Below are 288,358 nucleotides of genomic sequence, written 5' to 3'. Positions count from 1 at the left end.
GACCTCCTCACAACACTGGCTGGTGGTGAATATTTTTCTGAGACTGATTTGGCTGACACATATTTGCAGATTCTGCTAGATGAGAAGCCATAAAGCATCTTGGTTATCAACACTCCCTTCAGATGCTTGCCTTTTGGGATCTCTTCCACTCTGTCAATTTTCCATAGGTCCCTGAAACAGCTAGTCATGTCCATCCCTGCTTGTAGTCAGTACTTTGATAACTTAACTGTCACTGACACTATGCATCAGGACCACCTATGCAACCTATTTACCACCATGCTTGATGGATGGCTCAAGTGCCACTTACACAAATGTCAGTTTTTCCAGAAAAAAGTAGAATACCTTGGACACTTGCTCAACAAAGAAGGGATATAACCCCCTGACCACATTGTCATGGTTATTGACACCCCACAAAGTTACAGGAGCTGCAGGGTTGTTTGAGGAAGATGGATTATTATCATAAGTTTCTTCCCACAAGTGGCTCAGATTATGCTGCTGTTAAACAAATCATAGAAGAAAGGCATTCACTACAGGTGGACAACTGTCTGTGAGCATGTTTTTACATAGCTGAAGCACCTGCTGCAGCATCTGCTGCCTTACACCCTTTTCCCCATCATGTCAACTGGTTTTAGCTGAAGATATCTCTCCATACGACTCTGGTGCAGTACAGTGCTGGACATAGGAATGATGACAGTACTGTGGAACTGACACCCATTCAAAAGAACTGCTCGCAGATGGAAAAAGAAGCTTTGACAATTATCTTTGTAATTAGGAAATTCCATGTTTAGCCATTTTGGACCAAGTTTACACTTATTACAGTCCACAGCCTGTTGGTAGTGCTCTTTGGCCCAAGTCCCTATTTTTGGAGCAATACAATGGTTCCAGCATTAGGTGCTTTATCTCAGCTCTTACAATTAAACCAACCACAATGTAACACACAAATGTCGACACACTATCTACCTGCCTGTGGAACCAGACCTGGCCTTTAACTATAAGAAGAGCTCATGGCTGCACATAGATGTGGAATGATGACATGTCTGGGTTGGGTTTTCCATTATGTCTGCTCAGATCAGTGCTGTGACCCTATATTAGACCTTGTCATGCACTATATGCTCCATGAATGGCCTTCATATTTTCCCAAGAGTGCCAGTCTGGACCTCCAGGACCAGAATCACCTCTCTCACTGTTTCTCGTCATCACTGATGTTCTCCTGCTCAACACTGATGCAGATGCTGTGACATCATCCTGGCCATCCAGTGTAGCCTCAAGTTTTACTACTCCTTCGTTACAGGCAGTGGGGTATGTCACAGATTAAGGGTCTCATGTGTCAACGTGCATACTGGCCAGGACTGAACAAGGACGTGGAGGACTTGGTATGCAGCTGTTTTGATGTCATCCGGCACACTACTACTCCACCTCAATCTTTTATCCCCCAGCCAATTCCTCATCACCATTGGGGCCACATTAATTTGAATTTCGCAGCCCTCTTTCTGGATTCCAAGTGGCTCACTGTCATAGATGCCTACTCTAACTGGTCATACATGGTCAGCATGGTATCCACCATAGCAGGTGCACAGTTACCCAGATTATCATCATAGAAGGACTTCCCTGCACCGCTGCGACAGATAATGGTCCTCAATTAATGGTGACAGCCTTCAACCAATTCTGCATTTCAAATGGTATCAAATACCTCTTTAGTCTGCTGTTTGACCCAATCTCCAATAGTGAGGCAGAGTATATGGTGTGAGCATTAAGCAGCAAATATTAAAAGCAGTGGGAACCATCACCACCGTGGTTGCACTCATGACATTCCTGAGCATGTATAGGACCACTCCCCATTCATGATTGTAGCTCAGCAGAGCTCCTCTGTGGATGGCAACTGAATACTCTCCTCTATCTCGCAGCCCCACAGCCACAGAAATTCTGCATCTGGTACATAGGGCACTATACACTGAGCACAGTAGTGTGGACACACTCAAATGAGGTAAATGTTGCATGGATGCTGGCTATGATGGTTAACAACCATTGGCAATGCCTCATGATGGTTGGCACTTTCAGGGGTTTGGAGCACTTTTTTGTACAACCAACTCCATACAGACCTATCATCTGCATCTCCATTAGTTGCTGAATGAGACTTAGGAAGCCCTCCCTTGTCAGTCCCATGACCACATGACTTAAACTTGCACCTCAGATCACCAGTGGCAGTTTACATGGATGGAAACATGAAGGTCGAGGCCTCACTGCAGCCACTGTACCTTCATCTGATGTCACCCATGCTGCTGCAACACATAATTGCTGGACATCTCCAGCTCCTCCCACCTGCCAGAGGGCTTCAGTGCTGCAACACCAATTGTGCCACATGTTCACAGCATTTCCCAAGTCCCTCCTTCCCCTACATGACCATTTCAGGAGGGAGCTGTCTGGTACCCTGCCCTGGGGATTTTGAAAGCCCACTGGGAGACATGAACTGTAATGACAGCTAGTAAATGGCACTGATACATCTGCAAGCACTGCTATAGCCATTGCAGCGCTGGCCACAGAAGCATGCCCACCTTGCTGGCCTATCAGTGCTTACATCACTCTTTAAAGCTAGCATTGCAGTTCTGTCTTCAGCTGTGATCTTGCAGTGCCCTTGCATTGTTATCACTATACATCATTGTTTTGCTTGTAGGACTTGCCACACATTTGCTTTTCATTCTTGGATAGTCATTTGGACTTTTTATTCAATGTACTGTCTCCATTGTCCATCTTCCTCATGTAATTTTCCTCCTGTTCACATTTGGTAACGTCCTAATGACTTTGGAGAGAATAGAAAATTATTCAAAATTTTATTACTGTGTATTAGAAATGCCTAATATCAACTTAAATGTGTAAAAAATTTTTTTTGTAAAATTAATAAGTTAAGTGAACTGACGAAGTCTATTGCATGTAACAATGCTGAATGACTAATAAAGAATCTGAATCTGAATCTGAGTCTGAATCTGAATCTGAATCATGAATTGGAAAATACCTGCCAAAACAAAGAGCATGATATGTCAGTCATATTATCTGTCAATTTTGACCTATGGCTCAAAATGTTGGACCTGGATGAAGAAGGAACAGAGTAGAATACAAGCAACAAAGATGCACTTTCTATGAGGGATCCAGGGAAAGATGAGAAATTATAGGATAGGAAATGAAACAATACAAAATACACTTCAGATCGACCCCCTAAAGGAATCTATTGGGAAAAATAGGATGAAATGATTTGGCCATATTAAAAGATGGACAAAGAAAGACTATAAAAAAGAGCTACAGAATATGGAAGATGACCAATTAGAAGAACACAAATGAGATGGGGAGACCAGCTGAAGGATGATGTGAATCAGAGATGACTAAAATGAGAGGAAATGCTGGACGCTAGAGTGTGGGAGAAAAGAGAAGACTTAAAGAAGCTTGGTGAACAACTTGCATAAGGAGAAACATTTCAGAAAGAAGAAGAAGGAAAGAAGAAGTCACTGACTGCTGTTTAAGAAGAACAGAGGGATGAGACAAAATTTTATATCACGAAGAAGGAGCATGTGTGAATGTGCCTTGTGCAGACTGAGCTGGGGCAGCCTGGAGCAAAAACAGTCCCTTGGACAGCTTCCCATGATTTTCATATTATCAGCCCCCACTAGCCACATAAGGAGATTTCAGTCATCTGCTATTGCATTGGTTTTCCTTCATGAGCATGACCTGTTAGTAGCACCATACCACGATATCCATCCAGTGTTGGTAGGGTCCTTGCCTTTTTTGCTGAGGTGAATCCAAATGTTTCCATAGTTGCTTTGCTCCTTTTCTTGAGGTTATAGTAGTACACCCAGTATTCATCCATGGTGATGAGGCAGCTAAAGAAAGCATCTGGATTGGCCTGACACAGCTGCAACATTTTCACACTGCAAGTTGGCAAGCTTTTTCAGTGTGTGTGAGCAACCACAGAAACCTGTGGGCAGCAAGTTTTCTCATAGTCAAAATGTCAAGTAAGATGTTGAAAACTGATCGATGACTGATTTTTGGCTTTTTCCTCTATCGTCTTGTTTATCGGGACTACAGTCGCTTACTTGGAAGCCTATAAAATATTAATTGCATAAATTTCTTTAGGAGGGATAATTAAAAATTTATGATTAACCCTCAGGTAACTTGTAATGACATGATTTGGAGCTCTCTAATGTCATACATTTCTCAACATTATTGGCACTTATGCCTATTAAATATTACAAAATCAATTTAATGCATAACACTTAAAGAAGCTAATGGGCAACGTAACAATGCATTTGAATATTCAGGAGATGTCATATATTTTCAATGCTTGGAATCACATACTAGCTATAGAAAGAAGAAGAGAGGTCGTTTTGTTTGCACTGAATGGCTGTTTCTTGAGGTAAACATATATTTGTAATTTTCAAAAAGTATCCTGTTTTGAGGTCAGTACACTTTGTCCAACATTTCCCCATTCTCTTAATTCTAGGTGGCACTAATGTTCTGTACAAAAACAAACTCAAAATTGCAACGACAGTTCTAAGAGACACTTTGAGTAAAATTGACAATCGAAATGTGATTGTGATAGGCATACCACATAGGCATGACCTTACAGCATATTCTGTTATAAACAAAGAGATCCAAAAGGCCAGCATGACATACAGACAGATTTGCCAAATGCTTCTTTTCTCAGCATAGACGACCTGGAAAGAAAACACTTTACAGCAAATAGGGTGAATCTGAATAAAAGAGGCAAATCATTGGGTCGGAGATTTTCTCCGCTCAGGGACTGGGTGTTGTGTTGTCCTAATCATCATCATTTCATCCCCATCGACGCGCAGGTCACCGAAGTGGCGTCAAATCGAAAGACCTGCACCAGGCGAACGGTCTACCCGACAGGAGGCCCTAGCCACATGACATTTCATTTCATTTCATTACTCAGTCAGAGAATTAAAGTGTTCCTGGAAAGTGTTCATCATGGAAAAGAGAACTGTGACACTGTCCCATTGCCATATGAAAAAAAGGCATGCAAAGCATTGTACACAGCCAGGGTTGTCAAAGGCTGGCAGAGTCCTTCTTTACCAGCTATCCAGAGGATGAGGAAACTGTCACTGTGTATCCATCTACACTCACAACAACTACAATAACAGCTGAGCACAATGAAGCTTCACCAGCAGAAGAAGAGGAAACAACTGTAATCCATCTGCACTCACAGCAACAATAGCAGTAAGTGACACAGAAACACCACCAAAAGAAAAAAAGAAAGCAACTGCAAGTGAAATGTGTTGTGTAACAAGCAGGTAAAAAATAGTGCCACCATCCCATCTGAAGGATTTTTTAGCTTCAGGCACGAAGAGGAGGAAACCACTACGATAAGTGGAACTACATGTTTAACAGTATTTCATCAAAATATACAACCTATAAAGAATAAAGTTCAGCAACTAGAATTAGAATTGTAAAACTGGATTGCATCATTGTATTTATCACTGAACATTGGTGTTAAGGGAGACGAAATGGTATATTTTGCATTAATATCACATTTGGCCTGTTCCTATAGTAGAAATTTCATGAAACGCAGGGGTTCATGTAGTTATGTGAAAAAAGGTATTACATTTAAAATCAGAAAGGTCCTTGTAGTGTTAAGTGAAAACAGACATTTCGAATTATCTGCAGTTTAAATATCAGAAAAGAGCATGTCAAAAAAATTAATTGTATTTTGTTTCTATAGGTCCCCTAGTGGTACTATGGGCACATTTTATCAAAACTCAGTCAGATCTTGGACAAGGTATCTAGTCCAAAAATTAACATTCTCATATGTGGGTACTTAAATACCATCACAATGAAATCATGAATATTTAAAACAATTATAAATAGTAACTTAATGTTCATAAACAGTGCAAATGTAGCATTTTTGTGATATGATTAGAAAAGTGGAACTAACTGAAATACTGTAAGAGGAATGTTTATATTAATAAGAAGTATTGCAGAAACCTATGACTACATCCACACAATGTATATTTTTCTATTGATGAATAAATAAATCAGTGAATTGATGCCTTAGATTGTGCACAATTCTAAAAGACCTGAAAAATATCCATTTACAGCTGACATAACACCAACTTTACACTGAAAATGTGTTTCAGCAACAAATTACTTCAAATATGGTAATCAACTTTTACTGCAATTCTCCAATTGAAAAAAAAAAAAAAAAAAAAAAAAAAAACTGTCCTCTGTGCTTTCACTTTTCACCCATCTGGTGTAGAAATCTTGTGTAGTATTGATTTCACCTTTTCTTTGCTTTCCAACCATCCTCTTCCTTTCCTGTCTCCACTGGTGAAGTGACAGATCCATGTCTCACCTACAGTTACAGATTAGTACACAGAATCAGATAAATTCTTGAAGTTCATTCTTCATGTAAAATGTAGATCACTGGATACTTGTTTAGCTATGCCTATCATGTCAGCTGTCTCATAGTCCTTAATAACTACTTGTCCAGCAGCATGTTATGCAGTTTTTCAGCTTTTCATCTGTGGTTACAGCTTTAGGACATGCTACATATGAATGTTCTTTTTAAAATTAAAGAAGATGGAATGTTTTGTTTAAAATGAAGAAATAAAAATAGATTACAGAAACATTTCATGCACCTTTGAAAGATACTTAAAATTCACCCTCAGTAAATGAGATGCTGATTTGAAATTTAAAGTTTAGTGTTTAACTTAGAGTCCTATAATTTTGTCTGGTGGATTATGTAGGCTGTACAGCCTGCTGTTATGTGGCTTTCACACATTTATGTTATATGTTTACAAAGATGTAAAGAAGTTACAACAATTTCAGTCTCAAAAATTTTTCATCAGAGAATCCTTCAAATATCAGGTAAGAGAATTTGCATCCCCAATTGCCACCTCATTTACTGTAGATGATTTTGAAAATCATTCAAAGATGCATCAAATGTTTCTCTAATTTATTTAATTTAATTCTTGTCAGACAAATCACTTCACAAAATAATTTCTTTCTTTTCTTTTTTTCAAAACTTTTTTTTCATGTTTTGCTAAGAAATCTGTCCTTGAAACATATTAAATGTAATACTTGATTTGAAACAAGCCATTTTATAAATCAAATATCATACCAATCCAATTTCCTGAGTGCAAAATAACTACACCTGGAAGAGCCGAACTTTTTGGCACCTCATTTGCTTTCACAGTATCTTCCATTAAAAAATGTTCTCAATTCAGTACTCGATTCAAAGGAAGCCATTTTTACAGTTAAATATCACACAAATGCAACTTTTAATGCATGAAACAGCTAAGCCTTGAAGACATGAACTATTTGACACTTCATTTACATAAGCAGCAGCAGCTTTTTGTGAAATATTTCAATGTTCACTCAAATCACTAACTAAACTTTTCATAATTACCCTAATTTCTTTCAAGCAATTTTTTATTGCAAACTATTTGATACTCTATTTGTTCAATTCCCACTGTTTGTTTGGCTATGAAAATTTGGACAAGAATCCATAGTGCAATTCTCCCTCAAATTTTTCTTAATTACCCAAATTATTTTCAAGCAAATTAAATGTTCTTTTGCAAAGCTAGATTTCATGCTGCTCAATTTGGTACCTCATTTTTCCACTTCTTATTCTTTGTTTGGCTAGGAAAATTCAAACAAAAACCTTTTGTGTAGTTTACAGGGAGACATGTTTTTGTTATACTCAAGGAGTTACCCAATAAAGCCACATCTGAATCATCACCAATTCCTTAATTATAGGGAACAAAGAAGCAGACTCCTCATAAAGCTTCATCAACTTTGGGTAAATTTCTGCTATCAGTAACTTGTCTGAAATGAAGATTTTTATGACAGCACAATATTACAGTTCATCTTCTTGATACACGTGCAGCATAAGTACTTCAAAGAGTGATAGAAACAAAATTATCCCACCGATCAACTGGACACAAGTCCTACATTATTGTGCAACATGTACCAACACGTGGTAACAATAAATTTATTAATATAAATGCATTTTTTCGAGAAGCTGAGAAATTATCTGTCTTTCTTAATATCAATAAACTAAAGTAAGAATGGCAAGTTCAGCAAGGAAACCCAGATTTCAGGAAAAGTTTCAAACAGCCTCTTCTATTATAAAACAAAATAAATGCATACTGCATTCAGTGTTGTGACAGCACATGGTAAAGGAGTAAGCCTATAAACAGTTTGCAAAGTGAAAAATAAAGTTCCAGAAGCTTTGGATGAACTAAAATTTGTCTGTTTAAGGCCTGCATCGAGAGTCTAACACCACCAGTACTTAACATTATAAATAAATCATTCAATCAGGTTTGATTTGCTGTGTTTTGCAAAAATAATAGCAACTATTTAAATGACTGAATTTATGAGCTATTTCAGTAAATAAAATCCACTTTACAATGACCAATTTGGGATCCCATTAGGGAAAGACACTGAACTGGCAACAGTATACCTCACTAAACATGTCCAAAAAGCATTGGACAAATGGAACTGTTTGACAGATATATTCCTTGGTTTTGGATCACAAAATATTTTAAGTAAGTTAGAAGGACTGGAAATAAAGGGGGCAGGATGGAAAAATGGGTTCAATCATACCTAGAAAATTAAACATATAGCAAGTACATCTAACTGTTTTGAAAAACGTAATTCTGACCCTAATACAGGAGTGGCACAGTGTAATCTGCTAGGTCCAGTTCTCTTCCTAATTTACATTAATGGCTTCCCACAAAGCATCAGGGATGGGCAAAAAATATTGTCTGCAAATGACTCAAATGTACTGATCACTGACAAGCCACCACAAATATTAAGAGAGAAATCTGAAGAAACACTTAGCACTGTATATAACTCAGCAGTAAACAATAAAATCACACTTAATACAAAGAAAATGAGCACTCTGATGTTACTCATAAACAAAAAACCAAATTTTAAGAACTGAAAATAAATAATGAATCCATATAATATAAGGAAAGCACAAAATTTCTTGGAATGCATGTTGACTATTAATTAAAGTGGGAAGTAAATGTAAAAATACTTAATAATGGAATCACTACAGTAAGTTATGCACTCCAAATTTAACATAAAAAATACTGACTGTTGTGTTGAAATTTATTTAGTACATGGTTATGAAACTTGAGATAGCTATAACTTACGTCTAGAGAGAAAAATAAAATTAGAACTGAGAAAAGTTTATTGTACCATGCCATCAAATTATATAGAAAATTAACACAGTATGTAAAGGACATGGACACTATCTGCTCTTTCAAAAGAGAACTATAAAAATATTTACAAAATAAATTTTTATATGATAATGAAGTATCTGAATTGAAACAGATTACTTAATCTAAGAAGTTCTGTGTTATAATATATATGGAAATAATATGAATTTAAGAGTAAAAACAAATGTAATTATATTAAAAGAAAATTTATAGTCAATTATTGTGTAAGAAATTTTTTTTAAGCTGTTAATTTTTCAATGTTTTTAATGATGACATGTTTACAGGATTAATAAAGAAATCAATCAGTCAATAAATGATGTCATATTTAGGATGAATTTTTATTGTACAAAAACAACGTTCATAGCTAATCATCTTTGTTTCAGAAGCCAACTAGTATGTATAATTTATTAGCATAATGTGTATGTTTGTGTTTGTGTGTCTATCGACCTGCCAGCACTTTCGTTTGGTAAGTCACATCATATTTGTTTTTAGATATATTTTTCCCACGTGGAATGTTTCCCTCTATTATACAGGGTGATTCAAAAAGAATACCACAACTTTATGAATTTAAAACTCTGCAACGACAAAAGGCAGAGCTAAGCACTATCTGTCGGCAAATTAAGGGAGCTATAAAGTTTCATTTAGTTGTACATTTGTTCGCCATTTCAGCCAATAAAGTTTTTGGTCCCTTTTTCTTCGAAGGTGCTACTGTAACTGGACTACAGTATCTGGAGATGTTAGAGAATTGGCTGTTCCCTCAGCTCGAACAAGAAGCACAACAATTCATATTTCAGCAGGATGGAGCGCCACCACATTGGCACTTATCTGTCCGTAACTACCTGAACGTCAACTACCCGAGGCGATGGATCGGCCGCCAGGCAGCCCGTGACAGAGCACGACATCACTGGCCTCCAAGAAGCCCTGATCTTACCCCCTGCGATTTTTTATTATGGGGGTATGTTAAGGATATGGTGTTTCAGCCACCTCTCCCAGCCACCATTGATGATTTGAAACAAGAAATAACAGCAGCTATCCAAACTGTTACGCCTGATATGCTACAGAGAGTGTGGAACGAGTTGGAGTATCGGGTTGATATTGCTCGTATGTCTGGAGGGGGCCATATTGAACATCTCTGAACTTGTTTTTGAGTGAAAAAAAAACCTTTTTAAATACTCTTTGTAATGATGTATAACAGAAGGTTATATTATGTTTCTTTCGTTAAATACACATTTTTAAAGTTGTGGTATTCTTTTTGAACCACCCTGTATTATTAGCATAAGAAAATTATAGAAAAAGTGAGTCTTACTAAGTTGTTCAATAGAGCCTTTAGAACAAAAATAACTTATAGTAAATAGTCATTGGTTATCCTAATGTGAGTCACTATAATATTGGTAATATCCAAAATGGACCTTTCACTCTCTGACTAGGCATATACTTCTTTTGAAACTTCCTGATGAACTGAAACTGTGTGCTGGAGTTGAATGTGTACCCTGAACTCTGCCATCCATAGACAATACTCTTACTGACTTGACAAGGTCATGGTTGAAATTCCTGTTTGTGATAATGCATCAGACTTCATCTTCCTTTTTTCAGTTTATATAGTAAATAAAAATAAATATCATTGGTACTGACCTGAAATGAAATATTTTAGTAATGCTTTCAGTATATTTATTGTTTACAAACAATGTCTGTTTTAATATTTCATCTTGTCACAAAAATACCTAATGCTTTAGGAGACTTAACAAGTATCAGTTGCACTGTTGAATACATTTTGTGTAATATTTCCAGCCCCCTGTGGCCAAGCAACCATGGGATGGTGTAAGAGATGCTTTAGCAGCTGGCTCAATGTGTGTCCAATTGGATACTGGAGCTGATAGAGGACAGGAAGATTGCCTGTTTCTGAATGTATATACACCTGAGGTAAGATTGTTAGGTCAGCTTCAGCAAAATTTAATTATTTATCTTAAGCATTTTTGACAGTAAGGTCTACTGTATATGTTTGGATGAGGGTAACTGAATTGTTTGTTTTGCTATGTGAACATATTTGAAGAACTATGGTACCTGCAGTTTACATCGATCTATAACAACCAAATAAACAACATTTCAGGATGTTGGTTGAAGTTCTTTTGAGAACTGTCAGTCCAATAATAACACTTCAGTCCTAACAAAATGTACACTGGTGATGTGCAGCTACTTACAGTATAAAAAAGACGCTACTGTAAGCACTTAGTCAATAAGTGTGAGTAATATTCTAAAGAATATTTCTAAATATTTGAAGTGAGTCGTTAATGGTCACAATAAATTACATTTTGATTGTTGTCTTCTCCTTAACATCAGTTTTCTGATCACTACTTGGTCACGAACAAACTGAGAATGAGACTCCATGTATATGAATATAATCATGGGTTGATTGACCATCTGTGACAGATTATCACTTGCGTTTAGTTATCAATATGTTATGATCTTACAAATTCTGGAATTCGGTATAACAGTCATTTCTTTGTGTTGTGCCGAGTATGGTGAAAATGCGCTACACACAAAAATACAAGAAGAAATGGGAGGATAAGCCAAAATTTAAAGAATGGCTGACACCAGTTCCTGGAAATCATTCTAAATCAAGAATCAAGAACTTTATTCACCATAGATCATTTTAAAATGACATTGGCTTTGTCATACAGGATGTACTAGTACATACAGAATAAAGAAAATAAACAAATGTTAGTACATTATAGAATACATTTCAAGCACGGCAGTGTACCAAATTACACCAGGATAGCTTCTGAAAGTTAATGCAATAAGCTATACTATAATCTAACATAATATACTATTGTATTGTTTATTGTATACACTATGTAATTGCACATGATTAACCACAGCACACAATAATATGTTTAACTACAGACAACTTTTAAATGATCCTCCACAGGCATCTCAAAGAACTCTTTAATGTCATAGAATGGATGATCTGACAGCCAGCTGTACCACTTAGTTTTTAAAACAATTGTATCCATAGATTGAACATGAAAGGCAGTTTATTGAACATTTTGAGTGGATTTACTTTGTGGGAATTTCCTGTTCTTGCTAATCTGTGGCACGGTATGTCTAATGAATTACCCTTAGCCCTGGTGTTGTGTTCATGTATTTCCTTTATGGCAATAAATTCTGAAATATTATTTTTAATATAGAGTACAGACACACAGATGTATAAGTTTATAACTGTGAGTATTCTGAGTCTGGAAAAAAGAGGACAACAGTGCTCCCTATGACCTCTTTTACATATTATGCATGTGAGTTTTTTTGTCATTTCAAGAAGTTCTTGATGTAAGGGGAGTGCCCCCATATAATCAAACCATATGAACTATGTGACTGGAATAGCCCAAGGTATGTCACCCTAAGGTACTCCAAGCTCACTACCTGCCCAAACTCTTTGCCTTTACAAATGTCTGCTTGTGTCTGTGTATGTCCAGATGGATATGTGTGTGTATGCGAGTGTATACCAGTCCTTTTTTCCCCCTAAGGTAAGTCTTTCCACTCCCAGGATTGGAATGACTCCTTACCCTCTCCCTTAAAACCCACATCCTTTCATCTTTCCCTCTCCTTCCCTCTTTCCTGATGAAGCAGCCATTGGTTGCGAAAGCTAGAATTTTGTGTGTATGTTTGTGTGTCTATCAACCTGCCAGCGCTTTCGTTTGGTAAGTCACATCTTCTTTGTTTTTAGATATATTTTTCCCACGTGGAATGTTTCCCTCTATTATATTCATATCATTATATATATATTTTTACTGGTGAGCAAGGATAGCATAAATCTGTGTACTTTTTAAAGAAGCTATCAAAAGTAATTTCAGCTTCCTTTTTTCCAGATTGACGATTATATATAAAGTCCCAATCTGCACTTTCTAATCTATCAACAAACATACTTATTTAATCTTCCTTTTGTCCTCGTACTGTTACTACCTTAGGTTCTTCAGTTTTAACTGGCTGCCTCTTACAGAGTGTAGGGAGTAGTGGCTCATGATCTGCAAGTCCACTTCCTGCAAGTCTGACTGTAAAATCTTCCCTATGGAAATTCACAACAATATTGTCTATGCAGGCATTCTTACAAGTGGCATGGTTATTTGTACAATAGAGGTCCAATGATCTTAGCATATTCAAAAATGTCCATGCAACTGACCTCTGTGTGTTTAACATTTCTATGTTGAAACCACCACATACAGCAATTCTTGTTTTACTCTTCAATGTATTTTTAACTATTAATTCACATTTTTCAATAAACAAATTTACATCACCATCTTGTGACCTGTATAGACTAACTGCCACTAAATTTTCATACACTAGTTTTACACAACTAAACTCCCCTTCTAGTTCTGAGAAGTACATAGATAAATCAATTCTGGAAAACTTTATTCCTTCTTTGATAAAAATTTCAGCACCACCATTCGTTCTCTGTTTTGTACGTATCATGTCTCCCACAACATACCCTTGGTGAACAAACATATTTACTTGTTCTTGTGTTAACCAGTGTGCAGATACATATATAGCATCTACATGCTCAGTGTTACATAAATGTTCTAATTCTAAAATCTTATTTTTAATACAACATATTTTTTTTAACTTGCAGAAAAGTAAGTAGTTCGTTTCTGTCTGTATTCCTCTGAGAGCAATTTGACTCTATATTCAAAATTGTAGGTTCAGCTAATGTCTTTAATCTTGACGCACTGTGATCATCTGTGTTACGATAGTCACATACCTGTTCATCCACTTGATGAATTGGTTTGTTAACTGCTTTCTTCTGTGAAACCACCACTGATCCCATTAAAAATCCTGGTCCATTGGTTGTGGTTTCTTTCTTCAGGTTGACTGCAGTATTCCACCTGTTGGTATTCTGATTCCTTGAGCTTGAGTTGCCATTCTTCTTTTTGCAAGTAGTCCTCTCTTCTTATATGGTGTCTTCTTTCCTGCCATATCATTTGCTGCTTCTTCTGACTTTTGCACTGATCCCAAGGGTATATTTATTTCTTGAGTAATTGTCCTCTCCACACTTACAGAATTCACTTTTAAGGATTCTGCTGTTATTTGTGCTGGAGTTGTGTCAGTAACAATTCTCACTGATTCTTTGTCTGAGACTGCAGTATCCTTCCATTTAAGGTCTATTGTTGTTTGTTTCCACTGATTCATAAATACTTGTGGCAATTAGTTCTTTACCAGTTGCATTTAGGTGCTGTCTATGTGCTGTATACAGCTCCTTGTTACTAGGAATAGTAACAAAACAAGTGTTATGGAAGCCTTTCGCTATTTTTTTTTTTAGTTTTCTGTTTGTGGATTGAATTTCCTGGTTTACACAAGACCATTCAGGCAGGTCTGTGTGGTACACCAACTACAATCACATCTGTATTTTGCAATGCAGACAAGGCTTTATGTAGTGAAGGAATTGCCAAGTTGGCTTCATTCTTTGCTACATCATTGGCCCCTGCCAAAATAACTGCAAAATCTTCATTTGTCAGATTATGCAGGTCATTGCATTTTTTTAATATTACACTAGTGGGGGCACCTGGTATCACTTTCCCTTCAACATCATATTTATTTGAAGCTAAGTTTAAAATGTTTCTTGCACAGACTCTGCCATGGCTATCAGAGGCAATGAATATTTTGCATCTCATACTCACTGACTCACTCTCAGGAGCAAAGGTTTCCATTTTCATTGCTGCACCTTTAGATTGCTCTCCTTTTTGAACTGTGTTCTGTGTCGTGGTATGCACGCTGTGTTGTGAATCATGTTTTATGTTGGATGCCTCAAATCTGTAGTAAATACACATTTCTTCCTTGGCTGATTCTCACTTCTGTAGTTCGTTTGTTAGCACACATATAATTGTTTTCAAATACTTAAGTTCCTTTCTTACTATTCTGAGCTCATTCTTTAACCTTTCTCACAAACATGTTCTGTATGAAAACAATCACTATATTTCCAGCTTTTCACTCTATCCGTTGCATTTACACATGAGTAATTGAATTTCCCTTACACTTTGCACAACTCATGCCTTTTCTTGTTGTTTTGTTACAGGAAAACGGTTTATTCCACACTTCCTCACTTATTTCGTAAATAGTAAACAGATTTTCTGAACTGGTCATGGCCGTTGTGCACAAGTTAGTAACAAAACAAAATATGTCCCTATTCTTTAAACAGATTACATGACTTTAAATCCTTGTGACTTCACAATTATATAACTCTTATTGTACGTTTTTGTGGCCAGAAAACTTTAGCTTGGCTTGATGAATTGCACCAAAAAATAATCCCATATAGCATTGTGGAGTGAAAGTAAGAAAAGTGTGGCAACCCTTTCATTTTTATATCCCTTATGTCTGACAGAATTGGCATAGCAAATAGAGATTTGTTTAGACGCTTCAGCAGTTCTGTGGTGTGCTCCTCCCAGTTGAATTTATTATCAAGCTGTAATCCTGGGAATTTAACACTGTCCACTTATTCTATCTGCTTGTCATCATATTTTAGGTATATACTTGTGGGACACCCCTTACAATTTCTGAACTGCATGTAGCATGTTTTTTCAAAGTTTGGTGACAAAGAATTGGCTAGGAGCCAGTGATTAATGTCCACAAATATTTTATTAGCTGACCTTTCTAAGACTACACTTGATTTGCTATATATTGCAATGTTTATATCATCATCAATGCAGTGTTTGTGTCATTGGCAACAGAACACTTCATAATAGGAAGGAACCTCCATGGTATACAGTCATTGTAAATCAACTTCTAATGAAACAGTGATTGCTGCATAATAGATGTAAAACAAAGCATAGGGCTATAGATAGAGGGATACTGAATGAAACGTGTTTGGCTGTCAAGAAAGAAATGCATGATGTCTTCAATGACTACTGTAGCAGAATATTGTCAAGTGGTCTTTCACAGAATCCTAAGAAATTCTGATCATATATAATGGCTGAAAGTGGCACCAAAGTTAGCATCCAGACTCTAACAAATGAAACAGGAACTGAAATTGAGGGTAGCAGAGTAAAAGATGAAGGCTTAACTCTGTTTTTAAATGTTCCTTTACAAAGGAAAATCCAGAATTGTCCCATTATAATCCTCATACTACTGAAAAGATGAGTGATATAAGTATTAGTGTCCGTGGTGATGAGAAACATCTGAAATCGTTAAAACTGAACAAAGCTCCAGGCCCCTATGGAATCCTTGTCAGACTCTAAACTTAAAGTGTGGCTGAGTTAGCCCCTTTCCTAACTATAATCTATCATAGATCCCTTGAACAATAAACCACGCCCAGTTCTTGGAAAAAGGCACAGGTCACACCTGTCTACAGGAATGGAAGTAGAAGTGATCCACAAAACTACTGTCCAATATCCTTGACATTTATTTGCTGTAGAATCTTAGAACATATTATGATCTCAAACATAATGAGATATCTTGAACAGAATGACTTCCTCAAAGCCAGGCAGCATGAATTTTGAAAACATCAATCATGTGAAGCCCAACTCGCACTTCTCTTACATAATATACTGAAAGCATTGGATCAAGGCAAGCAGGTAAAGGCACTATTTCTTGATTTCCGAAAAGCATTTGACTCAGTACCACACCTTTACTTATTGTCAGAAGTGTGATCATATATGGTATCATGTGAATTCTGTGACTGGATTGAGGACTCTTTGGTATGGAGGACACAGCATGTTATCTTGGGTGAAGAGTCGTGATCAGATGTAGAAGTAACTTTGAGTGCACACCAGTGATGGGTGTTGGGACCCTTGCTATTCATGTTGTATATTAATGACCTTCCACACAGTGCTAATAAATAGAGACCATATTATATGCATGTTGCATGTTACATACGCATTTGCATATTTGGCCCCTTTTCACCCATTATTGCATACTTTAACTAAAAACTAGTGATGACGCATATTTTCACTTCATGTTTACAACACTTTAAAAATTTTGACGGGTGGTCTCGAGTTCAATCTATTTTTGATGCCTCACAGATTGACTGGAAACTAGAACTGCATGCAGTTGCTAACTGGGAAGCCATTGCCTAGAAAAATCCATACAGAAGAGGAACAGGAACAGGCAGACAGAGTCAATGGTCCTGTGCCCACACCACCTGTTAATCCCCTCTGCTGTCATACCGTACACACTGGCACCATCCTGCAACATTTACACATGATGGAACTGTTTTATATTGTTGAGTTTGTGAGAAAAACTTTTCGTGAAACAGAAAGTTTCAAATAGACCAGCATGTCAAGACAAGTCTTCACATCACAGGAAGGCAGAAGAAAGGACCACGACAACAACTTCTGATAACAGCGAGTTGCAGTAGCAGCGATTTGTCCATAGGTAACCAAAAAAGTTGGTTTAACATGGATCTATATGAAGCATTCATTGCATGCAATATTCCTCTCCACAAACGAACAAACCTTATCCTCTAATGCTTCCTGTGAAAATATTGCTTAAATCAAAATATTTCAGATGAATCAACACTGCATTAAAATTACATACCAACAATTTACGTAAATATTCTGGAAGAAATACACAATGAACTCAAGGACAGCATTATCTGGATTTCAGCTGACAAAACTGCAGATGCTTGTGGCCATTACACTGTAAATTTAATTGTTGGTACTCTAAAAGAAGAGCTTTCTTCCTCTTATTTAGCGGCCTGCAGAGAACTTGGAAAAGTAAATCATTCTACTATCACCAGATTTGTGAATGAGGGTATTAGAAAAATATTTACAGAATATTCTGCACATAAAAGGGTGTTTGTGTTTATTTCACATGCTGCTCCCTATGTGATCAAAGCAGGAAAACCCCTCTGACTATTTTATCCCAATTTGATTCATGCCCAATTGATGCCTTAACCTTGGGCTATTGTGCCATTGCTGCCATGTATTCCATTGTCAATGTTTTCTCGTTAAAGTGGCTTCAGTTTATTTGGTTAGCTTTCTCAGTTTGTTTTCTGAATTGTAAGCAACAATGTGTCGAATGTTGTAAAAATTACAACATGTGTCTGCTGGTATTACAGTTGGAAGTTTTGTTCGAGCTGTCAATGTGCAGAGGAAAGTGTACTAAAACATTAATTATATCTGCTCATTGTTTTTTTAGTTTTTGTAGATGCATGTTAAATGTTACTTTGATACACTGACATCTGAATGTATTTATTCAGTTCAATTCTTTGATGTTTTGTTCCAATTCAAAGGGTATATCAGACGAAGAAATTCGCAAAACTGCTCGAAGAAGGTGATGATAAAGTCTATCCAGAATTTTCAGACTTGGAGAAAAGTAAAGTAGATTTGAGTGATGAAGACACTGAATAGAACCATGCCAGTGAATCTGAACTTGAAGGTGAGGATGGTGATGATCCAAAGAGACAGCAGATGTATGAGTATTCTCTATTGAAAATACAGTTTCACGTTGGTGTAAAAGTGAGTGTGCTAAAACATCAAAAACCAACAGAAAAAACATTGTGCAAATTCCACCAGATCCAAAGAGAAATGTGATGGGTATGACTGATAAAGTTAGTGCTTTTTTTTTAAAGTAATTGACCTTGACTTTATTGATGAAATCATAAATTATACCAATACCTATATAAATAAACAGCGAGATACACATCAATTCTCACACAAAAGAGGAAATAAAGTGAAGAAATAATGGCTGTGTTCAGGATTTTTTTTAAGAAGAAGAAAATGCTTTCATGCTAATGTACTGGAACTCTGGGCAGCAGACAGAACAGGAATGCTACTGCTTAGGACTGCAGTGCATTACAATAATAGGTTTCTGTTTTTTCTAAGCTGTATGCAATTTGTTGATATGGGAATGAGGAGTGGCAGGAGAAGAACTGATAAGTTAGCTGCAATTAGTATTGTATCTTTTTGCTGCTAACTGTCAATATTATTACAGCCTGGTCAATTCACCACGATAGATGAAATGCTTCAACCCTCCGGAGACTGCTGTAGATAGATTCAATACATACCAGCTAAATACGGGACAAAAAGGTTTTCTCTGTGTGATGCAAAAACGTTTTATTGAAGTAATCTGGAGGTTTATTGCAGCATGCAACCAAAGGACAATATCAGGTGTCTAATACTCCTAAGGACATAGTGAAAAGATATGTGGTGCCTATAGAAAATTCTAACAGGAACCTTACAGCTGAAAATTGGTACAATAGCTACCTCCTTTCTGAATATTCACTGCAGAAGATTATCACTTGCATTGGTACAATGGAACAGATGTGAAATTCTTCCATAATTCCTCCTAACCAAAACAAAAGAAACTGGAAGTGCAATGTTTGGATTTCAGTAGGATAAGAACTTAGTTTCATATGTTCCTTATGAAAACTGTGCTATCACACTTTTGTCTGCTGTGCATGACGTGGCGACAATGGATGAAGAAACACACAAACCTGAAAACATAATTGAGTACAATATGACAAAAGGTGGAATTGATGTTGTAGCTGAAATGTGTACCTGATACTCCATTTTAAGAATTGCAAGGAGATGGTCATTGGTTACCTTTTTATTTTTCTGAACATTGCTGTGTTTACTTCACAAACAAATTGTCTGTGAAAGGTCTAACAAAAGTGAACATATGTCAAAAAACTGGCTAAATTGTTATTTAAAGAATTAAAAGACCAAAAGTTTTCATTATCAATGTTGAAGATAGTGAATATGAACTGGTTTTTTTTCAGTAAATATAATAATTAGTTTAAGACAAGTTTGTTTTTACTGACAAATGACCATGTTGTAAATTATACAATGTGCGCCTGCTCATGTGATGACAGTGAGTGCTCCTGCCGGAGGGTTAACATCGAACTCTGATTTGACAACTGACTACACTGTCATTGCCTTACTTTGATGATGCCATTTGTTTTCCTGTCTTCACACCCTCTTTTTTGAAGAAAAATATGGCTTCAGAAAGTGTAATGTAGTCAGTAAAATGCCTGTTCTCCTATATTTTAGTCCATTGATGAGTTGCCTTTTCCTGGCATTTTCAGTTTAATTGCTGCTCTTCTGGAACCATAAGGAGGAATCAAAAGGTCTCCATTTGAGGACTTTGGTGCAGCATATGTGCAGTGAGATATGACTCTGACATGCAGGCAAGGGATTGGTGTGGCATTCGTGTCTTTCTGAAGTGCATACAGTAAATGCAGAAATGTGAACTATGGCAACATTATTACCAAATGTGTCCAACAGGATCAGTGTGCTGATATTCTTTTCTTGGCAGCCAAAGGATAAACACTGGTAGACTTCCACTGGAGCATGAAGAATGTGTATGGGGAAACACATCTGTCAAAAACTACCATTGTGGAATGGTGCGCCGAAGAGTGCTGGTGCTTCATAGTAATGTGTGTCCCCGTATCACAAATGTTGTAACACAGAAGTTATGCCAACTCATGTGGAAGACGTTCAAACATCCATCATGTAGCCCTAATCTTCTCACAGGCTGTTAACATGCCTTTGGCCTCTTATATAATGCCTTGAAGGGTCAGTGATTCCTGTTGGATGAGGATATGCAGCACACAGTTATGGACTTTTTCATGCAGCAAGACATGACATTTCACTAAATGACTGTCTTCAACCTGGTGCATCAATGGGATGATTGCTTCAGTGCTCATAGGGATTTTGTCTTATTGGCATACCAATTCCGCATGGTATGCCCTCGAACAGAAACTTTACGATCGGCTCTTCTATTATTTCTTTTGTACCAGTGGTTGGTCTTGTCTGTCATAGGGTTTTTCAGCTACTGGGACAATTGTTTAATTTTTGTGGTTAGTCTTTATACTTTGTAGAAATAAATTTTAAACTGATTTTACAGTTACCAACTGGAACAACCACCCTGAGACCAGTTATGGTATTCATACATGGAGGAGGTTTTGTAAATGGGGCAGGAATAACGTATGGTCCTGACTACTTTGTGGAAGCTGGAGTTGTTGCTGTGACTATTAATTATCGCCTGGGTCCATTAGGTATGTGAACCAAACTCAGGTATTTTACCTATGTCACACTTAATGATAATTGATTTATGAGTATATCCTTCTGTTCAATATCTGTTAGTATGGTCAGGAAGTACATTTGCTTTATTCGTTACTGGGGCATAACTTGACATAATGCTGAAAGTGAATGTTTCTGTCAGATCTCTTGGTCAATTATTTACTTTTTAGCATACAGCATCACTGAGAATTACAAGTAGACATTTTTAGCAGCTTTTTTGTCATCTTTCTGCTTTAGTTTGTCCAATATTTAACCATAAAATGGCTTCAACATCAGGAAGACACTAACTGTCTATCACCTTCTGTGGACTAATGCTTAGAAAGAAAAAGAGAGACTGAGAGAGAGTAAGAGAGAAAGAGAGAGAGAGAGAGAGAGAGAGAGAGAGAGAGAGAGAGAGAGAGAGAAAAGTAAAAACAGAAAGAGAATATGTCTGACAAGCATTTATTGTGTTCACAAATTGATAGTTCAATAGGAAGTTGATTATCACATAGTGTGTAATTATGGTTGTCACTCCATTACTGTATGCAGCCAGAGTCATGTCCACAAAAATATACACCTACAATTATATGAATATACTGTAAACTACTGTGGGCGCATGGCAGAGGGTAGTTAGCATTGTATCACACATAATGCTTTCTTTCTGCTCCAACCGCATATGGAATGTAGGAAGAATGGCTGCTTCAAGGCCATTCGCAGTATTCTATGACAAGACACATAATTTGTTTCAGTTCCCTTTGTAGACTGCCTGCATTTTCCTCTCTCCTGCAACGAAATTGAAGTCTTACCACACTGAGAAATGAAAACTGTGTATTTGTCTTGGCAAATAAGAAACTCCAAGCCCCTGAAATGGAAACTGAAGAAGCATGTGAGATTGTTTGGGAAACACTCAATATCAGGAATGAGCATAAAATTATATTTGGATTCTTCTACTCACCAACAGCAACTTCAGAGAAAACCTCATTTCACTGGTACAGAATGATTATAATTAAAGTTAAACTTTCAAACTGCTGTAGAAATAACAGCACTGGTCAGAATGATGTCAAATTGCAACAGAATATTATCAGAAAAGGGAGAAAACGTATGGCAGAAGAAAGATAAATAGTTACAAAATGTAGCAATAGATGGCACTGCAAGCATCATAATTTAAGAGTGGTCAACTACAAATGACAAATGAATCACACAACAATGCCTAAGTCGTATGTCTGACATTAAACAAACTGTACTGCTCAGTGCACATGGGTGTACAGGTGTGATGCTATCAGGTACATAAGCCCATCCACCATGACAACATTGTTTCACATCAGATGGGAAAAATCGGTTTCTAATTGTCTTGAGGCTAAAAACCACATAAAAAGATATCTGTCAAAATGAAATTGGATTATTAACTTCCGTATGACTGGTGCAAAACATGTTCAATATGCTGTCCACTGTTTTCTGCAACAAGTTGAAATTGAGAAACAGCATGTTCCACAAATTATTGACGTGTTTCCAGGGTCATGTTCAGAATGTGTTGTGCAATGCGTGTCTTCAATGCAGCTAAGTTTGCAGTTGGAACACTGAACACAACATCTTTCAGATAGCCCCACAGCCAGAAGTCACACACATTAATATCAGGTGATCAGGATGGCCAGGCTGTAGGGAAATGATGACTGATAATTCTGGCATTTCTGAAATGATGCCTCAGCAGCTGCTTAACTGGATTTGCAATGTGCAGAGGTGCACCTTCTTGCAGAAAATGACCACATCTATGCTGTCGGAGAGGTAGAATGTCATGATTGTGCAAAAGATGCTCACAGTGCTTACCAGTAACGGTATAGGTAACAGAACTGGAAGCACCTGTCTTTTTGAAAAAATATGTCCCTATGATAAATGATGCCATAAACCCGCCCCACACAGTGACCTTCTCAGGATGAAGTGATACTGGTTGATTTATGAATGGATTTTCCATGGCCCATATTTGACTATTCTGTATATTGACGTATCCTGTCAGATGGAAGTGGGCTTCGTCTGTCCACAAACTGTTCCACGGCCAATCATTGTCCACTTCCAATGCAAGCAAGAAATTCTAAAGCAAAGATCTCTCTTGCTGGCAGGTCAACAGAAAGAAACTCGTGCACATGGGTAATTTTGAACGGATAGCAAAAAAGGAAGTTTTGTAGGATTTTACGCACCATGCTGATGGGTATGTCCAGTGTTCTGGCAATTCTCCGTGCACTATACGTTTGCACACCACAACTTGTCTCCCCCTGCACTGCTGTGGCCACTGCTTCCACTGACATCAAATCAATATATTTCCTCCCTCTACCAGGTTGCATATCAAAAGAACCTGTCTTTTTGAATTTCTGAATCATTTTCTCCACACCAACGACAGTTGTCAGACCAATGACTTTTTTTAAACCTTTCAGCATCAGGAAATTCTGTAGAGCAACGTGTGCACAGTCATCATACTTGTGATACAGCTTTACAAGCAGAACATGATCCTACATAGAGATAGTAATGGCGAATGTCACAGACGCAAAAGGAGGAAAAGCTGTGTACCCTGCGTATTTATACGAACTTTAATGGGTCACGCACGTGACAGGTGTTTTCATTTATGTACTCTGACACATACAGCACCATCTATTGACCAATTTTCACACTATTTTTTTTTCTTCTGCCATACATTTTCCTCCTATTCCTATAATATTCCATTGCAATTTGATGTCATTCTGACCAGTGGTGTTATTTCTACAGCATTTTGAAAATTTAACTTTAATTATAATCACCCTGTGTGTAAGTCCCTCAGTCATACTGTAATTACAGGATGAGAATTTAATCATAAAGCAGTAAGGTGGGATCAATATGGTTTTGTTAGTGTTGGGCTTGATGAGATATCCTGCAAAACATTACAAAATGCCTTTTATGAAAGCTACCTAAAACAGGTAGTTGAAACCCCACTCATGTGTTTAATCTAAAGACAATGAATAGATCTGATCTCTTTGAGGGAGTCCAAATTGAAACTAGTATTAATAACCATGGGGCAGTTGTAGTTACTGTGATTACCAAGATACAAAGGGTAACTTAAATAAGCAGAAAGATTTATATGTTCAATAAAACAGATAAAGAAGCAGTAGTGTCCTATCTCAATGAGAAATTTGAAATTTTTAGCTCAAGACAGGAGCTGGAGTATAAAAGAACAGCTGACCATGTACTGGATAGATATGTTCATGTGGGGAGGGATCCACCTTGGTGTATAGTGACTATAAAGAAACTTCCAGAGGAACAGAGACTACTGCACAGTTGGTGTAAAACAAAGAATAGGGGTATCGGCAGAAAAATTCTTCATGCAATGTGTTTCTCTGCCAACCATCAAAATTTGAAGCTTTCAATGGCAACCATAGCAGAATGTTATTGCAAGATCTTTAACAAAACCTGAAGAAATCATGCTCATAATTAAAGGCTGTCAGTGGCACAGAGGTTAGTGTCCAGACACTTGTGGATGAGACAAGAATTGGAATTGAGTGTAGCAAAGCAAAGTCAGCAATGATGAACTCCATTTTCAAATGTTCCTTTACAAAGAAAACACAAGATTATTGCCTGAATTTATTTCTCATGCCACTGCAGAGATGACTGACATAGATATTCAACAATGAAAACTCCAAGAAGGAATATCAACAATGTAGGAAAAGCCAGATTGCTACATACCAAAAAGACGACACATCAAGTTGCAGACAGGCACAAATAAAAGACAGTCTTATAAATCTTTCAGCCACTGTCTTCATCAGTAAAGAGAGACACATACACATAATTCACACACACACACACACACACACACACACACACACACACACACACACACACCTCTCACCCATATACATGACTGCCAACTCCAGCATCTCAATCAAGCTGGGATGCAAAGTCATTGCAAGCAGCAATCTGACAAGGCTCATAATCTAGCCTCCCATGTCAAAGACACCAGCCACTTCCATCACCAACTCCCCACCGTTCCCACCCCTTTAACTCGTGGATTCCTACTTGTCACTGTTGACGCCACTTCCAAATACACCAACATCCCTCATGCCCATGGACTTACTGCTATTGAACACTACCTTTCCCAATGTCCTTCAGACTCCAAACCCACTACTTCATTTCTCATACAACTTACTAACTTTATCCTAACCCACAACTACTTCTCATTTGACAGGATGATATATAAACAAATCCATGGGACAGCTGTAGGCACCCACATGGCACCCTCCTATGCCATCCTTTTTATGGGACATCTAGAGGAGACCTTCCTAACCTCGAAAACCACCAAACCCCTAGTCTGGTTCAGGTTCATTGATGATATCTTTATGATCTGGACCCAGGGCCAAGACACCGTCTCTTCATTCCTTCACATCCTCAACACTTTCTCTGTCAACCACTTCACGTGATCCTCCTCAACACAATGTGCCACTTTCCTAGATGTTGACTTTCTCCTCTCTGATTGCTCTGACCACAGCTCTTTCCATATTAAACAAACCAACCACCAACAGTGCCTATGTTTTGACAGCTTTCATCCCTTTCACATCAATAAATCCCTCCCATGTAGCATGGCTACTCAGAGACAGCGTACCTGTAATGACAAAAATTCCCTTGTGCATTATGTGAGGGTTTCACCAAGGCTTTCACAGACTGGCACATTCCCCCAGACCTAGTCAACAAACAGATCCCCATGCTATTTTCCCCCATAACCCCAATCATCCCACCACTCCTAAAAACCAGCCACAAATGAGTGTCCCCTTCCTCACTCAGTACCATGCCAGACAGGAACAACTGAACCACATCCTCCACCAGGGCTTTGATTACGTATCACCGTGGCCTGGAATGAGGAACATCCTGTCTGAGATACTGTCCACACACCCTCCATACAGCAGTCTCCACCCCCTCTGTCCTATCATCTCCTCCCCATTCTCATCTCCCACCCTGCTTGTCTGCAGCACTCTGCCAACACATCCACCTGTCTTTCCCCACTTCTTTCCCCACATCCATGCCCACAACCTCATCATGCTCCACCTGTTGCCAATCTTGTCCCTGACCGCTTCACCAGACAGCATTCATCTCTCTCCCAATCTGTGCATTACTATCTCTTCCCCTCCCCACCACATCTAGATTGCTGCTTGCATCCCATGTGACATGGTATTCTGGCCTTAGATGCTGAAGTTGGTGATCATGTGTGCATGAGGTTTGCTTGCTTGTGTATGGGTGTGAATGTTGTGTGTGTGCCTCTTGTTTTTGCTGAAGGCTGTGCCCAAAAGCTTTATGTGAGTGTCTTTTAATCATGCATGTCTGCAACTTGATCTATCTTCTTTATCGGTAAGTAGCAATCAGTTTTTTCCTGTATCGTTGACACAGATATTACCTTTAGTAGCATTGAGAAACAAATGAAATCATCAGAACTGAACAATGCTCCAGGGCTTGTTGGAATCAATATCCCTCTTCTTTACACATAGAATGTTCCAGATGAGTGTCTTAAACTTGAGCCTACTCTTCATTGCTATTAAATTGTGATCAAGTCTATATCTGCTCCTGGGAATGCCTTACAATCGATTATCTGATTTCTGAATCTCTGTCTGACAATGATGTAATCCAGCTGGAATATTTCCATATCTTCAGGCCTTTCCAAGTATACTTCATCCTCTTATGAGTTTTGGACAGTGTATTCACTGTTAGTACAAGCGCTGCTCAATAAAGAATGATGATAATTTTTATCACTGAATTTTTCCTGTATCTCACTCTCTGCCCTATGTTCCTATTCATAATGAATCCTACTGAAGTTATACAATTTTCTGACGATGTTGATATTACCATATATTCATTTGACCAGAAATTCTCTTCTTCTCTCATTTCAACTTCACTGGCCCCACTACATTTAGACTGAACCTTGGCATTTTCCTTTTCAGATTTTCTAGTTTCTCTACCATGTTCAAATGTCTGGCTTCTCATGCTCTGAATTTTAGTATGCATCCTTTGGGTTGTTTATACAATCTTTTTCTCATGGTTACCTTCCCCTTGGCAGCCCCACCCCCTCATTGTTTCTAATGCAGTAGCACTGTCTTCATCATTGCAGATTATTCTTTTTTTAGGGACAACATCCCACCCCAAAGGCAATAGGTTGTTCTGAAACTCTGTCTGTGATTCTGCCTCTTTGACAAGGCCATTGACATGAGGGTGACTCGTTATACCAGGAGTCTTCAGTCACTGATACTGATGATTTGTATTCAAAATTTAAGCACTGGCTGGGTTCAAACCCATGACCAAGGATGTTTAGGTTAGCAGTCAAAGACACTTCTGCTAGACCAAGGTTTCATCACATTGACGCACAAGCACAACCAACATTTTAAAATGAGCTCAAGAAGTAAGAAACAAGTAATTTCTTAAATGTAAATTCAGATTATAAATTAAATTCATGAATAGGAATTCATAAAAATTGCCTTATCTGTCTAATTATGGATTGCTGTAGGACTTAGATAACTTGATAGAAACAAACACAGAAAAATAAATAGCTCTAACTTTTTAACGTATGGGACAAAAGAAGTGAGGATATAACATTAGGTACAGGAAAGAATGAGTAGGAGGAGGAAAAAGCTACTCAGGCCATCTGATGGAGAAACAAACAACATGCAATGAAGTTTTCCATTCTTCGAGAAAACAGTATACTGATCAGCAAATATTTTCCTGAGTGTGTAGACCTGAAACATTTGACACCATGACATAACAGACAATTGTTACTATGCCTTCTTGTTGCTTAAAAAACTCATATTTTTGAGTGTAAATACTAAACATTATTTTAGATAAAATGTAGTATGCCAGGACTGTGGAGATATTATGTGATCTTTGAACTAGGTAGGGCTTATATGTGAAGTGTTCATATCTTGCTAAAATACTACCACCTGTTTCTTCATATGTTGCAGGTTTCTTAAGTACAGAAGATCTTGTAGTACCAGGCAACATGGGAATGAAGGATCAAGTGCAAGCTTTACGATGGGTACAACAGAACATTGCTGTGTTTGGAGGAGATCCTAATAGTGTCACCATTTTTGGACAAAGTGCTGGTGGTGCTTCTGTCCATTACCTTGTGCTTTCACCATTAGCAAAAGGTATCAAATAGTGGATAAATGTATTCTCATGTCCAGCACCTGTAGCTCAATTATCCATCCACAATTATCTATTGTTGTAAAGCTTCCTGGTAATATTAATGGTGTGCAGAGATATATGTAAAATATGAGAAAAGTCTACTTACTTGTGAACACATCTAACATTTATTACCAGGTTTGTTTCACAAAGCAATAGCTGAAAGTGGGGCTGCACTCAACCCTTGGGCATTTGCTAGAAACACAAGAGACAGAGCATATCGACTAGCCCAAAGTTTTGGTTATTCTGGTGCAAACAACACTACAGACATAGTACAATTCTTGTTAACTGTGGATGCTTACCAACTTGTCTCAAATCCATATGCTGCTCTGCCTATGGAGGTAAGTTTCTACTTTCTTTCTCTAGCTTAAGTGACATTGATTAGTATACTGGATTACTGTCATAATTCCTGCTCATTAAAATTAATCATATACAATAAATTGTGCTCAGAGAGACCATGGTTAAGGAACTATCAAAACAATGTTTGCGGTCATGCAGAATTCTGCATATAGCAAGAGTCTATAAATTAATTTCCTTAATTAACCATTTATCATCATTTTTAACTATGAAAATATGAAATTTAAGAATGAATTACTGTTTCCAAACAGGATATCATGGGTATATTTCAAATGGTGTTTGTGCCCAGTGTTGAACCACAGCATGACGGAGCGTTCCTAACAGCAGAACCAACAGAGCTTCTGTCTCAGGGTGTATATAATGATGTTCCTTACATGACTGGTGGAACATCTGCAGAATGCTTGTTTTATGTTGCACGTAAGCAATAAGCACTAAAAATTATTTATCAACTATAAATCATATTTCTCTTCCTCATACAAAACTCTTTTTCCTCTTTTTTATAGTGTACACACCACTTTCTGAGAATACTACAAATTAAATGAAGTCTGTTACATGCTATACCTACAATTCAGTCTCTGTGGTCATTAATTAGCACATTATTTTATTCTATGAGGTCTACCTGGATAGCTGCGGGCTTAGTACAGCAGATTGCTAAGAGAAAAGGCCTGGGATCGATCCAGTCTGGTCAGAGTTTTTCTCTGTTTGGGGACTGGGTGAGTCACCTAAGTGGCATCACGCAAGAAAGTCTCGCATCCAGCAGCGGAGCCGCCACATGACAAAGGGAGAGATTTTATTTTACTAATCAGTTTATTTATCCTCACAAATTTAGGGCCATGAGGCCTCTCCTACATCTATCCAGGCATTCTACATATTTTACATTATGTTCACATAATGACCATATGGTATAAAAAGAGTTACATTAAATACAGTATACAACCCCAGAGGGCTTACATCTCTTTGTGGGTACATGGGCAATGAGCATGAGGCCCTTCTTTCTTTTCTGTGGTGCAGTCTTACCCTCTAACTATACCTTTTCTCAGACGTGACCTGTAGGACAGGCTCCCTGTTGGCAAACTAGTCTCTTTGTAAGACATCAGTTTTTTCTCACTTTGTTTATTTATTTTACACCACTTTTTTTAGTCAACTCATGTATGGTGTCCACGTCAGAGTGTGACCTCTGTATTTTCAAAATGTATTACAGAAGTGGATTCCATGTTGGGAATATTGCCCAATACACAGCACAATAGTCAGTCTGTGTGTAGAGAATCAGGTACCTGTATGGTGGTAACTTTTTGGGAGAACACATTATTGGTGCCTGAATAATTACCTTTCCACATATGCTGAGAAGTAGTGGAAAGCCCTCACAAGGATCCCAACCTTCTAAAGTAGTTAAAGAAATGAAGATGAAATCTTGGGAGAAGGCTACCCTAGTGACTCTACACCATTGGGCACAGAACTTATGTTGGTTGATGTTGTTCTATCCCCACCAGTGACAAACAGTGACCCCTGGTGTGTGGCCTGCCTCCTTGTCCCCTTCATGCCAAATGTGGACAACATTAAGGACATAATTCAATGCAACTGCAATAGATACTGCTGTCACATACAAGAATTGCAACAACTGATGTCTTCCCATTCTGCGACATGTTTTGCTCTCCAATAAACATATTTCACTTATGAGAATTCTCCAACTTTTTGAGGTTACTGTGACTGCTGTCAGAACTATACTGGCTCCAAGAGGGCATGTGGAGGGGTCTGTACGCTAATTTGCACAGATATCATCAGTGAGTGGAGTCCTCTCCACATCACAATGGAAACAATAACAGTGTGAGTTTAATCACCCCAGTGATCACCATTTGTGTTATTCCCAGGTGGGGCACTTACAAACCTTGAGAAGGCTGCCTTAATCTGATAACTCTCCCACCATCCTCCCCTTTTCTCCTGCTAACAGATTTCAATGTACACCACCACTGTAGGAGAATACCACATCGCCTGGTAGGGGCCTCCTGGTTGACAAACTTCTTTCCAATTTGGACCTGTGCCTCCTCAATGATGGTGCCCAAGAAGAAGAAGAATTGCTCCCAACTGCACATTTTTGATTATCAACATTACAGTCACTTTCTCAAATCTCATGGCTTTGCTACAGGATTGCTAGATAATGACATTTGTGGCAGTGATCACTGGATGTTGTACATATCCACTGCCACTTTCATCCCCTGTCTGTTGCACTGAATCAGTAACAATAAGTGACAGTGTTGGACACATCTCCACTGTGGACACCACACCTCTAGAACTGCTAGTCCCCTTTCTACAAGCCTCCTTTACTTGCAGCCAGGATAATAGTGGACCAAAGATATTGCAACAGACATTCAGGACATTACTGAGTTCTGGAATATCTCAAGTGACATGTTTCACTGACCACCCTCATCACTTTTAATTGGCTCTGTGCAAAAGTTTGGTACCTGGTTACATGTAGTAGGAAGGAATGCTGAGAATGCTATGTTTCCTCCTTGGGAATGTATGCATCATCATAGAGAAGATCCAAAGAAGAGCAGTGCGTTTCATCACAGGGTTATTTGGTAAGCGTGATAGCGTTATGGAGATGTTTAGCAAACTCAAGTGGCAGACTCTGCAAGAGAGGCGCTCTGCATCGCGGTGTAGCTTGCTGTCCAGGTTTTGAGAGGGTGCATTTCTGGATGAGGTATCGAATATATTGCTTCCCCCTACTTATACCCCCCGAGGAGATCATGAATGTAAAATTAGAGAGATTCGAGCGTGCACGGAGGCTTTCCGGCAGTCGCGAACCATACGCGACTGGAACAGGAAAGGGAGGTAATGACAGTGGCATGTAAAGTGCCCTCCGCCACACACCGTTGGGTGGCTTGCGGAGTATAAATGTAGATGTAGATGTAGATGTAGATCATCCCAGGTGTGGTCCATGCTTCATAATCTACTGGTTCATGAAAGATCAACAACTATTCTGGGGCTGCTCCTTAATGGTGTTATTTCTGTAGATATGATGGTTCTTACTGAACTCTTCATGACCCGTGTTGCAACAGCTTCAGCATCCTCTTTTTATCTGGCTACCTATAAAATGTATAAAAGACAACTTGAAGATCAACTTCCTGATCAACTTGACCAACCCTATCCTTTCTCCTTCATACCCTGAAACATATGATGAACCTTTCACTGAATGGGAATTACCAAAAGATGTTGTGTACTTAAAACTACAATTAAGGGAAAACAATTTTCTAAATGATATGTAGTTAACAAAATTTGTAGGATGCACAACTCTAGCTCAGTCATTGATTTCCTGTTAAATACATTTTTTGAAAACTCACAGGCTTACAAAAGTTCCAGTATTAAACTTTTAATCATTGGGATATATACTGAATCAGGAGCAATTATTTTCTGAGTAAAGATACTACTACTAAAATTTATAGAAAGCAGATGATGATATAGTATGCATTATATTTTTCGTAGTCCTCATTAACATTTGAAATACACAATATATGACACACCCACAAATTTGATATTATCAGTGAGAGATGTTGGGGGAATCTGCATAAACAGAATGTTCAGCTGTAAGCATTGTTCTCTATTTTTATGTGTCTGTTGTCTCTACTGAGACATGTACTTCCTGAAGAAAGTATTGGTCAACCCATCTGTCCCTGTGTGAATTCAATAATTTTCTGGTTATACAAGTGTTTTGTTTAAAGAAGTTACTTTGTTGTTGAATACATTGTTGAACAGATGCTCAATCTAGTTCCTACAAACGGGAAGTTACTTATGTTGAGTAATAGACATAAATATACCATACCATTTGCCTTGGAAGAAATTACAATGAGAATTCCACAATGTCCATTGATAGAGCTATTATTGTTTTATACTTTGTGTTAATGGTATGCCTTGTTATTTAAATATGGAGGCATGTGCATGATACAAATCTTGTTGTTGACCTGAGTAAATAAATATGAACAGACAAAATAATATGAGATGTTTGTTGTTGTTACTGTCTTCAGTCCTGAGACTGGTTTGATGCAGCTCTCCATGCTACTCTATCCTGTGCAAGTTTCTCCGTTTCCCAGTACTTACTGCAACCTACATCCTTCTGAATCTGCTTAGTGTATTCATCTCTTGGTCTCCCTCTACGATTTTTACCCCTCCACGCTGCCCTCCAATGCTAAATTTGTGATCCCTTGATGCCTCAGAACATGTCCTACCAACCGGTCCCTTCTTTTTGTCAATTTGTGCCACAAACTCCTCTTCTCCCCAATCCTATTCAATACCTCCTCATTGGTTATGTGATCTACCCATCTAATCTTCAGCATTCTTCTGTAGCACCACATTTTGAAAGCTTCTACTCTCTTCTTGTCCAAACTGTTTATCATCCATGTTTCACTTCTATACATGGCTACACTCCGTACAAATGATATGAGATATTTTTGTCAATATTACTAATTGATTTAAGTATTATTAATTTATTTTACATTGATGAAATATCCCTCCTCCAGCTACCATTGTGTAAAAACAGCAAATAATAAGAGAGATAAAAAGTTTTTGGCTTTAACTACACACATTGCTGGAAACTTCATACACATGCACACACACACACACACACACACACTTGAGCCACCACACAACCAAAGACCAATGCCAATCAAAAGTTACTGACAGTGAATATTAATTACCAACAGATGAGCAATAACTCTGTTTATCTTTTGTATGACAATGGAGAGAGTGGACTCCGAGCATAAATTATGCAAAAATTTCCATTTCTGTTTATAAGCTCACTTGCTAATTTAATCTCAGTTGTTTACTTAATAAATTATCCCAATAGCTGGAACTGCATGCCAGAATCTCTAAGTTATATTCCACTGGCAATTCTAAGGCAATGTTCAGAAATAGCTGATTTTCTAGGATGTTATTAGCATGTGTGTCACTTATGCCCATTACACCGATCCTCCTCATACTGATGGTCAGGTCAATATATAACACACCACAACTGCTAGAAATATGATGCACACTTGCCTCAGATAAACCAAGACCATCCTTTACATATCCTAATCTTAGCAGTTGGTCGAAAATATACTTCACATCATGTTTTCACAGAATATAACCAGTCATGTTGCACATGCTACCTGCATATGATAAAAATGCCATGAACTTTGGTGCCCCCTCATTATTTTCATTGCTCACCCAATTCATGGTTAGTTGATAGCACAATATGCTTCTGATCTCTCCCTCTGTCACTATAACCATTGTGGAGAAAGATAACCTTTTCCTTTTGGTAGTGTGTACAACTTTTTGCTCAACTGATGCATTCCATATCACACTGTATATTGTTAATATGATCATTAACTGACTAGCATTGTCAGTAATGGATTAAACAAAAGATACATATTGGTGTTCAGAAGATTTTGCCTATTATTAATATTAAAATTGCTGGTATCTGGAATCCTTACTGACATTTTAGTATAATACGTAAGTAGTCTTTTATCATCTGAACTTTACCCCTCTTTGTTTGTGTAACTAATCTTTCTATAGAGGGTTATTCTGCAAAATGATAATAAACTGCAGGAAATGGCTCCTGAGAAGGTAAGGAACAACAATGTCACATGGACATATCGATATATGGCTGGAAATGCATCCCAAGGCAGGTACAGCCATTTGAAGTTGGAGATAAAATATCTTTGGAAGTGTAGGTTTCAGTGCTTGAAAGCCCCCATGAGAACATTCCATACAAGTTGGAATGTTGTCCGCACTAGTGCTTTAACTCCACACTACAACATTAGTGAGACCATTAATATTGCCTGTGGCGGTGGCACACTTACACATCAGTGCTAGGGACATCAACTTCACTCCTGTTGCTGACTCAGTCTGGTGGGGGCATGTCATATAGTGTGGCACATAGAGACAATGGCCTAGTACATCAACCAGGAACAAATCAATGTGGTCTTTACATAGGGACAGGTAAATGGCAGTAGGCAGGCAGCAGCATGACTGGTCAGGAAAAGTATTCCTGCTGACAGCAACCACACCATAAACTGTTTTGAATAGTGTTTCACCATTTCATATGGTGGGACCAGCTTCTTTACACGAATGGGAAACTGTGAAATGTGGGTGCACCCAGTATTTACATAGGCTTGGGAGAATAGATGTTGAACACTGTACAAAGTGATCCTGGTATTAGCACCAAGCAGGTGGCCCACCAGCCAGATGACCATGTGAAACATTCTCCATGACAACTGCCATGAGGGTTTTGTTGCTGGTTTGGTGTACAATCCACCATGATGCTGGGGTCTCTGTCATGCATCTTGTTCACAGGTGAGGCTACCTTTACAAGTGGTAGTATTGTCAGCCTCCACAACACCCACATGTGGGCCACAGACAATCCCAAGTGGTATGGTGGAACCAAGCCGCCAGCACCAGTTCAGCCTGAATGTGTGGGCAAGGATTATGGAAACTGTCTCATGGGCCAGTCATGCCAGGCAAGGCATATCTGCACTTCCTGTGAGTGACCCTTTCTCCCATGGTAGATGGAGGCATGTGTGCAGGACGTACAGGCACTATACCAGTGTTTTAGAAGTTTTCAAAATGGAACAGAAGAAAACAACTTACCTCAGTGAAACTTCTTTATTTTTCAACATTGTTTCCCTATAAGCTAATGCAATTGGTCCAGTGATGTTCGTATGCCTTGGTCCCATCTCAAAAGTTAGATTTCTCCAGGCCTGCAAAGTACTGTCAACTTCACTTGTTGGTTCTTTGTTTGAAGAGACTCTCCAGCCACTGAGGAAAATTTGGAGCTTTAGTAAGAAGTGGAAGTCTGATGGAGCCAAATTAGGTGAATAAGCTGGTTGTGGCAACAGTTCATATTCTAGTCCATTTATTTTTCCCATGGCAATGACACTTGTGTGTGGGCACATGTTGTCTTATGACTTTCTTCCTTGCCAAATATGGCCTTTTTTCACATGTCTTTTTCTGTAGTTGATCCAGGAAGTTAGCATAGTATTTTCCTGTAATTGTCCGGCCAATGAGAACATAATCTATCAGCAGAACCCTGCTTGCATCCAAGAAAATGACACTATGATTTTTCAGGCCAATTGTATTGCCTTTTATTTTCTATGGTGATAGTGAATGAATGTGCTTCCATTGTTTTGACTACTGTTTTGTTTCTGATCATCTGATCATCTGATTTTCATCTGTTTCTAAAGCCGACACCTTTGAGGGCTTCACTTTGATAGTGATGAAGTGGTGCAAACAGAGGCGAAGTTGTGGCCCCATCCACAAAGTCAAACATTCTGCAGTTACAGTGTGAACAAACTGGGATCTCACTGGAAGAAATCTGTTCATATCCAGGATGATCATGATAGGTAGATATGAAGATAAAGATGTAGAATATTAATAAAGTTTATTAAGAGTTTTCACATAAAAAAATTGGAGGGATTACTTTTCAGCACCTCATAGTAGATAATTTTCTTATATCCAGTTGCACTTATAAAGTGTGGTATATGCATTCAGATAACATCCCTACAGCTTCAGAAATTTTTGCACTTTCAGTCAGCGATTTTACATGACAATTTTATGCACTTTTTCAATAATTTGTGGAGTAGTGACACATCTTGGCTAACTACTATGTGGATCATCATCTAAGCTGTTCTGCTCAAATTTAAACTTGTTGTCCACTTGCCAGCAGTTGAATATAGAGGAGCAGAGTCCTCTAGTGTGTTCTGAAAATTGACATGAATTTCCTTTGCTTTCATGCTGCATGTTTGTTTACGAAGTACTCAATCACTGCTTGCATCTCAGTTTTTACCATCTTCACAAATCACTGCACTGGAACTAGAGATGTCCACGTGACATATCTCTACCCAGAGCACTGATACCCCATGTGTTTACTCATGAAGGATGACCTGTTATTAAGTACGAACTGCATTGTTCTAGCACTGACATCTAGTGGTGATTCCATGAACTTTTCATACTTCCCTCATACACCAGTTGCTGCTGCGTCATGTTGGCACAAACTTAGAGACCCATAATGGCTGCTTCAGAGACACTGTCTAATGGTGGTCTCACCACAGTATGTCACATACTGCATTGTATTGTACAGGCATGATGAATTAACAAATACCCTCTACCAAAGACATCCACATTTCTGGCCATGTGTCCTATGACCTTTTTTTGCTCCTTATCCTCTCAGGGACAGTTTCATGCAGTTTCTCCCCATTTAGCAAAATCACTGTGTATAAGCTAGCATTTTGTTACCTTTTGTGAGTATACGGCTGGCTATTGAAACTGTGTTTTGAAATTGTGTTGCATTCTCCTGTGTTGTTGGCAAAGTAAATAGGCTTACTTCATGACCTTTTGTCACTTGGCACTGCACTTTTTCGATTTCTCAAAACAGAGGCAGAGTTTTTGCTGCCTATGTTTTGAGAAATTGAAAAAGTGCAGTGCCAAGCGACCATAGGTCATGAATTAAGCCTATTTACTTTGCCTACAACACAGGAGAATGCACCACAGTTTCAAAACTATGACAATTGTGTAGCAGAATAGCTACCAAAATGAATGGACAATAGCATCATGTAAGTTAAAAATAAAAATTAAAGCCACTGAAGATAGCACAAAAGTGCTGGAACATGTATTGGTGAAACAAAAGAAGAAAAAAGGTATCTTGCATAAGGGAGAATTTCTCATCCCATTGTTCACGCTGCTACCATATCACATATCTTGTGTCAGGAAAAGGCGTTCCTTGTAGAAAGACAAGTATCAACATGCAGTGTGACCGTGTCTGTAGTACTAAGGACTGTCAGCATTGTGACCAGTGTTATGGCTTACCTTCAAGCAGTAGCAGAGAGAGGTGTGCCATTAGTAGTGTAACATCAAGCACAGCAGGGGCACCACTTATTTTTTCACACAAGTCATGATTCTGCTTAGAAGTATCATGATGGACATATCAGTGTGTGGAAAATCTGGGGAGAATGGACATGGCCAGATTGATTTGTCATTGTCATATAGGCCCAGTGCCTGGTGTCATGGTATAGGTTGCTGTTAGGTACACAGTGATCACATTTGCCTTACATTACTAGTAATTTTGACAGCAGCAGTGTTAAGAAAGGTAGCTGTGCCCTGTCTGCAAGGCCTCCATTATGCTGTCTCTGAACAAGATACATGTAACAGGAAATTCCATTACTCATGTGTAAATTCAATGAATAGAGTGAGAAGCTGGAAATGCAGTGATTGTTTTCGTACTGACGGTGACAATATGGACGAAATCAAAACAGACCCGTTAAAAACGTGTGTGTGCGAAAAGTTACAGAATGAACTCAGAATAGTAAGAAAGGAACTTAAGTATTCGAAAACAATTATATGTTTGCTAACAAACGAACTACAGAAGCGAGAATCAGGCAAGATAGAAATGTGCAAAAACTACAGATTTGATGCACCCAACATAAATCACGATTCACAACACAGTGTGCATACCACAACACAGAACGCAGTTCAAAAAGAAAACCAATCTATGGGTGCAGCAATGAAAATGCAAACCTTTGCTCCTGAGAGTCAGTCAGTGAATAGGAGACCCAAAATATTCATTGCCTCAGATAGCCATGGCAGAGACTGTGCAAGAACCATTTTAAACATAGCTTCAAATAAATATGATGTTGAAGGGAAAGTGATACCAGGTGCCCCCACTAGTGTAATACTAAAAAAATGCAATGACTTCCATAAGTTGACAAATGAAGATTTTGCAGTTATCTGGGCAGGGAATAATGATGTAGCAAAGAATGAAACCAAGTTGGCAATTTGTTCACTACATAAAGCCTTGTCAGCATTACAAAATACAAATACAAAGGTGATTGTAGTTGGTGTACCACATAGACATGACCTGCCTGAATGGTCTTGTGTAAACCAAGAAATTCAATCTGCAAACAGAAAACTAAAAAAAATAGTGAAAGGCTTCCATAACACTTGTTTTATTGATACTCCTAGTAACAAGGAGCTTTATACAGCACATGGGCGATACCTTAATGCAACTGGTAAAGAACTAATTGCCACAAGGATTTATGAATCAGTGGAAACAAACAGGAAAGTGTACAAAACAGCAATAGAACTTGAATGGAAGGATACTGAAGTCTCAGATAAAGAATCAGTGAGAATTGTTACTGACACAACTCCAGCACAAATAACAACAGAATCCTTGAAAGTGAACTCTGTGTAGAGAGGTCAATTACTCAAGCAATAAACTTACCCAAGAGGACAGTGCAAAAGTTTGAAGAAGTAGCAAATGAGGTGGCAGGAAAGAAGGCACCATATAAGAAGAGAGACCTACTTGCAAAAAGAAGAACAGCAAATCAAGCTCAAGGGAGTGGAGTACGGCAGTCAACCCGAAAAAAGAAACCACAACCAAGGGACCAGAATATTTGGTTGGATTAGCAGGGGTTTCACAGACGAAAGCAGTTAACAAAGTGAGTCATCAAGTGGATGAACAGGTATGTGACTATCATAACACAGATGATCACAGTGCATCAAGATTAAAGACATTAATGGAACCTACAACTTCAAATATAAAGTCAAATTGCTCTCAGAGGAATACAGACAGAGACAAACTACTTACTTTTCTACAAGTTAACATATGTTGCATTAGATATAAAATTTTAGAATTAGAACATTTATGTAGCACTGAGCATGTAGATGTTATATGTGTATCTGAGCACTGGTTAACACAAGAACAAGTAAATATGTTCATTCCCCAAGGGTATGATATGTAGAAAACAGAGAAAGAATGGGGGGGGTGGGAATTTTTGTCAAAGAAGGAATAATGTTTTCCAGAATTGATGTATCTACATACTCCTCAGAGCTAGATGGGGAGTTTAGTTGTGTAAAACTAGTGTATGAAAATATAGTGGTAGTTAGTCTATATAGGTCGCCAGATGGTGATGTAAATTTGTTTATTGAAAAATGTGTATTAATAATTAAAAAAATATTGAAGAGTAAAACGAGAATTGCTATATGTGGTGGTTTCAACATAGAAATGGTAAACACACAGAGACCAGTTGCTAGGACATTTTTGAATATGCTAAGATCATTAGACCTCTATTGTACAAATAACTGTGCCACACGTAAGAATGCCTGTATAGACAATATTATTGTGAATTTCCATATGGAGGATTTTACAGTTAGACTTGCAGGAAGTGGACTTGCAGATCAGGAGCCACTACTCCTTACACTCTGTAAGAGGCAGTCAGTTAAAACTGAAGAATCTAAAGTAATAGTGGTACGAAGAGAGAAGGAAGAGTACATAAATATGTTTGTTGATAGATTAGGAAGTGCAGATTAGGACTTTATATATAATTGTCAATCTGGATAAAGGGAAGCTGAAATTAGCTTTGGTAACTTCTTTAAAAAGTACACAGATTTATGGTATTCTTGCTCACCAGTAAAAAAAAATTAGATATCCAAATGAAATGAAAAAGAAAAGTCTGAACTGGTTCACACAAGAGCTAGTAGAAATTAGAGGAAACTTGCATATGCTGTACCAGATGCATAAACAAGCCTCTGACCAAGGGGCAGAACAGAGTGTGAACATTCATACGTCATATCTGAAATGCAAAAAATACTATAAAGCTAAACTTCTTCTGGCAAAAAAGCAGTGGAGAACTATATAGAAAGAGCTCCCAATAAATGCAAGGCAGTTGGAAAAATAATAAAACAAGAGAATACACCGAAATGCACAGAAACAGCTCTGCTTGATCCTGAAGAATTAAATGACTGCTTTTTAAATGCAGTTAAAGAAATAAGTAACAGTATCAAAGCTACAAATTCATCTGAAATGAACCTTGTTGGAACACCACTGCCTGTTAACCTGGCATTTCAATTGTGGGCTGTCACACCTGCTGATGTTATAAAAGCTGTGTCCAAATTTTCAGGTTCTAAAAGTATGGACTGTTATTGGTTATCAAATAACATAATTAAAAAGACAATACACTCAATCGCCAACCATTAGCTTATATTTTTAATAAATGTGTAGAATTTGGAGTTTTTCCGGATGCACTCAAGGTATCAAAAGTTGTCCCAGTTTTTAAAAAAGGAGACAAACATCTCCCCCAAAGCCACAGACCATTCTCCATTGTTCCAATATTCTCAAAGGTATTTGAGGTGCTGATACGCACACAAATAAGCAACTTCTTTGAAAAACACAATATCCTATGTAACAATCAGTTTGGCTTTCGAAAGGGGAAGAACACAACAGGGGCCATCTTGGAAATCATTGGCCAAACCTTAACAGCTTTTGAAAATAATAACATGTGACCTAAGCAAAGCTTTCGATTGCATTCCTGTTGACATACTACTGGAGAAACTAGAGTTTTATGGGGTGAGAGGGAGCACTTTATCTGTGACAAATTCTTATTTAAGTAACCAAAAACAATTCGTTTCAGTCAGAAATTTAAATTCTTCCATCATAGAAATCAATGCAGGTGTACCGCAAGGGTCTATCCTTGGACCCTTTTTCTTCATTGTCGCTATTAATGATTTACCTAAAAATATAGCTCACCCTGTTGTGTGTTATGCTGACGATACAACACTACTTACCACACATCAGAACATTTCAGACCTGAATAACCTAACAAGTGAAACACTAGATAAGGCCCTGGACTGGTTTGCAGAAGCTCTTATGCAACCCTGACAAAACACAACAACTTCTAATGGGAACATCAAATGAAGTAGGCAACAAGTCGGTAAAACTCTTAGGTATTCACATTGACTCAAAACTATATTGGGAGGAACATGTCAATCATGTATGTGAAAAAATATCTCGGGTGGCATACCTTCTCTTGAAACTAAGGGAGGTAGTGAGCTTGGAGTACCTCAGGGTGACATACTTTGGGCTATTCCAGTCACATATTTCATGTGGTCTGATTATATGGGGGCACTCCCCTCACATGAAAAACGTATTGAAATTACAAAAAAAAGTCATACGTATAATATGTAAAAGAGGTCATAGGGAGCACTGTCGTCCTCTTTTTTCCAGACTCAGAATACTTACAATTATAAATCTATACATCTATGTGTCTGTACTCTATATTAAAAATAATATTTCAGAATTTATTGCCAGAAGGGAAATACACAAACACAACACCAAGGCTAACGGTAATTTAGACATACCGTACCACAGATTAGCGAGAACAGGAAATTCCCACAAAGTTAACCCACTCAAAATGTTCAATAAACAGTCAGTTCATGTTCAGTCTATGGATACAAATTCTTTTAAAATTAACTGGTACAGCTGGCTGTCAGATCGTCCATTCTATGACATTAAGGGATTCTCTGAGATGCCTGAGGAGAATATAAGCATTTAAAAGTTGTCTGTAGTTAAACATATTATTTTGTGCTGTGGTTAATCGTGTGTAATTAAAAAGTTTATACTATAAACAATAATACATCATATTATATTAGATTATAAGATAGCTTGTTGCGTTAACTTTTAAAAGCTATCCTTTGTAATTTGGTACACTGCCATGCTTCAAATGTATTCTATAATGTATTGACAGAAGTTTATTTTATTATTCTGTATGTACTAGTACATCTTGTATGACGAAGCCAATATCATTGTAAAATGATCTATGGTGAATAAAATTCTTGATTCTTGAGATGACATGCTTCTCATGCTGTCCTAACATGCCTCAGTACAGAGGGTGTTTGACTGTTGCCAGGGCCAGTCCATTCTCCAGAGATCTCACCCAGTGAAAACATTTGTTTGTGGGATACTGAGAGATTGGCACACCTACTAAATGACTACCTCAAGTAGCATGGAATGATGTGCCTGTGTCTGTCATCAAAGCACTGTATACTAATTTCACACCATGTACACCATTCCTTTAACAAATTTAATAATGTATTCTTTCATGTGCACTGTGTATACAATAAGTAAATTTTCGTTAATTTACATTCTTCCCAGTGACTCAGTTTTAATGATCAGCAATGTACAAAAGTACACAAAACTCCCTTCATCTTCATTGTCCTCACAACAGACAAACTCATTTCATCCTGTAGTTTCAATGACTTGTCATTTCTTTTTAGCCTTTCTAATTCCGGCTCTGTTTTGTCCTTAAGAAAGGTACTAATACTTGAAAAATCTAGGGCAGTTTTGTATACTTTTACCTTTTTTATGTATCTACTAGCAGTACTAAAAATTTGGCCTCTGAAATGTAAGTGCTGGCCAGATATTCTGTCTCATAATTTTGTAGAATTTATAAACAGAACTGTCTGAACTGTTTCTTCTTGTTTCTATATAAATAAAAAAAACTCAGAGTCAACACAACTTATGGCAAATGAAGTAATGCACAAACCTGCAACCATTTATTGCATTTAGGGAATTTAGTTACATTTTCTACACTTGGCTTGCACATCATGCCTTTCCAGATGACATCTCTCCATACGCCCCTCCTACTCCATGCATTACTGTACTGTAGAAGACTAAGGTGCAAGACCTGTTACATACATCCAACCACTACTGCCTATTCCATCCATAGCACCAACACTTATTACAATATCAGGAACAGAGTCAAGTAACAAAGGAGTCGAACACAGTGCACTACTTTGGATGCATAGAGAAATCTGTGCAAACTGTCCATAGTGATGAAGGGCTAACTAGATTTTCCTATTGTAGAGAATGAGCTTCAGCAAAATGAGGTTGACTTTATAGCATCGCAGGTTGTTCTGAGCAAACATTTGTTATAGGATAGCTTGCTGTACATAACTTTGGGGGCTGACATCTAGCAGCCTACCTGGGAGACACACATGCATCTGTCACTGCCTGCCGTGGGAAAACTATTCAGTGTGTCTTACTGAACGTGCTCATTCAAAACCTATAACAATCTAAATAAAGGATAGTAGTTTGTGTATAATCACTTTCAAAATTTGTATACTGCACTTTGTTATTAATAGAAAGGTGGTGTGAAAATCTCAGCTTTCTGGTGGGCATATTTTAAGAGAGAGAAAAATTTACTTTTAAGTTAGAAAAACTATACTTAAGAAAGGAAATCCACCTGGGAACATTTATGACTTGTTTTTGGTTGTTGATTGAAACACTCACCTGAAGTATTAGGTATAGAATTATTTAATTGAAATTTAATTTAAAAATTTCATATACCTTACAATTTTCGTAGTATGAAATCTACACTCATGCTCATAAATTAAGGATAATTGCAGAATGTGGTGCCACACAATGTGGCACTACACACAACTGGAGCTAATAGCATAGGCACATAGGGAACACACACGACAGATCTTTAAGACCACGGTATTGGTGATAAGTTGAGAAAGCCATCCAGAAACACATGTGCTACAAAGTGCCACTGTTTCCTGTGCATGTACCCCAACATCAATATGGGAAATGGTCACCATGCACATGTACACAGGCCGCACAATGGGTTGGCATACTTTGGATCAGGTGTTCGAGCAGCTGCTGGGGTATAGCCTCCCATTCTTGCACAGTGCCTGTCGGAGCTCATAAAGTGTCCTAGGGGTTTGAAGACATGCAGCAATACATCGACTGAGAGCATCCCAGATGTGCTCAATGGGATTTAGGTCTTGAGAACAGGCAGGCCACTCCATTCACCTGATATCTTCTGTTTCAAGGTACTCTTCCACGATGGTTGCTTGGTGGGGCTGTGCGTTATCATCTACCAGGAGGAACGTGAGACCTGCTGCACCCCTGAAAAGGTGGACATACTGGTGCGAAATGACATCCTGATACACCTGACCTGTTACAGTTCCTCTGTCAAAGACATGCAGGGGTGTATGTGCACCAATCATAATCCCACCCCACACCATCAAACCATGACCTCCATACAGGTCCCTTTCAAGGACATTAAGTGGTGGTATCTAGTTCTTGTTTTACACCAGATGAAAACCCAGCCAGAATCACTGTTCAGACTATACCTGGACTCGTCCGTGAATATAACGTGGGACCACTGTTCTAATGACCATGTGCTGTGTTCTTGACACCAGGCTTTACGGGCTCTCCTGTGACCAGGGGTCAGTGGAACGCACCTTGCAGGTCTCTGGGCGAATAAACCATGTCTGTTCAGTCGACTGTAGACTGTGTGTCTGGAGACAACTGTTCCTGTGGCTGCGGTAAGGTCTTGAGTAAGGCTACCTGCAGTACTCTGTGACTGTCTGTGGGCACTGATGGTGAGACAGCAGACTTATTGTGGTGTTGTACACTGTGGATGTCCCGTACTGTACCACCTAGACAAGTCTGTCTGCTGGAATTGTTGCCATAATCTTGAGATCATACTTTGTGGCTCATGGACCTACCGTGTTTCACCAGCCACCTGTCATCCTAGTAGTCTACCCCTCATAACGTCATCAATATGTGTTCTTTAAGCCAGTTTGAAAACACAGTCACCATTAGCATGTCTGAAAACATCTGCGCACTCACTCGATGCACCGTACTGTGACATGCACCAACGCACCTCCACATATGTGGACTGCTGCCAGTGCCACCGTGTGATGACCACAGGTCAAATGCACTGCATGGTCATACCCCGAGGTGATTTAAACCCACAAACGGTCCACCAGGGTGTTGTTTCACCATGTATCAGCATTATCCTTAATTTATGAGCATGAGTGTAGAATAACTTCAGAAAGAACTATTAAAATAAATATTTATTTTACTATGTGTTATGTGAACGTGTGAGTAAATGAGAGTGTGTATGTGGGACATTCGTCAAATTTCAATATTGCATTATATTTGATCAATACAGGCTGGGATTGTTTTAGAGCTCAGAAAAGAAAATGGCAATCTATAATTTCAAGCTTATTCTTTACTTGTTTTGTACCATTTCCAATCACAACTCGGCCAGCTGTTTGATGATTTTTCCTGTCTCAGAAAGATAATTGCTTTCTTTCAGAACTGTTCTGCTCAGTGCATGTTCAGGTTTCTTAGTTTACAAAAGAATGATTTATTTTATTTACAACACTGTTGTAACTTGACATGTGTAACATTGTTATTTACTGAGTTTTCGTGTAAACTGATGAACAATAATAAAAACTTATTTTTATAAGCGATACTGCATGTGATCTGTGTGGTATCATGATGTCACATTGTGTAAACTATAAGCTTTTATCCCTACATGAAACTGTCATTTCATTATTTTAACAGCTTCAGGCGGCCTTTCAGTAGCTGAGCAGGTAGCTCAGTTGGATCAGAACTTTGAATACAGTCCATTCCTAAATTGGAAACATGAATAATAAAAATGTCTTTCAAAGAAAACATCAAATTTGTTTTAAACAGCTGCAGTAATGAATCTTAGATTAAATATTTGTATATTTATTTTAAATGGACTCCAAATCTGAATGGTTATGTCACTATCATTACTGCAGAAGAACCCAGGTTCAGTCCCCAGTACCTCCTCATACATTTTCTGAGATAGGGACGTCTGGTACAGGGTTCAGTCAATCATTGTGAGGAGGCTAAGTGTGGAACTGCTTGAATAGAAGCATTGACATAATAGCTGAAGGAATTGTTGTCAAACAGATCACATGTCACCTGATCATAGATCACTTCTCATACTGTTTTGTAGGCTTCAGTTTCTCAGTTGGAGCAGTCCTAATACTTGACCTGTGACTGATGTTTTATTTTTGCATTGATTCTATCATTTACTTGATAAGCTAAAGTATGCAAATTGTTTCTTCTTGATGTCATATTGTGTAAATTAAAAGTTTTTAACCTCTGTTATTAGACTCTTACATGAAACTGTCATTTCATTATTTAACAGCTTCAGGAGGCCTTTCAACAGCTGAGCAGATAGCCCAGCTGGATCAGAACTTTGAGTTAATGATTGGACCTGATTTAAGGCTGCCTACAGCAGAACAGAGAACACAAGGTGCTCGTGAAGTGAGGAGCTTCTACTATGGAGATGCAACTATAACTCTGCAGCAGAACAGCACAACAGTTGCTGTAAGTTAGACTTCAAATTCAAATTAAATTTGTGGAGTTAGTATTGTTTCATAAAATTATGCTTGCTAGACTGTGATGCTCACATTCTCTGCTGGCCAGAGTGGTCGAGCAGTTCTAGGCGCTACAGTCTGGAACCGCGCGACCGCTACAGTTGCCGGTTCGAATCCTGCCTCGGGCATGGATGTGTGTGGTGTCCTTAGGTTGGTTAGGTTTAAGTAGTTCTAAGTTCTAGGGGACTGATGACCACAGCAGTTAAGTCCCATAGTGCTCAGAGCCATTTTTTTCACATTGTCTCACTAAAATCAATTTTTGCATTCTGTGACATTTGGATTATGTTAGAACAACTAAACGAAAATCAACTCTTTAAATATTGAAAGGTATTGTGTTTGACCCTATGACCTCCCACCAAAATCTCAATTGAATTTGCATGTGCCATCATGCCTGACATGAGTTCAGTGCTACAGGTCCCTTCATGTCTTGTAGAAGTTGGGAATGCATAGTTAGTGTCTCCAGGTTTGAAGTAGCAGCTCTGCAGAAATTTTTCCATAATGTATTTCATGAAGTTAATCAATACAAATTAAGAAAAGGCTATTAACTTCAATAGTCTTCATCATTTACTTTTGCTTCTTGCTCCACTCGTGTATCATACATATTAAAACTTAAATGTGGGAGTGAACTTCATGTAAACCTTTCATACACATAGAAATTACAAACAGTTCTTTCCCATAACACATATGACCAGCAACTAGCAACTCTGTTTTTCCATGCCAAACATGACATATCTTTCCAAACTCAGCACAGTTTCTACACATGGTCTAATTTGTGAATGTCACTGACAGTTATTCAGATATAGGTTAAATATTAACCAGATGTCACTAAATTTAACATAATATTTCCATTTCTGTGTAATGATCAAATTCTATACAAATACAATTTAGCATTTCTGTTCCCAGTAGCCCAATTGATTTGACCAGGCAGGTTGTTGTTGATACCCTTAAAGACAACATTACAATTTAATGTTGTCTAATTTCTGAACACAATTTTCAGGTTTTAAATACTGTTTTAGTGTTACAAAAACTAAACGTAAATAATTTAGGAGTAAAGGAGACCACTTACCTAATAACAGAAGTGTTGAGTCATCATAACAGAGAAAGAAAATTTGCTAGCTTTTGGAAGACACGAATACCTTACAAGTGGTGAAATAGTCTTCAGTGAAGAAGAAAGCAAGTGAGAACAAACTGAATTTAAATATTAAAATTAAAGAGTTAATCATAATGTGCCACGAAAAAACTAAAAAAGAAGTGAAAGAGTACACACTGTTGAGTAGCAAGTAGGAACCAGCATAGTAAACCAACTGGATGAAATTAAGCTTTTAAGAAATTGTGAAGTGAAAACCAGGATAAATTTACATGATGAACAACAACAGAAATCACAAGAATGCTGTGGAACAATTTTCAAGATTACAGAGAATACTACACCATGCAGCCCCAGCAGTTCAAGACAATAAAAAGTAAATATCACAAAAAGAAACAATGCCATAGTTTTTCCTAGCATTGCTGCAGAAGAATTTTTGAGAGCAACAGTGGTATTTTTGAGTGTGGAAAAGTATGCAGACATGTAGAATATCAAATACATGACCTATACATAGAGTAACAACATTATATTGAACACGAGTGCATAGAACATCCACACAACAAGAGAAAAACAGATCACAGAGGTTACCAAACAGAGGGACAGAGAGGGAGGGAGAGAGAGAGAGAGGGGGGGGGGGGGGAGGGAGGGAGGGAGGGAGTGCTTCCACCACAAAGAACAAAGTTGCTATCGCTGGTCAGTGATGGTGTTGTTGTGGTTGATAGCCACCACAGTGACCCCTGTGCCCCTCCTCCCACCTACCCCCCCCCCTCTCCCCAGCATGAAAATCATGGGGGAGGAAGTGAAGGAGCTGCACTACAAATGTCAATGAGGTGACATGGCAGTTGGGCCGTATCGGGAGTCATGTATGATAAGATGATTGATCAGCCACTTTGTGGTTGGGCCAGAAGGTGGCAATTTCTTGTAGGTGTGAATCTCTTCTGACCATGCATTTTATCACTGGGACAGAAACCAGGCCTGGTTGGATGTTTCAGATAGGTGATGACATGTTGATGCACATGACCAGTCGTGCCATGGCTGGCACTTTCACGAGACATGACAAGGCCATTCCTGAAGTTGTTCTGAGTGTCATATGAATGCTAAATAGGCAGAATATCTGTGACTGATGAGGAAACATCCAGTGTGTCTGCATGGGGCCCCAGTGGTGCAATTGAAGAGATGGGGGTGGGGTGTCAGTGACAAGGATGTCAGCATGTGGAAGCCATGCATACCAGAGGGACTTTGATGACATCAAAGTGAAAGCATATGTTTAGTGGGTGGTGCAATTGATGCAAGTTGCTAATTTATTAGCCTGTTCAAACTACAATGGTCGTGGCCTGGAAGCTGAGAGGGGGCAGGAATGCTGGGTACTGGTCTGTTTTGGGTCATGGTCGAAATTGGTGTATGCTGAGATGCACTCATATAGTCTAACATTTTTGTCCAGAACTATTGTGTCAGGAAGAGTCACCAAAGTTGTCGGTGACAGCTGGAGGTGAATACTGCAACTGACAGTGGTTGCACCAGGATCATGTTGAGTTCAAGTCCTCTGATGTTTCTCAAATGTGGCATTGTAGAACACTGTCAGTCTTTAGTAGGTGTTAACTGAATGTGGAACCAGATGAAAGTAGTCAATGGAGTCAATGGAGTAGGTGATGTCATGTGAAGATCTGGAACAGATGGTAATCGAGCTGCATTCCAGTGAGCCATGCAGAAGAGACATGGGAATAGTGTGCTGCCCAACCAGAGAGGCACGCCCAAAGATACCAGTGCTGGAGGAGAAACACAGTGTACTGTCGTTTGTGTTTTGTTGCATGTCTGGGACTAGACAGTGCAGAGGTAGGGTGGAGTAGCGAATGGGCATGGTCGGACATTGTGTAGGCATGACCAGTCAGTGGCACTATGCTTACCTGTACGCTGCCACACTTGTCATCATGATGGTTGAGTGTCAAGACTGTGAGCTAGTTGCATGCCATAGTGAGGGCAGCAGATGTGTCATTACTATGTTGTGGGAGCAACACAATCTCCATATGGAATGTGTGGGCATAGTGTTAGTGAATCACCAGGAACTCATCAGATGGGGGGGCACACTGCTTGAGTATGTCAGTGGATGTATGACTGTCTTCCAGCTGTTTGTCTTGAACATTTGATGTACCAGCTGGGGTGGATGCACTATGGCAAAACTTTCTGCGATACAGTGGCCCATGTACAAGTACAGGAGCTCAGCATAATGTACAAACAAGAAGAGGTGGGACTGGCATTAAAAGTGCATCAGTAGTTCTGGTTTTATGATGTCCTTATGGGTGACTGTCAGTGTGAGGCAGCAAGGTAATGATGCTCGCAGAGTTTGGGTCATGGGTCTGTGAACTGTGGTCAGTGAGCTGGAAGCTTCATGCATTTGCAATGCTGTAGTTTCATCTGTTCTTGTTGAGCTGTCAAGTGCTATTGAATTGATGTCAGAGCTGATATCTGCTCGAAAATGGTTCATTGGGAGTGGGACAGGTTGGAGTGGACAGAAATGTTGCAAGCATTATTGAGTAACTATAAACCAGACAACAGCACACGAAGATCTGTCAGTGTATGGGGTGTTGTCGCAGAGCTCAAAGTAATTTGTTTAGATGGGTTGCAGGTCACTGGACTAAGATAATGTGGAGACACACATTGAATGATGCTGATAGAGCTGGCTCTGCTGAGGTGTGGCAGATTTCGTCATGTGTGGGGGTTATGCAGGGGTGACATGGTTGATGATGATCCACACAGATGAGAGCATAGCATGCTCAGTGGTTTTCTGCTCAGAATGGGCACAACACAGATGGAGATGTTCTGCACAGATGCAGGCACAGGACAAATAGTGGGACAGGGTTTTGATGTATGAAGGTTGTTGCTCCAGTCATAGCTCGAAGCAATCAAGTGGAGTCAGTCAGATTTGGCCTCTGCATGAAATGAAACAAACCAAGACTGATTCTGTGGCACATGGTAGCCAGCATTGTTGTCAACAATGTGAATACCATGTTGGTGGCCCCTGGAACATTCTTGATGTGAATGTTCATTCCCAACATGACTAGATAGAAATAAATTGTTCACAATCAAACACCAGGTTTGAGGCTGCTCCAGATGAAACTGGATATTTTGCATGGTCATGAATGAAATCCAGGCAACCACCAGCAGCAAAGATCAAGGAAACAAATTCAGGTATGGTGCAGCAGATATGCTGCCTTTGACAAATGTATTTTTGCAAATAGGATACTACAATGGAGTTCCACACTTTCAGGGCTAGCACCATTAGTAGAACCACAGTCCTGAAGCATTTCACTTGCACAATTGCTGTCTATAGATGATGGAAGAGTCAGTTGAGAAGCACTGCACTGTCTAGAATGGGAACCATCTGCATGACATGTGAATTTCAGTGGCCAGTGGTTATGTGCAGGTCACATTTTTGTAACAGTATCAGTGTGAGTTTTACCTTGTATAAAGTCATTGTGAATCACTGACATCAGTAGTGTGGGAAATCAAGATACGGGTGGGTGTAGAATATTGAATATATGATCTGTATTTAGAATAATACCACTTTATTGAAAACATCTGCACAAAAACAGAGCACATTGCTTTCTAAGCAGTCATACGGAGTTGTAATCTACCCCCTCCTTCTTACTTCCATCTATAGTCCACATTACACAATGTATTTTATGAAGATTTGAGAGGAATGTAGATTAAAATAAACTTCCTAATTTATTTGGCTTGTCATGTTCAGTTGGCTCCAGTTCTTCTTTTCTAGGGGTCTAATTCTAGAAGTTGAAAAATGTCACATTAGGTCCTCATGGTTGGTCTGAACTATATAATCTGTAGATTGTTGTTGCAACATTTTTTTAAATGTAAATACATTTTCTCACATTTGAGTATGTCATACAGTATCATGATTTTTCACATTAACAAAGCCAAAATTGCATTGTTTGCACAAAAATACTGCCAATCACATCAGAGGCATGCTAATGACTCTCACACTCTGAGCAAATTACAATATGCCAAAGGGTTTATGATTCTTCTTAACAAATGAATCGCTATTAGTTTTTGTTACATTATTAATTTTGATTATTATTTCATATAAACACAGTAAACAGCACAGGGAAGTGTAATTAATAAGAGAAATTTTAAGTGTGCCAGTAATTCATAATTTCAAATGTTTCTTAAAAAAATGAATTTTAACTGTACACTCAGAACTAGTACTTGTTGATTATAGCATTGAAACTAAAATATTTTATAAATTAATACCTTTTCATAAATTTTACCTTGAAATATAATATACTGTATTTATAAATTAATACCTTGTCATAAATTTTACCTTGAAATATAATATACTGTGTTTATAAATTAATACCTTGTCATAAATTTTACCTTGAAATATAATATACTGTGCTTAAAACTATATAAAAGTTTTCAGAAAAGCTATTGAGATAATACTGAACTGTCCAAAATTCAGAAAATAATACTGGTATCGACAGTTGCTGCCTAGGAAAAGTAATGCTAGAGGAGGATGTCCCATTAAAACATTCCATTCACATTATATGGAAACAATGTGTTTACAATATTTTGTGACCTACTATAAGATTTGCCAAATGGTGTACAAAATGATGCCAAAAGATAGAATACAGAATGTCGAAGTTAAATTCCAAAATTACAAAAAAAATTTCGGTTGTATGATCATCACTTCCCTATGAACATAAGTATAGGTTAGCTTATAAAAAGCTGGGAAAGATGTAGAAGGAAATACACAGCACCTGACAAATTTCTAATAACAACACACAGAGTTCTTCTTGCTGACAGTTTGTCTATAGTCCAAATAAGTGTAAAACATGAGTGGTGAAATGGCAAAATTAACATGCGGTGATAATTTCCAAAATGATGGACAAAACTCACATGAAGTTGCTCTAACATATCTAGCTTCATAAAGAAAGGTGTAACCTAGTGCAACATTTAAGTTTCTTTCAGCATTTCTATGAATGAGGTTTAAGTGTCTGTTAATGATACATAAAAATGAATACTAAAATATTACAGACAAATGTTACCGTAATAACACAATGTAAATGAAAATAATGCAAAGGTGAAACATTGTTCCTGCAAACATAGTAAATACCAGAAACGTATGAATATTAACCCTCATAAAGTAGAATTCAGATGTATAGAGGTATCTGATACACAACATATTACAGAAAATGTAAGAAAAATGTATACTATACAAGTCGTTATCTATTCCTATATGAGGACATGGTATTCAGATTTTCAAATCTGTGGAACATTCTGTCCCAAGAGAAATGATACAATGTCAAAACTACAACATTACAATACTAAATTATAGAAATAAATGCAGTGGTAATGTAAAGTACTAGAATTACAAATTGCAAGTTTACACCAAAAATGAAAAAATATTAGGGCCTATGCTTACAATGTGGAAACCGACCAATGAATCCAAACCACACCAGGTACACACCAGCAGAAATGTTTCAACATAACAAAAATAATAAAGTTCATAATCATATATCAATATGTTCAATCATATGTAAAGAATAATTAGAGGAAGCATCTAGCCTCAATCAATAGTTGCACACACTTCTTGAGTACATACACACAACGTCGCAATGACCATGGGTATCCAAAACAGAGTTAAGCATGAGTTTGCACACAACTCAAGTTCCAGTGAGATACAACAATGCAGGTAATCTGAGTCATTAATAGATTGGAATGGTGACATAATCAAGTAGCATGAAGACCAAAATCAGTGTGTGAAATCAGAAATGTATACATCTTGTTATACAGTCTATACACAATTTACAATCACAAACATAAATGTCTTCCACACTATTTGCTAATTGTTCATACAAACTAACCTACATACATACAAGCCTAAACGATTCATTTACAATTAAAAACAATACATACTGGGTGTTGAGATAAGAAAATTCATTGAAATGTATGACTACTAATCTAACAGTGCATAATTTTATCAGATTCTGATAATTATTTACAACATGATTCACAGAATTTACTCCTGACCTTATTAAGTTCTACCATTTCTGTCTTGAACATAACAAATCATCAGTCATACAGCATCAACCCAACTCAAACAAGACTTAAAGTTACAAAATGTGTTGTGAAGTTAATCCCTCTACCCGAAAATACATACATTTATGTGGACTTACACACAATAATAAACAAATAGTTCCATGAAATTTATAAAAATACAAGAATTTTGCATACAGGATAATTTCTTGGCTAACAATTTACCAATTTGAGTCACAAGACTGATGTAGTTGACAGATGCTTGAGTACTATTACTCAGTACCTGTGATCTCTTGAAAGTTGGCTGGACCAACAAGGGTACAGCCATAGAGGACTTTGGGATTGGATCCACCCACATCTTTCAGTTTCCTCCCTAGATTTCTCATCACACACTCCAACAGATAAGTAATTTTCTTTCTAGCTTCCACATCAAATCCTGAAACATTGTTTCATGTACTAAATATGCTATTCAATACTTCCCTCACATCACATGGCATATGTTTCACCTGTCTGTATTGAAAACAGTAAGTATTCAGAATTTATGTCTAAATGGATTAAAAAAGAGTTCACACATATGGTATATTAATAAACAGAGCTAAATGCAATGAAAAAATGAACTAGTAAGGTAGTATACACATATATAATAAAGATATCTCAAAGTAACATCCCTTTAGCAATTAGTAGATTAAAAGAAATTATGTACACAAGCTAGACAAGTCGGACTGCACTGACGCATCATCCGACAAATGCCTACATTATGAGATATGGACCATAGTCCATGATGTACTGACATAAGAATTCTGTGTTTAATGTACACGTGTGTTTGTTTGCACATATGAAATTTCAAGATATTATTCCTAATATTTACAGCACACAAGTCTTCACTCAGTTTACCACAACATCCATGGCTTTACCCAAAAGAGTTCATGAAGCTTAAATTAAATCACTTTCTGTAGAGTACACAAGAATAATAATAATAATAATAATAATAATAATAATAATAATAATAATAATAATAATTAACACCAATAGCATTTTAAAATAAGAAATCTATCACTAGATATTTAATGGCATTTTCACATTTCAAAACTGTATATATATATATATATGGAGACTGTATATGTGTGGATGGATATGTGTGTGTGTGCGAGTGTATACCCGTCCCTTTTTCCCCCTAAGGTAAGTCTTTCCGCTCCCGGGATTGGAATGACTCCTTACCCTCTCCCTTAAAACCCACATCCTTTCGTCTTTTCCTCTCCTTTCCTTTTTCCTGATGAGGCAACAGTTTGTTGCGAAAGCTTGAATTTTGTGTGTGTGTTTGTGTTTGTTTGTGTGTCTATCGACCTGCCAGCACTTTCGTTCAGTAAGTCACATCATCTTCGCTTTTAGATATATATATATTTTACAGAATTATATAATTATATAGTTGTATGAATCTTCAAATGTAGTGTGGCATAGACTTAAACTCAGTCAATGCACAAGACACGATTTTGGAGATCACATAATCTTACATTACTACATTCCTGACAAAGGAGAAAGAAAAAAAAAGATAGTTATGGAATTTGTCTATAAGCTTTCAGTTCAGTGATATTGTGTAACCCAAACAACTTCTTGGATTTAGGATACACATGTCTCTATGCACCAGGATTCAGATTTTCAAGAATTTCAAATGGTCCTATATAAATATCAAAGAATTTCTTTATCTCAGGTGTCAACACTTTAGATTTCTCTTTGGTTTTCACCAATACAATATCTCCTACCTCGAAAATCTGCCACTACCATCATGTCTCTGCTTTCTCCTATCCTCCTGCTTTTTCATCATCTCCCTGACACACTCTTTTCTCTCTTGCGATGACAGAATTTTACATGGTGGAAACTCAGCAGAAATAAAGTTAGCTGACCTGCAATTAAACGTGATTTCAAGTGGTGAAAACCTGTTGAAGAATGTTGTAAGCTGTTCATAATATCCTCAAAATCACTGACATATTGTATCCAACTGGTATGATTTTTACTACAATATGTTCTAAACAGTCTTCTAATTTCTCTTGTATATCTTACTGCAGGATTACTCAATGGATGGTACACTGAGGCTAGAATATGCATTATTTTAGTATGATCAACAATGTCTTTCCAAGCCGGTGAGGTAAACTGAAAACTATTGTCAGATAAAATTGGTTTAGGAGTACCCACTATATTCTGTTATTTTTGATGTTATGGGTGTAAGTGATATTGGTTGATAGTTACCTGGTGATGATATATCTCCTTCTTTATGTACTGGTTTAACTGCAGATATTTTTAAACATTCTGGACGATTACCTTCATTTAAAATTTTGTTGATTATTTAGTCAGTGGTGTTAGAATTTGATTTCTGATATACTCAATAACATCGTTTGAGAGATCACAGTAATGCTCTGCTCCAGAATTACTGAACCTAGCTATTGATTCATTGAACATCTTCTCAGTTACACAAGTCCAGTGAAAGCTGTCTGTCTGCTTGCTATTCATTTCCGGCAGCAGTGCCTCTGCCTTACACACATTCTTCATTATGCTGTTATCTGGTTGAGGACTGACAAAATGTGCATTTAGCATATCAGGTTGAATTGGCATCTGGTATAATTTATCATCACAATTAGTTTCTGTTTAAATAGTGTTGAAAATGGCTGTGATGTGGAATCTGAGTGGGATACGGTCAAATGGGGGGTGCCCCAGGGATCAGTGTTCCTTATTTATATAAATGATGTGTCCTCTACTATTACAGGAAACTCTAAAGTATTTTTGTTTGCTGATGACACTAGCTTCGAAGCAAAGGATGTTGTGTGCAACATTGGCTCTGTTTCAGATCATGCAGTTCATGACATAAGTTCATTGCTTGTAGAAAATAAACTAATGCTAAATCACAGTAAGAGACAGTTTTTACAGTTTACAACACACAATTCAACAAAACATGATGTTTTAATTTCACTGAGTGGGCATATGATTAGTGAAACTTAACAGTTAAAATTTCTAGGTGTTCAGAAAGACAGTAAACTTTCATGGAAAGCCCATGTTCAGGATCTTGTTCAAAGACGTAATGCCACCATTTTTACTATTCAAACAGCATCTGAAGTAAGTGATCATTTGACATGAAAATTATTGTACTTTGCTTATTTTCATCAAAGTTCTCCTCATTCTGTGTTAATGTTTGTAGGCTTCTAAATAAAAGATTCTGTGGCAGATGGATAGACCGAGATGGACCAGTTCCTTGCTCTCCATAGTCTCTTGGTCTCTGGACATAAACCCACTACAGTTTTATTCGTGGGGGTATTTGAAAGCTCTTGGGTACTGAACCCTGGTACAAGATGTACAGAGTCTTCATGTCCATATTGTGGAAGGCTATTCTAATGGGACCCCTTCCTGCCTATAACCGAAATTTTGTTAAATTCCCAACTAAATAAAGTCCAGATACAATTCTATTGGAAATTTCCAGACATAGAATTAATTAAAGTTAATTGTAGGACAAGGAACTTAGAATAATTTTTGCTACCACTGTTGGATGTAGAATGTCAATAATAAAAACAACACTCAACTTTCTGTTCAATGCCATAGTTACTGTTATTGCTGTATCTCATTATCTTAAAAAGAAAACAGGATAGTATGTTAATCATCATCTTGCAATTATTACTGCAGCATAATTCCTTGATTTAATAAATTCATCAATAATTACTATTATCCGAGTTCTCCAAATGATGTATTTCAGGATAAAATGTACCTCCTTTAAAATGAAACAATGGATAATGTTACTCTGCTATGTATCCTTCACTTTTAAAGATCACAAGACACTTTTTTTCACTTCAATATACATTAACAATGTATTCCACTGGTACATTAGAGGTGAGTTACTCAACTTTTCTCCATCACTTCTCACAACCTGCTCATAGCTGCAGCATAAACGTAAACCAAAGATACATCTATATTGACAGCTGTGTATGACTCAGTACTGAGTATGACTCAGACTAATTTTTAATCATGAATAATATATGTGTAGAATAAATATGTCCATAAACAATTACTGTATTGTGATCTACCATTGGTTGTGGCTGTATTGTCACCTACAGTACTCCAGGATTACATAGCTGTAGTCTCATCATGCCACAAAAAGTATGCAATTCTCCATGGATACAGCAGCATGTCAGGGATTCAATGCAATGATGGATTGATGTCTGTACTCTTGCTAATGGAGAGCATTTAGAATAGTGTTTCAAACTGTGCTGAGTCTTCTTTTTCTGTGAGTTTCACATGATAAATGTGTTGAAGAGTTTTAGAAACTGAACTCTAAAATGGCAATAAAGTTTTCCTGGACCCATGTCCATGTAATATATTTTCTTCCTTTATGTATGAGAAATGTTTCCTGTAAGTTTGGCTACACCTTTTTGTTATACCCTGTATTTCTGGAATAACCACTTAATACTATTTCTTGAAATTTTGTTAGTAGCCTTTCATAAGATAGTTGGTGTTAAAATGTAACCACATTGTTGAGCTATGTGAGTTAATACTCAAGTTAGATTCTTGATGTTTGAAGAAATTGTGGTATCTGTTCCTTGCAGTTTGCTTCACCTGTAAATTAGATCCTGGACGCACCATAAAGTACAGGCTATATTTGTCACAGTTAATTCATTACTTTAAAAATGGTGTAGCTGAAATGTGATATCCTCATATAATGTTTTTTATTCAGATCACAAATGACATCACATCAAACTTCTCAAAACCGAACCAATCACTGACTCCCTTTGCCCATTGCAGACACACCTTATATATGTTTCAGCAATCATAATTTACTTGTTTACAACGATTGAAATGTTAATTTCAATGATTTCAAATAAAAGTTGCACAGTTTTTTATGAATGAGCTTCAGTATTTGGATTAACAAAACAGGATATTCCATGATAACAAACAGTTTGAAATAAAACATGTGACATAGCCAAAGATCAAATAGCATTTTAATTACAGTTCAGACCATGCAAAGAAAGTTGAGTCATCCATTTACCATAGCCACAATATGTGCTCATTGAGTTTACTTACTTTGCATGTTTGTTGTGGCCTGGTAAGCCTGTTGGGTTCTCCAAATTGTCTATTATCCCTCTCTCCAATATATCTTATACCGTTCTGTTACAGGTCTGTCTATCTTCAAACATCTGTTGGTTTGGATTTTTCAGCATCACAGTGATTGTCTTCCAAGAGTCAAAGAAACTTCTTCATATTTGTTCAATATTTCCTGTTAGTTCCATTTTTTATGGGTCTCACACACATATTCTAGAACAGTCCCACACACACAAGCAGCCTTTTATACACAGTCTCCATGAAAGACACATTAGATTTGCCCAGTATCATACTTATGCTTGAGTCGATGTCACCATTCTATTTCATGTTGACTGGTTCAAACTGATACTCACTGGTATTTTACTCATAGGATAATATATTTTCCCATTTTGTAAAGTGCAAAATTTTACATTTCTGTACATTTAAACCAAGGTGCCAAATTCTAAAATACTTTGAAATCTTATTAAGATCTAATTGAATATTTGTGAAGTGTTTTTCAAAGCATAAGCTAACTGCACCCTCTGCAAAAATTCTGAAGTTACTGTTGACATTGTCTGCCAATTCATTAATACACAGCACGAGCACCTGGAGCACCCTGAAGTTACTTCTACTTATTTCAAAAGCCCCACATCAAACATAACAATCTGAGTCTTCTCTACCAAGAACTCCTCATTTCACTCACAAATTTCATTTCATGCCCCATATGACCATATTTTTCTAAATAAACATGGTTGCACTCAGTCAACTGTCTTTCCGAAGTTGTGAAATACTGTTTCTATCTCATAGGCTTGATCCATGACCTGCAAGTGAGAAAAGCACTAGCTGGATTTCCCATACTTGATGTTTTTGGGATACATGCTCATTGGTACGGAGTAGGTCATTGTGGTCTCATTATGTTTGAGCCCATAACATGTTATAAGATTCTTCAGTAGGTGAATGACTGACCTATTGCATTGTATTTTTGTAGATCAATTCTGCTACCCTTCTTGTAAATGAGTGGCACCTTTTCTTTCTTCCAATAACCGGGCACCATTTTGTGTTCAAGGGATCTACACTCTATCATTGTTAAGAGAGGGGAAAACTCTGGCAAAGTTCTGTATGGAGTCAGATAGGGATATCAGACCCTGGGCTTGTTAATATATTTTAGTGATTTCAGTTGTTTCTCAATGCCACTGATATTAATTGTCCATATCATTCTCTCACCTATAGTGGGCTGATGTGTAGTGCACAGAAACACGTAACAGAAAACAGTATTGAAATTAGCTTTCAAGCTCTTTCTCTTTTTCTAGTAAAAATACACATATCTGTACACAGAACCACATGGACAACCAAACATACTCTCTTGCTGTAGTGGTGAGACTGGTTATAGAATTTTGATTATTGAAAGCAGTTGTCTGGATAGATGGAGGTGGTGAGGGGGTAGGGAAGGGTGCATAAGACAAGAAGGGGTAGTGAGGTAGTATGAGGCAGGTCTTTCGACAGATGACTCAGTGGCTGCACAAGACAAAAGCAGTTCAGAGGGTAGAGTATATAATAAATAGAGAGAGGGTGGAGGGAGAGTGGTTAAGGAAAGGAGAGAAACGTGGTGATAAAGAGGGAGATTACCACCTTCTCGCTAGTTTACATATTTGTTCATCCAGGGATTTCCATTATTGTTATTTACATCTCTCATATTCATAATGGTGTTAGAATTAAATTGAGGCAGTACTCATTTATTTTCTTTTGTAAAGGTAAATTGAAAAGAAGTCCGCATATCTGCATATTACTTGTTACACTTGAATTTACTTCTTGTGCCATCCATGAGAGTCTGAACAACAGCTTTGGTGCCACTGAGAGATGAACAGAATGCCTTTTTGTTTTGGGAGAGGTCTTCTGATAAGATTCAATTAAGGTAGTCATTGAAGACATTGTGCATTGTCCTTTCAATGGCCAAATATATTTCCTTTAGCATCTCTCTCTATCTGTGCTATATTTTGTTGTAGACCTACCATGCAATAGTGTCTCTATTTTTTCAAATGTTTCTCTATGGATATTGCATACTGTGGAGGATTACTTTCAACATGCACTATACAAGGTACACATTTGTACAATGCTTGGTCACTTATTATTATAATTTTGGGCACAGTTCTTCTACATGCTCCTGCTAAGTGTTAATGTTTCAAGTTCTTCCTGGAGGTAAGACATGACTGCCTCTTTATGTAGTTTTGCTGAACATGTACATTTTTTTACCTGTTTTAGCTGCCTTTAATGTGTTAACCATTATTGCCAAACTGGCTCATAATCATTGATACAAGTTACAATGTGGATGTCCTCAGAGAGGACAGATCCAAATCAGTTGTTGGAGGATTAAACTCTTCTGCAGTGATTGCAGTATGATTGGGGAATGTATGTACTTTTGAGCTGATGGTTTTTCATAAAATTTCCGTTACAGCTGGGGGTTAGACTGTTGGTCAACAAAAGGAACTAATTATAAATTCATACACAGCCTTGAAACTTGAATATAGTTCATACAGCCTCACAGGCAACATCAGTGTCTACTTTGGTGAGTTTCAATGAATATCCCATTTCTGATCCTATTGATAAATCACTTTTGCTCACCACAAAAATCTCACTGCTGTAAATCACAGGTACTTTTTATTTTTTTATTTTGTTTTATTTACTGTGAGCTCCACTGATTAGTAGGAGTTCTTGTAGGGCTTCTAATACTATTTTTGTGACTTTCAGAGTATCAGGTTCTGTTCTCTTTCCAAACATTAAACCCAACAGTTCCATCACAGAAGGTGGTATTTGTTTAAGTAATTCTTAAGCCTATTCCGATTATTTCTGAAACAAAACACATTTGCAGTAGTGGCCTGTTACTATCTACAATTTTGTATCACATTTTTTTATTGAATGGAAGCAAATGCTTTGTTTTAACTATTTCTCGAAGCTTATGTAGTCCTTTAGCAGACTCACCAGTAAGTAATCTATGAAGAGTAAGCATTTTATTCCTAAGTTTTGCATTTGCCTGCACTGCTATCCTTCTCACTGGAAATTAGCAGCAGCATTGCATAAGGTACTAAGTTCTCTGTTGTTACAAAATTTTCTTTGGATTTAAAAACAAATATTTTTATTTTTTTATTATTTTATTTTATTTATTTACATCTTTATGGTATGCTACTAAAATAACCATTTACACAACTTACCATGATCTTAGATGTGCAGAAAGACCCATGTTGTTTTATTACATGATTGCTGAACAGTCACTGGAAAGTTACATCCATTAAAAATCTGGAAGTATGAATACACAGCAGTTTAAAGTGGAATAACCACATAAAACTAATAGTGGGACAGGCAGATGCTGGACTGAGATTCATTGCAACAATCCTCAGAAAGTGTAGTCCACAAACAAAGCAAGAAACTTATGTAACCCTTATATCATTTTTTGGGGGGGAGGGGGGCAGGTGAAGGGGTGGAAGAGTGAAAGTGCCATTGCAATGCTCATCCATCTCTGATGGCAGTTCGACATGGAGTGGATTACTGTTGAAATTCTGAGAACATACACTTCTAGAAGAGTTGATCAATATCATGCCACCCCACACATATCTCACGAAAAAACTAAAAGGAAAACCAGAGATATTTAAACTCATAGATAGGCTATGCAACAGTCATTCTGCCCATGCATCATTTGTGACTGGGAGAGGAGATGGAAGAGTGTGTGTGTGTGGGGGGGGGGGGGGGGGGGGGGGGAGGGAGGGGGAAGTGACAATGGTGCATGAAATACCCCCTTCCACGCACCATATGGTGACTTCTGGAGTACAGATGTGGATGTAGATGTAAACATAAACTGTTTAGTCATTCAAGCACAGAAAGATAATATGGCATATCTGTCTGCTTTATTTACACAGTGCACGAGTGCTCTCCTCTTTGGTGAAGGCATTGATGTTGTTGTGCAGAGAATGGCACAGCATTCTACTCAGCCCATTTATTACTACTATTTCTCTTATGTTGGACCTCTGACTAGCTATCCTGGTTTGGAAGGTATGTATATTTATTTAAAGGTAAAGAAATCACTACTATCATTGAAACTGATGACTTCATACTTAATCGTCTAGCCAATTGTGTGTGATGAGCAAATTACTACTTCTTAAAATAAGGAAAATACCTTGAGCTCTCTGAAGTGATGGACCATTATGTCAGAATCAACTGAGAGTTGAATTCAACGTTTATACTGAATTGACGTCATTCATTACAGAACAACAAGACAATGAATACAATTAAAATGTTTTCTTTGTTGTACATACAAAATTAAAATTTAAATTCAACTATTGCTTGTAAACAAAAATAACCATAAAATTTTTAACCTGCCATAAGAATTTTGTTTTTAAGCTACTTAGTAGCTGCTGTAATAAATAGTTTAAAGTGGGAGTGGGAGGGGGTAACACTACGGGAAATAATGAAGTAAGTTAACCTTTTCAGTGATATTGCAAAGTAAGTGAGTGGTTAAGAGGACAGATGAATATCAGGTAAAAATAAGGGGATTTAATGTTGAAGTGGACAGAACTAGGATGGAAGAAGAAAGGTCAAGGGAGGAAAAGAGTAAAGTGAAGGAAACTGGTGTAGAAAGTAGAATTTACAGAGAGTTGTGTGTGTTTGTGTGTGTGACTGAACAAAAAAAAAGTTTTTTTTTTTGTAACCTCAGTGAGATATAGAAGAGCATTGAGCAAATGTAGATGAAGCCATATATTAATAGCTATTCTGCAGTAAACCATTAAGAAATCCTACTTATGGTACTGCAAAAAATATAAAATTTCCCTTTTTGTTTTCAGATAGCAAAACTGTTTCAGAGAAAATAGAAAAACATTGCTCATGAACAATATTAGAAAATCTCCCTTGTTGTTATCTCTAAAGTAAAACACATCAATAATGAACATTAAAATTAAACTCTATGAGAAAAAGGTCATCTGAAACATTATAAAACATTTTTAAAAAACATATAAAATCAGGTAAAATTTTGAAATTCAGTTCCCAGGGAAGACCTCTGGCAAAAATTACATCCTGTGAAAAGCATAGGCTACCACATTTTCCAATACATCCTTAAACATAAATAAATTATATTGCAACAAATACAATATACATTATCAGCCAGACGTTAATGGTATGAGTATACCCTTAGGAAGACTGCAAATGTTGTTAGCTTGCAGGAAAAATAATGACAAACAAACACTGCAAAGAATTTCACTATTGTTTTCATACAGATTGTAACGCTGCAACCTTTATGAAAAGTGTTACTGTTTCTTTACCTTGAAGTGCTGACTGGTACTGTCACTGCACAATACTGCAAAAAGAATAGCTATTTCTGAAACTTAAGGTGATTTTGCAGTTTTTAGACATTAATATTTACAAATGAAACTATTTCATAAGACATGGTATCCATTTCAACAAATTTGGCAATAGTATGCTACCTTCTGACATAAGTAGGATTCTCTACTCTTGTTAGTGAAAGTAGAATAAATCTGTCATTGTCCTGGGGATCCTCCACAAAGAAACTATTAGAATGGACCAATCCCCATGGAATTTATCCAAAAGCAACAAAATAATTCAGAAATGCATTGTAGAAATACAGATCCCCCATCCTGATCTCAGATTCAGCTTTCATCATCTGTTACCAAAAAATCCAATCAATAAACACCAAACAGAATTTCAGATCTACTTGTCAGACAGCAGTATTAAGACTCATGTTATTTGTTTCTTAGAGCACTGTTTCAAAAATCAAAACTTGTTATTCTTCATCTTTACAAATTATACAGCTGGTAACAGTGTCTGCAGTTCTAACAGTGGGCTACTTGGCCATCTACTGCTTGTTAAGGAGGGCATGGTATGCAACACATGCAACTCAACTGATAACCTAAATAATAGGAAACATTTTTAACTTTGTGCTATAGAAACCAAGCAGCCTGATGTAACAATAGTTTTTATTTATCATTTTCTTGATGGCAACATATCCCAGTTTCTGAACAGACTTGAAAGTTTCATGTATCTTTACAAATCCAAAGGTACGGAGATCATATTATGTGGTGATTTTAACATAAATTTTGGTGACATTTCACATACAGTGAGTGATGTCATAAACCTTTTAGCAACTTGCAGTATCCAAAATACAATAAAGGATCCAAGCAGAATACCATGTAATTCAAGCAGTTGTATAGATGCAATATTCTCTCCCATTTATTAATGTTCTGAAATGGACCAATGGATCTCTGACCATCAGGATATCATTTTATGGCTTAGTTTGGGCAAACATAGAAAAGTTAACACCTACTTTCATCTACAGAAGGCACATCAAAGAACCTTGCAATATCAACATGTTTAAAAATGTACTTCAGTCTCAATCCTGGGATATTATTTACCAGGAAGATAATTTAGATAAGAAAACTTCTCCAATCCTTGACATACTGGATTATCATTTCAATGTGCCATTTCCAATAAAAAAAAAAAAAAATCGAATTGCAATACTCAATAAGGAAAACTGGTAATAAGTGTATCACAAATGATATAAGAATGTCATATAACACTAAGAGGCCACACTATGAACAAAATTTAGAACCATATTGTACAAGAAGATATTTTGTGAAGTAATATATAAAGCAAAACAGCTAGAAAATAAAGTACACATAAATGTTTCTAAAAACAAATGTAAAACCATGTGGGGATATTGTCAGAAAAATTTTACAACCTGATGCTAAACTGAAAACACCAGCATCTCTTCACTATAATGGCCAACAAATAACAGATACCAAACACATACACTCCTGGAAATTGAAATAAGAACACCGTAAATTCATTGTCCCAGGAAGGGGAAACTTTATTGACACATTCCTGGGGTCAGGTACATCACATGATCACACTGACAGAACCTCAGGCACATAGACACAGGCAACAGAGCATGCACAATGTCGGCACTAGTACAGTGTATATCCACCTTTCGCAGCAATGCAGGCTGCTATTCTCCCATGGAGACGATCGTAGAGATGCTGGATGTAGTCCTGTGGAACGGCTTGCCATGCCATTTCCACCTGGCGCCTCAGTTGGACCAGCGTTCGTGCTGGACGTGCAGACCGCATGAGACAACGCTTCATCCAGTCCCAAACATGCTCAATGGGGGACAGATCCGGAGATCTTGCTGGCCAGGGTAGTTGACTTACACCTTCTAGAGCACGTTGGGTGGCACGGGATACATGCGGACGTGCATTGTCCTGTTGGAACAGTAAGTTCCCTTGCCGGTCTAGGAATGGTAGAACGATGGGTTCGATGACGGTTTGGATGTACCGTGCACTATTCAGTGTCCCCTCGACGATCACCAGTGGTGTACGGCCAGTGTAGGAGATCGCTCCCCACACCATGATGCCGGGTGTTGGCCCTGTGTGCCTCGGTCGTATGCAGTCCTGATTGTGGCACTCACCTGCACGGCGCCAAACACGCATACGACCATCATTGGCACCAAGGCAGAAGCGACTCTCATCGCTGAAGACGACACGTCTCCATTCGTCCCTCCATTCACGCCTGTCGCGACACCACTGGAGGCGGGCTGCATGATGTTGGGGCGTGAGCGGAAGACGGCCTAACGGTGTGCGGGACCGTAGCCCAGCTTCATGGAGACGGTTGCGAATGGTCCTCGCCGATACCCCAGGAGCAACAGTGTCCCTAATTTGCTGGGAAGTGGCGGTGCGGTCCCCTGCAGCACTGCGTAGGATCCTACGGTCTTGGCGTGCATCCGTGCGTCGCTGCGGTCCGGTCCCAGGTCGACGGGCACGTGCACCTTCCGCCGACCACTGGCGACAACATCGATGTACTGTGGAGACCTCACGCCCCACGTGTTGAGCAATTCGGCGGTACGTCCACCCGGCCTCCCGCATGCCCACTATACGCCCTCGCTCAAAGTCCATCAACTGCACATACGGTTCACGTCCATGCTGTCGCAGCATGCTACCAGTGTTAAAGACTGCGATGGAGCTCCGTATGCCACGGCAAACTGGCTGACACTGACGGCGGCGGTGCACAAATGCTGCGCAGCTAGCGCCATTCGACGGCCAACACCGCGGTTCCTGGTGTGTCCGCTGTGCCGTGCATGTGATCATTGCTTGTACAGCCCTCTCGCAGTGTCCGGAGCAAGTATGGTGGGTCTGACACACCGGTGTCAATGTGTTCTTTTTTCCATTTCTAGGAGTGTATTTGTGATATTTCAATAAACACTTTTCTGGAATTGCTAGCAGTCTTTCAGTCAGTCAATCTCCACCAACAAAACATTCTGTCCAAAGTGTAAAAGATCTGACAAATTGCTAATATGTGCAGTTTTGATGGATGTTCTAATTAATGGAATATGAAAATGGCTTTGATTGTTTACTTACCTATATAATAAAATGGCTTGCTGATGAAGTAGTACAGCCCCTTTGCAACATAATCAAGTGCTCCATGGGTACTGGCATTTTCCCTCATCCAATCCAAACCTCCATGATGTTTCATTACACAGAACAAAGAGAATTCCAGTTAACAAATGGAATATTGTACAGGAAGAACTATGGTCCAGCATGTCAGAAATGGTTGCTTGTCATCCAGTTCATCTACAGCCAGCTATTCTGAAGCATTCCCATGACACTCCACCATCTTGTCACATGGGATTCATGATGACTCTAGACAGAATCAGGTGTAAATATCATTGGCCAGGTCTCTGCTGATCCATTAGACTCTGTGTAAACCATTGTAAGAAGTGCCAGTGATGGAAGATCATGATATATTTATGAGGGTAATCCCAAAAGTAAGGTCTCCTATTTTTTAAGTACATAGACCCGTTTATTTCTACAATGGTCTACATCAGTTTACAGCTTGAACATTTAGCTATTTTTCGACATAATCATCATTTCTGTCGATGCATTTTTGTAGACACTGTGGCAGTTTTTGTATTCCCATGTCATACCAGCTCACCGCCATGCTGTTCAGAAAGTTATGAACCTCTTCTTTCATCTCGTTGTCGGAGGTGAATAGCTTTCTGGCCAAATATTCTTTTCACTTAGAGAACAAGTGACAGTCACTGGGTGGCAAGTCAGGACTATAGGGTGGGTGGGTGATTGTGTTCCACTGAAACTGTTGCAGGAGAGCAATGGTTTCCCGAGCAATGTGTGGGCGAGCGTTGTCATGGAGAATGTGTATGCCCTTGCTCAACATTCCTCTTCTTTGGTTCTGAATTGCCCGTTTGAGTTTTTTCAGAGTCTCACAGTACCTGTCAGTGTTAATTGTGCTCCCAGCGATTCAGCTCCAATGAAGAGGTGAAAGAAGAGGTTCATAACTTTCTGAACAGCATGGCGGTGAGCTGGTATGACATGGGCATACAAAAACTGCCACAGCTTGTACAAAAATGCATTGACAGAAATGGTGATTATGTCGAAAAATAGCTAAATGTTCAAGCTGTAAACTGATGTAAGCCACTGTAGAAATACACAGGTCTATGTAGTTATAAAAAAATAGGAGACCTTACGTTTGGAATTACCCTCATATCTCCATTGCATTTGGTAACAATCCTGCCTGCCGCAGTACCTTTTCACCAAATTGGAATCAACTTCTTGGGTACATTTGTCAATCGATGGATAATAGTCTGCTTTGTCTACATCACTTGCCATGCTGTCACAAAGCTGTGCCAACTGCTGAAGTTCTGTAAATTGCAAGATTTCTTCTAGAAGAGGTCATTTTGAAGCACAGAGCACCCTGTCTGTTGATCTATGATTGTGGAAAAGTTTTCCAATCAAAACTGGCAACAGAAGTAATTTCACATTGCAACATCATCAACAGTATAACATCTGCTTAGCACCCACAGATGAGTGATCTCACAGAATGCTTTTATAAGGTCTTGGCAAATATGCTCTTGATGTATGTTGATGTCAAACAGAGAGATTGGGATACTGTACTGCATGTCATGACATTTACATACAACACAGTGCAGCAAGGCACTATAGGCCTTACAATGTTCCTTCTTTTCCATGGTCATGGGGCAGATATGACAATTGATACAATACCCCCATCTCAACCAAATGATACTCAGGATTACTATATGAAACTTCCCACCACCAGAGCCAAAGAAGTAAGGCAGCTGCATTGCATACAGACCCTGCACGTCCAGGAGAAAGAACAAGAGTGCTGCAATGCCGAGCTTTGCCTAGATGGATTTTTATGTCTTTGTGGAAATAGGGAGACAGAAAAGTTCCCAAAGTGTTGGTTTGTGTCATATCATATCTCTCACTGCTTGTCAGATATAATATTTGAAGCTGAGAGTTGTGAGCCTTCATTGAGAAGACAAAAGTGCAGACACATCATCCATGGTTTCCATATGATGCCCTGCTGCAAACCTGAGGAGCAAATTGATGATGAGAGGTTCAAGGAAACTGAACATCCACTCAACAATCATGAAGCTTTAGTGGGAGGTGGGAGAGGTTATCTTCAACACACATCATAGTGAAGATGTGATGACATCACCAGGAGATGAGGATCTGCCAGTGTTTCCATCCAGGAGCCACTGATAAGGTCTAGATTCAGGGAGCTGTGTATGACTCCAATAAGATTTTGTGAAACAGTGGGGTGCCATTCCTCCAGTAGAGGGATCAGTTCCACAAGCAGTACTGCTTGCAGTGTGGCATAGTAGTTACATGACAGGCTGGCACGCTCCAGGTCATCCGTTCAAACCTGACTCCCAGCAATTATTTGTTATTTATTATTTCTGGAAGGTTCTTGAACTATATCATGATTGTAATGTTTATATGCTCCATGTTATTCAATGTTTGTATAAACAACAACATTCTGGAATGTTTGATGTTTGTATGGATAGCAGCACCCTCCATTCATTTCAGCACTGATCTGGCCATATAGTGGTGTTTTTATATTTGGACTAGAGTGTGATGTTAACATGATAATATTTATAATAACAAAGGAAATTAATGAGTGCTGGTATTTATGCTCTTGGTGCTTGAGAAAGATCTCTGCAGGATGACTTAGGGCTGACACCATGGTTAATTCCTAAATAATAATGTTATACATTTTAATTTAGTTCTACTAGTCCTCGTTAAATTTAAACTACAATATGAAATTTTCTTGCTTCTGTGGTAACATACATTTCTAAATTCACAGCTTATACTCATACACAATCACTGAAAATCTTTTAATCCATCATCACATAGCAACTGTTCAACAAATTTTCTTCCAAATTTCTGATGAAACCTACTTTAGGCCCCCTTTTATGTAAATGGCACTACTATCAAACTCATGATTTATCTGGATAAATCTGATCCCTGTTTATGGATACTCTGCAGATCTGAAGTCAGACAAGATTGGTATGAGCTGCATGTGTAATAGCAATTCTCTCAATGAGCCTCATCAAGGAGTTGTATGCTTCTTGATTCTCTTCCCCTGAGCAGCCCTTCAAAAGCCTCATTGCTTCGAGTTGGTCTATGTTTGTCATGGGGATATTTAAAATAATTTTCCTTAATGAGTACCCTCAACGTAAATTTTGCCTTTGATCTTGTGGAGCAGAAGCTAACCAGCTGGCTCTTGTTAAAATTTACAACCCATATTTGACTACCTACTGTTCCAGTTTAGCAAATTATTTCTGAAGGATTCTATAATCATGTAATAGTCTTACTCTGTGATAATCCTAGGATGAACTGCAAACAATCTTTTACTGGACTTGATACCAGTGCCTAGGTTGTTGATATTCATGTTATAAACAACATTGGCTTCAGTGCATTTTCTTTTAGCATCCCTGTCAGCATTTCCATTGTTACCATTTGTGGTATTCAATGAGAAGTATTGATGTTTGTGTACTCAGTCTCGTCCATGTTTAATTATTACCATCTGTTCAGGACGCAGAGCAGAAGTTTGTGACAAATATTATGAAACCACTTTGAATTCACATTATCTTTTGTTACATGATGGATCTGGAACTGATGCAATCTGTTTATTGCTATGCAGATATGATAAAAGTCATGAATATGCTGAACTGACTAATTCTACTTTGCATGAGGATATCATTTTCCGCACAATCAGAAACATTGTCTAAATATTCCCATAATTAATTGTTTCAAATTTGTTAATTCTAGTATACAATCTATCAAAATGAATGTAGTCTGTCCATTTGACTTGTTTGCAATTTGATCCTTTTGTCACTGAAAATGTTTCTTTCAATAAAGAAAATTCTGATGATAACTGCTAATTCTTTACCGTTACTTCATCTCTTGGGCTGGACAAAAGAACTGGCTCAAAAAACAATTAATTACACAGATATATAACAAAACTACCCAGAATAAAATTTAATTGTTACCCATTACTGATTTCTTGGTTATGAATAAAACATTTATTTTTCAAACAGTTTACAGTACTTGAAAATATCTATTTCGATATGTGAGATAAGTAGAAATTTATCACTTGTTCTGGAATATTTTTCTTAGAGAATGAAAAATATCCTCTAAGAAACTTTAGTTATCTGTAACTGATGGAAAAAGTTATTGGGAGTGTATACAATACAGGGACTGTCTGTGATCAAATAAAACCTTTAAATAAATATTCCCATGATGAAATTTTCACTCTGCAGCAGAGTGTGTGCTGATATGAAACTTCCTGGCAGATTAAAACTTGTGCCAGACCAAGATTCAAACTCAGGTTCTTTGCCTTTCATGGGCAAGTGCTCTATCAACTGAGCTACCCAAGCATGACTCACAATCCATCCTCACGGTTTCAATTCTACCAGTACCTCGCCTCCTACCTTCCCAACCTCACAGAAGGTCTACTGTGAATCTTGCAGGACTCGCACTCCTGGAAGAAGGGATATTGTGGAGACATGGATTAGCCAGATCCTGGGGTATGTTTTCAGAATGAAATTTTCACTCTGCAGCAGTGTGTGCACTGACTTGAAACTTCCTGTCAGATTAAAAATTGTGTCACACCGAGATTTGAACTTGAGACCTTGCCCGCAAAAGGGAAAGGTCCTCAGTTCGAATCTCGGTCTGGCACACAGTTTTGATCTGTCAGGAAGTTTCACATCAGTGCACACTTCACTGCAGAGTGAAAATTTCATTCTGGAAACATCCTCCAGGCTGTGGCTACTGCAATATCCTTTCTTCCAGGAGTGCTAGTTCTGCAAGGTTTGCAGGATAGCTTCTGTGAGGTTCAAAAGGTAGGAGATGAATTACTGATGGAACTGAAGCTGTGAGGATGGGTTGTGGGTTGTGCTGGGGTAGCTCAGTTGGTAGAGCACTTAACAGCGAAAGGCAAATGTCCCAAGTTCAAATCTCAGTGAGGCACACAGTTTTGATCTGCTTACTTTCAGTCTATTGTGCATTATGGTATAGTATGCTGTGGTAAAATTAAATAACACCTAATAGATACCTTCAAATTACAGAAAAGAAATTTGAATTATAACACACAACTTTCCAGGAACCCACTGTAAGCCCCTCTTCAAATAATTACAAATACTCACAGTACTGTCACTGTATATATTTAAAAGCATTCAGTGTACAAGAGCAGTCATGAAGAGTTTACATACCAACAGGGACTGCCACAATTATAATACTAACAACTGTAAAAATTTACATGTAGAAAGAGTAAGGGTAACACAAATTCAAAAACATGTAAGTTATTTTGGAATAAAACTTTGCAATGCTCTGCCAGGGTATATGAAGGAAATAAAAGATGAAGTAAAATTTAAGACTGAGCTTAAAAATTACCTTTTGAGTGCAGGTTTCTTTGACATGAGTACTTTGGATGTGTGTAAAATTATTGTCTTGAAATTTATGTACATGTTCATGAGAAATGTTTTACTCTCAAAAACACATTGAAAATAGTTGTTTAAGTAATATTCTGTTATTATGTTTGTATTAGGTGTACTTTACATGTTAGTTATGCTTGTGACAATTCCTGCATCATGTAAATGATTTACAGGAAGATAATGAAATGAAATATTCCCTCCTGTAATGCTATCATTTCCTGTCACTAACTTTTAAAGTTTCTGAACTTGATGTGCCATTTATGTTGTCTACTACTTGGACAGCTCGGAGATTCCCATTTATGTGTTACTTCTCCCATATTCTTCTCATTATACATAAATGCTGAAATATGGTAAACTCTTGAAAATAGGTGCATACTATCCCACAAAGCCAAAACATAAAATTCTGGGAACCAATATTGAATGAAGAGTCCAGATATATACTTCAACATCTCCTTAATGTTACTCTTGTAGAGAGTGTGAAAACAAAATTAGACTAATTACAGCACACACAGAAGAATTAAAGAAGTAAATCTCCTGTACTTCATTTGTGAATGGAAAGGAAGAAACTCTGACATGTGGTACCATGCTAAATATCTTTTGCCACATGCTTCAGAATGGTTTGCAGTGTATGCATTTAGATGTAAATTTACGTGGTGTGTTGTATCCACTAAGTACATTCAAACCAAGCTCATCTTTGACCGAATGTATATATTCATTAGTTGATGGAGATGGTTAAAACACTGGTGTATTCCATATTTACATAGTAAACAACCAGTTTTACATCAGGTAGGTCCAGAAAATCAGAGGATTCTATTTTTTATGTTGACTGAATGAGTTTCTTTCTTCTCTGTAGTCAGGGATGCAGGTTTAAGTTGGTGCTACTTATATCCATTCTTTTTGAACCCAGTCTTTAAATGTTTTTATTAATACTAAATTGTCAGGATTTGAAGTTATCTGAACTCTGTGCAGTAAAAATTTCCTTCCATGCTTCCATTGTAATTCTCTTGTGTATGCATGGTATTCAAGTGATCCAAAAACCCTAGTGCAGCATGTCCCTTCTGTGGAGTCAGAAAAAACTGAAGCATGGGTTGGTATTGAATAAGACTGACATTACTATCCCTATTTCCATACACTACCCCTTCTCCCTTTTTGATAATCTCTTTTGTATCATTCCTTCATCAGTTTCACTGAGTGCATAAAGTATAAGATAAGTGACCGTGGGTGGGACTATCCATGATGGAGCAGTTCTCTTCATGAGTTTTCTTTATCTTCATCCCAGAATAGAGAAATACGCCAATAAATCTGAAAAATAATTATGTAAACTGTATTATACTATCCTTGTGCAGTAAGATATTAGTTGTGATGTTGGGTTTGTGGGGCACTCAACTGCACAGTCATGAGTGCCCAGATATTAGTTGTGTCTATGTTGCCTAAATACATTATATAAAAATTAGAACCATAGCTGTTACTTCAGTACTTATATTTAATATTAATATTTAACAATGAATAGCAGATCCTTACATCTGTAATGGTAGATGCATGTTAACAATGACCACAGCTATTTCCATCAAGTAACATGTATCTTCTATTCTTGAATGTGGATAATCATACAAATGCTAGAAGCAACTGGTAATAAAAATTCTACTGCAGTTTTCTTTTGAATTTCTGTGAATAGTAAATGACTACCTTACCAAACCTCATTGAAAGATCTCTCTCAAAATTAAAAGACATTCTAATCACTTGTTTTAGCACTCACTGGCACCAAAGTTAGTGTCTAGAAAGTCATGAATGGCACAGGAACATAAACAGAGGATAACAAATAAAAATCATAAATGGTAACTTATTTTCAGATACTCCTTAACAAAGGAAAATAATTCTGGCACCACTATGAATATGTAGTGGCACTGAAATACAACTGAAATCACTAAAATTGAGCAAGGCCCAAGGGAATGATGGAAACTCTGTCATATCCTACATAGAATATAGAGAGCACTTGAACAAAACTCTGTGCCCAGTAGTTGAAAGAAATCATGGGGCATACCCATTTAAATGCAGTGTGGTATAAGTGTTTCACAGAACTATCATTGACAGGATTTCAGAGTGATGCAAAAATTGGCAGCTTGCTGTAAATACAAGTAATATGTATTATAAACCATCTTTTTTAATTGTAATAAAAGTCTAATTTAGACCATGTGTGTTTTTCTTTATTTCAAAGCATCTTTGGTAGCCACTGTAACATTGTGTTTTTCCTTAAAAATCTGTTTCCCAATGCTGTAAACAGTTCTGATGTTTTAAATAAATAACTGAAATTTTGTACTGTTTAATAGTAGTAAATTTAAACATGAGAACTGTTTATGATCTTGGAAAAATGATTTATACAGAAAACCACATTGTTACAGTGACCACTGAAGATGCTTTGAAATGATATGAAACATGTATGGTATAAACAACACTTTTATACATTCACAAAAGATGGTCAACTGGTTACATTACTTGTGTAACTGTGATTACTGAAAAGAGGCTTTAGAAAAGACAAAATTTGCTTTACAACACACACCATTCATTCACACAAGCAAACACACCTCACATGCATGTGACCACCAACTCCAGCAGCTTGAGCCACCATTCTGGGCTGAGCTGCAAGAGTTAGCAGTCTTGTGTGCATGAGGTGTGTATGCTTGTGTGATTGAATGGCGTGTATTTATCTTTTGCTGACAAAGGCTATGGCCACTCACCCATTTGGTTCAGCTGGTCCTACTCAACCCAACAAGCCACCTTCCTCACTGTTGACCTGCACCTCAAAGATGGCTGCATCAGTACATCTATCCATATCAAACCTACAAACCACTAGCAATAGCTCCACTTTGACAGCTGCCACCCATTCCATACCAATAAGTGCCTTCCATACAGCTTAGTCTCCTGTAGCCATCCCATCTGCAGTGGGGGGTGGTCCCTCTCAAAATACACCAACGCCTTTACAGAGTGTAATAACCCCCCCCTCCAATCTTGTACAAAAACAGATCTCCCTTCCCTTGATCTTCTCAGTCACCCATCATCTCCCAAAATTCCACTGTCTGGCCACTGACCAACATTCCCCTCATGACTTAGTACCACCCAGGACTGGAGCAACTGAAACACATTCTCTGCCAGGGTTTTGACTATCTCTCGTCATGCCCTGGAATGACAAATGTCCTACCCACTATCTCCTCCCCCCCCCCCCCCCCCCACTCCCCAGTGGTAGTCTGCTGCCCACTGAACCTACACAATATCTTCATCCATCCCTATACAAACCCCCAACCAGTGTTTCCAAACTTTCCAAACCCTTGCCTCATGGCTCATATCCCTGTAACAGATCCAGATGCAGGGGCTGTCCCACTCATCCCTCATCCTCCCACTACCACCTACTCCAGTCCAGTCACAAACATCACATATCCCAGTGAAGGTCATGTGATCGACAAGCCAAGATCTGCATTATATGTGGGCGTGACAACCAACAAGCTGTCTGTCCCCATGAATGGCCACCGATCAACTGTGACCAAAAACAACTACACCACCCTGTTGCTGAGCATGCCGTCCTACACTACATTCTTCATTTCAGTGATTGCTTCACAGACTGTGCCATGTGTGTCCTTCCCACCAACACAAGCTTTTCTGAACTGCGCAGGTGGGAACTCTCCCTGCAACATATCCTACGTTCCCATAACTCTCCTGGATCTCAACCTTTGTTAGTCATTGTCCTTATCATCTAGCTCCTTCCACGTTCACATTCCAGCACTAAACAGCTCTCTACTCTAGCAACACACCCAGTCTTTTTACTTCTCTCCTTTTTTTCTGCCCCCTGCTCCCACCCTCCATCTAACCTCCAAAATGCACCTAGCTGCCCTGGCCTCTCTCTACCTCGTAACTGCATGCTCCCACAGTGCACTTTACTGTTTGCCACCATTACCCTGCTGTCCCTCCCCCGCCCCACCCCAGCCTCTTCCTTAATTGCACTCAGTTCCCTCTCCACCATGCACTGCTGTTCATAGTCTGGCTTCAGCTGCCAGAGACTATGGTCATGTGTGTGTGTGAATTGTGTTTGCATGAGTGTTAGTGTGTGTGTGTATGTGTGTGTGTGTGTGTGTGTGTGTGTGTGTGTGTGTGTGTGTATCTATTGTCTATTTTTTAAGAAAGGTATTGTTGGCCGAAAGCTTATTGTGTGAAAGTGTTTTTGTTGTGCCTGTCTGCGACTCAGCAACTCTGCTATATCATGAGTAGCAACTATCCTTTTCATAATACTGTTATTTGAAATGTCTCTTAACTGTGTCTGTCTGCAACTTAATGTGTCATCTTTACAGCAAGCAGCAATCTGTCTTTCCCTACATTGCTTCTGTAAGGTTATGCAGACTTAACTGGAAAAACATTCTTTGCTGAGACTTAACATCAATTTTTTATCAAATGGCTGAGGGTACCTAGATTTGTTGATGTCCAGCTTTGAATTATATTTTCCACAGTAAAATTTGCCATGAGTATTAAAGGACTTAGAGCAACGGCTATGAATACTTTGTTTTAGATCTAGCAATGTTGTTGTTGTGGTCTTCAGTCCTGAGACTGGTTTGATGCAGCTCTCCATGCTACTCTATCCTGTGCAAGCTTTTTCATCTCCCAGTACTTACTGCAACCTACATCCTTCTGAATCTGCTTAGTGTATTGATCTCTTGGTCTCCCTCTATGATTTTTACCCTCCACCCTGCCTTCCAATGCTAAATTTGTGATACCTTGATGCCTCAAAACATGTCCTACCAACCGATCCCTTCTTCTAGTCAAGTTGTGCCACAAACTTCTCTTCTCCCCAATCCTATTCAATACCTCCTCATTAGTTACGTGATCTACCCACCTTATCTTCAGCATTCTTCTGTAGCACCACATTTCGAAAGCGTCTATTCTCTTCTTGTCCAAACTGGTTATTGTCCATGTTTCACTTCCATACATGGCTACACTCCATACAAATACTTTCAGAAATGACTTCCTGACACTTAAATCTATACTCGATGTTAACAAATTTTTCTTCTTCAGAAACGATTTCCTTGCCATTGCCAGTCTACATTTTATATCCTCTCTACTTCGACCATTATCAGTTATTTTAATCCCTAAATAGCAAAACTCCTTTACTACTTTAAGTGTCTCATTTCCTAATCTAATCCCCTCAGCATCACCAGATTTAATTTGACTACATTCCATTATCCTTGTTTTGCTTTTGTTGATGTTCATCTTATATCCTGCTTTCAAGACACTGTCCATTCCGTTCAACTGCTCTTCCAAGTCCTTTGCTGTCTCTGACAGAATTACAATGTCATCGGCAAACCTCAAAGTTTTTACTTCTTCTCCATGAATTTTAATACCTACTCCGAATTTTTCTTTTGTTTCCTTTACTGCTTGCTCAATATACAGATTGAATAACATCGGGGAGAGGCTACAACCCTGTCTCACTCCTTTCCCAACCACTGCTTCCCTTTCATGCCCCTCGACTCTTATAACTGCCATCTAGTTTCTGTACAAATTGTAAATAGCCTTTCGCTCCCTGTATTTAACTCCTGCCACCTTCAGAATTTGAAAGAGAGTATTCCAGTTAATGTTGTCAAAAGCTTTCTCTAAGTCTACAAATGATAGAAACGTAGGTTTGCCTTTTCTTAATCTTTCTTCTAAGATAAGTCGTAAGGTTAGTATTGCCTCACGTGTTCCAACATTTCTACAGAATCCAAACTGATCCTCCCCGAGGTCCGCTTCTACCAGTTTTTCCATTCGTCTGTAAAGAATTCGCGTTAGTATTTTGCAGCTGTGACTTATTAAACTGATAGTTCTGTAATTTTCACATCTGTCAACACCTGCTTTCTTTGGGATTGGAATTATTATATTCTTCTTGAAGTCTGTGGGTATTTCACCTGTCTCATACATCTTGCTCACCAGATGGTAGAGTTTTGTCAGGACTGGCTCTCCCAAGGCCATCAGTAGTTCTAATGGAATGTTGTCTACTCCCAGGGCCTTGTTTCAACTCAGGTCTTTCAGTGCTCTGTCAAACTCTTCATGCAGTATCTTATCTCCCATTTCATCTTCATCTACATCCTCTTCCATTTCCATAATATTGTCCTCAAGTACATCGCCCTTGTATAAACCCTCTATATACTCCTTCCACCTTTCTGCCTTCCATTCTTTGCTTAGAACTGGGTTGCCATCTGAGCTCTTGATATTCATACAAGTGGTTCTCTTCCCTCCAAAGGCCTCTTTAATTTTCCTGTAGGCAGTATCTATCTTACCCCTAGTGAGACAAGCCTCTACATCCTTACATTTGTACTCTAGCCATCCCTGCTTAGCCATTTTGCACTTCCTGTCAATCTCATTTTTGAGACGTTTGTATTCCTTTTTGCCTGCTTCATTTACTGAATTTTTATATTTTCTCCTTTCATCAATTAAATTCAATATTTCTTCTGTTACCCAAGGATTTCTATTAGCCCTCGTCTTTTTACCTACTTGATCCTCTGCTGCCTTCACTACTTCATCCCTCAGAGCTACCCATTCTTCTTCTACTGTATTTCTTTCCCCCATTCCTGTCAATTGTTCCCTTATGCTCTCCCTGAAACTCTCTACAACCTCTGGTTCTTTCAGTTTATCCAAGTCCCATCTCCTTAAATTCCCGCTTTTTTGCAGTTTCTTCAGTTTCAATCTGCAGTTCATAACCAATAGATTGTGGTCAGAATCCACATCTGCCCCTGGAAATGTCTTACAATTTAAAACCTGGTTCCTAAATCTCTGTCTTACCATTATGTAATCTATCTGATACCTTTTAGTATCTCCAAGATTCTTCCAGGTATACAACCTTCTTTCATGATTCTTGAACCAAGTGTTAGCTATGATTATGTTATGCTCTGTGCAAAATTCTACAAGGCGGCTTCCTCTTTCATTTCTTCCCCCCAATCCATATTCACCTACTATGTTTCCTTCTCTCCCTTTTCCTACTGACGAATACCAGTCACCCATGACTATTAAATTTTCGTCTCCCTTCACTACCTGAATAATTTCTTTTATCTCGTCATACATTTCATCAATTTCTTCATCATCTGCAGAGCTAGTTGGCATATAAACTTGTACTACTGTAGTAGGCATGGGCTTTGTGTCTATCTTGGCCACAATAATGCGTTCACTATGCTGTTTGTAGTAGCTAACCCACACTCCTATTTATTTATTCATTATTAAACCTACTCCTGCATTACCCTTATTTGATTTTGTATTTATAACCCTGTAATCACCTGACCAAAAGTCTTGTTCCTCCTGCCACTGAACTTCACTAATTCCCACTATATCTAACTTCAACCTATCCATTTCCCTTTTTAAATTTTCTAACCTACCTGCCCGATTAAGGGATCTGACATTCCACGCTCCAATCCGTAGAATGCCAGTTTTCTTTCTCCTGATAACGACGTCCTCTTGAGTAGTCCCTGCCCGGAGATCCGAATGGGGGACTATTTTACCTCCGGAATATTTTACCCAAGAGGACGCCATCATCATTTAATCATACAGTAAAGCTGCATGTCCTCGGGAAAAATTACGGCTGTAGTTTGCCCTTGCTTTCAGCCGTTCGCAGTACCAGCACAGCATGGCCGTTTTGGTTAATGTTACAAGGCCAGATCAGTCAATCATCCAGACTGTTGCCCCTGCAACTACTGAAAAGGCTGCTGCCCCTCTTCAGGAACCACATGTTTGTCTGGCCTCTTAACAGATACCCCTCCATTGTGGTTGCACCTACGGTACGGCCATCTGTATCGCTGAGGCACGCAAGCCTCCCCACCAACGGCAAGGTCCATGGTTCATGGGGGGGGGGGGGGGATCTAGCAATATGCAGTGATTTAGCTGTAAAACCAGTAGGCAATGGTATATCAACGCATGATGCATAAATGTTAGTAATAAAATCTACTGGCAACATATGTGCAAATCATAGAAGAAAACTACTACATTGCAGAATCATGAACAAGGACTCAGTCACTGTGTTTAGAGACAAATTGTGGGAAGAAAACTGCAAAGAATTTCATGAAGCAGACAGAGTTAATGGATAATTTTACTCTTTCTTAAGCATATTCCTACAACACTGAGACTTGTTTTCCCCTATAACAAATAAATATAACACTGAACAGAATCATGGATAAGAGTGGATAAATGGGATTAACACATTTTGTGGTAGGAAGAGAGATTTTTACATAATTCAGAGAACAAGTAGTAATCAGGGTTTGTAACTCCATGAACATCAGTATTGTTGAAGCTTCCATTTCTCCAATAAAAAAAGCAAAACTCATGTACTATGCAAAAAAAATAAATAAATAAAACACTTCAAACTAATAATTCAAATGGAACTGAACCCTCAGAAAATAGTTCTGTCAGAAAAGGTGATATTTTCAAATCAGTGACCACCAAATGCTATGATTACTTCTTCACAGTGGCTGAAAACACAGCACACAGTAACAAACAATGCAATACAGATGTGTTGGATTTCCTTAGGCATGCACCACCAAAAGACATACATTTCAAAAATGCAATCCATATGGAGGTTACAAAGTAGCATTTCTGCTGGCTGTTATGCTCTTTCTAAAGGAATATTAAAGTCTTGTGATAACTTGACAGGGTTTTTTAAAGATATTTTGCAATCAGTCAATGACTCAGGACATGTTTCGTGATGGACTTAAAAATGCTGTAGTAACACTCTTCCAGAAAACTGGAGATGGACAAACCAACTATATTTACAGACCTGTATAGCTCCTTCCAGTCTTTTCAAAAACATTTGAGAATGTGGCCGATGACAGAATACTAACTCATTTAACTGATCATAACTTATAACTTGTTAACCATCTCTCTGTTTAGGTTTTGCAAAGGATTCTCCACATAGACCTCACTAAAGAAGTGTCATCCTTCTTGAACAGATGGAATCTTACCTCAATAACAGAAAGCAGAGGGTTTCATTAACAATTCTATCTTGGGTATGAAAATAATTGCAGAAGGGGTGACTGTAACATGTGAAGTACCACAAGGTTTGGCACTGAACCCACTCTTGTTTCTACTCTACATAAATGATTTTCCAATGGCTTTAAAGGGCTGGTCCAATATTGTACTATTGGCTAATGGAGGATCCAAACTCAACTTTTGCATGCTTAGCTCAGATGATAGCTGAATAAGACTACAAGGGGCTTGCTGCTAACAATTTAAGTCTTATCCATAAAAAGACTCATATTATGCAGTTTCACAGAAACAATAATTATGTTTTAACACCAGAAGTAGACATTAATGATCATACACTGAATGAAGCACAGGGTATAAAAGTCCTCGGGGTCCAACTGGATAACAAGTTAAAATCGTTAAAATTGAGTCAACACATGGATAAATCAATCAAGCAGCTCAGAGAATGTTATGCCCTTAGACACATCTCACTTTAAGTTCACCTAATGACAAGTGTGTTGGCCTATTTTGCTTTTGTTCACTCTGTGTTGTGTTACAAATATAATTTCTGTGGTAGTGTACCAAAAATATATAAAGTATTTAAGAAGAAGAGGCAAACAGTAAGACTATTATACAAAACAGAATATTGTACTTGTTGCAGAAGTCTTTTTAAGGACCTTCATTGATTTTGTTACTGATAATAAGAATCAGTTTCAACAGAATTATGGTATACACTGTCGCAATATAAGACACAAAAATAGTTTTCATTTAGGCTATGTGTTCTTGTATAGGGTCCAGAATAGCACTGTGTACCCTGCTGGTAAGATACTCAGCAAGCTTCCATCTAACATAAAGCAAGAAATTGGCAATCCTAACCAGTTAAAAATAAAATTGAAAATATATCTCATTAGCCACTCTTGTATGAGTTATCTGAATACCTAAGTAGAGGAATTTAAAATTGCCGTTAGCTACATGACAAGTACCAGTATTTATTATAAAGTTGCGTAACAAGTTACAATGTACTGTAAACAGGACCCAGTATTTATAAGTGTAAAAATATTTTCTTTGAGAAATACCATTGTAATTAAGTAAACATTAAGCAACAAATAGCTACAGTAGGTACATAATAAAACTAAGGAGGATGCAGATTTTTTACAAAGTTGCAGTTTCTCCTTATTTTTTTGATTAAATATTTGTGGCATAAGGGCAAAGAGTACTAAGCAGTGTAGTGACTGTTTATTGTTAATATACTACACAGATTAAATTTCTACAATGTCTTTGTCTCATGTTTATTTACTTATTTATTGGTCCAGTAAATCTATGACTGTACAGTACACAAAAGATATTGGACCCTTACTTAATCACTATTCGAACAATGGAAAATCCAGGATGGAATGTAACAATATTGTGAAAAGGAATGTTGCTACTCACTATATAGCGGAGATGATGAGTTGCAGATAGGCACAACAGCAAGACTGTCACAAATATAGCTTTCACCCAGTAAGGCATTTGTCAAAATCAGACAACAAACACACACATACACACTCATGCAAATGCAACTCACATACACACGACTGCAATCTTGGGCAACTGAGGCCACACTGTGAGCAGCAGCATCAGTGTATGATGGGAGTGGTGACTGGGTGGTGTTGAGGAGACTGGGGTGGGGAGGGATAGTAGGGTAGGGGTGGTGGACAGTGACATGCTGTTGGGGAGCACACAGGGACGAGGTGGAAAGCATCTCTGCTATATGGTGAGTAGCAACTTCCCTTTCCACAATTTAATTACTATACATGTTTATTTAAATGTTTTACAAACATCATTTTAACAAAAAATAATATTACCTTAAGTCATATTAGTCTATGCAGTTTTCAAGTTTCATATCAGCACATTCCACTGCAGAGTGAAAATCTCATTCTGGATTTTAAATTTATTTACGTACTTTATGAGATAGAGGAAAAATGTTCCGTACACAATTAAATATATAACAAAGAAGAAAATAAGACTTCCTGAACTGATGTTTAATGTTATTATTGGTATACAATATATTACTGTAGTCTAAAAGTGTTTTTAAGTGTTGGAAGTTTTTGTGATAATTCATGTTATTGAATTAGAAATGTGCTGTTACTGACTGATAAAGGTGCAAGTAAATTATTGACTGAAAGACACAAATGTCGACTACTTAACAGTTTCTAAATATGGAGAAAATTTATTATAAAAATACTGCTTGAATAAGAAAGCACCCAACACCCTTTAAAATTTCATATCTAAAAAAAAAAAAAAAAAAAAAAAAAAAAAAAAAAAAAAAAAAAAAAATAACATTTCAAACATAAATATATTTGTAATAAAGTCATGTTGGCCCTGATAAACAAAGTATTATGCACTCTGATGCATTCCAAAGTTTCATATGTTGTCCACATCATATATTAACAGAATCACCAGGGGGATGGAGCTAGTAGTGGTAAAGGATAGATTCCAGTTATTTTTCTGTGGCACGCATCATTAAATCATAATTGTTTGAGTGATGTGTAAGTAGTATACATTACACATGTTGTGATGTCTTGAGTGAGAGTTTGGAGAGTTTGACTTTATCATGTACACTGAAGAAATTAACTGACCTATTTATAATAATGTTCTGACACATCTATATGTAGGAGCTATTGATAATGTGCTGGTCTGTAATGAAATGTTGAAGTTGAATGTTTACAGAAGAACAATAATTCACAGCACTTTTGTTAAAAATTAGTAGCTATTTATAACACGGACCAACAGATGTACATAACTCAAACTGAGTTTCATTGTAACTTATGGAAACTTGAAATTTTCTGTGTTTTGAATAGTTTATTTTGGAATAATAATTAAACTGTGTAATTATATGTTGTATCTTTCATTCAAGAAACATTTGAGCAAAGATAATTTTATATTTCTTATAAATATTATTTTTGAATTATTTGTATCTCTCACATTTTAACACTGTTGAAGCATAAACTACAAATACATCCACTATTAAATTACAGTATCTTAAATTACTTTCTGAACGAAATATGTTTAAGAAGCAGAACTGCGTACTATTTAATACTATTTGTTTTCCTGTACAATTTATAGGTGCTGGCCATGGTAATGAAGTCAACTACATGTTCCATTGGGGAGGAGGTGAGAATCTGCAACCAGGGTCTGAAGGAGCTATTACGAGGAGCAGGTTGATACAGATGTGGACAAATTTTGCAAGATATGGGTAAGTTAATACATGGATGATACAGCTTCATATTCCCAAATATTCCCAAATCAGTTGTGAGCTAATATCAGCTCTGCGTTGAAAACACAATTCCATGTGGTAAAAGTATTTGTTAACAGCTTGTGTTCACATGCACCTATTCCAGAAGTGACTTATACTCTCTCTCTTTGGTATTCAATCCTGAGGCTGATTTGCGGCAATATGTCAATTGCCTCATATGTCTACCTTCCTCTTCATATCTGTGTATGTACTGCATTTCACATCATTCATAATCCACAGCATACATGGCATCCATGGTCATCCCCAGTGATTCCTTTCCTTAATGGTTCCTCCAATTATTGTTCCAAAAATGCTATTGTGTCTTAAAACATGTCCAGTGAGTTTGTCTCTTTTTTTGATGTGTCTCCACAGAGATCTGGATTTCTGTACTCTTCTCAGCACCTCTTCATTTGTAACTGTCTCTCCACCTGATCATCATCATTCTTCTGTACCACCAAATCTCCAGGGATACTAGCCATCTTCTCTCTTGTTTTCCTACCGTCCAAGTTTCTGACTCATACAGGGCCACATTCCAAAAAAATGCTTTCATAATCCATTAGTTATTTTCAGAATGATGTTCATTATGGTGAATAAGTTCTTTTTTAAATTATATGCAATTTTGTCCTTTCATGCTCTGCTCATACTTCCTTTCTGGCTTGTACGTCCCATATAATCCTGCTTTCCAAATAGGTAAATTCTTCTATCATTTTTAGCTCTTCTCTTCCAGTTTGTATTCTTCAAGGTTCATATTCTTCTTCAGCAGTGCATACCATTACTTTAGTTTTTCACTAGTGACCTATATAGTGTTAACAGGTGGTGCCACATATTTTGCATGGCTGCTGACTCCTTTTTTACCTGGGTGTTATTTTTTGCCCTCTCTAACTTCAAATCTGTGGCCAAAAGCTTTATGTAAGTGTGTGTAAGTGTCTTTTAATTGTGCCTGTCTGCAACTTAATGTATCTTCTTTATGGTAAGAAGCAATCTATCATTTTTAATATTATCTTTTTCTTTGTTCTCATCATATAATGTTTTTTATAGTTCTGTAAAGTAGCTTCTGATGTCACTCACTGCATTCTGCATGTCTTCTTTCTTTTCTTTTTTCATGTAAGTACTTGTATCCACACTGGCTTCTTTAATTTTTGTATGATACTGGTTACAGAAAATCCTTTCCATTGTGCTGAAGGCCTTCCCTAGAGCTTCTTTCATATTCAAGACCACAGAAATACCATCTGCATAATGTGGCATGTCTATTTTCTGCTCATTAATTTTGATCATAACCTCAACAGTTTCACAAATTCATCTATAACTTCTGCATGTAAGTACTAAATATAAGATCAAAAAAAGCACATCATACCTTTTCGAATTTTTGCTTCGTGTTCTTGACGAAAATTTCTAATCACAGCCACTTCACTTCTACAGAAGCTCTGTATCACCAGCAGACCTTTGTGGTTTAGACCTGCTTTCTTCAGCACTCTGAGAATCTCTAGCCAGCAAACCTCAACAGTCAGCATCTGAAATATAAGATGCATGACATGAAAGTGATTTCGGCAACAATCGCATTACTATTTTATTAATGTGTCACATTTGACCAGAAGCACCTTGTAATGTTTACTATAAATCACAATATTGTAAGAAGGAAAATCACTACACACCATACAGCCGAGATGCTAAGCACAGATAGGCACAACAAAAAGATGCTCGCAATTACAGCTTTTGGCCATTAAGGCCTTCATCAACAGTAGACACACACACACACATACACACACACACACTCACACACACTCTCATGCAAATGTAACACACACACGTGACTGCACACTCAGACAACTAAAACCACCAGTTGACACATAGTCCATGCTGAGGTCGACACTCCTATGATCGTGTTTCGTTCCTCAGTTCCGCCACACTGAATGAAAGACATCTTGCTGATAGTAGATAATGCCCATGTCCTCATCCTTCTGATGGATGGAAACCTTCCATTATCAGATGAGCATCTGCAAGTCAAGGTACTACAGTGTTAACACTGTGACCCCGCCATCCTACATGCCTTCATCTCTTCACTCGGTGAAAGTTAAATCATCTCTCCATACTTCAGCTCTTCTCCACACTTTCGCCCATCGGCTTTTTCTTGAGCTGGTCATCATCTCACCTGACAATGCTTTCTGCAGAACTTTGTGATGGACCGACCACTTCATGTTCCACCATCAACTTCATCGTTGGACAACATGAAGGTACCAATCTTCCAGTTCCTGGACCCCAGAATATCCTCGAATATGACGCAACCACTACATCCCCCCCTCCCCCCAGGAGTAATCACAAGTACTCTATACTGTGAGGGGGGGGGGGGGGCTGTGTGGTGTTGATGTAAAACACCTATCCTCAAATGAGGACTCTCTCTCTGCTTACAAGTTCTTTTGGTGAAAATTTCGAGATGATTCAGTCTGTTTATATGACTTATTGTATATACATGTGTAGATTCTTGTACTTAAATATACATCTGTATCGAAATATATAGTGGAAATGTTTGATTCTGGGATAGTATCCCATCACATTTCCACTGTGGTAAACATTACAAGGTTTGTTTCCTTGGTGCTTCTGGCCAGATGTGACATTTTAATAACATAATAATGTTATTGTTGTCAGAAGCACTGTCATGTCTTGCAATTTATACTTTAGATTATGACCATATGCATGGCATACAATTTTTTCAAAGTATCTTAGAAGAAAGATTAAGGAAAGGCAAACCTATGTTTCTAGCGTTTGTAGACTTAGAGAAAGCTTTTGACAATGTTGATTGGAATACTCCCTTTAAAATTTTGAAGGTAGCAGGGGTAAAATACAGGGAGCGAAAGGCTATTTACAATTTGTACAGAAATCAGATGGCAGTCATACCAGTCGAGAGGTATGAAAGGGAAGCAGTGGTTGGGAAGGGAATGAGACAGGGTTGTAGCCTATCCCCGATGTTATTCAATCTGTATATTGAGCAGGCAATAAAGGAAACAAAAGAAAAGTTCGGAGTAGGTATTAAAATCCATGGAGAAGAAATAAAAACTTTGAGGTTTGCCGATGACATTGTAATTCTGTCAGAGACAGCAAAGGACTTGGAAGAGCAGTTGAACAGAATGGACAGTGTGTTGAAAGGAGGCTATAAGATGAACATCAACAAAAGCAAAACGAGGATAATGGAATGTAGTCGAATTAAGGCGGGTGATGCTGAGGGAATTAGATTAGGAAATGAGACACTTAAAGTAGTAAAGGAGTTTTGCTATTTGGGGAGCAAAATAACTGATGATGGTCGAAGTAGAGAGGATATAAAATGTAGACTGGCAATGGCGAGGAAGGTGTTTCTGAAGAAGATAAATTTGGTAACATCGAGTATAGATTTAAGTGTCAGGAAGTCGTTTCTGAAAGTATTTGTATGAAGTGTAGACATGTATGGAAGTGAAACGTGGATGATAAATAGTTTAGATAAGAAGAGAATAGAAGCTTTCAAAATGTGGTGCTACAGAAGAATGCTGAAGATTAGATGGGTAGATCACATAACTAATGAGGAGGTATTGAATAGAATTGGGGAGAAGAGGAGCTTGTGGCACAACTTGACTAGAAGAAGGGATTGGTTGGTAGGACATGTTCTGAGACATCGAGGGATCACCAATTTACTATTGGAGGGCAGCGTGGAGGGTAAAAATCGTAGAGGGAGACCAAGAGATGAATACACTAAGCAGATTTAGAAGGATGTAGGCTGCAGTAGGTACTGGGAGATGAAGAATGTTGCACAGGATAGAGTAGCATGGAGAGCTGTATCAAACCAGTCTCAGGACTGAAGACCACAACAACAACAACAACAATGACAATGACGCATTCACATCTGCTTACTTTAGGTAACTACTATGTTTGTATAACTATACAACCAACGTAGTTGTATGATTTTCATATGTTAGCTCTCTTCTCTTGATTTAGTGGTGTGTTACTATATTTTTGATGCACTTGACAATGAGCAGTGCCCAAAACTAGAAGTGCAAAGAAAATACTTAAATATAGCCTGCTGCAATAATGTCTTTCTTCAAATTTATTAAGGCATGTGGGGCCCACCCAGAAAATAGGTTAAAGAAATACTTATAAATAGGCAGTATAATTTAACTGGATAGATAAACAATCTATTTACCAAGCAGCAGCAGGAGAACACAAGCATATAAGGGTTAAGAAAATTTGCAAGCTTACAGAGCAATTGACTCCTTCTTCTGGCTGAAGGTTTGAGGGGAAAGGAAGAGGGATGAAGAAAAAGGACTGACTATATTTGGAAAAGTTGCCCAGAATCATGAGTCAGGGGAGACTTACTGAATGGGATGAGTAGGAAAGGCCTGGGTTTATAGGGGAGTCCAGTCCTTTTCTATATCCCTCTTCCTTCCCCTTCAGCCTTCTGCCATAATAAAGAAAGCTTGCTAATTTCCTTAACCATTATATGTGTGCATGTTCTCCTGCCCCCTCTTGGTGATTTTTTTATCCCTCCAATTACATTATATTTTCAAAAACTGAAAATTGATTATTTTTGTTGATATATTAGAAAGAGGCAACACTGATAAGGCACTGTGGAACTTAACTGAGTTCCTGATGTAGTCAACATCCCCTCAACCAACAAAGAGAAAAGCTAACACTGGTTTGACAGTGAATGCTACATAAGAAGACAGTGGTCCTGGAAAAACTGAAAGAGCAGGACAAGAAAAACTAAAAAATCGGAGCTACAACAGTATGGAACAATAACACAATATCGCTCACTCTTGGATAAAAAAATAATAATAATAATAATTCAGATCAAAAAAGAAGAATTTCTACAGGAAGCAGAAGCAAAGCCCTATAAATGTCTGGACTCATGGAGAACAGAGATGATTCCAGCTATCTCTATGACAATATGGAAAAACCACTTGATAAACCTGTTCTGGAAGAAGACCTCACATTGTCAAATAAAGAGAACCATCTCCTTAACTGAAAATGAAAGGATAACAGAAGATGATGTCTGGAAAACAACTGAAAGAAGCAAATTCCATAAAGCAGATGGCCCATATGATATCTTGTGCAAGTTAACAAAAGGAGCAATGTTATACACTGTGAAACTCTGGACAGGTCTATAGAAGTGAATGGAAATAATTTTCACCCCCAACATTGTGGAGAGATTCAACAGATAAAGTGCCAATGGCCTCATCGCAGTGGTAACACCGGTTCACATCAGGTCACTGAAGTTAAGCAATGTCAGGCTTGGTTAGTATTTGGTTGGGTCACCATCCAGGTATGCTGAGTGCTGTTGGCAAGCAGTGTGCACTCAGCCCTTGTGAAGCCAATCGAGAAGCTACTTGACTGAGAAGTAGTGGCTCTGGCAATGAAAACTGACAATGCCCAGGAGAGCAGTGTGCTGAGCACATGTCTCTCTGTATCCACATCCAGTGATGCCTAAGGACTGAGGATGAGACAGTGGCTGGTTGGTACCATTGGGCCTTCAAGACCTTTCCAGATGGTGTTTGTTTGTTCAACAGATAAAGTGATCTATGAAGGAAAAGTATCAGAAAAGTCACTAGATTTCTATAGAAAGATGGCTTTGGAATGTGCACTACTCAAGATGATGAACAACATTATACTTAAAAAGATTCATGATAACATGATGACTGTGATATCCTGTCAACAGCACTGATTTGCTACAGGCAGGTCTACTGCCAAAGCAGTGGGACACATTCTCCAATTCATAAGTGAAGCCCCGTCTAACTCAATTGCCATGAATACACAACTTTTGTTCATTATAAACAAGCTTTCAGTGGGGTAAATAAGAGTACAATACTGGACAAATTACACCCTTGAGTTCAAAACAAACGCTCTCTGAGGAAACACAATCAGATACCAAGACGGATTAACACAGTTCCAAGGAATTCAGTAAACCAATGGGCTACTGCAGGGAGACCCTATAATTCCCAATGTATTGAATGTACTTAGCCATAACATGATCCAAAGGATATAGTCAGAAGAAGTGCTATATGATTCTGCTATCAGAAAGAAGAGAGCCCCTGTCATTTACAACCTGGAAGAGTGGTCCCATGAAAACACCTTGTCATAAACAGAGTATGACAAAAGCAATGAAATTTATGAAAGGAGAAGCCCTGGCAAATGACAAATTCGCCATTGGGAAGCAAGATCTGAAAAGACTCAAAAGCTACAAATACCTATGAATTACACTGCAACTGATAGACAATACATTTCCCAAGTTCACTGAATACAGAGTAGCAAGAGTGAGGAAGACAGCCTCTGAGATAAAGAAACTGAGTCTACCATCCATAAAAACTGTCCTGAGACTCTTCAATGTAGAGGCTGGGCCCTTTGCATCAGATGATGTAGAAGTTATATGGAGACACCTAACATACTCAGATATCATACAATTAGAGGAAACCAAGCCAGCCTATGTGACTGGTTTGAAGCAGCCCACCATGAATTGCTCTCCTGTGCCAACCTCTTCATCTCAGAGTAGCACTTGCAACTTAGGTCCCCAATTAATTGTTGGGTGTATTCTAGTCTTTGCCTTCCTCCACAGTTTTTACTCTCTGCAGCTCCCACTAGTACCACAGTTGTTATTCCCTAATGTCTTAACAGATGTCCTGTCATCCTGTTCCTTCTTCTTGTCAGTGTTTTCCACATATTCCTTTTCCTCTCCAATTACATGTAGAACCTTCTCATTCCTTACTTTATCATGCCACCTAATTTTCAGTATCTGTCTGTAGCACCCATCTGATATGCTTTGATTCTCTTCTGTTCTGCTTTTCCCATGGTCAGTGTTTCACTAACATACAATGCTGTGCTCCAAACATACATTCTCAGAAATTTCTTTCTCAAATAAGGCATATGTTGGACACTAGTAGGTTTCTCTTGGTCAGAAATACCCTATTTGCCAGTACTAGTCTATTTTTATGTCCTCCTTACTGCATTCATTGTATGTTATTTTCCTGCCTAGGTAGGAGAAATCTTCTACTCCTGGTCCACATTTCTGGTATTAAATTTCTCATTGATCTCATTTCTGCTACTTCTTATTGCTTTTGTCTTTATTCGATTTGCTCTCAACTAATATTCTGGACTCATTAGAGTGTTCATCCCATTCAAGAGGTACTGCAGTTCTTCACTTCCACCAAGGATAGAATTGTCATCAGCAAATCTTGTCACTGTTATCCTTTACACTTCAATTACAATTCTATTCTTCAATCTTTCTTCTATTTCCATCATTGCTTTTTCAGAGACAGCAAAGGACTTGGAAGAGCAGTTGAATGGAATGGACAGTGTCTTGAGAGGAGTATATAAGATGAACATCAACAAAAGCAAAACAAGGATAATGGAATGTGGTAGAATTAAGTCGGGTGATGCTGAGGGAATTAGATTAGGAAATGAGACACTTAAAGTAGTAAAGGAGTTTTGCTATTTGGGGAGCAAAATAACTGATGATGGTCGAAGTAGAGAGGATATAAAATGTAGACTGGCAATGGCAAGGAAAGCGTTTCTGAAGAAGAGAAATTTGTTAACATCGAGTATAGATTTAAGTGTCAGGAAGTCTTTTCTGAAAGTATTTGTATGGAGTGTAGCCATGTACGGAAGTGAAACATGGATGATAAATAGTTTGGACAAGAAGAGAATAGAAGCTTTCGAAATGTGGTGCTACAGAAGAGTGCTGAGTTGCAGTAGGTACTGGGAGATGAAGAACCTTGTGCAGGATAGAGTAGCATGGAGAGCTGCATCAAACCAGTCTCAGGACTGAAGACCACCACAACAACAACAACAACAGATTGAACAGTAGGCAAGGAAGGCTACATCCCTGTCTTACACCCTTTTTAATCAGGGAACCTCATTTTTGGTCTTCTACTCTTATTATTCACTCTTAGCTCTTGTACATGTTGTACATTACCCCTCTCTCCCTATGGCTTACTCTTATTTTCCTCAGACTTTTGAACATCTTGCATCATTTGACATTGTAAGATGCTTTTTCTGAGTCAACAAATCCTATGAATGTGTCTTGATTTTTCTTTAGTTGTGCTTCCATTACCAGCCACTATGTCAGAACTGCCTCTCTGGTGACTTTACCTTTCCTAAAGTCAAATTGATCATCAACTAACATATCCTCAATTTTCTTTTCTATTCTTCTGTATATTATTCTTGTCAACAAGTTAGATGCATTAGACATTAAGCTGATTGTGCAATAGTTCTTGTACTTCTCAGCTCTTGCAATCTTCAGAATTATCTGGTTAATATTTTTCCAAAAGTCAGATTATATATCACCAGATATATTTAAATATGTCTGCTTGTGTCTGTATATGTGTGGATGGATATGTGTGTGTGTGCGAGTGTATACCCATCCTTTTTTCCCCCTAAGGTAAGTCTTTCCGCTCCCGGGATTGGAATGACTCCTTACCCCCTCCCTTAAAACCCACATCCTTTCGTCTTTCCCTCTCCTTCCCTCTTTCCTGATGAGGCAACAGTTTGTTGCGAAAGCTTGAATTTTGTGTGTATGTTTGTGTTTGTTTGTGTGTCTATCGACCTGCCAGCGCTTTCGTTCGGTAAGTCACATCATCTTTGTTTTTTAAAAAAAAAAAAAAAAAAAAAAAAAAAAAAAAATATATATATATATATATATATATATATATATATATATATATATATATATATATATATATATATATATATATATATATGTGTGTGTGTGTGTGTGTGTGTGTGTGTGTGTGTCTGTGTCTGTGTCTGTTGCCTGTTTTTGACACAGGCCTCATTGACTGAAAGATTATTGTGTGAAAGTCGTTTTGTTGTGCCTATCTGTGACTCAGCTTCTCCACTATATGATGAGTAGCAACTATCCAATACTATTACTTAAAGAAATATTATTCCAAATAAATTATTGAGTTACAAGGCTAGGTGCACAAGTTGTCACCAACAATGCTATTCCAACGTGCGGCAATGAAATAGCATTGTATCCAATGTGCAGGTCAATGAAATAGTGTTGTAACAACATTAGCCCCAATCTTGGTATGACTTCATTGCTTGTTGGTATTTTGACCAGACATCAAGAGGTGTTGGGGCAAATGTCAATACAGTGACCCCACATGATCATCAACGTTGCTTTGGTTCACTGGATTCTTGAAATCACAATGTCTTAGAAATTTTGGTGTAATATGCAAGTTCTTGAATTTTTGGAACTTTACCAACCATAAATACATTTGTGGGATCTCATTATGAGGAATCACAAAAATCACAAGCAACACACCCACCAGAAAGTCAAAACAGATTGGCCCATGCCCATTGAAGTTGAAGTGTATCACAGTACTTGTTTTGTCTGTGATCTTATAGCTTAATAAAATTTATTGATTTTGAAATATGTGTAGTATTATGGACCAACAACGTGTTTTCCTCTTTTTGTTTTTTAATGATAAAATATTGTAATTCTTTTACATAATGTTTAATTTCATAACTTTAAACTTTACTAAGATATTTGGAAGAGCCACCCAGATGAAAGGGACTGGATTGAACCTGTGCCTAGTGACTATTAAACTTACCTTAGCTTATTGCATTTCCTGCTATAGTCAAATATCTGTAAGTAATGTACAACTTCAGGTGGAAAGGGGAAAGCACACACAATGTGCTTTAAGTAAGAGAAGTTCATCTCAGTTTCAATTTGTTTTCTCAATCAGGAAGGTCAACTGCTACCCTGTCATCTAGTACTTCTGAACCACACACTTAAGTATCTTATTCTTCAGAATCAAAAGTATCCGTATGACCTTCAACAGTAAATTGTCCACAAGGACCTGAATAATTTGTATGAAAATAAATTCTCTGGCAAGTTGAAACATTAATACCAGACAAATCATTTTGGGAAGCTGAAAAGCATGTCACTGTAATCTAAAGAATATGTACAGACAGTGCTGTAGCTAACAAGAGGAAACTTAACAATACCAGAGAAGGAAAGTTGCTACTCACCATGTCGCAGAGATGCTGAGTCGTGATAGGCACAATAAAGAGATTCACACAATTAAAGCTTTAAGCCATTAAGGCCTTTGTCAGCAGTAGACACACGTACACATACACACATACACACATGCACACACACACACACACACACACACACACACACACACACACACACACACACACACACAACAAACAAATGCAACTTGCACCAAACGTCTGCAGTCTCTGAGACTGCAGTCTTTGAGACTGCTAGCCTGTGATATCAAATCTCTCCACACAGTCACAGACAGATCCTCCATGAACTCCATTTCTCCCCAGAACTTTGAGGTATACAGAAAAGATTGTATTACAACATTTTATGAGGCTGCAGAATTAGAGAAAAGGACATAAATCAAGTTAGATGATACCAAGGAAGGAAAAAAAGACCTGTTATCTGCAAAAAAGCATAATTCTATGTTTTGATATGCATAAATAATTAAAGAAAGTCATTTTGGGTGTAAGAAATGTTGATATTCTTAACCTTTGACAAGAATTTAGGATGAGTCCTCATACCTCTTTCATCAAATTTAATAACAGGTCACCCTTAACCTACCTTCCTGACAGCCACTATTACATTTCTTGACCCAAGTCTAATTCTGTCAAACAGCAGTTTGCCAGAATTACTTTTTGATGAGTTGCTTTGTACTCTCATAGAAAGTAATCACCTAAATAGAACTACAGCAGATAATATAATGCAAGAATTCAAAGAAGTGACTTCTGTACCACATGTTAAGAATACAATCATTCTGAAGAAAGAGGTGATCATTTCTGGTGGGACATCGTTAGAGATGAATACCAAAATTTGATGGTTGTTGTGAACTTAGTTTGCAGTCATACCAATGGGAATGCTATCATTGAAAGGAGCTTTTCTGTTAATGGTGAATGCCTCTTTGAAAACACGAGGGAAAAATCTGTTGTTACACATAGACAAACATATGACAATTTGGATATTTCCATTATTCACAGCACCAGGAATGCACTCTTATAATATGTAGAATATCATAATCAACTCAAAGGAGAACAGCATGCAGAGGTGCAGAGCATTTTTAAAGGAATGGAAAAAAGACATAGAAGTGAAAAAAAAAAAAAATTGTTCAAATCGCTCTGAGCAATATGGGACTTAACAACTGAGGTTATCAGTGCCCTAGAACTTAGAACTACTTAAACCTAACCAACCTACGGACATCACACATATCCATGCCCGAGGCAGGATTCGAACCTGCGACCGTAGCAGTCGCGCGGTTCCGGACTAAAGCACCTAGAACCACTTGGCCACTGCGGCCGGCTACAAATGAAAGAATTGGAAGCAAAGCATTTGTAAATTTTAGAAAGTACTTCAAAAGAAGTGTTGAAACTTGAAGCTCATATAAAGGCTTTACAAAATTAGATAACTGCATTATGACATTGTATCTGTAACATAAATAATGAAATTATCTGAAAAATTCAAAATTTTGTTCCACTGCCAGATTTTTAAATGCAGATTTTACATTTTGGACCTTGAATGTTTCAAGAAATTGTTGGAACCTGCATAAATGAAACATTTAAAAATATATGTATTGTGAAAGTACACATTACTTGTAATTGCAAACATTATTTAAAGTGTTCATCTTTTTGGCAGAAAACTGTATTATGTGGCATAAACCAGCTTAATTTTAAATACATGTCTACCAATTTCATAACTTTACTTTTATTTTGAGTGACCTTAATCAGCTTTTTTTAACCACTTCATTATAGACCTCCTTGAATAGCGCTGTGTTTTCATACATTATTGGTATAATAACACTTTAAATTTTGTTATGCTATCAAGTTCCATCCCCTTATAGTATACATAACACTTTGGACTTTTTTGTACTACAAACTTCAATCATCTTATAGATGAAAATCATTAGTACTTAATTTATTTAGTTATGGTGTAAGAGAAAGAAATGAATATTTTCATTCAACTGAGATATTTTAACACTTACCTGGAATTCTCAGGGATTTTTTTTCAAGTTTGAGAAGCTACCTTGTTACGTTTAATAAAATCTTAATAATGCCATGATAATATTTTGGCATGAGAATGACGTATTTTGTGAAACAAAAATGACATACTGAATATGAATTCTATTAAAAAAAAACCTTTATCTGTTGAAGGTAATAGATGAATATGTGTTATGAATAGGCTCATCTCCTCTAATCTGCTACTAATGGCACTTGCTCACTATGGTACACTTGGTTTGCAATTACCATTTTTTTGTATTAATTAACTGTTCAGAACTTTCTACACAAAACCCATTCATGCTATGTTACAGAAATCCCACACCAACTGTGGACTCAGTGATTACTCAATACTGGACTCCATACACCACCGATGGAAAAGCTTACCTGCATTTTGATGTCAATTTATCTATTGAAAGCAACTTGAAGTATGATGAATTTAATTTCTGGCATAATCTCCTGCCATAGGTGATTTACATGAGGCTGGACAGTACACAGACTTTAATAATATGCAAGCACCATTGTATCAAATATGTATTTTACAAATTGTAAAAGTTAGTCACTGTCATTATCAGTCATTGTAGTTTAATAATTAATAAAGTTCTCTACCAAGATTTATTCTACCATTATACTTTGTCACTTGCATAAACATCAAAACAGAAAAATCTAGCTAAAAAACTCCACATTTACCAAATATTGGCGGTAAACTATGCTGTCAATACACATTGAATTTTCACTCTGCAGTGGAATATGTGCTGATTTTAAACTTTCTTTCAGATTAAAAATGTGTGCTAGGACTCAAAACCTGGGACCTTTGTCTTTTTCAGGCTAGTAATCTACTGACTATTAATGTTGATATCACTACACTTAAAAATGAGTGTACACTGATTAAACTACAGCCAACTTATCCTAGAAAAATAGAAAATCACAGATGGAATGTTGCCTAAGTAGTTTACCATGCAAGGAGTGATATAGACAATAACAGATATTTTGTTTTAAATTTCAGAAAGGTCAGAATTTTTTTCAGTTTTAAAAGAATCTCAATCTTATTTGTTAGTTAAAATGTTAAAATCTTACAAAAGCATGACATGACATAAATTTCACATGTTTCTATATTCAGAATATGTCAGGGCATGTAAAATATTCTCCCAAATAAGTGGCTACATGATCGTAATAGTATGAAATGATACTGAAGTATAAAAAAGTTATAAATGTGTATTAGCAGCATGAAAATAAACACTATGCCCTAAACTTCATTTCAAGAGCAGGGCAAAAGTAACAAACTGGAGAAAATAACAAAGTATTAGGATGGTTATGAAAAAGTAGGGGATGGACAGAGAGGGTGGGGGTAGGGTCATAAACATCAGAATATCAGTAAAACTCAGGGGAATTAACAAATCAAATAGTTAAATTCTGTGATAAACTTTCCACTACATACCTTTTCAGGCAAGGATCTGGTTGCCCCTTCCATAGTGCCTTCTCAAAAATCTTTAACATTTCATGGGTGCCCTTTTTTCTGTCTGTGATGGTGTCAACCCTCACACCAAACAGTCTGAGGATAATCTATTTTCTTATGCTCATTTGTTATCAATAAAATGTCTTATTAAAAAGTATACGGATAGCTAATATCACAAGCATACTGATTAATGTTCCAATATTAGCCAAACTCTACGGGCCTACAATAAAGACATCAATCATTATTTCACAGCAAACAATTTAATTTTTAATATTACAAAACATTCTATTACAAAAACGTTATATTGCTGGTCAGTACACAGCTTTAGAAGGTGACTTTTATATGTGACTGTCAGTAGTATTTACAGTTTCATATCCTGAAGACATATACTAGCTGGCCATTATGTCTTCCTGTATGTTCATTGTTCCTCAAGGAAATTTTCCTTTAAAAAATCTTATGAAAGACGAATAGAAACTGGTAGCTGTCCAGGAAGGAGATGCTTGTTTCATGGGGTCACAATGCTCAGCAGTAAGTACAACCATTTTTGATGATGTTCATGATCATGATGATATGATAATGATGATTACGCAAATCTTGTGTCAGGGTTTCTTGCATCTGTTCTAAGTTGCTGTTGATGAAATGGAATGAAATGCCATGTGACTAAGGCCTTCTGTCAGGTAGACCGGTCACCTGGTGCAAGTCTTTTTAGTTGATGCCACTTTGGTGACTTTCGCATCAATGAGGATGATGAAGACGACATAATGCCCAGTCCCTGAGCAGAGTAAACTCTCCAACCCAGCCGAGAATTGAACCCAGCTCAATAATGGAAACATTTGTTCTTCTTTAATTATATTTTATATGGAGCATCCTGGACCAATACTAAAGTTAAAATGCTCGATGTGCTTTTTGTCTATGGCTTTAAGGGTCTAGACTCACATTAATGATCAGATAGGTAACACAGAAACAGAACTGAACACATTAAAGAGACAGGTTAGGAATGACACATTGCATGCAGCTCAGATAGCTGGAACTTATGATGTTTATCATAGTCTAGTACCCAATCTTAATAACTATGTTGATGAAATGCACAGTAGTAAACTAATGTCATAGAACCAAGTAGGAGTACTGGGGTAGAGCCAAAATTTTCTGTTATTCTGTGAGATAAAAGTCTACTCAAACACAAACAGCTTCAAATGTTCACGTATATGACATGGAACAATGATGTCAATGACAAAATATACAGCAGTAGTTGTGGTGTAAATTATTTGTTGTAGCTGCATGAAAGGCTATGATGGCATGCTACATCATGAGATGAAGATGTCAGTGAGCGCAATGATGTGGCAACTATGATACACTTGTGACACAGTGACTATGATACACTTGACACATAAAGCATTGCCCACCTTGCATCAATAAATTAAGATTGATGGAAACCCAAGTGGGTACTGTCCTCCTGATTATCATACAATACAGAGAATATGACACATTACACATGCTAGAATCCAATATACAAGCAACAGACCACCTGAATGGACTGAGACAATTTAATTCTACAGGACGGCAATTACTTATTACCATATCCCACAACCAAATGTATTAAAGAACTGTATTAACACAGAGACCTTAAGAAATATTTTCACCTAGTATAGAAGTATACGGCTGCAAAATACTAATGCGAATTCTTTACAGACGAATGGAAAAACTGGTAGAAGCCGACCTCGGGGAAGATCAGTTTGGATCCCGTAGAAATGTTGGAACACATGAGGTAATACTGACCCTATGACTTGTCTTAGCTGCTAGATTAAAGAAAGGCAAACCTACGTTTCTAGCATTTGTAGACTTAGAGAAAGCTTTTGACAATGTTGACTGGAATACTCTCTTTCAAATTCTGAAGGTGGAAGGGGTAAAATACAGGGAGCGTTAGGCTATTTACAATTTGTACAGAAACCAGATGGCAGTTATAAGAGTCGAGGGGTATGAAACAGAAGCAGTGGTTGGGAAGGGAGTGAGACATGGTTGTAGCCTATCCCTGATGTTATTCAATCTGTATATTGAGCAAGCAATAAAGGAAACAGAAGAAAAGTTCGGAATAGGTATTAAAATCCATGGAGAAGAAATAAAAACTTTGAGGTTCGCAGATGACATTTTGATTCTGTCAGAGACAGCAAGGGACTTGGAAGAGCAGTTGAACAGAAGGACAGTGTGTTGAAAGGAGGGTATAAGATGAACATCAACAAAAGCAAAATGAGGATAATGGAATGTAGTTGAATTAAGTCAGGTGATGCTGAGGGAATTAGATTAGGAAATGAGACACTTAAATTAGTAAAGGAGTTTTGCTATTTGTGGAGCAAAATAACGGATGATGGTCGAACTAGAGAGGATATAAAATGTAGACTGGCAATGGCAAGGAAAGCGTTTCTGAAGAAGAGAAATTTGTTAACATCAAATATAGATTTAAGTGTCACGAAGTCGTTTCTGAAAGTATTTGTATGGAGTGTAGCCATGTTGTTGTTGTGGTCTTCAGTCCTGAGACTGGTTTGATGCAGCTCTCCATGCTACTCTATCCTGTGCTAGCTTCTTCATCTCCCAGTACCTACTGCAGCCTACATCCTTCTAAATCTGCTTAGTGTATTCATCTCTTGGTCTCCCTCTACGATTTTTACCCTCCACGCTTCCCTCCAATACTAAATTGGTGATCCCTTGATGTCTCAGAACATGTCCTACCAACCGATCCCTTCTTCTAGTCAAGTTGTGCCACAAGCTCCTCTTCTCCCCAATTCTATTCAATACCTCCTCATTAGTTATGTGATCAACTCATCTAATCTTCAGCATTCTTCCGTAGCACCACATTTCAAAAGCTTCTATTCTCTTCTTGTCTAAGCTATTTATCATCCACGTTTCACTTCCATACATGGCTACACTCCACACAAATACTTTCAGAAACGACTTCCTGACATTTAAATCTGTACTTGATGTTAACAAATTTTTCTTCTTCAGAAACACTTTCTTTGCCATTGCCAGTCTACATTTTATATCCTCTCTACTTCGACCATCATCAGTTATTTTCCTCCCCAAATAGCAAAACTCCTTTACTACTTTAAGTATCTCATTTCCTAATCTAATTCCCTCAGCATCACCCTACTTAATTCGACTACATTCCATCATCCTCGTTTTGCTTTTGTTGATGTTCATCTTATACCCTCCTTTCAACACACTGTCCTTCTGTTCAACCGCTCTTGCAAGTCCCTTGCTGTCTCTGACAGAATCAAAATGTCATCTGCGAACCTGAAAGTTTTTATTTCGTCTCCATGGATTTTAATACCTACTCCGAACTTTTCTTTTGTTTCCTTTATTGCTTGCTCAATATACAGATTGAATAACATCGGGGATAGGCTACAACCCTGTCTCACTCCCTTCCCAACCACTGCTTCCCTTTCATACCCCTCGAATCGTATGACTGCCATCTGGTTTCTGTACAAATTGTAAATAGCCTTTCGCTCCCTGTATTTTACCCCTGCCACCTTCAGAATTTGAAAGAGAGTATTCCAATCAACATTGTCAAAAGCTTTCTCTAAGTCTGCAAGTGCTAGAAATGTAGGTTTGCCTTTCCTTAATCTTTCTTCTAAGATAAGTCGTAGGGTCAGTATTGCCTCACGTGTCCGTGTCCCAACATTTCTACGGAAACCAAACTGATCTTCCCCGTGGTCGGCTTAGATCAATTTTTCCATTCATCTGTAAAGAATTCGAATTAGTATTTTGCAGCTGTGACTTATTAAACTGATGGTTTGGTAATTTTCACATCTGTCAACACCTGATTTCTTTGGGATTGGGATTATTATATTCTTCTTGAAGTCTGAGGGTATTTCGCCCGTCTCATACATCTTGCTCACCAGATGGTGGAGTTTTTTCAGGACTGGCTCTCCCAAGGTTGTCAGTAGTTCTAATGGAATGTTGTCTATGTCGGGGGCCTTGTTTCAACTCAGGTCTTTCAGTGCTCTGTCAAACTCTTCATGCAATATCATATCTCCCATTTCATCTTCATCTACATCCTCTTCCATTTCCATAATATTGTCCTCATCACATCGCCCTTGTATAGGCCCTCTATATACTTCTTCCACCTTTCTGCTTTCCCCTCTTTGCTTAGAACTGGGTTTCCATCAAAGCTCTTGATATTCATGCAAGTGGTTCTCCTTTCTCCAAAGGTCTCTGTAATTTTCCTGTAGGCAGTATCTATCTTAGCCCTAGTGAGATAAGCCTCTACATCCTTATATTTGTCCTCTAGCCATCCTCGCTTAGCCATTTCCATGTATGGAAATGAAACATGGATGATAAATAGTTTTGACAAGAAGAGAATAGAAACTTTTGAAATGTGGTGTTGGAGAAGAATGCTGAAGATTAGATGGTTAGATCACGTAACTAATGAGGAGGTATTGAATAGAATTGGGGAGAAGAGAAGTTTGTGGCACAACTTGACTAGAAGAAGGGATCAGTTGGCAGGACATGTTCTGAGGCATCAAGGGATCACCAATTTAGTATTGGAGGGCAGTGTGGAGGGTAAAAATCATAGAGGGAGACCAAGAGATGAATACACTAAGCAGATTCAAAAGGATGTAGGTTGCAGTAGGTACTGGGAGACGAAGAAGTTTGCACAGGATAGAGTAGCATGGAGAGCTGCATCGAACCAGTCTCAGGACTGAAGACCACAACAACAAACAGAAGTAGAAAGTGAACAATCGGCTGAGAAATTAGACTTCTTTCCATAATGTCGTATATATTACTTGTACAACAACAAAAACAACCAATTATTGACAAAATTGTTTACCTGGATAGATAAAAAATCTAGTCACCAAGCAGCAGCAGAACACACATAAAAGACTGTTGTGATAGGCAAGCTACCTGAGCCAGTGGCTCCTTCTTCAGGCAAAAGGGTTGAAAGGGTAGGAAGAATGGTGGAGGAAAAGGACCGGAGAGGTTTAGGAAAAGAGGTAGATTTCGGGAAAGTTGCCCACAATCGTGGGCCACATTAAACTTACTGTACACGATGAGAAGGAAAGACTGATTTCTGGGGACTGCATCGGACAATATTTGAAAACCTGAGAACTTAAAGGTGAGAGACAATGTAATGTGCAAGACAGAGATTACTATTAAAACATTATGTACGAGTTAATAAGAGTGAGAGCTAAGTGCATCATACATAACAGAGGTGGGAGGGGATGGTGAAAAATAGATGGGAAAGACAATGATAGATGTGGAAAACTAAAACAGAGTGAAGCAAAGAGTAGTTACAGTGAAGAAAAGCTGGGTCAGAAAAAATTAACATAGATTAAGGCTAGGTGGGTGGTGAGAACCAAGGACATGTTGTAGTGCTAGTTCCCACCTGCAAAGTTCTGAGAAACGAGTATCTGATGTAAGAATCCAGATGGTGTGTGTGGTGAAACAGGTGCCAAGGTCATGAATGTCACGTTGTAGAGCGTGATCTTAGGAAGAAGGTAAAAGGTGGGATGCATGGTTTTGGTGGTTTCAGAAGTTCTATGGATTGAGGGTGTTAGTCCTTGTGAGGGGCCTGAGGTTTTAAGGAGGGACTGCAGGTCAGTTTGAATCACAGGAATGAGATCTTGATAGCAGATGCCTTATGTAGAGGTGTCAGACAGCTGGTGTAGACCTTCACTAGCATATTCTTTTCAGTCAAATACTACAGTAGTGTATCCTCTGTCTGCTGGGAGGATAATGATGGAGTCATCAACTTTTAGGGAACATAGAGCCTAGAGTTCTGCAGAAGACAGGTTAGGATTACATTGTAGGGACCTGAGGAAGGGTTGTGAGGCAATGCTGGATATAAGGAATTCTTGGAAGGCTTGTAAGGGATCATTTTGAGGTAGTGGTTGTGTATCAAGTTGGGATTGTAGTCTGAACTGTTCAAGGCAGGGTTCAATGTTAGGTTTACTGTTGGAAAGGTTTTGGTGTTGGGTTGCAAAGTGATACTTCCAGTGGATATTATGTATGAAGGAAAGGAGGTCCTTTGCCAAAGCAGCATGATCAACTGCAGGTTAAGGGCTAAAAGTGAGGGCCCTTACATAATACAGATAATTCAGGAAGTAGAGTACTTTAGATGAGAAGTTAAGGACACTGTACTGTTGTGACTGGTTCTTGGGATTATAGGTTATTCTTGGCTTGGGAGGCAGTGGTGAAGGCTGTGGGATGTTAAGGAGGTTGGCCAAGCTGTGTTTGTAGGAGAGGAGTGGTGGTTGATGGCGTGTCTGCTTAGGAAGCTGCAGAGGGACAGGAAGGATAAATACCACTGTTCAGGTAGTATAGGAGAAGGTGGGATAGCTTTTGAGGTGAAGTCTGGCATGTTGTTGCAGTTTGAAGTTGGCTTGGCAGATGATACCATTCAAGGATACATGAGGGGCAGATAATTGCTGGATTTTGTAGAAGGTTAGAAGTCGGTAGAATGGAAATTTGCTGATGAGACATATAGGTCACAGATTAGCCAGGTAAGAGCAAGAGATTACTATATTTGAAACTGTAAAAGAGCCTGGTGTAGGGTACTATTGAATCCAGAAACTGGGACTTTCAGAGTTAGGCATTTTGTAGTAACTCCAAGTGAGAAGTCTTCCCCCAGATACCAGTTTCTCAGAACTCCACAGGTGGGAACTAGCACCGCAACATATCCTTGGTTCTCGCCACCCACCTGGCCTTAATTTACTTAATTTGTGTTAATTTCTTCTGTCTCAGCTTTTCTTCAGTGTAACTACTCTTTGCTTTACTCCATTTTAGTTTTCTACATCTTTCATTGTCTCTCCTCTCTACTTTTCACCAACCCCACCCACCTCTGTTACGTACAATGCACTTAGCTTCTCACTCTTATTAACTAATGCATGATGTTTTAGTAGTAATCTCAGTCTTGCATATTACCCTGTCTTTCACCTCTCAGGTTTTCAAATCTCATACGATGCAGTGCCCAACAATCTGTCTTTCCTTCTCATTCCATATGGTAAGTCTCCCCTGATCCACAGTTTTGAGTGACTTTCCCAAAATCTACCCCCTTTTGTTATACTTCTCCAGCCCTTTTCCTTCACACTTCTTCCTTCCCTTTCAACCCTCCTGCCAGAAGATGGAGCCACTGGCTCCAAAAGTTATCACAACAGTCTTTTATGTGTGTGTTCTGCCACTGCTTGATAAGTAGATTTTTCATCTATCAAATTAAATAATTATTACTCATATAGTTAGGCACTACTGAATGCTTTCAAATTATGGCTGGACTAAGGCAAAACAAAAGTGAACAGGTAATGTCCTACTCTTATGTTGTGAATCACACCCTTGGTTGTCTCCGAGATCCTCTCTCTAGTTCTACTGAGTGAATCCCAATACTACTTTTTGGGTAACCAGAATACATTAGTGGGTAGTTGCTGTAATTCAATATGTACACACCTGTTGTGCAGAGTAAGGACAGGTGTACAACCACTGTAGTTTTTAGAAAAAGTTTGTAAAAGGACTTGGAGGCCAACAACATAGCTCAAATAAGTATTTACATGCAGGTTGGTCAGAAGTATAGAATATTGGGAGGGGATCAGCAGATTGACCTCACATAATGAGTAGAATTTAGTAAATTTATATGCAAAACATGTATGTAATGATTTTATGTATGCGTATGTTATAGAACAGATGCTGTCTCATATAGAGCAGGTAAGGTTATCTGTCTAGATAGTTACACTATAAGTACTAGCAGTCTCAGAAGTCTGAATGAATAAGTAATGCAGTAATAAATGTTAGTACAGATCTACGTTTTACAGTATCAACTGATAAAATAAATCTGAATGCTGTACTCTGAAGCATCAATCTGGAAACTTCATGTATTGCTCATTTATAATCTTTCTTTAGAAAATATTCCATACACTGTAGATCCAAGCAAGCTCCTCACCACATAATGATAAAAATATAGAACCAAGTGCAGAGGAAGTAATAAAAGTAAGGAAATGTGATCTTGTAATAAAATGAAGATATCTTTTTCTAATGCATAAGGAATTTTTTCATGTCAATGAGTGGGAGCACTTGTAATGTACCTTGACATAAAATATTTGTATTTGTGTTAGTATGTTAAGTGATTTTAGTCCTCAAAGTTGTTGTGATTGAGATGTACTCTTCCCAGAAAGATAAAACAATAATAATAATAATGGCGTGTGACGAGGGCCTCCCGTCGGGTAGACCGCTTGCCTGGTGCAAGTCTTTCGGTTTGACGCCACTTCGGCGACTTGTGCGTCAATGGCGATGAAACGATGATGATTAGGACAACACTACACCCAGTCCCTGAGCGGAGAAAATCTCCGACCCAGCCGGGAATCGAACCCGGGCCCTTAGGATTGACAGTCTGTCGCGCTGACCACTCAGCTACCGGGGGCGGATGATAAAACAATAGAACTGTATGATATGTACTTAAAATGTTCATATCAGTTAGTGTTAATTATTAGATCATAATATGATGGTTGGTATGTTATACAGATGCTTCTGACTAAATTTTGAAGAAAGTGCAGAATTTTAAATAGCACAAAATAAATGTAATAAGTATATTTTTCTTGTATCCACAATTTTTATATAAATGTGTAGATACCTGTTCGCAGTAGTAAGAGAGTAGTCCACATAAAAATAGTTATCAGGACATCATCCAATATGTGAGTAAGTAAAGGCACAAAGTTATGGTTTTAATATACCAGCTGAAGAGAACCGGATAAATAAGAAATGTACGTTTATGGCAGTATCATTTCTGTGGACAAATTAGTAAATGAGAGGTGCTATAGAATATTGTGTACAAGTCTCACATAAGTGAACTTTACTTATACTTTATCTTTCCATAAACTCTGCAGTTAGAACGTTCATGCTTTGCCTCACTCGGTGGAGCTGATAGTTGCAAATACTGGTGATTCTAATGATTTTGTTTTTGCATTCTGACAATTTATTGTCTTCATTTTTCAATGAATGAATGAGAAATGTATTGTCTTGGTAAGTACAATTGATGTAGAAACTACACTCCTGGAAATGGAAAAAAGAACACATTGACACCAGTGTGTCAGACCCACCATACTTGCTCCGGACACTGCGAGAGGGCTGTACAAGCAATGATCACATGCACGGCACAGCAGACACACCAGGAACCGCGGTGTTGGCCGTCGAATGGCGCTAGCTGCGCAGCATTTGTGCACCGCCGCCGTCAGTGTCAGCCAGTTTGCCGTGGCATATGGAGCTCCATCGCAGTCTTTAACACTGGTAGCATGCCGCGACAGCGTGGACGTGAACCGTATGTGCAGTTGACGGACTTTGAGCGAGGGCGTATAGTGGGCATGCGGGAGGCCGGGTGGACGTACCGCCGAATTGCTCAACATGTGGGGCGTGAGGTCTCCACAGTACATCGATGTTGTCGCCAGTGGTTGGCGGAAGGTGCACGTGCCCGTCGACCTGGGACCGGACCGCACCGACGCACGGATGCACGCCAAGACCGTAGGATCCTACGCAGTGCCGTAGGGGACTGCACCGCCACTTCCCAGCAAATTAGGGACACTGTTGCTCCTGGGGTATCAGCGAGGACCATTCGCAACCGTCTCCATGAAGCTGGGCTACGGTCCCGCACACCGTTAGGCCGTCTTCCGCTCACGCCCCAACATCGTGCAGCCCGCCTCCAGTGGTGTCGCGACAGACGTGAATGGAGGGACGAATGGAGACGTGTCGTCTTCAGCGATGAGAGTCGCTTCTGCCTTGGTGCCAATGATGGTCGTATGCGTGTTTGGCGCCGTGCAGGTGAGCGCCACAATCAGGACTGCATACGACCGAGGCACACAGGGACAACACCCGGCATCATGGTGTGGGGAGCGATCTCCTACACTGGCCGTACACCACTGGTGATCGTCGAGGGGACACTGAATAGTGCACGGTACATCCAAACCATCATCGAACCCATCGTTCTACCATTCCTAGACCGGCAAGGGAACTTACTGTTCCAACAGGACAATGCACGTCCGCATGTATCCCGTGCCACCCAACGTGCTCTAGAAGGTGTAAGTCAACTACCCTGGCCAGCAAGATCTCCGGATCTGTCCCCCATTGAGCATGTTTGGGACTGGATGAAGCGTAGTCTCATGCGGTCTGCACGTCCAGCACGAACGCTGGTCCAACTGAGGCGCCAGGTGGAAATGGCATGGCAAGCCGTTCCACAGGACTACATCCAGCATCTCTACGATCGTCTCCATGGGAGAATAGCAGCCTGCATTGCTGCAAAAGGTGGATATACACTGTACTAGTGCCGACATTGTGCATGCTCTGTTGCCTGTGTCTATGTGCCTGTGGTTCTGTCAGTGTGATCATGTGATGTATCTGACCCCAGGAATGTGTCAATAAAGTTTCCCCTTCCTGGGACAATGAATTTACAGTGTTCTTATTTCAATTTCCAGGAGTGTATATGTACTATACTGTGTTCCCATCTGACTGGAATTGAAGCACAAAGTATTAATAACTTGGATGATTTCCCTACTCAGAAAAGTAAAGTTGTAAGTGTATAAAATTTTGTAACATAATATAAAACCAACACCTGAACTCATGGCTAAATAGTTTTCAGCAAGGTCTAAATGCATGTAAAATGTTTTATAAGTAATTCAAGGAGGTGAGAATAAATTTGCTTGATTCAGTCTTGGAAACTAATTGTGTTAAGTGCATCTAAGACTGTTTGTGATGGACAGAAAGTGAAAGAGTGTGAAGTAACTTTGTTGTATTCTTAATAAGCTATGTGAAAATGAAAGTACATTTAATTTACCAGTGATGGAATGTTGTGGAAGCAAGTGGCAACTGCAGACAAAAAAAGAGCTTAGCTTCATCCAGTGAATAATGCTGGTCATAAACATAATCTCGAACATTCACTAAATCAATAACATATGTGTACACAGCAATCAGTGTGACAGCATGGCCCAATTCAAACAATTGGTGGCCCGGTGTGGTGACATAAGACTCAGTTGTTGTCAGTGTAGAATAAAAATATTTTTTTCCATCTATGGTCACAAATTTTTAAGTCCTTAGACTACCACTTTTGGTCAGCGATGACCATCTTCAGATCTGCAGCAAAACATGGGAAAAAACACAAATACAACAACTGGAAAGTCTACAACTTAAAACAATGGAACAGTCCTCAATGAAAAGTATAACTGACATACACAAGGAAAAAATGATGAGGCATACCTGTTTTAAGACATGTCATAATATAACGAAGCCACTGTGGCATCATCAAAAGAAAAAAACAAAATCAGCTTAGTATCATTGCACATATTTCAAATATGGTATATAGCAGGTCAAGGTGTTGGTGGAGTTATCTAGATAACAGTGCTACACAGTTCATAACAAACTACTGTACAGTAGCCACAAAATATTGCTGTTGTAAGCTCATTGAATATCACTACTGCAGGTCTACACTTATTTGTCAATTATACAGCTGAATGGTATGAGATGAAAAGAAGAATACAATAATTCAAGTCTATGGTGGGCTTACCAGGTGTATAAGTTATTACAATAATAAAATGCAATAAACTAAAAACATGTAAAAAGTTAAATTTCGAATGTTAAAAAGGCAGTATCAGTAGTAGTAGCTTTATTCATCCATAGATCTCTTTTAGACCAATTTAAAATAATCTAATTCGTGCACACATATATTTACAGACTTCGATTTGGACACAATCATAGGATTTACTGCTGGTATACAATACTTTTTTTACAAATAACTTATTAAATACTGTAATGTCACACCATTCATTCATATCTCACTATCAGTCACTGCACACAATGTACACACATTGTTTCTTAACACTTCACTCACTACAAACACAAACACGCACTGGTGATCTCTGGGCCATTTTCTGTACCGCAACTTCCAATTTGCTACCCTGAAAAACTGAGTCAGCATCGCCTCCATAATGAGTGAGACATTGAGCTCAGAAAGAGGAACAGGTGTTAGTATTGTGCTATGCATAGCTTGGGGGTATTTCTATTAAGGAAAAAAGAAGGAAAAAAACATAAAGTGAAGGTGTTGTGTGGAATGTTGAATGTTAAATAATCATTATTATTGTTATTTATTTGTATGATATTTTTTATCAAACCCTACTCTGTTTTATATAAGTATTCCTTTAATGTATAAAATGTATTGCACAACAGGTACTTTTTAGCTGCCTTTTTAAATAAGTGTATTTTTGCAATTTCTTTAATCTTTTTTGATAATTTATTGTACAGCTTTATTCCTTGGTAGAAAATGCTGTTTTGAGTGGAGCACTTAAAATCCCCAGTGTTTTGAACACATCTTTATAATGAGCTCGATTAGTATTTTTAGTTATTATCCTTATGGCTCTTTTCGGGAATTTGAAAATTGTGTACATATTTTGTGCGTTTGTTCCCCAAAAAAGAATACCATAGCTAAGAATTGAGTGTACATATGAATAACATGTAACTAAAAGACACTGCATATTACACACTGATGATAGAATTCTAAGGGTATAACATGCTGATGACATTCGGTTTGCAAGTAGCTTTGTGTGTTCACACTACTTCAACTGAGAATCAATACTCATTCCTAGAAATTTTGCATTTGTTACACAGTCTATAGAGATGCCATCTACATTTAATTTAACACTGTAATTTTACCTCTTGAAACTGAAATTCATGGCATGAGTTTTCATTGTATTCAATGTCACTTTATTGCTTATTGACCAATCATAAACTTCCTTGAGTGTTTCATTTGCTTTCTCAGCAAGGAGTTCTCTTGTTTTCTCAGTGACTACAATATTGCTGTCATCAGCAAAGAGAATTTTTCACCATGAGGAACACTACTGTTTTGCTAAATATTTAGATCTATTTGAAGTATATGTTACATATACTCTTTGTACCCTACATGCTAGGTATGATCGAAACCAGTCATTAGCTACCCCTCTTATTCGTAATGCTTCTAATTTGTTTAATAGAATCTTGTGGTCGACTGTATCAAACATACTTAGAAAGTTCCAAATATATGCCTGTGCCACACTCATCTTTATCAAGAGCATCAAGTACAACTTTTGCGAATTCTACTACGGCTAACTCCATATTTTTACCACATCAGAAACAAAACTGTGATTCACTTAAAAGATTGTATTTATTCAGGTAAGCAAAGGCACAACTCCTGCCTGTTTTAACTGTTCTGGAAATGTCCCTCATGTGAAGGATTAATTTATTATATTTGTTAAGGTGCCTTGTATCATCCCTATGCATTGTTTGAGTTTATTTTTTGATCAGTTTTATTGACTGTCCTCAGAGCCATCCCTAGCCCCAAATTGATTCGCCTCATATCTACATGAAGATGTGGTCAATCGTGACACTGGAACAGCTCAACAAAGTGTACGTTGGTGCCATGAGTCAGGGAAGCTACCTTGTCCAGGTCACCACCTATGTCATATGCACCATCCCTGTCCAAACTGTTTTCCGCCCCAACCACTATCACTACATGGTCCTCTTTTGTAAAGTCCTTACATAAAGACCCTAGGTCACCTATGAAATGAGTTAGCCCTGCATTTGGCTTGAAGATACTGGTGGCCTGGTACACTGCCACTAAACTTTCCTGTAACTGAGGGCCTACACCTCGCCCATGGCTACTACCTAGCAGCAGCACTTTCATCTTCCTAACACTTTGTACATTCCTAGGCTTCTTGGCCTCGGTTGAAGTGTGCTGCACACTTCCTGTTCCTTGTTCTACCTGAGGTTCTTCTCCACTTAACTCTGGCAGTGGTAGATACCTGTTTTTGGTGTTGACGATAAAACTGTCAGATCGTGTTCTCTTTCTTCCTATCCTCCTACCAGCTGCCAGTTCCCAGCCACCCTCCTCTCCCCTATCTCCCTTGATCCTTATCGGTTCCTTCCTTGCTTCCTCCAACTGAACCTGAAGGGCACAGATTTTCCTTTCATGTTCCCCAGTCAAAATGTTCTTACTGCGTACTCTACAGTTCCAGGAGAGAGCTGCTTCTGTTCTCCCAACATTCTCCCCCCCCAGTGATAATATTTCCTACAAGATTGGCAACAAATCCCTCTACTCACTATCCTATAACAGGTCCAACATTTCCCACTCATGGTCGGTTTTTAAAGAATAATTAAGTTTAAAGAACGTTATAAATTTGTCAAGGACGCGAGACTGGCAGTGTGTAAATAAAAAATGATACATAGGTCTTATGTGCGGTGGTTGTTGTTTTTGTACTGATTTAGCAATACAATGACAGAAGAATTAATTTGTAATTACTTTACTTTTAGAGAATTTATGTTATCAGGAGTCTTTGGTCAAGTTTTTAAACGTTTATAACTCGGAAAATTTAGGCCTAGATCATGTCTATCTAACTAGTAAACAATATGAAATGTGTTTGTTAAATACGATTTAGAATCACACTTTTACTGCGACGATATTGTCTATCACCGAATTGTGACAGATGTCTGTCATGAATTGCGACACGTTCTCCAATTGCTGGAGTTGGTGCGGTGAACACTTGGTGTGGTTGTTCTGAAACATGTTGGTAATCGGTTTGTGGTCGGTGAAATTTACGAATTGTCGGGCTGTTACGGACGATCGGAAGTATTTCACCGCTGCATACACCGCAAGCAACTCTGGGTCATTAGCGCTCCAAGCATGTTGCGATTCGGTCAGCTTTTTAGAGAAAAAAGCGAGAGGCTGCCAGCTCCCACCGATGCAGTACTGTAGCGCCACACCGATGGCAGCCTGGCTGCCGTTCACGACTACAGCCAAGTCCGTGTCATGTACTGGGTGTGCGAGCAGCATCGCTTCTGCTATATTTCGTGAAGCCCTGCTCCATTGCGTCCGTCCAATTCACACGGGTCTTTTGCTTGGAGACAGGACCGTGTAACGCCTTAGTCAATGGCTCTTGCATGGCGGCAGCGTTGGGCAGGTGTCGACAATAGAAGTTCGACATGCCGAGGTAACGGCGTAATTCTTTGTGTGTCTGCGGACACAGCATGTTCAGTATCACTTGCACTTCATCCGATAGTGGCATCGATCTGGTGGGGATAATTAAGTGGCCAAGGAACTCGATTTCCGTCACACCAAATTCGCATTTCGCTGGATTAATAATGATGCTGGCTTCACTCAGGTGCTGAAAGTGAAAGACAGTCGCTTGGTGGCAGCGATGGAGCTTGAGTGAATTGGAATACACCAGGACATCATTGAGGTACACGAAACAAAATGGCAAGCCTCACAAGATGCCATCCAGGAACCGCTGCCAAGTCTGGGCAGCATTCCAAAGACCGAAATTCATAAACAGGCTTTCGAAAAGTCCAAAGGGTGTTACAATAGCTGTTTTCTTAATGTCTTTGGGTGTACGCCTTTGCACGATCTATCTTGCTGAACACCGCACAGCCTGCCAAAGCATAACTGAAGTCTGGCAGGTGTGGGACTGGGTATTGGTCTCGCACCGTTCGTGAATTAAGGGTGTGATATTCTCCACACAGCTGCCACAAATTGACTTCTTTGGGTACCAAGTGTAACGCTGATGACCATGGGCTGCTCGATGGTCGAACGATGCCTTGCCGCAGCATGGCCTTGAATTCTGCCTTTGCTACTGCAAGCCTGTTGGACATGAGTCAATGTGGGCGACACGATGTGGGGGGTCCGGGTGTTGTTATTATGTGGTGCACCGTCAAATGTTTAATGTCTCTTAGTGCGCCGGCTGGGCGGGTGAGGTCAGGGAATTTTTCAAGGATGTCAGCGTCAGGGTCCGGGTTACTTCACGGGTTTAACACTGTAGAATGTGGCCTGCTGGCGCTGTCCCACTATCTTTGAATTTGTTGTTGCATCGATGAGCTGGCCGTTTGAGATGTCGGCTAACAGCTTGTAATGGCCAGAAAGTCCGCGCCCAGAATCAGCGCATTAACGTCGGCCACAGTAAAAGTCCATGAGAATGTGCGGGATAGAGCTAGATCTAAATTGTGGCTGTGTGTACTGTAAGTTTTAATAGCTGAACTATTCGCCACAGTGAGGGAGAGTGCCTCGTCCCGCCTGCGTTCTCGTAACATAGAATGGGGGAATATCGGAAGGTCTGAACCCCTGTCGACAAGGTACCTCACGCCCGCACCCCATTCTGCGACAAACAGATGCTTCGATATCACACTGCAGCCGGGTGCGCTTAGGCCCAGTTGCAGCTGGTGTTTGGGTGCGAGCAAGGGGAGCGGGACCTGGTTGCTTCGTTGCCGAAGCGGGCATGGTACCAGCACTAGCCGCTTTGTGCCTGCTCTGACGTCTGCGGGGTACTGTTGGAGAGGCTGTTGCTGCGTTGCCGGCTGCGTGAGCCATGCTGGCTGTAGCCTGCTCCGTTGCTGCTGCAGTGCATGCTGCCCTCTTGCTGCGAGCACGCCAACCAGTTGACTTGCGTGGAGAGAGCTACCACCTGTGTGGCCAAGTTTTGCACTACCTGGTGCACGTTGTTTCCAATGTGGCAATGGGAGGCGCCTGCCGCCACGGAGGTGGGGGCAGTGTCATAAGCTGCTGCGGCTGTGGTGCTAGGCGCCATTGTCAGTGCATCGTGCACCCAGTCAGCCAAGTTAGTGATGGCGTCCAGCTGCATCTCCGTCTGTGCTGCTATCACTGCCTTCACCTGAGCTGGGAGACTGTGCACCCAGATAGTGTGTAACAGAGAATCTGGCACCATGTCGGACTGTGTGAGGCTCCGCAAGTGGCGCTGGAACTGTGAGGGCCTCCAGTCACCACATTCCTCTTGCTGCAGCAGTTGGTGCACTTGTTGTTCCTCGGACGACGAGATCCTCTGGACCAACTCCTCCTTCAGTCGTTTGTAGGATGGCAGGGTAGTGATTATATCCCGCACTTCGGCCGCGTGGTTCTGAACGAGCTGGTTCACTATGTGTCCAAATTTTGCCAGGTTGCAGGTTACATGGTTCCTCTTAAAGACCAACTCCACTTGGCTGAACCACATTACAGGGTCGTGGGGCCAAAAGGGAGGCAGCATGATCAACACCCGTCCAGTGCCTGTGGGTGCTCCGACGATTGTAGGATTCATTGGTGTGGCGGGTATTTGCACGCCAAAATTGTCCTGAGCTCTCTATGGCTGCACGGTGTCCACACGTGTGGCTAACTCTCCAGTCCCTTGTTGCGTGCGAGCAGGTCTTCAATGGTCTTTTGAAACTCTTCTAATGTCGCCATCTTAGTTAGAGTTGAGTCCTTGCACAAGGGGAAAGCACACAATGAAAAGAACACGACAAAGTAAAACACAATAAAATAAAACTGGACTGTTTGTAACGAAACACATGCACAAAAACAATACAAAAAAGTACGTTAAAAAAAAAAAAACAGAAAATATCTACGTAGCACTGTTCGGGTGCGGGTGCGTACGCACCAGCCTACTCACGATTCCATGTCATTCGTACCAACGAACGTTCGTCACCACATGTTTTCAGCCTCAGATCATGTCGGGGTCACCAGTGAAGCGGAGACACATGGTACCACCGCTTACAGTCATTAACGTGCGGTGAACCGGCTTTATTGCTGTGCCCAAGCACTATGTTCAAGGGAGAGGCTTGGTAACAGAATGACTAGAGCAGTTTTGGTCATGACACATTTATTCTTCGGAAGATTTACACTATGTTACAAATGCAATGCATCATTAACGTTTGTCTGTACAGGTGTGCTGCCCTAGCAGTATGGCTCAATCACAGATCCCAGAGGGTATACACTCCAGTGACGAGCCGTGATGCTACCGCGTGGACCGAGCGAGATAACGGCCACGTCGCCGAATCTCCAGCTCCTGGTGCAAGCGGAAGTGCCGCGATGTCCGCGGAAGGGAGGAAGGCACTGTTAAATGGAAGGGTGCACTGTGCGAAATGAGCGACTGTGTTTCAGACTGCATTTCAGACTGCGCGAACGCATTTGCAGGGGAGTCCCATTGACTCAACACATGTGGTCAGCACAGGAACAGTTGGTGGAGTGGAGATGTGTGTCGTGTTGCATTGACGAGCTCACACTGTCTACTTGTTTTGTTCCATGCGTCCAGTGCGCGATGCACCGTTGCCAAAATTCGGCGTAGCGCTATAGCTGCACTCGTGAATGCCGGGTGTCACTTACTTGTGTCGGCTGTGCCGTAGTTCAGCCCTTCGCCCGTTATAACGGAGCGGCTGCCACAAGGTAGCAGATGACACGCAACTGCGGTTGACAAGCGAGCCACTTTGTGAAAAGGAGACCTTTTACTTACTGAATTATAAATTTTTACTGTTTTAATCACGAATGTGGCAGAAAATAAAACTATTAAACAAGAAAGCCAAACATACAGCACTGATTTAAATTAATTTCTTCATATTTACTAAGGGATGATAGTCATTATGATGTGAACTGCAAAATACTAAGAAATGTCACAAACAAAGGAATTAGGTAAGATAAATTTTGTATAAATGTCAATATCTATTGACTGTCGTGTAATAAAGAAACAGTAATGTCTTGTGCCTCAGCTGTACATGGTTCCTCGAAATGGTGCACAATTTTCCTCCTTTTCTTTGTAGAGAACAGCTGTCTCTGAGGCTGCTCCCTTCGTGATGAAGAAGTGCAGGGGCCAATTCCTTTATGATCTTTATTGGAGTCAACAGCAGCTAACGTAGCTTTCAAGCTTGACAGCTGGCGTTTTAAATCTTCCAGTTGGCCTGTAGAAGATATTGTGTCACTCACTTCAGCAAATTTTCTCTTCATTCTCTACTTCTCCTGAGTTAAATCTGAAGATTCAATATTTCCTCTGCTGTGTTCGACCAATATACTTTCTTTTTCACTTGCTACTGATTCCCCTTCTTCATAAATATGTAGTATATCCTCATCATCATTAACATCATGAAAATTACTGATGTTTACTGAACTGGATGACTGTTTTGTTTTGTATAGGCAGACAGAGTGAATATGTTTACACATGTTCCATCTGATACTCGAATATACGCACGAGCATGTATACTGATGTATGCAAGCCTGACAGTCAATACAAATCAATTTACAGCTGCAGTCTTGCATATTTTGCTGTACAAAATACGTGACACCCACCTCAGAAGTAGATGGTACAAGTCAGCCTTTTCCTCCTTCAACTATGCGTTCCTGAACCACCTCAGATCTTAAGTCATGCTTTGAGCAAATATCCTGGAGTTTGCTTGTCAGTTTTCCCTTGGTCAGAATAATGAGCCTGTCATGTAATTTGTCCCTGATGAAGCTCATTAATGCATGAATGGATTTGTCAAGTCGTTTTACATGTTTACCATGCAAATATATGTATTTTATTGTTCGATGCATCCTTTCAATATGCATGTTTATTTGATATCACTGATGGCACTGTAACTATATGCCCAGCACCTGGTGCTTTTAGCATAATGTTCTTGGAGGTAGAACCCAAACTCAGCTGTTACAGGTGCTGAAACCAGGCGCTCCAGAGCTAAAGGAAATATGTGCTCAAATGTTATGACGTCTCTTTCCTGCATTAAACGCCTCACTAGCTTATAAGTTTTGACATGTCTTTCCTTTGATTTGATTTTAATACATATATTTTTCTTCCATGCCCTGTCAGTATGCCACGAGCAATAAAGTCTTCTCACAGGTTCTTGCATCTGTGAAAGCCAAGCATTGTAAAAAGACTCACCTAAATCTGATATGAACACTTGAGGGCATACTTTTACTACTTAAGTCTTTATTTCATTAAAAAATAATGACAGCGCATCTTGATCAGACCTGTTTGAGATAAGAAAAGCACAAGGAAAACCTTGTCTCCATGTCATGAAGCACATGAAGTGTAATTAACTCGAAGCCATAACTGTTAGTTACATGAGTTCCATCGATACAAATACAATCACTGCCGTACTCCTTCAGAATTTCACATTGAGCATTGTTCTCAGGAGAGGATGACTTTGGCTGCTTGTATCTTGCGGTTTGTAGACTAAAACACAGAGATTATTGCTAGCATTGATTTCGTTTACCCACGCTTCTATGCTGATGCCATCATCTTTATGTCTCATGACCTCGGAACGTAAATTATTACACTGCTCAATGTTGCAGAAATCTTTTTTTGACAGTAGATGGATATTTTCTCGAGAATCACTTGCAATGGTACCTTGTTTGCGATGTCAGCGGCTAACGTGTTTCTTTCTTCTTCTGCCAAATCTAAATGTCTAACACCATGTTGATGACTCACATGACTAACCATGTGTTTTAATTTGCAGCTACCATCTCCAGCTTCAGTTACTTCAATGCTGGAAGGACATACACCTCCTATTTTGTTAGTGCCTTGGATTTTCATGTGGTGAATACCTTTACTCTTAGATACATATTGTCCTGAATGATGGCATACAAAGGAATGCTGAATGATGTTTTCTCTGTCTGCTTCTTCCACTCACTGAAGTTCTGGAAAGGTGCAAATTCAATCTCTTCAGATGCTATCGATATGGCATGTTTCATTGACAAGTGATCATAATAGTTTTTCTTCGAAAGAACTGAAATATCCTACAGTGGGCATTTCACTTTCATAAAACTATTTTCCAATCCACGTTCCTTTCTTTCATGGCACATTACATTGTGCTCATGGGTGAACTGTTTGCCACATAAACTACACAAATGCTTATAAAACTTTTGCACTTATAATTGCGGAGCGATATCATTTAACTTTTTCGCGAACGCTCAGCTCAGGTGCCGCAGTTGCTTGTCACCCTGTAGACACAAGTTATTTCTTCCAGGTTCAGTTGATGCTCTGTTTGTTGTGTTCTACAACCAAGATGTTGCAGCTGTTTCTCCAATGAGGTTACAGTCGTTTTAAGTTCACTGGTTTCACTGTATTTTGCAGCTAAAATGAGACGAAAGTCATTGCAATGTTTACATATAGATGTCACTGAATTTACATTGCCACGGTTTTTCATTAGATTTTAATCTTGTAATGATTTCGTTTGCATTTTTCGCTTTAACTTCACAGCAGTAACATTTTCCTGGTTGAACCATGCTAGTTTTATTGCACTGAGTACATAAAGACTCTTTTTTTGCGTTTTTCGCAGAACTCGACTTTCGTGTACCTTTCTTCACCGCCATCCTGAAAGCTGAGAATATTACAAAACTATCGATTTGCCAAATCATGGTTGCAAAATATTGACTCAAGTTAGGTACAGAAAACTGGAAGTACTGGCTGATTTACTTCGGGATCTGAAGAAAAGTATTAGCACATGAGACAGTACCGAACGTATCTTAAAATATGGTTTAAACGGAATTAGGAATAAATTGTCAGAGTAAGAACAATGTTGTAAGGTAAAAAAGTAATGTATTGTGCATCTCAGAACATTGGCTTACAGAAAATAAACAGATTCTTTCATGCATTATGAGTACATTCTGGTAGCTATAATGTGCTTCTAGAAATGGGAGAAAAATGGAGGAGTTGCAATATTTATCAGGTGACTCATGAAATTTTCTAAAATAGATGGAAACTCACGCTATTCTGTATTAAATGGTGAACGTAGTTGTGCAAGACTGATCAAGCAGAATATCACAATTGTCAGTTCGCACAAATCTCTAAATGGTGATGTTAATTTATCTTTTGAGAAATTAGAATAACCAATGAGAAAAATTTTAAAACAAAAAACTAATGTTGCATTATGTGGTGATTTCAATGTAGAGTTGTCTGGCTCAGATAAGACCAACTCAAAAACGTTTTTAAACTTACACAGATCATTAAATTTATCTTGTGATAGCAATAGCCCAACATGCCGGAATGCCTGTTTGTACAATACTATAGTTAATTTCTCAAGACACCTATACACTGTTAGCATATCAGATGAATGCTTTGCTGCTCATGATCCACTACTCCTCACCCACCACTATTCTCAGCCATAGAATGATAATGTGATTACAAATAAGAAGCCATGTGTGACATGGGTTAGAGGTCAGGTAGAGGAATATATTAAGTTATTCGGAGAGAGTCTTAGGAACACAATTTGGGACTTTGTTTATGAATATGATGTAAATAAATCAACTATTGAAATTCTCTTTAATAATTTTGTGAAGACATATATTGATTTGTGATACTCTTGCTCACCACTGAAAAAAAAAGTTCTAAACAAACAAAAAAGTAAAAAGCTTATATAGAACATTGATGAACTTGCTATTACGAAGGAAAAAAATGATTTCACTGTACAGGATGTATAAAAATAATTGAAAACATTGTACAGAGCAGTATGACATTTTTTATAAAGCTTACTTGAAATGTAAAAAACATTATAAAACCAAAGGTAAGCTTCCCAAACAAGTTGCCTATGAAAATAGCGTATAAGGAGCTCCAATAAATGTAAAGCTGCCTGGGATATTATAACACAAGACCCCACTTCTGACCGAACTAAAGGCATTTTGTTTGTGTCAGAACAGCTCAATAAATACTTTACTACTATGGTATATGAATTGAGATCTAAAATTAATCATTCAGACACATCAGCAACTGACATACTTGCTGATCAGCTTCATAGAGGATATTAATTCCATTGGGATATTGTCACACCCATGGATAAAGTAAACACTGCTTCAAAATTTTCTAACTTGAGAAGCATAGACTGCTACTGACTATGTAACAACATGATAAAAAGGACAAAACACCCTATTTGCAAACCACTTGCTTTTATTATGAATAAATGCCATGAATTTGGAGGTTTCCCTGACCAGCTCAAAATTCAGTTTCTATTGTTACAATCTTTTTCAAAATATTCGCCAAAATTTTCCACATACATCTTAATAACTTCTTTGAGAAACATAACATTCTTTGTAGTAGACAGCATGGTTTTAGACTTGGAAAAGTCCTTGAAATTGTTAATCAGACATTAACATCATGTGAAAATAAGAATAAAGTCTCTCTTGAGCTAGTCAAACTACTATTACGGTATAGAATAAATAACAGAGCATAAGAAATAATTAATTTTTATCTAAATAAAAGGAATCAATTTGTGTTAATTCAAAATAAACATTCTTCCCTGAAGAAAGTCACATCTGGTGTGTCTCAGGGCTCTGTCCTTGGACTGTTGTTCTTCATTGTTGCAGTTAAAGATCTGCCACATTATGTTGAGTTTCAGTCAATTATCTGCTATGCAGACAATACAACATTGATCACCACAGACCGAGATAAGTTAAGGTATGCCAGAAATCACAGGACACACTCTCCTTAACACTAAGTTGGTTCACATCTAATAAACTACTCTGCAATCCAGAGAAAACTCAAAACTTGCTGTTGGGACTGTGTAAAGACATAGAAGCAAAATGTATAATACTGCTTGGAATACATGTTGATTCCAAACTGAACTGCAGAAAGATATCAAGGCTGTCGTATCTCATATGGAAATTATCTGATATCATGAGAAATGAATATTTTAGGATAACTTACTTTGTACTTTTTCAATATCACGTATCCTATGGGCGTTGTTATGGGATCACTCATGTCACATCAGTGAAGTATTATTAATTAAAAAAAAATGTTAAGAATCTTGTGTAAGGCTGCTCCAAGGAAACACTGCTGTCCTTTATTCACAAAGACCAAAATAATGACAATGATAAATCTTTATATCTATGAATCATTGATACACACAAGAAAACAACATAGCAGAGTTTGACACCAGAAATAAGACTGGTATTGACATTTCTAGACATTAACACACAAAAACATACAACCCTCACAAAGTGAACAGTTTGAATTTTTCTAATAAATTGGCACATACTGCAACGAATAAACTTTTCAATAATTTAAAAAGTAAGTTGTATAAATGATTAATAAACAATCTATTCTAAAGTTTAAGAGAATTCTTGGATACTAGTAGCATAGAAATTGAATTTCAGGATTAGGATTACAATTCTTTACAACAGGTTCATATAGGATAAATTATTTGTACATGTAGTGTGAACAGTAATTAATATAGTGATTGCTATTGTATATCAGTTCAAATTCTGTTCTGATACATGTACTCAGTAGCCAATAAAGAATCTGAATATGAATTTACAATTTACAACAGTAGTGGATATAAAGAGAGCTTTTGACAATGTTGATTGGACTTGTGGTGGCATAACATCTCTGTATATGAGGATTGCTGCCCAGCAAGGCAGTAGGGGTTGCTATCCCCTGTACACTCATAACAATTACATGTGTTATGTACATGTAATTACTAACAAACAGTGTGGAAATCATATCTCTATGCTGTGTCACTCTTCTGTTATGACACGTCCAGTATCCCACCTACCAAAGTGGTGACCCCAAATTTTCATATCATGCTGAAATTTTGCTGTTGAATCGAAAGCCTGTCATGCTGGTTATGCCATTAAGAACGCTGCATTACAATGATACAACCTCACTCTTATTAAGCAATGTTGACAACATCTCTCAACAAGTGTTTGTGGATTCCACAAACATCCTATGTGCAAAATCACTGAAAATCCACCAAGTCTTGAATGATACTACAGTGCTGAATGAGATAGCGATGATGTCTTCATTGTTTGCCACATCTTTGGACAAACCTCACATTATCACCAATGCAAAGCAGCAAACAGTGGCAAGATGAGTGTCGAATCATATCTTACTAGATGGCAACAACAAGTTGTTCTCATACAAGACACAATAACTGAAAACATTTCAAGAAGAACAACATACACCTCAGCAAAAACTACCATCAGATATGGTGTGCCACAAGGATCAACATTAGGTCTTATCCTCTTTCTTATGTATATTGATGACCTGAATGACACTGTCCATGCCAAACAGAAAACTTTATTAGCAGATGACACCAGTATTTTGATTACAGGGTCAGACCAAAAAGAGCTTCAATTAACTACAGATGCATCGTTGCTGGAGCTAACACACTGGTTTGAAAAAAATAAACTTATAATTGACACTGGGAAAACGGTGGCCATGAACTTTCATATACCCCACTATAAACAACAAAATGAACATGCATTGAAAATAAACAACAAAATTGTAAAATTAGTTGATGATGTTAAATTCCTAGGAATATATTTGCAGAGTGATATCAAGTGGAGCCAGCCAGGGTGGCCGAGCGGTTCTAGGCGCTACAGTCTGGAATCACACGATCGCTACGGTCACAGGTTCGAATCCTGCCTCAGGCATGGATGTGTGCAATGTTCTTAGGTTAGTAAGGTTTAAGTAGTTCTAAGACCTAGGGGACTGATGACCTCAGAAGTCAAATCCCATAGTGCTCAGAGTCATTTGAACCATTTGATCTCAAGTGGAATATACACATTAAAGCTCTTAAAACCAAGCTACCATCAATCTGTTACATGCTATGGGTACTAAGTACAAGCTGTAATAGAGAAATAGTTATACAGGCATATCACACACTTTTCCAGTCAGCAGTCTCATATGAAATAATATTTTGGGGGAATGCACCCTGTAGTCAATCTGTTTTCAAAACTGAGAAACAAGCTATCAGAATCATCTGCAACATGAAGAGGCAAGGTTCATGTCACTCTCTTTTTCCTACTCTAAAGATATAGAATCTTCCATGCCTATATATATTTGAAACAATAGTCTTTGTAGAAGAATAGTTAAGAACGTCCAATGCCTATCAGCTGAACAGCTCTTTGCACAATTACACAACAAGAAATGGCATTAACACTCATGTCTCATATGACAGAACATCAGCCCACCAGAAGAGTGTCCCTCATAGAGGCACACAATTATATAACCACCTTCCCAACAACATCAAGTTGGTAAAGCAAACTGAAGTCATTTCTGATGGACCACAGTTTCTACTCTGTAAATGAATACCTCTCAGAGTGAAACAGAATTTTTTAATGTTAAATTAATAAACAATTTATGGCAATTATTTGTTTATTGAAGTGTAGTTGTTTGTTTGTTTGTTTGTGTGTGTGTGTGTGTGTGTGTGTGTGTATGTGTGTGTGTGTGTGTGTGTGTGTGTGTGTGTGTAATTTTTAACTTTCTGTATCATTTATTGACCTGTCCTATACCTTTACAAGATGTCACAGGTTCAAAACTAAATAAATAAATAAATTTATCAAGTGTCTTCACAATAAACACTCCGAATTTGACACTGAGTCAATTTATTCCTTGTATTTCGGACAATAAACACTGGTCACCTGCCTCCATGACAAACATTAATCTAAATACCTTCAACTTTGGCATATGACAAAACAGGACATGTTCCAATGCTAGTGATTATAACTGTTATGATACTCACCTTAATGACCTGAACCACAGTGCCATTATGGTTGGACAACTGTGTCCTGTGCCAAACCACTCTGCAGTTCTGTTTCATCACCCATCTGCCAGTGGACTATGGGATCAGGGTTTGCATCACTGTTTGGTGCCTGTACATTCTGATTTTCGAAATCATATTCCAGCCGTTGCAACGAAATGTGAGTTCTGTGAGACAAACTATGATGTCACTCATATGTCAGCTGCTCTGGCCATCACAACTGACTTGCATCCAATCCAGCCCCATGCATCACATTTGCATCATCTGCATCCAGCACCAAAACCAACTACGGACTCTGAGAATGCGTTTTTCATGACCTCGCCTAAGCAAGGACAGATACTGCTGCCCCCTAGTTTGAGTTACATCACACCTGCATCAGTGATCAGTGAAGCTGCAAATGACTGCATGTCCACACAAACTCCATGAGACACAGAGAGTGCAGCTGGATAATAAAGGGACCACGCCTTTCTTCTTTATGGTGCCAGGACCTCATGTGCACTCTCACATGCATTTTCCACCATCTCAGACATCTGACACTGGGAGAGTGATACCAAGTGCATCAGCCCCAGAACTTCACTCACACATGCGGCTATTCTTCACGCAGCTACCTGAGCTCTACACACATCATTGCATGATGCTGATGCCATCCATACTGAGGCAGGACCTGCCTCCTCATGCACTGCACTACTTCCAGTGACATTTCCTACCTGTCACACACAGCACAACTCCTGCTCTGCCCATGTCTCTCATGCCATGCCCACCTCATGACGGTGCCTTACAATCAAACCATTGCCCTCAGCTAGTGTTTGGTGCCAGCTAGTGGCATCACTGGGGCTGACAAGAATTTTGCCACTCTTGTTAACCACCTTAGAGACAGTGCAGATCTTATTAGTGCTTTGATGTTGGACATTACAGCTTCTCACATATACGAAACTGCCAAGGCACTACTGCTACAATGATAAAACACATGGCTGAACATCAACTACATCTCATCATCAACGAGACTTCTTTGCCCAACAGCACACCTTCTTTGCTCTGGCACCAGCTGCGAGTTCAAGTTGATCCAATGCTCCTGCCTGATCATATGCTATGGACAGTTTGGCTCCTAAAATTGCCAGAGAACATTGAAAAAGTGATGCTAGCTCATGAGGAGGTGCTTTTGGAGTTTAAACTTCGGATCACTAACAGAATGCAGGCACTATAACAATACCACATTCTAATCAACAATGCTGCACTGCAGTTGACACTCAGTACACCTGCACCGAAAGCTATTTTGCATTACCCTAGCTGAGCTGCTCCTACATTCCATGTAGACACAGACCATCCAACAATGGCAAGATCAATGCAAACCAGGCCATGCCCCTCCTCTACCACTCTGAGCACCTTTTACGGCTCCAGCAGACAAAAGTTACCTATCTCTACAGCTGAGGTTGTTGTGCTCCCAGCTGGTCATTACCCCGACTCTGTGTATAAACGAAAGCCATGCTGATGAAGTGAATCACCTGTCTTTATGCCCAACACAAAACAATCTTACTACTGCTTTCACACCAGATTTGGGCAGGATGCACAGTGCTGTAGACAACCCTGCATCTAACCAAAGTAGTATGGCGACCTGACATAGGTGCACCAGGCAGCTCTTCATTAACAAGACACCTCTGCACACCGCAACAAAACAGAACTGATACTACATTTCAGTGAGCAGATGGGTACAACTATTTCTCTATGACCTAATCAACTATTCCCTCATTGGTTCTGGGGCTAAGGTGAGCACTCTATCTACTTGTCTCATGCTTGATACACTGTCGTCATCACTGTGGCAACTGTGCATTGCCATTGACATTGTAATCACAATTGCTGGAACTGCATCGTTCTCAAACTTGGTGCAATAAGCAAATACATCAAACATTCCTAGTGGCAGAGACAATTTAAACTGAAGCTACATAGCAAAGTACTGCAACCAGCTGTGCTCAAAGGCAGCTGAGTACTCATCATTACATCATGACAACAAGGTCACGCACCTCACTCATGAACAATTACGGACATGAACTGTGGATGCCACTGCATTATTATATGCAGTGGAACAGCACCTTGACGACCTTCATCATCCTGACACTGCTCACTAACATGGCGCCACTACTACAGACACTTCTCAGGTTAGTGAAGCATCACAGCTCACACTTGAGTGTGCTCTTGAGACAGTGCCATGTGATGTTGACAGAGGCAGCAAATTACGGTGCACCCTTCTTCCTGGACTCACTTCATGCACCCCCATTAGACCACATACAATCTCTGCCTTGTGGAATGGTACAGTCCATCACACTACAACCACACCAGGTCCCCCTGTCTGTTGCCACCCTCATCTTCTAGTTCCCCACAGACTTCAAGTGGCTAAAGCTGCAGTGGAAGAAATTTCATAAGCTGGCACTGCCACGCCAACTGAACCAGTTCCTAAAGTGAATGGTACTTGGTGTCTATGTGGCGACTTCCACTACCTCAGTACCCATGCAATCATTGACAGCTACCTCATTTTGCACTTGCATGATTTTTGCCACATCTTGGCCAGGGCAAAAATTTTCAGCATCATTTATTGCAAAACAGTATACCTGCAAATTCTGATGGTACATGAAGATGTACCAAAAACTGCGATAATCATCCCATTTGACCTCTCTGAGTTCCTTTATATGCTGCACTGACTAAAAAAGATGGCCCAGATATGGCAAAGATTTATTGATAGTTAACTGTTCAATTTGCCATTTTGTTATGCCTATCTAGATGACTTCATAATCTTTTTGCAAAATGATTATGGCCATAACAACCACCTGCATATCATTCTTGATAAGTTGGCCTCTCATGGGCTCATGATTAATGGTGACAGTTGCCAACTTTGGCAACCATGTGTGGCCTTTGTTGAACATCATGTTGCTGTGTCTGGGGTGTATCCTACTCTTGAGAAAACTGACCAGATATACCTGCCCCCATCTCCCAACAATTAACAAGAAATGCATAGCTTTTTGGGAGTCATAAATTTCTACAGGAACCAATTACCACATGCTGCTGAGACTTTTCTGCTTCTCACCCAAGCATTGTGCAACAAAAATACATCTGGTAAGCACCTTGACTGGACATGCCAAATGCAGGCAACCTTCAGCAACGTAAAAGAACACCTGTTGAACACCATGACCCTTGTCCACCCATCACCTGATACACATCAAACTATCACATCTGATGCTAGCGGTCACGCAATTGGGACTGTTATACAGCAAGAGATCACTCAGCCGCTCAGATTTTTCTTATACAAACTTATTGAGACCCAAAAAATAAGAAAAAAGGTCTACACATTTGACCACAAGCTACAAGCCATAAATGAAGCAGCTTGTCACTTGCGAGATGATGTTGAGGGGAGACCCCTCACCATATAGATAGACCACCAGACATTGGCAGACACATTCTGCAACCCATGAGCGGATTCTGCACTCAGGAGATTCTGCTGTAGAGATTTCATAAAATGCTTCACTACCAATGTACAATAGGTTGAAGGTGCTGATAATATTGTGGCATATTGCAGCTACATCCACCCAGCTGGGCTTCTATAGAATTGCAGATGCACAAACAACAGATGCTGATCTCCACAACTTGTTCCTCAAACCATGCTCTGGACTCCAATTACAACAACATACGCTACCCAGCATGACCAAACAAGTTTGGTGTGCCGTTTCAAATGGACAGGTCTGACCAGTCACCACACTGATGTGTCGCAGAACAATTTTTGTCCTACTCCACTACCTTACACACCCAGGTGTGCACCCTACTATATGACTCATCATGAAATGGTTTCTCTGGCCTATCATTAAAAAGGATTATGCCAAAAGAACCAAGACTTGCATTCTGTGCCAGCAGCAAAAACTGGCTGCCACACATGACCCCCCCATTTGGTAAATTCTGTCAATTATGATCTCGCAACACAATACGTGGAACCATTGCCCATTTCTGACACATCAGCAGAGACAGTAGCAAAACCTTTCGTCGACAGCTGGATTGCCAGATTCGACTTCCTGGCCTCCTTAATGTTGGACCAGGTTTGGCGATTTGAATCCCAACTTTTCAGTGACTTAAATCATGGATGGAGGTTCTTCCATTAATTCTCCTGGGCATTCACAATAAATAATGCCCAGATTTTGTGCTTAACTGAGCACCATGTTACTGATAAATGTGCCTTGCCATCTGTAGCAAGTTATACTTTAGTAACATACTACTGTAGGGAAAGTAAAGATAAAGGTGGAGTAGCAATTTATGTTAAGGATAGTGTAGCATACAGAGCTATAGATATTAAGAAATATTGTGTGGAACAACAATTTGAGGCATGTGCCACAGAAATAACAACTAAATTCTATCCAATAATAGTGTTGGCTGTCTACAGGGCTCCTTCAGGTGACATAAAAACTTTTCTGCATTCAATGGAACTCCTTCTGTCATGGTTACTTTCAAAAGCGAAGGATATTGTAGTATTAGGTGATTTTAATATAAACTTTTTGACAGAAAATAAGAATAAAATAGACTTTGAGATTGTGATGAACTTACTCAATCTGACTTCAGTAATAAATTTCCCAACAAGAATTACATCCGAGTGCCAAACTATGATAGATAACGTTTTTTTAGATGTAAATAGACATCAGAACTATATTGTCAGGCAGGTTATAAGTGGGCTTTCAGATCATGATGGACAAATTCTCACTATTTATGACGTTAATCTGTTCAAAAAAGAATTTCCTCGATGGAAAGTCATAAGAGTAATGAATGAAAAGGCGAAAGGAACTTTCAACCACAGGTTGCAGCAAATGGATTGGTCTTTAGTATATAGCCATGATGATGTTGATACTAAATTTAACTGTTTTATAAATGAATTCTGTGCTCTTTTTGAAGAAATATTTCCCAAGAAATGGGTCAGAAACAGTGCTTCCAATTCTGTAAGCAAGCCTTGGATTACAAAAGGTATAAAACAGTCATGTAAAACCAAAAGGGAAACTTATGCTGCAATAAGATTCTGTAAAGATGTAGAAAAATGGGAACACTATAGAATATACTGTAAAATTTTGAAGAAACTAATACAGAAATCAAAAGCCCTTTATTATGAGAAGAAAATAGATAATTCTAATAATAAAATAAAAGCAATTTGGAGCATTGTAAAAAAAGAAACTGGAAGAGATGCAACAAGTAAAGAAGATATAAATAATATCAGATATGAAGGTATCCTAATAGATAACCCCAAAAGGGTGGCTGAGATTTTTAATAAACACTTCCTATCAGTATCTCAACAGATTGGTTGCAAGCCCGATGTTGATGAAGCTGTAACTCTTTGTCAAGCTGTATATTCTAACACAATTTCAGAAATGCACCTTAATCCTGTCACTGTAGAAGAAATTCAAAAAATCATCATGTCTCTAAAAAGTACGAATTCTGCAGGGGTTGATAATATATCTAGTAATTTATTGAAATATTCTTGTGTGTGGATAAGGGACATTCTCTGTCATATTTTCAATGCTTCCCTTCAGAAAGGTGTTGTTCCCAGCAGACTTAAGTATGCCATTGTGAAGCCCCTGTACAAAAAGGAGGATAAAGCTGAACTAACTAACTATCGACCTATCTCTTTGCTGACAGCTTTCTCCAAAATTCTAGAAAAGCTAATACATGTAAGAATTACTGATCATCTCATGAAGAATGGAGTTCTCAGCAAAAGCCAGTTTGGCTTTCAAAAGGGCCGTTCAACAGAAGACGCAGTCTACGCACTTGCAAATGAAGTTCTAGAAACCCTTAATGAAAAAATGCTAGCACTTGGTGTCTTCTGCGATTTATCCAAAGCGTTTGACTGTGTTGATCACCAGATTCTCTTGCAAAAAGCAAAATTAGTAGGAATAAGTGGTGTTGCAGGCAATTGGCTACAGTCGTACCTCCAAGACAGAAAACAAAAAGTTGTGTTGAATAGCTCGGGTGGAGTATGTGACACTTCCTCAGATTCTGAATGGAGTTCCATTACATGTGGAGTGCCCCAGGGCTCAATTCTTGGGCCACTATTATTCCTGATTTTTATAAATGATCTACCATCATGTACAAGCCTGCCGTGTAAATTTACATTATTTGCTGATGATACCACAATTTTTATGAGCAGTAGAACAGTCAACAATCTTGAGGAACTCAGTAATCACATACTCTCAGATATGGTTAATTGGTTCAAGGTGAATGGTCTCTCATTAAATTCCAGTAAGACCAGCTTTATTCAATTCTGTACAAAAACAGAAAAAGAGAGAGAGATAAGTGTGACATGTGGTAATCAACCAATAGTCAGAATGGAAACAACAAAATTTCTTGGAGTGCACATTGACAAGAAAATGAACTGGTCTTCACATATTATTGATCTCTGTAAGAGGCTTAGCTCTGCTACCTATGCTTTACGGGTTGTCACTACATGTGTTGAACCTAACACTGCAAAAGTGGCCTATTATGGCTATTTTCATTGTCTCATTGAGTACGGAATTATTTTTTGGGGCAACCAGCCATTAGCAAGGAAAGTGTTCATTGCACAGAAGCGAGCTTTAAGAATTATATGTAGATTGCGCCCAAGAGACTCTTGTAGAAATAGTTTTCGTAATCTTAAAATATACACAACTACATGCCAATATATTTTTTCTCTCATGTGTTTTGTTTGTAAAAATATAGATATATTTCAACCAAATAGTAATTATCATGAGCATAACACACAGAGGAAGAATGACATACACAGTGAACTCAGAAATTTGAGCTTGGCACAAAAGGGTGTCCATTACACTGGAGCAAAACTCTTCAATGCTCTTCCTCCCGAAATAAAGACAAAGATTCATAACAATAGCGAGTTTAAGAAAGCACTAAAAATATTTCTGCTAGAAAAAGCTTTTTTCAGTCTAGATGAATTTTTAACTAAATAAATTGTAATATTTTAATATTATATAATACAAGTTGACATAATGCCACTACGAATTTTATTTAACCTGAGATCTGTATCTGTGTGTGCTCCGTATCTGTTTTCTGTAGTGTTTTAATAATTCTAAGAAAATATGTATTTTCTTTTTCTATATTGCTGCCCAAAGAATTTACTGTATAAGTTTTTATATAATTATGTACTCAAATTTCTGTATATGCTATAAGATTATCAGACTGTATTTGTAAAAAACTGACCCGTTCCACGTCCTTGTGTATTCAACACAGTTGACCTATGGAACACGAAATAAATCAAATCAAATCAATCAAATCATGAAGGTGAGCTACATGTGTCACTCACCAAAATACTACACAGTGAGATTCTCTCTCTATCTGTGAATTCATAGCACTTGAAATGGTCCTCACAGACTAGGACTTGCCAGACTTAGTCATTCATGTGTGCACACATGTACAAAACACCCATGTACTATCTCCATCCCATCACATGACACAATGAATTTTTATTCATAAAGATTTGGCCACATGTTCTCATGTGATGCCGTGTACAGATACAGCGAAACCTTCATTTACAGGACCATGCTGAGTGTTGAAAAGCAATACAAACACTTCTGATATCAAAATTTCTAGAAACCAGACAACAGTGTAAATGGACTGAGTTTAACTAGCATGGACTTCAATGGACCTTGTAAAGGGACACTCTCCTCTATTATTACTTTTCCTCAACAGAAGAAGTTGATGCTAGAACTAATTTTCGAATTTTGGACAGGTCAGTATTATCTCAACAGTTTATCTGAAAAATTTTATATACAATATGTTATATTTCAAACTTAAAACTATGAAATTGAATTACTTTATGTTTGTTGTTACAATCAATATATACTAGGTCTGTATGGCAGTTAAAATTAATTTTTTTTATAGAAAGATTTGAAATTATGAAATACTGGCACACTTAAAATTTCTGTTATTAATTATGCAATCTGGCACTTTTTATTATGTTTATATCTGGATTTATTTATAAATTAATAGGAATTCATTTGTCAAGAAAATTTGTGAACCCTTTGGAATATGTCTCTGATGGGATTGGACCTGTTTTTTGTATTTTGGAAGAGCAATGTAATTTCATCTTTGTTACTATGAAAATCCAAAAGACAGTTTGATATAGTAAAATGTGACTCAAATAAAAATAAAAATAAAAAAACAGAAATTCTGTGCAGGCATACTTCAAAATTATTTACATAAATTGGAATCATGAGAACCTAAAATGTAAAAATTGCAGCTTCATGAATCAGATCCCTAGACACAAAGAACTGGAGCCAGATACAGGAAAAGATGATAAGTAAACTGTTTATTGTAAATCTACTGTTCTCAAAACTTATTAAAAGAGTTAACCAGAGAGACAGTTGTGACAAAAAAGGAGGGAGGGGTAGATTATAACCTGTCACAACAGACATTCTTAGACAATATCCAGCTGCATGTAAATCTCCATGATTTTCTGCCTGACTATGTATCTGTCACATTACACAATACTGACCTCATGATTACCTACACGGGCAAGCAATCAGCTGCAAGCAGTGTCAGACACAATTTCATGCACACAGCTCATGTTCCACCAGAAGTTGACATGGCAGGAGTCACCTCCCATTTTTCAACAGACAGTAAAGTCACTGCCCCAGCTTACACTGCCACCAGCCCTGCAACAACTCCTGTGGACACAGCAATGCAAGGCAGCGCCGCAGACATGCCTCCCTCTTCAAATTCTGCTGCCGAGCAAGTGGCAGTTAAAGACGACACCTAGACTACTTCCTTATCTGCTAATGCTGGTGATGGTAAATTGTTAGTCAGTGCTTTGGGCATGCACTGTGGCCCCCCCATGCACCTTGCTGATCTTCCCAACTTGCTGATCTTCCTGAAACATCCACCATCACACAGCTGCCCACATCATTTCAGACAGATGAATCCTCACTGCAGCCTCTCTTCACTAGAGTGAGGGGAGGGGGGGGGGGGGTTCTCTATGGTGGCATACATTTCTGATGCTGTAAATTTGTAAATGACACTATGACACTAACATGTGGTATGTATCTGTACATAGTAATAAATATTGTAGAAATTGTATCTCTGTGTGGTGTCACTATTCTGCTATCACATGTCCAGTACCCCATTTTTCATAGACTATACACACTGAAATTCAGAAGGTACCATGGATAAAATGCAAATACCAAAATTTTGTTCAAAATTTGCTCACAAATAATATTCATTCATGTATAAGGATATGAAAGGGATGCAGTATCTTAGAAGGGAGTGGGGCAGGGGAGAGGGAGGGATTACAGAGTGGGAAACCAGAACTTGAATACAGTAGGCAGGTTCAGAGAGATGTTCCATGTATGGTCTTCTTTTTGTCATACATTTTGTATACAGGACTTTTGTATACAGGACTTCTTGTGCTTTGTGGTAGGTACTAATCTTTTGGGGGCAATGGCAATGTTGAAGTATTGATATACAAATTCAACAAAGATGTTTGACTCCTGATAATCATCTTCATCAAGCTCTGATTCTTCAACATACACATAAATTGCTTGGACATATATTATGACACGTCTCGATAACTTGAGACAGCTCACTTAATGAAATTTGAAGATTCAGTAATGATGTGATAAAACCTGATGTAAAAGTAGCATTACTGAGTGATTGGATATGGCAGAAATTCCATCCAGAAAAGTTTCACATATAAATTATAGACGTAGGGGTTACTTATATTAACTGAGGTGGGTGTACACTGGTAAATCTATGGTGTAAGCCCAGAATAAATATCCATGTTTTCTTCAAGCACTCATCTTAGCAACTGAAATGGCCACACATCCATACTGTTTGCTGAAGCCGTATTTAGCATCCTCGTATGATTTTACTTTGTAATGTTACTGGAATTTTCAAAACACATAATCAGTATATATCATGGCATAAGCAACAAATTTAAATAACAAACAGTTTATCTCATCAATTAGGAAGTCAGACTGCAACTTATGTTAAATATGACACGTGAAACACCAGTTTGCTGAACCGCTGTCGACTGCAAGATAAACAGCAGTCTGTCTAAATGATCACAATAAATTAATGTACCATAGTTAATAGTCTGTAGTCTTTTACATTTGATCTTCTTGTAAGACACTATAGCATTTTATTTTGTCATTATATGTAGGATATCAAACAATGGAAAATCCAGGATGGAATGTAACAATATTGTGAAATGGAAATCTGCTGCTCACCATACAGTGGAGATACTGAGTCACAGATAGGCGCAACAAAAAGACTGTCACAAATTAGCTTTCAGCAAGGCCTTCATTAGAATTAGACAGCAAACACACACATACACAATCATGCAAACACAACTCACACATACAACTGCAATCTGAGGCAACTGAGGTCACAATGAGAGCAGCAGCACCAGTGCGTGATAAGAGTGGCACTGGGTGGGGGTAAGGAGGAGGATGGGGTGGGCAGGGGGAACGATAGTAGGGTAGGTGTGGCAACTAGTGGTGTGCTGTTGGAGAGCACGGAGAGATGAGGTGGAAAGAGGGTAGGGCAGCTATGTGCACTCAGGAGGTTAGACAGAGCAAGTGGAGAGGTGAGGAGATGGGGGATAGTGGAAAAGGTGTGAAGTAAAAAGACTGGGTGGATGGAGCAATGAGGGCTGTTTAGTGCTGGGATGGGAACAGAGAAGGGGCTGGACAGGAGTCGACAATGACTAACAAAGCCTAAGGCCAGGAGGGTTACGGGAATAGCGGGTATATTGCAGAGAAAGTTACCACCTGTGCAAGTGAGAAAAGCTGGTGTTGGTGGGAAGGATCCATATGGCACAGGCTGTGAAGTAGTCATTGAAATGAAACATCTCATGTTTGGAAAATTCGGAAATTTGTGGTAAGGTCTTAAGGAATCAAACTGCTGAGGTCATCAGTCCGTAAGTCTACACACTACTTAAACTAACTTATGCTATTGATAACACACACCCCCCATGCTAGGGGGTGGACTCGAACCTCTGATGGGGGGTTGGGGGGGACCCGCATGGACCGTGACAAGGCACCTCGGAGAACGCTACTTCATGTTTGGCAGAGTGCTCAGCAACAGGGAGGTTTACTTGTTTCTTGACCACAGTTTGTTGGTGGACATTCATGTGGACAGACAGCTTGTTGGTTGTGAAGCCCACATAGAATGCAGCACAGTGGTTGCAGCTTGGCTTGTCAATCACATGACTGGTTTCACAGGTAGCCTTGCTTTTGGTGGGATAGGTGATGTTTGTGACCGGACTGGAGTAGGTGGTGGTGTGAGGATGTATAGGACAGGTCTTGCATCTGGGTCTATTACAGGGGTGTGAGCCATGGGGTATGGGTTTGGGAGCAGGCATGGAAGATTATGTTGTGTAGGTTTGGTGGACAGTGGAATACCGCTACGGGAGCAGGGGGGGGGGGAGGGGGAAGGATAGTGGGTAGGACATTTCTAATTTCAGGACATGACAAAAGGCAGACAAAACCTGGGTGGAGAATGTGATTCAGTTGCTCCATTCCCGGGTGATACTGAGTTATGAGGGGCTTGCTCCTCTGTGGTAGGACTTTGTGAGGTGGTGGGAGATTGGAAGATTGGAAAGATAAGACACAGGAGATTTCTTTTGTGCTAGGTTGGGTGAATAATTATGGTTTGTAAAGGCTTCGGTGAGACCCTCACTATATGTCGAGAGGGACCACTCGTCACTGCAGCTGCAGCAACCACAGGTGGCTGCACTGCATGGAAGGGACTTCTTGGTGTGGAATAGGTGGCAGCTGTCAAAGGAGAGGTATTGTTGGTGGTTAGCAAGTTTGATATGGATGGAGGTGCCTATGTAGCCATCTTTGAGGTGGAGGTCAACATCTAGGAAGGTGGCTTGTTGGGTTGAGTAGGACCAGGTGAAGCAAATGAGGAAAGGTTGTTGAGGTTCTGGAGGAATGTGGATTGGGTGTTCTCACCCTTGAGCCAAATCGCAAATACACTCCTGGAAATTGAAATAAGAACACCGTGAATTCATTGTCCCAGGAAGGGGAAACTTTATTGACACATTCCTGGGGTCAGATACATCACATGATCACACTGACAGAACCACAGGCACATAGACACAGGCAACAGAGCATGCACAATGTCGGCACTAGTACAGTGTATACCCACCTTTCGCAGCAATGCAGGCTGCTATTCTCCCATGGAGACGATCGTAGAGATGCTGGATGTAGTCCTGTGGAACGGCTTGCCATGCCATTTCCACCTGGCGCCTCAGTTGGACCAGCGTTCGTGCTGGACATGCAGACCACGTGAGACGACGCTTCATCCAGTCCCAAACATGCTCAATGGGGGACAGATCCGGAGATCTTGCTGGCCAGGGTAGTTGACTTACACCTTCTAGAGCACGTTGGGTGGCACGGGATACATGCGGACGTGCATTCTCCTGTTGGAACAGCAAGTTCCCTTGCCGGTCTAGGAATGGTAGAACGATGGGTTCGATGACGGTTTGGATGTACCGTGCACTATTCAGTGTCCCCTCGACGATCACCAGTGGTGTACGGCCAGTGTAGGAGATCGCTCCCCACACCATGATGCCGGGTGTTGGCCCTGTGTGCCTCAGTCGTATGCAGTCCTGATTGTGGCGCTCACCTGCACGGCGCCAAACACGCATACGACCATCATTGGCACCAAGGCAGAAGCGACTCTCATCGCTGAAGACAACACGTCTCCATTCGTCCCTCCATTCATGCCTGTCGCGACACCACTGGAGGCGGGCTGCACGATGTTGGGGCATGAGCGGAAGACGGCCTAACGGTGTGCGGGACCGTAGCCCAGCTTCATGGAGACGGTTGCGAATGGTCCTCGCCGATACCCCAGGAGCAACAGTGTCCCTAATTTGCTGGGAAGTGGCGGTGCGGTCCCCTACAGCACTGCGTAGGATCCTACGGTCTTGGCGTGCATCCGTGCGTCGCTGCGGTCCTGTCCCAGGTCGACGGGCACGTGCACCTTCCGCCGACCACTGGCGACAACATCGATGTACTGTGGAGACCTCACGCCCCACGTGTTGAGCAATTCGGCGGTACGTCCACCCGGCCTCCCGCATGCCCACTATACGCCCTCGCTCAAAGTCCGTCAACTGCACATACGGTTCACGTCCACGCTGTCGCGGCATGCTACCAGTGTTAAAGACTGCGATGGAGCTCCGTATGCCACGGCAAACTGGCTGACACTGACGGCGGCGGTGCACAAATGCTGCGCAGCTAGCGCCATTCGACGGCCAACACCGCGGTTCCTGGTGTGTCCGCTGTGCCGTGCGTGTGATCATTGCTTGTACAGCCCTCTCGCAGTGTCCGGAGCAAGTATGGTGGGTCTGACACACCGGTGTCAATGTGTTCTTTTTTCCATTTCCAGGAGTGTATGTCATTAGTGAATGTGAACCAGGTGAGGGGTTTAAGATTGTGGGTGTTTAGGAAGGATTCCTCTAGACGGCTCATGAAGATGTTGGCATAGGATGGAGCCAGGCAGCTGCCCATAGCTGTCCTGCAGATTTGTTTGTAGGTAATGCCTTCAAAGGAGAAGTAACTGCTGGTGAGGATATAGTTGGTTATGACAAGGAAAGAGATATTTTTTTTTTTTGGAATCTGTTGTGCATTGGGAAAGGCAGTGTTCAATAGCGGTAAGCCCATGGGCATTAGGGATGTTAGTATAAATGGAGGTGGCATCAATAGTGACAAGCAGGGCATCATGTAGGAAAGAGACTGGAACTGTGGAGAGTTGGTGAATGAAATGTTTGGTATCTTTTATGTACACTATGTGATCAAAAGTATCCAGACACCTGATTGAAAATGACTTACATGTTTGTGACACCCTCCATCAGTAATACTATAATTCAGTATGGTGTTGGCCCATCCTTAGCCTTTATGTCAGCTTCCTCTCTCGCAGGCATACATTCAATCAGGTGCTAGAAGGTTTCTTGGGGAATGGCAGCCCATTCTTCACGGAGTGCTACACTGAGGAAAGATATCAATGTCAGTTGGTGAGGCCTGGCATGAAGTCAGCGTTCCAAAACATCCCAAAGGTGTTCTATAGGGTTCAGGTTAATACTCTGTGCAGGCCAGTCCATTACAGGGATGTTATTGTAGTGTAACCACTCTGCCACAGGCCATGCATTATGAACAGGTGCTCGATCATGTTGAAAGATGCAATTACCATCCCCAAATTAATCTTCAACAGTGGGAAGCAAGAAGGTGCTTAAAACTTCAATTTAGGTCTGTGCTGTGATAGTGCCACACAAAAAAACAAGGGGTGCAAGCCTTTCCATGAAAAACATGACCACACCATAACACTACTGTCTCCAAATTTTGCTGTTGCCACTACAAATGCTGGCAGGTGACGTTCACCAGGCATTCCCCATATCCACACCCTGCCATCGGATTGCCGCCTTGTGTACCTTAATTCATCACTCACTCGTTTTTCCACTGTTCAATCATCCAATGTTTCCACTCCTTACACCAAGCGAGGCATTGTTTAACATTTTCTGGCTTGATGTGTGGCTTATTAGCAGCCACTCGACCATAAAAATCCAAGTTTTCCCACCTCCTGCCTAACTGTCATAGTACTTGCAGTGGATCCTGATGCAGTTTGGAATTCCTGTGTAATGGTCTGGATAGATATCTGCCTATTACAGATTACAAACCTCTTCAACAATTGGCAGTCGCTGTCAGTCAACATACGAGGTCGGCCTGGATGATTTTGTGCTGTACGTTTCCCTTCACATTTCCACTTCACTATCACATGGGAAGCATGTGACACCCAATCACCTGACCGCATTTGAAGTCAGTGAGTTCTGCAGAGTGCCCCATTCTGCTCTCTCACAATGTCTAATGACTACTGAGATCGCTGATATTGAGTACTTGGAGTAGGTGGCAGCACAATGCACCTAATATGAAAAATGTATGTTTTTGGAGGTGTCTGGATACATTTGATCACATAGTGTAGGAGAGTAGGATCCGGGTTATAGGTTAAAGGTGTTGGTCTATGAGAACAGAGATTCTCTCAGTGTGGGCACAGTAACCAGCTACAATGAGGCATCCTATGTAGTTGGGTTTATGGATTGTAGGAAGCATGTAGAAGGTGGGAGTGTGGGGAATGATATGGGTGAGTAGAGAGATGAACTCTGTGGAGGTTCTGGGAAGGGCCTAAGGATTTGAGAAGTGACTGGGGTCACTGTGGCAAGGTTTGTATGTGGATTTATGTGACAGCTGACAGAGTCCTTCTGCCTTCTTGTGGTTCAAAACAACAGTGGTGGAGCCTTTATCCACAGGTAGGATTATAAGATCAGGATCAGTTTTAAGATGCTGGACTGTGGTTCTTTCTGTGGATGCAAGGTTAGTTTACATGTTGAGGGATTTGGGGAATGATGGTGAGGCAAGGTTCAAGGATAAGAAATTCTGGCAAGTTAACAGGGGGTGATTTGGGGGCATTAGGAGTGGATCATGGTTGGATCGAGGAGTGCACTGAGTTAGGCAGGATTCTACATTGGTCTTTGGTTGAGTCTGATTGCTAGCATTGGTGGTGAAAAAGTGTTTCTACTGTAGGGACCAGGAGAAGGAGAGAAGGGCTTTAACAAGTCCTGCATGACTGAATTTGGGATTGGGGCAAAAAGTGAGGTCTTTGGAAAGGACTGACATTTCTGTGGGGCTAAGGGTTCTGGAAGAAAGGTTCATGACTGTGTTTCGGGTCTGTTTAGTTTCTGGATTCTGTGTGGTGGTGGGAGGGAGTTTTGGAGGGTGGGGTAAATGTAGTAAATCTGTGAGACAAGGTTTGTCAGCTATGGGGGACATGGAGGAGGTTTTGAGGTTGCTGTAGAGGGGGGTGGACAATGGTACTCCAAGGTGGGAGCAGGAAGTGAGCAGTGTGGAGTGCTTTTTGAGGCCACGTTGTGCATGTTGTTCTAGTTCCTGGAGGGCATGTGTTTCAATGTGTGTGATGGGTTCCAGGAATTTGGTATTGTATAGCAGGAGAATTTTGCACATGGGGAGAAGGTACTGTAAGGAGGTTTGGGCATGGTTGATATGGTTTTGCAGAACTATGTTGGTGAGGGCTAAGCATTGGCAGAATCTCAACAAGTGGATGCCATTGTGGAATGATGGATGGTAGCCAGAGATGGGTAATTTGGTGGTAAGGCCATTTGTGCAAATTAAATGAGCCAAGCAACAATGCAGTAACAGTATGTGGGACTGGGTTCTGGCTAGTGATAAGGAAAGTTTTCGTATTGTTGCAGATCAAAGGAGCAACCATCCCTGGTGGTGGAAAAAATACGAAAAATTATATCAATAATGGAGAATTACGTTGTAAAAATTCGCAAAAAACATCCAATTACGAGTGAAAAATCATGAGATGGGTGAAACGGTGGCAAAAGGAGGAAACAAGATATAATTTCTGGGGGAGTTGACAATAGCAAAAGCTGAAAAATCACCAAAATTGGTGAGAAGTAACAATATGATCAAAGAAAATATATAAAATAATATTCAAATATATATTACTGTAGGTAGCAGGATGGATAAGTTTGAAGAAGGGGGATCGCAGATGTGATTGGATGAGGTGGAATTAGTGGGTGTGAACTAGGATAGAATGGAAAAGACAGGGGGTTGGAGAGGGGTTCGAAGGATGAGAAACAAGATCATGTGGCACTGCAAAGGTGCAGGAAATAATATGCAAAAATTCGGGAGAGTGACACAGGGAGAGTGAAGAACTAGTCTGTATGGATAAATGATATTGGCGGGAGTGATGTTGGAGATAAGATGCTGCACCAACAATCAATGTGGTCCCTTAGATATCTGTTGTGGACAGCCAAGACACTTGATACAGTGTGGCTCGTAAGCACAGAGTGCATGTGATCTACAAGCTAAGCTGCAACTAGTGTGCTACATTCTATGTGGACATGACAACCAACAAGCTATCTGTCCACATGAATGGCCAATGAAAAACTGTGGCCACCTGTTGCTGAGCACTCTGACAAACATGACGGCCTTCATTTCAATGACTACTTCACAGCCTTTGCCATAAGGACCCTTCCCACCAACGCCAGCTTTTCTGAATTGCGCACGTGGGAACTTTCCCCAGCAATATATCCTACATTCTGATAACTCTCCTGGCCTCAATCATCATTAGTCATTGGCCTCTCCCATCCAGCCACTTCTCTGTTCCCATTCCAGCACTACACAGCCCTCATTCCTCCATCACATCCAGTCTTTTTACTTCCCAACTTTTCTACTATCCTGCGCCCACCCCCTCCCCACCTCTCTGCTTCCTCTGTCTATCACCCCAACTGCACATAGCTGCCCTATCCTCTTCCTACCTCAGCCCTTCGCATTCCCAAACAGCACATTACTGTCCGCCACACCTACCATGTTACCCCTCCCCCTCCCTGCCCCACCATCCTCCTTACCCCCACCCAGTTGCCACTCCCATCATGCACCGGTGCTGCTGCCCGCAGTGTGGCCTCAGTTGCCTGACACTGCAGTCATGTTGGTGCGAGTTGCATTTGCATCAGTGTGTATGTGTGTGTTTGCCGTCTAACTCTGATGAAGGTCTCACTGGCCGAAAGCTAATTTGTGACGGTCTTTTTGTTGTGCCTGTCTGCAAGCCAGCATCTCTCCTGTATGGTGAGTAGCAACTTTCCTTCTCACAATATTGTTACTATGCAGGATATCAGATTCATTAGCAGTAGTATTATACAACACCTGGAAGCAGAAAAAAGTGTGTTCCTGGAGACAATGGACTGTTCTTAACACTGTGTAGCACAATAAACAGCTTATAAATTAAAGATTCTTGTATAATCACCTGCATTCTTCTCATTATTTGAACCTCCAAATCAAATGTACAGTGATTTTGCTTTATGTGCTGCAAATTGTAAATGTGCTATGATAATGAAGGGTGTAGAAAAAGTGCAGAAATATAGTTTATGAAAATATCATAGTGAGAATGGTTACAAAAATGTTATACAAAGCTGAAACTTGAGTAAGAAAAGCTTCATAGTGATCTGTTCTTCACGCCAAAAATTTGCAATTTTGAAGAAAAGTCCACTTGAACTGGATTCATAGGCCTGTACAAAATGAAATATTTCATTCATCTGTGAAGCATGCACAGCTACATTTGCTAACAAGTAGAAGTAATCTACAATGTTTAAAATAATGCTCTTTATGACAGATTTTCTGTCATTTACTCTTCATTTTTCTGTCAAGATAGAGCTGTACACTCTATAGCAAATTGTGTTGTAGCTTCTGCTCTCAAGTTATTTACCCATTTTTTTTACGTTTATGTATAGTTTTTGTGTGGTGACACAGCATTTAAGTATTCAGGTGTAACAGACAAGTATTCTTACCAAGTTGACTGTGGTAGAATGAGCACACAAAAAACTAAGTTTTTTAAAGAATTTCGAGTTGCCCTTGTAGGGTGTCATTCTTTACCTTTATATTAAGTTTTGCTTGACTGAAATCCATCTTTATGATTATAGAAACAATTAATACACAAAAGGAAAATAAGTTGTCCTGTTTGTAGCCAAACAACCACCACTTAAATACATAAAAACAGTTGCTCCTTCTGAAAAATTGTTTAGTAATTAACTGAGAAGACTTCAAAAGGGATTACGTAGCTTCCTGTCAGGCATGACTCTGAGCACTATGGGACTTAACATCTATGGTCATCAGTCTGCCTGTCAGGCATAAACTAGAAAATGTACCATATGTTAACAAAGCTAATTGCTCTTAGTAAACCAATATTTAATTATTACGTTACTGGAATGCTATGTTCCCCAGAAAGCAAAAACGAATTGCCTTATTACAATGCTCCTCTTAAAAGTTTACTCTGTGTGTGTGTGTGTGTGTATTTTTTAAAGATTAATTATGTACTTGACAACAAATTGCTATTTTTTATGCAGTGACAGTATTTAGCCTTTTTCTATAGTTCTGCATAGTAGTTTAAGGAATGTGTTGAGGAAATATTGCATTTATTCTCAGTTGTATACCTAAATTATAGATTATGCTACATATCTGACCTTCAAAAGAATAAACAGAACAATCAAAGATGAGACACCATATGGCTTATTCACTCGTATGTAATCTATAAATGTGTTTCCATCTCTTCAAAATAGTAGAAATGGAACCCCTACACTACACAGAAAGAGCAATATATCTTTCACATTATGCACACAATCAGCAAATCACATTTATTTCAAAAACATACCATGATATGCAGGATTGTGTTAACACAAATTCCCCACTGCCGCAATTTGAACAGGAAGCCCGATATCAGTTTATAAGTCTGAAGTGCATTTGTGGCAGACTGATATACATCATTTTTATGTCACTTCTGAGTGATTCTGGACTACATGGGTGTGTGTGTAACACTGCACTTTATAGTATGTGCACGCATTTTGTGCATTACTGCCAAGAAATAAAGCACTCTATTATACACGTGCAATCTCAGTCATTTTACCTGGAGTATCCTCACCTGGGTCCCCTCAACATACATGGTAAAATTCAGCAGGCAACACCTTTTTTGAAAGTAGGAGCTTTCTCACATATTTACTCATGCCATAAGAATGAATAGCATTATAGCAACAGCTTATTGTTAATACAGATTACATTTTTAGTCATCTTAGTCTCATGTTAATTTATACTGGTACTTTGTCTCATTCTGTAGCTCTGAAGTTTCATCTCTTTGATGGTGAAGAATAACAGACCAGAATGGAAGGAAATTGAACAAATCATTACCACAACTCATAGTTCACCAAGGGCTAGCCATCTCCCAGATTCCAATACTGTTATAACAATGTAATGGACCTATTTTGTATACCTTAGTACATGAATTATATCATAACCAACCATTCCATATTAGCAAAGAATAATATAATCATAAAGCCAAAAATGTAAAAAAAAGTAGTGATCTCCATCTACTGGATAATGTAATATGTAAATGATTGTGAAGAATTAACATATCAAACCCACAAAGCTCATCCAATTAGTATGCATGTCTGAAATTGCTGAATTTTGTTTAGTTACCATGCAGTGGGGTAGAATAGGTCAGTGGGGTAACAGTAACCATTTTTACATCGATTGTGTTAAATGCATGTTGCGGCTACCCTGGTGGTCTAGTGAGACTGCTTATGTTATGAATATGTGCTCAGAGCAGTGCTGGTTTATTTTTAAACAAAAACTTGTTGTATTAGTTGAAGGTGGGTTTTAACTTATTTTTTAGTGTCAGGTATGTAAATTACTGTTAAAATAAGCCTCAAGCAACTTTGATTGTTCTGAAATGACCTTCATTATTCAGTCATTTTCAGGGCTTTTGTACATAACTTCAGATCCCTATGTTACAGTGGCACACTTGAAAGTCCAGTGCTATGAGCACAAGTAAAGCTGCTTGTGAATATTCAGGATCAGTGATGGGGTAACATGGAACAGTGTCACATGGTGCCCCTTGTTATTTCAGTGTCCAGTGTTTCCTTCCTTATTATTTGTAAGTGCAATTTCAACATATTGATATAATTTTTTCTATTTTAGGAGAATCAGTAAGCCTTGAAAACCAAAAAGGAAGCCTGGATCATGAAAAAATCCTGATTTCATCCATGAACAACTACAGAATGCGAAAGATGAAGTCGAAAATAAAGCTGTATCTCTAAGAGGAGCTGCTAAGTTATACAGGATCACCAGGTCCACTTTAGACTGTCATTTACATGTTGCAGAGACTGGAAAAGTGGGAAAATCTCACACAATTTCTGAAGATGATCAGTGTGTCTTCATGTCCTGCATTATTTCTGCAAGAGACTGGGGCTTCCCTTTGACATTTTTAAACATTCATCTAATTGTGAAATCATTCCTTGACCACAAAGTAGTTATTGAGAGAAGATTCAACAATAATTCACTAGGCAAAGATTGGGTTTTATCATTTTTATCTCATCACAAACAAAAACTCTCACAAGGATTGAAGATCAATAACTCAATCACTCCTGCGACAATAAATCAATATTTTGATGAACTACAAAAATCCCTTGAAGGTGTTGAACCACATCTTATTCTAAACTATGGCGAGACCAATATGGCTGATGAGCCAGAAAGAAAATCAACTATTGTCAGATGTATCTGCTGAGATCCTGAAAGAATTGTCAGCTCAACTAAATCAAGTGTTTCAGTCATGTTCTTGGGAACAACTAGTGGGATACTGAAAGTGGTTGGTTCACAATGGAAATTTATGAACTCTGGTTCAAAATGGTAGCTTTGCCTTATTTCAAACAATTCAGCACTGAATCTCCAAAAACTTAAACTGGAAGCAATCTTAGCAGCCAAGCATCAGCAAAGGTAATATCTGATTTGTTTTACTTCCTCCCTACAGCACAGCCTTATGACAACCACTTCATGCTTTTCAGGCATTTAAGAATTAAGCAGAAAAATGTTGTGGATGACTGAAAACATAAGAACAGGGGAAATATTCCAAAAGGCAGGTTTCCTGGACTGCAAAGGAAATGTCTTGATGAACTTGATGACATGTGTGAAAAGAATCTGAAATTAGGGTTCAGAAGTACAGGCATTGTTTCTATAGTAGGAAAATTTCCTGGATCCAAAAACACCTGTTTCATTCTTGAGGGAAATGAACCAGGACAGGTTCAAACCTTGGAAAACTTTCTTGAGTAAACCAGAAGAAAAGAGACAACCCTTGCAAAGCTGTAAGAAAGAATATGTGTTCCTTCAGAAAAAAAACACTGTATCACCTAGAGATAGCATTACAGCTGCAGCTCCTTGTACTTCCATGAAACATGTCAACAGCAACAAAGGTAAGAAACCTGACACATCATCTAGTGAGGAATGTTACAGTATTCAGTTCATGACCCTGATTCAGATGGAAACATGTCCTCTTTTGAAACATTGGTAGAAACCAACTGCCATTTGAAAGAATAAAGTTTTCTCCAAGCTGGGTAGCAGTAGGTGCATTTGCAGTCATATAACTCAGGTATAAGAAGGACACTAAGGAGGAACATGAGAAGAAGTTTTATGAACAAGTGCTTTCCACTACTACTGATCAGGAAAAGCTTCAAGTCCAGTTCTTGAGACATCGGTAGAAACCAACTGCCATTTGAAAGAATAAAGTTTTCTCCAAGCTGTGTAGCAGTAGGTGCATTTGCAGTCATATAACTCGGGTATAAGAAGGACACTAAGGAGGAACATGAGAAGAAGTTTTATGAACAAGTGCTTTCCACTACTACTGATCAGGAAAAGCTTCAAGTCCAGTACTTGAGGAAATCACTAAAATGTAACAAAACATATGTTTTACCAGATGCTAATGATTTCATGGAAGTGGAAATGACACATTAGTGACATTACTAATGGTATCATGAGGTTGCTACAAGTTTCAGTTTGAACTATGATCCATTTCAGTTTCTCATCAACATAAATTTAAAATTATGACCAATGCTTGATATTAAAATAGAACAAAATTCTTTTTTTATTCCAAATTACTTGATTCTGATAATGGCATTAGCAACATCACTAAGTGTATCAGTTTGAACTATGATCCACTGCAGTTTTTCATCAATGTAAATTTAAAATTATGACCAATGCTTGATATTAAGATCAAACAAAATTCTTTTTTCTTCCAAATTACGTTATTCTGATAATGGCATTAGCAACATCACTAAGTGTGTCATGAGGATGGTACAAATCAGTTTGAACTATGATCCACTGCAGTTTTTCATCAACGTAAATCTAAAATTATGACCAATGGCTGGCGTTAAAATAAAACAAAATTCTATTTTCTTCCAAATTACATGATTTTGAATATATTTCATATCCCCTCTGTTGCAAAAAAACAACTTTTTGTAAAATGTCCTATGTAACAGCTTTCTGCAGGGGTAACATAGGACACTTGAATTTTAATTTGAAAAGGCTGTCAGATGCAGAACTAAATTGAAAATGTTGACAAAATGTACAAACTACAAAGTCAGCAGAAATTTGTAAATAGAATTTTATAGGTATACTTCAGTTAAATTGGAAGAAAAACATTAGATGAGAAAAAAGGTGTCCTATTTTACCTGATATAATGGTTATATGTATTGTAAACATGTGAAGACTGCTATTTTCCATAAGCAATGTGTGAATCAAAGTTTACTGATATTTGATGTAATCATGTGAGTTTAACAAAGCCTAGTACACATTAACAAATCATCAAAAGATGCTTTGTGTGTAAAATACAGTATTATTGTAGACATTAACTGAAAGCTCTGCTAAAATGTTTGAGAAAAGTATAGTAGGAACAACACTTAATTTTGCTGTTGTGTAATTAATAAAATTGTCAAAATCATTGTTTATTATATATCAGATGTAAATTCAAAAGTTATCTTTTTTCTGGCTAATTTGCACATGACACAAATAATAAAATTTTATACTGCTGTACATATATCAAATTGACTTGATGAAATAGTATTCAACTGCATTTACCAAAAACAGTAAAATTAACAAAGGGGTAATTGTTTGAAAGTGTATGTAAGTACGTGAGTTGGGGAATTCAAGGTTCATTGTTGAGCTCTTTTAGCCACAGGACATCTGTGTTGATCTGAGCCACAAAATGTCTTAAAAATGTATGAAGGTGTATCTTTTATATCAAGTCACATTACCCTCTGATGGTAAGCCTACCAACCCTGTTCTTGTGAAGACACCATGACATCAAATAAGAAATTAAATACCTCTGTTTTACACCATGTATCTGAATAAAAAATTTTGCTGAGACTTAATATGCAACAACTTTATATCATCTCACTCCTAATAATTTTTAAGAAGTGGGATCCAAGCAACACAATGAATGAGTGAATTAATTAATTAATTAATACAATTTCCCCCACCATAATTTAAGAGACAGACCATGAGCAAATCCAAGACAGAGAAATAGCAGAAAAAAAAAAAAAAAAAAAAAAAAAAATTACACTCCTGAGGCATATCTCTACCATTAACTTCCACAAGTAAATTCTGCAAGCACTTGCAGATGTGTTTACATTAGAACAATAATTTGCACAAGTTTTCTTCTGCAAGTTGCTTTGACTAGTTAATTTTCAGAAGTATTTCCACTAGAGTTGCATCGTGAGACAGGCAAACAGAACTTTACAGTGTCGAGGTTAAAAGCAGTGCAGCCACCTCCACTGTTGCATTATAATTACTGAAGAAAAATTGCTCCAAAAATATTAAGACTAAAGAAATTTTTGGGAAAAGAAATGGATAAGGAGGTGTACGTACCTAAGTTACGAAGAAACGCTATTGAATGAAATAAAAAAGACTGTAGTTCAGTCAGATTAAAAACTTTCAGAGCACATTGCATGTGAGTTTCAAACATCTCTTCTCTATTGTACAATCAAATATTTGATAACAGGATGCAAAAATGTGGCAAGCTAAACTAACCACCAAGAGGTGGCCTTTTAATTACCATTCAATTTGGGAAAACTATTTATTACTTATGTATATGTTATGTAATGCAGTGTAATACAATACATTTATAATTCTGCAAACTTTAAGAAACATACTAAAATTTAAAGACATCTGTGTTGCCATTCTACTTCCCCTACTTGTAAAATAAAGTAATTTTTAAATTAATTTTTTACTTCCTTGGCTATGGTGGCTAGTTACATATGTTTAGGGGTTTCAATGACATTTTTGTTTTGGTTAATTTGTTTTTGCACCATTATCATTTTAAACATAGATATTTTTTGTCAGTACTTGAACACTCAATACTTCTACAAGTTTGAGAAAACTTCTTGTATCTGGCAAGTTTGGGACATACTTGCAGCAAGACGTAAGAAACTGTTTCCACTAACTTACAGAAGCCTCTTCTGTAAGCTGACAGAACTAGTGTAACTCATCTTACTGTAGATGTCTCCAAGTCAAACAACTTTGAAAAGTAGCTTCTGCTAGCAACTTTCAGAAGATTACTTGCTAGTGGGTACCTACCTAATTAACACAGAAGGCACTGCACTCACACTAATTGACAATTTCAAAGCAGCAGCTGCACAATAAAAAGTACATATCATTGCCATTATTTACAGGCAAAAGGAGTCTACGGGGAAGAGACTGTAGACGTTAACAAGGATTAAAATATCAGTCATATTATTATTGGGGAAAGTATACTCAGACTGAAATGTCAGTTACATTCAAAAGGTCCATAAACTATGCAAAGCAACTTGGAACCTGCTCAATCCATAGGACAAAGTCAAATATTTCAGAAAATTCTGGTAGTAAATAAAATGTTGTGTGACTAGGGCCTCCTATCAGGTAGACCATTTACCAGGTGGAAGTCTTTTGATTTGATGCCACACGGCAAATTAAGCATCAATGAAGATAAAATGGTGATGGTGAGGATAACACAACACCCAGTCCCTGAGCAGAGAAAATCTCTGACCCAGCCAGGAATCGAACCAGGGCCCTTAGGATTGACATTCTGTCATGCTGGCCACTCAGCTACTGGGTGTGGACATTCTGGTAGTGCTGATGAATTTATAAAGAAATTTATGACAATGGTTGAAAACACTCTAAATAATGTTACAGACTAGGGTACAAACCTTGCAAGCATTCTCATATCAAACAACTTTTTTTATTATGAGTGGAAGAAAGAGCATACTAATGAGATCATAGTAATTGCAAAAACATACAAATCACCAAAGAGACCAGGTACCTGTGGGATGCTATGTCCTGAAGAAAATTATTTTTGAAATTTCAGAACCACTGGCCAAAGTCTCAAACAAATGCTTCTCTCATGGTGCCTTTCCTGTTTTCATAAAACAACTTCAAATAGAAACTGTCTACAAAAAAGTGATCTAACTGATTTATCAAACTGCAGGTAAAAATCAATAATTTCTGTACTGGCTAAAGTGATAGAATCTCTAATGAAAACTCAGTTTCTCATTTACTTTGTAAATAACAACATATCCCGTGTCGTACAACACAAATTTAAGAACGGGAGACCCACCACTATAACAGTGACTGTTTTTGTAAGAAAGATAATGGAGGAGCACTAGGAGAGAAAAAGCCCATATCATTAATACTATATGATCTTAATGAAGCAATTGACTGCGTGTTTGACAGCTTTTCTGTGCAAGTGGAAGTGCTATGATGTTGTCCTACAGTGTTACAGTCCTGCTTAGAAAACAGACAACAGGATGCTTCCATCCAAGGAGAAATTGCACAGGAACAGAAGCTAGTCCCTGGAATGCCTCAGTGATCTGTACTTGGCAATTCTTATTCTTCATAATTGTAATACACTTGAGCTGCAGAGGTCAGACTTAACTGTTTGCAGATGATACAACTTTATTATTTTGTGGAAAAGACCCTAATCTTGCAAGTCAAGAAGTAGATGGTATGGACAAAGATTGATTCACAATTGACTATATGAAAATAAATGAAGGTGAAACACTGCAGATATTATGTAGTACAGGTGACGCTGCATTCCTGTCAAATACATGTGCTGAGAGACTACTTGGTTTCATGACTCTCAGCAAGTTCACATGGTAAGGTCACATTGCGACTGTATGCAGAACACTTTCAGGTGCAGTATACCTCTTAAGAAGATTAAGAGATGTCATAACAACATAATACCTCTTAACAATGTACCATGCACCCTTTCACAACCATATAAACTACTGAAGGCAGTTAGCATTACAGCATCACACAAGAAACTTGCTCACTTAGAATTCTCTTCATCTAACTAGGAGTAATGACAGTCTACAGAATATGCCTTCAGCTTCCACAATTATATTTAGAAAAACCAGAAAAAATGTTTTGTATGAGCCAATAAATTCAATGTTATAATAATCAAAAATGGAGAATGGAGACACCTGAAACTATAAGATAGCAAAATCATGTGACAGTTATCTAGTGAAGGCACTGAAACTACATAATGTGTTACCTTCTGAAGAAAAATCATTATGGCTGCAGTCCCTGTATCCAGTTTTTTCTCACATTGGCAGAAGAATGGAAATTTGAATGATCTATAACTTCTTCCTCTCCTTCTTTTTCTTGTCTCTTTCTTCTGCACCATCCCAGGATCAGCATGGTTATTTATGGCTTTGCCATGGTTAGTTGTAGGTATAGTCAGATTCCCTTTCTGTTGGTATCCTGCTATAGAATTTGTATACCCCAAATGTCTGTGTGTGGTGTTATGCATCTGAAAGTGACCAAAAGTTTTTGAAATGTTGTAATTGATGTGGGGCTTGGGGATCAGCCTAGTTTTCACCTACAGGGATGTGGGAAAGCACCTGAAACCATATCCAGGCTGGCTGATACACCAACCTTCATTGTTAATCCACTGGTCAGATTTGGTGCAGGGCCAGTGCATCTCCCCATCCCAGAAGCAGTGCTTTAATGCACACAGTTATCTAGATGGGTACATTTGCAACAGCTAGAACAAACAACCAAACCAGATAGTGCTGTTGAATCACAAGTTATTAAATTTTTTTCTTAATTTAAGTAGCTAACACTTATATATGTTGATACTGTATTTGTGTTTCATTATACATATACACTCCTGGAAATTGAAATAAGAACACCGTGAATTCATTGTTCCAGGAAGGGAAAACATTATTGACACATTCCTGGGGTCAGATACATCACATGATCACACTGACAGAACCACAGGCACATAGACACAGGCAACAGAGCATGCACAATGTCGGCACTAGTACAGTGTATGTCCACCTTTCGCAGTAATGCAGGCTGCTATTCTCCCATGGAGACGATCGTAGAGATGCTGTATGTAGTCCTGTGGAACGGCTTGCCATGCCATTTCCACCTGGCGCCTCAGTTGGACCAGCGTTCGTGCTGGACGTGCAGACCGCATGAGACGACGTTTCATCCAGTCCCAAACATGCTCAATGGGGGACAGATCCGGAGATCTTGCTGGCCAGGGTAGTTGACTTACACCCTCTAGAGCACGTTGGGTGGCACAAGATACATGCGGACGTGCATTGTCCTGTTGGAACAGCAAGTTCCCTTGCCGGTCTAGGAATGGTAGAACGATGGGTTCGATGACGGTTTGGATGTACTGTGCACTATTCAGTGTCCCCTCGACGATCACCAGTGGTGTACGGCCAGTGTAGGAGATCGCTCCCCATACCATGATTCCGGGTGTTGGCCCTGTGTGCCTCGGTCGTATGCAGTCCTGATTGTGGCGCTCACCTGCACGGTGCCAAACACGCATACGACCATCATTGGCACCAAGGCAGAAGCGACTCTCATCGCTGAAGACAACACGTCTCCATTCGTCCCTCCATTCACGCCTGTCGCGACACCACTGGAGGCGGGCTGCACGATGTTGGAGCATGAGCGGAAGATGGCCTAACGGTGAGCGGGACCGTAGCCCAGCTTCATGGAGACGGTTGCGAATGGTCCTCGCCGATACCCCAGGAGCAACAGTGTCCCTAATTTGCTGGGAAGTGGCGGTGCGGTCCCCTATGGCACTGCGTAGGATCCTACGGTCTTGGCGTGCATCCGTGCGTCGCTGTGGTCCGGTCCCAGGTCGACAGGCACGTGCACCTTCCGCCGACCACTGGCGACAACATCGATGTACTGTGGAGACCTCATGCCCCACGTGTTGAGCAATTCGGCGGTACGTCCACCCGGCCTCCCGCATGCCCACTATACGCCCTCGCTCAAAGTCCGTCAACTGCACATACGGTTCACGTCCACGCTGTCGCGGCATGCTACCAGTGTTAAAGACTGCGATGGAGCTCCGTATGCCACGGCAAACTGGCTGACACTGACGGCGGCGGTGCACAAATGCTGCGCAGCTAGCGCCATTCGACGGCCAACACCGCGGTTCCTGGTGTGTCCGCTGTGCCGTGCATGTGATCATTGCTTGTACAGCCCTCTCGCAGTGTCCGGAGCAAGTATGGTGGGTCTGACACACAGGTGTCAATGTGTTCTTTTTTCCATTTCCAGGAGTGTATTTCTATTTGTACATATTTCTGTGTTGTAAGTTCATAGTCTGTTCAAGGAATTTCCTAAACATATGCAATAGTCATGACAAACGACCAGGAATGATACTCCACTATTTCAAAATGTCATCCAGAAACACATTTTAAATCATGCAAAGGAAAGTTGTGTAGAATCATTTCAATACTGAACTTTGATTTTCATTCAATATAAATCTATAGCTTAAGCACTACATTTGATAGAAATTAACAAAACCATGCTATGTAAGTTGAGAGATTTTGCTTCTTCATTTTCAGCATTTTCAAAAAATGTTGAACAGTTCATATAGAATAGAATATTAAACAGTTGATATAAAAGTATCTACTAATTATTATGAAGGGAGTTTCTGTTATTTTTTAAGACTGGATGTTCACAGGTGAGAGTCATTCATCTGCTGCAAATATGTTTAAAAACATCACATTATATGAAATAAATTTATTATTCAGAGCTTTTTGGGCATCAGTTACTCAGTGCTCTCTAGTAATATATGATTTTGATGGGTGTTAGTATCATAAAAGCTAGCCAGAAACTACTGGATAAAATGAATTCCATGAAAAATATGTAGGATAACAAAGTACACGTTTATGCTATTGGTTTATGACACCATGGTGCGACTATCAGATCATGAAAATATTTTACTGTGTAAATTTAACATCAGTTGTTAGATCTCTTTTGAATTTTTATAGTTTTCAAAATGAGTGCAGAAGTCGTAATATGTTTTGGATTACTCTGCTGGTAGGTGTGATCCTTTCACTTATTATCTAAGTGAGTGAGGCACAAACAAGAGTTTTTAAGATAAAGATATCAGTTTAAGATGTAAGTGCTTGAAAATCATGAAGCTCGCAAATGAGTTTGTTTGTTTCTGTATGAGTCTGATATGAAATTTTATTGCACTTAACTGCTGATAAAGTGTTAATGATAGATAAAAAAACACCTCAATCTATAAATATTAAATCAAATTGTTTTTAATGTCTAAGGAATCAAGTACACAGTACTAGTGCCTCATATTACTGGATAACATGATATCCAATTTAGAAAACTGCTTTGCAGTAATTTTCCTAATTCATTATTGTGTGGTAAGTTAGTCTTCCATTAAACAAAGTTTTCTAAATACAGGACAGATGTAAAAAGTTACTGTGATGTATATGGCTGCATCTTGAATTAGAAATTTAAGCCAGCAGAAGATTCAGTCACTAGATATTGTGGCAGATAGGTTTATACTTATAAATATTTCTTAAGTTACTATTCCATAATCTTTATTTGTTAAAAATGCACACTAATCATGGACTATGTCTCCGGGAAGTAATACTTGTGTGATCTGCTCTTGGGAAAATTTGTTTCAGCTGTATCCCCCCCTCTCCCTACCTCACCCACAATTACCCCCTCCCAGCCACCATCCCCCACCTCCACCTACCAAAAAAAGGAAATACCTGTGTGTAATTTGATTTATGAACTGAATAGAATTTTTAAAAATATTGTAGAAGTGCTAATGTCTAGCTCCAAATATTCTTTAATATTACATTGAAACAATGTCTCTAAGCATTATTTTAATTTATTTATGAATAAGGCAGTCTTTTCAGTGTTAATAATACTATTTGAAAGTTTCCAGAATGAACTTGAAAGTTTCTTGTGCAGATTAAAATTATAGCTTTTCTGGGGATCTTGATAGTTAAAAATGTGTAGCAGAAGAAGCTTCAAAGCTTTATTTGGGTTTTCATACAGAGGTGGTTTTCTTCGCAAGGGTCACATTTTGCATCCATGTTTGCTTTAAAGAGAAATACATTTTGAAAAGTTACGTCACAAAATTACTCATCTTTTCTCCTTTTATACATGTTTTGGTGAAGTTTCTGTAGAAGTATGTTTTCTTTTATTTGTATTTTTAACTTTTGTTGTTACTTGTGTCACTGTCTGTCTTCTGCAGTACGGTAGTCATCTGCAATTTTTGTTGCTCCCATATTGTGGGAAAATTGGGAGATCTCTTAAATGTATCATGAAAGACCATACAGTGTGTGCTGTAGATACACTTAATGGCAGAACAGCTAAGTGTGCCATAAACAAGGATTATTTTAATGGCAGAGTAGTTAAGAAATAAAATGTAAGTTAAAAAGTTAAATAACAATATCATGGGAAGGGAAGTTGCTACTCACCATATAGTGGAGATACTGAGTTGCAGACAGGCACAACAAAAAGACTCTCACAATTATAGCTTTTGACCAGTAAGGCCTTCTTCAACAATAGACACACACACACACACACACACACACACACACAAACACACACACACACACACACACACACAAACACACACATATTCACGCAAACACAACTCACACACTCACGTTGCATTTGCGTGTGTGTGTGTGTGTGTGTGTGTGTGTGTGTGTGTGTGTGTGTGTGTGTGTGAGTCTATTGTTGACAAAGGTCTTAACAGCTGAAAGCTGTAATTGGGAGAGTCTTTTTGTTGTGCCTATCTGCAACTCCGTGTTTCCGCTATATGCTGAGTAGCAGCTTTCCTTCTCATGATATTATTACATTCCATCCTGGATTTTTCATTGTTTAAGAAGTTAAATGTATCATAAACAGTGATACTGTCTGTGTTATGAACACAGTTGGTACAGTTTTGGCAATGTGTGAACTACAAAAATGACAGGTGAGAAACTATGAAATATCATCTGTACTGCAGAGGTCAGACAGCAATATGAAAAACAGTATATACCACAAGAAAGTTAAAAGAAAAGTTACTGATAATGGAAAAACTTGAGAAAAGATTATTATTTGAAGAAAAAACAAAAATTTGGCTATTTATCAAGGCCAAATCTATAAAAACTTACTTACACCTTGTACAAATAAATACAAACATTAGAAGCAGTCAGCTGTACTATGGAAAAGTACAGCGTTTTTTCTGCTCTGTATATTCATTTTTAAGTGACAGTTTTGAATCTATTGTAGTTTACCACAGTTGCAATTATTTGTTTCATTAATAAACAGAAGTTTTGAAAAAGAATTTGAATTAACTGAGACACTAGAAGTGACATCCAATTTCCAACTTTCAACTAAAAAAAGGGACCATAATTCTACAGGGATTTGTATTTGCTTTCTGGCATATGGGTAGTTATTGAGTACCTCAAAAATACAGAACCATGATTGTCTGGCAAACACTTTTGGTTCAATGAGTAGATTGTCAAAGAGTTTTAGAGCTGTGTATTTTCAAAATCAACCTTAGTAGATGATCTTGTATCTCTGTTGCTCTATTACTTTATTCTGATATAGTTTTTCAATGTTCCTTTGCCACTACAAAGTATATCCAACCAATTTCTTTTCTTTTACATAATTAGCACACAGTTATTAGTATGTTTATTTGGTTATTTTTAAGTTCAAGGCTATTTTAAAGTAATGTCTGTAATTAGTTTTAGAAAAGGTTTTATTACATTCTTCATGTTATAATAGATGTTCATATGCCAGGATGCCACTGTGTACTGAGAGAAGCTGAAAAGTAGTTAACTTACAGTACTCACATTAATAGGAATGTGATTAAAATAAGGAGTTTAATTTCTACATTTTATTGTAAAAGAAGAAGTTGCTGTTAACTATCCATATGTCTGAGTGACTAGAGTTATTGGGGTAATTCAAGACATAGCCTAAACAAAGGCAGCATTAAGAGTTAATAAGATTTGGCATTTGAAACTAAGCACTTTAAAATATTGCTTTTAAGTTTCATTTCAGTTGAACATTTTCAGGCACAAAGCAACTATGTCACCATTCAAACATCCCTTGGCAGTCTTAGAGGTCAGTCAGAACAGTCTGTATCAGGGAAAACTATGTATACTTTCAAAGGAGTGCCCTATGCAGAGCCTCCTGTTGGAACACTGCGTTTCCAGGTAAACAAATGGCTTTTCAAGCTCATTTCCATAATTTTTCCTTATAACTGTACCTATATTCTGACTGTTACAGTATTTACTGCTTAATATTTTTATATTTATTTGAATGAAAGTTTGCTAATGACAAAAATAATCAGTTTTTACAGGTTTCGAAAATTATTATGATACTTGTTGATATTGTGAATAATCTCAAGCAATCATCATAAAAATGCATAATACACACATCAAAACAAGTATCACAGACACAGTCCATTTGACTGACATATCGTATTGTCTGTAGTTCAACAATGCCTAGACACTCAATAACATGGTTTGAATAGTGTTTGCATTGTTACTTTGTGCCAGGAAGGGCTCTCAACAAGGGAAATGTCCAGGCATCTTGGGGTGAACCAAAGTGATGTTGTTCAGTCATGGAAGAGATACAGAGAGACAGGAACTGTCAATGATATGCCTCGTTCAAGCAGCCCAAGGGCTATTACTGCAGTGGAGGACTGCTACCTACGGATTGTGGCTCAGAGGAACCCTGAAAGCAGTGCCACCATGTTGAGTAATCCTTTTTATGCAGCCACAGGACATTGTGTTATGACTCAAACTGTGTGCAATAGGCTACTTGATGTGCAACTCACTCTCAACATCCATGGTTAGATCCATCTTTGCAACCATGACACCACGCAGTGCAGTATGGATGGGCCCAACAACATACCAAATGGACTGCTCAGGATTGGCATCACGTTCTCTTCACTGATGAGTGTTGCATATGCTTTCAATTAGACAATCGTCAGAGACATGTTTGGAGGCAACCTAGTCAGGCTGAATGCCTTAGACACACTGTCCAGCAAGTGCAGCAAGGTGGAGGTTCCCTGCTGTTTTGGGGTGGCATTATGTGGGGCTGACAGATGAAGTTGGTGGTCATGGAAGGCGCTGTAATGGCTGTATGATACGTGAATGCCATCCTCTGACCAGTAGTGGAACCATATCAGCAGCATATTGCCGAGGCATTCATCTTCATGGACTGACAATTTGTGCCCCCATCGTGCACATCTTGTGAATGACTTTCGTCAGGATCACAAAATCACTCAACTAGAGTGGCCAGCCTGTTCTCCAGACATGAACCCTATCTAAAATGCCTGGGATAGATTTAAAAATACTGTTTATGGACGACATGACCTACCAAACATGCTGAGGGATCTACACCAAATCACCATTGAGGAGTGAGACCATCTGGACCAACAGTGCAAATGTCAGTTTTTTCAGAAACAAGTAGAATACCTTAGACACTTGCTCAGCAAAGAAGGGATATAACCTACTGACCGCATTGTCATAGCTATTGACACCCTAGAAAGTTACAGGAGCTGCAGGGTTGTATGAGGAAAATGAATTATTATCCTAAGTTTCTTCCCACAAGTGGCTCATATTATGCCGCTGTTAAACAAGTCATAGAAGAAAGGTATTCACTACAGGTGAACAACTGTCTGTGAGAATGCTTTTACACAGTTGAAGCACCTGCTGCAGCATCTGCTGCCTTACACCCTTTTCCCCATCACGTCAACTGGTTTTAGCTGAAGATACCTCTCCATATGACTCTGGTGCAGTACAGTGCTGGACATAGGAATGATGACAGTACTGTGGAACTGACACCCATTCAAAAGAACTGCTCGCAGATGGAAAAAGAAGCTTTGATGATTATCTTTGCAATTAGGAAATTCCATGTTTAGCCATTTTAGACCAAGTTTACACTTATTACAGTCCACAGCCTGTTGGTAGTGCTCTTTGGCCCAAGTCCCTATTTTTGGAGCAATACAATGGCTCCAGCATTAGGTACTTTATCTCAGCTCTTACAATTAAACCAACCACAATGTAACACACAAATGTCGACACACTATCTACCTGCCTGTGGAACCAGACCTGGCCTTTAACTATAAGAAGATCTCATGGCTGCACATAGATGTGGAATGATGACATGTCTGGGTTGGGTTTTCCATTATGTCTGCTCAGATCAGTGCTGTGACCCTATATTAGACCTTGTCATGCACTATATGCTCCATGAATGGCCTTCATATTTTCCCAAGAGTGCCAGTCTGGACCTCCAGGACCAGAATCACCTCTCTCACTGTTTCTCGTCATCACTGATGTTCTCCTGCTCAACACTGATGCAGATGCTGTGACATCATCCTGGCCATCCAGTGTAGCCTCAAGTTTAACTACTCCTTCATTATAGGCACTGTGGTATGTCACAAATGAAGGGTCTCATGTGTCAACATGCATACTGGCCAGGACTGAACAAGGATGTGGAAGCCATGGCATTCAGCTGTTTTGATGGCACTCAGCACATTGCTACTCCAGCCCGATATTTTGTCCCTCAGCCCATCCCCCATCCCCAATGGGACCACATTAACTTGAATTTTGCAGTCCTCTTTCTGGATTCCAAGTGGCTCACTGTCATACATGCCTACTCTAACTGCTCATACATTGTCCGCATGCTATCCACCATAGCAGATGCCACAATTATTGTGATCACTTAGATTATCATCATCAAAAGACTTCCCTGCACCACTGTGACAGACAATGGCCCTCAATTAATGGTGACAGCTTTCAGCCAATTCTGCATTTCAAATGGCATCAAATACCTCTATAGTCTGCTGTTTCACCCAACCTCCAATGGTGTGGCAGAGCATATGGTGTGAGCATTAAACAGCAAACTCATGACATTTCTGAGCATGTATAGGACCACTCCCCATTCATGACTGTAGCCCAGCAGAGTTCCTCTGTGGATGGGAACTGAATACTCTCCTCTGTCTCCTAGACCTACAGCCACAGGATCTCTGTATCTGGGCACAGCAGTGCAGGCACACTCAAATGAGGTAAATGTTGCATGAATGTTGGCTATGATGGTTACCAACTATTGGCAACGCCTCATGATGGTTGGCACTTTGAGGGATTTGGAGCACTGTCGTACAACCAAGTCCATCCAGCCCTATCAACTGCACCTCCATGGATGGAAACACGAAAGTCGAGGCCTCACTGCAGCCACTGTACCCTCATCTGATGTCACCCATGTTGCTGCAACCCATCACTGCCGGACATCTCCAGCTCCTCCCATCTGCCAGAGGGCTTCAGTGCTGGAACACCAATTGTGCCACATGTTCACAGCATTTGCCAAGTCATTTCATCCCCTACATGACCATTTCGGGAGGGAGCTATCTGGTATCCTGACCCAGGGATTTTGAAAGCCCTTCAGAGGGCATGGACTTTAATGACAACTAGTCAAATGCAATGCTACATCTGCAAGCAGTGATACTGCCATTGCAGCACTGGCCACAGAATCATGCAAGCAGCTGGCCTATCAGTGCTTGCAGTCACTCTTTAAAGCTAGCACTGCAGTTCTGTCTTCAGCTGTGATCTTGCTGTGGTCTTGTATCGTCATCACTACACATCATTGTTTTGCTCATAGGATTTGCCACACTTTTGTTTTTCATTCTTGGATACTCATTTGGACTTTTTATTCAGTGTACTGTCTCCATTGTCCATCTTCCTCATGTCGTTTCCCTCTTGTTCACACTTGGTAACTTCCTAATGATGGTTGTGGCCAGCGGGCCAGCTTCTGTGGGTTCTTGAGTCATTTCTTGTGTTGTCAGATTCTGGTCACCATGGTAACTAAAGAAGCAGGAATGGAAATCAGCTTAAGAGAAAGTGACATAATGAAAACTAGTAGAAAAACAAAAATGTTGAAACATGTAAGTTGTAATGAAAACATTACTAAAGAGGCAGATACTAGGGTAGAAGCTAACCAGGAAAGGAAACAGTCAAGGAAAATATTTTGGAGAGGATAGAAAATTGTTCAAAATTTTATTATTGTGTATCAGACTTAATCATGAATTGGAAAATACCTGCCAAAACAAAGAGCATGATATGTCAGTCATATTGTCTGCCAATTTTGACCTATGGCTCAAGGTGTTGGACCTAGATGAAGAAAGAGCAGAGTAGAGTACAAGCAACAAAGATGCACTTTCTGTGGGGGATCCTGGGTAAGAAGAGAAATGATAGGATAAGAAATGAAACAATACAAAATACACTTCAGATCAGTCCCCTAAAGGAATCTATGGGGAGAAATAGGGTGAAATGACTTGGCCTTATTAAAAGATGGACAAAGAAAGACTATAAAAAAGAGCTACTGAATGGACAGAATATGAAAGAAGACCAATTAGAAGACCACAATCAAAATGGGGAGACCAGATGAAAGATGATGTGAATCAGATGGGACTACAATGAGAGGAAATTCTGAACAGTAGAGTGTGGGAAAAAGAGAAGATTTGAAGAAGCTTAGGAAACACCTTGCATAAGGAGAAACATTTCAGAAAGAAGAAGAAGAAAAGAAGAAGTCACTGAGTGCCATTGAAGGAGAACAGAGGGATGAGACAAAATTTTATATCACAAAGCAGGAGCATGTGTAAATGTGTCTTGTGCAGACTGAGCTGGGGCAACCTGGAGCAGAAACAGCCCCTTGGATGGCTTCCCATGATTTTCATGTTAACAGCCTCCACTAGCCTCATAAGGAGATTTCAGTCATATGCTCTTGCCCTGGTTTTCCTTCATGAGTATAACCTGTTAGCACCATACCATGATACCCACCCAGTGTTGGTAGGCTCTTCATCTTCTTTTGCTGTGCTGAATTCATATGTTTCCTTGGTTTGCTTTGCTCCTTTTCTTGAGATTGTAGTAGTACATGCAGTATTCATCCAAGGTGATGAGGCAGCTAAAGAAATCATCTAGATTGGCCTGACACAGCTGCAACATTTTCATACTGCATCAAGTTGGCAAGCTTTTTCAGTGTGTGTGAGCAGCCACAGAAACCTGTGGACAGCAATTTTTGACATATACAAAATGTCAAGTAAGAGGCTAAAAACTGATCCATGACTGAGTTCTGATATGCTGTCTCTGAACACCAGGGCCTCAACTCCTCTTGCAGTTCCCAGTTCTTCACAGATAGATGGCCAGCAACTTTTTTATTTGTTAATTAGTCTTGTTCATCCCACTGGAAGCATCTGTGTCACTTCATATACTTCCATCCTCTCAACATGGATTGCTGCAGAAAATGACTTGTCACGAGATACTCCATTGTGGCAATGGGCTGCACTATTTTGTTTTGGTTTCTCTAGTGGCATGTTATGGTGCTGCTGTGGAAGATTTCAGTGTGTATTTGGACTACAGTCATGTGTTTGGAAGCTTACAAAAAATTAATTGCATAAATTACTTTAGAAGGGATAATTAAAACTTTATGATTATCCCTCAGGTAACTTGTAATCATATGATTTGGAGCTCTCCAATGTCATCAGTTTCTCAACACTATTGGCACTTATGCCCATTAAATATCACAAAATCAATTTAATGCTCAAAGAAGCTAATAGGCAACATAACAATACCTTTGAATCTTCAAGACATGTCATATATCTTCAATGCTTGGATTCACATACCAGCTATAATAATAAGAAGAAGAAAAGTTATTTTGTTCACACTGAATGGTTGTTTCTTGAGGTAAACATAAATTTATAGTTTTCGAAAAGTATCCTGTTTTGAGGTCAGCCACTTTGGCCAACATTTCTCCATTCTTGTGATTCTAAGCAGCACTAATGTTCTGTGAAAAAAACGAACTCAAAATTGCAATGACAGTTCTAAGACACAAATTGAGTAAAATAGACAATCAAAAGGTGATTGTGATAGTCATACCACATAGGCACGTCCTTACAAGATCTTCTGTTATAAACAAAGAGATCCAAAAGGCCAACTTGACATACAGACAGATCTGCCAGTCCAATCCAAATGCTTCTTTCCTCAGCATAGATGACCTGGAAAGAAAACACTTAATAGCACATGGCATGAATTTGAATTAAAGAGGCAAATCATTACTCAGTCAGAGATTAAAGTGTTCCTGGAAAGTATTCGTCATAGAAAAGAGAACTGTGACACTGTTGCATTACCATCAGAAAAATGGCATGCAAAGTGTTGTACACAGCAGGGTCATCAAAGGGTGGCACAATCCTTCGTTACCAGCTGATCCAGAGGATGAGGGAACTGTCACTGCATATCCATCTGCACTCACAACAACTACAATAGCAGCTGAGCACACTAAAGATCTACCAGCAGAAGATGATAAAACAACTGTAATCCTCTTCACTCACAGCAACAATAGCAGTAGGAGACACAGAAACACCACCAAAAGAAAAAGAGAAAACAACTGCAGGTCAAATATGTAGTGTAAAAATTAGGGAAAAAATAGTGCCACCATCCCATCTGAAGTATTTTTTATGTCGGGCATGAAGAGGAAGAAACCACTATAATAAGTAGAACTAAATGTTTCACAGTATTTCATCAAAATATACAACCCATAAAGAATAAAGTTCAGCAACTAGAATTAGAATTGCAAAACTGGACTGCACCATTGTATGTATCACTGAATACTGGTGTAAGGAATATGAAATTGTATATTCTGCTTTAACATAATATGATCTGGCCTGTTCCTATAGCAGAAATTTCATGAAAGGCAGGGGTTCATGTATTTATGTGAATAAAGGTATTACATTTAAAATCAGAAAGAACCTTGTAGCATTAAGTGAAGACAAACATTTTGAATTATCTGCAGATGAAATATCAGAAAAGAGCATGTCAAAAAAATTAATTGTATTTTGTTTCGGTAGGTCTCGTAGTGGTACCGGTACTATGGACACATTTTATCAAAACGCAGTCAGATCTTGGACAAGATCTCCAGTCCAAAAGTTAACATTCTCATATGTGGGTATTTAAATATCAATACAGTGAAATTATATGACATTAGTAGTACATACTCCAATATGCTCTGCAGCTGTGGCATAACGTCACTCGTAAACTGTGCCAGTAGAGTGACTAAACAGTCGTCCTCAATAAAAGACCTTATGGCAACAGGCATAGAAGAAAGAAAGCACTGCAGGTTACTTACTCAAAATCTGGGCCTATCAGATCATCTCTGTCATATATTACAAGCAAATATTTATGTAAAAAAGTCTGCTGAACTGAATGCACACAAAAGGGTCTTCTCAGAACAAAACCTATGTCAGTTCTCATTCCAGCTACAGTATAAAAGGTGGAAGGAAGTGTATGCAGAAACAAATGTAAACAAAGAGTTTAATAAGTTCAGAACAATATATAAACTAAAATTTGAGGAAGCATTCCCCAAAACATGCCATTCCATTGGAACTTCCAAAAAAAGTATATTGTGACCAGAGGTATCAAGAAAATCATCTGAAACTCTAAAGTATCTCACATCCATCAAAAATAGCAAGACTGACCCAGCCTTTTCAAAATTTTATAAACATTATAGTAGATTTTATAGAAAGGTATTGGCATCCAGAAAAAAACTTAAAATTAATGAAAGCAAATAAAAAAGCAAAGAAATCTGGAACATAATCAAACAGTATACAGCAAATGTTGGACCAAAACACCTGGAAACACGGATTAAAAACAAAGTTGTTCACAAATGAACAAGCAAACTTTGTGATTGAATATTTCAGTGGCATTGCCAAGAAACTGCAAGAGAAATTTCCAGACACATATGCTCTACACCACCAGGACCAGCCACCACGCTCACTGGTGCTCTTTCCAACAACAGAGAAAGAGATGGCACTGGTAATACACCAATTGTTGTTGTTGTTGTTGTGGTCTTCAGTCCTGAGACTGGTTTGATGCAGCTCTCCATGCTACTCTACCCTGTGCAAGCTTCTTCATCTCCCAGTACCTACTGCAGCCTACATCCTTCTGAATCAGTTTAGTGTATTCATCTCTTGGTCTCCCTCTACGATTTTTACCCTCCACGCTGCCCTCCGGTACTAAATTGGTGATCCCTTGATGCCTCAGAATATGTCCTACCAAGTGATCCCTTCTTCTAGTCAAGTTGTGCCACAAACTTCTCTTCTCCCCAATCCTATTCAATACTTACTCATTAGTTATGTGATCTACCCATCTAATCTTCAGCATTCTTCTGTAGCACCACCTTTCACAAGCTTCTATTCTCTTCTTGTCTAAACTATTTATCGTCCATGTTTCACTTCCATACATGGCTACGCTCCATACAAATACTTTCAGAAATGACTTCCCAACACTTAAATCTATACTCGATGTTAACAAATTTCTCTTCTTCAGAAACACTTTCCTTGCCATTGCCAGTCTACTTTTTATATCCTCTCTACTTCGACCATCATCAGTTATTTTGCTCCCCAAATAGCAAAACTCCTTTACTACTTTAAGTGTCTCATTTCCTAATCTAATTCCCTCAGCATCACCCAACTTAATTCCACTACATTCCATTATCCTCATTTTGCTTTCATTGATGTTCATCTTATACCCTCCTTTCAAGACGCTATCCATTCCATTCAACTGCTCTTCCAAGTCCTTTGCTGTCTCTGATATAATTACAATGTCATCGGCGAACCTCAAAGTTTTTATTTCTTCTCCATGGATTTTAATACCTACTCCGAATTTTTCTTTTGTTTCCTTCACTGCTTGCTCAATATACAGATTGAATAACATCGGGGAGAGACTACAACCCTGTCTCACTCCCTTCCCAACCTCTGCTTCCCTTCGATGCCCCTCGACTCTTATAACTGCCATCAGCTTTCTGTACAAATTGTAAATAGCCTTTCGCTCCCTGTATTTTACCCCTGCCATCTTCAGAATTTGAAAGAGAGTATTCCAGTCAACATTGTCAAAAGCTTTCTCTAAGTCTACAAATGCTAGAAACGTAGGTTTGCCTTTCCTTAATCTAGCTTCTAAGATAAGTCATAGGGTCAGTATTGCCTCATGTGTTCCAACATTTCTACGAAATCCAAACTGATCTTCCCCGCGGTCGGCTTTTACTAGTTTTTACATTCGTCTGTAAAGAATCCACATTAGTATTTTGCAGCCGTGACTTATTAAACTGATTGTTCAGTAATTTTCACATTTGCCAACACCTGCTTTCTTTGGGATTGGAATTATTATACTTTTCTTGAAGTCTGAGAGTATTTTGCCTGTTTCATACATCTTGCTCACCAGATGGTAGAGTTTCGTCAAGACTAGCTCTCCCAAGGGTGTCAGTAGTTCTAATGGCATGTTGTCTACGACCGGGGCCTTGTTCCGACTCAGGTCTTTCAGTGCTCTGTCAAACTCTTCATGCAGTATCGTATATCCCATTTCATCTTCATCTACATCCTCTTCCATTTCCATAATATTGTCCTCAAGTACATCGTCCTTATATAGACCCTCTATATACTCTTCACGCAGTATCGTATCTCCCATTTCATCTTCATCTACATTCTCTTCCATTTCCATAATATTGTCCTCAAGTACATCGCCCTTGTATAGACCCTCTATATACTCCTTCCATCTTTCTGCTTTCCCTTCTTTGCTTACAACTGGGTTTCCATCTGAGCTTTTGATATTCATACAAGTGGATCTCTTTTCTCTTAAGGTCTCTTTAATTTTCCTGTAGGCTGTATCTGTCTTACCCCTAGTGAGATAGGCTTCTGCATCCTTACATTTCTCCTCTAGCCATGCCTGCTTAGCCATTTTGCACTTCCTGTCGATCTCATTTTTAAGACGTTTGTATTCCTTTTTGCCTACTTCATTTACTGCATTTTTATATTTTCTCCTTTCATCAATTAAATTGCATTTTTATATTTTCTCCTTTTATCAATTAAATTCAGTATTTCTTCTGTCACCCAAGGATTTCTACTAGCCCTCGTCTTTTTACCTACTTGATCCCCTGCTGCCTTCACTACTTCATCCCTCAAAGCTACCCATTCTTCTTCTACTGTATTTCTTTCCGCCATTCCTGTCAATTGTTCCCTTATGCTCTCCCTGAAACTCTCTACAACCTCTGGTTTAGTCAGTTTATCCAGGTCCCATCTCCATAAATTCCCACCTTTTTGCAGTTTCTTCAGTTTTAATATACAGTTGATAACCAATAGATTGTGGTCAGAGTCCACATCTGCCCCTGGAAATGTCTTACAATTTAAAACCTGGTTCCTAAATCTCTGTCTTACCATTATATGATCTATCTGATACCTTTTAGTATCTCCAGGGTTCTTCCATGTATACAACCTTCTTTCATGAATCTTAAAACAAGTGTTAGCTATGATTAAGTTGTGCTCTGTGGAAAATTCTACCAGGCACCTTCCTCTTTCATTTCTTAGCCCCAATCCATATCCACCTACTACATTTCCTTCTCTCCCTTTTCCTACTGCCGAATTCCAGTCACCCATGACTATTAAATTTTCGTCTCCCTTCACAATCTGAATAATTTCTTTTATTTCATCATACATTTCTTCAATTTCTTCGTCATCAGCAGAGCTAGTTGGCATATAAACTTGTACTATTGTAGTAGGTGTGGGCTTCGTATCTATCTTGGCCACAATAATGCATTTCACTATGCTGTTTGTAGTAGCTTACCCGCATTCATATTTTCCTATTCGTTATTAAATCTACTCCTGCATTACCCCTATTTGATTTTGTGTTTATAACCCTGTAGTCACCTGACCAGAAGTCTTGTTCCTCCTTCCACCGAACTTCACTAATTCCCACTATATCTAACTTTAACCTATCCATTTCCCTTTTTAAATTTTCTAACCTACCTGCCCGATTAAGGGATCTGACATTCAACGCTCCGATCCGTAGAACGCCAGTTTTCTTTCTCCTGATAACGACATCCTCTTGAGTATTCCCTGCCCGGAGATCCGAATGGGGGACTATTTTACCCCTGGAATATTTTACCCAAGAGGACGCCATCATCATTTAACCATACAGTAAAGCTGCATGCCCTCGAGAAAAATTGCGGCCGTAGTTTCCCCTTGCTTTCAGCCGTTCACAGTACCAGCACAGCAAGGCCATTTTGGTTAGTGTTACAAGGCCAGATCAGTCAATCATCCAGACTGTTGCCACTGCAGCTACTGAAAAGGCTGCTGCCCCTCTTCAGGAACCACACGTTTGTCTGGCCTCTCAACAGATACCCCTCTGTTGTGGTTGCACCCATGGTACGGCTATCTGTGTCGCTGAGGCACGCAAGCCTCCCCACCAACAGCAAGGTCCATAATTCATGGGGGGGGGGGGAGACTATGCACCAATTAAACAATATAAAAATGCACAGGGTTAGATGAGATCTTAGTAAGTGTCCTTAAGAAATTTATAAACAACATAAAACACCCTTGATAGTAATAATTAATGAATGTTTCAGATCTGGCTGCATTCCTGAATATATGAAACATGCAAAAGTAATACCAATACTAAAAAAAAGGTGATCCATAAAATATAGAAAACCACAGACCAATTTCTTTATTATCTTGCATGTCCAAAACAATAGAAACCTTAATGAAAAATAGACCAATGAAGTACTTGAGTAAATACAATCTTTTATGCAATGAACAATTCAGTTTCAGGCAAACAAGAATAACGCAGTCAGCTATAAAACAGTTAACTAAAGTTGTACTCAAAGCACTAGATAAGAGTGAGAATGCAATAGGCATTTTCTTTTTTGGATCCATCAAAGTCATTTGACATGGCTGAACACAGGAGTTTACTATGCAAATCAGAAATATTAGTAATAATGTGTATGGCACGGAATTGGTTTAACGCAAATATGACTGACTGGGTGCAAAGAGTTGAAATCTCACATATTTCTAAAAGACTACTTGTAAAACGCAAATCAGACCCGAAATATATTAGTATAGGTGTCCCCCAGGGAAGTGTACTGGCTCCAATCCTCTTCCTTATATACATAAATGATTTCCCACAGAGTATCAGGTACAGAAAAAAAATACTATTTGCTGATGACCATAGTGATTACAGATAAAAATTCAATTCAGTTAGCAAAAAAACCCAATGAAGCTCTCAGAGACATCCACAACTGGTCTCTAAGGAATGGAGTAACTTCAAATGTGAATAAGACAAAACAGATAAATTTCTGACTAAATAAAAAACCCAATGATACTATATTAAAAGTAAATAATAATGAACTAGATTGTGTAACTGATACCAAATTCTTGAATGTAGATTGTCAGCTGAAATGGACAGAACATGTGTGAATTTTGGCAAAGAAGTTATCCTCAGCATGTTATGCCCTGGCAAGGCTTGCAACTGTGTGCAGCATTTCATGCCTCAAAGTAGCCCACTTTGGATATATGCATTCAGTCCTCAGTTATAGGCTAATGTTTTGGGGAATAAGTGCTGGGAATATACAGACTGTATTCAAGATACAGAAAAGAGGTGTATGAATGGTAGCCAATAGCTGTAATAGAGCACACAGTAAAGATTTATTCAAAAAGCTAGAAATTCTGACAGTTCAACCTGAATACATCTATCAAAACATTATGTACATAAGAAAAAATCTTAATCTGCACACCAAAAACAGCACAATACAGGACCATGGAACCAAATCCAGACAGTATTTACATCCAAACAGAAGAAACAAATCATAAACTCAAAATAGGGTATTATATTATGGAATAATATTGTACAATAGATTGCCACAAGAAATAAAAGATTCAAATGACCCATGTACCTTTAGCCAAAGTGTGAAAAAATATTTGCCACATTAGTAGCTACTACTCTGCAAATGAAAATTTAATAATTTTTAAACTGTAGCTTAATGTTCATGAACAGTGCACTATGTAGCAATTCTGTGATATTATTAGAAAAATAGAACTAACTAAAATACTGTAAGGGGAATGTTTATATTAATAAGAAGTATTGAACAAACATTTGATGGCATCCATACAATGTATATTGTTCTATGGATGAAAAAAAAAATCAATCAGTGAATTGATTCTATCCATTGACCACAATTCTGGAAGACCTGCAAAATATCCATTTAAAGCTGACATCACACCAATATTCCACTCCAAATGTGTTTCAGCAACAAATTATGTCAGATGTGGGAATATCTGGAAGCCAAAGAATGCCAAATCTGATAAACAGGATGGATGTTTCAACAATTTTTACCCATTGCCAAAGCACATTTCTGGGCAAGTGTATTTCCTGACAAACTAAAAAAAATTACTGACCTCTGTGCATCCATCTGGTGTAGGTGTCTTGTGTAGTATTGATTTCACCTTTTCTTTGATTTCCAACTGTCCTCTTCCTTTCTTTTTTTTCCTATCTCTGCTTGTAAAGTGACAGATCCCTGTCTCACCTCCAGTTACAGATTAGTACACAGAATCAGATGAATTCTTGAAGTTCATCCTTCATGTAAAATGTCAATTACTTCATACTTCCTTCAGCTGTGCCTACAGTGTCAGCTGCCTCATAGTCCTTAATCACTACTTGTCCAGCAGCATGTCATGCAGTTTCTCAGCTTTTCATCTGTGGTTGCAGTTTTAAGACACGCTACATATGAATAATCTACAAACAGAAAAAAATTCTTTTTAAAATTAAAGAAGGTTAAATACTTTGTGAAATGATTTGTTTAAAAGGAAGAAATAAAAATAGATTAGAGAAACATTTGATGCATCTTTGAATGATGCTTAAAATCACCTTCAGTAAATGAGATGCTGGTTGAGAATTTAAAATTCAATGTTTAATTAGAGTCCTAGAATTTTAAAGGGTACTAAGGGAAATTTGTCTGGTGGTTTATGTAGCCTGTGCAGCCTGCTGTATGTGGCTTTGATGCATTTAAATCATATGTTTACAAAGGTGTAAAGAAGTAACAACAATTTCAGTCTCAAAAATTTTTCAGCAAAGAATCCTTCAAATATTAGGAAAAAGAATTTGCATTCCCAATTGGCTCCTCATTTTCTGTAGATGATTTTGAAACTCATTCAAAGATGCACCAAATGTTTCTCTAACTTATTTTATTACATTATTCTCAGATAAATCACTTCACAAAATAGTTTCTTTCTTTCCTTTTTTTAAAAACTTTTTTTTCATGTTTTGCTAAGAAATCTGTTCTTGAACTGCATTAAATGTAATACTTGATTTGAAATAGGCCATTTTATAAATCAAATATCACACCAATCCAATTTACTGAGTGCAAAATAGCTACACCTCGAAGAGCTGAACATTTTGACACCTCATTTGCTTTCACAGTATCTTCCATTCAAAAGTGATCTGAATTCAGTACTTGATTAAAAGGAAGCTATTTTTACAGTTAAATATCACACAAATGTAACTTTTAACGCATGAAACTGCTAAGCCTTGAAGAATTGAACTTTTTGACACTTCATTTACACAGGCAGCAATGGCTGCTTGTGAAATATTTCAGTGTTCACTCAAATTTTGCATAATTACCCTTATTTCTTTCATGCATTTTTTAAAATTTCAAACTAGTTGATACCCTATCTATTCAGTTCTCGCTGTTTGTTTGGTTATGGGCAAGAATCCATAGTGCAATTTTTCCTCAAACTTTTCTTAACAATCCAAATTACAGAGGGGTCCCAAAAAAATGTATTCACTGTTTAAAAGTCCATAACTTACAAACTAATTGACAGAGTTGTCTCATTTTTGGTGAAAGTGTAGCTTGAAGTCCAACTTAAAGATATCACTGTAGGTGTTCGAAATGGATACCATTAACATCCACACACAAACAATACCGCTGAACTACAGCATGAACTACTGACTACAACTTGTTCAGTTGGATATTTGCACATGAATGTATGATGGATTCTCAAAGTTCATCCAATGTGCCTGGCTTCTGTCGATAAACAACATCCTTTAGTGTTCCTCACGGGTAAAAGTCCAGAGGAGTTAGGTCTGGGGAATGTGGTGAATACTCCACAGCACCTCTACGTCCTATCCATCTTCCTGGTAGATTTTCGTTGAGATACGCCCTAACACAATTTTGGTAGTGGGTTGGGGCACCATCTTGTTGAAAGTAAACATTTCCATCTCCATACAAGTCTTGAATGGCAGGCAAAATGGATGTCTGAAGGTACACTTCACCGGTAACTGTGCTGTCAAAGAAGAATGGCCCAATCAAGCCCTGGTAAGACAACTCACACCACACATTTACTCCTGGCAAATTCAAGGCTTTGTCTACATGGGACATTCGGATTTTCGGCGGTCCAGTAGATGCAATAGTGGCAATGTACTGTACCACTGAGTTTGTACTATGGCTCGTCAGATCACACAATCTACTCTGCAAACTTTTCAGCGTTGCACACCGTATTAGTAAACCACTCGCAATACTCCACTCTATGATCTGGGTCGTCCTCGTTCATTACGTGTATCAATCATGGGAGGTAGCACTTCCACTTTGCTGTCATCAAAATTCACCGAATGCCTCAATGACTCACTCCGGTTTCATGGGCACACTGTCTCACAGACTTCTGTGGTGAGTGAGTGAATTGTTGTAACACATGACGGGAGTTAGCTGGACTTGTTACTGTTACAGGTCGTCCAGATCGTTGTTTGTGTACTTCTTTAACACAGCCTTCAGCTTCAAATTTGTCTCAAATGCAATGAATCGTTAAACACGTCTGTGGCTCTGTTTGATTCTCACTTTGCCATTGCCATTGAACCTCATTAATGCTTTCATACTTAAAATACCATTTCAAAACTGACCTCATTTCATCAAATGTAAGCCTTGTGCCAGCCATGTTTACTTGAGTAACTAGGTGCAACTAGGAACAAAACACTGACTATCTGGCGACTGTCATCTGACAAATCAAAACAATGCAATACAACGCTTGTGTGGCGATTGCTGGAACTACAAACTATTACACTACCAAAGATGAGACAACTCCGTCAATTAGTTTGCCAGTTATGGAGTTTTAAACAGTGGATACATTTTTTTGGACCCCTCTGTATTTTCAAACAAATTAAATGTTCTTTTGCAAAACTAAATTTCATGCTGCACAATTTGGTATCTCATTTTTCCATTTATTACTCTTTGTTGCTCTATGAAAATTCAGACAAAAACCTTTTGTGTAGTTTACAGAGAGTCATGTTTTTGTTATACTCAAGCAATTGCCTAATAAAGCCGCATCTGAATTGTCACCAATTCCTTAATCACAGGGAACAAAGAAGCAGACTCCTCTTAAAGCTTCATCAATTTTGGGTAAATTTCTGTCATCAGTAACTTGTCTGAAATTAAGATTTTTATGACAGCACAGTATTCCAGTTCATCTACTTGAAACACATGCAACATAAGTACCTCACAGAGTAATAGAAACAAAATTATCTCACCAATCAAGTGGACACAAGTTCTACATTATTGTGTAACATGTACCAACACATGGTAACAATAAATTTGTCAATACAAATGCATTTTTTGAGAAGCTGCGAAACTATATGTCTTTATTAATACCAATAAACTAAAGTAAGAATGGCAAGTTCACCAAGGAAACCCAGGTTTCAGGAAAACTTTCAAACAGACCCCCATATTATAAAACAAAATGATTGTGACAGACCTTGACAAAGGAGGAAGTCTATAAACAGTGTGCAAAGTGAAAAATAAAGTTTCAGCAGCTTTGGATGAACTAAAATTTGTCTGATTAAGGACTGCTGAGAGAGTCTAACATCACCAGTAGTTAACATTGTAAATCAATCATTCAATCAGGTTTGCTTTCGTAAGTACTTAAAATATACTAAATGATTGCCTATCTTTAAAAAAAAAGTGACAGTGAAAATGTAGAGAAGTGTGGGCCACTCCTACTACTATTGCGTTTTGCAAAAATAATAAGAACTATTTAAAAGATGGAATTTATGAGCTATTTCAATAAATAACATCCACTTTCCAATGAGCAAGTTTGGATCCCATTAGGGAAAGACACTGAACTGGCAACACTATACCTCACAAAACATGTCCTAAAAGCATTGGATAAATGGAACTGTTTGACAGTTATATTCCTTGGTTTTGTGTCACAAAATACTTTAAGTAAGTTAGATGAACTGAAAATAATGGGGGCAGGGTGGAAAAATAGTTCCAATCATATACAGAAAATCTGAGTACAGCTGACTGAAAATAACATATATAAAGTACATCTAACTATATTGAAAATACTTCTGAGTGGTGGAAGAGGAAAGAAGAAAGTGGAGGGAATAGTGGACCAGAATGATGGAGGAGGATAGTCAAGGTTCGAAAAAGGCGTTATATGGGATGATTAAAAGTAAGAGGAAGAATGGTATGACAGATTATGCTTGAATGGTGAACAAAAGTGGACAAGATGTAAAGAATAAGGAGGAACTCAAGAATATGTGGAAGGAGTATTTTGAAAACTCCTGAATGCAAATGGAGACCCAGATGAGGACGAACAAGCCGAGGAGAAAAAAGAGGAGGAACAGCAAATGGAAAAAGACCTTACATGGAGAGAAGTGGAAGAGGCATTGGACAAGATGAAGGGAGGGAAGTCACCAGATCTGGATGAGCTAAGTGTAGAGATGGCGAGAGCAGCAGGAGAGGTGGGGATACAATAGCTATATCGAGTAATGAAAATTGTGTGGAGACAGAAGATGATCCCAGAAGACTGGAAGAAGGGAATAATTGTCCCAATCTTTAAGAAGGGAAATAGAAAAGAGTGCAAGAACTATCAGAGGATAACATTGATGAGTCATTGTGCAAAGATTTTTGAGAAAATTTTGGAAGCACCAATTCAGGAAAAATTAGATGGAAGAATGAGAGAAGAACAACATGGCTTCAGAACAGGAAGGTTTACAGTGGATCTAATTTTTTGCTGTAAGACAACTGCAGGAACAGCACTATGAATATGGAATATATCTACTAATGGCCTTCCTGGACATTGAAAAAGCATATGATAGTGTACGTAGAGGCAAAGTGTGGAACGCCCTGGAGAACAGAGGAGTAGCAAAACAGATTATTTGGAGGATAAGAGAAATATACCATGGAAGTGTGAGCTGTGTGAAAGTGGGAGGAGAGAGATCAGTTTGGATTTAACAGAGGAATGGCTTGAGGCAGGGAAGAGCACTTTCACCATTACTCTTCATTGTAGTGATGGATGATGAGTACAGTAGCACAAGTAATTGGTGAAAGGAAGATGAAAGCTATGGTGTTTGCAGATGATCTGATGATTGGGGGAATAAGGAGGAGGAAGTACAAGAGCAGTTGGACGTATGGTAATGAACAGTACAAGAATAAGTGATGAAATTTAGAATAAGTAAGGCTGAGATGATTATCACAACAAGAAAGAAGGAGAGAGGAACAATGGGAAAAACAATTGGTAGGAAATGATTGAGGAGAGTGGAGAGTTTCAAGTACCTAGGAAGCCTGATACAGGAAAATGGAAAAAACGACAGCGAAATAAACGAGTGGGGGAGAAAAGCAAAAGCATTTTGGAAGAGTGTCAGAAGCCTGATATGGAGCAAGGATGTACCCCAAATCATTAAGAAGATTATATACCAGTCATACTATGTCCCGATCCTAACATATGCATCATAACCTGGGTTATGAAAGGAAGAGAGAAAAGAAAAGTACAAGCCAGTGAGGTGAAATTCTTGAGAAACAGTATTGGAGTGACAAAGATAGACAGGTTAAGAAAGGAGAGGATCAGAGAGTTAATGAAAGTGGAACCATGAGGAGATAGAGAAATCAAGGCTGAGATGGTATGCACATGTTAAGAGAATGGAGGAGAAGAGGATACCTAGGAGGATACATCAGATGAAACTGGAAGGAAAGAGATCAAGGGGAAGACCAAGAGACAGATGGGTGAAACGAGTCGAGGAATGCGTCCAGAAGAAGGGAGAAGACTGGACCAAGGTGAAGACAGAGAGATGGTGGCAAGACAGAAGACAATGGAGAGGCCTATGTTCCACAAAGACCTGGCCAGAGGCCGGGAACTGTCCATGATGATGATGATGACTTCTGACCCTAATACAGGAGCGGCACAGTGTAGTCTGCTAGGTCCAGTTCTCTTCCTAATTTACTTTAATGACTTCCCACAAAGCATCAGGCATGGGCAAACAATATTGCATGGAAATGACTCTAATGTACTGATCACTCACAAGTCACCACAAATGCTAAGAGAGAAAGCTGAAGAAACACTTAGCAGTGTATATAAGTGAGAGGCAAACAATAAAATCACACTTGATAGAAAGAAAATGAGCACTATGAAGTTCTTCATAAACAAAGAACCAGATTATAAGAACTGAAAATAAATAATGAATTCATAAAATGAGTGGAAAGCACAAAATTTCTTGGAATGCATGTTGACTATCAATATAGGTTGGAAGTAAATGTGAAAATACTTAATAATGGAATCACTACAGTAAGTTATGCACTCCAAATTTTACATAAAAAATACTGACTGCTGTATTAACATTTATTTAGTACATGATTATGAAACTTGAAATAGCTATATTTTACATCTAGAGAGAAAAATAAAGCTAGAACTGAGCAAATTTTATTGTACCATGCTATCAAATCATATAGAAATTGACACAGTTTCTAAATGACATGGACACTACCTGCTCTTTCAGAACAGAACTACAAAAATATTTACAAAATAAATTTTTATATGATAACAAAGTACCAGAATTAAAACAGATTACTTTATCTAAGAAGTTCTGTGTCATCATATATATGGAAATAATAAGTATATCTAAAAACAAAGATGATGTGACTTACCAAACAAAAGTGCTGGCAGGTCGATAGACACACAAACAAACACAAACATACACACAAAATTCAAGCTTTCGCAACAAACAGTTGCTTCATCAGGAAAGAGGGAAGGAGAGGGAAAGACGAAAGGATGTGGGTTTTAAGGGAGAGGGTAAGGAGTCATTCCAATCCCGGGAGCGGAAAGACTTACCTTAGGGGGAAAAAAGGACAGGTATACACTCACACACACACATATACATCTGCACATACACAGACACAAGCAGACATTTGTAAAGGCAAAGAGTTTGGGCAGAGGTGTCAGTTGAGGCGGGAGTACAGAGGCAAAGATGTTGTTAAAAGACAGGTGAGGTATGAACGGCGGCAAATTGAAATTAGCGGAGATTGAGACCTGGCGGATAACGTGAAGAGAGGATATACTGAAGGGCATGTTCCCATCTCCAGAGTTCTGACAGGTTGGTGTTAGTGGGAAGTATCCAGATAACCCGGACGGTGTAACACTGTGTCAAGATGTGCTGGCCAAGCACCGAGGCATGTTTAGCCACAGGGTGATCCTCATTACCAACAAACACTGTCTGCCTGTGTCCATTCATGCGAATGGACAGTTTGTTCCTGGTCATTCCCACATAGAAAGCTTCACAGTGTAGGCAGGTCAGTTGGTAAATCACGTGGGTGCTTTCACACATGGGCCTGCCTTTGATCGTGTACACCTTCCGGGTTACAGGACTGGAGTAGGTGGTGGTGGGAGGGTGCATGGGACAGGTTTTACACCGGGGGCGGTTACAAGGGTAGGAGCCAGGGGGTAGGGAAGGTGGCTTGGGGATTTCATAGGGATGAACTAAGAGGTTACGAAGGTTAGGTGGACGGTGGAAAGACATTCTTGGTGGAGTGGGGAGGATTTCATGAAGGATGGATCTCATTTCAGGGCAGGATTTGAGGAAGTCATATCGCTGCTGGAGAACCACATTCAGAGTCTGATCCAGTCCCGGAAAGTATCCTGTCACAAGTGGGGCACTTTTGGGGTTCTTCTGTGGGAGGTTCTGGGTTTGAGGAGATGAGGAAGTGGCTCTGGTTATTTTCTTCTGTACCAGGTCGGGAGGGTAGTTGCGGGATGCAAAAGCTGTTTTCAGGTTGTTGGTGTAATGGTTCAGGGATTCTGGACTGGAGCAGATTTGTTTGCCACGAAGACGTAGACTGTAGGGAAGGGACCATTTGATGTGGAATGGGTAGCAGCTGTCATAATGGAGGTACTGTTGCTTGTTGGTGTGTTTGATGTGGACGGACGTGTGAAGCTGGCCATTGGACAGGTGGATGTCAACGTCAAGGAAAGTGGCATGGGATTTGGAGTAGGACCAGGTGAACCTGATGGAACCAAAGGAGTTGAGGTTGGAGAGGAAATTCTGGAGTTCTTCTTCACTGTGAGTCCAGATCATGAACATGTCATCAATAAATCTGTACCAAACTTTGGGTTGGCAGGCCTGGGTAACCAAGAAGGCTTCCTCTAAGCGACCCATGAATAGGTTGGGGTACGAGGGGGCCATCCTGGTACCCATGGCTGTTCCCGTTAATTGTTGGTATGTCTGGCCTTCGAAAGTGAAGAAGTTGTGGGTCAGGATGAAGCTGGCTAAGGTAATGAGGAAAGAGGTTTTAGGTAGGGTGGCAGGTGATCGGCGTGAAAGGAAATACTCCATCGCAGCGAGGCCCTGGACGTGCAGAATATTTGTGTATAAGGAAGTGGCATCAATGGTTACAAGGATGGTTTCTGGGGGTAACAGACTGGGTAAGGATTCCAGGCATTTGAGAAAGTGGTTGGTGTCTTTGATGAAGGATGGGAGACTGCATGTCATGGGATGAAGGTGTTGATCTACGTAGGCAGAGATACGTTCTGTGGGGGCTTGGTAACCAGCTACAATGGGACGGCCGGGATGATTGGGTTTGTGAATTTTAGGAAGAAGGTAGAAGGTAGGGATGCGGGGTGTTGGTGGGGTCAGGAGGTTGATGGAGTCAGGTGAAAGGTTTTGTAGGGGGCCTAAGGTTCTGAGGATTCCTTGAAGCTCCGCCTGGACATCAGGAATGGGATTACCTTGGCAAACTTTGCATGTGGTGTTGTCTGAAAGCTGACACAGTCCCTCAGCCACATAGTCCCGATGATCAAGTGCCACGGTAGTGCAACCCTTGTCTGCCGGAAGAACGACGATGGATCGGTCAGCCTTCAGATCACGGATAGCCTGGGCTTCCGCAGTGGTGATGTTGGGAGTAGGATTAAGGTTTTTTAAGAAGGATTGAGAGGCAAGGATGGAAGTCAGAAATTCCTGGAAAGTTTGGAGAGGGTGATTTTGAGGAAGAGGAGGTGGGTCCCGCTGTGACGGAGGACGGAACTGTTCCAGACAGGGTTCAATTTGGATAGTGTCTTGGGGAGTTGGATCATTAGGAGTAGGATTAGGATCATTTTTCTTCGTGGCAAAGTGATATTTCCAGCAGAGAGTACGAGTGTAGAACAGTAAATCTTTGACAAGGGCTGTTTGGTTGAATCTGGGAGTGGGGCTGAAGGTGAGGCCTTTGGATAGGACAGAGGTTTCGGATTGGGAGAGAGGTTTGGAGGAAAGGTTAACTACTGAATTAGGGTGTTGTGGTTCCAGATTGTGTTGATTGGAATTTTGAGGTTTTGGGGGGAGTGGAGCTGGAAGTGGGAGATTGAGTAGATGGGAGAGACTGGGTCTGTGTGCAATGAGAGGAGGTTGAGGTTTGCTGGAAAGGTTGTGAAGGGTGAGTGAGTTGCCTTTCCAGAGGTGGGAAACCAGGAGATTGGATAGTTTTTTGAGGTGGATGGTGGCATTCTGTTCTAATTTGCAGTTGGCCTGTAGGAGGATGCTCTGAACAGCCAGTGTGGATGTGGGAGAGGAAAGATTGAGGACTTTTATTAAGGATAGAAGTTAGCGGGTGTGTTCATCGGCTGAGTTGATGTGTAGGTGAAGGATTAGGTGGGTGAGGGCAACGGATTGTTCAGTTTGGAACTGGTATAGGGACTGATGGAAAGAAGGGTTACAGCCAGAGATGGGAACTTTAAGTGTGACGCCTTTGGGGGTAATGCTAAATGTCAGAGAAGCCTGAGAAAATAAAATATGGGAGTGTAATCTGGCTAGGGCGAAGGCATGTTTGCGGAGGGAATGTAAATAAAACTTAATGGGGTCATTGTGGGGATGTTGTGAGGGTGACATGGTATTAGAAGGTGGAAAGTGTAACATGAGGCTGAAATGAAAATGAAAATAAAAACATATCTCTGCCTACGTAGATCGACACCTTCAACCCATTACATGCAGTCTCCCATCCTTCATCAAAGACACCAACCACTTTCTCAAACGCCTGGAATCCTTACCCAGTCTGTTACCCCGGAAACCATCCTTGTAATCATTGATGCCCCTTCCTTATACACAAATATTCTGCATGTCCAGGGCCTCGCTGCGATGGAGCACTTCCTTTCACGCCGATCACCTGCCACCCTACCTAAAACCTCTTTCCTCATTACCTTAGCCAGCTTCATCCTGACCCACAACTTCTTCACTTTCGAAGGCCAGACATACCAACAATTAATGGGAACAGCCATGGGTACCAGGATGGCCCCCCTGTACGCCAACCTATTCATGGGTCGCTTAGAGGAAGCCTTCTTGGTTACCCAGGCTCGCCAACCCAAAGTTTGGAACAGATTTATTGATGACATGTTCATGATCTGGACTCACAGTGAAGAAGAACTCCAGAATTTCCTCTCCAACCTCAACTCCTTTGGTTCCATCAGGTTCACCTGGTCCTACTCCAAATCCCATGCCACTTTCCTTGACGTTGACCTCCACCTGTCCAATGGCCAGCTTCACACGTCCGTCCACATCAAACACACCAACAAGCAGCAGTACCTCCATTATGACAGCTGCTACCCATTCCACATCAAATGGTCCCTTCCCTACAGCCTATGTCTTCGTGGCAAACAAATCTGCTCCAGTCCAGAATCCCTGAACCATTACACCAACAACCTGAAAACAGCTTTTGCATCCCGCAACTACCCTCCCGACCTGGTACAGAAGAAAATAACCAGAGCCACTTCCTCATCTCCTCAAACCCAGAACCTCCCACAGAAGAACCCCAAAAGTGCCCCACTTGTGACAGGATACTTTCCGGGACTGGATCAGACTCTGAATGTGGTTCTCCAGCAGGGATACGACTTCCTCAAATCCTGCCCTGAAATGAGATCCATCCTTCATGAAATCCTCCCCACTCCACCAAGAGCGTCTTTCCGCCGTCCACCTAACCTTTGTAACCTCTTAGTTCATCCCTATTAAATCCCCAAACCACCTTCCCTAGCGTACAGGATCAAAGGCAGAGCCACATGTGAAAGCACCCACGTGGTTTACCAACTGACCTGCCTACACTGTGAAGCTTTCTATGTGGGAATGACAAGCAACAAACTGTCCATTCACATGAATGGACACAGGCAGACAGTGTTTGTTGGTAATGAGGATCACCCAGTGGCTAAACATGCCTTGGTGCATGGCCAGCACATCTTGGCACAGTGTTACACCGTCCGGGTTATCTGGATACTTCCCACTAACACCAACCTGTCAGAACTCCGGAGATGGGAACATGCCCTTCAGTATATCCTCTCTTCTCGTTATCTGCCAGGTCTCAATCTCCGCTAATTTCAATTTGCCACCACTCATACCTCACCTGTCTTTCAACAACATCTTTGCCTCTGTACTCCCGCCTCGACTGATATCTCTGCCCAAACTCTTTGCCTTTACAAATGTCTGCTTGTTTCTGTGTATGTGCAGATGGATATGTGTGTGTTTGCGAGTGTATACCTGTCCTTTTTTGCCCCTAAGTTAAGTCTTTCCACTCCCGGGATTGGAATGACTCCTTACGCTCTCCCTTAAAACCCACATCCTTTCGTCTTTACCTCTGCTTCCCTCTTTCCTGATGAAGCAACCGTTTGTTGCGATAGCTTGAATTTTGTGTGTATGTTTGTGTTTGTTTGTGTGTCTATCGACCTGCCAGCACTTTCGTTTGGTAAGCCACATCATCTTTGTTTTTAGATATATTTTTCCCAAGTGGAATGTTTCCCTCCATCATTAATTTGAAATAATAAGTATTTGAGACAAAAAACAAATGTTTTTAGATTAAAAGAAAATTTGTTGTCAATTATTGTTTAAGAAATTATTTTTAAGCGGTTAATTTTTCAATGTTTTTGATGATGAAATGTTTACAGTGTCACTTGTTTCAAGAATTAAGAAAGAAATTAATCAGTCAATCAATGGTGTCATATTTAGGATGAATTTTTATTCTGCAAAAACTAAGGTTCAAATAATTGCTCATAGATAATCAGCTTTGTCTCAGAAGCCACTGGTACATATAATTTACTAGTATTGCAAAATTATAGGAAAAAAGATTCTTACTAAGTTGTTCCATAGAGCCATTAGAACTTACAAAAATAATTTATAGTTAATAGTCATTCGTTAACCTATGATGAGTGACTATAATGTGTTTCTCTGAACCAGAGGTTTTGAAATATTGGTAATATCCTATTTCACTCTCCAACTAAGCATATGCTTCTTTTCAAACTTCCTGATAAACTGAAAGTGTGTGCTGGATTTGATGTGAACCCTGAACTCTGCCGTTCATGGACAATGCTCTTACTGACTGAGTTATCCTGACAAGATCATGGTTGAACTGCCTGTTTGTGACAATATATCAGACTTCATTTTCCTTTTTTTCAGTTTATATAATAAATAAAAATAAATATCATTGGTACTGACCTGAAATGAAATATTTTAGTAATGTTTTCATTGTATTTATTGCTTACAAACAATGTCCGTTTTAATATTGATTCTTGACCTAAACATATCTAATGGTTTAGGAGACTTAACATGTATCAATTGCACTGTTGAATACATTTTGTGTAATATTTCCAGCCCCCTGTGGCCAAGCAACCATGGGATGGTGTAAGAGATGCTTTGGCAGCTGGCTAAATGTGTGTCCAATTGGACACTGGAGCTGATAGAGGACAGGAAGACTGCCTGTTTCTGAATGTATATACACCTGAGGTAAGATTGTTAGGTCAGCTTCGGCAAAGTCTAATTATTTATCTTAAGCATTTTTGACAGTAAAGTCTACTGAATAAATTTAGATGAGGGTAACTGAATTTTTTATTTTACCATGTGAACATATTTGAAGAACTACAGTTTACATTGATCTCTAACAACCAAATAAACAACATTTCAAGCTACTGGTTGCAGTTCTTTTGAGAGCTGTCACTCCAATAATAACACTTGAGTCCTAACAAAATTTACACTGGTGATGTGTAGCTACTTACAGTATGAAAGAGACACTACTGTAAGCACTTTGCCAATAACTGTGAGTAATATCCTGAAGAATATTTCTAAATAATTGAAGTGAATCATTAATGGTCACAACAAATTACATTTTTATTGCTGTCTTCTCCTTAACATGTTTTCTGATCACTACTTGGTCACAAAGAAACTGGGAATGATACTCCATGTCTATGAAAATTGTAATGGGTTCACCAACCATTTGTGGCAGATCATAATTTGCTTTTAGTTATCAATAATGTTATGATGTTGCAAATTCTTTAATTGGGGACACTAATCACAAATGAGGAAAGACTATTGCTTACCTGCTACTTATTGATTACTGACACATAGGCAATGTAATGGAAAATTATTTTGGTTATTTGTATGAGTTTTTGTGTGTATTCAGGTATGGAAAAATAATGTGTGTTTGCTTGAACTATAGATATGAAATTGCTTATTCTGAGGTCTGATGTGTATCTGTGTGCTACCCATCTACCAGTTGCAGGAGAAATTCTGTCTTTCCTCATTACTGGGTGAAACTTGATATTGACAGTAGTGAGATTTTTGGGGAAAATTTAAGTGTATACCAGGATGATAGACAAATGGAAAAAGGAGGAGGCGTATTTGTCACAGTAGACAAGAAACTCAAATCCACTGAGATGGAAACTGAAGTTGCATGTGATACTGTTTGGGCAAGACTCAGTATCAGAGGTTAACATAAAATGATAATTGGATCATCCTATCACCCCCCCCCCCCCCCCCCCCAAACTTAAGAGGTAACCTCAGTTCACTTGTATGTTAGATCCCTAATCGTACTGTAATCATCAGTGGAGACTTTAATCACCCAACCATCAATTAGGAAAACAATAGTTTTGTTACTGATGGATGTGATAAGACATCCTGGAAAACTTTACTAAATGCCTTCTCTGGAAACTACCTATAACAGATTCTTAGGAACCCCACTCATGATGGAAATATATTTGATCTTATAGCAACAATTAGACCTCACCTCTTTGAGATGTCCACATCAAAACTGATATCAGTGACCATGGCACAGTTGTAGCAACAGTTATTACCAAAATACAAATGACAACTAAAACAAGCAGACAGATATATGTGTTCAGTACACCAGATAAAAAATCTGCAGTGTCATATGTCAGTGAGGAAATAGAAACTCTCAGCATAGGGCAGGAGCAACCAGAGAAATTCCTGCTCAAGTTTAAAAGGATAGTTGGAATGATATGTATCCAGTAGATTAGATTAGATTTAATTTCATTCCAATTGATCTGTAGTGAGGAGGTCCTCCAGGATGTAGAACATGTCAGAAAAACAATAATACATAACAAATTTATACAAGTAAAACAAATAAGCTAATGTACCTTCCATAGGTCCCAAGTGGAATGATCATCATTTATTTATTTATTTATTTATTAATGGTTACTATATGAAAGGATCATTTTACAACATTCATTTACTAAGATCACATTAATGACTGAATTTAAAATTAAAAAAAAATATTTATAAGGTTATAAACATATAATAGAACTAATACAATACTTATTTACAATGAACACATTACTGCACTGATGACAATAATCTCACACAACCAACCCACAGAACTATATCAAATATTTGGGAAACTGAACAAATACCTGCTGAGTGGAAATGTGCATTAATTCACCCTCTCCACAAAAAAGGTGCAAAAACCGATCCAAATAATTACAGGGGAATTTCACTGCTCTCTGTAATATACAAAATTCTTTCAAAGGCCCTGTTAAACAGTTTAGAAGAACAAGCAGACCAGTTAATAGGAGAGTATCAGGCAGGGTTCCGCAAAGGTTGATTGTGCATCGAACAGATATGGAACTTAAAAGCAATTCTGCAAATGAGAAGACGTAGAAATACTGTGGTGACTTTTGTTAATTTTAAATAGGCTTACAATTCAATAGATAGACAAACATTATTTTACACTTAAGAGGAGTTCAGGATTGACAGGAAACAAACAGATACAACTTCCAAATTAAATTCATGGGAGCAACATCAGAAGCATTTCATACCAATACTGGTGTTTGCCAAGGAAATGGAATTTCCCCCCTACTGTTTAACATGGTTCTGGAAAAAATTGTGAGGACATCAGAAAAGGAAATAAAAGGAATTCAGCTTGGCATTAAAAAAGAGCAGAGAATTGGGCTGAAGTATCTGGCTTTTGCGGACGATCTTGCCATTCTAACAAACAATAGAGAGGAAGCCAAACTTGCAATGGAAAAACTACACAAAATCTCACAGTAAACTGGGCTACAAATCTCCTACAAGAAAACACAGTACATGGAAAACAAACCTGTAGATAATCTCCCCATTACTACTCAATATGGGAAAGTGGCACAAGTTGCCCACTTCAGATATCTGGGAGAGATAATCCAACCATCAGGACTGAACTCAATAGCTAATAAAGATAGAATCTCCAGATTACAAAAAGAATATAAGCTCACTTGGAATCATTATAATAAGAAATACATTTCTGTAAATGTGAAATTAAGGCATTACAACAGAGTAGTCCTGCCAAAAGCACTTTATGCTGCAGAAACTACAGTGATTCATGGTCATATGAAGATCAGAGAGATTGAAAACCAGGAAAGAAAAATTCTGAGGAAAATATATGGACCAGTGTTTTGGGAAGGAATTTGGATGAAGAGGCCAACTAGAGAGATTTACAAAGATATAGAAACAATAACAGACACCATTAGAAAGAGCAGGATGAATAAAATCATGCTCACAAGACAAATCTTTGAGATAGTAAACAAGAGCAAAAATAAGACAAAGTGGATCACTGAAGAAGAAGAAGACATTAAAGAACTGGGGAACACACAAGACAACATAAACAATAGAGAACAGTTTAGAAACATCATACAGAAACACACACTTAAACAAGAACATATGGAGAACAGAACAGGAAAAAGATGGTCGGAAGAGAGAACACAGTGAATGTATGAAGAGAATTTGGGAAGAATGAAGAAAGAAGAAGAAATCATGACAAGCTTTTTATGGCTGCTGACAAGTTATTGAAAATGTGTGTTCCTGAATAATGCACACCTTTTTGTGCAAGAGTAAGTGACTTTAAATTCTCATGAAGATTATTCGTATTTCTATTGATTCCATGAACTGAGCTGTTGGTTTGAAAAAAGTGGTATATTTTTAATGACAAATTGCATTGAAGAATAAATATATTGGGAAGCAGTAGTTAGTATCCATAGTTCCCTAAACAGGCCTCTGCTGGATGTTCTTGAGTTCACACCACATATAACTCTTATTGCCCTTTTTTTGCCCAGAAAACTTTAGCTTGGGTTGATGAATTACACCAAAAAATAATCCCATATAACGTTATGGACTAAAAGTATGGTATGAATAGTATGGTAGCTTTTTCATTTTTTTATCCCCTATGTCTGACAGAATTGGCTTACAAATAGAGATTTGTTTAGATGCTTCAGCAGTTTCGTGGTGTGCTCCTCCCACTTGAATTTATTAACAAACTATAATCCCAAGAATTTAACACTGTCCACTTCTTCTATCTGCTTGTCATCCTATGTTAGGTATATACTCATGGGACACTCCTTCAAGTTCTGAACTGCATGTAGTGTGTCTTTTCAAAGTTTAGTGACAAAGAATTGGCTAGGAGCAAGTGATTAATGTCCACAAATATTTTATTAGCTGATCTTTCTAAGATAACACTTGATTTGCTATTTATTGCAATGCTTGTATCATCAGCAATAGAACAGTTTGTAACAGGAAGAAACCCCTATGGTATACAGTCATTGTAAATAAACTTCTAATGAAACAGCAATTGCTGTGTAATAGATGTAAAACAAAGTGTAGGGCTTTAGATAGAGAGACGCTGAATGAAACGTGTTTGGCTGTCAAGAGAGAAATACATGATGTCTTCAATGACTACTGTAGCAGAATATTGTCAAGTGGTCTTTCACAGAACACAAAGAAATTCTACTTGTATGTAAACGCAGAAAGTGGCACCAAAGTTTGTATCCAGACTCTAATGAATGAAACAGGAACTGAAATTGAGGGTAGCAAAGTAAAAGCTGAAAGGCTTAATTCTGTTTTTAAATGTTCCTTTACAAAGGAAAACACAGGAGTATCATCCCAATATAATTCTCATACTATTGGAAAGATAAGTAATATATGTGTTAGTGTCAGTGGTGTTGAGAAACATCTGAAATCGTTAAAATTGAACAAAGCTCTAGGCCCCGATGCAATCCTTGTCAGAATCTATACTGAATTAGCCCCTTTTCTAACTATAATCTATTATTAGGGACAGGAAAGAATCGGTTTTACTTTATGGCCTAAATTTGTGTTATTTTTTGCACTTTTCAGTGTTATTAGTTGGTGTTATTTTCTGGCAAGCTTTTTATATCATCGGTTATCTATTTTTGTCATACTTAACCTTTTTCAATGCTATGTTGAAAATGGAACTATTCCTAAGATAGAATGGGCCAAACATGAGACAAGTGTAGAGAAAAATTATTTTAAAAAAAATTTTGACACAAATAATTATTTAAAAACAAACACCAAAGGTAAAAATGAAAACAACGTTATGATGCAGATATTTTATTGATGACATGTTTCCTGCTTTTTCATATTGTTCTTGTGCTGTGGAGACCACAGAAGCCGGTCTCCACAGCTCAAGAATGATCTGAAGACTTGCAAGGAGTGTGAAACATGTCATCAATAAAGTATTTGCAACAGAGACTATTATTTAAATTTTTAACATTTGTATACTGTTGCCGTGCCTCGCCACAATGGTGTGGAGCGATACATGTATTTTAAATACTGGGAAAAAATTATTTATCAATGATGTATCCAGCAGATTAAAAAATATACAGAACTTCCCTTTTTCAGGTCCACAATCAATTTTTGACACTCGATAATTTTTCTCAATGACTTAAATATTTATGTTAAATGGTTGGCATTTCGTATGGAATAGCAGTAGTGAAACTTTTTTATTTTAATGTAAAGAAAAATCTCTGCCTTTGCAATGCTATTCTTAATAAATAAAATGTCTTGGCTGCATCCCCAGGAGATTTTACTATATGAATACCACCAAGAAAGTTTGCAGGTTAGATTTTAAGTATTCCTAAGTAACAAAATACTTATAAACATTTACAAAAGTTGTTTAACTTGGGTTAAAAATAAGACAAAATTTGATTTTCTTAATTTTTTTTAATATTCACTCTGATGTTGCTTGGAACCAGTTTATAGTATGTTTCAGTACACTTTTTGAGTTTTAAATTCCATTTTCCATCAGTAACACAGTCTTTTAATAGAAAAATGCTTTCTTTTAATGTAGTATCTTTTTTTTAACACACATATACAACTGGTAGTAAGACTCATTTGTGTACTGCACTTTCAGCTGTTTTTACCAAGATCTGGACAAAGGGGGTGCAAACAGACAAAACATGTGATGTGCTTATCTTACTATTAACAATGAAGTGTAAACATGAAATATCCGAATGCAAGAACTGCAATAGCTTCCAAACGATTGAAAAACACACCACAAACAAAACATGAGACAAGTGAAGTGTACCTCACTCTAACTCAGACAGCTGCGCGCATCCGTGAATCTGGCAGCTTGACAGCATCAGAAAATTTTTTCTGGATAGATGCTGGCTGCTTTCTCTCACTGTTTATACACCAAGCAGCCACACTCCAAGTAGCCAGAAGCAGGAGTAGGTGCTGCTTATATGCGATTTCAGTTCTGGCATGCACAGCAAGCTGTCTGGTAACTGCTTAAACAAAACTTATTTCAATGAAATTTGAAAATAATCATATTGATATTAATTAAAGTTTTTATAAGTTAATGCACTCAAAAAAATAAGCACTCATTCGCAAGGGTTGGCAGCGAGCATACACCAGACAGTTGTCCTGCCAATGAATGGTCTCTGTAAACTTGACTAATGGCTTAAACACAATCATGTACAATAATAACATGGTTTGCGTACTAGGATGATTTGAGAAAGGGTTCTGATACGTGAAACTAATCATCAATTAAACAAAAGTAACTGAATTTTGCAACTTCGGCTGTTTTCTACATCAAATTGAGTAACTCAAGTTGCTGTCCTGTTATTAACACAGTGTGCTGGAAATCCATAAATGAAATTTATAGCTGCCCATTTCTGTCATAGAAATTAACACTGTCCTGTAAGATACCTGCCTCACCAACCATTCGGAACTCATGACATATTCGGAAATAAACACCCAAATATTTATTTCATTCTTTGATCTCTAATCAGACAGAAATGCATATTTGTATTACATTTTCGGGTTTTTTCCCTTACTCTTACTGTGAAAAGTGGTAGAGTTGTAAGCTCAATGATTGATGACAATGTTGGCGCTCACCCTGCTTCCAAATACTTGCATTAGATTCATAACAGAAGACTCAGACTGTGTCGACAACGCTACGATGGAAAATATATATATATATATATATATATAAAAACAAAGATGATGTGACTTACCAAATGAAAGTGCTGGCAGGTCGACAGACACACAAACAAACACAAACATACACACAAAATTCAAGCTATTGCAACAAACTGTTGCCTCATCAGGAAAGAGGGAAGGAGAGGGAAAGACGAAAGGATGTGGGTTTTAAGGGAGAGGGTAAGGAGTAATTCCAATCCCGGGAGCGGAAAGACTTACCTTAGGGGGAAAAAAGGACGGGTATACACTCGCACACACACACATATCCATCCACCTATGTGTGTGTGTGCGAGTGTACACCCGTCCTTTTTTTTTATTGCACCATTGCTTTGAGACAGCACACTGTGGCACATACACTGCAAAAAAAAAAAAAAAAAATCGAAATTCACAGTGGTCGTTCATACGCGCTCTCAAACATCAATAGTCAAAAGGCCACTAGTTATGTCATGACTGCAAAAAGTAGTGCTACAGTTGAACATAGAACATTTCGACATGAAATGTCATTAGATATATGACACTTCTTATGACGACACAAAGAAATTTTGTTGAAAAGCTCCAATTTTGCATTACTTCCTTAAAACCGTCAAATTTGCAGTACCTCCTTAAAAATAACTGAATTCACGTTATTTCCTTATAAACCACTAAATTCATGTTATTCATCACGTTATCATTTAAACGAATTTTTCCTGTTCCTAGTGATGTCATACATCCCGTCCGCACTACCTGTTCTGCTCTATCAGTTTGTTCATCTATCCATCTTCTGTGGTCTCTTCTCACACTCCTTTTCACTTCCTTATCTGTTGCTCTTTAATCAGCTTGTGCCTGTGCTTTTTGTTGCCTGGTCCTGCTCTGATTTACTCTTCCTTTGGCCTGCTTTCTGTGGGTGATTTTCCTCCAGATATGTTCGGACATCCAATCTCTCCGCAGGTAATTTTTAAAGCCAAGTTGTCTCTCACTCACTTGCACAAAAGTATTTTTAACTTCTGTCCACATTTCCTCCATGTCCTTATCCTCAGCCATCTCCAGTTCCAGTGCCTGGAATCTATTCCGGAGTTCCAGCTGGAACCCCTCAGCTATCTGTGGATCTTTCAGTTTACCTACATCGAATCTTCTATTCCTTGGCTCAAATATCTTTCTGGAAGCCACAATCTTCATTCAGAATGTGGCAGTAATAAGATGCTGGTTGCTACTTGTGTCTGCTCCTCTTCTATTCCGCACATCTTCCAGGTGCTTCCTGAACTTCCTGGATACTGCAATGTGGTCAATTTGATTTTCTGTAATATGATCTGGGGATACCCATGTTATCTTACGACATCTCCAATGAGGAAACAAGGTCCCTCCTATTACAAGTTCATGGCTCATGCAGAAGTCACTAAATCTGTCCCCATTATCATTCATTTCACCCAAGCCATGGACCCCTATTATCTGTTCCAAACCCTCATTGTTATCTCCCACCTTGGCATTTATGTCTCCTGTAACAATGAGGATATCTTTCTTGCTCACTTTCCTTACAGTCCCTTGTAGCAGGTATTAGAACTCTTCCTTCTCCTCAGTCTCTGATGTCTCTGTGAGGGCATAGCATTGGATAAGCACCACGTTCTGGACGTTCGTCTTAAATCTGGTGGTCATGATCCTAATGGACACAGGTCTCCATTCTAGAAGGCTCTTCTTTGCTGCCTTGGTCAACAACAGGCCAACTCCATCCTGGTGTTCCTCTTCCTCTTCACACCCTGAATATAACAACATAATTCCATCTGATATATACATTTCACCTCACTCAATCTCAGGATATCAAGCTTATAGTTATTCATTTCCCTTGGCACTTGTTTCAGCTAGTTACTCTCCCTCAAGGTTCATATATTTCAAAAGCCAATTTTCATTTCCCTTTTATGCCAAAGATTGTTACCAGTTTATCCATCCTGTTTTGTATTCTTGTCTCGGTTTCAGTAATCAGGTTATTTAAGAAGGGCGAGTGATTGGCCCACCACTTCCGATTGCCTTGGTGAGCTGCCACCTTATCGCCCAGGCACTGACAATTTGCCAGATGTTCGGCATATGGCTTAGCTATACATACATGGTTTAACCACCAGCATCAGTTATGTGGGGGAAATGGGAAGGAAAAGAAAAAGAATGGGCTAGGGATGGGAAAAGGGTAGGAGATAGGTTTTTGACAGTTCATCTCCATGTGCCTTCCATATATTTAACCTTCTTTAATGATTCTTGATCCAAGTGTTGGTAATGATCAAATTAACCTCTGTGCAGAATTCTAGCAGGCACCTCTCTCTTTCCCTCCTTTCCTCCCAGTCAATTATCACCTATTATCTTTCATTCTCTTCCTTTTCCTATTATTGAACTCCAGTCCTCTGTCACATTTACATTTTTGTTTTCCTTAACTATCTGAGTAGTTTCTCTTTCTCATCATACATTTATTCAATCTCTTCATTTTCTGCCAAGCTAGGTGGCATATAAATTTCTACTGCTGGGGTGGGTGTGGACTCAATGTCTATCTAGGCTTTGATAATGAATTCCCTATGCTGTTTGTCGAGGCTTATCTGTACTCCTATTTTCTTATTCATTACTGAGCCTACTGCTGAATTACCCCTGTTTCATTTTGTATTTATAATCTTGAATTCACCTAACCAGAGGTTCCATTCCTCCTGCTACTGAACTTCAGTAATTTACACAGTATCTAGCTACAACCTACCCACTCCCATTTTTAAATTTTCTATACAACCTACCTGATTAAGAGATCCAACATTTCACACTCTGACCTGTAGAATGCCAGTTTTGTTTCTCGTGATGACAACATCCTTCTGAGTACATTCAGCCCAGAGATCCAAATGGAGAACTATCTTAGCTCCAGATATTTTACCCAGGAGGATGTTACTATCATTTTACCACACAGTAGAGATGCACGACCTCAGGAAAAATTATGGCTATAGTTTTCCTTTGCTTTCAGCCATTTCCAGTATCAGAAAGAGCAAGGCTATTTTGGTTGATGTTATAAGGCCAGATCAGTCAATCATCAAGACTGTTGCCCCTGGAACTTCTAAAAAGGCTGGCACCTCTCTTGTTTTTCTGGCCTCTCAACAGATACCTCTCCATTGTGGCTATACATCTTCGAGGCACACAAGCCACCCAAAGGTTCAAGGTGGATTAATACATATACAATTACAATTAAATAATTCACATAATCTCATGTAATTCCTTAATTAATTCTCATAATTTATTCCTCTCAATAACATGACTTCTTGTCATAAAATATGATTTAACTGTATAGTTAGTTTTCTAATATCATGGTTTGAAATGAAAGAAAATCTGAATAAAGATCTTTGTTTATAACATAATATCAAGCTTGACTACACTGCCTAAGTATACAACTGACTTTTACAATTGTTGGTGACTTTATACTGCACAAATTAGTTAGGAAAAAATGTGTATCCACATTTCGGAAGTATGCAGAATCTTGTACTGATGTAGCTATTAGAATGTCATATCACACATTTCATTATATCCAGTGTGGTTTGCCATATTGCTCCCTCCTCTGCCATTCACAGTACCTCTTGCATTCATGAGATTCTGCAAGTGTCCAACAGACAAAACAAATTGGTATATGAAAATATACGTGTGTAGAGAAACAACAGGAAGAAATATTATTTCAATAAACTCTATAAGGCAGTTGTGCTTCTGTGTATGTAACTTCTTACATGTGGTGTAGTACAACCAAAATAAAAAGTGTGAATTTTCAATTACTGTATTACATAATACACCCACATACCTCCTCATTAGTTACATGATCTACCCATATAATCTTCAGAATTCTTCTGTAACACTACATTTTAAAATCTTCTGTTCTCTTCCTGTCTAAACTGTTTACTGTCCATGTTTCACATCCATACATGGCTACTCTTTCTGACACTTGAATCAGTGTTAATAAATTTCTCTTCTTAAGAAACGATCTTCTTGACGTTGCCAGTTGCATTGTATAACCTCTCTACTTTGGCCATCATCAGTTATTTTGCTGCCCAAGTAGGGAAACTCGTCTTCTGTTTTAAGTGTCTTGTTTCCTAATCTAATTTCCTCAGCACCATTTGATTTAATTTGACTACATTCCATTATCCTTGTGCTGCTCTTATTGATATTCATCTTGTAGCCTCCTTTGAAGACAGTATCCATTTTGTTCATCTGCTCTTCAAAGTTCTTTACTGTCTCTGACACAATTACAATTCATTGGTGATCTTAAAGATTTTGTTTTTACCTAATCTTTAATACTTACTCAAAATTTTTCTTTGGTTTCTCGTACTGCTTGTTCAATGTACAGACTGAATAACATCAGGGACGGACTACAACCCTGTCACACTCCCTTCTGAACCATTGCTTCCCTTTCATTCCCCTCAACTCTAATAGCTGGTGTCTGGTGTCTATACAAGTTGTAAATAGTCTTTTGCTCCCTGTATTTTATCTCTGCTACCTCCAGAATTTCAAAGACATTATTCCAGTCAACACTGTCAGAAGCTTTCTCTTAGTCAAAAAATGCTTTAAAATTAGGTTTACCTTTTCTTAACCTATGTTCTAAGATAAGCTTTAGGGCCAGTATTGCATTGAGTGTTCCTACATCTCCAGAAATTTATAAATAGGCATTAGTAATTTAGTAATCACACCAATCTTTAAACATGGAAACAGAAAAGATTGTAACAACTACAGAGGTATCTCTTTAATCAGCATTGTGGGTAAAATCTTCTCAGGTATTGTTGAAAGGAAAGTGCGAGTATTAGTTGAGGACCAATTGGATGAAAATCAGTGTGGGTTTAGGCCTCTTAGAGGTTGTCAGGACCAGATCTTTAGCTTACGGCAAATAATGGAGAAGTCTTATGAGTGGAACAGGGAATTGTATCTATGCTTTATAGATCTAGAAAAGGCATATGACCAGGTTCCTAGGAGGAAGTTATTGTCTGTTCTACAAGATTATGGAATAGGAGGCAAACTTTTGCAAGCAATTAAAGGTCTTTACATGGATAGTCAGGCAGCAGTTAGAGTTGACGGTAAATTGAGTTCATGGTTCAGAGTAGTTTCAGGGGTAAGACAAGGCTGCAACCTGTCTCCACTGTTGTTCATATTATTTATGGATCATATGTTGAAAACAATAGACTGGCTGGGTGAGATTAAGATATGTGAACACAAAATAAGCAGTCTTGCATATGCGGATGACTTAGTTGTGATGGCAGATTCGATTGAAAGTTTGTAAAGTAATATTTCAGAGCTAGATCAGAAATGTAAGGACTATGGTATGAAGATTAGCATCTCCAAAACGAAAGTAATGTCAGTGGGAAAGAAATATAAACGGATTGAGTGCCAAATAGGAGGAACAAAGTTAGAACAGGTGGACAGTTTCAAGTACTTAGGATGCATATTCTCACAGGATGGCAACATAGTGAAAGAACTGGAAGCGAGGTGTAGCAAGGCTAAAGCAGTGAGCGCTCAGCTACGATCTACTCTCTTCTGCAAGAAGGAAGTCAGTACCAAGACTAAGTTATCTGTGCACCGTTCAATCTTTCGACCAACTTTGTTGTATGGGAGCGAAAGCTGGGTGGATTCAGGTTACCTTATCAACAAGGTTGAGGTTACAGATATGAAAGTAGCTAGGATGATTGCAGGTACTAGTAGATAGGAACAATGGCAGGAGGGTGTCCACAATGAGGAAATCAAAGAAAAACTGGGAATGAACTCTATAGATGTAGCAGTCAGGGCGAACAGGCTTAGATGGTGGGGTCATGTTACACGCATGGGAGAAGCAAGGTTACCCAAGAGACTCATGGATTCAGCAGTAGAGGGTAGGAGGAGTCGGGGCAGACCGAGGAGAAGGTACCTGTATTCGGTTAAGAATGATTTTGAAGTAATAGGCTTAACATCAGAAGAGGTACCAATGTTAGCACTGAATAGGGGATCATGGAGGAACTGTATAAGGGGGGCTATGCTCCAGACTGAACGCTGAAAGGCATAATCAGTCTTAAATGATGATGATGATGATTAGTAATTTTACATAGAAGAGGAAAAGCTTTGACCTTAGAATGGGATATTGAGGCATATTTTTTGATTTTTTATTCCAACTAGAATAATAATTTGAAGTGACAATTACCCTTTATCTTCTGTACTGAAGGGATGATCTAAGAAGTGCCCTCAGTCCCATATTTACCTAATTTGTAGATGTGCAAGACATGGTTTACTGAATCAGAGGCTTTTAGCAGATTGTGGAAGATACCTGCTATCTTATTCCTCTGATCTAATGCTCTGATTAACTTGTCAGTAAAGTGGTTCACTGGCAATGGCCTTGCCACAGTGGATACACCGGTTCCCATCAGATCACCGAAGTTAAGCACTGTTTGGTGTGGACGACACTTGGATGGGTGACCATCCAGGCCACCATGCACTGTTGCCATTTGTCGGGGTGCACTCAGCCTTGTGATGCCAATTGAGGAGCTACTCGACTGAATAGTAGCAGCTCCGGTCAAAGAAAACCATCATAACGACTGGGAGAGCGGTGTGCTGACCACATGCCCCTCCTATCCGCATCCTCAACCAAGGATGACATGGTGGTCAGATGGTCCTGATGGGCCACTTGTGGCCTGAAGACGGAGACCATCCATTGTCCAAAGTGGTTCACTGCACCCAGAGTTTTTGTTTCCTTAACGGAATCCAAATTGGTTACTTAGAATAATAATATTTCTTCAATAAAATTTTGAATTTCGATTGCAGCTGCTTTCTCCAGCACTTCTGACAGTCCTGGATTAATAGAAATAGAATGGTAGCTTCCCACACCTTCTCTTGACCCTTTCTTGAACAAAAATATAGCTTCTGCGTACTTCAACCCATCAGAAAAGCATCCCTATTCAAAAGATTAGTTGATTATTTGAGTTAGTGAAAGTGCTATTTTTTCATATACTGTTTTAAACACTTTAGTGAGTATCCCATCCTACCCAGCAGAGTTCTTGTTTGTAAATGATAGTATAACATTTTGCACATCCTTTATCAAAACTTTCTTTAAAATCTGTAAGATACTTAGCCTCTTGGTAAAATCCAAAGTGATTTACTGTATGATGATATTCTGCTACATCAACATTATCCTTTGTTATATTTGCAATGAATTTATTTAGCTCTCTAATACAGTGAACTGGGTCTACAATAAGATTATCATCTAGTATAATCCCAGGTATTTCATGGTTTCTAACTTTAACCCTCGACGGGTGCACTGTTGTAAAAAGTACAACAGCAGCAGTTTTTATCCCTGATTGATGCCTTAACCTTGAGCTATTGTGCCATTTCTGCCATGTATTCCATTGTTGATGTTTTCTCGACAATGTTAAAGTGGCTTCAGTTCATTTGGTTAGCTTTCTCATTTTGTTTTCTGAATTGTAGGCAACCATGTGTTGAATGTTGTAAAAAGTACAATGCGAACCTGTTGGTGTGACAGTTGGAAGCTTTGTCCAGAGGAAAAGTGTACTAAACAGTTAATTATATTTTCTCTTTTTTTTAGTTTTTATAGATGCACATTAAACATTACTTTGGTTACACTGGCATCTGAATGTATTTTGTATTTGTTCATTTCAGTTCTTTGATTTTTTTCCATTTCAAATGGTGTATCAGACTAAGAAATTCATAAACTGCTCGAAGAAGGTGATGATAAAGTCTACCCAGACTTTTCAGACTAGGAGAAAAGTAAAGTAGATTTGAGTGATTAAGACACTGAATAGGACCATGGCAGTGAATCTGAACTTGAAGGTGGGGATGGTAATGATCCAGAAGATACAGCAGACGTATGAGGATTCTTTATTGAAAAGACAGTTTCACATTGGTGTAAAAGCGAGTGTGCTAAAACATCAAAAACCAACAGAAAAAAACATTGTGCAAATTCCACCAGATCCAAAGAGAAATGTGATGGGTATGACCGGTGAAGTTTATTGCTTTTTTGAAAGTAATTGACCTTGATTTTATTGATGAAATCATAAACTATACAAATACCTATATAAATAAACAGTGAGACACGCATCAATTCTCGTGTAAAAGAGGTAATAAAGTGACAAAATAATGGCTGTGTTCAGGATTTTTTTAAGAAGAAGAAAATGCCTTCATGTTAAGGCACTGAAACTCTGGGCAGCAGACAGAACGGGAATACTACTGCTTAGGACTGCAGTGAGTCACAATAATAGGTTTCTGTTTTTTCTAAGTTGTATGCAGTTTGTTGATATGAGAATGAGGAATGCCAGGAGAAAAACTGATAAGTTGGTTGCAATTTGTACAGTATTGGAACTTTTTGCTGCTGACTGTGAATTCCCCATGATAGACAAAATGCTTCACCCCTCCGGAGACCACTGTAGATGGATTCAGTACATACCCAGCCAACAAGCTAAATATGGGACAAAAGGTCTTCTCTGTGTGATGAAAAAACATTTTATTGTAGTAATCTGAAGGTTTATTGTGGCATGCAACCAAAGGACAATATCGGGTATCTAATGCTCCCGAGGACATAGTGAAAAGATATGTGGTGCCTACAGAAAATTCTAACAGGATCCTTACAACTGACAGTTGGTACAATAACTACCTCCTTTCTGAATATTTGCTGCAGAAGACTATCACTTGCATTGGTACAATGGCACAGACTTGAAATTCTTCTAGAATTTCTCCCAAACAAAACAAAAGAAACTGGAGGAGTGATGTTTGGATTTCAGTAGGATAAGACTTTAGTTTCACATGTTCCTTATAAACACTGTGCTATCACACTTTTGTCTGCTGTGCATGAAATGGCGACAGTGGATGAAGAAACACACAACTCTGAAAACATAATTGTGTACAACATGACAAAAGGTGGAGTTGACATTGTAGCTGAAATGTGTGCCTGATGGTCTATTTTAAGAACTGCAAGGAGATGGCCATTGGCTACTTTTTCATTTTTCTGAACAGTGCCATAATTACTTCGCAAACAAATTGTCTGTGAAAGGTGTTACGAAAGTGAACATATGTCTGAAAAACTGGCTAAATTGTTATTTAAAGAACTAAAAGAGCAAAAGTTTTCATTACAAATGTTGAAGATAGTAAATATGAACTGCTTTCTCCAGTAAATATAATAGTTTGTCTAAGACAAGTTTGTTTTTACTGACAAATGACCATTCTGTAAATTTTACAATGTGCACCTGCTCATGTGACAACAGCAGGTGCTCCTCTCTGAGGATTAACATCTAACTCTGATTGGAAAATTGACTACACTGTCATTGTCTTACTTTGATGACGCCATTTGTTTGCCCATCTTCACACTTTTTTATAAATATGGCTTCAGAAAGTCTAATATAAATTTTAACACTGATTTTACAGTTGCCAGCTGAAACAACTACCCTGAGACCAGTGATGGTATTCATACATGGAGGGGGTTTCGTAAATGGAGCAGGAATAACGTATGGTCCCGACTACTTTGTGGAAGCTGGAGTTGTTATTGTGACTATTAATTATCACTTGGGTCCATTAGGTATGTGAACCAAAGTCAGGTATTTTGCGTATGTCACACTTAATGATAACTGATTTATGAGTATACCCTTGTGTTCAATATCTGTTAGTATGGTCAGGAAGCACATTTTCTTTATTCATTACTGGGCCCTAAGTTAACATAATGGTAAAAGTGAATTTTTCTGTCAGATCTGTTGGTCAATTATTTACTTTTTAGCATATAGCATCATTCAGAATTTCAGGTAGACATTTTTAGAAGTTTTTTTGTCATCTTTCAGCTTTAGTTTGTCCAATATTTAACCATAAAATGGCTTCAACATCAGGAAGACATGAACTGTCAAATAACTTTTGTGGACTAATGCTTACAAACAAAGAGAGAGAGAGAGAGAGAGAGAGAGAGAGAGAGAGAGAGAGAGAAGTAAAAACAGAAAGAGAATATGTCTGACAAGCACGTATTGTGTTCACAAATTGATAGTTCAATAGAAAGTTTATCATCACATAGTGTGTAATTATGGTTGTCTCTCCATTACTATTACTCCCAGAGTCATGTCCACAAAAATTTATTCTTACAATAATATGAATGTACTGTAAACCACTGTGGGTGCCTGACAGAGGGTAGTTAGCATTCTACCACACATAATGCTTTCTTTCTGTTCCAACTGCGTATGGAATGTAGGAAGAATGGCTGCTTCAAGACCATTGTCAGTATTCTAAGACAAGACACATTATTGGTTTATAGTCAGTTCCCTTTGTAGACTGACTGCATTTCCCTGGTCTCCCGCAATGAAATTGGAGTCTGACACCCTGAGAAATGGAGATGGTGTATTTGTCATGACAAATAAAAAACTCAAAGACCCTGAGATAGAAATTGAAGAAGCATGTGAGATTGTTTGGGAAACACTCAGTATCAGGAATGAGTATAACATTATATTTGGATGCTTCTACTCACCAGCAGATTCATCTTGTGAAGTAACCAGCAACTTTAGAGGAAACCTCTTCACTAGCACAGGATGATTATAATTAAAGTTAAACTTTCAAACCACTGTAGAAATAACAGCACTGGTCAGAATGATGTTAAATTGCAACAGAATGTTATCAGAGAAGGGGAAAAATGTATGACAGAACAAAAATAAATAGTTAAAAAATATAGCAATAGATGGCACTGTAAGCATCATAATTTAATAGTGGTCAATCCAGGGCTGGATCTAGGAGTTTTACAAAGGGGGTCAAGCTTAAATTTGTTGCCCCTTCTTTCACCCCCACTCATAAAAATCAAAAAAATTTTAAAGTAATTTGGGTAATATATTTTGAAATAAAGGTCAGTATCTGACAACATTAACTTATTTTATTAAATGAATTAAGGTCAAAGAAAACAAACATAAACAATTTTAAAGTATACAAAAACATACCACAAATCTCATACAATAATCAATTTAAAACTTCACTTTCTGAGCTTTTTTGGCTGCAAAAACGTTTATGATACCATCATAGTTCATGGAAGCCGCTCATTTGTGCTCTATGGAGATTATACAGAGATTTGTTAATCTTTGTTGAGCAGTCATGCTCCTCAAATGATTTTTAATTAGTTTCAGCTTGCTGAAACTTCTTTCTCCAGAGGAAACAGAAACTGGTATGGTAAGGAATATTCTTAAGGCTATAGAAATGTTGGGATACCCCTCTACCAATTTATTTTTATAAATCAAACTTAATGTGGATTATGCAGTGGCATTTTGCAAGTCTCTCTCTATTACCAGCGCACGGTGTTTGAAATTTTCAATTTCAAAAATAAATTCTTCCTTGTTTAGATCTTCTGCATAGGTATCAAACAGTTCTGCTGCTTTGGCCTTTAAGTCCTCCAATTCAATTTTTTTGAATTTGGACACCACACAGAAAGCTAAATTTTGCACTAGTGTTCTCCAGTGCAGTAAACTGGGTACTCAGCTCAATTATCACTCTGTCAATTATTTCTTAGAGGGAATCCCGAACAAATCTTCCTGTGAATGGTTGGATACTTCATCCTCACAAAATTCATCGGTCATTTTTTTTTGGATAACACCATTGATACCTCATTAGCTTCTGCTAGCACTTTGGCCCCAGAGGTAGCTTCAGAGGTACAAGAGTCTCTGGAAGTTTTCTGGAAGTTCAAAAAGCCTTGAATGTTTCTAACAGCTTTAACAATTGTAAGGTCTTCTCTTTGCAGAAACTGACAAACATGATCTATTTTTTTCAATATTGCATACCAGAAACAAGTTAAGGCAATGAATTTGAGTTTTCTGACATTTTTATTAAAATAGGCCTTGCCTGTGTTTTGTTTCTGGTGTTGAGAATTTATAAGGTTCAATTTCTTCCAGAGCCTTTACAACTTTATGAAAATGCTTATAAACTGCTTCAACTGCTTCTACTCTTGCAGACCACCTAGTCCTGCTCTGGGGTTTTACTGTTGTGGGTACATGTGGATCACCAAAATCACCAGAAGTTTTCTTGTAGTGCTGCAAATACAATTAAATAATTTAATTTAACTTACTTGATGCACATTGTTATTAAAATATTTATATTCAAGCAAGAAATTCCAATAAGTTAATAATGGGATTAATATTTTGAGTGGACCTTTAGAACAGATAGCTTAATACACTGTTTGTGTCAGTATTCTGATTATTGCTGCCAACTGCATGATGTCTGGTGCAATAAGACTGCAGTGCAACAACAGTGGTTTCTCAAATAACTGTCGCACTTCATAGGTGCAGCCGGAATTTGATTATGGGATGGTTTTTCAACAAATTGGCATTGTAATAATGTAGACTTGTAATAGGCTTTGTAATAATGTAGACTTGTAATAGAACTCAAAAAAGCACTAGTAGATATATTGCATCTTAATCTGAACATTTCATTCCAAAGAACTGTTTGCTAGATAGCCACAATAATGTGAATGCAACATTAAGGAGCTTCCCAAGAATTTCTTCCTGAGGGAAAAAACAATCCCTCCCAAAATTTGCTGCCCCCCCAAATTTTGCCACCCAGGGCAGCTGCCCCCTTTGCACCCCCTAGACCAGCCCTGGGCCAACCACAAATGGCAAATGAATCATATGACAATGCCTAAGGTGTACATCTGATGTTAAACAAACTGTACTACTCAGTGTGCATGGGTGTACAGTTGTGATACTGTCAGTTACATAAGCCCATCCACCATGGCAACATCATATCACATCAGATGGGAAAAATTGGTTTTTAGTTGTCCTGAGGCTAAAAACCACATAAAAAGCATCTCTTCCATCAGTTTTTCATTGTCCTGAGGCAAAAAACAGCTATCAAGTCAGATTTTGACTTTCCTAAGGCCAAAAACCACACAAAAAACATCAATCAAAAACAAATTTGATTATTAATTTCCGTGTGACTGGCGCAAAACATGTTAAATATGCTATCCACCATTTTCTGCAACAAGTTGAAATCGAGAAACAGCATGTTCCGCAACTGATCGAAGAGTTTTCGGGATCACATTCAGAATGTGTTGCGCAATGTGTGCCTTCAATGCAGCTAATTTTGCAATCGGAACACTGAACACAAAATCTTCCAGATAGCCCCACAGCCAGAAGTCACACTGATTAAGATCAGGTGATTGGGATGGCCAGGCTGTAGGGAAATGATGGCTGATAATTCTAGCATTTCTGAAGTGGCGTGTCAGCAGCTGCTTAACTGGATTTGCAATGTGCAGAGGTGCACCATCTTGCATAAAACTGGTCTCATCCACACGTCAACGCTGTTGGAGAGCCGAAATCATGTGGTTGTGCAAAAGATACTCATAGTGCTTACCAATGATGGTATGGGTAACAGGACGGGAAGCATCTGTCTCTTCAAAAAAATGGGTCCCTATGATAAATGATGCCATAAACCCTCACCACACAGTGACCTTTTCAGAATGAAGTGGTACTGGTTGATTTGTGTGTGAATTTTCCATTGCCCATGTTTGACAATTCTGTATATTGATGTATCCTGTCACATGGATGTGGGCTTCATTTGCCCACAAAATCTTCCATGGCCAATCATTGTCCACTTCCATACAAGCAAGAAATTCTAAAGCAAAGGTCTCTCTTGCTGACAGTTCTACAGGAAACAGCTCATGTACATGGGTAATTTTGAATGGATAGGAAAGAAGGAAGTTTTGTAGGATTTTATGGACCATGACCAAGGATGTTTAGGTTACTAGTCAAAGACACTACTGCTAGACCATGGTTTCATCACAATGACAGACAAACACAAACAACATTTTAAAGTGAGCCCATGAAGTAAGAAACAAGTAATTTCTTAAATGTAAATTCAGATTATAAATTAAATTCATGAATGGAAATTCATAAAAATTGCTTCATCTGTCTAATTACAAACTGCTGTAGGATTTAGATAACTTGATAGAAACAAACACAGAAAAGTAATGTATCTCTAATTCTTAACATGTGGGACAAAACAAGTGAGGATATAACATTAGGTACAGGAAAGAATCAGTAGGAGAAGGAAAAAGCTACTAAGGTCACCTGATAGAAAAACAAACAACATATAATGAAGTTTTCCATTCTTTGTGGAAACTGTATACCAATCAGCAAATACTTCCCTGAGTGTGTAGATCTGACACATTTGACACCATGACATAACAGACAATTGTTACTATGCCTTCTTGCTAATGAGTGTTGCTTAAAAACTCATATTTCTGAGTGTGAATACAAAACATTATTCTACATAGAATGTAGTATGCCAGGACTGTGGAACTATTACCTGATCTTTGAACTAGGTAGGACTTATACGTGAAGTGTTCATATCTTGCTAAAATACTGCCACCTATTTCTTCATATGTTACAGGTTTCTTGAGTACAGAAGATCTTGTAGTACCAGGCAACATGGGAATGAAGGATCAAGTGCAAGCTTCACGATGGGTACAACAGAACATTGCTGTGTTTGGAGGAGATCCTAATAGTGTCACCATATTTGGACAAAGTGCTGGTGGTGCTTCTGTCCATTACCTTGTGCTCTCTCCCTTAGCAAAAGGTATCAAATAGTGGATAGATGTATTGACATGTCCTTAATACCTGTAGCTCAATTATTCATCCAGAATTATCTACTGTTGGAATGCTTCCTGGTAATATTAATGGTGTGCAGAGATATATGTCAAATATGAGAAAAGTCTATTTACTTGTGAACACATCTGACATTTCTTACCAGGTTTGTTTCACAAGGCAGTAGCTGAAAGTGGGGCTGCACTCAACCCTTGGGCATTTGCTAGAAACACAAGAGACAGAGCATATCGACTAGCCCAAAGTTTTGGTTATTCTGGTTCAAACAACACTACAGAAATAGTGCAATTCTTGTTGACTGTGGACGCTTACCAACTTCTTTCAAATCCATATGCTGCTCTGCCTATGGAGGTAAGTTTCTGCTTTCTTTCTCTAGCTTAAGTGACATTGATTATTATACTGGATTACTCAGTCATAATTCCTGCTCATTAAAATTAATCATATACAATAAATTGCACTCAGAGAGACCATGGTTAAGGAACTATCAAAAAAATGTTTGTGGTCATGCAGAATTTTGCATATGGCAAGAGTCTATAAATTAATTTCCTTAATTAACCATTTATCATCATTTTCAATTATGAAAATATGAAATTTAAGAATGAATTACTGTTTCCAAACAGGACATCATGGGTATCTTTCAAATGGTGTTTGTACCCAGTGTTGAACCACAGCATGATGGAGCATTCCTAACAGCAGAACCAACAGCGCTTCTGTCTCAGGGTTTATATAATGATGTTCCTTACATGACTGGTGGAACATCTGCAGAGTGCTTGTTTTATGTTGCACGTAAGCAATAAGCACTAAAAATTATTTATCAACTATAAATCATATTTATCTCCCTCAACCAAAACTCTTTTTACTCTTTTTTATAGTCTACACACCACTCATGGGTTAGGCCATTGTCCGTTCTGACTGGTCAACTGCTGCCTACAAGACAGTATAACGAATTATCTATGATTATGGGATGTGTGATCACCATACTGCCAATCCCTACAGCTGCTATTGCCGATAAATGACTCCTGTTGATGCTGCTGCTTCTTATTCAAACATCTCCTCATTTGGCCTCACAAGGACTGAGTGGACGTCTTACCAGATCTTCCTACCCACCTGAGAAAAAAATCCGATGATGTACTGCAAACAGAGTCTGGGTCCTCATTATCAAAGGCAGCAGCGCTGAACATTCAGCAGTTGCAGCACTCATATTCTTTTTTTCTGTTTATTATACATGTTTGTATTATTCTTTCCCCTTGCCAACGCCTTTTTCTCCTTTTATAAACTTTTTACTTCTCCTCCTAACCCATCCTACTATCATCTCTGACTGAAACCTGACATGTGGATTACTGATATACTACTTTTACTCTGCTACTCTCTTTCAGCTATTTTTTCTTCATATTTGCCTTTGTTTGCTTTTATACAAGCTGGGACCCTCTTAGACTTGATTCTGAAGCTACAACTATTTTCATACTCTGCAAACTTCTGTGACATGGATGGCAGTGAGAGTACTTTCCACTGAATCATACAGTAAGATTTCTTCCCATGTTTGAAGCACACAGGAGATTAGATTAGATTAGTACTTGTTCCATAGATCATGAATATGACACTTCGTAATGGTGTGGAACGTGTCAGGTTAATAAAAGGTGTCTATACAAGATATTACATTAGACAAAATATTACATGACACTCGATAATAAATTTTTTTTATTATTTTTTTTAATTTAATTTAATTATTTTTTTTTTTTTTTTTTTTTTTTTTTAGGTTGGGAATTACAATTACCCACTTACTATATCCAAAAATTCATCTAATCTAATGAGTAGAAGGAGTTGCCATTAAGAAATTCTTTTAATTTCCTTTTAAATCTTTTAAATGCTATATGGCTATCTGTCAGACTTTTGATGCTATTAGGTAAGTGACCAAAGACTTTTGTGGCAGTATAATTTACTCCCTTCTGAGCCAACGTTAGATTTAACCTTGTGTAGTGAAGATCATCCTTTCTCCTAGTGTTGTAGCCATGTACTCTGCTATTACTTTTGAATTCGTTCGGATTGTTAATAACAAATTTCATAAGTGAATATATATATTGTGAGGCTACAGTGAAGATTTCTAGCTCTTTCAATAAGTGTCTGCAGGATGATCTTGGATGAGCTCCAGCAATTATTTTGATTACACACTTTTGTGGAATGAACACTCTTTTATTCAATGATGAGTTACCCCAGAATATGATGCCATACAAAAGCAGAAAATGAAAATAGGTGTGGTAGGCTAATTTACTCAGATGTATATCGCCAAAATTTGCAATGACCCTAATAGTATAAGTAGCTGAACTCAAACGTTTCACCAGATCCTCAGTGTGTTTTTTCAAGTTCAACCCCTCATCAATGCATGCACCTAGAAATTTTGAATATTCTACCTTAGCTACCAATTTCTGATCGAAGTCTATATTTATTAATGGGGTCATTCCATTTACTGTGTGGAACTGTATATACTGTGTTTTGTCAAAGTTTAATGAGAGCCCATTTGCAGAGAACCACTTATGATTTTCTGAAAAACATCATTTACAATTTCACTAGTTAATTCTTGTCTGTTGGGTGTGATAGCTATACTTGTGTCATCAGCAAAAAGTACCAGCTTTGCATCTTCTTGAATATAGAATGGCAAGTCATTAATATATATTAAGAACAGCAGAGGACCCAAGACCAAACCTTGTGGCACCCCATTCTTGATTGTTCCCCAGTTTGAGAAATCACCAGTTTTTGCATATTATGTGAACTGTTTATTTCAACTTTCTGCACTCTTCCAGTTAGGTATGATTTAAACCATTTGAGCACTGTCCCATTCATACCACAGTACTTGAGTTTATCTAGAAGTATTCCATGATTTACACAATCAAAAGCCTTTGATAGGTCACAAAAAATCCCAACGGGTGACTTCCGGTTAGTCAGAGCATTTAACATTTCATTGGTGAAAGTATATATAGCATTCTCCACTGAAAAACCCTTCTGGAAACCAAACTGACATTTTGTTAAAACTTTATTTTTACAAAGGTGTGAAGCTACTCTACAATACATTACTTTTTCATGAATTTTGGATAACAATGATGAGGACAACACAACACCCAGTCCACAAACAGGGAAAAACTCTGACCTGACTGGGAATCGAACCCAGGCCTGTTCACTTGGCTGCTTAACTGCCCCTGTGCATATTGTAATTAGTCCAATTTTATTTTTTCAGTGGCTGTAGGATCAACTTGGAGTGGGCTATAGTATATTCTTAGATTACTCACTAAATTCTTGTTCTTGAAATTTTGTAGTTAGGCTTTTGCAAGGTAGCTGACTTATGTCTTGAAGAGACTGCTAGTTCAGGTTTATCAGTGTCCGTGTAACACCATTCCATTAATCAAACAAACCTGTCATGATTCATGCCTCCCTCTTTGTATAAATTAAATATCTGTCGTTAGACTCACAGATTTGAGCAATATTCTAAAACGGATCCCATGAGTGTTTTTAAGCAATCTCTCTGCACTTTCTGAGAATCCTACAAATTAAATGAAGTCTGTTACATACTATACCTACAATTCAGTCTCTGTGGCCATTTATTAGAACATTATTTTATTCTATGAGTTCTACCTTGATAGCTGCAGGCTTAGTTCAGCAGATTGCTAAGTGAACAGGCCTGGGATCGATTCCCAGTCAGGTCAGAGTTTTTCTCTGTTTGAGGACTGGGTGTTGTGTTGTCCTCATCATTGTTACATCACCACTGGTATGCAAGTCCCCTAAATGGCATTGTGCATGAAAGTCTTATGTCCAGCAGCAGAGCCGCCACATGACAGAGGGGGAGATTTTATTTTACTAATTGGTTTATTTATCCTCACAAATTTAGGGCCATAAGGTCTCTCCTACAACTAACCAGGCATTCTATGTATTTTACATTATGTTCACATAAAGACCACATGGTATAAATAGAGTTACATGTAATACGGTACATAACCTTAGAAATAAGAAAAACATAAATCGTCACAGAGGGCTCACATCTCTTTTTGGGTACATAGGCAATGAGCATGAGGCCCTTCTTTCTTTTCTGTGCTGCAGTCTTACTTTCTAACTGTAGTTTTTCTTGGACATGGCCTGTAGGATAGTTTCCCTGTTGGCAAACTAATCTTTTTGTAGAACATTCGTTATGGTTTTTTTCTCACTTAGTTTTTTTATTTTACACCACTTTTTTTTGTCAACTCATGTATCGTGTCCACATCAGAGTGTGACCTCTGTCTTTCCAAAATGTATTACTGGAGTGCTTTCCATGTTGGGAATATTGCCCACTACATAGCACAGTAGGCAGTCTGTGTGTAGGGTATCTTCCTGACTATGCAGAGAACACTTATTGATATCTGACCAGTTACCTTTCCACGCATGCTGAGAAGTAGTGGAAAAGCCCTCACAAGGATCTCAGCTCTCTAAAGCAGTTAAAGAAAAGAAGATGAAATCTTGGGAGAAGGCTATCCTAGTGACTCCACACCATTGGGCACAGAATTTATGTTCGTCAGTGTTGTTCCATTCCCACCAGTGACAAACAGTGACCTCAGGTGTGTGACCTGCCTCCTTGGCCCCTTCGTGCCTAACCTGGACAACATTAAGCTGATAATTCAATGCAACTGCAATAGATATTACTGTCACCTTCCAGAATTGCAACAATTGATATCTTCCCATTCTGTTACCTATTTTTCTCTTCAATAAACATGTTTCACTTATGACAATTCTCCAACTTTTTGAGGTTACTGTGATTGCTGTCAGATCTACACTGGCTCCAAGAGGGTATTTGGATGGGTCTGTGTACTAATTTGCACAGATATCATCAGTGAGTAGAGTTCCCTCCATATCACAATGGAAACAATAACAGTGTAAGTTTAATCACCCCAGTGATCACCATTTGTGCTATTCCCAGGCAAGGCACTTACAAACCTTGAGAAGGCTGCCTCAATCTGATAAATCCCCCACCACCCTCCACTTTTCTCCTACTAACAGATTTCAAATGTACACCACCACTGTAGGAGAATACCACATCACCTGGTAGGAGTGTCCTGGTTGACAAACTTCTTTCCAATTTTGATCTGTGCCTCCTCAATTATGGTGCCCTTTCCCACTTAAAAAGAAGACCACGGTCACTTTCATTCCCTCTCTGTTGCACTGAATCAATGACAGTAAGTGACAGTGTCGGGTACATTTCCATTGTGGACACCACACCTCTAGAACTATTAGTCCCCTTTCTACAAGCCCCATTTACTTACAGCCAGGGTAATGGTGAACCAAAGGTATTGCAACAGACATTCAGCACCATTATTGAGTTCTGGAACATCTCAAGTGACATGTTTCACTGACCACCCTCATCACTTTTAATTGACTCTGTGCAAAAGTTTGGTACCTGATTAGATGAAGTAAGAAGAAATACTGAGAGTGCTATGTATCCTCCTTGAGAATGTATGCCTCATCATCCCAGGTGCTGCCCAAGCACCATAATCTACTGGTCCATGAAAGATCAACAACTATTCTGGGGCTGCTCCTTAATGGTGTTGTTTCTATAGATATGATGGTTCTTACTGAACACTTCATGACCCATGTTGCAACAGCTTCAGCATCCTCTTTTTATCTGGCTACCAATAAAATGTATAAAAGACAACTTGAAGACCTATCCTTTCTCCTTTATACCCTGAAATATATGATGAACCTTTCAGTGAATGGGAACTACCAAAAGATATTGTATTCTCAGAAATACAATTAAGGGAAAACAATTTTCTAAATAATATTTAGTTATCAAAGTTTGTAGGATGCGCAACTGTAGCTCACAGTCATTGATTTCCTGTTAAATACATTATTTGAAAACTCACAGGCTTACAAAAGTCCTCAGTATTAAACTTTTAATCTTTGAGATACATACTGAATTAGGAACAATTATTTTCTGAATAAGGATACTACTACTAAAATTTATAGAAAGCAGATGATGATATAGTATGCATTATATTTTTATTAGTCCTCATTAAAATTTGAAATACACAGTGTATGACACACCCTCAAATTTTATATTATCAGTGAGAGATGTTGGGGGAAACTGCATAAGCAGAATGTTCAGCTGTAAGCATTGTTGTCCATTTTTATGTCTCTGTTGTCTCTACTCAGACATGTACCTCCTGAAGAAAGTATTGGTCAACCCATCTGTCCCTGTGCAAATTCAATAATTTTCTGTTTATATGATTCATTTAAAGAAGTTACTTTATTATTGAATACATTGTTGAACAGATGCTCAGTTTAGATCCTACAAATAGGAAGTTACCTATGTTGAGTAATACACATTGTCTAATGTTGGTCTCATCACAGTATGTCACATACTGCATTGTATTGTACAGGCATGATGAATTAACAAATACCATGTACCAAAGACACCACACTTTTTGGCCATGTGTCCTATGACCTTTTTTTGCTCTTTATCCTCTCAGGGACTGTTTCTTGCAGTTTCTCCTCATTTAGCAAAATCACCATGTATAAGCTAGCATTTTGTTACCTTTTGTGAGTGTAATGCTGGCTATTAAAACTGCAGCACCATGAAATCCAACAACTTCACATTGGCATGAATTGTACAACATGTTTGGATATGCAACTGATTAGCACATCAGTGCAACTGCACAAAGTAAGAAGCAATAATGGTATGCACCTTCTGTGTACCAGGAAATATTATTTAGTGAATTTCTCATTCTGAAATTGCATTGGGATGTTGATGATAAGAAGAGTATTTTTTATCTCATGTAAGAAATAGGGACATCTGTCAACAGATGTCAGAATTCAACAACAAAAGGACTGTGACTTATCGAGATTGCCATTTATCATTCCATGATATCACTGCTCATTTTGGTTGAGTTTACATGACTGTTGTGCGAGTAGGAATCAATGGATTCACAAGGACCATAATTGATGCTCCGAATGATCTCAACAACCCCATGTGACTAGTACCCAAGAAGAAAGATGTATTGTTCACACTGCTACCATGTCATATATCTTGTGTCAGAAAATGGGCTTCCTTGTACAAAGACAAGTATCAACATGGAGAGTGTGGCAGTGTCTGTAGACTAAGGACTGTTGGCATGGTGACCAATGTTGTGGCTTACTTTGATGCAGTAGCAGAGAGAGGTGTGTCATTAGTGGTGTAACATTGAGCATAGGAGTGGCACCACATATTTTTTCACATAAGTCATGGTTCTGCTTAGAAGTGTCATGATGGACATATCAGTGTGTGGAAAATCCAGAGAGAATGAACATAGCCAGATTGATTTGTCATTGTCACACAGGCCCAGTGCCTGGAGTGATGGTATAGTTTGCTGTTAGGCACACAGTGATCACCTTTGCTTTACATTACTAGTAATTTTGACAGCAGCTGTCACATTTCCAAAGTGTTAAGAAAGGTAGCTGTGCCCTCTCTGCAAGGTCCCCATTATGTTATCTTTGAACAAAATTCATGAGATGAATGCTTCTCACGCTGTCCTAACATGCCTCAGTACAGAGGGTGTTTGACTGTAGCCATGGCCAGTGCATTCTCCAGATTTCTCACCCAGTGAAAATATTTGTTTGTGGGGTGCTGAGAGGTTGTCACACCTACTAAATGACTACCTCAAGTAGCATGGAATGATGTGTCTGTGTCTGTCATCCAAGCTCTGATCGACTCTGTGCCCAGCTGTGTTAGAGTAATTTTTAGTGGCACAGGTATCTGTATACTAATTTCACACCATGTACACCCCATTCTTTTAACAAATTTAATAATGTATTCTTTTGTGTGCACTGTATTCACAATAAGCAAATTTTCATTATTTTACATCTTTCCTGGTGACTCAATTTTAATGGTCAGCAGTGTATAAAAGTACACAAAACTACCATCTTCTCTTGTCCTCACAACAGGCAAGCCCTTTTCGTCCTGTAGTTTCAGTGACTTGCCATTTCTTTTTAGCCTTTCCAAGCCTTTCTCTGTTTTGTCCCTAAGAAAGGAGCTAATACTTGCAAAATGTAGGATAGTTTTGTGTACATTTACATTTTTTTTTTTTTTTTTGTATTTATTAGCAGTACAAAAATTTTGCCTTCGAAAGCTAAGTACTGGACAAAAATTCTGTCTCATAATTTTGTAGAATTTATAAGCAGAAGTCTCTGAACAGCTTCTTCTTGTTTGTACACAAATAAGAAAACTCAGGGTCAACACAACATATGGTGAATGAGGTAATGCACAAATTTGCAACTGTTTATTGCATTTAGGGAATTTAATTACACTTTCTACACTTGGCTTGCACATCATGCCTTTCCAGATGACATCTCTCCTTACACCCCCTCCTGCACTCAACCTCCTACACCATGCATCACTGTACTGTAGAAGACTCAGGTGCAAGACCTGTTACATACATCCAACCACTACTGCCTGTTCCATCCATAGCACTGACACCTATTACAATATCAAGAGTAGGGTCAAGTAACAAAGGTGACAATCACAGTGCACTACTTTGTATGCTTAGAAATATCTGTGCAAGCTGTCCACAGTGATGAAGGGCTAACTAGAATTTCCTACTGTAGAGAACGAGCTTCAGCATAATGAGGTTGACTTTAACAGATAATTCATGATCCATGTCATCTAGATACTTCAACATAAACACTTCTTCTTCAGAATGGAAACTCTACCAGTAACAAATCATTTTTAGTTTCAACTGCCCTAGCCAACAGCTCCCTTTTGTTGTTCTCTGCCTGCCTCTGCTTCCTGTGTTTCTTGTTTCTGCCTCGTTCCTAACCTTTTCCCCTATTCCAGCCTTGTACTTCCCTTGGTATGTTTATCTTCCATGTTAACTAACCCGTATCTTCCTTTCCTTGTCTCTTTGTCTTAATACATCTATATGCTATTATCTCTGCGTTTCTTCTTGCAGTCTGTAATTCTGCTCCCTGCCTCTCTACATACATGACAGCTACCTCACACAATCACACCATCAACTTGCACACCGACATTTCTCCTAACTCCCTTCCTCTCCCATTCCTACCTATTCCCACTCTATTCAATGATCCTCCCACTCTGTCTAATAAACACTGCTACTTGCTCCATTTAGGCTGTAGCACTGGCAAAGTGGTGTGTGTGTGTGTGTGTGTGTGTGTGTGTGTGTGTGTGTGTGTGTGTGTGTTAGGTGGGCGGGGAGGGGAAGAGAGGGGGAGGGGTGCTTGTGAACACATGCCCATTTGTGACTTAGTCTGAAAGAATAAGTTTCTTGTTCTTTTTGCCACGCCTGCTTGCTGCTCAGCAGCTATTATGTTGTGTGGGTATCAAGCAATCACTGTATGTGTAATTATATTGCATCATATATTTCGTCTATACAGGCTGGGACCGTTTTAGATCACAGAAAATAAAATGGCAAGCCAGATTTTCAAGTTTGTCCTTTACTTGATTGTACCATTTCCAGCCACAACTCAGCCTGCTGTTTGCTTTCTTAGTTTACAGAAGTATGTTTTCTTTTATTTACAGCACTCTGTTGTAACTCAACATGTCTAACATTGTTACATACTGAGTTTTCGTGTAAACTGATGAACAACAAAAACTTATTTTTTTGAGCTATGCAGCACATGATCTGAGTGGTATCATGATGTCACTTTGCGTAAATTGTAAGCTTTTATTCCTACATGAAACTGTCATTTCATTATTTTAACAGCTTCAGATGGCCTTTCAGTAGCTGAGCAGGTAGCCCAGTTGGATCAGAACTTAGGATATGGTCCATTCCTAAATTGAAAACATGAATAATAAAAATGTCTTTCAAAGAAAACATCAAATTTGTTTTAAACAGTTGCAGAAATGAATCTTAGATTAAATATTTGTATATTTGTTTTAAATGGACTCCATATCTGAATGGTTAAATTCACTGTCTTCACTGCAGAAGAACCCGGGTTCAGTACCCTGTACCCCTTCATACATTTTCTAAGATACATACATTTTCTGAGATAGAAAGGTCTGTAAGGCCAAGTGAGGAACTGCTTGAATAGAAACAGTGACGTAATGGCTAGAGGGATTGTCATCATATAGATCACATGTCCCCTGATCATAGATCACTTCTCATACTATTTTGTAGGCTGCAGTTTCTCAGTTGGAACAGTCCTAATGCCTGACCTGTGACTGATGCTTTATTTTGCATTGGTTCTATCATTTATTTGATAAGCTAAGGTACAGAGCTTGTTTCTTCTTGGTCCCACATTGTGTAAATTATAAGTTTTTAACCTCTGTTATTAGACGCTTACATGAAACTGTCATTTCATTATTTTACAGCTTCAGGAGGCCTTTCAACAGCTGAGCAGGTAGCCCAGCTGGATCAGAACTTTGAGTTAATGATTGGACCTGATTTAAGGCTGCCTACAGCAGAACAGAGAACACAAGGTGCTCGTGAAGTGAGGAGCTTCTACTATGGAGATGCAACTATAACTCTGCAGCAGAACAGCACAACAGTTAGACTTCAAAGTTCAAATTAAATTTGTGGAGTTAGTATTGTTTTATAAAATTATGCTCGCTGGACTGTGATGCTCACATTGTCTCACCAAAAATCAATTTTTGCATTCAGTGACATTTGGGTTATGTCAGAACAACTGAACGGAAATCAACTCTTTAAAAATCGAAAGGTACGGTGTTTGATCCTATGACCTCCCATCAAAATCTCAATTGAGTTTGCATGTGCCATCATGCCTGACATGAGTTCAGTGCTACAAGTCCCTTCAAGTTGAAGAAAACTAGAGATAGAGAGCACACTATACTTAGTATTGTTCATGATTCTCTTGTAGAGGTTAGAAGTGCATAGTTAATATCTCCAGGTTCAAAGTAGCAGTCCTGCAGAAATTTTTACGTAATGGATTTCATGAAATTAGTCTAGGAAAATTAAGAAAAGGCTGCTAACTTCAATAGTCTTAATTGTTTACTGTTGCTTCTTGTTTCACTTATGTATCATATATATTAAAGCTTAAACATGGGAGTGAACTTTATGCAACACTTTCATACACATAGAAACACAGCAACAAGCAACCCTGTTTTCCCAACCAAACATGACATATCATTCCTAACTCAGCACAATTTCTACATATGGTCTAATTTTATGAACATCACTGACAGTTATTCAGATACAGATCAGATATTAAACAGATGTCACTAACTTTAACATAATGTCTCCATTTCTGTGTAATGATCAAATTCTATACAAATACAATTTATAATTTTCTTTTCCAGTAGCCCAACTGATTTGACAAGGCAGGTTGTTGTTGATACCCTTAAATATAACATTATAATTTAATACTGCCTAATTTCTGAACACAATTTTCAGGTTCTAAATACTATTTTAGTGTTACAAAAACAAAACATAAATAATTTAGGAGCAAAGGAGACCACTCACGTATAAGCAGAAGTGCTGAGTCATCAACAGGCACCCATAACAGAGAAAGATAATTTTCTAGCTTTTGGAGGACACCAATATCTTACAAGTGGTGGGATAATCTTCAGTGAAGAAGAAAGCAGGGGAGAACAAACTGAATTCATAATATTTCAATTAGAGAGTCAATCACAATGTGCCAAGAAAAAACTCATAAAGAGATGGGAGAGTACATACTATTGAGTAGCAAGTAGGAACTAACATAGCAAACCAACTGGATGAAATTAAGCTTTCAAGAAATTGTGAAGTGAAAAACAGAGTAAGTTTACATGCTGAACAACAACAGAAATCACAAGAATGCCATGGAACAGTTTTTTAAGATTGCAGAGCATACTACACCATGCAGCCCCAGCGGTTCAAGACAATAAAAAGTAAGTATCACAAAAAAACAACGCCATAGTTTTGCCTAGCATTGCTACAGAAAAATTTTTAAGAGCAACAATGGAATTTTTGAGTATGGAAAACTATGCGACGATATAGAGCAAAATGTTGGAACTGTAGACTACATATTTATTCAAGTTTATCATTGATTGTTAAGCTTGAACTATTGTAAGTTATCATTATAGCCAAAACAGAAGTGAGATAAAGACCAATATGATAATAAAATGGGACAGTGGTAAGAATTTGTGCGAAATCGGGATGCAGACATGTAGAATATCAAATACATGACCTATGCATAGAGTAAAACGATTTATGTTGAACATGAGTGCATGAGACATCCACACAACAAGAGAAAAACAGAGCACATAGATTACCAAACAGAGAGACAGAGACAGAGAGAGAGAGAGAGAGAGAGACAGAGAGAGAGAGAGAGAAAGAGAGAGGTTCCACCATTAAGCACAAAGTTGCTCTTGCTGGTCAGTGATGGTGTTGTTGTGGTTGATAGCTATCACAGTGGCCCCCTGCCCACCCCAAACATGCAAATTATGGGGGAGGAAGTGAAGGAGCTGCACTACCAATGTCAATGAGGTGAATGGCAGTTGGGCGGTATCGGGAATCATGTGTGTAAGTTGCTTGATCAGCCACTTTGTGGTTGGCCCAGAAGGGGGGCATGGATACACAATTTCTTGCAGATGTGAATCTCTTATGACCATGCACTTTGTCACTGGGATAGGAACCAGGCATGGCTGGACTGTTTCTGGTAGGTGATGACGTGTTGATGCACGTGACCAGTCGTGCCATGGCTGCCACTTTCACAAGACATGACTGGGCCATTCCTGAAGTTGTTCTGGGTGTCATATGAATGCTAAATAGGCAGAATATCTGTGGCTGATGCAGGAAACATCCATTGTGTCTGCATGGGGACCCAGGAAAGAGATAGGGGTGGGGTGTCAGTGGCAAGGATGTCAGCATGTGGAGACCATGCATACCAGAGGGACTTCGATGTCATCAAAGTGACAGCATATGTTGAGTGGGTGGTGCAGTTGATGCAAGTTACTAATTTATTTGCCGGATCAAACTGCTCTGGCCATGGCTTGCGTGTTGACTGTCCACGATGTGCTGGAAGCCGAGAGGCAGGCAAGAATGGTGGGTATCAATCTGTTCTGGGTCATGGTTGAAATTGGTGTATGCTCAAATGCAGTTATAGAGTCTAACATTTTTGTCCTGAATTGTTGTGTCAGGAAGAGGCACGAAAGTTGTCAGTGACAGCTGGAAGTGAATACTGCAAATGACAGTGGTTGCACCAGGATCATGTTGAGTTCATTTCTTCTGATGATTCTCAAATGTGGCATTGTAGAACATTGTAAGTCTTTAGTAGGTGTGCAGTAAATGAATGTGGAACCAGATGAAAGTAGTCAGTGGATTCAATGGAGTTGGTGATGTCATGTGAAGATCTGTAGCAGATGGTGATCAAACTGCATTCCAGTGAGCCATACAGAAGAGTCATGTGAATAGTGTGCTGCCGAACGGGAGGAGCATGCCCAAAGATACCAGTGCTGGAGGAGAAACACAGTGTACTGTCATTTGTGTTTTGTTGCATATCTGGGATCAGTGACAGTGCAGAGGCAGGGTGGAGTGGTAAATGGGCATGGTCGGACATTGTGTAGGCGTTACTAGTCAGCAGCACCATGCTTATATATGTGCTGCCACACTTGTCATCGTGATGGTTGAGTGTCAAGACCATGCCATAGTGAGGGCAGTGGATGTGTCATTGCTATGTTGCGGGAGCAACACGATCTCCATATGGAATGTGTCGGCATAGTGTTAATGAATCACCAAGAACTCATCAGATGAGGAGGCACACTGCTTGAGTATGTCAATGGACATATGATTGTCTTCCAACTGTTTGTCTTGAACATTCCATGTACCATCTGGGGTGGAGGTACTAGGGCAAAGGTTTCTGGGATGCAGTGCCCATGTAGAAGTACAGGAGCTCAGCGCAATGTACAAACAAGATGAGGTGGGACTGACATTAAAAGTGCATCACTAGCTCTGGTTTTATGATGTCATTATGAGTGACTGTCAATGTGAGGCAGTGAGTTGATGACACTTGCAGAGTAGGGGTCATGGGTTGTGAACTGTGATCTGTCAGCTTCATGCATTTGCAATGCCATAGTTTCATCTGTTCTTGATGAGCCATCAAGTGCTGTTGAATTGATGTCAGAGCTGATATTTGCTCGAAAATGGTTGTTTGGAAATGTGACAGGTGGGTATGAACAAAAGTGTTACAAGCATTATTGACTAGCTATTAACCAGATGACAGCCACACGAAGATGTGTTGGTGTATGGGGTGTGCCACACAGTGCAAAGTCGTTTGTTTAGATGGGTTGCAGGTCACGGGACTAAGACAAAGTGGGGACATACATTGAATGATGCTGATAGAAGTGGCTCTGATCAGGTGTGGCAAAGTTCACCATGTGCGGGGGTTATGCAAGTGCATCATGGTTGGTGATGATTCACACAGATGAGAGCATAACATGCTCAGTGGTTTTCTTCCCAGAACTGGCTGGAACACAGATGGGGATTTTCTACACAGATGCAGGCACAGAACAAATAGTGGGGCAGGGTGTCAATGTATGAAGGATGTTGCTCCAGTCATAGTTGGAAGCAATCAAGTGGAGTCAGTCAGACTTGGCAACTACATGGAAGGAAGCAAGCCAAGGCTGACTCTGTGGCACATGGTGGCCAGCATTGTTGTCCCTAGAACATTCTTGATGTGAATGTTCATTCCCAACATGACTAGATACAAATAAATTGTCACAATCAAAGACCAGGTTTGAGGTTGCTCCAGATGAAACTGTATATTTTGCAGGATCTCGAATGAAATCCAGGCAACCACCAGCAATGAAGGCGAAGGAAACAAATTCAAGAATGGTGCATCAGATATGCTGTCTGTGGCAAATGAACATGAACTTGTGGAGCCAGAATGTTGCAGTCCAGTCTTTGCATGGTATTTTTGCAAATAGGGTACTATGATGAGGTCCTGCTTACATTTTAATTCTTTCAGGGCTATCATTGTTAGTAGAACCACAGTACTGAAGCATTTTACTTGCATAATTGCTGTCTATAGATGGTGGCAGAGTCAGTTGAGAAGCACTGTACTGTCCAGAATGGGAACCATCGGCGTGACATGTGAATTTCAGTGGGCAGTGGTTATGTGCAGGTCACATTGTTGTACCTGTATCGGTGTGAGTTTTGCCTTGTATTAAGTTGTGAATCACTGACATCAGCAGTGTGGGAAATCAAGACACGGGTGGGTGTAGAATATTGAATATATTATCTGTATGTAGAATAACACCACTTTGTTGAAAATAATTACACTAGACATCTGCACAAGACAAGAACACATTGGTTGCAGTCAGATACTTCCATCTATAATCCACATTACACAATGTCTTTAATGAAGATTTGAGAGGAGTATAGATTACAATAAACTTACTAATTTACTTAGCTTGTCATGTTGAGTTGGCTCCAGTTCTTCTTGTCTAGGGGTCTAATTATTGAAGCCGAAAAATGTTACGTGAGGACAGTTGGTCTGAACTAAATAAATCTGTAGATTGTTGTTGCAGCATTTTTTAATGTAAATATATGTTCTCACATTTTAGTATACCATACAGTATTTTCATTTTTCACATTAACAAAGCCAATATTGCATTGTTCACACAAAAATACTTCCAATCACATCAGAGGCATTCTTATGAGTCTCACACTCTGAGCAAAATACAATATTCCAAAGGGTTTAAATTTCTTCTTAACAAATGAATTGCTGCCAGATTTTGTTACATTATTAATTTCGAATATTATTTGATAAAGGAATCCAGAAATAAACATAGTAAACAGTACAGGATTGTGTAATTAACATAGAAATTTTAAGTGTGCCAGTAATTCGTGATTTCAAATGTTTCTAAAAAAAATAATAATAATAAAATAAAAAAACCTTAAGAACAATAAAGCACCAGGGGAAGACATGATAATTACAGAAATGTGGAAAAGTGTGGTTAATACAACTCAAGAAAAACTACTGGGAATAATCAATGAGATTTGGAGAACGGAACGTATACCGGAAGAATGGAAAACTGCATTAATCCACCCCATCTTCAAGAAAGGGGATAAAACCAATGCAAATAACTACAGAGGGATATCTTTACTTCCGGTAACGTATAAAATTCTATCTAAGGCCCTACAAAACAGATTAGAGAAACAACTTGATCAAGAAATTGGTGAATACCAAGCAGGCTTTAGGAAGGGAAGATCTTGTGTGGAGCAAATTTTAAACTTGAAGTTAATTATTAAATATAGAAGATTAAGAGGAAAAGACATCTTTATCACGTTTGTTGACTTCAAGAAGGCATACGACTCCGTTGACAGAACAACCTTGGTTAACATCCTTAGTGAGTTTGGAGCAGACAAGAAAACAGTCGCAATCGTCAAAGAAACACTTACGGATACCTATGCAAAAGTCAAGTTCCGTGGTGAGGTATCCAGACCATTCAAAATCAGAACAGGATTAAGACAAGGAGATGGGTTGTCACCTAACCTATTCAACTGTGTGTTAGAAAAAGTTATTAGAGAGTGGAGGAAGAAAACGACTGAAGAAGGAATACAAAAAATCAGATTAGGAAGAATAAAGGATGGATTAGAAGTACATTGCCTCGCTTTTGCTGATGACTTAGCGATTGTGGCAGGAAGTTTGGAAGAAGCAGTCAAACAGATCAAGATTCTGAACGAAACAGCAGAAAAAGCAGGACTGAAAATCTCCTTCGAAAAGACGGAGTACCTAACCAATGTAAAAGAGGCACCGAACAATATGATTACAAAGTATGGCCAGATAAAGAAGGTTTCTAATTTCAAATATTTAGGGGAAATCATCCAGCCCAATGCTTCAGATAAAGAAGGAAATAAAACAAGAACAAGAAAAATGGAAATGGCATTCCAGCTAACAAAGAATGTGTACAACAAGAAGTCAGTATCAATTAACACAAAAATAAGGCACTACAACACTGTGATTAAGCCAGAGTGTCTGTATGCATCTGAATGTTTAGCAATGAACACTAACAAGGAAATGGAAGCTATAGCAAAAAAGGAGCGAAAAATCATTAGAAGAGTACTTGGGCCGAGGTTTGAGAATGGGACTTGGAAGCTTAGAAGTAATAGAGAAGTGTATGACAAAATTGAGAAAGTGGGAGATACTATGAGGAAGAGAAGAGTAAGCTTTTATGCCCATTTGAAAAGAATGAATGATGAAAGGCTGACAAAGAAAATATTCGTGTTTTTTGACAAGAACCCCAGAACCCAAATTACCTGGTTCAAAGAAGTCAAAGCAGACTTAGAGGAGATGGGTATAGGAGAAGATGATATAATCAACAGAGACTTAATGAGAGACAAAATTCAACATTTTGAAGGATTTGAAGTGAAGAAGAGAAGAACTGGAGGAACAGTGTGGACAGAAGACCGAAGGGAGCAGCACAGAGAGAGGATGAAGACATATTGGCAGAAGAGAAAAGAGGAGGAGCGCAATAGGAGAAATGTACATTGAAAAATAGTTGTTTAACGCGGTCCTTAGACGGCCAAAATCGGAATTTAAAAAAAAATAAAAAAAGAAGAAGAAAAGAAATTTTAACTGTACATTCAGAACTAGTACTTCTTTATTATAACATAAAAACTAAAATTTTTTTATAAATTTTGGCTAGAAATACAATATACAATGTTTAAAACTATGTAAAAGTTTTCAGGAAAGCAACTGAGATAATGCTGACATGTCGAAAATTCAAAAAAAATAATGCGGGTATTGAAAACTACTTTTGAGAAAAAGTATTGCTAGAGAAGGAAGTCCCATTACAGAGTCCACAAAATCACTCTCACTGGTCAATGGTGTGCTTGTTGGTTTTGATGCCAATCTAATGATTCAGAATTTCTGGACAGTAGTAAAATCAGAGTGGTAGACAATATTCCATGTAGTGGTATACATTGTTCATGGTGACATAAAGATCAAGAAAAGGAAGACAAAGAGTATGTGGTACACAAATAGAATAGCTAATTCACAGGATAAAATTAAAACCATATGGTCAGTTCTGAAGACAGTGTCCAGTCAGCAGCACAAGGTCGATGATATACAGTCAGTTCGTAGTAAAAATACTTGTGTTTCTGAGAAATCAGATGCATGTATATTATTTAACAATCATTTTCTGAGCATTCTGGTGAATTAAATTAAAATTCAGCTTCTACAGGGAATCATATAACACTCATGGCAAAAGCCTTTCTGAGATTGATGTCTGAAATTCACCTCTGTGATACAGACAAGTGGGAGATTAAATCAATAATTAAATCACTGAAGAGTAAGGACTCTCACGGATATGATGGAGTGCCTAGCAGAATATTAAAGTACTTTGCTGCACATGTCAGCCCTGTATTTATCCATATTTGTAATTTTTCCTTTAGGAATGGTCTGTTTCCTGAATGATTAAAGGGCTTAGTAGTAAAGCCACTTTATGAAAAGGGAGAAAGGAATAATGAAGACAATTTTAGACATATCTCTATGCCATCAGTGTTTGCTAAAGTTATTGAAAAGGCTGTTTATGTAAGGATAATTGATCATTTTATAGAACATGATTTGCTATCAAATGTACAGTTCAGATGTAGAAGATGTTTAACAACTGAAAATGCTATATTCTCTTTTCACTGTGAGGTACTGGATGGGTTAAACAAAAGGTTTTGAACACTAGGCATTTTTTTTTTTTAACTAAGGTGTTTGAGTGTGTTGATCATAAAATATTGCTCCAGAAGTTCGACCATTGTGGAATACAGGGACTAGCTCACAATTGGTTCACTTCTAACTTTAGCAAAAGACAGCAAAAGATCATTATTCCCACATACAAATACAAATGCAAATGTTGTATTGCACTGTTGAGCATATTTACATGCAATTGATGTTGTCAGTGTTAACACAACAATAATAACAATAATAGTAATATAAACTTTGACATGACAAATGTTATTAACTACAATATAATAATCCAAGATGTATACAATACATATTTGAGCAAATGTCAATAACAACAAGAAGTTTCCTAACAGATCAATTACAAGATAAATGATGTACATATTTCAGTGAATGATAAATAAATAATCAAACAGATAGTTAACAATAAGAACATGAAAAAGTAATAAAATAGTGACACAGTTTGGCATATGAAACTTCCTGGCAGATTAAAACCGTGTGCCCGACCGAGACTCGAACTCGGGACCTTTGCCTTTCGCGGGCAAGTGCTCTACCATCTGAGCTACCGAAGCACGACTCACGCCCGGTACTCACAGCTTTACTTCTGCCAGTATCTCGTATAGTTTGCAGTTAATTTATAGTTCATTCTCATAAGGAAAGTGGGTCATTTGTCAAATACTCAAGGAACTCTCAAGCAGAGTAAATTACTTTACTTTAGATTCACCTCAAAATACTAGTTTTAAATTTATTTACTGGCACTGTATAGGCATTTTCAGGTAACTTGTTGAAGTAGACAGAACCAAGATATGTTATGTGTCTTTGCAAGCCTAGCATATGGCATATTATTTGTATGACCACTTCTTATGTTATGGTCATGAACTGTTCTCCTTAAGTCAAATTTACTCAGATTCTCTTTAATGAAGAGGAGGCAGTTGTAAATATACAGGCCAGCTACTGACATTATATTTAGTTTCTTAAAATAATCTTGACATGATTCATATGGCCTAAGTTCTGCTATGCAACTAACAACATTCTTTTGCCATTTAAACATTAATTTTGAGCCTACAGAATAGCCACATAATAGTATTCCATAACTCAACTGCAAATGTAAGAATGAAAAATATGCATAAAGCAGAAGTTCTTTACTGACACTGCTCCTCAGCTTGTACAGAAGATAAATGACACGTGCCAATTTTCCAGATATCTTCCCTGTGTGGTATCCCAGCTGAGCTTTTGATCTGTATGAAATCCTAATAATTTTACTTTTTTGTTATCATGACTGGGAGCATTCATGAACCATGGACCTTGCTGTTGGTGGGGAGGCTTGTGTGCCTCAGCGATACAGATAGCCGTACCGTAGGAGCAATCACAACGGAGGGGTATCTGTTGAGAGGCTAGACAAATGCATGGTTCCTGAAGAGGGGCAGCAGCCTTTTCAGTAGTTGCACGGGCAACAGTCTGGATGATTGACTGATCTGGCCTGGTAACACTAACCAAAACAGCCTTGCTGTGCTGGTACTGCGAACGCCTGAAAGCAAGGGGAAACTACAGCCATAATTTTTCCCAAGTGCATGCAGCTTTACTGTATGGTTAATGATGATGGCGTCCTCTTGGGTAAAATATTCCGGAGGTAAAATAGTCCCCCATTTGGATCTCCGGGCGAGGACTACTCAAGAGGACGTTGTTATCAGGAGAAACAAAACTGGCGTTCTATGGATCGGAGCGTGGAATGTCAGATCCCTTAATCGGGCAGGTAGGTTAGAAAATTTAAAAAGGGAAATGGATAGGTTAAAGTTAGATATAGTGGGAATTAGTGAAGTTCGATGACAGGAGGAACAAGACTTTTGGTCAGGCGAATACAGGGTTATAAATACAAAGTCAAATAGGGGTAATGCAGGAGTAGGTTTAATAATGAATAAAAAAATAGGAGTGCGGGTAAGCTACTACAAACAGCATAGTGAACACATTATTGTGGCCAAGATAGACACGAAGCCCACGCCTACTACAGTAGTACAAGTTTATATGCCAACTAGCCCTGCAGATGATGAAGAAATTGAAGAAATGTATGACAAAATAAAAGAAATTATTCAGATAGAGAAGGAAGACGAAAATTTAATAGTCATGGGTGACTGGAATTCAGTAGTAGGAAAAGGGAGAGAAGGAAACGTAGTAGGTGAATATGGATTGGGGCTGAGAAATGAAAAAGGAAGCCACCTGATAGAATTTTGCACAGAGCACAACTTAATCATAGGTAACACTTGGTTCAAGAATCATAAAAGAAGGTTGTATATGTGGAAGAAGCCTGGAGATACTGACAGATTTCAGATAGATTATATAATGGTAAAACAGAGATTTAGGAACCAGGTTGTAAATTGTAAGACATTTCCAGGGGCAGATGTGGACTCTGACCACAATCTATTGGTTATGAACTGTAGATTAAAACTGAAGAAACTGCAGAAAGGTGGGAATTTAAGGAGATGGGACCTGGATAAACTGACTAAACCAGAGGTTGTACAGAGTTTCAGGGAGAGTGTAAGGGAACAAATGGCAGGAATGGGAGAAAGAAATACAGTAGAAGAAGAATGGGTAGCTTTGAGGGATGAAATAGTGAAGGCAGCAGAGGATCAAGTAGGTAAAAAGATGAGGGCTAGTAGAAATCCATGGGTAACAAAAGAAATATTGAATTTAATTGATGAAAGGAGAAAATATAAAAATGCAGTAAATGAAGTAGGCAAAAAGGAATACAAACGTCTCAAAAATGAGATCGACAGGAAGTGCAACATGGCTAACCAGGGATGGCTAGAGGATAAATGTAAGGATGTAGAGGCTTATCTCACTAGGGGTAAGATAGGTACTGTCTACAGGAAAATTAAAGAGACCTTTGGAGAAAAGAGAACAACTTGTATGAATATTAAGAGCTCAGATGGAAACCCAGTTCTAAGCAAAGAAGGGAAAGCAGAAAGGTGGAAGGAGTATATAGAGGGTCTATACAATGGCGATGTACTTGAGGACAATACTATGAAAATGGAAGAGGATGTAGATGAAGAGTTTGACAGAGCACTGAAAGACCTGAGTCGAAACAAGGCCCCAGGAGTAGACAACATTCCATTAGAACTACTGACAGCCTTGGGAGAGCCAGTCCTGACAAAACTCTACCATCTGGTGCACAGGATGTATGAGACAGGCGAAATACCCTCAGACTTCAAGAAGAATATAATAATTCCAATCCCAAAGAAAGCAGGTGTTGACAGATGTGAAAATTACTGAACTATCAGTTTAATAAGCCATGGCTGCAAAATACTAACTCGAATTCTTTACAGACGAATGGAAAAACTAGTAGAAGCCGACCTAGGTGAAGATCAGTTTGGATTCCGTAGAAATATTAGAACACGTGAGGCAATACTGACCCTACGACTTATCTTAGAAGCTAGATTAAGGAAAGGCAAACCTACATTTCTAGCATTTGTAGACTTAGAGAAAGCTTTTGACAATGTTGACTGGAATACTCTCTTTCAAATTCTGAATGTGGCAGGGGTAAAATACAGGGAGCGAAAGGCTATTTACAATTTGTATAGAAACCAAATGGCAGTTATAAGAGTTGAGGGGCATGAAAGGGAAGCAGTGGTTGGGAAGGGAGTGAGACAGGGTTGTAGCCTCTCCCCAATGTTATTCAATCTGTATATTGAGCAAGCAGTGAAGGAAAAAAAAGAAAAATTTGGAGTAGGTATTAAAATCCAAGGAGAAGTAATAAAAACTTTGAGGTTTGCCGATGACATTTTAATTCTGTCAGAAACAACAAACGACTTGGAAGAGCAGTTGAACGGAATGGATAGTGTCTTGAATTGAGGATATAAGATGAACATCAATAAAAGCAAAACGAGGATAATGGAATGTAGTCGAATTAAGTCGGGTGATGCTGAGGGAATTAGATTAGGAAATGAGACACTTACAGTAGTAAAGGAGTTTTCCTATTTGGGGTGCAAAATAACTGATGATGGTCAAAGTAGAGAGGATATAAAATGTAGACTGGCAATGGCAAGGAAAGCGTTTCTGAAGAAGAGAAATTTGTTAATATTGAGTATAGATATAAGTCGCAGGAAGTCGTTTCTGAAAGTATTTGTATGGAATGTAGCCATGTATGGAAGTGAAACATGGATGATAAATAGTTTAGACAAGAAGAGAATAGAAGCTTTCAAAATGTGGTGCTACAGAAGAATGCTGAAGATTAGACGAGTAGGTCACATAACTAATGAGGAGGTGTTGAATAGGATTGGGGAGAAGAGAAGTTTGTGGCACCACTTGATGAGAAGAGGGGATCGGTTTGTAGGACATGTTCTGAGGCATCAAGGAGTCACCAATTTAGTATTGGAGGGCAGCGTAGAGGGTAAAAACGTATAGGGAGACCAAGAGATGAATACAAAAAGCAGATTCAGAAAGATGTAGGTTGCAGTAGGTACTGGGTGATGAAGAAGCTAGCACAGGATAGAGTAGCATGGAGAGCTGCATCAAACCAGTCTCAGGACTGAAGACCACCACAACAACAGCAACAACTCAGGTGCAAATGGAAGAATGAAAAATATGCATATAACAGAAGTTCTTTACTGACACTGCTCCTCAGCTTGTACAGGAGGTATATGGCATGTGCCAATTTGCCACATATCTTCCCTGTGTGGGTATCCCAGCTGAGCTTTTGATCTATATGAAATCCTAATAATTTTACTGTTTTGTTATCATGACTGGGAGCATTCAAGTTGAATATAATAGCTTCAGTTTTACTATCATTCTTCTGCAATACATTTGCCTCAAATCAAGTAGTGCAACTCTCCATTGCCACTGCCATTCTGTGTTGCACATTTTTGAGATTGGTATCACATGTGATGAGTGTTGTGTCATCAGCATATAGCACTGCATCAGATGCTACAACTGCAGGTAAATCATATATATATAAATAATAAAAAGGAAAGGTAGAAGAACAGATCCTTGAGTTCCACCCTTTACAATGAGAAGATATTCTGACACTTTATTTACCTTAACTAACTGCTTTCTATTGTCCAAGTATAACTGCATTAGGCATAGAGCATTCTCTCTCAGTCTGTAGTGGTAGAGTTTATGAGAATATTGTGGGAGACTATATCAAAAGCTTTCCTGAGTTCAACACAGATAATATCTTTATTTTCAAAACAGTTGTATATTTTTGCTACCATACTCTCAACTGCTTTTCCTGTAGAAAGGCTGGATATGAAACTATACTGAGAGGAGGTGAGTATATAATTATGTTCAAAATATAGACTCATCTGTTAATGCATATATTGACTCATCTGTTTATGCATGTAGGATTCTATTATTTTTGATATTATGGTTATAAGTGATATTTGTTGATAGTTATCTGGTGATGCTATATCTTCTTTCTTATGTATCGGATTAACTGCAGATATTTTTAAACATTTTGGATGATTACCTTCATTTAAAATTTTGTTGGTTATTGTAGTCAGTGGTGTTATAATTTGATTTCTGATACATTTATTAACATAATTTGAGAGACCATAGCAATCCTCTGATCTAGAATTACTGAGCTTATCTATTGATTCATCGACCATCTTCTCAGTTACACAAGTCCAGTGAAAGCTGTCTGTCTGTTTACTGTTCATTTGTGGCAGCAGTGCTTCTGCCTTACTCACATTCTCCATTATGCTGTTATCTGATTGAGAACTGACAAAATGCACATTTAGAATATCAAGTGGAATTGGTGTCTGGTGTACTTTATTGTCACAGTTAGTTTCTGTTTTAATAGTGATGAGAATGGCTGTGATGTGGGATCTGAGTCAAATGGGGGATGCCCCAGGGATCGGTGCTGGGGCCACTCCTGCTCCTTATTGATATAAATGATGTGTCTTGTAGTATTATAGGTAACTCTAAAATATTTCTGTTTGCTGATGATACTAGCTTGGTAGTAAAGGATGTTGTGTGCAACACTGGCTCTGTTTCAAATAGTGCTGTTCATGACATAAGTTCATGGCTTGTGGAAAATAAACTAATGTTAAATCACAGTAAGACTCAGTTTTTACAGTTTCTACAGTTCAACATAACCTGACATTTTAATTTCATGGAGTGGGCACGTAATTAGTGAAACTTAACAGTTCAAATTTCTAGGTGTTCAGATAGATAGCAAACTGTCGTGGAAATCCCATGTTCAGGATCTTGTTCAAAGACTTAATGCTGCCATTTTTACTATTCGAATGGTATCCAAAGTAAGTGGTCATTCAATATAAAAATTAGTCTACTTTTCTTATTTTCATTCACTTATGTCATATGGTATTACACTTTGGTGTAACTTTTCCCATTCTAAAGGGATATTTTTGGCTAAGAAATGGGCGGTTCAGGCAGTCAGTGATGTAAGTTCACAAACCTCTTGTTGACCCCTGTTCATGAGTCTGGGTATTTTGACTTTGGCCTCTCAATATGTATATTCCTTGCTGTCATTTATTGTTAACAGTTTAAGTTTATTCCCAATAATAAGCAGCTTTCACTCAATAGCTACTCAGCAGAAATCAAACCTGCATTTGGACCAGACTTCCTTAACTCTTGTGCAGAGAGGTGTGCAGTATGCTGCTGCATTCATTTCCAATAAGCTACCACAAGAATTCAAAAATCTTAGCAGTAATCCATGCACTTTCATATAGAAACTCAAGAGTTTCCTTGTGCGTCACTCCTTCTATTCTGTTGAAGAGTTCCTTGAAAAATTAAGCATATTCTCATTATATTGTTGACTGTGTTTACTTACACTTATGGCTTGACTTTTTTTGGGTTCATAAACATTTTATTTTTATCTGTTATTATTTTTATGTTTTAATTTCATGTACTGACACATTCCATGACCTTGGAGATTTGTTCCTCAATTTGGTCCTGCAGAATTTGATGTGTAAATAAATAAATAAAAAAGGAAAACTGACTATTGGTGAATCAGACTACCAAATCAACTCAGTATATTAACACATGACTGTCTAGAAAGTACTACATGAGAACCTGCTGTACCTGTACCATGTATAGTGTATGCAGGCAGTATCAGCAACTGACATTCCTAACTGGGTACAGACTTCTATAACTAGTTTACTCAATGATTTGGCAACCCTCACTTTAGTGCAAATATGCTGTTCAAGGATGAAGTTTTGTTTCAATATTATCACTTTGCATGTATGGACTGTTGGTAACGATCGCAAAACTGTGCAATCACATCATAAAACAAAGATTTTTATCCCAGAACTGTTGGTGACTATTTGTTAGGGCCTCCCAATCTGCAACCCAGGCTCAACAGACTAATTTACCATGCTTTCATAGACAATACACTAACTCTTCCACTAGAACCATTGCCTTTATGACAGGAACAAAGCATGTATATTATGCATGATTGAGGTTCTCCTCATTTCAGTGTTTATGTTTGTAGGCTTCCAAGTAAAAGATTCTGTGACAGATGGATAGACAGAGATGGACCAGTTCCTTGCTCTCCATGGTCTCTGGACATAAACTCACTGCAGTTTTATTTGGCGGGGTATTTGAAAGGTCTTGTGTACTGAACCCTGGTACAAGATGTACAGATTCTTCATCCCCTCATTGTGGAAGGCTGTTCTAATGTGATCCCTTCCTGCCTATAAATGAAAATTTGTTAAATACCTGTCAAAATAAAGTTTAGATACAATTCTGTTGGAAATTTCCAGACACATAATTAATTAAATTTCAGGACAAGGAACCTAGAACAATTTTTGCTACCACTGTTGGATGTAGAATGTCAATAATCAAAACAACACTTATCTTTCCCATTTCGTAAAGTGCAATGCCATAGTTACTGTTATTGTTGTATCTCATTACCCTAAAAAGAAAACAGAACAGCATGTTAATCATTATCTTGCAGTTAGTATTGAAGCATAATTCTTTGGTTTAATAAATTCATCAATAATTACTATTATCCGAGTTCTCCAAATGATGTATTTCACAATAAAGTGTACCTCCTTTAAAATGAAACAACAGATAAAGTTGCTCTGCTATATCTCCTTCACTTTTAAAGATCATGAGACACTTTCTATTTACTTAAAGATATATTAACAATATATTTCACTGGTGTGTTAGAGGTGAGTTATTCAACTTTCCATCACTTCTCACAACCAACTACTATTACTCACTGCAGCATGAACGTTAACCAAAGATACATTTGTGTTGACAGTTGAGTATGACTCAGTACTGAGTATGACTCAGACTGATTCTTAATCATGGATAATATATGTGTAGAACAATTATGTCAATATACAATTACATTTCCTTGTGTTTGAATAATCAGATGAGTTTTTGAAAGGATTTCAGAATAAAAGACAGAAAATAAAATGACATAAGAATATAGGTCTGTAGACACGGATATTAATCAATAATCTCATATCAGCAAACACATGCATTGCCAAAGCTTCAAAATATAACAGGAGTAAATGAGATATTGCACAATGTACCATTGGTTGTGGCTGTATCATACAATACTCCAGGATTACATAGGTGTAGTCTCATTATGCCACAAAAAATACACAATACTCCAGGGATACATCAGCATGTCAGGGATTCAATGCAATGATAGACTGATGTCTATACTCTTGCTAATGGAGAGCATTTTGGATAGTGTTTCAAACTGTGCTGATACTTCCGTTTCCTGTGAGTTTAACATGATCAAAGTGTTGAAGAGTTGTTGAAACAGAACTCTAAAATGGCAATGAAGTTTTTCTCGACCCATGTCAATATAACTTATTTTCTTCCTTTATGTAAGAGAAATGTTTCCTGTAAGTTTGGCCATACCTTTTTGTTGTACCATGTATTTCTGGAATAAGCACTTAATACTATTTCTTGAAATTTTGTTATTAGGCTTCCACAAGATAGTTGGTATTAAAATGTAACCACTTTGTTAGACTATCTGAGTTAATATTCAAGTCAAATTCTTGATGTTTGAAGAAATTGCGGTATCTGTTCCTTGCAGTTTGCTTCACCTGTAAATTAGATCCTTGGACCCACCATAAACTAGAGGCTATCTTTGTCACAGTTAATCAGCTACCTTAGAAATGATGTAGCTGAAAGGTGATATCCTCTTATAATGTTTTTTATTCAGATCACTGAACCAATCACTGACTCCCTTTGACCATTGCAGATTCACCTTATATATTTTTCAGCAATCATAATTTACTTGTTCACAATGTTTAAAATGTTAATTTCAATTATTTAAATTAGAAGATGCAAAGTTTTTATGAATGAGCTTCAATATTTGGATTAACAAAACAGGGTAAACATTCCATGATAACAAATAGTTAAAAAAAAAACTTTTAAAGTAGTCAAAGATCAAATAGCATTTTAGTTACAGTTCAAACCATGCAAAGAAAGTTGAGTCATCCATTTAGTGTAGTCACAATATGTGCTCATTGAGTTTACTTACTTTGCATATATGTCATGGTTAGTAAGGCTATTGGGTTCTCCGAGTTGGTCAGTTATCACTCTCTGCAATATATGTTATACCATTCTGTTATAGGTCTGTGTATCTTCAAACATCTGTTGGTTTGGATTTTTCAACATCACAGTGATTCAATATTTCCTGTTAGTTCTACCTTTTTTTTGGGTCTCACACACATATTATAGAACAGTCCCACGCACTTGAGTAGCCTGTTATAAGCAGTCTCCATGACAGACACATTAAATTTCCCAGTATCTTACCTATGGTTGAGCTGAAGTCACCATTCCATTTCATGTCTCTAAAATTTATGCCAATGTATTTGTATTAGTTGGCTGGTTCAAACTGATACTCACTGGTATTGTACTCATAGGATAATATATTTTCCCATTTCATAAAGTGCAAAATTTTACATTTCTGTCCATTTAAACCAAGATGCCAAATTCTGCATTACTTTGAAATCTTATTAAGATCTAATTAAATATTTGTGAATTGTTTTTCAAAGTGTAAGCTAACTGCACCATCTGCAGAAATTCTTAGGTTACTGCTGACATTGTCTGCCAATTCGTTAATATGCAACATGAGCACCTGGAGCACCCTGAAGTTACTTCTACTTATTTCAAAAGCCCCTCATTAAACATAACAATCTGAGTCTTCTCTACCCAGAACCATTTCACTCACAAATTTCATTTCATGCCCCATATGAGCATATTTTTCTTAATAAACATGATGTTGTACTTAGTCGACAGTCTTTCCAAAGTCATGAAATACTGTTTCTATCTCATAGGTTTGATCCATGACCTGCATGTGAGAAAAGTATTAGCTGGATTTTCCATGCTTGATGTTTTCAGGATACATGCTAATTGTTATGGAGTAGGCCATTGTGTTCTCATTATGTTTGAGCCCAGAACATGTTATAAGATTCTCCAGTAGGTGGATGTCAGACATCTTGTAGATGAGTGACACCTTTTCTGTTCTTTCAATAACTGGACACCATTTTGCGTTCAAGGGATCTATACTACATTATTGTTGAGAGAAGGGCAAACTCAGCAAAAAGTTCTGTATAGAATCTGATAGGGATAACATCAATCCCTGGCCTTGTTAATAAATTTTAGTGAATTCAACTGTTTCTCAATGCTGCCACTGATATTAATTGTTCATATCATTGTCTCACCTATAGTGGACTAATATGTGGTGCACAGAAACACATAACAGAAAACAGCATTGAAACTAGCTTTAAAGTTCTTTCTCTTTTTCTAGTAAAAGTACACACATCTGTACACATAACCACACAGACACCCAAACATACTCTCTTGCAGTAGTGGTGAGACTGGTTATTGAATATTAATAATTGAAAGCAGTTTTCTGGGCAGATGGAGGGGGTAGGGAAGGGTGCATAAGACAAGAAGGGGTAGTGAGGTAGTATGATGCAGGTCTTTTGACAGGTGACTCAGTGGCTGTACAAGGCAAAAGCAGTTCAGGAGGTAGAGCATATAATAAACAGAGGGAGGGAGGGGGGAGAGTGGTTAAAGAATGGAGAGAAAGGTGGTGATAAAGAGGGGGATCACCACCTTTTCATTATGTTACATATTTTTTCGTCCAAGGATTTCTATTGTTGTTATCCACATCAATCATATCACAATGATGTTAGAATTAAATTCAGGCAGTACTCATTTATTTTCTTTTGTAAAGGTAAATTGAAAAGAAGTTTGCATTTCTGCACTTTGCTTGTTACACTCAAATTTAGTTCCTGTGCCATCCATGACAGTCTGGACAACAGCTTTGGTGCCACTGGGAGATGAACAGAATGTCCTTTTGTTTGGGAGAGATCTCCTGATAAGATTCAGTTAAGGTAGTTATTGAAGACTTAGTGCATTGCCCTTTCCTTTAGCATCTCTCTCTATCTGTGCTATATTTTGTTGTACACCTACCATGCGATAGTGTCTCTATTTTCAAAAAAGTTTCTCTATGGATATTGCATACTGTGGAGGATTACTTTCAACATGCACTATACAAGGTTCATATCTATACAATGCTGGGTCAATTATTCTTATAATTTTGGGCACAGTTCTTCTACATGCTCCTGCTAAGCGTTAATGTTTCAAGTTCCTCCTAGAGATAAGACACGATTGCCTCTTTAAGTAGTTTTGCTGAACATGTACATTTTTCTACCTGTTTGAGCTGCCTTTACTGTGATAAACATTATTGCCAAACTGACTCATAATCATTGATACAAGTTACAATGTGGATGTCCTCAGAGAGAACAGGTCCAAATCAGTTGTTGGAGGATTAAATATTTCTGCAATGATGGCAGTATGATTGGGGAATGTATGTACTATTGAACTGATGATTTTTCATAAATTTTCGGTTACATCTTGGGTTTAGACTGTTGGTCAACAAAAGGAACTAATTATAAATCATGTACATCCTTGAAACTTGAATATGATTCACACAGTCTCACAGACAACATCAGTGTCTGCTTTGGTGGATTTCAATGAATATTCCATCTCCATTTCCTATCCTATTGATAAATCACTTACATTCACCCCCAAAAATCTCACTTCTGTATATCACAGGTATTTTTTAAATTTTTTATTTACTGTGAGCTCCACAGGTTAGTAGGAATTCTTGTAGGGCTTATAATACTATTTTTGTGAATTTCAGATTCCATCCTCTTTCCAAACATTAAACCCAACAGCTCAATAACAGAAGGTGGTATTTATTTAAGTAATTCTTAAGCCTTTTCCAATTATTTCTGAAACAAAATACATTTGCAGCAGTGGCCTGTCACTCTCTACAATTTTGTATCACTTTTTTCATTCAATGGAAGCAATTTCATTGTTTTAAGTATTTGTGGAAACTTGTGTAGTCCTTTAGCAGACTCACCAGTGGATAATGTGCAAAGAGTAAACATTTTATTTCTAGCTTTTGCATTTGCCTTTACTGCTATCCTTCTCACTGGAAATTAGCAGAGGCACTGTCTAAGGTGCTAAGTTATCTGTTGTTACAAAATTTTCTTTGAATTTTTTTAAAAAAGTTATTTTTATTGTTATTTTAATTATTTTATTTTATTTTATTTATTTATATCTTTATTTATTTATATCTTTATGGTGTGCTACTAAAATAACCATTAACACAACTTACCGTAATCTTAGATGTGCAGAAAGACCCATGTTGTTTGATTGCATGATTGCTGAACAGTCACTGGAAAGCTACATCCATTAAATATCTGGAATTATGAATACACAGCAGTTAAAAGTGGAATAATCACATAAAACTAATAGTAGGACAGGCAGATGCTGGGCTGAGATTCATTGCAACAATCCTCAGAAAGTGTAGTCCAAAAACAAAGCAGGAAACTTACAAAATCCTTATATCATTTTTTTGGGTGGAGGGGGGGGGGGGGGGGGGGGAAGGATGGAAGTGTCATTTCAATGCTCATTGCTCATCCATCTCTGAAGGCAATACAATATGATGTGGATTACTGTTGAAATTCTGAGAACATACATTTCTAGAAGAGTTCATCAACATAATGCTACCCCGTACATATCTGACAAAAAAAACTAAAAAGGAAAACCAGAGATATTTAAACTCGTACATAGGCAACACAACAGTCATTCTGCCCATGCACCATTTGTGGCTGGAAGAGGAGATGGATGAGGGGGGAGTGACAATGGTGTATAAAGTACCCTTTCCTACACACTATAAACAGTTTACTCATTCATGCCCAGAAAGATAATATGGCATATATTTTGTGCCTCAAGGGTATGCTGTTGGAGACATTATGTGTAGAAGTGAAAGAAAGAATGGAGGTGTTCTAATATTTGTTAAAGACAGTATAGTGTTTGCCAAAATAGATGTTAGCTCTTACTGTCCAGAAATAGATGTATGATTTACCTGTATAACACCAAATGCAGTGAATACTATAATTGTTAGCTTATATAGATCACCAGGTGGAGATTTGAGCTGCTTATGAGGAAAATAATAAAATCTAAAACAAAACTAATTATCTGTGGTGATTTCAACATTGAAATGGCCAACAGTGATGAACATGTTACTAGAACATTTTTTAATATCTTAAGATCACTAAATTTACAGTGTACAAATTACACACCAACATTGGATAATGTGTGCTTAGATAATATTATAGTAAATTTTTCTAGAGATGTGTATGATATTAGACTTGCTAGTGTAGCCCTAGCTGACCATGAACCATTGATTTTAACAGTCTACCATGATCAGTTGCCTAAATCAGACACATCAGTCAGAATCAAGTCTAATGCCACATGGACAAGACGGCACAAAGATGAATATATTAATTTACTTATTGACAGATTATCTGATGTTAACTGGGACTTTGTATACAACACATGACCTGGGAAGGGTGCTGGTGTAATGGTGTTTAACAACTTCCTGAAAATACTCACAGAGTTATGGTACTCCTGCTCACCATTTATCAAAAGTAGCCCTAAGCATAAACAGAAAAACAAACAACTAAAAGGTATACTGATGAGCTAGCTCTCACTACGAAGGAGATGCTCAGGTAGTACAGAATATATAAAAATTCTTGTAAACAAAGACCTGAGCTAGATAATATTTGTTATAGAGCTTATACAAAATGTAAAAAAACCAACAAAGACAAACTGTCCTTGGCCAAAAAACATCCATGTGAACATTACATTGAAAGTGCTCCCAACAAATGTAAAGCAGCATGGGGCATCATCAACCAGTATAATTCACAAACCCACACACAAGATGCAATGCTGGTCGCAGAAGAAGTAAATAATTACTTCCTAACCTCAGTGAGTGAGCTGAAAAACAAAATCAAGAAAATGGCACTTGTGCACTAGATCATCTTGGTACTGTGCCTCATAGGAGGTATACTTTCCACCAGAATGTTGTCACCCCAGAGGATATTGTAAAAGCTGTGGCAAGGTTCACCAACTCCAAAAGTATGGACTGTTATTGGTTTTCTAAGTATCTAATGAAAGAAAAAATACATTTTATCTGTCAATCTCTTTCTTTCATTTTTAATATGTGTTTAGAATCTGGAGTTTTCCCAGATGCACTCAAAACTACAAAAGTGATACCAGTCTTTAAAAAGGGAGATAAGCATCTGCCCCAAAACTATTGACCAGTTTTTATTGTCCCAATTTTCTCTAAAGTGTTTGAATATCTAATGTACAGCCAACTAAATAACTATTTTGAAAAGCATTATCTCTCCAACAGACAGTGTGTATATCAACATGGTAAAAATACCACTACTGCTGTCACTGAAGCTGTTAACCAGGTGTTAACTGCACTCGAAAATAAGGATCTAGTATCAGTTGTACTTTGTGATCTTAGCAAAGCCTTTGACTGCATACCATTTAACACTCTACTTGCAAAACTGGAATTTTATGGTATACATAAACCATCTTTAGATATAATCGAATCATACTTAAGTAACAGGAGACAGTTTGTATCAATTAAAAATAAATGCTCCTCGCTGAAGGAAGTTTGGACTGGAGTGCCTCAGGGCTCGGTCCAAGGTCCTTTTCTGTTCATCATTGCAATTAATGGCTTATCTTACCATGTAGGAGCAAATTCAATTGTGTGTTATGCAGATGACACAACACTGCTCAATACACACAATGACACAACAGATCTTCATCAGGTAACACAGGAAAAACTAGAACTAGTAATAAATTGATTTTCTTCTAATGAACTTCTATGTAATCCTGATAAAACACAGGAACTAATTCTGGGTTTAACTACAGCTGTTGAAAGCAAATCAGTAAAATTGTTAGGCTTCCACATTGATTCAAAATTAAACTGGGAGGAACATATTAGCCATATCTGCAAGAGAATAGCAAGATTGTGTTATCTCATCAGGAGACTGACAGATGTAGTCACTGATGAGTATGTAAAGGTGGTATATTTTTGGCCTGTTTCAATCACACATTTCCTATGGCATATTGTTATGGGGACATTCTTGCTTTGTCAGTGAAATTCTGAAAATTCAAAACAAAGTTATCAGAATAATGAGCAAAGTTAAGTCTAAGGAACACTGCTGCTCCCTCTTTATCAAGCACATGATATTAACTGTTGTGAATCTAAACATCTACACAGAACTGCTTTTTGTCAAAAGCAACATTAATGAGTTCAAGACCAGAGAGAACATACATCCCCACAAGACCAAAGGCAAACTGGACTTCGACATACCAAGACACACACTCACAAAGACTGCAAAACTCACAAAAAATAATGAGTTTAAAACTCTTCAATAAACTTCCAGCATCTGCTCAGTCACTTACCAGTATATTTTCAAATGTAATTTTTGTGACTGGTTACCCAAACACCCATTTTATAAGATAACAGAATATTTTGAAATAATCATTGACATTAGTTTATAAGAATATTCCTAAAAGAAGTGGAATTAAATTGTAAAAACTTTACTGTAAAGTTATTGTTAATTGTATATTTAATGTTCAGACCTATTCCACTGTAAGTGGTCAATGGTAAATAAACTGAATACTGAATTCTGAATATCTGCTTTATTTACACAGTGCACGAGTGCTCTCCTCTTTGGTGAAGGCATTGACGTTGTGGTGCAGAGAATGGCACAGCATTCAACTCAGCCCGTTTATTATTACTATTTCTCTTATTTTGGACCTCTGACTAGCTATCCTGGTTTGGAAGGTATGTGTATTTATTTATTTTAGGTAAAGAAATTACTGCCATCATTGATATTGATGACTTCATACTTCATTGCCTACCCGATTGTGTGTGATGAGCAGATTGCTACTTCTTAAAATAATGAAAATACCTTGAGCTCTTTGAAGTGATGAGTCACTATGTCATAATCAACTGAGACTTGAATTAAACATTTATACTGAATTGACTTCCATTACAGAACAACGAGACTATGAATACAATTAAAATGTTTTCTTTGTAGTACAACCAAAATTAAAATTCAGATTCAACTATTGTTTGTAGATAAAAATAAACATGAAGTTTTTGAACAGCCATAAGAATTTTGTTTTTAAGCTGCTTCATAGCTGCTGTAATAAATAGTTTAATGTGGGAGTGGGAGGGTGTAACAGTCTGGGAAATAATGAAGTAAGTTAACCTCTTCGATGATACTGCAAAGTTGGTGTGTGGTTAAGAAGACAGTTGAATATCAGGTAAAAATAAGGGGATTTAATGTTGAAGTGGAAAGAACTAGAATGGAAGAACAAAGGTTGAGTAAAGTGAAGGAAACTATTGCAGAAAGTAGAAGTTACAGAGAGAGAACACGTATGAAAATGTTATATATACAGGGTGTTTCAAAAATGACCGATATATTTGAAACGGCAATAAAAACTAAACGAGCAGCGATAGAAATACACCATTTGTTGCAATATGCTTGGGACAACAGTACATTTTCAGGCAGACAAACTTTCGAAATTACAGTAGTTACAATTTTCAACAACAGATGGCGCTGCGGTCTGGGAAACTCTATAGTACGATATTTTCCACATATCCACCATGCGTAGCAATAATATGACGTAGTCTCTGAATGAAATTACCCGAAACCTTTAACAACGTGTCTGGCGGAATGGCTTCACATGCAGATGAGATGCACTGCTTCAGCTGTTCAATTGTTTCTGGATTCTGGCGGTACACCTGGTCTTTCAAGTGTCCCCACAGAAAGAAGTCACAGGGGTTCATGTCTGGCGAATAGAGAGGGCAATCCACGTCGCCTCCTGTATGTTTCGGATAGCCCAAAGCAATCACACGTTCATCGAAATATTCATTCAGGAAATTAAAGACATTGGCCGTGCGATGTGGCCGGGCACCATCTTGCATAAACCACGAGGTGTTCACAGTGTCGTCTAAGGCAGTTTGTACTGCCACAAATTCATGAAGAATGTCCAGATAGCGTGATGCAGTAATCATTTCGGATCTGAAAAACGGGCCAATGATTCCTTTGGAAGAAATGGCGGCCCAGACCAGTACTTTTTGAGGATGCAGGGACGATGGGACTGCAACATGGGGCTTTTCGGTTCCCCATATGCGCCAGTTCTGTTTACTGACAAAGCCGTCCAGGTAAAAATAAGCTTCGTCAGTAAACCAAATGCTGCCCACATGCATATCGCCGTCATCAATCCTGTGCACTATATCGTTAGCGAATGTCTCTCGTGCAGCAATGGTAGCGGCGCTGAGGGGTTGCCGCATTTGAATTTTGTATGGATAGAGGTGTAAACTCTGGCGCATGAGACGATACGTGGATGTTGGCGTCATTTGGACTGCAGCTGCAACATGGCGAACGGAAACCCGAGGCCGCTGTTGGATCACCTGCTGCACTAGCTGCGCGTTGCCCTCTGTGGTTGCCGTACGCGGTCACCCTACCTTTCCAGCACGTTCATCCGTCACGTTCCCAGTCCGTTGAAATTTTTCAAACAGATCCTTTATTGTATCGCTTTTCGGTCCTTTGGTTACATTAAACCTCCGTTGAAAACTTCGTCTTGTTGCAACAACACTGTGTTCTAGGCGGTGGAATTCCAACACCAGAAAAATCCTCTGTTCTAAGGAATAAACCATGTTGTCCACAGCACACTTGCACGTTGTGAACAGCACACGCTTACAGCAGAAAGACGACGTACAGAATGGCGCACCCACAGACTGCGTTGTCTTCTATATCTTTCACATCACTTGCAGCGCCATCTGTTGTTGAAAATTGTAACTACTGTAATTTTGAAAGTTTGACCGCCTGAAAATGTACTGTTGTCCCAAGCATATTGCAACAAACGGTGTATTTCTATCGCTGCTCGTTTAGTTTTTATTGCCCTTTCAAATGTACCGGTCATTTTTGAAACACCCTGTATGTGGCTGGACAAAAAAAAAGTGTTTTGTGTTGTAAGCTCAATGAGATATAGAAGAGCATCAAGCAAATGTAGACAAAATCAGGTATTAATAGCTATTCTGTAGTAAACCATCAAGAAGTCCTACTTACGGCACTGCAAAAAATATAAAATTTCCCCTTTTTTATTTCCAGATAAGAAAACTGTTTCAGAGAAAATAGAAAAGTATTGCTCATGAACAATATTAGAAAATCTCCCTTGTTGTTACCTGTAAAGTAAAACACATCAATAATGAATGATAAAATGAAACTCTATGAGAAAAAAGGTCATCTGAAGCATTATTAAACAAATATAAAATGCATATAAAATCAGACAGATTTTTGGAATTCAGTTCCCAGAGAAGACTGTGGCAAAAGTTACATCTCTACTACATTTTCCAATACATCATTAAAGACAAATAAATTATATTGCAACAAATACTGAGTACATTATCAGCAGACCTTAATGGTATGTGAAATTAATAGGAAGGTCAGTGTTGGCCGTAATATTGATGTTTTATTGATAGTAAAATCGATTTTCAATCACATAGTGATCATCTTCAGTGTTGGAAGTTAAAAATTTCACATAGTGATCAGTGAATAAAAACAAAAAACACAAATACACCTGAGTATAAACCAAAAATTGGAAAGAACATACCTGTGGTGTACAAATTAAACTCATAGACACTGGTATCTAGTTATCAGTAACCAAAGCTGAGAAGCGATCACAATAACTGAAGCTGCTGTAGTCATTTTTAATGTTCTCAAATGGACCAATGGATCTCTGACCATCAGGATATCTTGTTATGACTTAGTTTAGGACAAACATAGAAAAGTTAACACATACTTTCATCTACAGAAGGCACATCAAAGAACTGTGCAAAATCAGCATGTTTAAAAATCAACTTCAGTTTCAGTCCTGGGATATTATTTACAAGGAAGATAATGTAGATAAGAAAACATCACCAATCCTTGACATACTGGATTATCATTTCATTGTGCCATTTCCAATAAAAAAACAAATCAAATTGCAATACTCAACAAGGAAAACTGGTAATAAGTGGATCACAAATGATATAAGAATGTCGTATAACACTAAGAGGCCACACTATGAGCAAAGTGTAGAACAAGGTTATACAAGAAGATATTTTGTGAAGTAATATATAAAGCAAAACAACTAGAAAATAAAGTGTGCATAAATGTTTCTAATAACAAATGTAAATCCATGTAGGATATTGTCAAAGAAATTTTACAACCTGACTCCTAACAGAAAACACTAGCATATCTGCAAACAAATAACAGATATCAAACACATATTTGTGATACATTCAATTAACACTTTTCTGGAATTGCTAGCAGTCTTTCAGTCAGTCAATCTCCACTGACAAAACATTCTGTCCAAAGTGTAAAAGATCTGACAAATTCCCAATATCTGCAGTTTGTTCTCCTAATTAATGGAACATGAAAATGGCCTTGATGTTTTACTTACCTATATAATAAATTGGCTTGCTCATGAAATAGTACAGCCCCTTTGCAACATAATCAACTGCTCCATGGGTACTGGCATTTTCCCTCAGCCAACCAAAACCACCACGATATTTCATTACACAGAACAGAGAGAAGCATGAGATCATTAAATGCTGACCTATATCCCTACTTCCAGCGGTGTCCAAAAATACAGAAAAAAACTTTATGTACTCCAGTAATGTCCTTTCCTGAAAATCACTCTATACTAACAGCACAGTAGTTTGGCTCTCTTTTCATTTGCTGACCACATAATGCATGTATTTAATGAAAAACACAATCTTTCTTGTCTTTTCATTGATCTAATGAAAACGTTTGATCTAGTCAATCACACATTGTTATACACTAACTATCACTTATGGAATCAGAAGAGTCTGTAATAATTGGTTTCAGTTGTATCTATCAAACAGAGGGCAGCTGGTAGGAATAACAAAGCATGATGGAAAAACAAGCTGTTCAGATATAATACCAGTTACTCATTTGTAAATAAGACTCTCTATATATTTGAAACAAATAATGGCATGCATGACCATCACATCTGACAAATTGGAGAATGGATTAATGCCATGGACATGTGAGACACATAGACTACATGCTCTACAACAAATTATCTTGTTAAATAAAAAAATAATAAAAACCCTTTCAATGTGAAACATTACCAATATAATGTTCTAGCACTATTTTTATTCTGTTCCTGAATATGTAGAGGCCACTAATTTCAATGAAACTTTAATTTTGTACAAAATGTATTATGCGATATGGCGCTTGCCACAGACATATATCTCACCTTTTGGCTTGGCTCAGTTAGAGGTTAAGTTTGAAATGCCCTCTTTCATAAGGCAGGGAGCGTTTGGGGATCTGGCTGCAGCATGGAGGCAGAATGGTTGGCAAGTGAGCTTCAGTGGGTTGTGCTGTGGGTCACCTCGAGATTATTGAGCTGACTTTTCTGTTGTACATCTACATCTACATCCATACTCCGCAAGCCGCCTGACGGTGTGTGGTGGAGGGTACTTTGAGTACCTCTATTGACTCTCCCTTCTATTCCAGTCTCGTATTGTTCCTGGAAAGAAAGATTGTCAGTATGTGGGCTCTAATCTCTCTGATTTTATCCTCATGGCCTCTTTGCGAGATATACGTAGGAGGGAGCAATATACTGCTTGACTCCTCGCTGAAGGTATGTTCTCGAAACTTCAACAAAAGCCCGTACTGAGCTATTGAGCGTCTTTCCTGTAGAGTCTTTCACTGGAGTTTGTCTACCATCTCTGTAACACTTTCGCGATTACTAAATGAGCCTGTAACAAAGCGCGCTGCTCTCTGTTGGATCTTCTCTATCTCTTCTATCAACCCTATCTGGTAGGGTTCCCACACTGGTGAGCAATATTCAAGCAGTGGGCAAACAAGTGTACTGTAACCTGCTTCCTTTGTTTTCGGATTGCATTTCCTTAGGATTCTTCCAATGAATCTCAGTCTGGCATCCGCTTTACTGATGATCAACTTTATATGATCATTCCATTTTAAATCACTTCTAATGCGTACTCCCAGATAATTCATGGAATTAACTGCTTCCAGTTGCTGACCTGCTATCTTGTAGCTAAATGATAAAGGATCTTTCTTTGTATGTATTCACAGCACATTACACTTGTCTACATTGAGATTCAATTGCCATTCCCTGCACGATGCGTCAATTCGTTGCAGATCCTCCTGCAGTTCAGTACAATTTTCCATTGTTACAACCTCTTGATATACCCTAGTATCATCCGCAAAAAGCCTCAGTGAACTTCCAATGTTATCCACAAGGTCGTTTATGTATATTGTGAATAGCAATTGTCCTACAACACTCCCCTGTGGCACACCCGAAATCACTCTTACTTCGGAAGACTTCTCTCCATTGAGAATGACATGTTGTGTTCTGTTATCTAGGACCTCGTCAATCCAATCACACAACTGGCATGATAGTCCATATGCTCTTACTTTGTTCATTAAATGACTGTGGGGAACTATATCGAATCCCTTGCAGAAGTCAAGAAACACGGCATCTACCTGTGAACCCGTGTCTATGCCCCTCTTGAGTCTCGTGGACGAAAAGTGCGAGCTGGGTTTCACACGATCATCTTTTTCGAAACCCATGCTGATTCCTACAGAGTAGATTTCTCAGTCTCCAGAAAAGTCATTATACTCGAACATAATACATGTTCCAAAATTCTACAACTGATCAACATTAGAGATATAGGTCTATAGTTCTGCACATCTGTTCAACATCCCTTCTTCGAAACGGGGATGACCTGTGCCATTTTCCAATCCTTTGGAACGCTACGCTCTTCTAAAGACCTACGGTGCACAGCTGCAAGAAGGGGGGCAAGTTCCTTTGTGTACTCTGTTTAAATTCGAACTGGTACCCCATCGGGTGCAGCAGCCTTCCACTTTTGAGCGATTTTAATTGTTTCCCTATCCCTCTGTCATCTACACTCCTGGAAATTGAAATAAGAACACCGTGAATTCATTGTCCCAGGAAGGGGAAACTTTATTGACACATTCCTGGGGTCAGATACATCACATGATCACACTGACAGAACCACAGGCACATAGACACAGGCAACAGAGCATGCACAATGTCGGCACTAGTACAGTGTATATCCACCTTTCGCAGCAATGCAGGCTGCTATTCTCCCATGGAGACGATCGTAGAGATGCTGGATGTAGTCCTGTGGAACGGCTTGCCATGCCATTTCCACCTGGCGCCTCAGTTGGACCAGCGTTCGTGCTGGACGTGCAGACCGCGTGAGACGACGCTTCATCCAGTCCCAAACATGCTCAATGGGGGACAGATCCGGAGATCTTGCTGGCCAGGGTAGTTGACTTACACCTTCTAGAGCACGTTGGGTGGCACGGGATACATGCGGACGTGCATTGTCCTGTTGGAACAGCAAGTTCCCTTGCCGGTCTAGGAATGGTAGAACGATGGGTTCGATGACGGTTTGGATGTACCGTGCACTATTCAGTGTCCCCTCGACGATCACCAGTGGTGTACGGCCAGTGTAGGAGATCGCTCCCCACACCATGATGCCGGGTGTTGGCCCTGTGTGCCTCGGTCGTATGCAGTCCTGATTGTGGCGCTCACCTGCACGGCGCCAAACACGCATACGACCATCATTGGCACCAAGGCAGAAGCGACTCTCATCGCTGAAGACGACACGTCTTCGTTCGTCCCTCCATTCACGCCTGTCGCGACACCACTGGAGGCGGGCTGCACGATGTTGGGGCGTGAGCGGAAGACGGCCTAACGGTGTGCAGGACCGTAGCCCAGCTTCATGGAGACGGTTGCGAATGGTCCTCGCCGATACCCCAGGAGCAACAGTGTCCCTAATTTGCTGGGAAGTGGCGGTGCGGTCCCCTACGGCACTGCGTAGGATCCTACGGTCTTGGCGTGCATCCGTGCGTCGCTGCGGTCCGGTCCCAGGTCGACGGGCACGTGCACCTTCCGCCGACCACTGGCGACAACGTCGATGTACTGTGGAGACCTCACGCCCCACATGTTGAGCAATTCGGCGGTACGTCCACCCGGCCTCCCGCATGCCCACTATACGCCCTCGCTCAAAGTCCGTCAACTGCACATACGGTTCACGTCCACGCTGTCGCGGCATGCTACCAGTGTTAAAGACTGCGATGGAGCTCCGTATGCCACGGCAAACTGGCTGACACTGACGGCGGCGGTGCACAAATGCTGCGCAGCTAGCGCCATTCGTCGGCCAACACCGCCGTTCCTGGTGTGTCCGCTGTGCCATGCGTGTGATCATTGCTTGTACAGCCCTCTCGCAGTGTCCGGAGCAGGTATGGTGGGTCTGACACACCAGTGTCAATGTGTTCTTTTTTCCATTTCCAGGAGTGTATTTCGATATCTACCATTTTGTCTGTTCCTTGGAAGAAATTCCTTGATAGTTGTCTTAAGTGGTTTTTGCCTTTTGTTCAAATATTAATGAGTTTTTAAGTTTGCAAGGATCAGTTAGACAGTTATTGAATTTGTCAGGGGTGTTGCAACTGTGGTTAAATTTTCATCTGGTTTTTAAGTCCTACACAGATTAGCTGAGCAGCCATTGTGTTTGTTAGCTTTGCAACAGTTTATTGTTTAAATTTACTGATGGATTTAGGTGACGCTGAAATAACCTGGGCAGCTGTTGAGTACATTTTAGTTGTTGTAGTTGTTGAATGAATTTTTGTGGGTTTTAAGTACTGCAGAGATAGTTAGACAGCTGTTGGCATGTTTGATGTTGCTGTAAATATTGCTTGTTACACATTAATTTGGAATTAATTGCTGTGCCACTCAAGCAGCTTTCAATTTGATTAGCAAGGCTGCAGGTTGACACTGGCAGTCTTCACGTAGTTGTGAATTGAAGGGAGCTATTGCCGATATTTACTATTTCTCTTAAGGCTGACATAGTAGGCGTTGGACTCCATGGAGACTATATGACAGTGATTATGAAATTGTCTGCAGTTAGTGGATTGAAATCCATATGCATCTGGAGGTGTGAATGATGGTAGTGTGATAGATCTGATACAATTCAATTTTCCTTTGGATGTATGACTCTCAGCTTCAACTATGTTAATGATGGAAGCTGAAGAAATGAATCAAAATTTATGCCCTGGGCTTGAACCGCAGTGTCTTTGCTTACTATGCAGGTGTGCTAGCCTTTGCACAACCATAGCAGTACACATAACCCACCTGCATGGACTACCCTAGTAAAACACCCTTCCTAGCACAAACTTCAATTCACGTCTGCAGCATTCTTTCCCCCTCCTTCTTAAACCATCACTATTGCCGAAACTCTCTGGTATTGAAATAGTGCCCCAGGTTTTTTACATAATTGGGAAATCCTGCTTGTACCTCAGGTGTAGGTGATCTGTAGATCTGATGTAATTAAATATCTTGAGTAAAATTTAATTATATCAGATCTGCAGATTGCCTACACTTGTGGTACAGGCAGTATTTCCCCATTACATCCAAAATTGGGGTGCTATTCCAATACTATTCCAGTACCAGAGAGACTCAGCAAAAGTAATGATTTAAGAAGGGGAAAATAAGCTGAAGACGTGAACTGAAGTTTGTGTTATGGAAGGCATTGGACTAGTGTAGTCGATGGAGCTGTGTCATCTATACTGCTATTGTGGTGTAATGGCTAGCATACTTGCCTAGTAAGCAAGGAGAACCAGGCTGAAGTCCCAACCAGGGCACAAATTTTATTTCATTTCTTCAGTTTCCACAGTCCGCCACGATAGCTGAGTGGTCAGTGCGGCGATCTGTCATGCCAAGGGGCCTGGGTTCGATTCCCAGCTGGGTCAGAGATTTTCTCCACTCAGGGACTGAGTGTTGCGTTGCCCTCATTATCATTTCATCATCATCATCAGTGGAAGGCAACAAGAAACCACCACTGGAATCACTTCCCTAAACGTTCATGTGGTGGACCTCTCTGACAAGGCCTCCCCCATGACAAGATCTGCCGTAAGGCAGCACACAAAGTAAGACAGTTTCCTTCATTATCATATATGGTAGTATTCAAATGTTGTGAAACAAGTATATCCCTCAGTAATCCGTGTCTGCTATTAGTGTGTGCCTTAGTGCCCGAAATGGTTGTTGGTTCTGGCCACTCAGTTGGTTTGTAAAATAACTGGTTGTTAAGGCATAGTAATTGAGATAGTTCCCCTAGCCTCTTATTCAAGAATACTTATGGCATTGAGCTCAGGTTACTGTGTTAACTATGATTGTGACAGTTATCAAAAACAATTACTCTTGTTGACTAAAAAATGTATTAACCAAGAATGCAAGCACGTGCCTACACTGACTCACACTCGCGTTCATGTGCATGCCCACATGCGCACCCACTTGGACACCCCACACATGTGGATGCACACACATGCACATACATACACACACAAATGCTCCACAGCACATATTTGTATTTTAAAACAGAGTTCGCTGTTTAGAAACTAACGTAATGTAAATTTATGTGTATACTGTTGGTATGAATTTACATTAAACAAATTAATTCCTGCTCTCACTGCTGCATAAATACCCATACAAAATTCATTGATTTCCTTAGTCTGAATATGAGTAGGAAGTTTATACATTACAGTAAGAGAGAACAAATAAATCAGTGTATATTCCCCTACTCATGTCACCCCAGACCACCAAACTTAACCTTCATAGGTTATTTTGTGCACCACAGCTGCTTATTTTCTACTTTTCAACATTTCTGCACATAAATGCAATCATATACATGCAGATATCTAAAGCCCCCAGAACCAAATTCTTCCCCCATGTTTGATAACAAAAATAGCATTATATACACTTAAATTTCCCTATGTTTCCACACATATGTCAGAAATAAATAATTTAAATTTTTCACACATACAGTACATCCATGCATATCTTCTAAATCATAGTAAAATTCCTGTAATACTTACTTAAATACAACTTCTACCTTAAATTCCATTTACATCGGCTGTGCAAATTATTTTATACAACATAAATATACCATCCAGGAAACAGTTAATAATAAAAACCCCAAAATTACATATAACTATATCAACATCATAACCAAATATATACTCTACATACTACTGAGCACATTTTATTCTCTTCATTTCCTTTTCAGTAGCTTCACTTCAGGAATATGACATCACAGCGGCAACCAAAACATGGACACGAAGACAGGGATGCCAACTGCCTTTCAGGGAATCCTTTGGCAGAACACATAAATGTGGATGAAATTCCAGTCATCACTGTACCAAATAACATTGTTACTGAATTGAAGGATATCCAGCAATGCTGAAAACCATAAAAACTTTCAGGTTTAAGGAATCAAGAAAAGGAGAATTCCAATTAACAAATATCTCCAGCATGTCAGAAATGGTTGCTTGTCATCCAGTTCAACTACAGCCAGCTATTCTGAAGTATTCCCGTGACACTCCACCATTTTGTCACTTGGAATTCATGACGACTCTAGACAGAATCAGGTGTAGATATCATTGGCTAGGTCTCTACTGACCCATTAGACGCTGTGTAAGCAACCAAATCTGCCTGCAGCAGTACCTTTCCAGCAAATTGGAATTGACCTCTTGGGTACATTTATCATTTGATGGATAATAGTCTGCTTTGTCTTCATCACCTTCCATGCTGTCACCAAAGCTGTGCCAACTGCTGATGTTCTGTAAATTGCAAGAACCCTTCTATAATAGGTCATTTTGAAACACAGAGCATCCTGTCCGATAATCTATGACTGTGGAAAAGTTTTCCAATCAAAACTAGCATCAGAGGTAATTTCAAATTGCAACATCACCCTCAGGATAACATCTGTCTAGCACCCACAGATGAGTGATGTCATAGAATACTGGTACTCTTATAAGGTGTTGGCAAATATGTTCTTGATGCATGTTGTTGTCAAAGAGAGAGATTAGCATACAGTACTGCATCTCATGACATTTACATACAACACAGTGCAGCAAGGCACTAGAGGCTTTACAACGTTCCTTCTTTCCAATGGTCATGAGGCAGATATGACAATGAATACAATCTCCCCATTTCAACAAAATGATACTCAAGATTATTATGTGAAACTTCTCACTGCCAGGGCCAAAGACGTAAGGTAGCTGCATTGCATACAGACCCTGGACATTCAGGAGAAAGAACAAAAGTGTTGTAATGTCAAGCTTTGCCCAGATGGATTTTTATGTCTGTGTGGAAATTGGGAGAAGCAGAAAAGTTCCCAAAGTGCTTGTTTGGCCCATATCATATCTCTCACTGCTTGTCAAATATCGCATATGAAGCTGAGGCTTATGAGCCTTCATTGAGAAGACAAAAGTGGAGAGACATCATCCATGTTTTCCATATGAAGCCCTACTGCAGTCATGAGGCGCAAATTGATGATGAGATGTCCAAGGAAACTGAAAATCCACTCAACAATCATGATGGAAGGTCGGGGAGGCTATCTTCAATGCACATCATAGTTGAGATGATGTGACGACATCACCAGGAGATGAGGATCTGCCAATGTTGCCATGCTGAGGCCATTGATAAGATCTAGATTCAGAGAGCTGTATATGACTCCAATAAGATTTTATGAAACAGTGGGGTCCCATTCCTCCAGGAGAGAGATCAGTTCCACAAGCTGTAGTTATTGCAGTGTGGCATAGTAGGTGTATGACAGGCTGGCATTCTGCAGGTTATCAGTTCAAACCCAACTGCCAGCAATTATTTGTTATTTAATATGTATTATTTCTGGAAGGTTCTTGAACTATCTTATGATTGTAATCATTTATAAAGATCTGCATCGGGTTCATCCGATTGTTAACGGTCGAAATAGTCCAGCATATAAAATAACGAAATTGTTGAACCAAATTCTGAAAAAGACTTACGTGTATAAAAATAACTATTCGATGCATGGTAGTATTACCATGATAGGTGAAATTAAAGATACGCCAGTCACTGACACTTACCGTTTGGTTTCATTGGATGTTAAGAACTTATACTCCAGTGTTCCGGTTAACGAAACTGTAGAAATCATAAAGAGAAATTTCCTTAAATACGGTACAATTTCAACGCAAGAGACAATTGAATTTATTGAACTCCTATAGCTCATTACAAGTTTTAATTATTTTACGTTTAATAACAAATTTTATATTCAGGACAATGGGTTAGCCATGGGGTCCAGTATTTCAGGAACTATGGCGGACATTTTTATCAATGACCTTGAAGATAAAGTTCTAAATTCGGATGATAACATTATGGATAAAATTGTTTATTACACCCGTTATGTTGACGACACTCTATTACTTGTCGATGGTTCCCGTGAGGACATTGAGGAAATAGTAAAATAGAATTTACCGTGGAGTATGAAACTGATAATTGTTTACAGTTCCTGGACCTGAATATAAAAAAGCAGAGCAACAAACATACGTTCTCCATTTATAGAAAACAAACTACGACTGATGTCGTGATCCCAAATGATTCATGCCATCCGCAGGCGTATAAAGAAGCTGCTTTCCGTAGTCTCGTGCATAGGGCAGTCAATATACCTATGAGGGAAAAATATAGGGAGACTGAAATTAATACTGTTAAGAGAATAGCGATGAATAACGGTTACAGAATAGATATGGTTCAAAAACGGTTATGGAAAAGTAATAAGCGCAAAAAGAAAAAAAACCTGGTGGAGAGAAAGTGAAAATTATCACGATGCCATACTACGGAACAGTCTCACAAAAGATAGCAAATATTTTTAAGCCATATGATGTTAAAATAGCTTTTCAGACTAATAACCTAGTGAGGTATAGCCTTAAGCACGATATTGGCGAGAAGAGAAATAAGTTTGAAAGATCGGGAGTTTATAAAATTCAGTGCAGAACTTGTGATGCAAAACATATAGGGCAGACAGGAAGATCATTCATGATCCGGTATAAAGAACATAACAATGCATTCAGGTTAGGAAATTATGACAAATCAGCTGTTGCGAACCATATGTATGAAACAGGCCACCCCCTTAATAGCATAGAAGATAACGTAGAAATATTGCATGTAGAAAACAAAGGGAGGAAACTTGATTTACTAGAGGAATTCGAGATAGCTATCCATGAAAAGAAACAAAGCAATACTCTAAATGCACAAGATAATTTTAAAGAAATGAGATTTTTTAGCGTGCTTTTAGAATTATTTTAGCGTTGGTATGCGATTTTAAACTTGTAGTATGTCGCTGACGGAGTTGCGAGAGGCTAACGATGGCAGACCAATGCATTAAGGAAATAAGGTGCCCAATAGCATAGCGTTACCATCAAGCACACGGCTGCAACCACGCCACAACACCTAGGCACGTCAGTCCACAACAGCTCCCGAGCCGGTACAGTGCGACAGCATACTTGGTAGCTATGGGACGGCCATCGACTTGTGTCAACAACTTCAATGTAAGACGAGGACCCACAGTCCAGTATACTTTTAATTCTGTTTTACTCTATTGTGATGATATTTTGTCTTTTTAGTCCGTTTAATTTCATGACATAGACTTTACAGCCTGATGATGAGAGCATTGTCTCTTGAAACGCGTTGTTAAAATATATGTATAAGAATCGCGGTTGAATGCTAACAGTGATAACCAGGAAATCATGTAATCCATCATCACATAGCAACTAATCCACAAATTTTCTTCCAAATTTCTGATGAAAACTATTTCAGGCCACTACTATCAAACTTGTGATTTAAATGGATAAATCTGATTGCTGTTTATGGATACTCTGAAGATCTGAGGTCAGACAAGACTGGTATGAGCTGCATGTGTAATTGCAATGCTCTTGATGAGGCTAATCAAGGAGATTCATGCTTCTTGATTCTCTTCCCCTGAGCAGCCCTTCACAAGCCTCATCGCTTTGAGTTGGTCTTTGTTTGGCATGGAGACTCCTCCTTTTAATAATGGCAGTAGTGGAGTTTGTTGTCAAGCATGGAGAGATTTAAAATAATTTTACTTAATAAGTAACCTCAACATAAATTTTGCTTTTGATCTTGTGGAGCAGAAGGTAACTAACTGGCTCTTGCTAAAATTTGCAACCCATCTTTGATCAGTGTAGCAAATTCTTCCTGATGGACTCCATAATCAGCTAATAGTCTTATCTGAGATAATCCTAGGATCAACTGCAAACAATCTTTTACTGGACTTGATACCAGTGCCTAGGTTGTTGATATATATGTCATAAACAATGATGGCTTCAGTGCATTATCTTTTAACATCCCTGTCAACATTTCCATTGTTACCATTTCTGGTATTCTATCAGAAGTATTAATGTTTGTGTACTCAGTCTCATCCAAGTTTAATTATTACCATCTGTTCAGGACCCAGTGTAGAAGTCTGTGACAAACATTATGAAACTGCTTTGAGTTCACATTATCTTTTGTTACGTGATGGATCCAGAACTGATGCAATCTGTTTATTGCTATGCAGATATGATAAAAATCATGAATATGCTGTATTGACTACTTTTACTTTGCACGAGGATATCATGTTCCACACAGTTGTCTAAATATTATCAAAATTAAACAATGGAAAATCCAGGATGGAATGTAACAATACAAGAGAGGGAAAGTGGAGATGCTGAGTTGCAATAAGCACAACAAAAAAAAAAAATCACACAATTATAGCTTTCAGCCGTAATGGACTTTGTTAGCAGTAGACACACACACACACACACACACACACACACACACACACACACACACACACACTCTCATGCAAACACAACTTGCACACATGTCTGTAGTCTCAGTGAACTGAAACCACACTGAGAGCAGTCCATGATGGGAGTGGCAACTGGGTGGGGGTAAGGAGGAGGCTGGGGTGAGGAGGGGGAAGGATAGTATGGTGGGAGTGGTGGACAGTGAAGTGTTCCAGTTTAGACAGAGGGCAGGAGAGAAGGTGTGGAGGGGAGAGGAGGTCAGTAGCGGAAAGGAGAGAAAGAAAAAGAAATTAAAAGACTGGGTGTGGCAGTGAAATGATGGCTGTGTAGTGCTTGAATAAGAACAGGGAGGGGGCTGGATGGATGAGGATAGTGACTGACAAAGTTTGAAGCCAGGAGGGTTATCGGAACGTAGGATGTATTGCAGGGAAAGTTCCCACATGTGCAATTCAGAAAAGCTGGTGTTGATAAGAAGGATCCATATGGCACAGGCTGTGAAGCAGTCATTGTGTGATCAGCAACAGTTTGTTGGTGGCCTTTCATGCGGACAGACAGCTTGTTGGTTGTCATCCCTAAGTATAATGCAATAAAAGACCATGGGTGGCATTATCCATGATGGAGCAGTTCTCTTCAAGAGTTTTCTTCATCTTCATCTCAGCATAGAGAAAAACACCAATAAATCTGATAAATAATTACGTAAACTTTATTATACTATCACTGCACAGAAAGATATTAGTTGTGATGTTTGGTTTGTGGGGCATTCAACTGCGCAGTCATCAGTGCCCAGATATTAGTTGCATGTATACTGCCTAAATTCAACATATAAAAATTAGTACCATAGCTGTTACTTCAGTACTTATATTTAGTATTAATATTCAACAATGAGTAGCAGCTCTCTACATCTGTAATAGTAGAGGCATTTTTACAATGACCACAGCTACTTGGCAACAACTAACAAAAAAATGTTCAAATGTGTGTGGAATCTTATGTGACTTAACTGCTAAGGTCATCAGTCCCTAAGCTTACACACTACTTAACCTAAATTATCCTAAGGACAAACACACACACCCATGCCCGAAGGAGGACTGGAACCTCCACCGGGACCAGCCACACAGTCCATGACTGCAGCGCCTTAGACCACTCGGTTAATCCCGCGCGGCAACAACTAACATGCATCTTCTATTCTTGAATGTGGATAATCATACAAATTCTAGAAGCAACTGGTAATAATAATCCTATTGCAGGTTTCTTTTGAATTTCTGTGAATAGTAAATGATTACCTTAGTAGAATCTCATTGAAAGATCTCTCTCAAAATTAAGAGACATTCTAATCACTTGTTTTAGCACTCACTGGCACCCAAGTTAGTGACTAGACAGTCATGAATGGCACAGGAACATAAACAGAGGATAACAAATAAAAATGAGAAATGGTAACTTATTTTCAAACACCCTTTAACAAAGGGAAATAATTCTGGCACCACTATGAAGATGTAATGGCACTGAAATACAGCAGAAATCACTAAAATTGCGCAAGGCCTGAGGGAGTGATGGAATCTCTATCATATCCTACATAAAATATAGAGAGCACTTGAACAAAAATCTGTGCCTAGTAGTTGGAAGAACATGCAGGGCACATCCATTTAAATGCAGTGAGGTAGAAGTGTTTCACAGAACTACCATTGACAGGATTTCAGAGTGATGCAAAAATTGGCAGCTTGCTGTAAATATGAGTAATGTGTGTTATTCACCATCTTTTGTAACTGTAATAAAAGTCTTACTTAAATCATATGTGTTTTTCTTTGTTTAAAAACATTTTCAGTGGTTGCCATTATGTTGTGTTTTTCCTTAAAAATCTGTTTGCCAGTACTGTAAACAGTTCTTGTGTTTTAAATGAATAATTGAAAGTTCGTATTGTTTAATAGAGTAATTTAAAACATGAGAACTGTTTATGATCTTGGAGAAAAGATTTGTACAGAAAACCACACTGTTACAGTGACCACTGAAGATGCTTGAAATTATATGAAACATGTATGGTATAAACAACACTTTTATACAGTCACAAAAGATGGTGCACTGGCTACCTTACTTGTGTAACTGTGGTTGCTGAAAATAGGATTTATAAAAAGACAAAATTACTTTAAATGTTCAGAAATGAAAAACATTGTACTTGAAGTAATGCAAAAATGTAGAACCCTATGGCTACAATACTACAAGAGAAACACACACTATTAATTCACACAAGCAAGCACACCTCACACGCACGTGACCACCAACTTCGGCATCTTGAGCCAACATTCTGGGCTGAGCTGTCAGAGCTGGCAGTCATGTGTGCATGAAGTGTGTTTGTTTCAAGTATACATATATTTGTAATAAAGTCATGTTGGCCCTGATAAACATAGTATTATGGATTCTGATGTATTCCATAGTTTCATATGTTGTCCACCATATATTAACAGAACCACCAGGGGGATGGTGCTAGTAGTGGTGACTGTAGTGGTAATGGATAGATTCTAGTTATTTTTGTGTGGCATGCATCATTACATTGCAATTGTTTGAGTGATGTGTAAGCAGTATACATTACACATGTTGTGCTGTCCTGAGTGAGAGTCTGATTTTATCATGTATACTGAAGAAATGAACTGATAAAATAATATTTCTGATAATGCCCTGACACATCTACATGTAGGTTCTCTTGATAATGTGCTGGTTTGTAATGAAATGTTACAGTGTTAATGTTTACAGAAGAGCAATAATTCACAGCACTTTTATTCAAAATTAGTTGCCATTTAGAACACAGACCTACAGATGTACACAACTCAAATTGAATTTCATTGTAACTTATGGAAACTTGAAATTTTCTGTGTGTTTTGAATTGTTTATTTTGGAATAATATTTAAACTGTGTAAGTATATGCTGTATCATACATTCAAGAAACATTTGAACAAAGACAATGTTATATTTCCTATAAATATTATTATTTATGAATTATTTGTATCTCTCACATTCTGACACTGTTGGATCATAAACTACAAATACGTCCACTATTAAATTACAATATCTTAAATTACTTGCTGAACAAAATATACATAAGAAATGGAAATGCATACGATTTCATACTTTTTGTTTTCTTGTACGACTTACAGGTGCTGGCCACGATAATGAAACCAACTACATGTTCCATTGGGGAGGAGGTGAGAATTTGCAACCAGGGTCTGAAGGAGCTATTACGAGGAGCAGGTTGATACAGATGTGGACAAATTTTGCTAGATACGGGTAAGTTAATACAAAGACGATGCAGCTTCACATTCCCAAATCCATATCATCAGTTGTGATCTAATATCAGCTCTGTGTTGAAAAGACAATTCCATGTGGTAAAAGTATTTGTTAACAGCTTGTGTTCACATGCACCTGTACCAGAAGTGACATACACTCTCTCTCTTTGGTATTCAATCCTGAGGCTAATTTGCAGCAATATGTCAACTGCCTCATATGTCTACATCCCTCTTCATTTCTATATATGTACGGCATTTCACATCATTCATAATCTACTGCATACACTCCAGGAAATGGAAAAAAGAACACATTGACACCGGTGTGTCAGACCCACCATACTTGCTCCGGACACTGCGAGAGGGCTGTACAAGCAATGATCACACGCACGACACAGCGGACACACCAGGAACCACGGTGTTGGCCGTCAAATGGCGCTAGCTGCGCAGCATTTGTGCACCGCCGCCGTCAGTGTCAGCCAGTTTGCCGTGGCATACGGAGCTCCATCGCAGTCTTTAACACTGGTAGCATGCCGCGACAGCGTGGACGTGAACCGTATGTGCAGTTGACGGACTTTGAGCGAGGGCGTATAGTGGGCATGCGGGAGGCCGGGTGGACGTACCGCTGAATTGCTCAACACGTGGGGTGTGAGGTCTCCACAGTACATCGATGTTGTCGCCAGTGGTCGGCGGAAGGTGCACGTGCCCGTCGACCTGGGACCGGACCGCACCGACGCACGGATGCACGCCAAGACCGTAGGATCCTACGCAGTGCCGTAGGGGACCGCACTGCCACTTCCCAGCAAATTAGGGACACTGTTGCTCCTGGGGTATCAGCGAGGACCATTCGCAACCGTCTCCATGAAGCTGGGCTACGATCCCGCACACCGTTAGGCCGTCTTCCGCTCACACCCCAACATCGTGCAGCCCGCCTCCAGTGGTGTCGCGACAGGCGTGAATGGAGGGACGAATGGAGACGTTTCGTCTTCAGCGATGAGAGTCGCTTCTGCCTTGGTGCCAATGTTGGTCGTATGTGTGTTTGGCGCCGTGCAGGTGAGCGCCACAATCAGGACTGCATACGACCGAGGCACACAGGGCCAACACCCGGCATCATGGTGTGGGGAGCGATCTCCTACACTGGCCGTACACCACTGGTGATCATCGAGGGGACACTGAATAGTGCACGGTACATCCAAACCGTCATTGAACCCATCGTTCTACCATTCCTAGACCGGCAAGGGAACTTGCTGTTCCAACAGGACAATGCAAGTTCGCATGTATCCCGTGCCACCCAACATGCTCTAGAAGGTGTAAGTCAACTATCCTGGCCAGCAAGATCTCCGGATCTGTCCCCCATTGAGCATGTTTGGGACTGGATGAAGCGTCGTCTCACGCGGTCTGCACGTCCAGCATGAACGCTGGTCCAACTGAGGCGCCAGGTGGAAATGGCATGGCAAGCCATTCCACAGGACTACATCCAGCATCTCTACGATCGTCTCCATGGGAGAATAGCAGCCTGCATTGCTGCGAAAGGTGGATATACACTGTACTAGTGCCGTCATTGTGCATGCTCTGTTGCCTGTGTCTATGTGCCTGTGGTTCTGTCAGTGTGATCATGTGATGTATCTGACCCCAGGAATGTGTCAATAAAGTTTCCCCTTCCTGGGACAATGAATTCACCGTGTTCTTATTTCAATTTCCAGGAGTGTATGTGGCATCCGTGGTCATCCCCAGTGATTTCTTTCTTTCATGGTTTCTCCTATTATTGTCCCAAAAATGCTATTGTGTCTTAAAACATGTCCTATGAGTTTCTCTCTTCTTAGGATGTGTCTCCACAGAGGTCTGGTTTTCTGTACTCTTCTCAACACCTCTTCATTTGTAACTCTGTGTTTCCAGCTGGGAGTTATTTTTTGCCCTCTAACTTAAAATTATTGGCCAAAAGCTTTATGCTAGTGTGTGTAAGTGTCTTTTAATTGTGCCTGTACCACCAAATCTCCAAGGATACTAGTCATCTTTGCTCTTGTTTTCCTACTGTCCAAGTTTCAGACTCATACAGGGCCACATTCCAAAAAAATGCTTTCATAATCCATTCCTTATTTCAGAATGATGTTCTCACTGGTGAAAAAGTTCTTTCTTAAATTATAAGCAATTTTGTCCTTTCATATTCTGCTCACACTTCCTTTCTGGCTTCTACCATTCCCTATAATCCTGCTTCCCAAATAGGTAAAGTCTTGTAACATTTCTAGCTCCTCTCTTCCAGTTCATATTCTTAAAGGTTCATATTCTTCATCAGCAGTGCATACCATTACTTTAGCCTTTCGCTTGTGACCTACATATTGTTAACAGGTGGTGCCACCTATTTTGTGTGGCTGTTCACTCTTTTCTTATCTGGGAGTTATTTTTTGCCCTCTAACTTAAAATTATTGGCCAAAAGCTTTATGCTAGTGTGTGTAAGTGTCTTTTAATTGTGCCTGTCTGCAACTTAATGTGTCTTCTTTATGTTAAGTAGCAATCTTTCATTTTTAAATTTTTCTTTTTCTTTGTTCTCATCATATAATGCATTTTTTAGTTGTGTAAAGCAGCTTCTGATGTCAATCACTGCATATCTTCTTTCTTTTATTTTTTCATGTAAGTACTTGTATCCACACTGGCTTCCTTAATTTTCGTATGATACTGGCTACAGAGAATCCTTTCCATTGTGCTGAAGACCTTCCCTAGAGGTTCTTTCATCTCCATGGCCACAGGAATACCATCTGCATAATGCAGCATGTCTATTTTCTGCCCATTAATTTTGATCCTAACCTCAACAGTTTCACAAATTCATCCATATCATCTGCATGTAAGTACCGAATATAAGAGAAAAAAAAAGTACATCCCATGTCTCATACCTTTTCAATTTTTTGCTTCCTGTTCCTGAAGAAAATCTCTCATCACAGCCACTTCACTTCTACAGAAGCCCTGTATCACCAGCAGATCTTTGTAGTTTAGATCTGCTTCCTTTAGCACTCTGAAACTCTCTAGCTAGCAAGTCTAAACAGTCAGCATCTGAAATATAAGGTGCATGGCGTGAAAGTGATTTCAATAACAACAGCATTACTATGCTATTAAAATGTCACATTTGACCAGAAGCACCTTGTAATGTTTACTATAAATTACAATATTATGAGAAGGCAAATTGCTACACACCATATAACAGAGATGCTAAGTCACAGATAGCCACAATAAAAAGACTCTCACAATTACAGCTTTCAGCTGTTAAGGCCATTGTCAACAGTAGACAAACGTGTGCACATGTGCACACACACACACAGACCATCGTCGTCCTTCTGATGGATGCAAACCCTCCGTTATGAGATGAGCATCTGCAAGTTGAGGTACTACAGTGTTAACATTGTGACCCTGCCATTCTACACGCCTTCATCTCTTCACTCGGTGAGATTTGAATCGCATCTCCATACATCGGTTCTTCTCTACATTTTGGCTCATCAGCTTTTCTTGATCTGGCCATCAACCCACCTGACCACACCTTCTGCAGAACTTTGTGATGGACCAACCACTTCCTGTTCCACCATCAACTTCATCGCTGGACAACATGAAGGTATGAATCTCATCCAGCTCCTGGACCCCAGAACGTCCTTGAATATGACACAGACGCTACATCCCCCCCTCCCCCCAGGACTAATTACAAGTACTCCATACTGTGTGTGGGGGGGTGGGGGGGGGGGGGGGGTGACTGTGTGGCATCGTGGCATCGATATAAGACATCAACCCTCAAATAGGGACTCTCTCTCTGCTCACAAATTCTTTTGATGAAAAGTTTGAGATGATTAAATCTGTTTATATGACTTGTTGCATATACACGTGTAGATGCTTGTACTTAAATATACATCTGAATCAAAATATATAGTGGAAGTGTTTGATTTCGGGATAGTAACCCATTGCATTTCCACAGTGGTAAACATTACAAGGTTGTTTCCTTGGTGCTTCTGGCCAGATCTGACATTTTAATAACATAATACTGTTATCATATTCAGAAGCACTGTCATGTTGTGCAATTTATACTTTAGAATATGACCATATGCATGGCATACATTTTTTTTCAAAGAAACAACAATGATGCATTTACATTTGTTACTTTAGGCAACTACTATATTTGTATAACTATACAACCAATGTAGTTGTTTGATTTTCATATTTTAGTTCTCTTCTCTTGATTTAGTGGTGTGTTACTATATTTTAGATGCACTTGACAATGAGCAGTGCCCAAAACTAGAAGTGCAAAGAAAACACTTAAACATAGCTTGCTGGAATAATGCCTTTCCTCAAATTTATTATGGCTTCTGGGGACCACCCAGAAAAAAAGGTTAAAGAAATACTCAGAAATAGGCAGTATAATGTAACTATATAGACAAACAATCTATTCACCAATCAGCAGCAGGAGAACACACGCATATAAGGGTTAACAAAATTTCCGAGCTTTCAGAGCAATTGGTTCCTTCTTCTGGCAGAAGACTTGAGGGGGAAAGGAAGGGGGATGAAGAAAAATGACTGGCAATGTTTGGAAAAGTTGCCCAGAATCCTGGGTCAGGTGAGACTTACTGAATGGAATGAAAAGAAAAGGCCTGGGGTTATAGGGGATGTTTCCGAACTCTGCCAATTTCCTAAACCTCACCAGTCCTTTCTCTTCATCCCTCTTCCTTCCCCTTCAGCCTTCTGCCATAAGAAGGAGCCACTGGCTTAACCATTATTTGTGTGCGTGTTCTCCTGCCCGCTCTTGGTGAATAGATTTTTTTATCTCTCCAAATTCATTATGTTTTCAAAAACTGAAAATTGATTATTTTTGTTGGTATACTAGAAAGAGGCAACACTGATGAGTCACTGCGGAACTTAACTGAGTTCCTGATGCAGTCAACATCCCCTCAACCAACAAAGAGAAAAGCAAACACTGGTTTGACAGTGAATGCTACATAAGAAGATACTGGTCCTGGAAAAACTGAATGAGCAGGACAAGAAAAATTCAAAAATCCAAGATGCAGCAATATGGAACAATAACACAATATAGCACACTCTTGGATACAAAAAGAAATAATAATAATTCAGATCAAAAAAGAAGAATTACTACAGGAAGCAGAAACAAAGCCCTATAAATGTCTGGATACATGGAGAACAGAGATGACTCCAACTATCTCTATGACAGTATGAAAAAACTGCTTGATAAACCTGCTCCAGAAGAAGACCTCACATTATCAAATCAAGAGAACCATCTCCTTAAGTGAAAAGGAACAGATAGCAGAAGATGAAGTCTGGCAGACAACTGAAAGAAACAAATTCCATAAAGCAGATTGCTCAAACAATACCTTGTATAAGTTAACAAAAGAAGCAATGCTATAAACTGTGAAACTCTGGATAGGTCCATAGAAGTGAATGGAAATAATTTTGACCCCCAACATTATGAAGAGATTCAACAGATAAAGTGCCAATGACCTCATCACAGTGGTAACACCGGTTCACATCAGGTCACCGAAGTTAAGCAATGTCAGGCTTGATTAGTACTTGGGAAACAAGAACTGAAAAGACCCAAAAGCTACAAATACCTATGAATTACACAGCAAGTGATAGGCAATACATTTTCCAAGTTCACTGAATACAGAGTATCAAGAGTGATGCAGACAACCTCTGAGATAAAGAAACTGAGTCTACCATCCATAAAAACTGTCCTGAGACTATTCAACATAAAGGCTGGGCCCTTTGCATCAGATAACATAGAAGTCATATGGAAACACCTAACATATTCAGATATCAAACTTTTAGAGGAAACCGAACCAGCCTATGTGACCCACCATGAATTGCTCTCCTATGCCAACCTCTTCATCTCAGAGTAGCACTTCCAACTTAGGTCCTCAATTATTTGTTGGGTGCATTCCTAGTCTCTGCCTTCCTCTACAGTTTTTATTCTCTGCAGCTCCCTCTAGTACCATGGATGTTATTCCCTGATGTCTTAACAGATGTTCTATCATCCTGTCCCTTCGGTGTTTTCCACATATTCTTTTTCTCTCCAATTATGTTTAGAGCCTTCTCATTCCTTACCTTATCATCCTACCTAATTTTCATCATCTGTCTGTAGTACTCATCTTAAATGCTTTGATTCTCTTCTGTTCTGCTTTTCCCATGGTCAGTGTTTCACTAACATACAATGATGTGCTCCAAACATACATTCTCAGACATTTCTTTCTCAAATCAAGGCATATGTTGGACACTATTAGATTTCTCTTGGTCAGGAATGCCCTATTTGCCAGTACTAGTGTATTTTTTTATGCCTTCCTTTCAGATTCATTGTATGTTATTTTCCTGCCTAATTAGGAGAAATCTTCTACTCCTGGGCCACATTTCTGGTATTAGGTTTCTCATTCATCTCATTTCCGCTACTTCTCATTACTTTTGTCTTTCTTCAATTTTCTCTCAACTAATACTGTGACTCATTAGAGTGTTCATCCCATTCAACAGGTACCCAGTTCTTCTTCACTTCCACCAAGGATTATATTGTCATCAGCAAGTCTTGTCATTGATATCCTTTAAACTTCAATTACAATTCTATTCTTCAATCTTTCTTTTATTTCCATCATTGCTTCTTCAGTGTATAGGTTGAACAGTAGGGGAGGAAGGCTACATCCCTCTTTTACGCCCTTTTTAATATGGGAACCCTGGTTTTGGTCTTCCACTCTTATTGTTCCCTCTTAGCTCTTGTACATGTTGTACGAGGGCTATTTTTTTACGTAAGGGCCATTTTTATTTTTAAAAAAAGATACAAATACTTTTGTAAAAAAACTTTTATTATCTGATTCTACACACTTTTACCTATTTTTCTACATAGTTGCCTTGTTTATTTAAGCACTTGTCATACCGTACAACTAAGTTTTTAATTCCCTCTTCAAAGAATTCGGCTGCCTGCTCCGACAGCCAAGAGTTCACGGCCGCTTTCACTTCATCGTCGTCATTGAAGCGCTGCCCGACAAGATGGTGTTTCAGGTACCGGAAAAGGTGAAAATCACTAGGAGCAAGGTCGGGGCTGTATGGTGCATGGTCCAAAACTTCCCAGCCAAAAGAATCAATCAAATCCCAAGTCTTTTGAGAGGTGTGAGGCCTAGCGTTATCATGCAGGAGCAAAACTCCTTTTGTCTGCATGCCGCGCCTTTTGTTTCGAATTGCTCTGCGGAGCTTCTTTAGAGTTGCACAGTAGGCATCTGAGTTGATTGTCGTTCCTCGTGGCATAAAGTCCACTAGCAAAACACCGCGCTGATCCCAGAACACAGTTGCCATAATCTTGCGCTTTGACACCATCTGTTTGGCTTTGACCTTGACGGGTGAGGTTGTGTGTCGCCATTCCATCGATTGTCGCTTGCTTTCGGGAGTGATATGGGATACCCATGTTTCATCTCCAGTGACAATTTGACTCAACATGTCATCCCCTTCTTCCTCGTAATGAATTAAAAAGTCCAATGAAGTGGCAAATCTCTTCCCTTTGTGGTCCTCTGAGAGGAGTCTGGGTACCCACCGAGAACACAGTTTCTTAAAGTTTAGGTTTTCAGACACAATTTTGTACAAAAATGATCTTGAAACTTGTGGAAATTCCAAAGAAAGAGTGGATATTGTGAATCTTCTGCCCTCACGAATCTTTGTTTCGACTGCAGCCACCAAATCATCAGTGATCACAGAGGGCCGGCCTGAGCATTCTTCATCATGGACATTTTGACGGCCATTTTTAAACTCTCTAACCCATGACGCACTTTACCTTCACTCATTGCATTCAAGACATAAACTTCTGTTAACTGACAATGAATTTCTGCAGCTGATAGGCTTCTCGCAGTCAAAAAACATATCACTGACCGTATCTCACACGCGGTGGGCGATTCAATAATCGTAAACATTATAAAGTAGCACAGCGATGCGTACACGTCAGCTACAGAGCTGCAACTTGCATCAGTGTGAACGGGAAGGATGCCGGCAAGTGGCGCGGTGGCTTGTTGCGGCCTCCGCGCGAACTACAGGACTATACGCGCGAACGGCCCTTACTTAAAAAACAACCCTCGTATATTACCCACCTCTCCCTATAACTTACTCTTATTTTCCTCAGACTCTTGAACATCTTGCATCATTTGACATTCTCAAATGCTTTTTCTGGGTGAATAAATCCTATGAATGTGTCTTGATTTTTCTTTAGTTGTGTTTCCATTACCAGCCACATTGTCAGAAATGCCTCTCTCCGGTGACTTTACCTTTCCTAAAGTCAAACTGATCATCATCTAACATATCCTAAATTTTCTTTTCCATTCTTCTGTATATTATTCTTGTCAACACATCTACATCTATATCTACATGATTACTCTGCTATTCACAATAAAGTGCCAGAGGGTTCAATGAACCACCTTCATGCTGTCTCTCTATCGTTCCACTCTCGAATAGCACACGGGAAAAACAAGCACTTAAATTTTTCTGTGCGAGACCTGATTTCTCTTATTTTATCATGATAATCATTTCTCCCTATGTAGGTGGGTGCCAACAGAATGTTTTTGCAATCGGAGGAGTGATTGAAATTTCATGAGAAAACACTTTTGTTTTAATGATTGCCACTCCAATTCACAAATCATGTCTGTGACACTATCTCCCCTATTTCGCAATAACACAAAACAAGCTGCCCTTCTCTGTACTTTTTCAATGTCATCTGTCAGTCCCACCTGATGTGGGTCCCACACTGCACAGCAATACTCCAGAACAGGGCAGACAAGCATAGTGTAAGCAGTCTCTTTGGTAGACCTGTTACACCCTCTAAGTGTTCTGCCAGTGAATCACAATCTTTGGTTTGCTCTTCCCACAATATTATCTATGTGATCTTCCCAATTTAGGTTATTTGTAATTGTAATCCCTAAGTATTTAGTTGAATTTACAGCCTTCAGATTTGTGTAACTTATCATGTAATTGAAATTTAGCTGATTTCTTTTAGTACTCATGTGAATAACTTAACACTTTTCTTTATTCAGGGTCAATTGCCACTTTTCGCACCGTACAGATATCTTATCTAAATCATTTTGCAATTTGTTTTGATCATCTGATGACTTTACAAGATGGTAAATGACAGCATCATCTGCAAACAATCTAAGACGGCTACTCAGATTGTCTCCTATGTTGTTACTATAGATCAGGAACATTAGAGGGCCTATAACACTTCCTTGGGAATGCCAGTTATTACTTCTGTTTTACTCGATGACTTTCCATCTATTACTACAAACTGTGACCTTTCTGACAGGAAATCACGAATTCACTTGCTCAACTGAGGCGATACTCCGTAGGCACGCAGTTTGGTTAGAAGACGCTTGTGAGGAATGGTGTCGAAACCCTTCTGGAAATCTAATAATATGGAATCAATTTGACATCCCCTGTCAATAGCACTTAGTATTTCATGAGTATAAACAGCTAGTTGTGTTTCACGAGAACAATATTTTCTGAATCCATGCTGACTATATGTCAATAAATCATTTTCTTCGAGGTACTTCATAATGTCTGAATACAGTATATGTTCTAAAACCCTACTGCAAATTGACGTTAGTGGTCCAGTCTTTACGTATGGATCTTTCCATGAGCGAGTGGTTGTGTATAATTGCCTAAATATGGAGCTATTTTATCAGCATACTCTGAGAGGGGACTGACTGGTATACAATCTGGACCTGAGGCCTTGCCTTTATTAAGTGATTTAAGCTGCTTTGTTACACTGAGGATATCTACTTCTATGTTTCTCATCTTGGCAGTTGTTCTTGATTGGAATTCAGGAATATTTACTTCATCATCTTTGGTGAAGGAGTTTTGAAAAACCATGTTTAATAACTCTGCTTTAGTGGCACTGTCATCAGTGACTTTACCATTGTTATCGGGCAGTGAAGGTATTGATTGCGTCTTGCCACTGGTGTGTTTTACGTACGACCAGAATCTCTTTGGGTTTTCTGCCAGATCTTGAGACAGAATTTCATTGTGGAAATTATTAAAAAGAAGTACGTGCTATATTTTGAACTTCTGTAAAACTTTGCCATTCTTGGGGATTTGGCGTTCTTTTAAATTTGGCATGCTTTTTTCGTTGCTTCTGCAACAATGGTCTGACCCGTTTTGTGTACCATGGGTGATCAGTACTATCACTGATTAATTTATGTGCCTAACATTGGAGCTCCCAACTGCTAGCAAACCCACCCTCTGTGAATGCTTAGACCTTGCAGGCCGAGAAGCTTCCTGTGGAACAGGGTGGACAACTGCATCTGGCTCAGACACATCGTCAGCCACAGATAACACCCAAAACCTGTTCGTCAAATGAACTGGGGAGGCCCTACAATCGGCCCCTCAGAAAATTTTTCGCTGCCTTCCAGACTTCAGATTGATCTCCCACAAGACCATGGGTGAGGTGTCAACCTCAGTGCAGGCAGTACCCGTGGAGGTCACAGCAGTGGACCGATCGGAGGACATGCGGGACGTGCTCGATGTCCCTCGCATCCCCGCATCAGATCCCCCACAGTGACGCCCCTTGGCAGCAGCCTCAAGCTGTGTGATGGAATCCAACGCAGCCTGAAGCTGTGAGCGAAGGGTTGTCAGCTCTTTTCGCATCTGTACACAACAACAATAATTCCTATCCATTACAGCAGTTGCTCCTGTTTGAAGTTCCTAAAAATATGTAACAATCGAATGGTGTACTTGCCTTATTAGTAGCAGGAACTAGCGGTGCGCTCTCACTGATGGTCTAACTGACACTGAGTTAGATGCATTAGCTATTAAGCTGATTGTGCAGTAGTTCTTGCATTTCTCAGCTCTTGCAATTTTCAGAACTGTGTGGATGAATTTTTTCCAAAAGCAGATTGTGTATCACCAGACTCATACATTCTACACATCTAAATTGCACTCTTATTGTTACCATCCTTGTTTTTAACTTAACTGAAAGTTGTTTTGACTGTGCTGTATGCTGAGGCAGTACTTATGACAATCATTTATTTTTCATTTTTCATGCAGCCAGTTTATCTTTAGCTTCCCTGCACTTTCTGTTTATTTAATTCCTAAGTGACTTGTATTCATGCATTCTGAATTTCCCTGAACATTTTGGTACTCCTATTTTTGATTGATCAACTGAAGTATTTCTTCTTTTATCCATGGTTTCTTGGCAGCTACCTTCTTTGTATCTGTGTTTCTCTTTCCAGCTTCTGTGTCTGCCCTTCTTAGAGATGTGCTTTTCTCTTCAACTTCCTACTGAGCTGTTCCTTACAGCAGTATCTATAGCCTTAGTTAGAGAAATTCAAGTGTATCTCTTCATTCCCTAGTACTTCTGTTCTCCACTTCTTTTCATATTGATTCTTCCTGATTAGTCTCTTAAACTTCAGCCTACTCTTAATAACTGCTGAATTGTGATCTGAGTCTATATCTGCTCATAGGTATGCCTTCAATCCAGTGTCTGGTTTTGGAATCTCTGCCTGACCACGGTGTAATCTAACTGAATATTCCTGTACCTCCAGACCTTTCCCAAGTGTACTCCATCCTCTTCTGAGTCTGTTGTTATTACTAGCTGAAATTTATTGCAGAGCTCAGTTAGTCTTTAACCTCTCTCATTCCTAGTACCAAGCTGATATTCTCCCACAACCCTTTCTTCCATTCATTCCCCTACAAATGCATTCCAGTCCCCCATGACTATTAGACTTTTGTCTCCCTTTATGTACTGAATTATCCATTCAGTATCCTCATATAGTTTCTCTATCTCTTCATTTTCAGCATACATCACTGTGTATACCTGAACTGTCATTGTCAGTATTGGTTTCTTGTCAGTCCCAATGAGAACAAGTCTATCACTAAACTGTTCATGGCAACACACTCTCTGTCCTCCTTCCTATCCACAATGAATCCTAACTCCCATTATATCATTTTCTGCTGGTGTTGATATTGTCCTATACCCACCTGACCAGAAATCTTTGTTTTCTTTTCATTTCACTTCACTAGCACCTGCTGTATCTAGATTGAGCTTTTGTATTTCTGTTTCCAGATTTTATAGCTTCTCTACTACGTTCAAACTTCTGACATCCCGTGCCCCAATTCATACAATGTTACTCTTTCACTGGCTATTCAATCTTTTTGTCATGGTCACCTCCCCCTTGGCGGTCCCCACCTGGGGATCTGAATGGGGGACTATTCCTTTTGCCAATGGAGGGATCATCATGACACTTTTCCAATTACTGGCCACAAGTCCTGTGGATACACATTTTATGTCTTTAATGTAGTGGTTTCCACTACCTTCTGCAGCCTCATGCCATTGATCATTAGTGATTCTTCCACTCTCTTTAACGATATTGTTAGCAGAATGAGGGTAACTTCGTATGCTGGAAATCTTCAGCCACCAATTCTGATTACTTTTAAGCAAAATTTAAGTGGTGGCAGGGTTTGAAACCAGGATGAAGGACATTTTGATTACTATTCAAAGACACTACCCATAGACCACTATCTTAAAATTTATGCAAACCGGAATAACCTACATCTTGGTTGTTGCAAGCTACTTCATTCAAAATTGGATGACAGCCAACAGCCTGATATCAAGAACACAATGCACAGGACTTCTGGAAGACTGGTAGACAAAACAAAGATACATATATCGTGGAATCCTCGACACCCTATCAACAACAGACAACCAATGGAAGGAAGTCAACCTTTGAGATAGAGAAACATAGTCTACTGTCCATAAGAACTGTACTGCAACTGTAAATACAAAAAACTGCAATGAGTCACTTTTCTGACCTTTTCAGTTTCATCTTCAGATGGTTTTCTGGAAGTTACATCACTATTTCTAGCTTAATGCTAGGTGCTGGCTTTGTGACAAGAAGATGGAACACACTTTAATTTAGTAAATTTGGCATTCATATTGACAGGCAAACAATAGTCATGGCGATACATTAAAGCATGTTCCATCTTCTTGTCACAGAGCCAGCACCCAGCATTAGCTAGAAATAGTGATGTAACTTCCAGAAAACCATCTGAAGATGAACCTGAAAAGGTCTGAAAACTGGTTCATAGAATAATAAATAATCATTCAAAAAGTGTCTGGTTGCAGTTTTATGTATTTACAATCAATTAACAGCCAAAGGTTCTAAAATATCCAGAATAGATAAGCTTAATCTGTCCTGAGACTGTTCACCATAAAGGTTTGGCCCTTTGCATCATATGACATGCAACTTATATGGAGACACCTTACATACTCAGCCTACCTGAGAAGAACATCAAACATTTTAAAATACATGCAAAATGGACTAACCTACATTTTGGCAGACACAACCTTCTTCATTGAAGACCTGATTATGGCCCATACTGACACCACAGAGCACTGGGCTCCTGGAAGACAGGCAGCAAAAAGCAAGAGACATAGGTCACAGACACCTCAACACTGCAGCAGCATCAAATAACAAATGGAAGGAAGGTAACATTTGAGATAAAGAAACTGAGTCTCTCACCCACAAGTACAGCCAAAATGCTCTTAGCTTCTCACTCGTATTAACTCATGCATGATGTTTTAGTAGTAATCTCAATCTTGCATCTTACCTGTCTCCCACCTTTAAACTATCAGGTTTTCAAATCTCATTTGATGCTTTGATGCAGTCCCCAACAATCAGTCTTTACATCTCATCCTATATAGTAGTATACAGTAAGTCTCTTCTGAGCTGTGATTCTGGGAGACTTTTCCCATATCTACCTCTTTTCCTAGACCACTCCAGTTCTTTTCCTTCACCCTTCTTCCTTCCCCTTCAACCCTTATGCCTGAAGAAGGACCCACTGGCTCCAAAAGCTTGCCAGTCACAACAGTCTTTTATGTGTGTGTTCTGCTGCTGCTTGGTGACTAGATTAGATTAGATTAGTACTTGTTCCATAGATCACGAATACGACACTTTGTAATGATGTGGAACGTGTCAGGTTAATAAAAGGTGTCTATACAAGATATTACATTACACAAAATATTACATGACACTTAATAACCTTTTTTTTTGGGGCGGTGGGGGTTTGAGGAAATTACCCACTTACTATATCCAAAAATTCATCTAATGAGTAGAAGGAGTTGCCATTAAGAAATTCTTTTAATTTCCTTTTAAATGCTATATGGCTATCTGTCAGACTTTTGATGCTATTAGGTAAGTGACCAAAGACTTTTGTGGCAGCATAATTTACCCTCTTCTGAGCCAACGTTTAACCTTGAGTAGTGAAGATCATCCTTTCTCCTAGTGTTGTAGCCATGTACACTGCTATTACTTTTGAATTCGATTGGATTGTTAATAACAAATTTCATAAGTGAATACATATATTGTGAGGCTACAGTGAAGATCCCTAGCTCTTTAAATAAGTGTCTGCAGGATGATCTTGGATGAGCTCCGGCAATTAATCTGATTCCATGCTTTTGTGCAATGAACACTCTTTTACTCAATGATGAGTTGCCCCAGAATATGATGCCATACAAAAGCAGAGAATGAAAATAGGCATGGTAAGATAAGTTACTCAGATGTATATTGCCAAAATTTGCAATGACCCTAATAGTATAAGTAGCTGAACTCAAACGTTTCACCAGATCCTCAGTGTGTTTTTTCAAGTTCAACCCCTCATCAATGCATGCACCTAGAAATTTTGAATATTCTACCTTAGCTACCAATTTCTGATCGAAGTCTATATTTATTAATGGGGTCATTCCATTTACTGTGTGGAACTGTATATACTTTGTTTTGTCAAAGTTTAATGAGAGCCCATTTGCAGAGAACCACTTAATGATTTTCTGAAAAACATCATTTACAATTTCACCAGTTAATTCTTGTCTGTTGGGTGTGATAGCTATACTTGTGTCATTGGCAAAAAGTACCAGCTTTGCATCTTCATGAATATAGAATGGCAAGTCATTAATATATATTAAGAACAGCAGAGGACCCAAGACTGAACCTTGTGGGACCCCATCCTTGATTGTTCCCCAGTTTGAGAAATCACCAGTTTTTTGCATATTACGTGAACTGCTTATTTCAACTTTCTGCACTCTTCCAGTTAGGTATGATTTAAACCATTCGAGCACTGTCCCATTCATACCACAGTACTTGAGTTTATCTAGAAGTATTCCATGATTTACACAATCAAAAGCCTTTGATAGATCACAAAAAATCCCAACGGGTGACTTCCGGTTACTCAAAGCATTTAACATTTCATTAGTGAAAGTATATATTGCATTTTCCGTTGAAAAACCCTTCTGGAAACCAAACTGCCATTTTGTTAAAACCTTATTTTTACAAAGGTGCGAAGCTACTCTACAATTCATTACTTTTTCAAGAATTTTGGATAAGGCAGTCAGAAGAGAGATTGGGCAGTAGTTGTTGACATCAGACGTAACCCCTTTTTTGTGCAGTGGTTTAATAATGGCATACTTCAGTCTATCTGGGAAAATACCCTGCTTCAGAGAGCTATTACATATGTGGCTAAGAAACCCACTTATTTCTTGGGAACAAGCTTTTATTATCCTGCTGGAAATGCCATCAATTCCATGTGAGCTTTTATTCTTGAGAGAGTTTATTATCTTTGTAATTTCAGAAGGAGAGGTGGGTGGAATTTCAATTGTATCAAATGGTGTAGGTAAGGCCTCTTCCATTAACTGCCTTGCTTCTTCTAATGAACATTTAGATCCTATTTTCTCTACAACATTTAAAAAATGATTATTCAAAATCCAGAATGAGATTTTCACTCTGCAGCGGAGTGTGCGCTGATATGAAACTTCCTGGCGGATTAAAACTGTGTGCCCGACCGAGACTCAAACTCGGGACATGAGTCGTGCTTCAGTAGCTCAGATGGTAGAGCACTTGCCCATGAAAGGCAAAGAAGGTCCCAAGTTCGAGTCTCAGTCAGGCACACAGATTATTCAAAATGTTTTTGGCTTCCGGCTTGTTGCTTATCAAGTTTCCACTCGCTTTGATGGTGATCCTGTACTCTTGGTTGCCCTGTCTCACTTGTAATAATATTTCAAATTGTTTTGATTTTGTTATCAGAGGTGTTAATCTCAGACATGATGCACATGCTTCTGCAATTTTTAATAACCTTTCTTAATGAAGCACAGTAGTTTTTATAATATTTGGCTGTTTCTGGGTCATTACCCTTCTTGTTGTTAGATACAGTTCCCTTTTGTGGTTACAAGATATTTTTATTCCTTTAGTAAGCCAAGGTTTTTTGCATGGTTTCTTATAATTAGATTTAACTACTTTCTTGGGGAAACAGTTTTCAAATTCTCTTACAAGTGTATCATGAAATAAGTTATATTTTAAAATAACATCAGGTTCCTTGTACACCTCATCCCAGTCTAACTGCTGAAGATTTTCTGTGAAATTTCTAATTGTTGGGTCATTAATTGAAAGCACAACTTTGGAGGGTAGTTTTGAATTACTGAATGGAACTATGTCATATACTGTAACTAGCTGAGCATCATGATCAGAAAGGCCATTCTCAACAGGACAGGAATTTATGTTTCTAAACCTGTCTTGGTCTATAAAAGTGTTATCTATTGATGTGCTGCTGTCCTTTACTACCCGAGTAGGAAAATTAATGACAGATGTCAAATTGAAAGAACCGAGCAAATCTTCCAGGTATTCTTCCTATTACACTCTTTCAGTGAATCAACATTGGAGTCCCCACAAATAATAATTTGCTTCCCCCATCTGACAGATAGCATAACAAGGCATCCAAGTTTTCCAGGAATAAATGAAAGTTTCCTGAAGGGGACCTATACACTGTTACAATTATAAAAGAGCCCTCCTTCAGTTTAAGTTGACAGGCACATGCTTCTATATGTTGCTCTAGACGAAACTCTTTTGTATCTAAGCTTTCCACACAGTGATAACTTTTGACATATATGGCAACTCCTCCTCTCACCTTATTCTCCCTACTCATATGTGCAGCTAGTTTATAACCACTGATAGATTTCAACATAAAGGTTTGCATCATATGCATACAACTTATAAAGAGACACTCTCATACCCAAATCTCAAATAATTAGTGAGAGCCAAATCAGCCTACCTGAAAAATTTCATTTGTGTCTCCTGTACACTAGGATCGTAGCCCATAGCCTACATCAGTGAATATCTGAACCCAAGGGTATCACAGCCCCTTGGACAGTTGTCAGTGCACCATATGTGGAGGTCCTTAAATACATATCACATCATCAAGCATAAACAAAGAACATAAGTACTATCTCAAAATGGAAATGATGATTACTTAACTAATTAATACCTTCTATACCTTACTCCTTCTATACCTTACACATCCTTCTGGAAAACCTGTAATTCTCAGGGGACTACATTGTACCTGGAAATATTAGAGGTGACTCAGGGAATTTTGGGAATTTCACAAAAGCTCAGAGAATTCTGTGTTTTCAAATTACCAATGTAATTTAATTTTATTGAGCTTCATAAATCACAAATTTTAAAATTATTAATATCTCAAAGTATGCAATTTACACGAATCTACCATTGGAAAATCCATGATGGAATGTAACAATATTGCAAGTCTGGCTTCAGCTGCCAGAGACTGTGGTCGTGTGTGTGTGTGTGTGTGTGTGTGTGAGACAGTCCTTTTGTTGTGCCTATCTGCGACTCAGCTTCTCCACTATATGGTGAGTAGCCACTATCCATCACTATTACATAAAGAAATATTATCCCAAATAAATTATTGAGTTGTAATGCTAGGTGCACAAGTTGTCACCAACAATGCTTTTTCAATGTGCAGGTCAATGAAATAGTATTGTACCAACTTTAGACCCAATCTTGGTATGACTTCATAGCTTCTTGTTATTTTAAACAGACATCAAGGGGTGTTGGGGCAAATATCAGTATAGTGACCCCACATTGTCAACAACATTGCTTTGGTTCACTGGATTCTTGAAATCACAATATCTCAGAAATTTTGGAGTAATATGCAAGTTCTTGAATTTTTGGTTCTTTACCAACCAGAAATACATTTGTGGAATCTTGTTATGAGGAATCACAAAAATCACAAGTAACACACCCAGCAAAATGTCAGAATGGATTGGTCCATGCCCATTGAAGTTGTCGTGTATCATAGTACTTGATTTGCCTGTGATCTTATAGTTTATTTAAAATTTATTGATTTTGAAATATGTGGAGTGTTATGGACCATCAACGAGTTTTCCCCTTTTTGTTTTTTTAATGATAAAATATTGTAATTCTTGCTCAAAACTGCAAAAGCACCATCTGCAACCTATCTATCATACATGTTTACATTGGAAAGGTGTCTTGAATGTTTGGGCATTGTACCATAAATTTTGGCCAATGTTGGCCCAAATGTATGGATGAAGGTGAAGAGCAATGGAGACTCGCATTGCAATATTGTTTGAAATGTAACAAGTGTGTTGTTATATAATGGTTTTCTTAAAGTTAATAAGCTCCAGTGAGAAACTTTACTTTTACATTTGGATTAATACAAGACAGGTAAGATGAAAATATTTGTAGTATAAAATTCACTACATGTTAATGGAAGGGAGGTAGTCATGATGGGCTGTAAAGATGTATACACATTGATCTCAAAAGATGTTTTCAAAACATATTTCCACTTCCCACTTGTGGATACTGTTTGAAAATATGTTTAGAAATATGCTTTGAAACACAGAAACAACTGTCCATAGCAATGTTGACATAAATCAAAGGAAACAATGTTTCAGGCCAGCTACACCATGTCACCGCTGCATGATGCTAGCACATGTTTGTGTCACATTGTATTTGGTGTACAGAGTTGCACTGTGTTGTATTTTCACTTGTTCTATTGAGTCTTTTCTGAAAAAAAAGTGGAGTAGAAAAGGCAGCAGACTGTTTAGTTGTTATTGTGTTATCGTTGTACCAGGCTGAGGATTGCTTATGGAACGTGCAGATCAAGCAGTACAAGAACTGCACAAAAGAGACACTCTGCAGAGAACTGCTGTACATTTTATACTAGCTCTAGCTGCGTTGAAAAGAAAATAAAGTTGTGTCTCACCCAGTATTGATGAGAAAAAAGGAAAGGGGTGAACAGTATAACATCAAACAGTGTGCAACACTGTTGTGTAATGTAACATGGTTCATCTATTTGCTTTCACAGTTTTGTGATGATGGTCATGAAGTAATGGGAACTAGATGCTGTGTACAAAAGGATATAATTCCCCTGTCACTTTCAAAAGAAACTGGAAACTGATGATATTCTTGATGAAGTAATTTTTGTTTATTTATGCAGAATCGTACCAACTGAATAAAAGTTTAATAATATGTATATTTAATGATGTTTTTCATTTATTTACCATTACATAAACCTTCAGGGCTTCTTCCAACACTCCATAGATTTTAGGTACTGTTTGAAATATAACTTGCTTCAAAATGTGATCTAAGTTTGCAAAGCTCTGAAGTAAATATCCCGTTGTCAAAAGATCGGGACTTAGATCAAACCTTTCGATGACCGTAGGTGCTTTCCTGAAATTTATCTCTTTTTGCCAGAAATTTAAAATTGGTAGAAGACATTTGAATGAAGTTATGAAAATCAGAGCTGTCTTCCATATTCAGTTCCATTAACAAGTCATTACCAACAGTTCTGTAGTATGTTTTCATATACCAATGACAACAAGGCCTTTCATTTTGTTTGCATGAACCTTCTTCGAGTACTAATAGTGCAGCACCACATATCATTACAACTTCCTTGCCGCTAGAGATAATGTAGCAGAAGATAGAAAAACTATATGACAAATAGCATTACAGACAATGTGATTACACTGCCAGAAATATTTGCCAGTGTGGAGAAAGTCAAAGACCAAGAACAAATTGTAAACATGTTATGAAACGCCACAGGAAACAAGTTTCCAACTGAAACATGTTAATGGTGGCAGCATGTGTGTGGCTTAAACATAACGATGAATAGGAGCACCATATTTTAACTAACACTTGTGTGTGTGTGTGTGTGTGTGTGTGTGTGTGTGTGTGTGTGTGTGTGTGTGTGTGTGCACATGCATGCATTAAAGTAGCTATAAGTATTTTTTATTTACTTCTCTTACTTTTCTTCCTCTATCCCATCCTGCATCCCCCTCAACCCTTTTATCTGTTGAAGGTAATAGATGTATATGTGTTATGAATAGGCTCATCTTCTCTAATCTGCTGCTTATGGCACTTGCTCACTATGATACATTTGGTTTGCAGTTACCATTTCTTTGTATTAATTAACTGTTCAGAACTTTCTAGACAAAACCCATTCATGTTATGTTTCAGAAATCCCACACCAACTGTGGACTCAGTGATTACTCAATACTGGACTCCATACACCACCGATGGAAAAGCTTACCTGCATTTTGATGTCAATTTATCTATTGAAAGCAACTTGAAGTATGATGAATTTAATTTCTGGCATAATCTCCTGCCATGAGGCTGGACAGTACACAGACTTTAATAAAACGCAACCATCATTGTATCAAATATGTATTTTACAAATTGTAAAAGTTAGCCTGTCATTTTCAGTCATAGTAGTTTAATAATTAATAAAGTTCTCTACCAAGATTAATTCTTCCACTATACTTTGTCACTGTTGTTAATTGTTTAAAACCGGTTTTGAAAACACTTTAATAAAAACAATGTAGAACTAGCTTGAAAAAACCTGTAACTAATGTGTGAGGGGTAATCAAATGAAAATCAAACATCTGGAACAATGGGATCATGGAATGGTTTCATTCAAAAGAAGCACCATATATGTTACAAATTTTATACCATTGGGATGATAGATGATTAGTTCCTGTTTTGTAGAATGTGTTTGGCCACTGAAAGATCCATAGCTGCACCCAATTTTAATGGTTGGTTGGGTTTATTTGTGGGAGGAGACCAAGCAGCGAGGTCATCAGTCTCATTGGATTAGGGAAGGATGGGGAAGGTAGTCGGCTGTGTCCTTTCAAAGGAACCATCCTGGCATTTGCCCGAAGTGATTTAGGGAAATCACAGAAAACGTAAATCAGGATGGCCGGACGCAGGATTGAACTGTCGTCCTCCCGAATGCGAGTCCAGTGTGCTAACCACTGCCCACCTCTCTCGGTAGAATGTTAATGATCAAATGTAAATGTTATACTATCATTGTTTTACATCGGATTATACAGTCAAATATTTCATTAGGATAGAAGTTGATGATTACTCACCAACATGCAAACATATATGTATAAATACATATAGTGAACTTTTTTGAATCAACCATCAGTATTCATCTGACTTCAAAATCGGAATCTTTTCTGGACAAATTAACACTGTTTAGAACCTATTACGGGTGTTCACTAATTTGATTTAGTAATACTACTGTGAAGAAAAGTGAGCTGGTCCGGATATACACTCCTGGAAATTGAAATAAGAACACCGTGAATTCATTGTCCCAGGAAGGGGAAACTTTATTGACACATTCCTGGGGTCAGATACATCACATGATCACACTGACAGAACCACAGGCACATAGACACAGGCAACAGAGCATGCACAATGTCGGCACTAGTACAGTGTATATCCACCTTTCGCAGCAATGCAGGCTGCTATTCTCCCATGGAGACGATCGTAGAGATGCTGGATGTAGTCCTGTGGAACGGCTTGCCATGCCATTTCCACCTGGCGCCTCAGCTGGACCAGTGTTCGTGCTGGACGTGCAGACCGCGTGAGATGACACTTCATCCAGTCCCAAACATGCTCAATGGAGGACAGATCCGGAGATCTTGCTGGCCAGGGTAGTTGACTTACACCTTCTAGAGCACGTTGGGTGGCACGGGATACATGCGGATGTGCATTGTCCTGTTGGAACAGCAAGTTCCCTTGCTGGTCTAGGAATGGTAGAACAATGGGTTCGATGACGGTTTGGATGTACCGTGCACTATTCAGTGTCCCCTCGACGATCACCAGTGGTGTACGGCCAGTGTAGGAGATCACTCCCCACACCATGATGCCGGGTGTTGGCCCTGTGTGCCTCAGTCGTATGCAGTCCTGATTGTGGCGCTCACATGCACGGCGCCAAACACGCATACAACCATCATTGGCACCAAGGCAGAAGCGACTCTCATCGCTGAAGACGACACGTCTCCATTCGTCCCTCCATTCACGCCTGTCGCGACACCACTGGAGGCGGGCTGCAAGATGTTGGGGCGTGAGCGGAAGACAGTCTAACGGTGTGCGGGACCGTAGCCCAGCTTCATGGAGACGGTTGCGAATGGTCCTCGCCGATACCCCAGGAGCAACAGTGTCCCTAATTTGCTGGGAAGTGGCAGTGCGGTCCCCTACGGCACTGCGTAGGATCCTACGGTCTTGGCGTGCATCCGTGCGTCGCTGCGGTCCGGTCCCAGGTCGACGGGCACGTGCACCTTCCACCGACCACTGGCAACAACATCGATGTACTGTGGAGACCTCACGCCCCACGTGTTGAGCAATTCGGCGGTACATCCACCCGGCCTCCCGCGTGCCCACTATACGCCCTCGGTCAAAGTCCGTCAACTGCACATACGGTTCACGTCCACACTGTCGCGGCATGCTACCAGTGTTAAAGACTGTGATGGAGCTTCGTATGCCATGGCAAACTGGCTGACACTGACGTCGGCGGTGCACAAATGCTGCGCAGCTAGCGCCATTCGACGGCCAACACCGCGGTTCCTGGTGTGTCCACTGTGCCGTGCGTGTGATCATTGCTTGTACAGCCCTCTCACAGTGTCCGGAGCAAGTATGGTGGGTCTGACACACCGGTGTCAATGTGTTCTTTTTTCCATTTCCAGGAGTGTATTTCATAATCATATTCATTCCAACAACCAATTAATAATACCTCTATGAAGAACTGAATGCAAACTGGTGTCACCAAAGTGAATAGAAATAAAGATATGTTTTTCAACTCAAATCATTGGTGTTGTGGTTTTAGTGAACTGTGAGACCTCTAATAAAACAGTTTCAGAATATGTAACTTTGATTCAGTGTATGCCATCAAGGACTTGCAATGACATAACCAAATTAGTATTGTTCTTGCTATAACCCTAGCTTGCATTTTGATTTCCCCATGATACTGCTCCACACTCAAAAACTTCTTTCCAACATTAATCTTTAACATATCAGTCATTTCAAGAACAAAATTATTACAAGGGCGATGAATGAAATCTACAGATGGAATATACTTCACCCCCAGAAAACTTCGTTTAGGAATATTTGTCCACATGCCAAAACTTATTTAAAATCATTTAATTGGAAAATCTTCTTGTAATTCTATAAGTTTCTTATGCATATTGACTGCTTACCCTACCAAATCAGACACATTCTTTCCCACTTCATTAACTATCATGTTAATTGCAGAAATTCTGTCATTAGTATCATATTTGAAGATTCAACTTTGTTTTCTAGCCTACATCTAAGATCAACAATTTCAGATTGTAGCTTATGATCCTCAAATTTAATTACATGCCAATTTTTTCAAAAATTTTTGGAGGTTTTTTCAAATTTTTTGAACAAATTTAATTTGACATTTTTGATTCTGTTTTCCACTAGTTCCATCCTGTCATTTAAATGTTTCTTCCCTGATGTGACAATAAGGTTTAATTCATTGATTTCTCCTTTGATTTCTGCCATTACTCTTAAATTAAGCTTTTAGTTCATTATGTGGGTCTGCAGTCATGACACACTACTCATTTTAAGTCCTTATTTGATTTTGAAATTCTGTCATTTGTTTTAATGTTGATTTACCAATTTTGTAGTTGTTTTCTGATGTCTTACAGCTGAATTTGTTTTCAAAATGAGTTTCCTCCTTTGATCTTCCATGCTTTCAACTAAAACTGACTTATTCCCCCACTACCACGTGAAGTGAACTTTATGCAACTCTTGCAACAACTAACCGAGACTGAGCGAACACTGAACCATGTGATTACAGCTGTGATCACCTTTATAACTTTTGACAGTGAAAATACTGCGTCCAGCTTTGTTAAAACTTACTGTATACTGTAATTACAACTCCATAATACAAGTAATTTCACTACAATATTGGAATTAAAATTAATTTGACATTTTGAGCTAGAATGATGAAAATTTTTTATTAATGTTTACCATTTTTGACACAATTAGATATTCTTTCCACTCTTATCTTTTGCTTTAATTAATTAATTAATTACTTTCACTCATGTGGGTATTAAAATCACCCACAAAAATTATACAACTAAGTATAACAACAAAGAAGGGCATCATGTTTTGTATTATGGTGAAATATTGGAGAGAGTGTCACTGAAATGATACAGGATTTGGACTGTAAATCATTAAAGGAAAGTCATTTTTTGTTGCGACAGAATCTTCTCATGAAATTCCAATCACTAACTTTCTCCTCCGAATGCAAAAATATTTTCTTAACACCGACCTACATAGGGAGGAATGATCACCACAATAAAATAAGGGAAATCAAGGCTTATACGGAAAGATGTAGGTGTTCATTCTTTCCATGCTCTACACGAGATTGGAATAATAGAGAATTGTGAAGGTGGTTCGATGAACCCTCTGCCAGGCACTGGAATGTGATTTGCAGAGTATCCATATAGATGTAGATGTAGATGAAAAATAATCAATTATTGATAATATAATGTAAATGGATAGATTAAAAATCTACTCACCAAGCAAGGGTAAAAATGGATTTAACTTTTACAAGCTTTTGGAACCAGTGGCCCCGTCTTCTAGGAGAAGAGTTTAAGGGGAAGGAAGAGGGGTGAAGTAAAAGGACTAAAGATGTTTAGGGAAAGGTGTGCAGTTCAGGAAAGTCACCGAAAACCCTGCATCAGGGGGGACATACTGGACAGCATGAGAAGGAAAACCCTCTTATCCCACCCACCTTTTACCTTCTGCCTAAGATCCACAAACCCAGTCATCCTGGCCATCCAAAAGTTGCTGGCTTTAAAGCACCATTGAATGTACATCTGCCTTAATTGATCAACAGTTGCAATACATAGTGCAAAGACTTCCCTCCTATATTAAAGATACCACCAATTTCCTGGATCATCTGAAATCTTTGCCCGTCCCACACCCACATACACCTTGCCTGTCCACCTTGATGCCATCCCCCTAATACCAACATCCCAAACTTACTTGGTCTGACTGCTGCTGAACATTCCTTCAGTCGATGCTCACCTTCAGTCGATGCTCACCAATGACATCCTTCTTCCTCACCTTAATCAACTTTTTGCTTACCAACAATTACTTGACCTTTGAGGGGCAGACATACAAACAGATCAGGGGTACAGCCATGGGAACCAGGATGGCTCCTTCCTATGTCAACCTTTCCATGGATTTCTTGGAGTGTGCTTTCCTGGGATCCATAAGCCTTCAGCCCCTTGTTTGGTTTGGATACATTGATGACATCTTTGCCATATGGACTCATGGTGAGGCTGACCTGTTAAAATTCCTCAAATCTCCACCTTCTCCCAATTAAATCACACATGGTTCTATTCCAAATCCCATGCCACTTTCCTTGCTGTTGCTCTCATCCTCACTGAAGGCCAGCTAAACACTTCTGTCCACATTAAAGTTACTAACAAACAACAGTACTTGCAGTTAGACAGATTTGATCTTTTCCATGCCAACTGTTCCCTCCCACACAGCCCAGGCATTAAAGACAAACGTATTTGTTCATATGTAGACTCTTTACAGCAATGCACTATCACTCTCCATGACATCCAACCCTGGTACAGCTGATCCCTTTAAAAAAAAAAGAAAGGAAAAAAAAAGTAAATTGGAGCACAGCACTTGTCACCCAGTATTATCCTGGTCTTGACTGTGTTAATCAGCTACTTCAACAAGGCCATGACTTCCTAAAATCATGCCCTGATATGAGGTCCGTTCTGTCTGACATTTTACCCACCACACCTAGAATAGCTTTTCATCACCATCCCACCATCCCAATCTATCCAATAACATTGTCAGACCCTATGCGCCTTCTGCACCCATCTCCTTAGCCTATGGCTCCTACTCCTATGACTGTCCTCACCACAAGTCTTGCCCTATGCATCCTCCTACCATGATCTATTCCAGGTCTATAACTGGCAAAACATGTACTATTGAAGGGAGAGGAATCTGTGAAATGTCATATACCAGCTGTTATCTAAACACTATTCGGCCATTTACATCAGCATGACTACCATCCATTTATTAGTCAGGATGAATGAGCATAGGCAGAGGGTGTATACCAGCAACAAACAATATCCTGTTGTAGAGCATGCTCTATAACATGATAGTCATGAGCTCAGTGCCTGTTTCACTGCACACACCATCTGGGTTCTTCCCACAGACACCAGTTTCTCAAACTTCGCAGGTGGGAAATTGTGCTACAACATACCCTTGGTTCTCCCCACCCACCTGGCCTTAATTTGCGTTAATTCCTTCCTTCTCAGCATCTCTTGACAGTAACTACTCCTTTCTTCATTCCATTTTAGTTTTCTATTTCCTTCATTTTCTGACCTGTATATGTTTTGACCCCCCCCCCCCCCCCCACACACACACACCTCGATTACATCCAATGCATTTACCTTTCACTTTTATTAACTCATGCATGTTGTTTTAGTAGTAATCTCTATTTTGTATATTACCCTATCTTCCACCTTTAAGCTCTTAGGTTTTTAAATTTTAACTGGTTCAGTCCCAAGCAATCAGCCTTTCCTTCTCACCTCGTCTGGTAAGTCTCCCCTGACCTGTGGTTCTGAGTGACTTTTTTGAATTGTACCCCTTCCCCAAAATCTCTCCAGTCCTTTTACTTCACTCCTCTTCCTTTCTCTTCAACTCTTCTGCTGGAAGAAGGAGCCATTGACTCTGAAAGCTCGTAAACATTCAACCTTTTTGTGTGTGTGTGTTCCGCCATCACTGCTTGGTGAGCAGATTTTTTATCTATCCATTTACATTACTTTAACAATACAGTGATTTACCTATTGCTATTAGTAACTGACTTTGTTAACTACATCATATATTTAATGATGATTATACGAAAAATAAAAGTTACAGAGAAAACCTGAATACTGAAATGTATCAATGCAAAATTGTAAGGCAGTATAGAGATTAAAAAACAGACTATGACAATGATAAATGCATGTTTTATATTGTAATTATTATTATTAATAGTAGCAGTAGTAGTAGTAATAGTGGCAGCAGTAATAGGTTTTATAATCTGACCGGGACGGAACAGTTAGCCCATCATGACCTTAAAGTGGGAACCAACATGACATTTGCCTTAAGTAGTTTAGGAAAATGATGGAGAACCTACATCAGAATGGCAAGATAAAAGGCTGGTCAGTTTAAAATAACACTACCTCATTCACTTTATTCCTAGAGTACAATACTGTTCCGCAAAGATGTTATTTAATAATGTAAAAGGTTAGTGTTCATTCATTTCTCAATTCCAGTACTTCACACATGACACACATTATACACACACTATTTCATAATGTACTGTGACAAACACTGCCTATTGGTGTCTAATTTCATTTCATTTTTGATTGGTCACTTTAATCATGTGTTGTACAAGGTATACAATATGATATTGGACGCCTGCCCAGTTAGCCGTATGGTCTAACATTGATGGTCCCTGGCACGAATTCACCCAGTGGATTAGTGTCGAGGTCCGGTGTGCTGGCCAGCCTGTGGATGGTTTTTAAGGCAGTTTTACATCTGCCTTGGTGAATGCAGGCTGGTTCCCCTTATTCCACCTCTGTTACACTATGCCAGCAATTGCTGCTCAAACACTCTCTCCACGTATGCATACACCATCAGTACTCTACCACGCAAACATTGGGGTTACACTCATCTGGAATGAGACACTCCTGGTGGGGGGGGGTCAACTGGGCGCCAAAGCACAATAACCTTGGGTTCGGTGGGGGTGGCGGTGGGGTGCGTGGACTGCTGTAGCCTGTTGTGGGGTTGTGTACCACTGAGGGCTATGGTGAGGACGAAACCCCTCCGTCATTTATAGGTCCCCAATTCAATACATACATATGCACTTACATATATTGGATCAATCACTGTGATTTACAATACACATTTTTAAAACATACAAGAATATTTATGTCGGGTTAAGCCTAAATTATCACAACTGAAAATGCAGCTTTCATATATGGTATTTAACACAAGTAATTCCATCAGTTTTTTTCTTTTTTTTTCATATAACTTTTGATGAACATTTCATTCATTCTTTTTTTAATATTTGGCAAAAAATTTTCATATTTCAAGGTATTCAGCTATACTATAATACTTTTTGAATTAATATTTATGAATAGCAGTTTTAAATTTTGAAGTGTCTTTTATTGTTTTATTGTTAGGTAGCTTATTGTATAGTCTGTTACCTGTTTGCAATGGTCCATTCTGTTTTAGTGTTGTCTAGGCATGTTGATCATCTATATCATTCTTTCTCCATTGTGCTTTCTCCTTGTGCTATAAAGATGGATACTCTGGTTAGTTGATACAATATTTTTGCTATTTTCTAATATTTTCCTAACAAATTTATTACTTGCAAAATATTTAGCGGAGATGCTGAGTTGCAGATAGGCACAACAAAAAGACTCTCACAATTAAAGCTTTCGGCCTTTAAGGCCTTCATCAACGATAGACACATACACACACACACACACACACACACACACACACACACACACACACACACACACACATGCAAAAGCAATTAGCACACACAACTGGAGTCTCAGGCAACTGAAACCACACTGCAAGCAGCAGCATACACGAATGAGGGGAGTGGCAACTGGGTGGTGGTAAGAAGGAGGCTGGGGTGGGGAGGGGGGGGGAATAGTATGGTTGAGGTGGCACACAGTGAAGTGCTGCAGGTTAGACATAGGGTAGGGGAGAAGTGAGGAAGGGAGAGGGGTATAGTGGACAAGGAGAGAAATAAAACGACTGGAGGTGATGGTAGAATGACAGCTATGTAGTGCTGGGATGGGAACAGGGAAGGGGCTGGATGGGTGAGGACAGTGACTAATGAACGATGTGGCCAGGAGGGTTATGTGAACATAGGATGTATTGCATGGAAAGTTTCCATCTGCAAAATTCAGAAAAGCTGGTGTTGATGGGAAGGAACAGGATGGCACAGACTGTGATGCAGTCATTGAAATGAAGGATATCTTTTTTGGCAGTGTGTTCATCAAGAGGGTGATCCTCTTGTTTCTTGGCCACAGTTTGTTGGTGGCCATTCATGTAGGCTAACAGCTTTTTGGCTGTCATGCCTACGTAGAATGCAGCACAGTGGTGGCAGCTTAGCTTGTATATCACATGAGTGGTTTCACAGGTATCCCTGCCTTTGATGGGATAGGTGATGTTAGTGACTGGACTGGAGTAGGCAGTGGCAGGAGGACGTATGGGACAGATCTTGCATCTAGGTCTATTACAGGAGTATGAGCTATGAGATAAGGGATTTTGTTTGACCAGGGGTTGTATAAGGATGGGGGAGTATATTTCGTAGGTTCGATGGACAGCAGAATACCACTGTGGGAGGGGTGAGAAGGATAGTGTGCAGGAAATTTCTCATTTCATCCATCCTCACACAACCCCTGCTCCAAATCCCTTACCTCATGGCTCCTACCCCTGTAATAGAAATAGATGCAAGATCTGTCCCATACATCCTCCCACCACTTACTACTCCAGTCCACTCACTAACATCACCTATCCCATCAAAGGCAAGGCTACCTGTGAAACCAGTCATGTGATCTACAATCTAAGCTGCCACCACTGTGCTGTGTTCTATGTAGGCATGACAAACAACAAGGTGTTTGTCAGCATGAATGGCCACCAACTAACTATCTGTGGCTAAGAAGCAAGTGAGCCACCATGTTGCTGAACATGCTGCCAAATATGATATCCTTCATTTCAATGACTACTTCACAGCCTGTACCATATGGTTCCTTCCCACCAATAAAAGTTTTTCTGAACTTTGCATTGTTTGATCCTTGCAAAATACACTATGTGATCAAAAGTATCTGGACACCCACAAAAACATGTTTTTCATTTTAGGTGGATTGTACTGCCACCTACTGCCAGGAACGCCATATTAGCGAACTCAGTAGTTTTTAGACATCTTGAGAGAGCAGAATGGGGAACTCCACGAAACTCACGCACTTCAAGTGTGGTCAGGTGATTGGGTGTCACTAGTGTCATATGTCTGTATGTGAGATTCCCACACTCCTAAACATCCCTGGGTCCACTGTTTCCAATGTGATAATGAAGTGGAAACGTGAAGGGAAATGTACATCACAAAAGCATACAGGCTGACTTCGTCTGTTGACTGACAGAGACCACCAACAGTTGAATAGGACTGCAATGTGTAATGGGCAGACATCTATCCAGACCATCACACAGGAATTCCAGACTGCATCAGGATCCACTGTAAGTACTATGACAGTTAGGCTGGAGATGAGACAACTTGGATTTCATGGTTGAGCAGCTGCTCATAAGTCAACCACACCAGTAAATGGCAAACAACACCTCATTTGGTCTAATGAGTGTAAACATAGCATGATTTAACAGTGGAAAAACATTGTGTGGAGTGAATAATCATGGTACACAATGTGACGATCAAATGGTGGGGTATGGGTATGACGAATGCCCAGTGAATGTCATCTTCCAGTGTATGTAGTTCGAACAGTAAAATTCAAAGACGGTGGTGTTATGGTGGTCTTGTTTTTCATGGAGAGGGCTTGCACCCCTTGTTGTTTTGCGTGGCACTATCCAAGCACAGGCCAACACGTGTTTTAAGCACCTTCTTGCTTCCCACTGCTGAAGAGCAATTCAGGGATGGTTATTGGATCTTTCAACAAGATCGAGTACCTGTTCATAAT

General features: G+C 38.8%; 2 protein-coding genes across 2 annotated transcripts in view; both read left to right on the top strand.

The window, feature by feature from the left end:
- The window catches only part of LOC124804954 (esterase FE4-like), a 103,460-nt gene extending 6,019 nt beyond the window's left edge, over positions 1 to 97,441 (top strand). Inside the window, exons 3-11 of the mRNA XM_047265345.1 lie at positions 11,022 to 11,153; positions 21,060 to 21,210; positions 28,171 to 28,356; positions 28,529 to 28,731; positions 28,999 to 29,164; positions 46,525 to 46,706; positions 62,852 to 62,984; positions 84,811 to 84,940; positions 97,288 to 97,441. Coding sequence (XP_047121301.1) covers positions 11,022 to 11,153; positions 21,060 to 21,210; positions 28,171 to 28,356; positions 28,529 to 28,731; positions 28,999 to 29,164; positions 46,525 to 46,706; positions 62,852 to 62,984; positions 84,811 to 84,940; positions 97,288 to 97,441 — 1,437 coding nt within the window. The remainder of the gene's footprint in view (positions 1 to 11,021; positions 11,154 to 21,059; positions 21,211 to 28,170; positions 28,357 to 28,528; positions 28,732 to 28,998; positions 29,165 to 46,524; positions 46,707 to 62,851; positions 62,985 to 84,810; positions 84,941 to 97,287) is intronic.
- A 57,260-nt stretch (positions 97,442 to 154,701) lies between these two features.
- LOC124712219 (esterase FE4-like) lies at positions 154,702 to 277,929 on the top strand. Its single transcript, XM_047242516.1, is given in 12 exon segments — positions 154,702 to 154,758; positions 157,420 to 157,560; positions 183,082 to 183,213; positions 199,330 to 199,480; positions 204,304 to 204,489; positions 204,664 to 204,866; positions 205,136 to 205,301; positions 214,831 to 215,006; positions 227,577 to 227,582; positions 239,151 to 239,283; positions 257,338 to 257,467; positions 277,776 to 277,929. Coding segments are annotated over 12 exon segments (1,635 nt in total).
- Positions 277,930 to 288,358: the final 10,429 nt, after the last annotated feature.

The sequence above is a fragment of the Schistocerca piceifrons genome, chromosome 1 (genome assembly GCF_021461385.2).
Source record: "Schistocerca piceifrons isolate TAMUIC-IGC-003096 chromosome 1, iqSchPice1.1, whole genome shotgun sequence".
Classification (NCBI taxonomy): domain Eukaryota; kingdom Metazoa; phylum Arthropoda; class Insecta; order Orthoptera; family Acrididae; genus Schistocerca; species Schistocerca piceifrons.
This window is presented reverse-complemented; position numbering and strand designations above follow the sequence as displayed.